The sequence below is a fragment of the Solanum dulcamara genome, chromosome 9, assembly GCF_947179165.1.
Source record: "Solanum dulcamara chromosome 9, daSolDulc1.2, whole genome shotgun sequence".
Classification (NCBI taxonomy): Eukaryota; Viridiplantae; Streptophyta; class Magnoliopsida; order Solanales; family Solanaceae; genus Solanum; species Solanum dulcamara.
In genome coordinates this window covers 73,501,912-73,740,164 of record NC_077245.1, presented here as the reverse complement: position 1 = coordinate 73,740,164, position 238,253 = coordinate 73,501,912, and the positions used below count along the sequence as shown (strand labels likewise).

Sequence of the window (238,253 nt, the reverse complement as noted above, 5' to 3'; positions counted from 1 at the left end):
CACCTTGCAATATTGTCTTCACCTTGAATAGTATTGCCCTGTTCATCACTAATTTAATGGATGAATAGCTTTCTTCTTCTTCCTCTGATAATAGCATGAAAATAGCTAGTATTGGCATCTCCATCTTTGAACCAATGAAGTTGAGTTTTCTGCTTTAAGATAGCCTTCTCCATCTTCAGATATCTGATGTACTGAGCATTGATCTGATGTAGCTTAGACTTGTTCTCTTCAGTATTGTCACTGATTATTTTCTCTTCAGCTTGTCTCACATGTTCTTCATATTCTTTTACTGAAGCAAAGATGTCCCCAAACTCATTTCTTGACCACCTACTAAGAGTATTAGAAACTCTTTTCAGCTTTTGTTGGAAGATTCTCATTGGATTTCCTTCCACAAGATTATCCCAACATGCTTTTACAGTGCTAATGAAATTAACATTGTCTGTCCAGCAGTTTAAAAATTTGAAATACTTGATATCATTACCTTGTTTTGCCATGCTTTCCAGCAGTAGAGGACAGTGGTTAGATCCTGTGGAGGCCAAGTGATTGACAGTTGTTACAGGCATGACTTCTAACCAAGAGTCATTAACCATGGCCCTGTCAAGTGTTTTCCAAATTCTAGCATCTTTGTCCCTATTATTGCACCAGGTGAACTTTTGCCCACAGAACCCCAGATCAGTGAGTCCACATGTTTCTATCACACTAATAAACTCAAGGCTCTTGTTTATATTTTATGGCTGGCCCCCCATCTTTTCTTCAATATCTGTAATAACATTGAAATCTCTAATGGTGCACCAAGGCATCTCCTTACTGGAGAACTGCAACATCTTGTTCCATAAGTCTCTTCTCATGTAATCCTTGCACTTTGCATAGACAAAGGTAATGAGGTAGCTGTTAGGACAGGCCACATGAGTGATCTCACAAGTGATCTGCTGCTCATCCTGGTCCATAATATTGCAAACAATGTCTTTGTTCCAGAATAACCAGATTTTGCTATTGGAGTTGGACATAACATTATCCATACCTAGCTGAATTCTGTGGAACTGAATTTAAGATTTGTTGGAGAAAGGTTCCAGCACTGCAATCATAGAGAGCTTGTGGTAGTATTTCAACCTTTGAAGTCTGTCTAAGGAACCTTGAGTATCAATACTCCTTGCATTCCAACAAAGTGTACTAATCATAATAACTTGTGGGATTTGGACCTTGTGTTGATGTTGCTTTTGAAAGCAACATTATCTGAACTGCTGATGGAACTTTGTTTACTCTTCTTCCTTTCTTGCTTACTTTTGGATGATGGCACATTTTTCTCCTTTTCTTGCTGATTTTCCTTATGCAATGAGGCTGTCATAGTGGATCTGAATGCCTCCAGGTGGTTTTCTTGTTGTTCATCCTCCCACTGGTCAGGGTCTTCCTCATCTTCAGAGTGAGTGACCCTATATTCATCAGATAAGTCTTCTAAACTGCCTTCTTTACTCAGCATCTGCCTCTCATTGGATACATCATGAATTTGCAGAGGTATGGCATGATCAGTAACTGAGTACTCTTCTTCAGAATCATCTGATATGGTTTTCTGATTAAGTTCACAATGCTCTATAGAAGGCACCTGAATCCCTGCTTGGTTTTCAACCAGGACATAATTTACTCTTGGCTGAGTCTCAAGCTGTGGTTGTATAGTCTTTCTCTTTTTCAGTGCCTCCCTTTTCTTTTTACTCAGTGATAGAGTAGATTTGTTATTCAATGAATGAGATGTTGCACACTAATTTTGTTCAGTATCCCCTTTATCTGGGACATTGACTTGCAAACTTTGCTCTGTAGTATGTTGCACATCTATTTGTTGACTGAGCAATGGAGTAGCTTGAAGAGTGGTTGTAGGGGTTTCATAGTCTTGCCTATGGTCAATCAAATTAGATTCCCTCCCCTTGGTACCCCCTTCCTGCAGGTTAGTAGGGAACTCCTGACTTCCCCCTTCCTTACCTCCTTCAACTACTGTAGCAGTATCAGCAGATAAAACATTCAATAAAGTAGTGGGGGAGCCATGGGGGTGTGGGAGCATTAAGTCAATACCTGGGTTTGTAGCATTGATTTCATTGGCTTTCACATTGATAATTGAATTAGTAGCATGCCTGGTGATCTCATTACTATGAGTTCCTTGATTCTTTGGCTGTTGGGAGGTGGTAGCATCATTTCTATGGGGTTATCTCTGAACTTCAGAGATAACATTACCTTTTTGAGTACTTTGTGGTCCTACATTTGAGTTAGTGGGCTGATCTTGTGGAACAAGATCAGTATAAGTATTGGATATGTTTACTTGATTAAAAATAAAAGTGATGCTTTTGAAAATTTTAATTTTTTTCCCTATGAGGTTGAAAATCAGTTTGGAAAGAAAATAAAAAGAATTAGAAGTGATATAGCCTGTGAATATGAGTTTGGGGTTGCCTAGCCTTTGTGAGACTAATGAATTCCAAGGTTACAAAATAGGGTAAAAAAATTACTACTTGTGTTTTTCTTGGTTATGCTTTAAATAATACAACCTATAGATTTTTTAATCTTGAAGATAATAATATAATAGAATCAGGTGATGCTATTTTTCATGAAAATAAATTTTCTTTTAATTCTAAAAATAGTGGGGGTCAAAGGATTGAACAAAATATTTTATCATTACCTAGTTCTTTTTCTTCCATTTTAAAAAATAAAGAAATTGATGATTTTGAATTAAGAAGAAGTAAAAGAGCTAGAGTAGAAAAAGATTTTGGTCCTGATTTTTATGTTTTTAATGTTGGAGATGACCCTTTCACTTTACAAGAAGTTTTATCTTCACATGATTTTTTTTTGGAAAGATGCTATAAATGATGAAATAAAATCACTAATTTCTAATAAAATTTGGAAGTTAGTTGATTTACCATTGGGTTGTAAAATAATTGGTTGCAAATGGGTCTTGCGAAAAAAGTTAAAACCGGCTGGATCTATTAATAAATATAAGGCTAGACTAGTTGCTAAAGGATTTAAGCAACTAGAAGCTTAGAGTTTTTTGATACTTTTTCTCCGGTTACTAGAATTACATCCATTAGACTTTTAATTACTTTGACTGCAATTTTTGATTTGCAAATTCATCAAATGGATATAAAAACCACTTTTTTAAATGACGACTTTAATGAAGAAATTTATATGGAACAACCTGAAGTTTTTGTTGAAGCAGGCTAAGAAAGCAAAGTATGTAAACTTAATAAATCCCTATATGACTTGAAACATGCACCAAAGTAATGGCATGATAAGTTTGATTCTTTCATGATTGAAAATAATTTTAAAACAAATGAGTGTGATAAGTGCATATATCATAACTCTTGAAATAATATACATGTTATTATTTGCCTATATATTGATGATTTATTGATATTTGGCTTTAATATGAATGTTATTGATGATACTAAGAATATTTTTAGAAGCCATTTTGATATGAAAGATCTTGGTGAGGCAAATTTTATTTTTGGAATAAAAATTACTGGAACATATGATAGAATTTTCTTTGACTAGTAACATTATATTGAGAAAAATTTTGAAAAATATAACTTTCTTGATTGCAAGCATGTTTTAACTCCTTTTGATTCAAGTGTACACGTGTTTTCTGTTCAAAGTGAAAATGATATGATAAATCAAAAGGAGTATGCTGGCTTAATTGGAAGTTTGAGATATGTGACTGATGGCACTAGACCTGATATTAGATATGCAGTAGGAGTACTTAGCAGGTTTACAAGCAAGCCAAGTAATGAACATTGGCATCCTATAACAAGAGTTGTGAGATATTTAATTGGAACAAAAACTTGTGGTTTGTTCTATAAAAAATATCCTACTATAGTTGAAGGCTTTTCTGATGTAGATTGAAACACTCTAGTAGGTGATTTTTGTTCTACTACTAGTTACATTTTTACATTGGTTGGTGGTGCTGTTTGTTGGAAATCAAAAAAGGAAACTATAATTGCTAACTCTACCATGGAAGCTGAACTAATTGCTTTAGCTTCAGCTTGTGAGAAAGCGAATTGGTTAAGAGATTTATTATTTCAAATACCTTATTTTGAAAAATCAATTCCTCTAATTTTAATTCATTGTAATAGCACCGAAGCAATTAGTAGAGATCAAAATCGTTATTACAACGGTAAATCTAGACCTATAAGGAGGAAACACAGTAACGTAAGATCGTATTTGACAAGTGGTACCATTAATATTTATTATGTCAAATCTTGTGATAATCTTACAGATCCTCTTACTAAGGCCTTAACAAGATAGAAAGGTCTGGAGCACATCGAAAGGGATGGAATTGAAGCCTATAAATCCATGAGTCATATATAAAGAAACTCAACCTAGGGACTAGAGATCCTATAACCAGGTTCAATGGGAAAAACGAATCATATGATGATTTGTTGTGAAAAAATGCACTATTTTTTATTCCTTCCCTATGATGTGAGTGCATTCTTTCCTGTAGTGAATTGTGGAGGTTGAGTTTACAAAACTCTTAATGAAAATTTGTAGCCCGTATGGGTGGAGTGTTAAACTTACAAGAACACTCTCAATAGATTTCACCTATGTAAGTGTGGAAGTGGGCCGCTTTCTATGAGAATTGGGCTTATTCTCAAAAGCACAAGGCCGTAATGTGCTGGCCTAGAAATCTTGTGACAACAGCTTGATTACTATATGTGATTAGTAATATTGTATTTTCCTTAAGCAGTCATAGTTCAAGTCTGAGACCACTACGACTCTGGAGTAAATGTTATTGTTTCACTAAGTGGAGGTTCAATGCAGAGCACACCTTCATTATGTATAGTAGTCTTCCTTCAAATGATAAACTCTCTTATATAATATTAAAATGAGTGGAGATTGTTAGTGTGGCATTTTAATATTTTATTAAACTGCAGTTTTACATTGCCACATTTCTTTTGTTTATGGCCATTGGCAGTGGAAATAATTGCCTTAGCAATTGTCCATTGATGACATCTAATGTCATCTTTATTCTATTTTGCATTAATGCATATATTACTCAATCCATTATATATTTTTTAACATAATTATCACTAGTAAGTAGTGCACTAAATGATAATTTTTTCTAACAAAATTATCACTATTAAGTGGTGCACTAAATATTAATGATGGTATTCCATTATTTTTTTCATCTTTTGAATGTTTTCCTCTCCTATAAATAGAGAGGTCTTTTTTGTTTTGAAAGCAAGAAAACATTGAGTGCATTAAGTTTGTCAAAAAAAAGAGTTCTTATTAGTTGAAGGGAGGTATTCTTTTTTGTGGAGCTTTAAACTCAACTCTTGTCCAGAATTTGTTGAGTTACACTTTGTGATAAGACTGTTGTATCCTGGAGGGGACAAATCAAGAGGATTACTGCTGCACCGGTGAATTTGTTTTCTGTAGTGGGCTTGAATCTCCTTAAAGAGAGCGAGATATCCGCGCCTCAACCAAGAAGTGAATTTATTTTCTTCATTTTATTTTTCAATTGTAATTTGTAATCTTGTAATTTAACCAACAAGATGGTTGATCTTTCTCATTCTCAACTTGCTTATTTCATCTCGATTTTATCAATTGCTGCCTTTGTCGTCTTTTATGTGACATATTTTCGTTTTTAGTGTTATATCGAAAAAAGACGGTTTAAAATTAATTTCATCTTTATAAGAAAAAATCAATTTTAGAAAAAAGGAGTCGCCACTTAATTTTTTAAAGAAATTAAGAAAACTTAATTTAAAAGACCCTAACAGATTTAAGTCTTAAAAATTTAGAGAAAAAAGGTACGAGGTTCTTATTTCCACTTTGAGAAGGTGTTAAGCATTCAAAGTGGCCGCTAACGCGCGGTTATCCGACGATTTGAAAATTATTTGACTAACTTTTGAAAATATTAATTTAAAATGAAATGAAGACTTTAGAATTATTTTTTTTAAAAAAAATAAATAAATTAAACTTAAACATTGAAAATAATATAGATGTATATATAAAAAAAAGTAAAAGTTTATCAAATAAATAAGTAAAGATAGAAAATCATTTAAAGAGTAAACTTAACATGAATTGGTTTATCTTTAGGGGAATCTAATTAGGTTAAAATAAATTAAAATTAATATCTAGGAAAGTATAACTAACATAAGTAACTAAATTATTACAACCCGAATCAATATAAATACAATAAATAATACATGAACAACAATAATAATAACAACAATAATAATAATAAGAACAACAATAATAAGAACAACAATAATAATAACAAGAAAAACAATAACAATAATAAGAACAATAATAATAATAATAAGAACAATAATAATAATAAGAACAACAACAACAATAATAATAACAATAATAATAATAATAATAAGAACAATAATAATAATAAGAACAATAATAATAATAAGAATAATAACAATAATAATAACAATAATAATAACAATAATAATAATAATAATAATAATAATAATAATAATAATAATAATAATAATAATAATAACAACAACAAGAACAACAACAATAATAATAACAACAACAACAATAATAACAAGAACAACAACAATAATAATAATAATAATAATAAGAACAACAACAATAATAATAATAATAACAATAATAATAATAATAATAATAATAAGAACAACAACAATAATAATAATAGTAATCAACAACAACAATAATAATAAAATAATAATAATAATAATAATAATAGTAATCAACAACAATAATAATAACAACAACAATAAGAAGAACAACAATAATAATAACAACAACAATAATAACAAGAACAAACAATAATAATAATAATAGTTAATAATAATAATATCAAACTATTTGGAAAAATAATGAACAAAACTAATGCTTTCATGAAATAATCCTAACATATTCTAGCTAATTAACTCTAACACATGCTAGCTAATTAATCCTAACACATACTAACTATAACAAATTTATATCATTAATTTTAATTATTCTTATATACATACTAACTAAAAAAATAAGACTATGAATCAACTAAATATAAAACGTGAAACAATTAAGTAAAATAAAACTGAAAAAATATTTTACCTCTTTCCGGGCCAAGATTGAAAACGATGAACGGAAGACAACTTCACCACCATCCAATAGCTTGATGGAACTCCAATCTACAAAAACAAAGAAAAAGATTTTAAAAAAAAAGTTTAGACTCGAACCTTCGTGGGTTCTTAGCCTAAATTTCAACTTCAATCTCCTATTTTCTGTGAAGAAAATATAGATTGAAAGCTAGAAATTTTCACAACTTTTAGACTGGGGACAAAAGTCCAAAATCCTAGCCAAGTTAAGAAAATTTCTAACTTTGGGGTGGTTAAAAAACCTCCTCCTTCTTCCTCTTCTTAATGAAAATATGAGCCTTTATATAGGCTCCAAAAACCCCAAGTTTTCCATGTATTTTCGATGTGGGAGTTTGGGATTTTTTTTTTTATTATTTTTTTTATTTTTTTTTTAGAAAAAAACTAGAAAAAAACTAAAATTTTCAAAAATGCAAACTATAATTAAACTAACCTAACTAACATTGTATTTAGTAAAAAATAAAATCTTTTAAGGTAATTTTTGAATAACCACATAAATATTAATCAAATATATAGTTATATAGAAATATGTATATTATACTAAAATTTATAAAAAGATAAAAATAGTTAAGAATAATATGAAAATATATATATTTTTTATAAAAGCTAATTGTTTCAAAATGTTCAAATTCAAAGAAACTCGATAGCTAATTTGCGTTGTGGATGGCCAAAATTGGGTGTCAACATTTAGTATTTAACACCTTTCTCTAGTTTGAAACAATTTAAAATTAATATCCCAATTTTACCCTTAATGACAAAAAACTCATTCAAACCTACTTGATAAAAAAGTCAATCTTTTTACCATGATATAGAAAATGAAACAATATGTGAAACTTTCACCGCGCCGAATTTAATTATTGGTAGTTAGGCAATTTGGTTCTTTGAATATATTTAGCTTATGTGTTACAAGTTTTATTTATTTATTGAACTCCCAATTTAGTTAAACACATTCGTAGAAAATGAGACGATGGGAATACAAGATTAGGTGGAGACATGTTTTTTTCTGATCAAATATGACACTATGACAATATTAAACTTGATGAGCTACATCCACACACAAACATAAAAGAACTCCAAATCACCGGACACAATTTTTCAAATTGGCTAGCTGATCATCCAAAGTTTCTTTAAGGTAGTAGAATTGTCACTTAACAACCTGCAAGGACTGTGATTCCTTGCCAGCACTAGGAAAGCTTCCTTTTTTGAAAATCCTTTCCATTAGAGAGATGCATCGAATAATAGACGTGACAGAAGAATTCTATGGTAGCTTGTCCTCCAAAAATCCTTTTAACTCTCTTGAGAAGCTTGAAATTGCAGAGATGCCGGAGAGGAAGCAATGGCACGTAGTAGGAAATGGAGAGTTCCCTACACTTAAGACCCTTTCAATTGAAAATTGTTCGAAGTTGATGGAGACGTTGCCTGAAAATCTTTGTTCTCTGACAAACTTGATTATTTCAGGATGTCTTGAACTCAATTTGGAGACACCTATCCGACTTTCAAGTTTAAAAAGGTTTGAAGTTATTGATTCTCCTCTTTTTGATGAGGCTCAACTGCTTACGTCCCAACTTCAGGGAATGAAGTAAATTGAGGGATTATTTATTACTGGTTGCCAAAGAGAAAGAAAAGAGCTGGTAGCAGACTAGCAGTATGTATATTGATTACTGTGTTGGCCCTTGTATAGTGAGTGTATTATACACAAGGCTGAGAATAAATTAACAACTTAGAGAAATTCTAGGTAATAGAAAAACCTACGTAATTACAATCATAAAGATAAGAAGTCTGATAAGTACAAAATTAATATAAAAAACTGAATAAAAAGACTCCTACAAGTAACAAGAGTCCTAAAATATGCTAGTTGTTTTTACGCCCCCGCAAGTTGGCGTCGAGGTCTACTATGCCCAACTTGGAGAAATGGTTACTGAAAAGTGCACGTGGAAGAGGTTGTGCGAGGGCACTAGCTGTGGAGCGGTCTACTGACTGAGCCTGCCTGGGTGGATCTCTACTAGAATATGCTCTATCACTTCCCTGAAATATGCCAGCTGTTCTGGCCATCTTATTTTGTTCTCTTTCTCTCTTAGCCCTATGATTTTGTAGACGTTCTTCTGTCTGTTGAGCGTGTGCCATTAGTCTTGCAATATACATATCCCGATGCATTGCAACAACCGTACAAGAACCAATCAAATGATCTCCAAGGCCATCCATAAATCGATGCATCCTCGCATTCTGGGTGCTGACCATCTCTGGAGAAAATCTAGCCAACTGAGTACACCGCATGCTATACTCCCTAACGTTAAGGTTGTTATGCCGAAAGTTTAGAAATTCATCAGCCCTCGCTAATTCCTTAAGCTCTAGTGGCAAAAAGTGCTCCATAAAGGCCCTAGAAAACTCCTTCCAAACTGCTGGGGAAGCATTTGATCCCGTAGAATCCACCCATGTCTCGTCCCATGTGATGATGACATCTTTCAGCTAATAGGAGGCCAATTCAACTGCCTCAGTCTCCGAGATATGCATGACCCTAAAAATTCTGTTGATCTTATCTATAAATTGTTGTGGATCCTCTGTCACACTAAATTATGTGAACGCTGGGTCCAACTGCCTCTCCCTGAAGATTCTAGGTGCAGCTGCATTTTTTTCCTTGGACCTGAGGAGCTACCAACTAAGTGAGCAACTGTATTTCCCCTCTAAGATCTTTCTTTGAGGCACCTGGTGGTGGTACAGGCGATACAACTACTGGATTAGAATCTGAGGACCTGGAAGTATAAGACATGGCAAGCTCTCCTCAATGCTGGTTTGATCACCTAATAGTTGAGACTGCTCTGAAATAGCTGCCTACTGAGCAGTGCTAGCAGTGGCCCTCAGGCCTATTTTATCCTTGTTTGTAATAGACATGATCTGTACCACAAGTTAACTAAATATTATGAGTCAGAATTAAATTTTTATGACTTAGCTCTATCTCATGATCTAGATTATGAAAGAAGGTCAAATTCCTAAATGCCCATGTAGTCTCTAAATTATAAATATGGCGTGCAACACATTTATAAAGAAGGTCATACTAGACACGGCTTCAGACTCTCCTTGGGACACTTGAACCTTGTGCTCTGATACCAAGTTTTGTCACGCCACCAACTCGAAAGGGGCGGACATTAAGGATTTATACAAGCACTTGCTAATTATATGTACTCAACTCATGCTAAAGTTGTAGACTCATAAGCAATGAAACATATACCAAGACACACACTAAATATAGATAACAAAAGGATCCATTGGGCTACTTTACAACGAAAACAAAACCAATCTTACGAAGCCTCTAAAGAGTATGCATCTGAGAATATGATAACTGGTTGAGATTGGGCCTGACATACCCATTCTAACATATGTACATACATAGCAAAATATAGGCTTTAAATATCTGATATCTCCAAGTAGAGGTAGAATTTACCAACTGCTAAACTTGAAGTCTCTAGTATACTGAAAGTGTTTGCTGTCTTGAGTATCTGAGCCTGCATTGATAGAATTGCAGCACCACAAAAATCAAAATGTCAGTATATATAAGACATGTATTGGTATGTAAAGCAGACTGAATTACAAGTAGACATGTAAGAATGCTCAAATGAATCAAATGTCAAGATAGGAAAATCTGAGCATATTTATGCAGGAGACATAATCCAAAATTGGAACTGTGACCAATCTCAAGGGATATCTTTACTTTGTTATATAGATTTGTTGCTCTTTGTAAAATTAACTGTTAGGGAATCACATGATGGCCTACTGTCTGCAATTTGTGAACCCTGTATGACATCTGTAGCCCATGTCACAATTAGGAGTGAAATCTCACAGTCTGGGTAACGAGGTCTATTAAGGTACTCCCTCGGGCTCCTGTATGGTCTGTCGGCAGGCCTGTATCAGTCAGGTGAATCCCCGACACGAAGTTCCAACTGACTCTATCTGAATTCTATGCACAGAATAACGTCGCTCGTAGTAGTCCTAAAAATACTCACCCCACCCTGCAGAGTAGGCTATAATCTTAACTACGTGTATAAACTTATAATAATTAATTCATGAATCATATAATTCGTGATACAATTTGCAATTACTTTCTTTAGCTTAAGAATCATACATCTATGTGATTTATGTACCTACAAATAGTTTGTAGCCAACTGCTTCCTTTAAATTTATGCAACATATACACCCTCTAACTTCGAAGAGTGTCAATTGAAGACATGTATGTCTATGTGAATTATGAAACATATGACTTCCTAGACCAGAAAATAGTACTGTCATTCTATAGGTTTAGAACTCTAACATGATAGGGTTTATGAAATTCAGCGACTTGATTTCAAGTATCATATAATCTCTGGTGACATTTATAGGAAGAACATGCGACTTCAGGCTGTGCCTTAATGGCGAATGAGGTTTTACCTTTACATACCTTACTTCGTGACTTAATATTACGTCGTGTCGTCAAACTCCTTCGATGACAAATTTATCTATAACATAATATCATATAGGGCAGTATAAGAAGTCAATCAAGAAGTACAACAAGGCCAAAAACACAATAATTGTTCATGAGCGACAAGTTCAATAATTACGATAGATAAATGGCATATCGCCACATCCTTCTCTTTATCTGCTTTCCAAGTGGGTTCATGACTTACCTATGAGGTCAATATTACTCACTAATCCATACTCCACAAAGAACCAACCCCTTAATCATTCAAATTATACATATAAACTCAAACTCATAGCTTCCGAACCCTATTTTGTGAGTTCTTTGTCAAACAACGTCAAATACCCTTATAGACTCATAGTTTAAGTTGGTAGAGAACTACTACCATCAATGACAATAATAGAAGCTCATATAAACAACTACGATATATTCTTTAGCAAATTTAGGCATTTCATCAAAAACTTGGCGAGCGACAAACTTGCAAGAACTATAAAAGTCATGTTTTCTGTACCTTGCATTCCGTTTTATCGCAATGAACTTTCTGCCCTAATACAATACAATTAAAGCCTCCTTTAATCAATTCAACAACCAATATATCCTTATACATACTTCATCCTCACAAAGTACATTTACAATGGGTAAAACATGGACTTATTATTTCCTATCACCTTCCTGTGAGTCCTACCCGTAAACCAAAAAAAAACATGCCCAGTGATATCCCATAAGTGGGTCCAGTCCAAACACCATCCGGAGTGGATGGGAAATTAAATCCCTAAGTTCTAATATAAAAACAAGAAGTTTGGCCCATTTTTCCTATAGTGCCATATGTCCCATAGTGATTGGGCAGTGCAAGTGTCTGTAATGCACATAACTTTTTACTCCGAAGTCGTATTCATGAGCGGTTTGTTTTCCTGGAAACTAGACTCAAATTACTTTAATTTGATAGCTCATAATCTCTCTAACTCTTTATATATTAGGATATATGGTCGTTCAAAGTTAGATGATAAATGAGATCATTTGAAATATTCATTCACAATAAACCTTTAAACTCGAACCTTTTCTTTAATGATGTCTTTGGCCTATAACTTTTGTGTAACACTTCAATGACTTAATATAAGTATTACTTGGTATTTTTAACCATTTGCAATAATATTCTCCCGATATCACACTGATGCATTGGTTTTTACAAGTTTCTAACGTATGTTAAGTTACGAATAATTACATTATAGAGCCCTGATACAATATAAACATTGAGAAAATCTGAGATTAATTGATTTTAAAAATATAATTGAATATAATTCTGTCTTGTTTAGAAATATAACTCAGTTAAATTTATATGGAAAAGAAATCACTGAGCAAGATAAACTTGAAAAAACATACTCCACATTTCCATCCGCGAATATACTCCTACAGCAATATCGCGAAAAGGGATTTAAAAAATATTCTAAATTACATTCTCACCTTCTGAGTGCTGAACGCCACAATGAACTGCTAATAAAAAATCATGATAGTTAGTCCATTGGTTCTTTGCCACTCCCTGAAGTGAATCAGACAAATTATAACCAATGAGAAAGAGGTCATTGCCTCATTCGTGGTCGAGGTCTTAGTCATGGTCGAAGAAGAAATTATATGTCATCGATGTCGAGGTATGGGGCACTAGTCGCGGACTTGCCGGTCATCAAAATATTTGATTCAGCTATATCAGGCATCCTTGAAGAGGGCAGAAAATAATCCAGAGACAAACTTTATCTCTGAAGATAATATTGAGCCTATGCATCTGAATGTAGCTGATTTTTTTTAATTTTCCATAAGATAATATGAATATTGATAAGCCTAATAATATTTAAATAATATTCTTTTTTATTTGTGTGTACTAAATGATATTTCTAGTCCATGTAAATAAATAAAATTTGTGTGATGAGTCATTTATTAATTATAATATTTACTTTATTTCTTTTTAAAGAAAAATATGGATATGCCTCAAATTTTATTTGGATCAATGATCAATCACGAGGATATTTGTGTAATTGATCGTGGAACAATTCATGCTATTTTTAAAGACGAGAAATATTTTTTCAACTTGCTTAGAAGAAAAGCAAATGTTACTTCAATTTCGGGTAATTCAAAAATGATTGAAGGTTCTAGAAGAGCTACTATATTTCTATCTAAGGGGACAAAGATTGTTATAGACGATGCAAGTTATTTATCAGATCCACATAAAACTCGATCTCAAACAGGCTATCTATTTACACACGGAGGAACTATTGTATTATGGCGATCTACAAAACAATCTATTGTTGCTACTTCTTCAAATCATGATGAAATAATAATAATTCATGAAGTAAGTAGAGAATGTATGTGGTTGAGATCAATGATACAGGTCATTAAAGAAAGATGCGGCCTGAAAAATAATGTCAAAGTACCCACAGTTATATTCGAAGACAATGTTGCGTGTATAGCTCAATTGAAAGGTGGCTTCATAAAAGTAGACAAAATGAAACATATTTTACCAAAATTATTCTTCACACATGATCTTCAGAAGAATAGTGATATTGATGTACAACAAGTTCGTTCAAGTGATAATCTTGCAGGTTTATTAACAAAGGCATTACCAACATCAAATTTTGAGAAGCTAAGATATTAGATTGGAATGCGTCGTCTCCAAAATATCAAATGAAGTTTACATTAGGAGAGTAAAATACGCGATGTACTCTTTTTCCTTAACCATGGTTTTGTCCCATTGGATTTTCCTGATAAGGTTTTTAATGAGGCAGCACTCAAGGCGTATTACCAGATATGTGTACTCTTTTTCCTTCATCAGGCTTTTATCAACTGTTTTTTTCTATTAAGATTTTAACGAGGCACAACATCAATGGGTGTTCAGGATATTTATTTTTTCACTAATTTTTTTGTACATGAACAACCTAGGGGGAGTGTTAAAAAAATAATAATGGATGTTATTTTTTATGTGGGGCCCACACAATTTGCCCTAGCAAATTTCAATTTGCTTTCTACCTTCTATATTGGCTATAAATAGCCATGTTAGTACAATAATACATACAGACTGATACGAACTCTCTCTCTGATCTTTCTCTTTCTCTTTCTCTTATTTTATTTTTCTCATTATTTTATGAATTTCATTTTATAACAAAAAGAACTTTTCAAGAATGTAGAGTAAACATATTCATGATAGGGTAGGTCCCTTTTAACAACACTAAATAAGTTGTGTGTTATAAAATAAATTAACTTGGCAAAATAAGAAGGAGAAAGTAAAAACAATAGGAGAACAGAAGAGAGAAAGCAGTGTATGTATCTGTATCCATATTTAAATTGCAAAACAAGGCAATTAATAGCAAAGAAAAGGAGAAAATGTATGAGGACAATGGTGAGTGGAAAGAAAAGGGGAAAAACAAGTGGGAAGAAAAGTTAGTGGAACATCCACTTCTTTCTAATAACTCCCCCTTGGATGTCCACGTGTAATGTGTCAAAAAAAAAACTTTACAAGAAACAATATACATAGTTATTCTGAACAACCATGGATGTTGTGCCTCGTTAAAACCTTACTAGAAAAAATCCAGTAGGAAAAAGCCTAGTGAAGAAAAAAGAGTACACATATCTGATAATACGCCTTGAGTGTTGCCTCATTAAAAAACTTACCAGAAAAACCCAGTGGAATAAAACCTTGATTAAGGAAAAAAAGGTTAGCGCATATTTTACTCCCCCTGATGAAAACATCACTTAATATCTCGAAGACGATACATTCTAATTTTATTTTTCTCAAAGGTAGAAGTCGAATACCTTGGTAAACATATCTGCTAAATTATCACTTGAACAAACTTGTTGGACATCTATTTCATCCTTCTTTTGAAGATCATGAGTAAAAAAGAATTTTAGTGAAATATGTTTTGTTCTGTCTCCTTTATTGTATCCTCTCTTCAGATGAGCTATACATGCATCATTGTCTTCATACAATATTGTTGAAACATCTTTTTTTAAAGAAAGGCCACATGTTTCTTGAATATGTTGGGTTTTTAATCTTAACCAAACGCATTCTCGACTTGCTTCATGGATGACTATTATGTCTGCATGATTTGAGGAAGTGGCAATCATAGTTTGCTTTGTTGAACGCCATGATATAGATGTACCACCACATGTAAATAAATAGCCTGTCTGTGATCGACCTTTATGGGGATCAAACAAATATCCACATCTGCATAACCAATCAATTGTGATGTGAATTCATTTGAGTAAAACAATCCCATATCAACGGTCCCTTGGAGGTATGTAAATATATGCGTATTTCTATTCCAGTATCTTCGTGTTAGAGAAGAACTAAATCTTGATAACAATTTTACAAAGAAAGCTATATTTGGTCTAGAATTGTTGGCAAGATATATTAATGCACCAATTGCACTAAGATATGATATTTCAACACCAATAAGCTCTTTATCATTTTTATGAGGTCAAAACGGATTTGTATTAATATCAAGAGATCTTACAACCATTTGAGTACTCAATGGATGTGCTTTATCCATATAAAACCTCTTTAAAATATTTTCAGTATATGTTGACTGATGTACAAATATTCCATTTGTAAAATGTTCAATTTGTAAACCAAGACAAAATTTTGTCTTTCTGAGGTCTTTCATTTCAAACTCCTTTTTCAGACATTTTACTGCATTTGAAAGTTCTTCCGGAGTTCCAATAATATTCAAATCATCAACATATACTGCTATTATGACAAATTCAGATCCAAACATTTTTCATAAAGACACAATGGCAAATTGAATCATTTTTATATCCTTCTTTTAACAAATATTTACTAAGACGATTGTACCACATGTGCCCTAATTGTTTCTCGAGAGTCCTTGTATGCATCACGACTTTGAATCCTTCCGAAATTTTTATAAAAATGTCGTGGTCCTGTGAGCCATATAAATAGGCAGTGACCACGTTCATTAGGTGCATTTCAAGCTTTTCATGAACTACCAAATTCATTAGATACTTGAAGGTAATTGCATCCACCACAGGGGAATATGTTTCCATATAGTCAATGCCAAGCCTTTGCAAAAAAACTTGGGCGACAAATCGTGCTTTATATCTTACGACTTCACCTTTTTCATTTGGTTTACGCACAAAATCCATTTGTACCCTACTGGCTTGACACCTTCAGCTGTTCGAATTATTGATTCGAAAACTTCACGTTTTTAAAGTGAAGTTAATTCTGCTTGAATTGCATCCTTCTATTTTGGCCAATCATTTATCTGTCTACATTCATCGACATATTTTGGTTCAAGATCCTTATCTTGTTGCATTATTTCAATGCCAACATTATAAGCAAAAATATTATCGGCCACAATATCATTTCAGTTCCATTATTTTCCTGTCGAGACATAACTTATTGAGATTTCTTTATTCTTATTAGATCTCCTCGGTGGTATCACCATTTATTGCGTCTTTGGGCTCTTCTTGAGCAATTGCCTCCAAATTATGATCATCTTAATCATTTAATCCTTTCTTTTTTTGAGGATTTTTATCTTTGGAATCAATTGGTCTTCCACGTTTTAAGCGTGACCTAGACTCACTTGCCTGAACACGTTGTCTTACCAGAACATCAACTCAAACTTGAGCATTAGCAGCTGGGATATGCGATTTAGTAACCCGTGGAAGGTTAGTAAATGCATCTGGTAGTTGATTTGCAATATTCTGTAAATAAATCATCTTTTAAACTTCTTGCTCACATTGATTTGTTTGAGGATCTAAATGATATAGTGATAATGAATTTCAATCTATCTCATTTACTAATTGCTTATATTCTCCCCCTAATATTGGGTATACTAATTCATCAAAATGACAATCAATGAATCTTGCCGTAAATAAATCTCCAGTCATAGGTTCCAAAGATTTTATAATAAAAGGAGATTCATATCCAATATATATTCCCAATCTTCTTTGGGGACCCATCTTTGTGCAGTGCGGTGGAGCAATTGGGACATATACCACACATCCAAATATTTTAAGATGGGATATATTTGGCTCCCTTTCAAAATCCAACTATAATGGAGAAAATTAATGAAAATTTGTTGGCCTTATGCGCACAAGTACTGCTGCATGCAAAATAGCATGCCTCCATACTGAAAGAGGAAGTTTTGTCCTCATTAACAATGTTTTAGTTATCAATTGGAGGCGTTTAATCAATGATTCTGTTAAACTATTTTGAGTATGAACATGAGCGACCGGATGCTCAACTTTTATTCCAGCTGACATACAATAATGATTAAAGGATTGAGATATAAATTCACCAGCATTATTAAGACGAATTTTCTTTATTGCATAATCTGGAAATTATCTCTTAACCTTATAATTTGAGTTAACAATCTCGCAAAAGCCATGTTGCGAGTTGATAATAAGCACACATGTGACCATCTTATAGATGCATCTATCAAGACAATATAATATTTAAATGGTCCACATGAAGGATGAATTGACCCACATATATCACCCCTGTATACATTTTAGAAATGCAGGGGATTCAATTCCAACCTTAGTTGCTGATTGTTTAATAATCTGTTTTCCTTGGGAACAAGCAACATAAGAGAATTCCTTAGATTAAAGAATTTTTTAATTCTTCAAAATGTGTCCACGTGAATTCTTAATAATTTTGCGCATCATATTATAACCGGGATGACCCAACCAGTTATGCCAAATGATAAAATTATTGAAATCAGCAAACCTTTTGTTTACTATGACATGTGATTCAACTGTACCAATATTTGTATGGTACAATCCAGAAGAAAGTGCAGGTAATTTTTTGTGCACAATTTTCTTCTCCGTATTTATTGTAATAATATAAAGGTATTCAACCTTTTCTTCATTCGCAGTCTCAATATGATAGCCATTTTGACAAATAACCTTGAAACTTAATAAGTTTTTTGAGACTTACTATAATACAATGCATTATCAATTACCAATATTGTTCCTCCAGGTAGTAATAAGGCCGATCTTCCTGAGCCTTGAATCAATTTTGTACTACCAGATATTATATTGAAATAGGCCTTTTTCAGAATCAAATGATAGAAATATTTCTTTTCTTTTAAGAACGTACGAGTTGTGGCACTATCCAAAAGGCACATATCTCCATTACTCATCTTGGATCCAATTGAAGATTAAGAAATTTATGTATCTTCATAAAATAAAAATACCTTATAAGAGATAAAATAAGTAACAATATTGCTAGAAAACATAAGTCCCTTTTTCTTTCTTCTTTTCTTTTAAATAGATAAACGTAAAAACATGATAATCATAAATCGTCTTCTGCCATTGCCACGTCCACACACATTATTATGCCTTGATTTTTATTTTGTCTTCTTTCAGACTGACATGTGCTTCTATCACATTTGCTTCCGATAATGGAGCAGTTTCAGTGGGACGGGCTTCAAAATTTTTCATTAAAAGAGCATTATATTGCTCAGCCACCGGAAGGCATGTGATCAATTCAGAGTATTTCTGAAAACCTTTTTTATAGTGTTGCTGCTGTAATATCACATTTTAGGCATGAAAAATAGTTAATGTCTTTTCCAACATGTCCTCATCATTTATAGTTTTCCCACATAATTTTAATTGGAAAGTTATTCTAAATACAACAAAATTATATTCAATTACAGTTTTAAAATCTTAAAACCGTAAGTGCATCCACTCATAACAAGCCCTTGACAATACCGTTACCCTGAGGTGGCCATACCTCCCTTTTAAATCTTTCCACAATTCAAGTGGATCTTTCAATGTAAAGTATTCAACCTTCAGGCTTTCATCTAGATGATGACGAAGGAAAATCATAGCTTTCGCTTTATTCTGATTTGATGCTTTATTTCATTCGATTATAGCATCACCAAGACCCTTAGCGGTAAGGTGGATTTCAACATCAAGTACCAATGACAAATAATTTTTGCCAGAAATATCAAGTGCCACAAACTTCAATTTTGACATGATGAAAAATAATTTAAAAATAATGAAGACAACTAAAATTAAATTTTTTCAGTAAATATACATGATATAAAAGTTAATTTTCTGAAAAAAAAATTAGAGTTTCATGCTGATAACGTGTTATAAAATAAATTAATTTGGCAAAATAAGAAGGAGAAAGTAAAAACAATAGGAGAACAGAATAGAGAAAGAAATGTATATATTTGTATCCTCATTTAAATTATAAAATAAGGCAATTTATAGCAAAGAAAAGAAAAAAACAGGAGACAATGGGGAGTGGAAAGAAAAGGGAAAAAATAAGTGGGAAGAAAAGATAGCGGAAATTTATCATTTTAAGGTCATTTATTTTTTAGCCCCCCATCTTACCTCTCTTGCTTCTATTATTGAATTGAGAAAGTAATGAATAGTCAAGAAATCAGACTCCATTATTTTTTTGTTGGGAAAAAGGACAGTTTTGCTACTCTTTTTTCTATGGCTGTCAGCCGTAGACTGTAGACAAAACATAGTTGCACCAATTACAAGCAATACCACTAGCAAAAGAGAGAGAGAAATCATTCTTGATTACATATCATTCTTAGCATTCAACAGGTATAGTAAAGTTCCGTTTGTAATTGAAGATAGAAACATTTATCTTCTCAAAATTCGTAAAAAATCATTTTGTATTTCCTTGTTTTGCTTTGCAGATTTCAGAAATGGAGATTGGCTTAGCAGTTGGTGGTGCATTTCTCTCTTCAGCTTTGAATGTTCTCTTTGATAGGCTTGCTCCTAAGGGTGATCTGCTCAACATGTTTCAGAAGCATACGAATGATGTTCGGCTCTTAAACAAGCTGAGAATGACTTTGCTTGGTCTTCAAGCCGTGCTAAGTGATGCAGAGAATAAACAGGCATCAAATCAATTTGTGAGGCAGTGGCTTAATGAGCTTCGAGATGCTGTGGACTCTGCTGAAAACTTAATGGAACAAGTCAATTATGAAGCTTTGAGGCTTAAGGTGGAAGGTCAGCATCAAAATCTTGCAGAAACAAGCAACCAGCAAGTAAGAGACCTCAACCTGTGCTTGAGTGATGATTTCTTTCTTAACATAAAGGAGAAGTTGGAAGAAACCATTGAAACATTAGAGGTATTGGAAAAGCAAATTGGTCGCCTTGGCTTAAAGGAGCATATTGGTTCGACTAAACTAGAAACTAGAACACCTTCAACTTCTTTGATTGATGATTCTGATATCTTTGGAAGGCAGAATGATATAGAGGAATTGATTGGCCGTTTATTATCTGAAGATGCAAGTGGGAAAAAGCCGACTGTAGTTCCTATTGTTGGAATGGGCGGCGTGGGTAAGACAACACTTGCTAAAGCCGTTTACAATGATGAGAAGGTGAAGGACCATTTTGATTTGAAAGCTTGGTTTTGTGTTTCTGAGGCATATGATGCTTTCAGAATAACAAAAGGGTTACTTCAAGAAATTGGCTCATTTGACTTAAAGGATGACAACAATCTTAATCAGCTACAGGTCAAATTGAAGGAAAGCCTGAAGGGAAAGAAGTTTCTTGTTGTCCTTGATGATGTGTGGAATGATGACTATAATGAGTGGGATGACTTGAGAAATCTTTTTGTACAAGGAGATATAGGAAGTAAGATCATTGTGACTACACGAAAAGAGAGTGTTGCCTTGATGATGGGTCGTGGGGCAATCTACGTGGGAATTCTGTCTAGTGAAGACTCTTGGGCTTTATTCAAACGACATTCACTAGAAAATAGGGATCCTGAGGAACATCCAGTATTTGAAGAGGTTGGAAAACAAATTGCAGACAAGTGCAGAGGGTTGCCTTTAGCTCTAAAGGCACTTGCTGGTAGTTTACGCTCCAAATCAAAACTGGATGAGTGGAGAGACACTTTAAGAAGTGAAATTTGGGAGCTGCCAAGTCATTTGAATGGTATATTACCAGCGTTGACGTTGAGCTACAATGATCTTCCTACACATTTGAAGCAATGTTTTGCTTATTGTGCAATATATCCCAAAGATTATCAATTTCGCAAAGACCAAGTTATTCACTTGTGGATTGCTAATGGTCTTGTACAGCAGTTTCTTTCAGGTAATCAGTACTTTCTTGAGTTGAGATCAAGATCATTGTTCGAAAGGGTCCCAGAGTCTAAAGGGAAACCGAAGAAATTCTTAATGCATGACCTTGTCAATGATTTGGCCCAAATTGCATCTTCAAAACTTTGTATTAGGTTGGAAGAGAACGAAGGATCTCATACGTTGGAACAAAGTCGGCACATGTCCTATTCCATGGTAGGAGATGGTGAATTTGAGAAGTTGAAACCACTCTCCAAATCAAAGCAGCTGAGGACATTGCTTCCAGTCAATATCTTGCACGGATGTCAGCTAAGCAAGAGGGTGCTGTATAACATATTGCCAAGGCTAACATCCTTAAGGGCATTATCATTGTCAGGTTATAACATTGTGGAGTTGCTGGATGACTTGTTTATCAAATTAAAGCTACTGAGATTTTTGGACCTTTCTAAGACAAGGATTAAAAAGTTGCCAGATTCCATTTGTGCATTGTATAACTTGGAGACACTTCTCTTGTCAGATTGTCGTTATCTTGAGGAGCTACCGCTGCAGATGGAAAATTTGATTAACTTGCGTCATCTTGACATAAGCAACACTCCTCGCTTGAAGATGCCGCTACATCTGAGCAAGTTGAAAAGATTCCAAGTGCTAGTGGGAGCCACGTTACTTCTAGGTGGTCGCGGTGGTTTGAGAATGGAGGATTTGGGTGAATTGCAGAACTTGTATGGATCTCTATCAATTCTAGAGTTGCAAAATGTGGTTGATAGAAGGGAAGTTCTGAAGGGAAAGATGACTCAGAAGAATCATGTTGAGAAATTATCTTTGCAGTGGAGTGAAAGTAGTACTGCCGAAAATTCACAAACTGAAAGAGACATACTTGATGAGCTATGCCCACACACAAACATAATAAAACTCCAAATCACCGGATATAGAGGGACAAAATTTTCAAATTGGCTAGCCGATCCTTTGTTTCTTAAGCTGGTGAAATTGTCTATTCACGACTGCAAGAACTGTGATTCCTTGCCAGCACTAGGACAGCTTCCTTCTTTGAAAATCCTTTCCATTAGAGAGATGGATCGAATAACTGAGGTGACGGAAGAATTCTACGGCAGTTGGTCCTCCAAAAAGCCTTTTAACTCTCTTGAGTATCTTTTCTTTGCAGAGATGCCAGAGTGGAAGCAATGGCACGTACTAGGAAATGGAGAGTTTCCTATACTTGAGAGCCTTTCAATTGACAATTGTCCGAAGTTGATGGGGAAGTTGCCTGAAAATCTTTGTTCTCTGACAAAATTGAGAATTTCAGCGACACCTCTTCTTGATGATGCTGAACTGTCTACATCCCAACTTGAGGGAATGAAGCAGATTGATGAATTATATATCTATAATTGTAACTCTCTTACCTCCTTACCTTTTAGCATTCTGTCGAGTACCTTGAAGAGTATATCGATATCTTGTTGCCAGAAATTCAAATTGAAGGCACTAGTTGGTGAGATGAGTTATTGTAACATGTTTCTTGACTATTTGCTACTGAACGAATGTGATTCTATAGATGATATATCACCTGAGTTTCTCCCAAGAACAGGCTTTTTGAGTGTAGTTTGTTGCCAGAACCTTACTAGGTTTTTGATTCCAACTGAGCCTGAAACTCTCAGTATTTTGGATTGTAAGAATGTCGAAATACTTTCGGTGGCATGTGGGGGGACCCAGATAACGTCTTTGTTAATTGATGGCTGTTCGAAGCTGAAGTGGCTGCCAGAACGTATGCAGGAACTCCTTCCATCTCTTAAAACACTGCTTCTTTCGAATTGTCCAGAAATAGAGTCCTTTCCTGAAGGAGGATTGCCCTTCAATTTACAAGTCCTTACTATCCGGAATTGCAAGAAACTGGTGAACGGCCGAAAGGAGTGGCGTTTACAGAGACTCCCCTGTCTCAGAAGGCTAGAAATCAATTATAATGGCAGTGACGAAGAGATCGAGCATTGGGAGTTGCCTTCCTCTATTCAATGTCTTACCATACGCAATCTGAAGACATTAAGCAGCCAAGTTTTAAAAAGCCTCACCTCTCTTGAATCTCTACTTATTGGTAATTTACCTCAAATTCAGTCACTGCTGGAAGAAGGGTTTCCCTCCTCCCTCTCGAAGCTGACCATCAGTGATTGCCCTAATCTCCAATCACTTTCCGAATCAGCACTGCCCTCCTCCCTCTCTAAGCTGGCCATCGATGATTGCCCTAATCTCCATTCACTTTTCGAATCAGCACTTCCCTCTTCCCTCTCTAAGCTGACCATCGATGATTGCCCTAACCTCCAATCCCTTCCAGTAAAAGGGATACCCTCTTCCCTCTGTAAACTATGTATTCTCAACTGCCCATTGCTCAAACCACTACTAGAATTTGACAAGGGAGAATACTGGCCAAATATTGCTCAAATTCCTATCATAGTGATCGATAGTTAATATCTGTAATGATTTAAACGAATGGTGCTATGACAAATGTATGTTATTCTATTCCCTCAAAAGCTTTTTATTTTTGCTTACTTCTCTTCACTTTTTTGGTAATTCTTTTCCCTTTTTAAATCTCGCTCTTCATCTTAGTTGACTATTAAGACTCTCTGTTTTTGTCTATTAACCTATGTTCTCTCTCAAATCTTGCAGACTGGCCATCATGAAAGTTGCTCCACATTTTTCGTCTCTTCTACAGAGATAAAGGAACCAAGAAATCCAACCTCACTTTCTCAATCAGCAGGTAGCCAAGACCTTGATAAGAGTTCGTCGAGCTTGAAATTTAAAGAAATTGAAAACGACTTTGAATGTCTGCTTCCACATTGATTTAAAGTTTGATGCGACTGCATTATTACATCATTTTTTTTTTCGTTGTGATATTAAATGATCTTGAATATTACATCGGTTTTTTGGTTTTGATATTCCGAGAACTTTCGAGATAAATTATGAAGTTTCCTCAAATTATATATGTCCATTACTCAACCTCAAGTGACACCTCAGAACTAGCGGAAAGTCAAGGAAGTATATCATGCTCGGGGTGAATTCAAGGTTAGATAACAAAATAATAATTTACTCGTGTGTCAATTACCAAGGTGCTTACTTTGTAGTAATAGTAGTATTTTGCATTCTCATAAATCAGCGAAATAGATTTCCTTCATTGGCACTCTCATCAGTCATCAGTCTGTTTAAATAGAGAAGATTTGAGTGTTCCTCTTTGAAAACTGTATGTTAGAATACCACAATATTTGTTTTTTTCGATATTACTGTTCCTTTGTGGTGATTCTTTTGAGGAAGAAAACTTGATTAAGTACTTTGTCAAAACTGTCACAAGTTTCTTTCCTTCTTACATGTAATGTGTTCTTCTGGAATCAAGCATACTCATTTTACTCCTTCTGCAATTTCGTGTTATTTTTTTTTGTTGGTATCTGTTTGATTTTCTCTCTTTTCTTTTCTTGAAGTTCATCATCAATTGGGACAGTGTTGTACATGGACCTAGATAGAGACCATGATGATAAAACTTACTGGAGTTGTCATGACTTTGCAAGTAACAGTAATGTCTCTCAATTATTGTGAAAAAAAGAAGGCATAATACATAAATATGATCCTTAACTTGGCTTCAGCTGGCATGATGATCTTTAACTTTTCTAGTACGCAAGTAGGCACTTTAACTATTCAAAACTTGAATAAATAGATACATTCGTCCTACATGGCAATTTTGTGTCCTACGTGGCGTCCTATGTGTATTGTGCTACGTAGGACATGTGTGTCTACTTATTTAATTTTATATAAGTTTAAGTGTCTGCTTGTTCACATCCAAAGTTGGAAGGCATAAATGTAAAATGAAGCCAAGTTAAAGGGCATATTTATGTATTATGCCAAAAAAAATATGAAACAAGAAAATAAAAAATAACATTTTTCCTAGGGCAAAGGGGAAAATATACCCCTCAACTTTGCGATTTAGAACAGATATATTTCTCATTAAAAAAGTGGTGCATATATACCTTTGACATCTAACAAATGGTGCATATATACTCTCGCCGTCTAACAAATGATGCCTTTTTCGTTTACGCTAATTGGTATAAAACTTTGTAAATGATTTAAATACAATTACAATAGGCATAATACATAAATATGCCCTTTATCTTGGCCTCATTTCACATTTATGCCCTCCAGCTTTGGGTGTGCACAAGTAGACACTTAAACTTGTATAAAATTGAACAAGTGGACACACGTGTCTTATGTGACACAATACTCATAGGATGCCTTGTAGAACACAAAATTGTCATGTAGGATGCCATGTAGGACGAATGTGTATTTGTTCAATTTTTGAATAGTTAAAGTGCCTATTTGTGCACTAGTAAAGTTAAAAGTCATAGTTACTAGCTGAAGCCAAGTTAAGGGTCATATTTATGTATTATGCCATTACTATATGTATTTGATGAATTTCATAAAATTGAAGGGGAAAAAACAAGTGCATAATAATTAGTTGTGATAGAGATATTTCCTCCGTTCCAAACTATATGCTTGTCACGTCTTACTTTTCTAGAGTCAATTTCACTAATTGTTGGAGGTAGATTAGATTAGACTAAGAAATTCTAGCAGTAGCGAAAAGAGAATTCATTTATAGCAAACAATTTTTATTTGAAAAAGTCATCTTTAGATTTAAATGGTTTTTTTTTCTCGAATGAGTCTTTATCTTATTTATGACATTTTTTAAAATAAAAAATAATATGAAATAAATTATTCTACATCCATTTTTTTTGCTTTATCTTCTAAAGATATTTCTTAAAATAGCTATTCATAAAATTAAGTAATCAAAAGAGGAGTGTAACACTAAATTAAGGCTTAACATCAAATGAAAAATCTGACAACCATATCAAATGGTTTAAGATAATAATATCATTTTGATAGGTAAATTGAACATGAGTTATTAGTTGTGAAGATGTCAGTTGGTGCGTCGTGTTTAAAAGCTCAAAAGATGTGAGCCACCTACTTCTAGATTGCTGGATAGCGTCTCGCTTCTGATGGAAAACAATGTTAGTGTTTGGTCTTGAGTTACAGTGCCAGGCATGGTTAAAGAAGCCATGTTCAAATGGAACATTAACAGATGGAAGAGAAAGACGTAGGACGTGGGATGTTGCTCTCATAGCACTTAAGTGGACCATGGGGAGAAATATGATAGCTTTTGATGGAACAAATAAGAATTTTACACATTGAGGAGTAGATTATTATCCCATACTTTTTGTGGTGCACCCACAACAACAACAATAACAATGTACTTACGAGTAATCCCACAACTAGGATCAGGGAGGGTAGAGTGTACGCAGACCGTACTCCTAGATATTTGTTGTGTGCATTGAACTCTTGATGAATTATTCAATTACCATACCAGCTATAGAATGAAGACACCAGTTCCTGCTCCAGCTGCTTTCAAAGGGATGAGTGAGTTGATGAGTTATCCTGAAATTATTTATCTATAGCGAGAAGATAAGGTGTATGAGCATCAATAAACATGAAATCAAACACAAACTTCTCGCAACTGTTTAGGATATAATCAAATTTCATCTTAACATTCTTATTTTGTGCAATTAATAGCAAAAAGTATTGGAGAGAACTAGCATATTAATTTTCTTAATGCAAAGAATATCAAAAAACAAATGAATGGGCTCACAGAATTTTGTGAGCCAGATTTCAGTGCGCGAGTTCTTTGCATAGCAAGCAGAAAAAGAGGTGCCTCGGCGCGTTAGTACCAGCTCCCAACAGTTCAATCTCAATCTTTTTTGGAAGGGCAGAATCTCTATAGGTACCAATGTTGAGCATGCAACTTTTCAATCTACTACAGAGAAGGAGTGAGCCAGTGAGAATGTAGAGCTAGAGCCTGGAAACAGGAAAGAAGGTGAAAAATAGTCACAAACTGAAGCAGATTGCAAATTATCATTAAGAGACACACATGGAGTTTGTCAACCAATTTTAAGAACAAAATATAAAGTAACTGATATGGATTGACGATTGTCCAGACATTCAAAATTTATTTTCCTTCTCAAATTCTGTTAAGTTAATAAACAAAACAACTGAGTTTTTTTTTTTATTATAGAAATTCCAATAAAACCTCTAGATGCAAGAATAGATCCTAAAGCAGTAAAAAGAAATTTGTCTTTTCTTACCTCTCTTTAGCTTTTCTTGTCCTCTTTCATCTACTAAATAGAGAAGCTTCGTGCCGGTAGACATTTGAAGAATCTAATGTTGGAACATCCAAAGACGAAATTGGAAGCTGAGAATTTGATTTGGTATGGTCTTTTGAGTTCGGAATTGAAATTTATATACTAATCAAAAATAGTTTTTGATGAAAAGCTTCAAAATCCACCATTGTTATTGAAGGTTGCGTCTCAGATTTTGATTTCCCATTTTGGAATTTTTCTGGGAGATTCGCAGCTAAATCTGAATTTTGAAAGCTAATCGAACCTGTTTGGAAAACTTAGACAGACCAAAGGATACGAGGGAATGTAAAGAATGATCCAGAAGCTGATATATTTAACATTTACCCTTGCCTAATAAGCATACAACTCTTCTAAATTTCTTACTGGAGTCGGCAGAAAATCACATAACAAACAAAATTGAAAATAGCCAAAACAAAATGGACACTGAATTCATCAAAACTCAGGTTATGAGACTTGAGATCACCAATATTATCAATTGATCATAACAAAAGAGATCACCAACCAAGAAATTTCTTCGTTACACCAGGTTTTGAGATTATTTCTTCGTTATCTTTCTTTTCGTTTAAATTGTGGCCTGACTTTCTCTTGGGAGTCTCGTATGAGTTTTTACTTTTTAGGCTTATACATCGGGATGGATTCTGGATGTGTGCCATCATGACCTCGGTTGTTGGGTCGTGACACCTACTTAGAATAGGAATAGAAATAAGAATAGTTTATAGTATCTCTCTTGGTAAAAGATTGTTTTATAGTGTCTGTAAATAGGGTCTTTGTGTAATAATATTCTTACACAATTCAATCATATTTTTCTCTTTTATTTCTCACACTTAGGAGGAGACAATGGCCACCACCACATCTGTTGTTGGGACATAAAAAGAGCATGTCTAAGGTACGGAGAAACTCTTGCGAGATTCTGTTACACCAGTATGAATGTTGGATGGTTTAAAGGTGATCCTGACATTTCTTTTCTGTTTCTTGCGTCTCTGGGGTCCTCTCAAAACTTCTTCTCCTTGCTTTCTTGCCTGGCCGGTGATGCTAGTGGCTAGAAGGGCATGCCTAACTCATGAGAAGCTACAAAGAAGAGGCTTTCAAATAGCTTCTTGGTGTTCACTGTGTAATGAGAAATATGAGACGAATAGCCATTTATTCCTCCATTGCAAAGTCACTGCTCAACTATGGGCCATTTTTCTTAGCAGAACACACAAAACTGGACGATGCCAGAACACACTGCCGACCTTCTTAGTTGCTGGGTGAGGAGAGGGGGGAGTAAGAGCCAGAAGAAATGGTGGAACATGATACCCTCTTGTATATGGTGGACTATTTGGAGAAAAGAAACAAGAGGTGTTTTCAAAATATTGCAGAATCAGTGCAAAGGATTAAATGGCATTGTATGAAGACTTTCTTTTTTTGGTGTAAAGAGGAGGGTATAGAGGATGCTGGACAGATTCTAAACTTTTTTTCGTCTGTATAAGTTTAGCAGCAGCTTTCTTGAGCTGTTTTTTTTTGGGTCACTGATGTAAATCTTTTTGGTGGTTGCCAGCAATAAGGTATTGCTGAGGAATACAACTTTACCTTTGTCAAGAAAAAAAAAGTAGTCCTGCAGTTTAACACAGTGTTAAATAGGAAAAGGTTTTACTGTTAGTACTTTTCTTTCTTTGTTATTTTCATCATTATTTTTTACTCTTGCTCTTCTTTCAAAACTATTCTCGAATTGAAGGTCTATCGGAAACAACCTCTCTGCCCCTTCAAGAGTAGTAGTGGTAAGGTCTATGTACACCTACCCTCCCTGTACACCACCTGTGGGACTATACGGAGTATGTTGTTGTTGTTAGTAGGTTGTATTTTACTTTTTAGAATTGACAGCATAACAAAGAAAGAGCCATGTCTTATTAATTTTTCTAGTTTTAGCTGGTGCATATAAGCTGTTAAAAATATGATGCTGTCTTACTTACTATGCTTTGTTGCAATTTACTGTCCTATTAACTTGACAGTTAGTTTTGTGGAATTCTTCTTTGCTTGTCTATTATCTTGATTTGGTCGTTGATCAATTGTTATTGTAGGAGTTGTTCGATCTTGTCTTCGTTGTTCTTAAACTTCAGTCAACTAAAATCATGAATGGCTAGAAACAGAGATGAATTAAGGCTAGTAAATGAATAGACGTAGCATGATGTATTAAGATTATGCTAGAGGTTTAACAATTGAGAAGCTTTCCGTTCTTGATTAATCGAGATGAATTGGCAGCTTGGCTCCCTTCGGCCTTCACAGTGCTTTGTTCTTGAAAAATTGCTAGTGAGCAAAGTTGACGTGTTGAATTTGAAGCTTCTCACTTCGCAGTAAGTTTAGGAATCACTTTTTGTAGTCAAATAAAACCATAATATTTCATTTATTGCCTTGAGTAATCATTCATGTGCAGCTATATATATAGATGTGGTTGCGCTGGTCTGTAACTGTAATACGTGGATTGGCTAATAGTTCTAACATGTCTTTTAATTGCTTTCAGTAAGGTTGTGATTTCCAAATCGTACAGCTGTCTACTTTGGCTTGCTTGAGATGAAGCATGACTTGCTGCAAATTGACCATCTAGCTCTAATGAAACACAAAGGTACATGAGAAAAAAGTTGTTTAATGTAACACACAAGAGACATATTGTACATTATGGTCATAGATTATAAGTAAATATATTACTTTTTCATTGTTAGGATTTTGACAAGACTCAACAACTATTTGGGAAGTGAAAAGTTTCAAAGGTCTCTCTGCTCAAGTCAAGAAGTGAAAGTTGTTGAACCTTCAAGTGGTATGTATTCTTATGTTGGATTGAACATCAAGACTAAGGACGCAATAGCTTGTATTGTTGACTTTGGGTCCTAGGCTTGTACAACTTTAAAACGAGTCATTTGAGTTTAAAGTCCTTTATATACCACCAATCAACATCTCCTTGTGTTTTGTTGATGTGGTATTTGACTAGGATGCTACTATGATGTTCTTTTTACTTTGGATACCAAGATGGAAACCAAAAGATGACACAATTATTGGACATTCTGGATTGAGAAGTCGGAATTTCTGGACGCGAATGATTAGAGAAAACTGTAAGTGCAATGTAAAATTTATAAGAAACAGGGGAAACTATGAGGAGTTAAATCTGTTTGCATAATTTTTTAATGTTGTTATTACTGAATAAATGATGTACGCGTATTTCTGTTCATTCTACTTTTCCTTTCTCCTCCTTATATAATATATTTTCTTTGGTGGAAATCATCCCATACATGGGTGGAGCTAGAGAGGAAGCTATGGGTTCGACAGAGACTGGTAACTATACAAAACAAGATAAACATTGTAATGCATGCTCTACGATTACAGAGAACCTCTTCTTAGTCAGGATTTTGGTAACAATGTGTAAGGTGTTACAGCTCTTAGCTCAGTTGGTAAAAGGAGATTTTTGCTGCAATTCTCTGTTGGATAGACAGTTACTTGAATGTGGTCGTGACAAAAAAGTGTAAGTGAATAAAGACTAGTCATTTTTATTGTTTCCAGATTTAAGATAAGTTTGCAAGCTTTGTTATTGCTGACTGTAAACATTATGCTTATGGTTTGAACTGTTTATTAATAAATTTGTGTGATAAGCATAAAAAGATATGTTTTACTCATGATATGCAGATATGTAGTTGCAGAGATGAAGTCTCTGTGAGAGTGGTAAGATATCATTTAAAGCGTATGGCAATCTGGCTCGGCAAGATCAGTTTGACATCCCAAACAGTGAAGAGCTTAATAGAATGAAGGAAGAATCGGTGGAACTCTCAAGCATATGAATCTAATCTTCCAGCATAACTTGAAAAGTGTCCTAACAAGTCTATCTTCATATTTGTTGGCAAGGAGAAGCTCCTTCATCATCCAACATCAGCAATAGTTTCACTCTCCATCAGTAGCAGAGAGAAATAAGAAATGAAGAAGACGGGACTAGGGATTTCAGACGTGTTTCGATTATTCCTAGGTCCTTATTCTATTTCTAGAAATGATCTCTTGATAGATGCATTCTAGACCATTTGATGAAAATAAATATCTGGTAAAGAAGCATGTGAGCAGCACACTATTTCGGCCTAGAAAGGAATAAAGTTAGTTACATAGTTAGAATATTTTGAATAGGATTTGTACAAGTGTACATCTAAGTATTTTTCTTTTTTTATTATTTTGTACAAAATACTTGTATAAAGAGATGACATGGGAATCAATAAAAATATCAGAGATAATTTCCACAAAGTTTCTTGCTAGGATGGAGGAGATCCATCTTGATAGCCCTTTCAGCTAAGAGGAAGCTTGGATTTATCAATGGAGCTTGTAAGGCACCAGTTCCTGCTTCTCCAGATTTCTCTCAGTGGAGCTGTTGCAATGACATGGTGACTTGTTGGTTGCTCAATTCATTGTCCAAAGACATTGGGGACACTGTCAACTACTCCACCACTGCAAAGGAGTTGTGGGGCAGCCTTCAACAGAGGTTTGGTAAGTCTAATGGTACCAAACTCTTTCACCTTCAAAAAGAACTAAATGGATTAGTGCAAGGAAATTCTGATGTATCGGGATATTTCACAAAATTGAAACGGTTGTGGGATGAATTAGACTCCTTGAATGCAGGATTAGAGACTGATTCAATTCTTAATGGGGCTGAATGATGTTTATGCACAAGCTAGGGGTAACATATTGATGATGAATCTCCTGCCAAGAATGGACCTTGCTTATTCACTGTTGTTGCAGGATGAAAATAAGAGAGAAATCTATGTGAATGCACAAGTATTTTCAGATCCATCCTCTTTCATGGTAACAAATCAAGGGAAGCCAAATTACAGGACTGGTAATCAGAATTTCAGGAATGCAAATGGTAATCAAAACTTCAGGAATGTTAATGGCAATCAGAAACCTGAAATTCATCCTCAGAGACTTAGTATTGCACAGCTGAAATTTAAAGGGAAGAAAGCAAGTACCACGCAATGTGACTTGCACATATTGTCTCAAAATAGGGAATGTCATGGCTGATTGGTTTCCTTGAGGATTTTGAGTTCAATAAAGAAAAGAACTCTTTGCTCACAGTGAATGAAAGGAAATGCAGCTATTGGAAGAGAAGACATTCAAGAGCATAATGAAGGAACAAGCCCTTTCCAGCATTTCAGTAAGGAACAAAGAGCATAGATCGCTCAGATGTTCAAGCAGATGCAGATGACCTACCACAGAGATCCATGCAAATGTTGTAGCTGGTACCATTCTTAAATACTCAGGATCATGTTTTTCAGTTTTTAATTCTACAACCTGGATCATTGACTCAGGAGCATCAGAACATATGTTTTTTTGATGCTTTTAATTTTCTTCTATGACCCCTCTTCCTACTCCTATAAACATCCGTTTACATAGTTTTTCCAAGGTAACTGTCACCTATATAGGCAGGTTTCTATTCTACCCAATCTCACTCTAACTAATGTTCTTTGTGTTCCAGTTTTTACATACAATCTTCTCTCTGTGCATAGACTAAGTGATCAAATCAAATGGAATGTTTTGTTTACTTCTAGTGAATGTCTCTTGCAAGACCTTTTAATGAAGAGGGTGATAGCTTTTGGTGAACTTAAAGGACTATATCTATTGCAGCCTACACTCTCAAAGCCTAGTTTCAATTCTGTCAAGCATGTTGTTTCTTTTCCACAAGGAAGAAATTCCAGTTCTGTTCCTTTTTCTTTTCCAGTTTTTACTAATGTTTATTCCAGATGTAAGATTTTGGCATATCAGGCTTGGGCATTTGCCTTTATCAACAATGAAACATTTCACTTTTACTAAGCACTATTCTAATTCTGATTTTGTCAGTCATATTGGTCCTCAAGCTAAACAAACCAGATCCTTTTTTCCTATTAGTACAATAAAAACTAAAGGAATTTTTTATTTGATTCACATTGATACTTGGGGTAACCTCCTTTTATGCTTTTATTGAGCCGGGGGTCTTTCGGAAACAGCCGTCCTACCTTGGTAGGAGTAAGGTTGTGGGATTTCACTGGGTTGTTGTTGTTGTACATTGATACTTGGGGTCTTACAAGAATGCTACTTATAGCGGATACAAATATTTTCTTACTATATAGTGGATGATTATAATAGAGTAACTTGGACATTTTTGTTAAGCACTAAGAGTAATTGGTAAACTTGTCTGCTTTACTCTCGTCTCTACCTTCCATGCTACATTATAGGACCTGGACTGCAAGTGGTCTTAGGTTCAAAAAACTGAAAATTGAAATTTGAAATATGTCATGCTACATGGCTTATTTGAGCCTATTTCCGAAAAAAATAAAATATCGTTGGGCTAATTGAGTCTAAATACATACACCCTTTTTATACTAGTTTTCACACGTGTTTTGCACGTGTTTTCCGTGTGAATTTTTATAAATCTATTCGAATTATTAAAATTCTATGTAAAACATGCATGTAATAAGTAATAAAATGCAATAATAACCAAATGAAGGGAATATTTTAATGTTTAAAATTAATTCCTTTTAAGCGGCCAACGGTAAATTTTGAACTTTGGTTAGTAGTTAGCAAACTTCTAATAAAGTTATAAATGGCTAATTTCAACCCAAATAAAAATACATACTTACATAATTAGATATCCATAGAAAATTAAAATAAAGAAGTCTTATAGAGAGAAAACACAAAAAAATGAACAGAGAAGAAAAAAATACAAAATATACATCCTTCTTAAGACTTTAATCATAACAATATAGATGGAAAAAGAAATACATAATTAGTATATAATTTTTCGAGTTCTTGTCAACTCCTTCTCCCATATCCAATAAAAATTCAAGATCCTTCTTCATCAAGTCAAACTAAAGCATGAATCAAACAATACAATATTGATGTAAGTGTTTCACTACTTAACCTATTAAATGAAAAGGGTAACTTAACCTATAAAAGGGTAACTTTGGGTAGAGATCTCACGAAATAAAAAAAAAGATGATTTATACAACAACAACAACAACGCAGTCAAATTTCACAATATGGGGTCTGGGAGGGTAAAGTGTACGCAGACCTTACTCCTACCAAGGTAGGACGGTTGTTTCCGAAAGACCCTCGGCTCAATGAAAGCATAAAAAGAGGTCAGATAAGGCTAAGAAGTTCAAAGCGGTGTGAGAAAGCAACTAACGAATAACGAAAGCGACACAAATAAAGTAGAGTAATCAAAGTACATAAAATAATAGATAATAATAGAAATCAAAGCACAAGAAATTATAGTGCGCTAATGCGCCTACTAATAAGAAAGGAAGAATAACGAGACTATGTACTAGCCTTCTACCCTAATGTGGATCCTCTACACCCTCATATCTAAGGTCATGTTCTCGGTAAGCTGTAATTACGTCATGTTCTGTCTAATCACCTCTCCCCAATATTTCTTCGGCCTACCCCTACCTCTTCTGAAACAATCCATGGTCAACCTCTCACACCTCCGCACTGGGGCATCTATGTCTCTCCTCTTCACATGCCCAAACCATCTCAGCCACATTTCCCACATCTTATCTTCTACCGAGGCCACTCCTACCTTGTCCCGAATAGTCTCATTTCTAATCCTGTCGCTCCTGGTATGCCCACACATCCATCTCAACATTCTCATCTCGGCAACTTTCATCCTTTGAACGTGAGAGACCTTAACTGGCCAACACTCCGCCCCATATAACATAGCCGGTCTAACCACCACTTTGTAGAACTTGCCCTTAAATTGTGGTGGTACCTTTTTGTCACATAAAACACCGTAAGCGAGCCTCTATTTCATCCACCCTGCCCCAATATGATGTGTGGCATCATCTTCAATCTCCCCGCTGCCTTGCATGATAGACCGAAGGTACTTGAAACTACTTTTATTTTGGATGGCTTGGTCACCAAGCCTAACTTCCGCGCCAACCTCCTGAGGTGTCTCACTGAACTTGCACTCTAAGTACTCTATCTTGGTCCTACTCAACTTAAACCCTTTAGACTCCAATGTATGTTTCCAATCCTCCAGCTTAGCGTTAACTCTGCTACGAGTCTCATCGATCAGGACTATGTCATCCGCGAAAAGCATACACCATGGCTCCTCACCTTGAATTTATCGCATCAATCCATCTATCACCAAGGAAAATAAAAATGGACTAAGAGATGATCCTTGATGCAACCCCATCACAAATGGGAAGTGCTCTGAGTCCCCCCTACTGTCCTTACCTTGGTTTTGGCACCCTCATACATGACTTTGATCACACTAATGTACGCCACAGGTACATCTTTAGCCTCTAAACATCTCTATAGTATCTCTCGTGGAACTTTATCGTAAGCCTTTTCTAAGTCGATGAATATCATATGCAAGTCCCTCTTCCTCTTCCTATACTGCTCTATCAGTCTCCTCATAAGATGGATGACTTCTGTAGTTGAGCGTTCCGGCATAAATCCAAACTGGTTCTCTAAAATAGACACGTCTCTCCTCACCCTCATCTCCACCACTCTTTCCCACATTTTCATAGTATGGCTTAGAAGTTTGATACCTCTATAGTTGTTACAACTCTAGATATCCTCCTTGTTTTTGTATAGAGAGATCATTATGCTCGACCTCCATTCTTCGGGCATCGTTGCCGTCTCAAAGATGATATTAAATAACCTAGTCAGCCACTCCAAACCTACCGAGCTTACGCTCTTCCAAAATTTACCAGGAATCTCATCAGGTCAGGTCGCTCTTCCCAGCGCATCTTACGAACAACACCCTTAACCTCCTCGACCGTAATACTCCTGCAACACCCAAAATCGTGACGCCTCCCTGTATGTTCCAAATCTCCCAACACACTCTCTCTGTCCCCTTCTTCATTCAAGAGTTTATGGAAGTATGACTGCCATCTTTGTTTAATGAGGATCTCATCTACCAATACCTTTCCATGCTCGTCCTTAATGCACATCACTTGGTCCATATGCCCTTCTCTCCCGCGCTCTGGCTAGCCTGAATAATTTCCGATCCCCGCCTTTCTCTTCTAGTTCAGCATAAAGGCATTCAAAAGCTACCATTTTTGCCGTCGAAATTGCCGACTTCGCCTCCTTCCTCGAAATCTTACCTATTTTTATATAGATAAAAATGGAGGAACACCAAAATATTTCTTAAAATTTTAGATTAAATATTTAGAGGTTATGGATATGAAAAGTAGAAGAGGTATAGATATTAAAAATAGGTATTGAATAGGTAATTTACTGCATAAAAACATTAATGTATGCAACATGAATTGGATTAATAAAAAGTAGTGTCTTTTTATCTTTCAACTCATACGAATTCCATTAGTTATTGTGTTGGTTCATATCTTTGCTAAACTGTCTTTTTGTCACCTCAATTCTCATATATAAGTCAATATAAATGCGTAGTTTTATATGATACTAGATGGAATAAATCCCGTGCCAAATTAAAATGGGAAACTTACATAAATTTTATTAGTTTAGGAGTTAATTACTAAGATACACTCTAGTTTGCAATATTATATATCTTTCCAGATTATGGTGCGTCTAGATATGTTCAAATATTTTTGAAAACAACCTCTCTATCTCCATGAGGTAGTGGTAAGGTCTGCGTACATCCTACCCTCCCCAGACCTCACTTGTGGTATTTCACTGGATATGTCCAAATACATGTATCTTGGGATACATGAGATCAAAATCAGGTGTAATTTGTTCTAGATACATTGTATTCAAATGATTAGCATGTTTCTGGATACATAACAAATCTCACTCGTCTTCTCGCCTCTCTCCCATCTCGCTCGTCACTCTTCTATGTATCTGATATCTCAGATACATATGAATCACACCAGGGGTACATAACAAATCTCGCTTGTCTCCTTCCCATCTCACTGTCCTCTCTTCCTATTTTAGTGTATCTGGTAGCAAAAATATATGTATCTAAGTGCATCTTCCTCAATAAATGGTAGAAAAAATTTAATTAGTGGTAATATTTTAAAAATATATGTAATAATAGTATATATGGTAGTGAAGTATGTCTAATTATATAGTTTTTCCTATTAAAATTGCACTTTATATCCTTCAAGGTGTTATAAAACAAACTAAATTAGCAAAATAAGAAGAAAAGGGAGACAGTAAGAGAAAGAGAGAATTATTTTCTATGTATTCATTACACACTGCACAAGACTATTTATAGCCTAAGATATAAGAAGATAAGGGAGAGCTATATCAACTTGTTCCCTTTAAGTGGGTCCCATTTTTAAAATGGAGCATCCACTTTCCTTTATATTAGAATACTCCCCTTGGATGTTAATGAAAAATAAAAATTCTAGTGAAAAAACAAATATATATCGTTATTCTCAATACGCATTGATTGTTGCTTCATTAAAAACTTTGCTAGAAAAACTTAGTGGGACAAAACCTAGTCTAAGAAAAAAAGTGCAACGTGTATTCTACTCCGCCTGATGAAGACCACGATTCAGATGGTTAAGTTTACGCATTCCAATCTTGTGTACCATCTTTTCAAGAGTCGAGTCTGGTAAAGATTTGGTGAATAAATCTGTTGAATTATCACTTGAACGGATTTGTTGTACATCAATATCACCATTCTTCTACAGATCATGTGTGAAGAATAATTTTGGTGAAATTTATTTTGTTCTGTCTCCTTTTATGAAGCCTCCTTTTAATTGAGTTATACATACAACATTGTCTTCGAACATGACCGTGGGTACTTTGACATCATACTAAGGCCATATCTTTCTTTGATGAACTGTGCCATTGATCCCAATCATACTCATTCACTACTTGCTTCATGAATCACTATTATCTCAGCATGATTTGAAGAAGTAGCAACAATGGACGGCTTCGTAGATCGCCATGATACAACAGTTCTCCATTTGTGAACAAACAGCCTATTCCTGCATCTTCATAATCAACAAGGTCTACACAACCTTTGTTAGTATAAAACAGACCCATATCATTAGTTTCCTTTAGATATCTCAGAATATGTTTGACACATTTCCAATGCCTTAACATCAGGGAAGAACTATACCTTGCTAGCAAATTAATAGAAAATGTTATATTAGGTCTGGTTGCGTTAGCAAGATATATAAGTGCACCAATAGCGCTGAGATATGGTACTTCAGAACCAAGAAGTTCTTTATTTCCTTCTAGAGGTTGGAACGGATCTTTATTCACTTCAAGTGATCGAACAACCATGAGAGTACTTAAGGGATATGCTTTGTCCATGTAAAATGGTTTTAAAATTTTCTCAATGGAGCATTTCCCAGTTGGGATGGGGTTGCATCAAAGATCAGCTCTTAGTCCATTTTTATTTGCCTTGGTGATGGATGCATTGACGCGACAAATTCAAGGTGAGGTGTCATGGTGTATGCTTTTCGTGGATGACATAGTCCTGATTGATGAGACTCGTAGTGGAGTTAATGCTAAGCTGGAGGATTGGAGACATACCTTAGAGTCTAAAGGGTTTAAGCTGAGTAGGACCAAGACAGAGTTCTTAGAGTGCAAGTTCAGTGAGACACCTCAGGAGGTTGGCGTGGAAGTTAAGCTTGGTGTCCAAGCCATTCAAAAGAGAAGTAGTTTCAAGTATCTTGGGTCTATCATGCAAGGCAGCGGGGAGATTGACGATGATGTCACACATCGTATTGGGGCAGGGTGGATGAAATGGAGGCTCGCTTCCGGAGTGCTATGCGACAAGAAGGTGCCACCACAACTTAAGGGCAAGTTCTACAAAGTGGTGGTTAGATCGGCTATGTTGTATGGGGCAGAGTGTTGGCCAGTTAAGATCTCTCACATTCAAAAGATGAAAGTTGCCGAAATGAGAATGTTGAGATGGATGTGTGGTCACACCAGGAGCGATAGGATTAGAAATGAGGCTATTCGGGACAAGGTAGGAGTGGCCTCGGTGGAAGACAAGATGCGGGAAATGCGACTGAGATGGTTTGGGGATGTGAAGAGGAGAGACACAGATGACCCAGTAAAGAGGTGTGAGAGGTTGGCCATGGATGGTTACAGAAGAGGTAGGGGTAGGCCGAAGAAGTATTGGGGAGAGGTGATTAGACAGGACATGGCTCAGTTACAGCTTACCGAGGACATGACCTTAGATAGGAGGGTGTGGAGGACCCACATTAGGGTAGAAGGCTAGTACATAGTCTCGTTATTCTTCCCTATTCGTAGGCGCATTAGCACATTACAATTCCTTGTGCTCTCATTTCTGCTATTTCTGTTACTATTTATTACTTTCAGTACTTGTGATAACTCTATTTTATCTGTGATGCCTTCGTTATTTATTTTCCTATAGCGCTTTGAATTTCTTAACTTTATCTGACCCCCTTTTTATGCCTTTTTTGAGCCGATAGTCTCTCGGAAACAGCCGTCCTACCTTGGTAGAAGTAAGGTCTGCGTACACTCTACCCTCCCCAGACCCCACGTTGTGAGATTTCACTGGGTTGTTGTTGTTGTTGTAGGCAGATTGGTGGATGAAGATCCGTTTTCAAAATGTTCAATTTGTAGATCGAAACAAAGTTTTGTCTTTCCAAGATCTTTCATATCAAATTCTTTGTTTAGATATTCCATTGCCTTTTAGACCTCTTTAGGGGTTCCAATGAGATTAATGTCATCAACACAAACGGCGAGTATAACAAACTATGATTCCATTTTCTTAAGAAAAATACAAGGACAAATAACATCATTTATATAACCTTCATTTATCAAGTACTCACTAAGGTAATTATACCACATACGCCCTGATTGTTTCAGACCATACAATGATCTTTGTAACCTGATTGAGAACATCTCCCGAGACTTAGAATTACATGTTTCAGGTAATTTTAATCTTCCTGGGATTTTCATATAAATTTCATTACCAAGTGAACCATAAAGATAAGTTGTAATCACATCCATTAAATGCATTTCAAGAATTTCATGTACAGCTAAACCAATGAGATATCGAAAAGTTATCGCATCCATAACATGTGAATAATGTTCTTCATAGTCGACACTGGATTTTTGAGAGAATCCTTGTGCAACAAGGCATGCCTTATATCTTACAATTTCATTTTTCTCATTTTATTTTCGAATAAAAACCCATTTATAGCCAATTGATTTTATATCATCAGCAAGTGAGTCTAATTCTGATTGAATTGCCTCTTGTCACTTTGACTAATCACATCTTCATCGACATTCTTCGACAGATTTAGGTTCAAGATTCTCACTTTCTTGCATAAGATTAATTGCAACATTATATGCAAAAATATTGTCTATATTAATATTCGATCGATTTAAATTTATCCCATCACCAGTAGAACTCATTGAAAATTCTTCATTTACTTAAGTCTCAAATTCACTGATTTCTTCACGAATATCAGGATTAATCAGATCTTGAACTTCTTTAGAAAATTCTTTTATAGTGTCATCTTTCTCATTTCTCGTGCTTTTTTTTCTTGGATTTTTATCATTTGAACCCAATGGTCTACCACACTTCAGGCGTGTTTGAGATTCAAAAGCTATGACACTATTAAATGGTCCTTTGGGAATGTCAATCCGGATAGGCACATTTACTGGAGGAATATGTGACTTAGTTATCCATTTCAAATCAGTAAATGCATCTGACATTTGATTTGCTATTTTTTGTAAGTGGATGATCTTTTGAACCTCCTCCTCACATATAGGGGCACGTGGATCAAAATGAGATAGTGATGAAACTTTTCACTCAATTTCTCTTTTGGGTCCCTTTTTCTCTCCCCCTAGTTTGTGGGAAATTCATTTTATCAAATCGACAATCTGCAAATCGAGCAGTGAATAAATCTTCGGTCAATAATTTTAGGTAGCAAATTATGGAAGGTAAGTCAAACCCAACATATATTCCTAACCTTCGTTGAGAGCCCATCTTAGTGCGTTGTGGTGGTGCTACAAACACGTAAACCGCACAACCAAAAACTCGTAGATGAGCTATATTTGGCTCATGACCAAATACTAATTGTGACGGAGAGTATTTATTATAATTAGTCGGTCTGAGACAAACGAGTGTTGCTGCATGTAAGATAGCATAACCCCAAACAGTAGTGGGCAATTTCATTTTCATAAGTAGTGATCTTGCTATCAATTGTAGGCGCTTAATAAATGACTTTGCAAGGCCATTTTGAATATGAATATGAGAAACAGGATGTTCAATTCTTATCCCAACTGCTAGTCAGTAATCATCAAAAGCTTGGGATGTAAATTCTCCAGCATTATTGAGGCGAATAGTCTTAATAGGATAATCTGGGAATTGCGCCCTTAATATTATCATTTGTGCCAATAACTTTGCAAACGCCAGATTGTGAGATGATAAGAGACATGCATTAGATTTTTTCTTTTCGTTATGGTAATGCAATGCAAGAGGTCTATCTTGAAGATCCATCTATTAGGACTATAAAATATCTAAACAACCCACTAGGTGGATGAATAGGTCTACATATATCTCTATGTATACGTTATAAAATAACAGGGGATTCGATACCAACCTTCAGTGATGATGGCCTGGCAATTAATTTGTCTTGATAACAAGAAACACATGAAAATTCATCATTTGTAAGAATCTTCAGGTTCTTTGATGGATGTCCAGTTAAATTTTCAAGAATTCGTTTCATCATTATTGATCCAGGATGACCTATTCGGTCATGCCATAGCATAAAAACATTTAAATCAGTAAACTTCTGATTTATGATAGAATATGTTTCAATTGTACTAATTTCTGCATCATATAGGCCAAAATACAAGGTTGGCAATTTCTCCAAAATATATTTCTGACCCGAGACACTCTTGGTTATACCAAGGTATTCAATATTCATTTCATTTAGTGTCTCAACATGATATCGATTTCGGCGGATATCTTTGAAACTTAACAAGTTTGTTGTGGATTTAAAAGAGAACAGTGCATCTTCTATTACAAATTTTGTCCCCTTAGGCAGAAATATAATAGCTCTTCTAGAGCCTTCAATCAATTTTGAATCACCAGAAATTGTTGTAACATTTGCTTTCTTTTTAAGCAAGTAAGAAAAGTATTTTCTTATATTTGAATATGATATGTGTTGTTCCACTATCAATCAAACAAATATCGTCATGATTGATTATTGATCGAGACAAAATTTGAGGCATATCCATTTTTTTCTTCAAAAAAAAGACATAAAAAAGTAAATATTATTATTAAACATGGCTATTATATAAATTTTATTTATTTACAAGGATTAGAAATACATAAAAATACCAACTAGCATAAACAAATGGAAAAGAAAAAATGTCCAGATTGTAGCGGGCTCATCATTAATCATTTTTCCTTCCGAAATTTCAAAGAAATCAGTTACATCGAGATGCATAGGTTCAATATTATCCTGAGAGATAAAATTTGTCTCTAGATTATTCTCACCCCTTTTCAAGGATGCCTGATAGAGCTGAACCAAACGCTTTGAGGATCAATATGTACATGACCAGTGCCCCAATCCTTCATATCTATGGCATACCCTTTCTGAATTTTCTTTTGCATAGTTTCATATTTTTCACTCTTTTTTATATTGCTGGTTATTCTTTGGTGCAAGATGACCATCATGATTAAAATTTCTTTTACGACCATGGATGGGGCCACAATCTTTTTCTCGTTGGTTATAATTTGGCTGGTTCACTTCAGGAAGCGGCATTGAACCAACAGGCCGACTTTTTTGATTTTTTATTAATAGGTCGTTATATTGTTCAGCAATAAAAAGATGTGAAGGTAATGCAGAATATTTTTGCGATACTGCTGCTGTAGGAGCATATTCGTGGGAGGGGATATGGAGTATGTTTTTTTAAGTTTGTCATGTTCAGTGACCTCTTCTCCGCATAATAGACATCATCAAAGATGATAACCAGGCATCTAGCCAGAATCGTGCCAAAGCTATGATATTTTTCTGCCTCCATCTTAACGAGGGGTTAAAAATACAATACTTCACAATTAAAGACCCCTTAAACTGTAGAAAAATTTGAAAGAAAGATATGACCACCTGAAGTTGGTTAGTAGACTTTAAAAGTATAACTGTGATATAATTCTATACATGGAAGAATTACATTCAATTATAATATAAAACTATTGGGAACGTGAGTTTCAAACCTAAACTATCACTTATTAGTATGAGAAACACATTTCTCTCTTTTATTTCACTCTCATCATGGAGTGTGTACTACACCCTTTTTAATGTAAAAATAAATTGTGACAGCACACTCCAAATGGATAAAAAAAAATTAATAAATTATTAGAATTAGTTAAAATTAAAGATTAAAGTATTACTATCCCCCCTCACACCAGAAAAAATTATAAAATAAAATATAAAATATTTCTCTTCTCCCACTCCACCACTTTCTTTCACCATACCCTCCTTCTCCAATTTTTTTTAGCTTTATTTTTATTTTTAAAATTTCTTTTATAAAAGTTTTTCTTTTAAAAAAATCCTACTTCATCTCCCCCCCCTAATAATAATTTACATATTATTTTATTTTTTTTAAAAAAAATTCTACCTCGTCCCACCTAATCCTCCACGTTCAATTTTTTTCTCGTTTTGTGTTATATACATACATATGATTTTAGGAAAATATTTTTTACGTGTCGTAAGACTTCTAATGTTGTTATATTTGGTACACAAGTAAAAAAGATATTTTCCTAAAAATATATATACATATCTAACACAAAATGAGAAAAATTTAAAAATAAAAAGAAAATAATTAAGAGTGGAAAGTTAGATGGGGTGAGTATAATTTATTTATTTTAAAAATAAAATAATAACATATTTTTAGGAAAGTGTGGGTGAGGAGGTGAACTATGAAATTTTTTAAAATATTTTATAAAAGAGATATAAAAAAAGATGGGGATTGTCGGGGGGAGGTGGTGGAGTAGATGAGAAAAATATTTTAAATTTTTTTAAAAAAAAAAATAAAAATTTGGGATTGTAATACTTTATTATTTGACTTTACTAATATTTATAGTTTATTTAACTTTTATCAAGATGAAATATTTTATCCATGTGAAATATTATGTGGCAAGGTTTTTTCAGAAAATAGAGAGAATAGAGAAAGTGTATTACACAGCACTGGAGTATGTTTCTCAAATTAATAATTGATAGTTTATGTATAAACTCACACTTTCAATAATTAAGATATATAATTCAAACAAATGAGATATTTAAGTGTGTTTTTGACACTTTTATCGTTATTCTAAAACGAATTCATTGATATATTGGGCGCAATTAAGAACTACAATGAGCTGTTGAAATATGAACAGACATAAAGCAAAAAGACCCCTTTCTCTATTGCCTCAATAATTCAATTAGTCTTTGCTTTTTCTTGAAAAGAGAAAAGAGGATTGTTTTGCTTGTAGACTAGCTAAAACATTGATCATTCTTGTTTGAAATTACTCTTAAGCATTCAACAGGTAAAGTAAAGAAGTTGTTTATTAGTAATTGAAGATAGAAACATTCATCTTCTCAAAATCATTTTGCGTTTTCTTGTTTTATTAGCAGATTTCAGAAATGGATATTGGCTTAGCAGTCGGTGGTGCATTTCTCTCTTCAGCTTTGAATGTTCTCTTTGATAGGCTTGCTCCTAACGGTGATCTGCTCAACATGTTTCAGAAGCATAAGCATCATGTTCAGCTCTTAAAGAAGCTGGAGGACATTTTGCTTGGTCTTCAGATTGTGCTAAGTGAGGCAGAGAATAAGCAATCATCAAATCGACACGTGAGCCAGTGGTTTAATAAGCTTCAGAGTGCTGTGGACGGTGCTGAAAACTTAATAGAGGAAGTCAATTATGAAGCTTTGAGGTTTAAGGTGGAAGGTCAGCATCAAAATATTGCAGAAACAAGCAACCAGCAAGTAAGTGACCTCAACCTGTGCTCGAGTGATGATTTCTTTCTTAACATAAAGGAGAAGCTGGAAGTAACCATTGAAACATTGGAGGTGTTGGAAAAGCAAATTGGTCGCCTTGGCTTAAAGGAGCATATTGGTTCGACTAAAGAAGAAACTAAAACACCTTCAACTTCTTTGGTTGATGATTCTGATATATTTGGTAGGCAGAGAGAAATAGAGGATTTGATTGACCGTTTATTGTCCGAAGATGCAAATGGAAAAAATCTGAGTGTAGTTCCTATTGTTGGAATGGGCGGCGTGGGTAAGACAACACTTGCTAAAGCCGTTTACAATCATGAGAAGGTGAAGGAGCATTTTGGTTTGAAAGCTTGGTTTTGTGTTTCTGAGGCATATGATGCTTTCAGAATAACAAAAGGGTTACTTCAAGAAATTGGCTCATTTGACTTAAAGGATGACAACAATCTTAATCAGCTACAGGTCAAATTGAAGGAAAGCTTAAAGGGAAAAAAGTTTCTTATTGTTCTGGATGATGTGTGGAATGAAAACTACAACAAGTGGGATGACTTGAGAAATCTTTTTGTACAAGGAGATATAGGAAGTAAGATCATTGTGACTACACGTAAAAAGAGTGTTGCCCTGATGATGGGTCGTGGGGCAATCTATGTGGGAATTCTGTCTAGTGAAGACTCTTGGGCTTTATTCAAACGACATTCACTAGAAAATAGGGATCCTGAGGAACATCCAGAATTTGAAGAGGTTGGAAAACAAATTGCAGACAAGTGCAGAGGGTTGCCTTTAGCTCTAAAGGCACTTGCTGGTAGTTTACGCTCCAAATCAAAAGTGGATGAGTGGAGAGACATTTTAACAAGTGAAATTTGGGATCTGCCAAGTCATTTGAATGGTATATTACCAGCGTTGATGTTGAGCTACAATGATCTTCCTGCACATTTGAAGCAATGTTTTGCTTATTGTGCAATATATCCCAAAGATTATCAATTTTGCAAAGACCAAGTTATTCACTTGTGGATTGCTAATGGTCTTGTACAGCAGTTTCGTTCAGGTAATCAATACTTTCTTGAGTTGGGATCAAGATCATTGTTCGAAAGGGTCCCAGAGTCTAAAGGGAAACCGAAGAGATTCTTAATGCATGACCTTGTCAATGATTTGGCCCAAATTGCATCTTCAAAACTTTGTATTAGGTTGGAAGAGAACGAAAGATATCATATGTTGGAACAAAGTCGGCACATGTCCTATTCCATGGGAAGAGATGGTGAATTTGAGAAATTGAAACCACTCTCCAAATCAAAGCAGCTGAGGACATTGCTTGCAGTCAATATCTTGTACGGATGTCAGCTAAGCAAGAGGGTGCTGCATAACATATTGCCAAGGCTAATATCCTTAAGGGCATTATCGTTGTCAGGTTATGAGATTGTGGAGTTGCTGGACGACTTGTTTATCAAATTAAAGCTCCTGAGATTTTTGGACCTTTCTAAGACAAGGATTAAAAAGTTGCCAGATTCCATTTGTGCATTGTATAACTTGGAGACACTTCTCTTGTCAGATTGTCGTTATCTTGAGGAGCTACCGCTGCAGATGGAAAATTTGATTAACTTGCGTCATCTTGACATAAGCAACACTTTTCACTTGAAGATGCGGCTACATCTGAGCAAGTTGAAAAGACTCCAAGTGCTAGTGGGAGTCAAGTTACTTCTAGGTGGTTGCGGTGGTTTGAGAATGGAAGATTTGGGTGAATTGCAGAACTTGTATGGATCTCTATCAATTCTAGAGATGCAAAATGTGGTTGATAGAAGTTCCGTTCTGAAGGGAAATATGAGGGAGAAGAATCATGTTGAGAAATTATCTTTGCAGTGGAGTGAAAGTAGTACTGCCGAAAATTCACAAACTGAAAGAGACATACTTGATGAGCTATGCCCACACACAAACATAATAGAACTCCAAATCACCGGATATAGAGGGACAAAATTTTCAAATTGGCTAGCTGATCCTTTGTTTCTTAAGCTGGTGAAATTGTCTATTCACGACTGCAAGAACTGTGATTCCTTGCCAGCACTAGGACAGCTTCCTTCTTTGAAAATCCTTTCCATCAGAGGGATGTGTCGAATAACTGAGGTGACGGAAGAATTCTATGGCAGTTCGTCCTCCAAAAAGCCTTTTAACTCTCTTGAGTCTCTTTACTTTGTAGAGATGCCAGAGTGGAAGCAATGGCACGTACTAGGAAATGGAGAGTTTCCTATACTTGAGAGCCTTTCAATTGAAAATTGTCCGAAGTTGATGGGGAAGTTGCCTGAAAATCTTTGTTCTCTGACAGAATTGAGAATTTCAGCGACACCTCTTCTTGATGATGCTGAACTGTCTACATCCCAACTTGAGGGAATGAAGCAGATTGATGAATTATCTATCAATAATTGTAACTCTCTTACCTCCTTACCTTTTAGCATTCTGTCGAGTACCTTGAAGAGTATATCGATATCTTGTTGCCAGAAATTGAAATTGGAGGCGCTAGTTGGTGAGATGAGTTATTGTAACATGTTTCTTGACTATTTGACACTAGAAGAATGTGATTCTGTATCACCTGAGTTGCTCCCAAGAGCACGCTCTTTGAGGGTAGGTTGTTGCCAGAACCTTACTAGGTTTTTGATTCCAACTGAGCCTGAAACTCTCAGTATTTTCGATTGTAAGAATGTTGAAATACTTTCGGTGGCATGTGGGGGGACCCAGATGATGTCTTTGTATATTGATGGCTGTTCGAAGCTGAAGTGGCTGCCAGAACGTATGCAGGAACTCCTTCCATCTCTTAAAACACTGTATCTGTTGGATTGTCCAGAAATAGAATCCTTTCCTGAAGGAGGATTGCCCTTCAATTTACAAGTACTTGAGATCAGCAATTGCAAGAAACTGGTGAACGGCCGAAAGGAGTGGCGTTTACAGAGACTCCCCTGTCTCAGAGAGTTAGAAATCGATCATGATGGCAGTGACGAAGAGATCGAGCATTGGGAGTTGCCTTCCTCTATTCAATGTCTTACCATACGCAATCTGAAGACATTAAGCAGCCAAGTTTTAAAAAGCCTCACCTCTCTTGAATCTCTACTTATTGGTAATTTACCTCAAATTCAGTCACTGCTGGAAGAAGGGCTTCCCTCTTCCCTCTCTCAACTGACCATTGGGTATTGCCCTAATCTCCAATCACTTTTCGAATCAGCACTGCCCTCCTCCCTCTCTAAGCTGACCATCAATGATTGCCCTAATCTCCGATCACTTTCTGAATCAGTACTGCCCTCCTCCCTCTCTCAGCTGACCATCAGTGATTGTCCTAACCTCCAATCCCTTCCAGTAAAAGGGATGCCCTCTTCCCTCTGTAAACTATGTATTCTCAACTGCCCATTGCTCAAACCACTACTAGAATTTGACAAGGGGGAATACTGGCCAAATATTGCTCAAATTCCCATGATACTGATCGATAGGAAATACCTGTAATGATTTAAACGAATGGTGCTATGACAAATGTATGTTATTCCATTCCCTCAAAAGCTTTTTATTTTTGTTTACTTCCCTTTGCTTTTTTGGTAATTCTTTTCCCTTTTTAAATCTCACTCTTCATCTTAGTTGACTATTAAGACTCTCTGTTTTTGTCTATTAACCTATGTTCTCTCTCAAATCTTGCAGACTGGTCATCAGTACATTAGTTTTTTGGTTTTGATATTCAGAGAACTTTGGAGATTAATTATGAAGTTTCCCTCAAATTATGTCCATTATTCAACCTCAAGTGACACCTCAGAACTAGCGGAAAGTCGATATTTAATGTTCCTTCATGTTGATTCTTTTGAGGAAGAAAACTTGATTAAGTACTTTGTCAAAACTGTCACAAGTTTCTATCCTTCTTACATGTTATGTTCTTCTTCTGGAATCAAGCATACCCATTTTACTCTTTCTGCAATTTCTTGTTAGTTTTCTTTTCGTGAAGTTAATCATCAATTGGGACAGTGTTGTACATGGACCATTTGTTAGACGTTAAAGGTATATATGCACCACTTTTTTAATGAGGAATATATTTATTCTAAATTACAAGGTTGAGCGGTATATTTATCCCTTTGCTCTAGGAATATAATTGCATATTTCTTGGATGTCCGGTATTGGATTAGTTTCTCATTGCTTATTGATTTACTAGTTTTTGAACATGTGCTATCTCACACTAATTGGTATAAATATTTGTAAATGATGTATATAGAATTACAATATGTATGTGATGAATTTCATAAATGTTGAAGGGGAAAAAGCAAGTGCATAGTAATTAGTTGCGATAGAGATACTTCCTCCGTCCCAAAATATATGATTGTCATGTCTTACTTTCCTAGAGTCAATTTGACTAATCGTTGGAGGTAAATTAGATTAGACTAAGAAATTCTAACAATAGCAAAAAGATCCCCACAACAAATTATTCTCTGTTACTATTCCCAAACCTAGAAAAGAGAATTCATTTATAGCAAACAATTTTTATTTGAAAAAAGTCATCCTCGGATCTGAATGAATTTATTCTATCTTTTTTCTTGAATGAGGTCTTTATCTTATTTTTGATATTTTTTATAAAAAATAATATGAAATAGATTATTCTACATCCATTTTTTTTGCTTTATTTTCTAAAGAAATTTCTTAAAATAGTTATTCATAAAATTAAGTAATCAAAAGAGGAGTGTAACACCAAATTAAGGCTTAACATCAAATGAACAATTTGACAACCATATCAAATAGTTTAAGATAATAACATCATTTTGATAGGTAGTTTGAACATGAGTTATTAGTAGTGAATATGTCAGGTAATATTTGAAGACTATATATATATATATATATATATATATATATATATATATAAAAAAAAAAATTATCAATATCCATTATGTTGAATAATTAGGCTGGAAAACTTAAATTATTTATTAATATCGTAAGATTTTTATAGCATCACTATGAATTATACGGCTTCACATGTACATAAATAGGTTTACCTCTATTTTGTTGCATATTTGATGAGCAATTACACCCTCAACAATTATAAATCGGAGTAACTAAATGTATGTTTTAACATAAAGTGATTTTGAAAATATTTTTTTGGTATTTATAAGTTAGGAATTATAAAAATCATCTAAAAAATTGATGATATATATATATATATATATATATATATATAATAAACATTTATGAGAATTAATTAGATAGGTAAAAGTTTGAATATGTAAAGGTTCTGACTAAAATCTAAATATGTATGCCATATTAAGATGTTTGATCATTCAAAGGACATTTTTGTGCTTTAATGCTAAAGGATATTTCAGTTTTTAAAGGATATAATTTAGGGAAAGCTACACAAATTAGACCCATTAGGCAAATCATTTATCTGAATTGGATCCGATCCAAATTATTTATCCTGATTGGACCTACGTCCCAAACTATTTACCCGATTGCCCCTTGTTCCATACAGTGAACCACTGCTTCATCATCGTTGATACTATACTCTGATGGTATTGTATATATTGTATACTTTGATGGTATCAAACAGTAATTGAGCAGTTCTTTCACTGAAAAACTACTATCTATCAAAGTAATTGAGTAGTGTTTTTACTGAAGCACTATTTTTTCCTCGTTGATACATACTCTGATGGTATCAAGCAGTAAACACGAATTGGCAGTTAAAAACATGGGGTATGAAAGTAAATGGGTAGCCGCTTGTAATAGGTTCTCTTTTTGGGGTACATGTGTTCTTTTCGTTCTTCATTATTTTTACTCTTGCTCTTCTTTCAAACCTGTTCTCGAGCCAAGGGTATATCGAAAACAACCTCTCTAGTTTCTAAATATGTGTGCCATATTAAATTGTTTGATAATTCAAAGGACATTTTTGTGCTTTAATGTTAAAGGATATTTCAGTTTATAAAGGATATAATTTAGAGAAAACTACACAAATTAGACCCATTAGGCAAAGTATTTATCTAAATTGGATCCAATTCAAATTATTTATCCTGATTGGATCCACGTCCCAAACTATTTACCCGACTCCCCTCTTGTTCTATTTAATAAACCACTCCTTCTTCATCCTTAATACCATCAAAGTATATATATATATATATATATATATATATATATATATATATATATATATATATATACTCTGATGATATCTATATGTTTTTATGGTATCAAACAATAATTGAACAGTCTTTTCACTGAAAAATTACTATCTATCAAGTAATTGAGTAGTGTTTTTACTGATGGTATCAAGCGATAAACGCAAATTAGCAGTAAAAAACAGGGGGTATGAAAGTAAAGGGGTAGCCGCTTGTAAATAATTTCTCTTTTGGGGGTACAAGTGTTCTTTTCTTTCTTCATTATTTTTACTCTTGCTCTTCTTTCAAATCTGTTCTCAAGCCAAGGGTCTATCAGAAAAAACCTCATGTTGTCGTTGTTGTTATTGTTATTGTTGACTATACCTTATTTATCATCCCCAAATTAGGGATCTGCCCAAAATCAGGGATCTCCCATTATGGCTAACGGTCATTAGCCTGAAATCAGAGATAATTAGGACTCCTATTCCTTATATAAATCCCTTGTAAATCCTACAATTTTTCAATAAGAAAGATAGACTATAATTCTTTTATATGAATTGTTCTGGGTTTCTACCGTTATTCAATTTGGTATCAAGAGGCTCATTTTTTTCCAAATCCTTACTGCTAGTTTTTTTCTCTCTTTCCCAGTACATTCATTTGATTCATCTTTGGTTCGGATTCTCAATCCATATCCATCATCCCGCAGTCATCTCCGAATCTGTTCTTGACTCTCTTAGATTTTTATTTTTCCTCTTTGAATCGGGATGGATTCACGAGATACCTTGTCAACAAAATTCGATGGGCATAACTTTCCAATTTGGAAGTTCCATTTCAAAGCCTTTATTAGAGGCAAAGGACTCCTTGGTATTCTAAATGGCTCAAAGGTTGTACCTACAGAAGACAAAGAAAAAGAAGCTTGGGAGGCTGACAATGGAAAAATTATCACATGACTTGTTAATTTCGTCTCTATTGATATAACTATGGAACTGATATCTTTTGAGAAAGCATCAAAAATGTGGAGTCATCTACATACCCTCGGTAACCAGCAGAATTTGGCCAGAGAATTTGAATTGGAAAGACTACTTGCGGAATCTACACAAGGTGAGAAAAGTGTTCGTTGTTTCTATTTTGTACTACTCAATTTATGGGCAGAGCAAGATCAGGTTTTTGCTGCCTCTATCCTTGCGGCTGAACTGAAGGATTTCATAACTACGATGAAGAGAACAAGGATAATCCAATTTCTAATGAAACTCAGGCCTGAGTTGGAGCATTTGCGTTCCAGCATTCTTAACAGGGAAAAGCTACCAGCTTTGGATGTGGTAGTTTCTGAAGTTCTTCGAGAAGAAAGTCAATTGAGTTCTCAAGCTTCTTCGGAGAATTTCCTTACCACGGACACAACCATGGCTACATACAAAAGTTCTTCTTCCTTCGGCAACTCTAACAAGCCTGTTCAATGTTATCATTGTAAGGAAACAGGGAATGTTATTTCTCATTGCAAGAGGCGGAATTATTACAATTACTGTAAGAAGGATGGTCATATTATTCTAGAATGTCGTCAGAAATCTGGGTCAAGCAAGTGCTCAACTCCTTATAAAGCCTTCCAGGCAATGTCAAGGGATGTTGGAACACAAGAAACACCAAGCACAAAGACACATCAAGCACCAACATTGCTTGATCGCAATGATATCTACAAAATGGTACAAGAATCATTAGTGGCTGCTCTTCCTACTGCAATCTCTTCAGCTCTGACTGCTACGTACCCTGGCAAAACTAAAATTTCAAATTCAATGGTGTGGCATATTGATTCCACTATATCTAATCATATGACAGGAAATAAAAAACTTTTTTCTGATTTATTTAAATCACGCTCTAGACATGAATTTGTTACAACAAATGGTCATGTTCTAACTGCATCAGCCATTGGCTCCGTTAAACCATTTTCAGAAGTTTTGTGTACTAAAATTTACTGCGAATCTTTTATCTGCTGGACAACTTGTGGAACATATTTTTTAGATTATTTTTTCTCCTAATGGTTGTATTATTCAGAACATATTGACAGGAGAAATGATGGCCAGGGGATGAAAGGTTGGCAGGCTATTTCTTCTTCAATCTCAGGATACCAAACTTCATCAATGTTTTCTTTCAGCTTCTAATAAAGATATCCAGTTTTCAAATAAAATGTGGAACTTGTGGCATCTCCGTTTAGGTCATCCACACACTTCTCGTTTAAATTTTATGTTGAAATCTTATAATTTGCTGGGTAAACACTCACTGATTTTTCCCTCTAAATTACCTTGTAAAAGTTGTGCAAAATCAAAGAGCCGTAAACTTCCTTTTCAATTAGATGATTGATGGATTCTGAGTTGTGCAAACACAAGTAGCATCTATTTACCAATTGGATTTTCCTTTTGTCGTCGGTTGAAATTTGACAGTGTTTGTCTGAATCTGCCTCTATTCTGATTTGGAAGAAGTTTGCTTGATTAATTAGTTTTCTCTCTTCTCTCTTCTCTCATCTTCCACAACGGTAAGTGACTCCCCCACCCCACCCCCGACCCCCCTGACCCCCACCTCCATCTCACCTACACCCAGGCCACCACCTCCCCAAGCGGCCACCGGCGAAGACTATTTCCGGCCAGATTTCTCTCCCCTCTGTTCTCTCTCTTCATCTCTTCTTTCCTTCTTCTTTGTGTTTTTTTTTCTTTTCTTTTTTCCTCTTTGATTGCGATCGAAAATCCTCCACTAGTAGATTTTCGGGCAGTTTTTGCACAGGTATTTCGGTAGTTTCTGGCGGTGAACAGTATTTCCGGCGAGTGAACAGTGTTTCCGGCGCATGAACAGTGTTTCCGGCGCGTGGACAGTGTTTCGAGGTGAACAGTATTTTTCAGCGCGTGAACAATATTTCCGGCGTGAACCAGGTTCTTTTCAACTGGAGTTGGTACCTCCGGTTTCCAAATATTCTTTGTTCATACACTTGTCGTTATATTTTGCTGACTTTAGACCATTAAATACTTTAGTAGTTCATACGCGTTTTCGTGGCTTTGGATAGTGATGGTAGATTAGGGTCATGTTCTCATTCAGGGTCGGGGACGAGGGTAAGGAGGGGTAAATGGGTTAAAGGAGAGTCTAGACTAAGAGTAGGTTCTTGAAACATTAGGACGTTAACGAGAAAGTCAATAGAGCTCGTTAAGATTCTTAAGAAAAGGAAGATTAATATAGCTTGTGTCCAAGAGACCAAATGGGTAGGTACTAAAGCTAAGGAGGTAGACGGGTATAAGCTTTGGTTCTTTGGTAGATCAAAGTATAGGAATGGGGTAGACATTTTAGTAGACATTGATCTAAGGGATCAGGTGGTGGAGGTTAGGAGAATCACTGATAGGATGATGTCGATTAAGGTGGTCGTTGAAGGGACCACTTTGAACATTATTAGTGCTTATGCGCCGCAAGCGAGCTTAGCAGAGGAGGAGAAGAGGCGCTTTTGGGAGGATTTGGACGAGTTAGTGGGAAACATACCGCCTACTGAGAAGCTTTTCGTGGGAAGGGACTTCAATGGGCACATCGGGTCTATTTCGGAAGGGTATGACGATGTGCATGGAGGCTTTGGCTTCGGGGACAGAAATGGAGGAGGAGTTTCACTTTTGGAGTTCGCAAGAGCTTTTGGGTTGTTGATAGTTTATTCGAATTTCCCAAAAAAGGAGGACCACTTGGTAACCTTCAGTAGTTCGGTGGCTAAGACTCAGATAGACTTTTTACTCCATAGGACGGATGATAAAGGTCTGTGCAAAGACTGCAAGGTCATTCCGATAGACAACCTTACAACCCGACATAAGCTCAAGATGACGAGGAAGAAGAGGGTCGGGAATGATCGACCTAGGATCAGATGGGGGAGTTTGACCACGGCTAGTGTCCTGGAGATGGGAGAGAAATTGAGGGACATGGGGGCCTGGAATAGTAGTGGGGATGCGAACAGTATGTGGGATAGGACGACTAGTTGTATTAGGGTTGTAGCAAGGGAAGTGTTGGGAGTCTCAACAGGTAGTCGTAGTCGACATCAAGGGGACTGGTGGTGGAATGGAGAAGTGCAAGGGAAGATGGAAGCAAAGAAAATGGCGTACGCAAAGTTGATAGAAAGCACGGATGGGGTGGAGAAGTGGACGAATAAGGAACTTTATAAGATAGCAAAGAAGGAGGCGAAGTCGGCTGTTTCGACGGCAAAAACGATAGCTTTTGAACGCCTTTATGCTGAACTAGAAGAAAAAGGTGGGGATAGGAAATTGTTCAAGCTAGCCAGGGCGCGGGAGAGAAGGGAACGCGATGTGGATCAAGTGAAGTGCATTAAGGACGAGCATGAAAAAGTATTGGTAGAAGAGACTCTCATTAAACAGAGGTGGCAGTCATACTTCCATAAACTCTTGAATGACGTAGAGGACAGAGACTTTGTGTTGGGAGATTTGGAACATACAGAGAGGCGTCGCAATTTTGGATATTACAGGAGTATTAAGGTCGAAAAGGTTAAGGGTGTTGTTCGTAGGATGCGCTGGGGAAGAGCAACCGGACCTGACGAGATTCCTGGGGAATTTTGGAAGAGCGCCAGCTTGGTAGGTTTGGAGTGGCTGACTAGGTTATTTAATGTCATCTTTAAAACGTCAACGATGCCCAAAGAATGGAGGTCGAGCGTAATGATCCCTCTATACAAAAACAAAGGGGATATCCAGAGTTGCAACAACTATAGAGGTATCAAGTTACTAAGCCACACTATGAAAGTGTGGGAAAGAGTGGTGGAGATGAGGGTGAGGAGAGACATGTCTATTTCAGAGAACCAGTTCGGATTTATGCCGGGACGCTTAACTACAGAAGCCATCCATCTTATGAGGAGACTGGTGGAGCAATATAGGGAGAGGAAGAGGGACTTGCATATGGTATTCATCGACTTAGAAAAGGCCTACGATAAAGTTCCAAGAGAGATACTATAGAAATGTTTGGAGGCTAAAGATGTACCTGTGGCATATATTAGGGTGATCAAGGACATGTATGAGGGAGCCAAAACCAGGGTAAGGACAGTAAGAGGGGACTCAGAGCATTTCCCAGTTGGGATGGGGTTGCATCAAGGATCAGCTCTAAGTCCATTTTTATTTGCCTTGGTGATAGATGCATTGACGCGACAAATTCAAGGTGAGGTGCCATGGTGTATGCTTTTCGCGGATGACATAGTCCTGATTGATGAGACTCGTAGTGGAGTTAATGCTAAGCTGGAGAATTGGAGACATACCTTGGAGTCTAAAGGGTTTAAGCTGAGTAGGACCAAGACAGGGTACTTAGAGTGCAAGTTCAGTGAGACACCTCAGGAGGTTGGCGTGGAAGTTAAGCTTGGTGCCCAAGCCATTCAAAAGAGAAGTAGTTTCAAGTATCTTGGGTCTATCATGCAAGGCAGCGGGGAGATTGACGATGATGTCACACATCGTATTGGGGCAGGGTGGATGAAATGGAGGCTCGCTTCCGAGTGCTATGCGACAAGAAGGTGCCACCACAACTTAAGGGCAAGTTCTACAAAGTGGTGGTTAGATCGGCTATGTTGTATGGGGCAGAGTGTTGGCCAGTTAAGATCTCTCACATTCAAAAGATGAAAGTTGCCGAGATGAGAATGTTGAGATGGATGTGTGGTCACACCAGGAGCGACAGGATTAGAAATGAGGCTATTCAGGACAAGGTAGGAGTGGCCTCGGTGGAAGACAAGATGCGGGAAATGCGACTGAGATGGTTTGGGCATGTGAAGAGGAGAGACACAGATGACCCAGTGAGGAGGTGTGAGAGGTTGGCCATGGATGGTTACAGAAGAGGTAGGGGTAGGCCGAAGAAGTATTGGGGAGAGGTGATTAGACAGGACATGGCTCAGTTACAGCTTACCGAGGATATGACCTTAGATAGGAGGGTGTGGAGGACCCACATTAGGGTAGAAGGCTAGTACATAGTCTCGTTATTCTTCCCTATTCATAGGCGCACTAGCACATTACAATTCCTTGTGCTCTCATTTCTGCTATTTCTGTTACTATTTATTACTTTCAGTACTTTTGATTACTCTATTTTATCTGTGATGCCTTCGTTATTTATTTTTCTATAGCGCTTTGAATTTCTTAACCTTATCTGACCCCCTTTTGTGTCTTTTTTGAGCCGAGGGTCTCTCGGAAATAGCCGTCCTACCTTGGTAGGAGTAAGGTCTGCGTACACTCTACCCTCCCCAGACCCCACGTTGTGGGATTTCACTGGATTGTTGTTGTTGTTGTTGTTGATTTAATTCATAGCGATATTTTGGGACCTTCTTCAATTATATCTCGTTTGGGATACAAATATTTCATCTTCTTCATTGATTAAGCATCTCGTTATACATGGGTTTTCTTTTTGAAGCAAAAATCTGAGGTACCAAACATTGTCAATTTTTTTTATAACCTTATAGAAATCCAATTTGAGAAAAAGATCAAGTTTTTAGTTCAGATTAAGGAGGGGAATATGTCAATACAAACCTCACTAATTTTTTTCAAGAAAAAGGCACCATTTATCTGTTTTATTGCCCCTATACACCAGAACAAAATAATGTGGTGGAACGTAAGAATAGACATGTTGTTGAAACTGCCTTAGCTCTTCTTAATACTTTAAATGTTACAAAAATATTTTGGGTTGAAGCAATCCAAACATCTATTTATCTTATAAATAGACAATCATCCTAGGTGATGAAACAAAATTGTCCATATTTTGTCATTTTCAAAAAATTGCCCGACTATTCACATCTTAAAGTATTTGGTTGTGTATGCTTTGTTCTTCTTCTGGATCATAAACGTCATAAATTATCTTCAAAAGATGTTAAGTGTATGTTTTTGGGATACAATGATATTCAAAAGGAGTATTTGTGTTATGATTTCACACGTCGTTTATTGATAATTTCTTGACATGTTATCTTCTTTGAGAATTCTTTAATTCATGCTAACAAAGACTCAAAAATTTCTACTATGTCTTTCTTGAAAAAATTCTTCTCGTGATTCTGCTTTCCATAGCCACCTCGCCGCTGGTTCTTCGTCAACCATGTCCTCTGCCACAATAGGTACTACTTATGACTATGGTCCTTTTTTTGATAATGATACTACTTCGGTAAATACTAATCCTTTACCTCACCCACAAAATTCTTCATTAAATCTTAATAACCAACCTTCTCCTACACGTCAAAATATAGTTGACCCCATTAGAAGATCATCTCGTCATGCTCCTCCTCCAAAGCAATATGGATACTCAACAGGTGAAGATGGTCGATCTTATGCCTTACTAACAACCTTGAATTCTATAGTTGTGCCAAATTCTTACATGCATTCTTGTGGTTAGAAATGTTGGGAGGATGTAATGCATGAAGAATTAGTTGCCCATGAGGAGAATGATACATGGGATATGGTGAATAGACCAACATATGCAACAATTATTGGAAGTAGATTGGTGTACTCAATCAAGATGAAAGTTGATGAATCCCTAAATCGACACAAGGCAAGATTGATAGCTCAAGGATATAAGCAGGAATATGGAATTGACTACGATGAAACATTTGCTCTCGTAGCTAAGATGACGACAGTACATATATTGCTTGCTTTAGCATCAATAAAAGATTGGAAGTCACATCAACTGGACGTTAAGAATGCTTTTCCGCATGGAGATTTGGAAGAAGTGATCTATATGAATCCACCACCAGGTTATAAATATTTAAATCTAAATCAGATGTATCGTCTTAAGAAATCTCTCTATGGATTAAAGTAGGCTCCTCGCTCTTGATTTGAAAAGTTTCGCACTACAATCTTAGATATTGGTTTTACTCATAGCACCTCAGATTATTCCTTATTACGTCGGACTACCTCAGGTATTACTATTCTCCTTCTTTACGTGGATGACATGATTATCACAGAAAACGATAAAGTTGGAATCTCTCATTTAAAAGATCTGCTACTCCTCATTGAAGATGAAGGACCAAGGAAAGCTAACATATTTTTTGGGTTTGGAGGTAAGTTATCGAAAAAAAGGCATATGATTGAGTCAACAAAAGTATGCAGAAGATATAGTTTAGTTAGCGAATCTTATTGATCATAAGAAGGTCCATACTCCAATGGAAGCGAATAAGAAATACAAAAAAAAGAGGAAGGAGAGATTTTTAGAGATCAAACCTTGTATAGACGCCTAGTTGGATCACTTATATATCTTACTATGAGTCGTCCTGATATCTCTTATGCAGTACAGGTGTTAAGCCAATTTGTTACCAAGCCTTACAAGTTCCACTACTCATCTTTGCTCAGGGTTATTAGATACATAAGATGTACTGTGAATCGGAGTCTCTTATTCCCATCATCTTCATCGTTAGACATGGTGGGATATGCTGACGCAGATTGGGAAGGATGTCCTGATTCAAGACGATCAACTATAGGTTGGTGCATGATTCTTGGCTCGTGCATGATTTCATGGAAGTGCAAGAAACAATCTCGAACATCGAAGTCATCCTTAAAGGCAGAGTATAGAAAGATGTATGTTGCATGCACTGAAATCATTTGGCTGTGAAGGTTGTTATTAGAACTTGGCATCGAAATAAACGGATCAACCACATTGTATGGAGACAACACTAGTGCGATCAGAATAGCAACAAACCTTGTTCATCATGAAAATACCAAGCACATAGATATAGATTGTCACTACATCAGAGAACTGGTTGAAGATCGAAGTATCAACTTGAAGTATATATCCTCTAAATATCAACTTGTTGATTTATTTACAAAGGCCATGTCAAGAAGTAGACACAATTATCTTTTATCCAAACTCATACTTTGTGATACATAACATTAGTTTGAGGGAGGGTGTTTTATACCTTATTTATTAGCCCCAAATCAGGGATCTCCCATTATAGCTAACGGTCATTCGCTTGAAATCAGCAGATAATTAGGATTCCTATTCCTTGTATAAATCCCTTGTAAATCCTACAATTTTTCAATAAGAAAGATAGACTATAATTCTTTTATATTTAAGACAAGAGCATGGGGTTTCTTTGAGGCCAATTGTTTTGGTCCATTATGGTTGTTTTTCTAAGGTTGGCCATTTTGTTAGTGTCTTTAAGAAAAAAATATTATTATTTTTGAATGGGGTAGATTATTGCGTTCTAAAGTATTGTCTTCTAATATAACAAGCTATTACTATATCAATCCTAAAAAATGAAGAAGACAAAAAGAAATAAAATGTGCATCAATCAAGAAGAGATAACACAGTCAGTTGAAATTCACACTATTAGAAAAATTGTCCCTACCGTTAGTTTTTGACATTGTTATGTTAGGGAGATCAAAAATACTTCACTTTAGCAAAGTTAAGAGATTAAAAATGTTCTGGTTATATTTGAAGGACCAAAATGAACCTACTCCCATAGACGAGGGATAATTTGAGTCTAAAACTCCACGTGATCAATTCATGATTTTTTTTTTTATAAAACTACGTATTTTATAAATATATTACCTAAAATCGATATGATATTACCTTCTGATATTTATGCTACTTGTTGCAAAATAAGAGGAAAAACAAGAATACTAAACAAGAAAGGAAGACAAATGGTAATGGAGAGTATAATGTAGAGAGTCTTATTTAATCTCTTTAAGTGTCCCTTACCGTGGTGAATGACAAACTTATTTATAGGTTGAGAAATCACTCCAAAAGTTTCCATATTAAATGTCATAATTAATAGATACATTCTTATCCAAAATAGTTCATAGAACCTAGGAAATATGTATACATGAATGTAAGTAGTTCATGTATCATAAATTCTAAAAAATATTTTAATTGATTATAATTTAATAGTTATTTTTCTTTTTCAATTAATAGTATAATAGTTCTTGTAATATTTTGTAAGACAAGAATAAATATATAAAAATTATTGTACATTACATAACAATACAAATGTTTAAATCTCTTTTATTGTTTATAGTTTTGAAAACTTTTTCAATATAATCACTTGTTACATAAATTATCAAAATTATTCTAAAAGTGTTTAAGAATAAAATTAAAACTTCACTTCATTGGATATGCCAATTAGAGTATCATCTTTTTACTTATATAATATTTCTTAATACTTTTTATTACAAAAATCAATATTATAGTAATTATTACCTTTAGAAGACAATCAAATTTAAGACAGTATTTTTTAAAATTTAATTATTTGATAATCTAATTAATATGAGCTTGAAATGTTTAACGAAACATCTCAAAGAATTGAAGACAAAACTTACAAAGTCAATATTAAAACATGATTGATTCAAATTTAAATGAATTAGACAAATTAAAAAATAAAAAGTTCCATAAAATTTTTGTCGACATGTTGCTGGTGATTGTAAAAATCTTGAACATGGCAGTTAATGTATTTCAAAAGCTTTTCATCTTTCATTACTCTTTGTTTACGATTGTGTTGTGTTACCAGCTTCAGGTTACCGAGGATATGACAATAGATATGAAGGTGTGGAGAAAGCATATTGGGGTAGAAGGTTAGTAGGTTGTGTAACGGTGTCTTGCTTAGCGTGGCTGGTGTTTGTCATGGTACTAGTTGTATTATTAGTTCTTGTTTTTGATTTTATCATTGTTTATTATTTTTTAAAATAATCTATCATAGTATGTTGTTTACTGTGTTTCAATTATCATATTATTTTATTATTATTTTCGAATCTTTTTGGTAGACTTAGCACTGCTACTTATTACTTGGTATATTCTCTTCCCTCCTTCTTTGTACCTGGATTTGTTGCAGGGTCTTAAGAAAAAGACAATAGTAGAATGCATCTGAATAGGGCTTCAAAAGCCATATCAAAAATTGAACAACTCCTACACCTTTGCTGATTCCTCTATCTTCAATGAGAGCACCAACTCCAGAAATCAAGAGAAAGGCCACAACCAGAGACAGGAATGTACCACCACAACTGTTCTTTGAAGTCACCTCCTTCAACGGCTGCCATATGTATAGGAGTATTACGAGTACCAAGAACACCACCTTTGTTATTTTCCCAACATTTCCAAGAGCTGACAAAGCCCCTATATTATCTTCCTCCATATGAGACCTATCAGAACCAGCAATCCCTGAAAAGAGCTCTTGTCAGCGTCATTGGTATCCATGATAAACTAATTAAAGGAAGATACCTTCATCAACAAGTCCGGAGCAGCTCATTTTGATCAAGTCTGTCAGCCTTAACCAGTGCCTTAACATACTCCGACACTGCCGCTGGATTGGAATCCAATGAAGGTTGGCTTTCAAACGATCTTATGACTGCTTCTCGATCACTTCTATGATATGAAGCATTACTAGTTTAAGGTTCACAAGACATGGAAGTATATGACCCAAAAGGAATGCACTTAACTTTGGATGTTTGCTAGCTCATTTATATAAAGTTTGCTACTGAAACATAAACTTCTTATATGTATGGATTCACTAACTTGTAAGCTGAAATGTTAACTTATCAGCGTCTAACATTCACAAAACTGTTCTTGACTCAAACTATATTAAGTTTAAAATGTTTGAAGTACATACATTAAGTTTCTACCTATTAACTTCTTATGTTTCCTTTTCATTTGAAATCCATATCATCAGTTGCGTATATACGAGTTGCATCGGTTCATCATTTACTGTATATATATAATAAAATTTTGATGTTATATATGATGTATATACAAAAATGTGATTTTCAAACGGTGGACTCCCTTCCACGTTCCGCCACTGCATATCATGCACATCCGAGGACGAAAATACTCTGGTTTTCTGTTCATTGCAACAACCTGCTTCAATTATACCATTTGTAGATAAAGGATGCACGCATGCTTGATAAGATCATAGTCATTATTATTATTATATTTTACTTAACTATGTACCTATCCAAAAGTGATGCATGTTCCAATAGAAGCCATACTAGAGCTATCAGGAAATTAAAACAAATTACAAAAAATATGTCAACGTATTAGTACTTTATTTCAAATAATGGACAAAATACTATTACGACTTATTTAATGATTGGAATATTCCAACGCTATCTCAATACAACTATACAAGACAATTTGAAGGTTTCAATCGTTCAACCATTTAAAACATTGTTTAAGGATTATGACTGAAAGGTATTGCAGTTAACTGGGGGTTTGCTAGCTCACTTCCATGAAGCATACTACTGAAAAAGAATTGTATTTGACTCGAGAGGTTGCTTGTTCATTTACAAAATGGTAAATTGGTTTCCAACTTTCTCTTGTAAAACACAAGAAAACTGTTCGAACCAAATTATTTGCAAAAACAATAAAGTGCAGGGGTCATCAACAGTATGAAACCCCTATAAGCAAACTTTACTCCATCTCCATAACATGCATGTCTGTCATTTAAATACAAAGCAGTTTTTTTGTTAGCGGCATGCTGCATGAGAGTTAGGCAAAAACAGAGAGAATTTACAAGAAGATATTAGATGTATTATTTTCTACAAAAGTGCAGATCTGAGAGGTTGACATAATAATCTTATTTCGACTTCTAGAGAACTTTTCTTCACTTCCTTTGGTACATTTATCATGTCATACTCCTAACTCACTCTTCAACTTACTGAACCTTGTCTTCTAGATGGCGTACCCGTAAAAAATTGATTGTGAATAAGAAAGTAGCTCACTTGTTCACCTCCAATACCATCTTTTTCTGCCTTATGTCCTATTTCAATGTTATAATCAGTGCGCTCTATTTTTGCACCTTCATTTTGAATCCATTACCCACAAGGATTTTCGTTTAAAGATACTGATAAATACAAAAAGGGCCTTTTGTTTAAAGTTCTTGCTTGGAAACAGATTTGCTCCTTTCAGTCTTATGTTTTTAATTTCTTTCATCCATTATCAGTAGCTTTAAACAAAATTAACCAGCACGAGGCTATGAAGATTAGTGCATACAAATTTTGTAACCAATCCCTCTTCGTGGGGGTGGGGTGGGGGGATTGAGGGAGTGACTGCATTATCAACCAGTACAGTCATTACCATATTTCATAAAATTTAAGGTATGGTCATTGTTCAGTTTCGAGAACACAACAGCTCAGCTTTTTAGAGGACCATAAATATCATGCAGAAAGTTAAAAATAAATGAACTGTGCAAGAAGTTCCATATCATCAACCATATGATATGATATCTATGTTGACCACAAAAATAAAGAAACTCTCCTCCATCAGTGCCAAAATCTCAGAGCATACCTTCACTTCCTATGATCCGTCCAGAGGAAAGATATGTTCGATTGAACAAAGAGCTAAGCTGCCACTGTTGAGATTGCTGCCTTTCAACCTGTAGAACACAAAAGGCATTATTACACACATAAGAGAATAGAAAAGAGGAAAAGAACAATCATAGAACATGGAGAAAAGGCTCAAAACCATCCCCTATCTATTAGGACATGGGCCAAACTCTTGGGCGTTGCATCAAGTACATCTATCTTTATTGATTAACCAATTTCTAACGGTTGGAGTAGATCCTAGGAGCTAACTCAAAATTATACCTCTTTTTTTCACATGGAGCACTCCATATCTGGAATATTGGTTCACATTCAGTCTCTTACCTAACCTCTGTCAATTATTTATCGCCAGAACCAATACACATGAGATTCATGTGAGAAGTATCTCCCTAAAGCCAAAATCCAGACCTATCTGGCCAATTCTCTGTTACTCTAAGTCATGGAGAGTTCATTACCTTTTGTTGGAATGCTTATTGAAACTTAGCTCACAGTAATAGCCAACATGATTGTTGGCAAAATGGTCATGTATAAAGGATAATAAAATTTATCTTTGCTATCTATACAAATAAAACAGGGACACACTCTTCTTCCCTTTGCTTATTATTTTTTATCCATTGGTTATTCCCTTCTTCCTTTTTTCTCTTGCTTCTTTGTGATAACTATACTCCAGCCACGGAGCCACTTTTTGACTGAAAAAGTAGATAAATATTCTTACATTATCTGGATGCACGTCATTTTGCTAATATAAGTTGGAAGACTTTTTTCCTTTCATATTTTTGTGTCTGCTTACCTAAACCATACAGATTACCATTATAATATTTTTAGAGAGCAGTAAATTGAGCTAGAAAAGTAGGTATGTTAACATTTTGACCTTCAAAATTCTTTCTTTCGGGATGAGTGTTGTAATCATTGATTCTTGCTTCACAAACAATGAACAGAGAAAAAAGTTGTTGGAAAAATGTGGAATAACACAAAAATATATATGGTCAAAATTGTAGAAATAAAATGGAAAAATAATGACATCAAAAATTTACGTGAAAATCCTTTTAAATAAGGAAAAAACCATTGTTCAAGAGGAGCAACTGATATCATCATAGTAAGAAATTTTACACTGGGTAATACCAAGTACAATACGATTACCACACACTCAAAGGGAATAACACTCTTTTGATCTCCCACCTTACTAAAAAAATATCGTTCGCACTCTATTTTTTCTTCACACACTATTTTCTTATATATATAGTCTATGAAAACCTCACAGCTCAAATATTTTTCTCTTTGTCTTGGTGTATCAAATGAGGAGCTGAAGAGATCCTTTTATAGGAACTCTTCTCAGCTACCTCGCCACTTTCTTTGACAAACAACACGGAGAAGCTGCAAATTGCAGTAACTTTTACAAAAGAAAAAACATGGCCACCAACTTTTGACAAAGAAAATATGGCCAGCAACTTTTTAAAAAAATAAGTGGGAACTGGACCCCACAAATCTCCCCCTCCAGTCTCATTCATTAGAAGGAGCTATCTTCATCTTCTCAGAGAGAGCTCATGCCAACAAGTTCTTTGTACAATTCGAACTTGTCCCTTGTTACCACTTTGGTCAACATATTTGCACGATTCACATTTATAGAAATCTTTTAAACATGCAAAGATTCGTCTTTTATCTTTTTTCGAATCTAGTGATATCTCACATCTATGTGTTTTGTCCTTACATGATATATAGAGTTCTTGCTCAAGTCTTTTGCACTTTGACTGTCACAATAGACGACATACTCCTTCTGATGCAAGCCAAGCTCTTGAAGAAATTGCTTGAGCCATATCATCTCCTTGTCATCTTCAGTAGCCGCAATATACTCAGCTTCAGTTGTAGACAGTGCAACACACTTCTGCAACTTTGACTAACATGATATAGCTCTACCTAACAAAGTTAACAAATATCCATTAGTGGATTTTCTGTTATCAAGGTCACCTGCCATATCAACATTTGTATAGCCCTTCGAGATTGGATTTGATCCTCCAAAACACAAACATTTATCTGAGCTTCCTCTCAGATACTTGAGTATCCACTTTGCAGCTTCCCAATGCTGCTTTCCTGGATTGTCGAGAAACCTACTGACAACACCAACTGCGTAAGCAATATCAGTTTTCCGCTTGGCTTCCCAAATAGCTAAAACATATCTTTGCTTAGACAAGACAAATGCAAACCTGCAAGGAAAAAACACTCAATTAGAATATTCAGTAAAAGCTCAGAAATTTCAAGAACAGACTAAAATTTATTAATCACAAACAAATTTATCTCTTCAATCATAGATACAATCAAGATTTCAATTGGTAAACTTTTTCTAAACTTAAATCTATTTTTCCACATACAACAATTTTGATAGAATAGTATAAACCTAAATAAAGAGAGACAACTAATGTTAATAATATTATCACAAGCAAATTTATCTCTTCAATTATAGATACTATCAAGATTTTCAATTGATAAAAAAATTCTAAACCTAAACCTATTTTTTCACATACAACAATTTTGATAGAATAGTATAAACCTAAATAAAGCGAAACAACTAATGAAAGTAATATTAATTAGTTAAAGAAATTTTAATCCTAAAGTGATTCTTAGAGATACATGAAATTCGTATAAAAATAGATTTCTAGGCTTAAAAGTAGCCCATATTTTTTTGGACGTTTTTTTCTTGACATTTTTGCCAATTTTTTGAACTTTTTTTGACTTGTTTTTTTGCCTATTGTTTTGGACCTTTTTAAAATCCTTTTTTATGCCTATTATTTTGATAGTTTTTTGACTATTTTTTTTATCAAGACTATTATAGTTGAAAAAGGATTCTCTGTATAGGATTTTAACCGAAAATCTTCTCCCTTTAATTTTATTAGTTTATTATAGTCAATATTTAATAGTATTAGAATAATGGTATAATAATTGAAGAAAAATTGTGAAAAGACGATTTTGTCTAAAGCAGAATCTTTTAATGAAGGGTAAAAAATTCAATCAATATTTTAAGGATATTCATATTTTTAATATAGTATAGATAAATAGATATAGATGATGAACTGATATATACACAAAGAAATAACAGTCTGTGAGAGGCCTAGCTCCTCCTACGGTGGAACTTACCAGAAATTAAGGGAAGTAAATATAACAGAACTATTCATGCACCACAACGTTTTTTTTATACATAGGGCAATTACTTCCTCTATCATGTAATTACAAATAGAATCAAGGATGTCTCGAATATCAGAATTTTCAACATCAAACTCTATGTCAAGTCGAGCGATTTGTAGTTTATGCATATATATATATATCCATCTGCATATACAATTCTCCTCTTATTATCAGACTTTTGAACTCCATACATGTAAAAATGATGAACTAGTTTTTCATCACTTCTCTCACCACCATTCCACAATATCTCGTACATATTATTAGTTAAGCAGATCACATTATCCTTATTAGGTTGTGACAATTCCACATCCACAATCACCACAATCTTCATGTCGTCCGGATGAGATGAGGCACAGAAAGTAGTTTTACCATAACAGCTTCTCAAATAAGCTGAGATAGTTTTGGCTAAAGGATGAATTGTGTCCAAACAAAACAAATTTGATAGGCACAAAGCGTTCCCAATGCTTTTCACTAGATCTACAAACTTCGATTCTTCTTCATTTACTAACAGGAAAGGCTGGACAATATTATTAGCACTTTTTACTCGAAAAAACAAAAATCCATATTGCGGGCATGAAGATCCAAACTGCTCATAATCACTATATACATCGCACAGCATACGATGGTGTTTCCACTTGAACACCCTTATGTTCATTCCCTTGATACTTTCACTTGGAAACACCATCCCTTAATTTTTTTCTCACTTATTGTAAACCAAACTAAACAAAGCACCTTTATTTATATAGAATAAACTCAAATATCCTATGAAGTAGGAAACAAATTCATAGCTTGTTTGGATTGATTTATTTTAAATAACTTATAAGTTGAAAACTGTTTATAATTTTTTTAAAAAAAAATAGGTGCAGCCCAACTTATTTTTTTTGACTTATAAGCTGTTTTCAATTTATAAGCTGTTTAAAATAAATTCATTCAAACAAACTCAATTATTTATTGAGGCTTATTCGTTGGACTATGGTCCATTATTGATAATAAATTCGTGAAAGTCCTAGATGGCACATCATTGACCGGTGAAGTAGCTAAACAATTGGAGAAAAATAGACAACTTAATTATAAGACACGTTTTTAACTTGATAGCAAGGTCGAATTGCATGTATATAATAAATTCTTACATGCTAATTCAGTAAAGAAGGCTCGGACAATTTTGGTGAGTTCACATCGAGGTTCCGCAAATGTAAAAAAATAATCAAATTGCAAGAGCTTAAAAAACAGTACGAATTAGCCTAAATGAAACCAACAGAGTCCATCAAAGAATTTTTGACAAGAGTTACTAATATTTTCAATGATATGAGAACTAAAGGAGAAGCACTAAATCAAGTTAAAGCTATTGAATAAGTATTACGATCCTTGAGGACAAAATTTCACACTAAGAAGACCATCATCGAGGTCATTAAGGATCTTAGCATTTTGACACTTGATGATTTAGAGGTGAACTGGTGACATACGAGATGTCCTAGAATCAGTAGACGACATAAATATTTGATGAAGTGTTGCAAGCAAAAATGAATTAACCTAATCCAAAAGAAGATATATTAAACTTGGCTAGAGAAATCAAAGAGGTTAAAATAAATACTACGCCTTTTCTCTTTAATAAACTTATTTAAGACCCTTTTAAATTTTTTATATATTTGTGCTTAGTCAATCATCACTGAAACACATATTAAAATTAACTAAAATTTCAATTATGTGAAAATATGAAAATATTAGTGAAAAAAAACATAAAGTGGGTATCATGGCTTAAAATAGGACACACCATGCAATTTTTTACCAATAAATGTAACTCTAGAGACTAGACGACCTTCCGTCTTCCAAATAAAAAGAAGACTCCGATAATAAAGTCATTTGCATACACATTAAATTGTTTTGAATAATACATAAACAAATTCCTTATGGATTTGGATCATCTTCATTATATTTTTTTATTTATCATTTCATATACACATTTAGATAAATGATACTTATTTAATATAATTTTAAAAAATTAATATTAGAATAATTTAACATGCACCATAATAATTATTAAAATATTAAAAAAAATTGAAAAACATTATTTAATTATAGTATGTAATATTAATCTTCCCACATATTTTGATACTCATTAATTTTAGTTTGTAAATTTTATTGATAAACTTCCCTACCCCCTTTCCGTCCCTAAATCCGCATAAATAAGAAAAAAAAAATTAAAAATGTTTTGTGATCATAAATTTTAGGAAATCGAATTAGCAATTAATCTAAAAATTGAACTAAAGAACATATGAGGGGAGTAACAATTGGAGGTGATAATTCTAATTTTCAATCTATATATAAAAATAAATTAGAATATCGAAATTATAGGATAGTAGATTAATTCTCTTCCATTTAATTTAATTTATCTAAGATGGAGAAATATATATATATATATATATATATATATATAGGGTAGGGGGAGGGGGGACTGTGAAAAGCACTATAATAGTACTATTAATTTGATGCGGTTAGATTTAGTTAAAATTTTTGAACATATAAATGAACTTTGAACTTACTCATTTTTCAATGTAAAATTTTACGAATTGAAATTAATATAAAAATATGTGGGGGAGATTGATACTTACATAATTAAAGAGTGGCTTTCAAATTTAATACTTTAATTATAGTTAGAATGTTTGTTAAGTTAATTTAATTTTGATCTTTAAAAATTATATTAGACAATATATTTAAGAAAATAAAGAGAAAGTGTAATGAAAAGGAGCCGGATCCACAACCTACCGGCCTAGGAGGAAAAAATAGGATGTGGGCCCACATAGTATTTTCCACGTCAATAGTCAAGAGGACGTCATTAATTATTTAATTCTACACCATAAGCCCACGTGATTGCTTATTTTCCTAAACACTGAAAAGTCAATATTAGCCCCATAAACCATTCAGTTTTACCAACCTACTCTTAGGCAATTTTCCAACTTCTTTTTTAAAAAATTTAATCGTGGGATTGGGTTTGGAACGTAGTGACCAGATTAATTTTAAAGTAAATACTTATTTATATCAAATGTTTGTACTCACTATACTTGAGTAATTTAATACGGTGAAAATGAATGTTAATTAACTTTAGTCAAGTGTTAAAAATGTATACGCAAATTATTGACGTACGTATTGTAAATATATACAAAAAAAATTTACTTTATTTGAATGTGCTTGGTATATAAATTCCTATGAGGTTATTTTAGCTCTCAATACTATAAGTAACTTCATTTCAACGACATAAACTCGAAACATCTAAAATTATCAATTTTCTGTTTTTTAAATTCTTATTCTAAGGATACAAATCAAAAGATGGACTCGAAAAAATCATTCATAGCATTGATGATTGTTCTGCAATTTCTTTTCTCAGATGAAAATCTAACTGTGTTATCTCCGGTACATACCTTCCGTGCCCATTGAATAAACCCCTAGCACCTTCAACTTCCCACTAAACTTTCTCAGTTCTATCATTTGGAGCATATACACTAGATAGATGCCAAGAAAGCTCTTGCAATTTGCCAGTGAATTTGCATGTAATGGAGTATACCCCATGCTCACCTCTCCTTCCCATAATCTGCTGTCCATAAGATAATAATGCCTTCTTACCTTTATTTTCTTTTGGCAATGACATAGAAGATAGTGAAGTGGCAGCGAAAGACTTAACTTTGTTAAGATTTCTTAAGGGTTTGATCAAACAAGGCAAACTCAATGCTGTTATTTGCACAATTAGCCCAAATTTTGAAGACTTGGAGCTTTCTTTGGAAACTCTCTCATTTTCTAAGAGAGTCATGCTGATGAAAAATATGATACGGAATAATCCGAAGAAATTTATGTACAAGAAATTAACGATAAGGGGTTTGGTTGAGGCGGAACCAAGAAAGGAGCCATTGATTGTTGAGGCAGAACCAAGAAAGAAGCTGTGATTGAGAAAAAAGAAGTTGTGTAAATAATAGTTGTGATTGTGAAAAAGAAAAGTTGTGCAAATGATAATCGTGATTGTGAAAAAGGATTGTTGTGTAAATGATAAAAGTTTTGTTAAACGTCCATGATTGTAGAATCTGCCAAACGAGATATTCTTTGGATGAGAAATTAGCAATGAGACTAAAAAGACCCCTTATAAGATAGCATATTCACATGGCATCATCTGTCTAAGAATAACAGAATTTATATAAACCAAATCAAAATAAACACTCTGCATTTTTATGATATCTAAATGTGTGTCTGATGGCAGAAAAAGGCTATCAAGGATAAGGAACACTTGATTTCCTTGTGAAAAGAATGTGACGAAGGCACATCGATGATAATCATAAAGATGGTAACTATTGAAAACTTTCTAGTTTAATATAATATATATATTATTTTCATAAATTCTAAAAAAATAATTTAATTGATTATAATTTAATAATTAATTTTTCTTTTTCAATTGATAGTATAACAATTCTTGTAATATTTTGTAAGACAAGAATAAATATATATAAATTATTTTATGTTACATAACAATACAAATGTTTAAATTTATTTTATTGATTATAGTTTAGAAAACTTTTTCAATACAATCAATTGTTACATAAATCATCAAAATTATTCTAAAAGTGTTTTAAAATAAAATTAAAACTTCACTTCATTAGATATGCCAATTAGAGTATCATTTTTTTACTTATATAATATTTCGTAATACTTTTATTACAAAAATCAATATTATAGTAATTGTTACCTTTAGAAGACATTCAAGTTAAGACAATATTTTTTAAAATTTAATTATTTGATAATCTAATTAATTTGAGCTTGAAATGTTAATGAAACATCTCAAAGAATTGAAGATAAAACTTACAAAGTCAATATTAAAACATGATTGATTCAAATTTAAATAAATTAGACAAATTAAAAAATAAAAGGTTCCATAAAAATTTTGTCTGACCTGTTGCTGATGATTGTAAAAATCTTGAACATGGCAAATTAATGTATTTCAAAAGCTTTTCATCTTTCATTACTCTTTGTCTACGACTGTGTTATGTTACCAGTTTCAAGTTACCGAGGACATGACAATAGATAGGAAGGTGTGGAGAATGCGTATTAGGGTAGAAAGTTAGTAGGTCGTATAACGGTGTCTTGATTAGCGTGGCTGGTGTTTATCATAGTACTAGTTGTATTATTAGTTCTTGTTTTTGATTTTATCATTGTTTATTATTTTTTCCAATAATCTATCCTAATATGTTGTATACTGTGTTTTGATTATCACTTTTTTTATTGTTGTTTTCGAATCCTTTTCGGTAGACTTAGCACTGCTACTTGTTACATGCTATATTCTCTTCCTTGTCTCCATCTTCTTTTGTATCTGGATTTGTTGTACTTGAGCTGAGGGTCTTCAGCAACAACCTATATACCTCCACGAGGTAGTGATAAGGTCTACGTATATTCTATCTCACCAGACCTCGCTTGTGGTGTGTTGTTGTTGTGTTGTGTTACCAGCATGATTTTGTCTACAACATCATTTCAAGAAAATGTGTTTTTCCCACATTTGTATCCTTGGCATATTTTCAGATGGAAAGAGAGAGGGTGAAAATACTATCGTAAAAGATGAACTTCAGTCCTGCATTTCTAGTATAATAATGTGTGGAACACCAACGAACAAAATCCATCACTGTGTTAATTTTATGTAAAGAGGCAAAGTGAATATTTTGTTAAGACATTAAGAACTGATATGGGGACAATTTTTTTTGTTTGTGATGACTATTTAAAGAAATTTGGCATTAAACATCAATTGACTGCTAGATATGATCCTCAATAAAATAATGTAATTAAAAGAAAAAATAGAACAGTAATAAACATGGTGAGATTAATGATGCATTCCAAAAATATTCCAAAAGAGTTTTGGGTAGAAGTTGTCTCCTGTGCAATTTATATTCTAAATAAATGTCCAACTTAATCCAATTTTAGAAAACTCTTCAAGAGGCTAAACGAACTAATAAAATCTATCATAATCTTATGATAGAAAGAAATGAGAGGGGGGGGGGGGGGGGAAGCTAAAAGAAAAGAGGTTAAAAAATAATTAAATAGAAATGTCCAACGAAAAAATGATACATGATTGACTTTTTTAATATTGCAATTATTAAGATATTATTACTTTTCTTTACCACTTCATTTTTTTTTTCTAAAAAAGGATAAATATTTACTTTTTAGTATATACGTGTAATAGATCGTCATAATAATTTGAGTGTGTATTCGATTTTTTGGAATAAATTTAAAGTGAATCCTATTCCTTTTCCCTTAAATAAACGCATTTATGACCCTTTCAATTTTTTTAATATATGTCTGCACTTAATTAATTATGACTGAAATACATATTTAAATTGACTAAATTTTTAATTATGTGTATAAATAGAAAAGCTAAAAAGAAGTATATTATTTTATGTGAAAATGATATAACATTATGTAAGTGTTTAGGCATTTTAATATCAATATTAAGTGATATTAATTTGCATAAGTGACATATGTTATTATTCTTTCTTTAGTGCATAAAAATGTCTTTCATTATCATCTTTATTTAGTGCAAGACTAAATCATTCTATTATGTATTTTTAATCTAATTATCACTAATAAGTGGTGCACTAAATCATAATGGTGCACTAAATCATAATGGTATACTAAATGATGATAATGATGGCATTCTATTATTTTTTTCATCTTTGTATGATTTTCTCTCCTATAAATAGAGAGGTCTTCTTTGTTTTGAAATGGAAGATAAGAGAAGAAACAATTGAGAGAGTTAAGTTTATCTAAAAAAGAGAGTTCTTATTAGTTGAAGAGAGGTGTTCTTTGTGTAGAGCTTTAAACTCAACTCTTGTCCAGAGTTTGTTGAGTTACATTTTTGTAATAAGGCTGTTGTATCCTGGAGGGGACAAGTCAAAAGGACTACTGCTGGACCAGTAAAACGATTTACTGCAGTGGACTTGAATCTCATTAAAGAGAGCGATATATCCGCACCTCAGCCAAGAAATGAAGTTAATTTCTTTATTTTATTTTTCAATTGTAATTTGTAATCTTGTAATTTCAACAACACATTAGATATTAGTGCAATAAAATATGAAGTGGGTAATAACTTAAATAGGACGATCATAATATTCATAATAGAACAGACCATGAATTTTGTATCGATAAATGTAACTCTAGAAGTCCTTTCGTCTTCCAAATAAAAAGACACATTAATTTTTTTTGAATAATACATAAACAAATTCCTTACGGATTTGGCTCCCCTCCATTATATTTGCTTTTTATTTTTCATGTACACATTTAGATGAGTGATATTTATTTAATATAATTTTTAAAAATCAACATTAAATTAATTTAACATGCATCTTAATTTTTAACTATGTCCAAAGTATTATAAAAATTGAAAACCACTCTTTAATTATAGTACGTAATATTAATCTCCCCACATATTTTGATACTCATTAATTTTAATTTGTAAATTTTATTGGTAAACTTCCCTACCCCCTTTCCTTCCCTAAATCCGTATAAATAAGAAATATCATAAATTTTAGGAAATTGAATTAACAATTAATGTGAAAATTGAATTAAAGAACATATGAGGTCACGGGTTCAAGCCTTGGAAACAGCTTCTAGTAGAAATGCAAGGTAAGGCTGCGTACAATAGACCCTTGTAGTCGGGCCCTTCTCCGGATCCTGTGCATAGCGGGAACTTTAGTACATCGGATTGCCCTTTATGAGGTGAGTAACAATCGGAGGTGAAATAATAATTCAAATTTTTAATTTACATATAAAAAATAAATTATAGTATTGAAATTACTATGTGATAGTATTTAGATTAATTGCCCTACATTTAATTTTAGCTAAGATGGAGAACTTTGAATTTACTCATTTTCAAACGCACCAGCCATAGGAGGAAAAAATAGGATGTGGGCCCACATCATAATTTCCACGTCAATAGTCAAGATGATGTCATTAATTATTTAATTCTACACCATAAGTCCACGTGATTACTTATTTTCCTACGAAATAAACATAAAAAGTCAATATTAACCCTATATACCATTCAGTTTTACCTACCTACTCTAAGCCTATAAGCTTTAGGTGGCACCCTAATCCCAATTTTCCAACTTCTTTTTTAAAATTTAATCATTGAATTGGGTTCGGAATGTACTAACCCGATTAATTTTAAAATAAATGCTTATTTTTATTAAATATTTACATTAAATCAGTAAATTTATTATATTTGAGTAATTTAATATGGTGAAAATGAATGTTAATCAAGTGTTAAAAAGATGTTTATGCAAATTATTGGCGTGCATAATATAAGTATCACATACGAAAAAGTTTGTATCTAATTTGAATGTGCTTGGTATATAAATTACTATGAGGTTATTTTAGCTCTCAATACTATATAAATTTGAAACATCTAAAAATATCATTATTATTTTTTTGTTTTTTTAAACTCTTTTTCTAGAACTATACCAGGGTGCTTACCATATAAAAAGTAGTACTTACAATTAATTTTTAAATATATAAATTTTATATCAAAAATATTAAATATTTCATATTCGAGTACACACAATAAAAATCAAAAAGTTTGACTTTGAATTATGTCGATCGAGTAATATTTAAGCAATTAAGATTCTTCATTAATAGATTATAGGAATTCAATATTGTTCATGAAACACAATTCATTAACATTTAAAAATTATTATGGTTAATTAATTAATTTTCCACTCATCTGTTCCAATTGACTTGGAAATATTCCTAACAAGTTCTTACATATATTTAAATAATTAAATATTGACAAGTGGTATATGCGTCCAAACACAATACGTAATATGTTTCTTTGTGATGTAACAATGTTGCCTGCTCTCTTGAATTTTATTAATTTTTGTATAGATATTTTTATATTTATATAAGAATTTATTGTGTAACAAATATTTATACAATCAATTACTTATACAATAATTATAATAAAATTCTCTAGTTATAATATTATCAGTTGCAACTGATATGCATAAATAGGTTGAGTTTGACTAATATTCACCAACAATGTAAAAAAGTATTCATACTAGTATTATATTTCGTTCAAAAGATATTAATGGTTAATTTTTTCGTAACCTTAAAAAAAAATAAAAAAAATTGGATAGCATAAAAAATATTTATAAATCTGTAAACATTAGAATTATATTTGATTTAAATTCGTAAATTAATTTAGACTATATTAAATTCAAGAAAATAGTTCAAATGACGTGGCAATTCAAATCAAACTAAATGAGCCACTAAAATCACACAGGTGTCAAATTTATATGGCAATTCAAGTCAAATTAAATGAGCCATTAGAATCATGTCATGTGCCAAAATTATGTAGTAATTCAAGTCAAATTAAATAAGCCACTAAAATCATGCCACGTGTCGAAGTTATGTGGCAATCTAAGTTAAATTAAATAAGTCACTAAAATCATGCCACGTGTCGAAGTTTTGTGGCAATCTAAGTTAAATTAAATAAGCCACTAAAATCATGCCACGTGTTGAAGTTATGTGGCAATCTAAGTCAAATTAAATAAGCCACTAGAATAATGTCACGTGTATATGCGACGTGTTCTGACCAATCAAATTAAAACTCTTCACCAAAGAAATTTGATTGGTCAGTTCAAACCAATCAATCAAATCACACCCTTATACCACTCCCTACAGCTATAAATAGGGATCCTCGTTATTCCGAGAGGTTTTTTTTTCAAGAACAAGAAGCAAGAAGAGAGCTCGTAGATCAAAGACCACAAATTCTCTACAAAGCTACAAAGTTCAAGTAATCAAATTCAAGTTCAACGTGTTCCATATTTTTTGAAGAATCAGAGGATTATCATAGAGATTGTAACACACACTACATTTTGAAATCAAATATTACACTTTGTTGCTCCAATTTTTTGATCTTGATTATTTATTTTTCTCGGCTCAAAAATTTGTTGTTTACAATATAGTTTGTACATATGAATTAAATTCTAATTTATTTTTTTAGGCCAATCATGGAAGATAGTAAACTCACCAAGTTAGCCTTCAGCTTCAATTCAGCAAACAAACAAAAAATTATGAAGTTAAGATAAAATTTAATAATTTTAATTTAAATCATATATAATTATTGTAAGGAATTCATCTCGTATGTATAAATAACTCATTCAATATTTAGAAATAAAAAGAATTACGGTTTAAAAAATTAATATAATATAGCAAGTGTAATTTTATAAAATAGAGTTCAAAAAAGGCAGTATGTAGTAAAGATAGAAAAATCCTTTTTATAGACTCGTATAAAATGAAATTTACGTTATCAATGTATATAACTAAAAATTCATTTATATATAAAACCATTTTTGTCTTAAATTTTTTTTTTCTATATATACTCTCACTTTGTTCAGAGTCTTATATAAACTGTGTGTTCATCATGCAAGACGTCCGCCGTTACTCGCCGTTATCTGACGGCGGCGGAGTAACGCTAGAACTCACCACAACCACCATTTCGCCACTAGCAATCGACGTGACGGAATCAACGGAGATGAGAATCCGGCGACTGATCTCCGAGAATCCCGTCGTGATTTTCACCCGATCTGCCTGCTGCATGTGCCACGTCATGAAACGGCTGTTATTATCCGCCGTTAGCGTTCACCCAACCGTTATTCAATTGGAAGAGGAAGAGATCGCAGCCCTCCCTGGCGTTTCCGTCGACAGCGCCGCCGCGGAGGAAGGCGGTGAGACGCCGGCGTTGTACATCGGAGGGACACGTGTCGGTGGATTAGAGAGCCTCGTGGCACTGCACCTTAGTGGTCGACTTGTTCCTAAGCTTGTGGAAGTTGGTGCTATTACTGAAATGGTATTGTAAAGAATTTTAATTATGTTTCTATATTTGTAATAATGTGTTTTAAACAAAAATTAAAAAAAAAGTAAAAATAATAATGTTAGTATTAGTATTAATTAAGTTTTAAGGTTTTGTTTAGTCTTCATAATTGTGCTTTTACAGGCTGTAATCTCTGTATTTTATTCCAAATGGCCAAAAGTTGAATTGAAAAGAAAAAAAGGTGTGCTCCTCCTTTTTCTTTTTTTTTAACAACTTTGTTGGGAATTTGGAGTTTACTGTTCTTTTTTTTCAATAACATATTGCAATGTGAAAATGATTTTGCTAAACTTAAATATTAAATATAATAATATATTTAGTAGTCTGAAAAAAATGTCTGTGTACATTGTGTTACGAGCCTTGTGAAGATATAGATTATTTTTGATAAATCATCAAACTAAAATATTAAATAAAATAAATAATATTTTACTACTAGTATTAGGACTATTTTTGTAGTTTCTTGTTCGTCAGTTGATGTTACCATGTTACCATTTGTGTTTCATGTGCTTTTGTTTTTTACTAGTTCATTGTTGTTACGTTTTTTTTGTAAGTTACGTATTACTTTTCATAAAGCATTATTTCGTCGTTGTAATTGCTTTCATTTTTATACGTGTTCCTTTTTTTAATTTACTTATACGATGTTTTACTTGAGTCAAAAGTTTATCGAAAATAATCTTTCAATCTTAATAAGGTAGGGTAACTCTATTTTTTTTCAAATCTCATTTATGAATTACACTAAGTTACTGTTGTAATTATAATAAAATAAACAGAAAAGAGTTAAAATTGCTTTTGAACTATGCGAAATAAACTACTTATACCCTTCGTTATATTTTGGGATCGAAAAATTCCTTGCCGTTATTCCAAGAAATCAAAAATACGCTCAAGAGTTAACAACTCAAATTTTTAGTGATGTGACAAGCCACGTAGAACTAAACCTTTTACCTAAACGTTGCCAACTAGAATTCACTATAAGAAACTGGATCTTTAGAGGGGACAAAAGTCACCATAAAATTCCAGAATATTGTCACTACATGTTTTAACTGATTTTTAGCGGCGACTATGATCTTTAGCCGCCGATCCTATTTTTTCAACAAAAAAATATAGTAATTAATTTTCGGTTACGACCTAATTTTCTAAAATCAATATACATGTACATTCAATATTATTACGAAAGCATCAAAATTACTTCTCAACTCGAATCTCCTACTACACAATGCATTATTATATATTTTATGCATTTACATATGATATAAAAATAAAACAGTTAGTGCCTTCTAACTTCTCCTGATTGACATCATCTCGATCGAGAAGACAAAACATCAGATACTTTTTTTTTACATACGCATTTTTAATATGCATTTACATATGATATAAAAATAAAACAGTTAGTGCCTTCTAACTTCTCCTGATTGACATCATTTGTGATTTTTTAAAATTAAGTCTGTTATGGAAAAAATACAAAATCATTCTTATAATCTAATGCCAAAAATTAGTGAAAACCTTTGGTCACGATATTTCGAGATTTTGTGGTGATTATTATTGCCGCTAAAAGGTCTAGTTTCTTATAGTGAATCTTAATTGACAATGCTTAGATGGAGAGATTAGTCTCACGTGGTTTGCCACGTTACTAAAAATTTACATTGCTAACTCTTAAGGATATTTGTGGTCTCTTAAAATAATGATAAGAAAATTTTTAATTTTAAAATATAATAAGGATATAAGTGGTCTATTTCGCATAATTCAAAAGTAATTTTGATCCTTTTTGTAAAATAAATAATTTTTTTCTGAATTGTTAGCCTCCACAATAATCTTTGTTTTTGATTCTAAATGGAAAATAAAATAAAGAAAAAAGGAAAGAAGGGGTGCTCCTTTTTTCATTTTTTTTTTGTATGATATTGGAATTTATTATTTTCTTTATATGGAATGTGAAAATGACTTAATGGGGCAGCTATATATAATACTATTTCTAGTCAATTCTTAATTTGCTTTGAATATCCCCCACTATTTTGGAGGATATTCTCTAATTTGTTTTTTAAGTGATACTCTCCCATCCCTTTTTAGTTGTCATGTATATTAAAAAATATTTTTATTAAAATAATTATTAATTTAAATAATAAAGAAAGATTTAATTATTTTTTTTCAACTTTATCCTTAGTATTAGTTATTTTAGAATTAAGAGGCATATATATAGATAAAAATTAAATAATTAATAAAGGATATATTAGTCAAACAACACTTCTAATTAATTTTTTTAAAGAGTTGTATCAAATCTTATCATGACAACTAAAAAGAACTGAAAAAGTAAAAATTAGTAGTGTAACCCAATTTCAGTAGATCAAATTTGCCCTTTATATTTTCGAATTTCAAATCTATGATAAAATTATCTCTATATGACTTATAGACCATGATATATATTAAGTCATGAAATCAACTAATAGTATTTGTATCAGCATTAGTTATTTATATTATATCCCTTAGGGGTCGTTTGGTTGGGAGTAAGTTATCTCAGAATAAATTATCCCACTATGTATATAGTATATTTTATCCCATCACTAAGTATAAATAGCGGGATAAATAATCTAATGACTATCTAAATCTCCAACCAAATACATGATAAAATAATCTCACATTTTATCTTGAAATTATTATTCATTAATCCTTATACCTCACCCCAAACAACTCCTTTAAGGTAAACTTTTTTAGATGGAGCAATAGTTATTTTATTATGTTCATATTTGTTATCATAAAATAGGGATCCCTCCATTATTGCATAAGGTGGACAAAAAGCATGATAGAATCAATCAACTATTCTTTGCCGTAGTGATTTATTCCATTTTTGTGTGGCGTTTATTATATTTTTTTGATAAATTTAATATTACAATACAGGTTTCGAATCCAACAGAACTCAATAATTTTTACCAACTTTATCCCACAAACTCTACATGTATTAAAATCTTCACTTAATAAATAAACTATCTGTCTCAAACACATGAATAGACTATCGTATTAGAATTCAGAATTTAAAATCTTAAATCCGTTTCTGATATTTTTCGCATGATATTTTCTAATAATTTTATCTACAATAAATATGTTACAATTGTACAAGACAATATTCATGATGGTGTGTCAATTTAGTCTGTCACACACATGCATGTGTTTGTATTCTCATAAACAAACAGAAAAATCAGAAAGAAATATGTAAGTATTTGTACAAATTTATCAAGAAACAAAAGTGTGTATAATGTACTTCACATAATACATGAAACATATTATGACAGAAATTTATATTATTGTCTTTCTTTTCTGAAAACTTGTACTGATAATAAAATGTGGCTAAGAGTACACTGTACAAGGGATATTTAGATTTTATCTAGTATAAAATCAAACACACGTAAAAATTATACCTTGAATCAAACATCTTTTAAAAAAGGTATATTCAGTAAATAATTTCGTTGTTATTTGATTTTCTTATTATATGTAGTCCAGTATTATAATTTTGATATAACTTGTTCACCAGTCAAAACAATCCCTTAAAGTTAAATCGTATGATATAATGTAAATATCGGATGCAAATAATACTCTTCTCTGTAGATGTTTACACAAAATTGAAGAATTTAAAGTCATAAATTATAATAACGAATCGTTTTGACTTAAAACAGGGTTATTATAATCAGAAAAGAAAATTCCATCTTGTATAGTCAAATTTCTCTATAGCGATGTCATTTGTTTGAATATCTTTTGGCTATAACAAAATGTTATATGGAACATATGATATAACATAATATGAAAGTTAGACTCAAAGAAAACTAGACCATTATAAAAAGGTGTAAATGCATATGAGATAGATAATCTTATAATTTTGGTAGAAATTTCATTCTGATTTCAGCAACAGTCACTATCAAATACTGAATAAAGTTAATTTCAAATTTTATTTTGATTTCAGTAACACCTTGTTTGGATGGTTGTTACCTATTGTATTGTATTGTTTGTTTAAATACATTATTTATTTTAATTGTTACTTAAATTATATTGTATCATATCATTTAAATTCATCGTTAGGTAACGACAAAAAAACTTATTTTATGTAACGACCAATTTGTTGTGATCGTATCGTTACCTTAATATTTTCTTCTCATTTTATCTTTATTTTTATTTAATAATTATATTTCATCTTTTACGCTACCTTTTCATAGAAACTCTATCTCGTACCCTAGTTTTCTTGTAAGTTTATCATTCAAATCATGAATGTGTGACATTATAGAACGATATAATCTTTTCAAACATTATATTCATTAAAATAATACAGTACAATACAATAAAACACAATATAATACGATATATTATGAAACAATATGTAACAAGTATTCCAACAAAGTGTAATAATCACTACCAAATACTGAATAGAGTTAATTTCAATTTTTTTACTAGAATAACTCCTAATCCCAATAACCAAATGCCCTTAAATATCAATAACATGAAAAGCCAAAACTAAAACCAATTTTTTTTAAAAGAAAGATGGGACATAAGAGGCCCATATGTGAAGAAGGAATTACCAATACGAGATGAGTGATGATGAAAACAGGAGCAATGTCACTATAAAATACTTTAATCATTTCTACAAGTCTATGAGCCCTCTAAATTTTGCAAATACAAATGAATTATTTTGACTCGCCCTAAAATGGAAATCCTATGTGGCACAATTTTATAGAATTCTCAATTTTTAGAGAATCTTTTATTACTTGTCCTAAAAGAATCTACAATTGAATCCCTCCAAAAATATAAAAATAAATAAATAAAGCTCCCACATTCCTTCACTCAATCATTCAAAGTGAATAGTCTAAGGCATGATTATAATGAATATTAGAAAATTAAAGTATCTTTGCTTTTTCAAGAAAAGACATTGGAGTAGATCTTAACCACATGCTTATTTACCCCACCACATTGTTTCTTAATGGCTAGGTTTGGTTCTCACTACTTAGTCTAAAGTTGTCAAAAGTTACCCCATATAAAATATACTAGTTACATGAGCCCGTGTTGTTATTTCATTTGTGTTAATTTATATAGCATGGGTTAATTTAGGAGAGTACTCAATTAAATGTTTATCTGATTTTTGAATATTTTAAATTATTAGTTATTATGATTTATAATATTTTTATGTAATTTATAATAATATATATCACTCTCTTTGTCTCAATTTATTTGGCACAAGAGAAATTTCGAAAGCCAACAAAATTTATAATATTTTGTAAAAATATTTTAAATTATTAATTTTTGCAATTTATCATACATTTTTTTTGTAATATTTAAATAATTTAAATACTAAAAAGGAAAGTAAGACAACTAAAGTAAAATAGAGAAAACACTAAATATAAATAGAGAAAATGAAGTAGAAGGGGAAATGGGTCAATTCCTCACTGATCCTAAGCTGCTCACATTTTTCTTCTAAATTTTTTAAATATTTTAAGTTATTAATTATTGTGATTTATTATGGTCCTAATTAACTTAATTTTCAAATAATATATGTTACTCCCTTTGTCGCAATTTATGTGGCACGTGTAAAATTTTGAGAGTTAACCAAATTTAGTTTTTAAAAATATTTTTAAGTTATTAATTATTGTGATTTGTAGTACTCTTAATGCAATTTTCAAATAATATATGTTACTCCCTCTGTTTCAATTTATGTGGCACGGGTGAAATCTCAAGAGTTAATCAAATTATCAATATATTTTTGAAATATTTTAATTTGTTAATTATTATAATTTATAATATAATTTTTTTAATAATTTATAAATACATAACATACTACAACAATAACAACAACAAAAAACCCAGTATAATCCCATAATGTGGGGTCTGAGAAGGGTAGAGTGTACGCAGACCTAACCCCCACATTGAAAGGTAGGGCGGCTGTTTCCGAAAGACTCTCGGCTTTAAAAGAGGACAAGATAAAAGGTCAGATAGCGGCAAACATATAGAAAACAAGATGAAAACAGGAATAACACAAGGGAAAGTAGTGGTAGAGTGGTACGAGAAAAAAAAGGAATAACTACAATAAATAAATAAGATAAGATAAGATAGATAAGACAGTCAAAGTACAACGGCGCCACAACTATAAACAGCAATACAATACAGAAATCAAAAGGCAATAAACAATGAGCAGAACTACAACTACTATGGTGCAAAAGATGAATCACTTAGCCTTTAATCCTAATTTGAGTCCTCCACAAAGAAAATTATAGTGCGCTAATGCGCCTACTAATAGGGTAGGATTACGCGACTATGTACTAGCCTTCTATCCGAATGCGGGTCCTCCACACACTCCTACCTAAGGTCATGTCCTCGGTAAGCTGTAACTGCGCCATGTCTTGTCTAATCACCTCTTCCCAATATTTCTTCGATCTACCCCTACCTCTTCTGAAGCCATCCATGACCAACCTCTCACACCTTCTCATTGGGGCATCTGTGTCTCTCCTCTTCACATACCCAAACCACCTAAGTCGCATTTCCCGCATCTTGTCTTCCACTGAGGTCACTCCTACCTTATCCCGAATAGCCTCATTTTTAATCCTGTCGCTCCTGGTTTGCCCACACATCCATCTCAACATTCTCATCTCGGCTACTTTCATCTTTTGGACGTGAGAGACCTTAATTGGCCAACACTCCGCCCCATATAACATAGCCGGTCTAACAACCACTTTGTAGAACTTGCCCTTAAGTTGTGGTGGCACCTTCTTGTCACAGAGCACCCCGGAAGCGAGCCTCCATTTCATCCACCCTGCCCCAATACGATGTGTGACATCGTCGTCAATCTCCCCGTTGCCTTGCATGATAGACCCCAGGTACTTGAAACTACCTTTCTTTTGGATGGCCTGGTCACCAAGCATAACTTCTGCGCCAACCTCATGGGGTGTCTCACTGAACTTGCACTCTAAGTACTTCGTCTTGGTCCTACTCAGCTTAAACCCTTTAGACTCTAGGGTGTGTCTCCAATCCTCCAACTTAACGTTAACTCCGCTACAGATCTCATCGATCAGGACTATATCGTCCACAAAAAGCATACACCATGGCACCTCACCTTGAATTTATCGCGTCAATACATCCATCACCAAGGCAAATAAAAACGGACTAAGGGCTGATCCTTGATGTAACCCCATCACAACTGGGAAGTGCTCTGAGTCTCCTCCTACTGTCCTTACCCTGGTTTTGGCGCCCTCATACATATCCTTGATCACTCTAATGTACGCCGCCGGTATACCTTTAGCCTCCAAATATCTCCATAGTATTCCTTGTGGAACTTTATCGTAAGCCTTTTCTAGATCAATGAATACCATATGCAAGTCTCTCTTTCTCTCCCTATACTGCTCCACCAGTCTCCTCATAAGATGGATAGCTTCAGTAGTTGAGCGTCCCGGCATAAATCCAAACTGGTTCTTTGAAATAGATACGTCTCTCCTAACCCTCATCTCCACCACTCTTTCCCACACTTTCATAGTATGACTTAGAAGCTTGATACCCCTATAGTTGTTGCAACTCTGGATATCTCCCTTGTTTTTGTATAGAGGGATTATTACGCTCGACCTCCATTCTTCGGGCATCGTTGCTGTCCTAAAGATGACATTAAATAACCTAGTCAGCCACTCCAAACCTACCTGGCTCGTGCTCTTCCAAAATTCACCAAGGATCTCGTCAGGTCTGGTCGCTCTTCCCCAGCGCATCCTACGCACAACACCCTTAAGCTCTTCGACCAAAATACTCCTGCAACACTCACCAACGCGACGCCTCCCTGTATATTCCAAATCTCCCAACATAATCTCTCTGTCTCCTTCTTCATTCAAGAGTTTCTGGAAGTACGACTGCCATCTCTGTTTAATGAGGGTCTCTTCTACCAATACTTTTCCATATTCGTCTTTAATGCACTTCACTTGATCCACATCGCGTGCCCTTCGCTCCCGCATCCTGGCTAGCTTGAAAAATTTTCTATCCCCGCCTTTTTCTTCTAGTTCAGCATAAAGGCGTTCAAAAGCTGCCATTTTTGCCGTCGAGACCGCCGACTTCGCCTCCTTCCTCGCTATCTTATAAAGTTCCCTATTCGTCCACTTCTCCACCTCGTCCTTGCTTTCTATCAGCTTCGTATACGCTATCTTCTTCGCTTTCACCTTCTTTTGCACTTCTCCATTCCACCACCAGTCCCCTCGGTGCCGGCCACGGCTACCTGTCGAGACTCCCAACACTTCCTTTGCTACAACCCTAATACAACTAGCCGTCCTATCCCACATAGTGTTCGCATCCCCACTACTATCTCAGGCCCCCATATCCTTCAATTTCTCCCCCATCTCCAGGGCGCTAGTCGTGGTCAAACTCCCCCATCTAATCCTAGGTCGGTCATCCCCGATCCTTTTCTTCCTCGTCATCTTGATCCCTAAATCCATCACCAAGAGCTTATGTCGGGTTGTAAGGTTGTCGATCGAAATAACCTTACAGTCTTTGCACAGACCTTTATCATCCTTCCTAAGGAGTAAAAAGTCTATCTGGGTCTTAGCCACCGCACTCCGGAAGGTTATCAAGTGATCCTCCTTTTTAGGGAAACTCGAATTAGCTATCATCAACCCAAAAGCTCTTGCAAAATCCAACAATGAGACTCCTCCTCCATTTCTGACCCCAAAGCCGAAGCCTCCATGCACATCATCATACCCTTCCGAAGTAGACCCGATGTGCCCATTGAAATCCCCTCCCACGAAAAGCTTCTCAGTAGACGGTATGCCTCCCACTAACTCATCTAAATCCTCCCAAAAATGCCTCTTATCCTCCTCGTTTAAGCCTGCTTACGGCGCATAAGCGCTAATAATGTTCAACGTGTTCCCTTCAACGACCACCTTAATCGACATCATTCTATCATTGTATCTCCTAACCTCCACCACCTGATCCCTTAAGTTACTGTCTACTAAAATGCCTACCCCATTCCTATTCTTCAATCTACCAGAGAACCAAAGCTTATACCCATCTACCTCCTTAGCTTTAGAACCTACCCATTTGGTCTCTTGTACACACGCTATATTAGTCTTCCTTTTCTTTAAGATCTTAACTAGCTCTATGAATTTTCCCGTCAACGTCCCAATGTTCCAAGAGCCTATTCTCATTCTAGACGCTCCTTTAACCCACTTACCCCTCCTAACCCTCATCTCCGTCCCCGTCTCCGTCCCTGAGTGAGAACATGATCCTAGTCTACTATCACTATCCAAAGCCACGAAAACGTGTATGAACTAATAAATTATTCGAAGGTTTAAAGTTAGCAAAATGTAACTACAATTGTATGAGTAAGGAATAAATAGGAGAAGATATGGGAACCGGAGGTACCAACTCCAGTTGAAATAAACCTGATTTCCAAGGTGATGTTCACAACGATTTTTGAGTTGTGTGGGTAGCAGATCTTGGGTTGAACAAATTCTTGGGCCAAGCACCCAAAAATGATTGCATTTAATGAAGCAGTATTTCGTTGAGGAATTTCGTCGAACACCTTCAAGGCACCAATAAGGTAACCCTGCAAAGAAGATAAGAAAACAAGAGAAAAGAGAAATACCTACAAAATGTTTCTCTAATGAAACAATATATATGTAAAAGATAAATTTGCTAAACAATAGATAGGAGATGCAAGCAAAAATGGAGAAACTTCAGGGTGACATTAATAACACAATGCAGCAAAATGGGGTATACAATCTGTGTCCCTCCTCAAAGATCGAAACTGTACAAATCAAAAGAGAAGATGAAATTGTTGTTTTTGAAGAAATATAGTCCAGATCAAAGATATTTAAGAAAATGAAGCTCTTTAGTAAAGAACCCAAAACAATAAATATGACCCAGTTGATATTTTAGCTCATAAAAGCTCGTTCAAATTGAACAACCCAAACTAAATCGACAGTTCAGAAACTAAATCGGTGGCTCAGATTGAACAACAGAAAACACGCAACGCGATCGTCACCGATCTTCACAGATCGAAGTTGAAATGGTAGTATAAAGCTTAACTGCCCCCTGGGTTGAAAATCTAGTGGTTCAGTTCCTTCTACATGTCATACTAAAAAGGAAAATAAGATAAATAAATTAAAATAAAAAATTTATTAAATATAAAAATTACTATAATTTACAATATAATTTATTTAGTAATTTATAAATACATAACATACTAAAAATAAAAATAAGACAAATAAATTAAAATGGAGAAAGTATTAAATATAAATAGAGGAGAATGGCTAATTGGTCAATTGACCGACTGGCTCGAATCTGCTCTATTCACTTAATTGTTTTAGTAATTTATAAATACATAACATACTAAAAAGAAAAATAAGACTAATTAATTAAAACGAAGAAAGTATTAAATATAAATAAAGGAGAAGGGCAAATCGGTCAATTGACCGACTGACCCTAAACTCCTCTACTCACTTCTTATATTATAGAGTTATTTGTTTACCCCTTAAACTTAATTTAAATATATATACACATATTCAAAAAAAATTAAATCATCTATTTATACATAATACAATTCGAGTTGAGGTGAAATTTGATAGAACATTTTAGGCTCGATATTGAGCCTCTACTATAAAAACTTCCATCTTTCACGCATAATTCATAAAATTCAACATATTTATAAAATAAGCGTTGCGAAAATACAATGCTATGATGGATTTATGATAATATAAGATTAAATGTGACCACATTGAGGAGCAAAGTGCAAGTAATACACGTTGAGAGTAAGAATAGTGCATATACACTACTTGGTGGAAACTTAATGGCTCTCCACGGAAGTTGGATTAAGGTGATTACTGATTTATAATGATGATGACATGGCCTTATTATATAGTTAGTATTACATTTGTTAATTGAATTTAACTTATATATACTGATGATGAATTATTTTGTTTATATTATCAATATAACTTTACACGATATGTCATGTGCATGCTTTATTTTTTAGATAACTTATATTCACTTATTATGAGTATCTACTTGTAGTTGCTTTTTAAATGATTCAATGATTTAAACTCTTGTGAATTAAAGTAATCACGTTATCTAGGGCTGCTTAATTATTCAGGGATTGAACAAATAATTATGTTTAATGATTTGATTTATTAAATATTGGCTTTTAAATGTATTAATCTCCTAGCCAATCAATAAAATATCGATTGATTTTGATATTACATTAGCAGTTACAGGATAGTTATCGAGAGGTATGTCGACTAAATCTAAGAGAGCTTCTTGTTGCCTAACGTCTCTCATGGTCGGAGTAAATCTAAACTAAATGTGCCCCCCTAATAAGTCAAATTTACGGTTGGATAATCAGTTAAGGTCTGATTTTGAATAGCCCTACGCTAACCAACATGGATTGTGGTGTAATAGTTGGATCTCTCTACCTTAATAAAAAATGAGTCTTGCAATGGAAATGAAAAGAATCACATTAGGAATGAAAAAAAATTATATCAAATATAGTTTTTTTGCCTTCACAATGTAGGAATAAAGTTGCGTACATTTTACCTTCCCTAAACCTCGCTTGTGAGATTACATTTGATACGTTGTTGTTGAATGAAATAATTCTTGTTTGGGGCGTCACCCTCAGAAATGGGTCTTGTAATGAACAAATTCGAATTTAGTCAAGCCCGAAGGCGGGTATCTAACACCGATTGAAAAATAAAAATAAATTAAAAAATATTTCATGCTAGGTTTTAAACTTATCATTAGAGGTGTACATATATCGGTTGTTTGATTTTTCACTAAAAAATAACTAAATCAAATATATTAGTTTATTAAATCTATAAGACAAATCAAATCAATATAAAATCATTATTTTTTTTATTTCAATTTTAGTCGGTTCTTTAACTTCTTTTTTTGATTTTCTTATAATTATGTAGTGATCAAAAAAAAGGTTCAAATATATTTTCACTTACTTGTATGATAGGCTAAACTTAAAACATTAAATAATTAGAAATCTTCAAAAAGACTTAAAAATTCACATGAATACAAAATACTTCCATTGAAATATCAATGTTCAATAAGTTAAATTTATAAGATTAAAGGTTGCAATCAAACAAAATATTTACGAGCCCAAATTGGAAATAATATCGAAACATTGAAAACTATAAACTATTTTAAGATATGTTAACAAGTAGATTATAATTAATATTTTGTATAAAAAAATTAAAATTATATATATTATGTCGGTTTGGTTTAGGCTCGATTTGATTTTTTTTGTTTTAATACCAAATCAAATCAAGAGTGGTTGATTTTTTTTAAACATCAAACCAATCAAACCAAATCACAAGTCAAATTTATTTTTTTTCAATTTAATTTGATTCATCAATTTGATTTAACTTAGGGAAACTTACATAAATATACAATATTAAGAAAATATTTACCATCTAAAACAATAATAATAAAAATTCACTGAACACTTATAATACATTTATAATACAGTTTTAATACATATTGCAGAAAACTATTTATAAAACATATATAATACAAGTTTTATAGATAGATAATACATTTATCACATACTTTAATAGATTTATAATACATTATGTCAATTTCTTACTACACAAAAATAATATATATTTTAAAATACTTATAATACATTTATATTGTATGCATAATTCACTTTTAATACAAGTATAGATTTATCATAATATTGCTATGTATTGCTATAAATTATAATAAATAAAAAATATCGCTAAAATCAATAATTAATTTTTAAAAAGTACTCAATTAAGTAATTTTTTCTTTAACTTATATACTCTTAACTATCATATGTTATTGGATACTATTAGTGTGGAATTTGGACCTTAAAACAGTTGACTCAAATGAAATGCCATGAAATAAAGCTCATTTAGTTTCTTTTTGGGCCTATGTTGTCCAATACTCATTAGTTTGGGGAAATTGCCTTGCATAAATAGTTGCTTGAAGGATGACTATTTAAAATATAGTCAAAGTTAAACAATACACTATTTTAGCCATTTTTGGACTCAGACTTTCAACCCTAGAACAATTAAGTATGGGACTAAAAAAAACATGCTTAACAATTTATTTAACTTAAAAACACTTAAATAAGTATATCCAAACAAGCACCAAATAAAACATTGAATACTTTTTTTTTTTCAGCTATGATCATAAATTAAAGAAAAAGATGACTTTCAAGATTTGTAAATAAGTTAATTTATGCTGCTATATAATTTTTTTTCCATTTAATTACGCCATTTTCAATTATTAAAGCATGTTTTTTATAAATATGAAATTAATTTATTTTTGAAAAGTTAAAAAAACCAAAGTCTGGCTTTGCGACCTGAGATATTTTCCATTTTATTTTATTTCATAGTAAATAAGGTACTGTTAACAGCCCAAATATATTTATTTCCATTTGATTGAAAAAAAGAAGAAAAAAAGAAAAGAAAATATCCATCTTGCTCCTCTATTTTTCCCCGGGTTGATTTTCGATCATCACAGAAAAACTCTGAAGAAAATCCAAGAAAAAGCTGTGAAACATCAATAATCTTACATACAGAAGAAAAGGGTTGAAGAAAAATTCGATCTTTTGTTGAAAAGGAGATGGCTTTAATGCGCCTTCTCATTCAGGTCACTTCTTTGAATTGCTTTAATATAAGATTTTGGTTCAAATATAGTTGATTTTGTTTTATTTTTCTCTATTTGTTTCAAGGGGTTTTGTGTTTCTGTTTGTTTTTATTTTGTTTATTGTTGTTAACTGGAGGTAGGATAAAATGGAATCCAATAGAGTGGAATGGTTATCAATGATTCATATAATTGAGTCAAACTTGTTTGGGATTAAGACGTAATTCGATTGATGGTTTGAGATTGAGATTTCACTCTATTAGGTTAGAAAAGTCCTAAATTTTTTTAGTTTTATGGGTTTCTGTCCAAGATTGGATTTTTTTTGGAAGTTTGAAGTTCTTTTTTTTCCCAGTTTTATTTGGTTTATTATTTGTAACTGGATGTAGAATAGAAAGGATTCGAATAGAGTGGAATGGTTAACAATTTCATATAATTGACTCTAACTTGCTTGGGATTAAGATGTAATTGGTTAGTTTGAGGTTTCACACTTTTAGGTGAGAGAAACCCTAATTTTTGTAGTTTTATGGGTTTCTATTTCAAAGATTGGATTTTTTGATAGTCGTAGTGTTTGGACCAATTGTTGAGACCTCGACTAATTCCACGGAGTATGTGCTATCTCCCACCAACATAGCTACGGAGCAACTTTGTCACAAGGCTTGGAAATATGGGAATACGTCACCCAGTATTATTGCCTCCGTTAGGATTTAAATATAAGACGTTATGATTCTCAATCCATTTCATTGACCACTAGGCCACCACCCTTGAATGCAAGATTGGATCTCTTTTTCTTTTCGATCAAATTATTGGAAATTTCAGAGTAATTAGCTCGTTCCTAACTTGTGGTTTCTATTTTTCGTTTCTTAGGGTTATTTTAGTGTTATGCTACTGTCTTCCAAGTATGCTGGTTTCCTGGGGCTGCTTTATTTCTTTTTTGCTTTCTATAATATTGCTCATGAAACTGAAAAATTATCTTTTTCTTTTTATAGTTAATTTTTTAATGTCTAGTCTCATTTAGCTTATAGGCGCAATACTAACTAGTTAGGATAAAGGTTTAGTTGTTCCTGCCAAGTCTGAAATTTGATTTAGTGTTTTTCATTTATCTTTTTACTCTGGTTAGAGTCTTATAAGTTGTGCAGGGATAAGTATGAGATATAGAGAACCTCTAATTTTTGAGAATTGCTAATTTGACTTAAAAGTCATATTATTTAGTATTGGAATGAAATGGACTTAAATAGAGCAAAATGGATAAAGATGTTTCATCTACCAACTCCAACTAATTTTGAATCGAGGTATAGTTGTTCGATTGAATCTCATCTAGCTCATATAGACGTGCTTTTACCAATTTGTTTTGTTCTAATGTGAAATACTCGTATTCTGGTGGAAAAAGAAATATCTTATCAGCTTCCCTTTTTAGATCGGTAGTATGTAATTTGACAGTTTTCCGCATCTGAAGATGCATGTCTTAGAGAAAAAGCTCAAAATAGTCCTTTATCTTTGGCTTTAGATTCAGTCATCCCTCTTGTTTTACATGGAGCACTAATAAACCTTCAAGTTTAAAATACTGGTGCTCTTTTAGTGTCCTCTCTAACTCTGTTAATTACTTAATGTTTGGACTCAGATCCTATGTATGTGGGATACCCATGAGAAATATTCCCCGAAATCAGGCCCATCTCTTTTTTCTCTGTTCAGCGTTTCTGAATCAACAATCAATATTTAACAACACTCATCCCACTAGGAAGAATTTTGAAGGTCATATAATGTTATGTACCTACTTTTTGAAATTTTGACTATATTTATCTCTGTTTACTGCTCTCCAAAAAAACTATATATGTAATCTGTAGGGTTTTAGGTAAGCAAACACAAAACTATGAAGTAAAAGAGTCTTCTAATTTATATTAGTAAAATGACCTGCATCCAAATAATGGAAGAATATTTATCGTCGTTTCAGTCAAAAAGTGGCTCCGTGGTTGGAGTAAAGTTATGACAAAGAAGCAAGAGAAAGAAAGGAAGAAGGGAATAACCTATGGATAAAATTATAAGCAGAGGGGTCTCTCAAAAAAAAATTATAAGCAGAGGGAAGAAGAGTGTGTGCCGGTTTTATTTGTATAGACAACAAAAATAAATTTGTCATCCGTTATACATGACCATATTGCCAACAATCAGGTTGGCTATTACTGTGAGCTAAGTTTCAATAATCATTCCAACAAAAGGTAATGAACTCTCCAGGACTTAGGGTAACAAAGAAATGGCCAGATAAGTCTGGGTTTTGGCTTTGGGGAGATACTTCTCACGTGAATCTCATGTGTATTGGTTCTGACGTTGAATAATTAACAGATGTTAGGGAAAAGACTAATTGTGAACCAATATTCCAAATACAGAGGACTAGTAGTGCTACATTTGAAAAAGGAGGGATGATTTTGAGTTTAAAGCCATCCATAAAAGTAAGAAATTCCGCATATTTTGACCAATTCAAGGTGAAAAATGTTGCTCCTTCTGTGGGATAAAGTTGAGCCAAATGATCTAGATTCAAGATAAATTCATGAGGAAGTGGTGACTCTTTAGGATCTACTCCAGCCTTTAGAAATTGGTTAATCGATAAAGATAGACGTACTTGATGCCCCACCCAAGAATTTGACTCATGCCCTAATAGATAGGGGATGGTTTTGAGCTTTTTCCATGTTCTATGATAGTTCTTTTCTTGTTTTTGTCTCCTCTCCTGTGTGTAAGAATGCCTTTTTTGTTCTACAGGTTGAAAGGCAGCAATCTCAACTGAGGCAGCTTAGCTCTTTGTTCAATCGAACATATCTTTCCTCTGGACGTATCATAGGAAGCGAAGGTATGCTCTGAGATGCAGCATGCCGCTAACAAAAAACTGCTTTGTATTTTAATGATAAACATGTTATTGAGATGGAGTAAATTTTTCTTATAGGTGGCTTCATACTGTTGATGCCCCCTCTGCACTTTATTGTTTTACAAGAGAGTTGGAAACCAATTTACCATTTTGTGTAAACGAACTAGCAACCTCTCGAGTCAAATACAATTCTTTTTCAGTAGTATGCTTCATGGAAGTGAGCTACCAAACCTCGAGTTCACTGCAATTCCTTTAAGTCATAAACTTCCAATTCTTATGAATGTTAGCATTTTAGCTTATAAGTTAGTGAATCCAAGTCATATAAGCAATTTATGTTTCTGTAACAAACTTCATGGAAATGAGCTAGCAAACCTCCTAAGTTAAGTGCATTCCTTTTGGTCATATGCTTCCACGTCTTGTGAACCTTAAATGCAAATGGGTTAAATATCAGCTCATAAGTAAGTGAATGCATCCTTACCAAAAAAAATGGTTAGTGAATGCCTCTCAGAAGCATTTCTTTCCAGTAGCATACTTCACGGAAGTGAGCTAGCAAACCTCCAAGTTTAGGGCAATCCTTATTGGTCATATACTTCCGAGTCTTATGAACCTTAGAATCCTAGTGTGCTAACATATCAGCTTATAAGTTAATGAATGCATCTTATTCGGCAGAAATACTGTTGATGCAGTATTTGTATATGAAGCTACAATTTGTAACTTCAAATTCAGAGGCAACTTCTGCCATCCTCTGATAGAGCCCATTTTGCATCATCAATCTGAATCTTGAGGTTGACCTTATGTTCTTTTTCCAACCTGTCCCTCTTTTACATGCAGTGCATGGAGTTGCAAATACCAATCAAAGGTTTCAGTCTAGTTATGTGGGAAGTCTATCCCGCAGAGTACGTGAAAGAGAGGAAACTAGTAATGCTGCATATCATAGAAGTGATCCAGAAGCAGTCATAAGGATGTTTGAAAGCCAACCTTCATTGCATTCCAATCCAGCGGCAGTGTCAGAGTATGTTAAGGCACTGGTAAAGGCTGACAGACTTGATGAAAGTGAGCTGCTCCGGACTTTGCAGAGAGGTAGTAATAATTAGACGTCTTTCATTACCTTGTATTATTTGAGAATAGATTACTCTAAATATTGAACATTTAGTTCTCGCTGATCAAGGTTTCTTCCTTTAATTAGTTTATCATGGATACCAATGACGCTGACAAGATCTCTTTTCAGGGATTGCTGGTTCTGCTAGGTCTCATATGGAGGAAGAGAATATAGGGGCTCTGTCAGCTCTTAGAAATGTTGGGAAATCAACAAAGGATGGTGTTCTTGGTACTCGTAATACTCCTATACATATGGTGGCCGTTGAAGGAGGTAACTTCAAAGAACAGTTGTGGCGTACATTCCGGTCTCTGGCTGTGGCCTTTCTCTTGATTTCTGGAGTTGGTGCTCTCATTGAAGATAGAGGAATCAGCAAAGGTATAGGAGGTCTGCAATTCTTGTCTGGCTTTTGAAGCTCTATTCAGAAGCATTCTACTATTGTATTTATCCATTTTCTGCATCAGGACTTGGTCTAAATGAGGAAGTGCAACCAAGCATGGAAACCAATACAAGATTTTCTGATGTGAAGGGTGTTGATGAGGCAAAATCTGAGCTGGAAGAAATTGTTCACTATCTCCGAGATCCTAAGGTGAGTTAATCTGGGAGGTTTCTTAGTAATCACAAGCAATTCAGTGACTTCATCTGCGAAATAAAGTCCTATATTTGATATTTGAGTCACTAATCCAGGTAAGTAAACAAAAATAACACTGATGAATTTTGTTCTTTGGTGTTCCACACATTATTATACTTGAAATGCAGGACTGAAGTTCATCTTTTACGACAGCGTTTTCACCAGCTCTCTTTAAACACCCATCTGAAAATATGCCAAGGATAGAAATGTGGGGATTACACATTCTATCATTTGTTAGTTACATCTGTAGTATGTTGTTTGGGGCAAAGATGATGAGGATAGAAAGAGATGTTAAGAGGAATATAAGGTTCTTCCCCTTGGGTTCTCATAAGTAGGTCCTGATTATTTCAATTGATTCAGTTGTTGAACTCTGATTTGGTTAAGTGCCATAATTTTGGGTTATGCTAAAATGGCACCTAAACACAGATGTAAAGCCTGAAAGCCATGATAGTCAAATCAGGTGAGGATCACTTATTTACATGTCCATTTTGTGAATAGTGTATTATAAATGTGATTGAAAACACATGGAAAATAAAGCTAGAATTTTATTTTAACATGATCCTGTAGACCAAAATCAAGCTGGTAAGTGGTAACACAACTGACAACATAGCCGTAAATAAAGTGTAATGAAAGATGAAAAGCTTTTGAAATATCTAAACTCCCATGTTCAAGATTTTTATGATCATCAGCAACATGTCGACAGAAATTTTATGGAACTTGAGAAAATCTAGAATCACGTAATAGTATGTAGTCACAGCTAACAATGTGGTCATATGATACACATATTATAGATATAGGCCTGATTCAAAATATATCACAGGGTACATATCATATATGGTAAGATTCTGGCAACTTTATTTCAGCACCAAATCTATTATTTGACCTGCAAAGATTTGTTTTAACTTGCTCTGAAATGAGTGTGATAAGCCTTTCCAGTCTTATCTAACTGATCGGGAGTGGTGATGCTTCTAATTAGTGGTACATAGTGGTGTTAGGTTTTCAGTTTGACCGGTGGTGGGTTGGGTTGGTGGCGGGTGATATCAACTGTGAACAATGTGGTCATATGACACAGCTAACAATGTGGTCATATGATACACATATTATAGATATAGGCCTGATTCAAAATATATCACAGGGTACATATCATATATGGTAAGATTCTGGCAACTTTATTTCAGCACCAAATCTATTATTTGACCTGCAAAGATTTGTTTTAACTTGCTCTGAAATGAGTGTGATAAGCCTTTCCAGTCTTATCTAACTGATCGGGAGTGGTGATGCTTCTAATTAGTGGTACATAGTGGTGTTAGGTTTTCAGTTTGACCGGTGGTGGGTTGGGTTGGTGGCGGGTGATATCAACTGTGAAAGCGTGCTGTTGCTTAGCGTTCCTTATCTATGATCGACTGATCGTGGAGGCAACTTAGAGAACAAGCTGGTTGCTAGTAGTACTTTGAAAAGAGAAGGAAACTAATGAAGGAAGAACAAGAATGAAGCATACAAAAGGTCATACGTGTCTAAATCTGTTTGCATGATTGTAGCTTTGTGTGTTACAACTTCTATTAAGAATGAATTAAAAACTAAGAACAAAGAATATAAAAACATGGTGTCTACTTGTAAGTTTAACCCAGTATGGACTGCCACGTGCTAAGCTACATGGGACTTAAATGAAAGTCATTAACTGTAAATAAAATTGTTTAATTCTATAATTTCATTAACTTTTTATAACAATTCTGTTTAAAACCAAACCCAAACAATCGTGGAAATTGAGTTTGTGACCTCCCTAAGCTTGAAGTGCCACACCATTATTAACACATTCTAGTGGAATCAGCTGTTTTTTAAAGTCTTGATCAACCGATAGATGCCCTTTGGAAGTAAAAGAGGAGAAAAGGTACAAACCAGAAGCACCCTTCATGGTGGCCCAGTGGTTTGGGCTTGGGACTACCATGTTGGAGGTATCAAGTTCAAAACCCCTTGCCAGTGAAAGCAAGGGGTTTTGCCTTCTGTGTCAAGCTCGTCGCACCGAGCTTGTCTAGTGCGGGTTATCGCTCCTGTGTGGTTTGCGAGATATTGCATAGGAGTGGGGTTTTTACCCTGTGCGCACCCAAAGGGTAGCGGCTGCGGGTTACCCCTGTCCTAAGGAAAAAAGGTACAAACCAGAAGGCTTTTGGTAGCTATTTGTGCTTATGCTTACTTTCCTTGTATTATACCAAATCTTTTTAACTGTGGCCTATAGTTTCCACTTCAGTCAAAGATACTTATCTTGGACACTCAAGTATGTAATTTACGACACACTTATTTTTGTTGATTAGTAAAGGTGGTGATATATGGCTCATATGTGTCAATGTCTTATTAGCTGCAATATTTTCATTCGACATTAGCCCAATCTATTTAATTGCTCATTTCAGCGAACTTTTGGGTACAGCGTTTCACTCGTCTTGGTGGCAAGCTCCCAAAAGGAGTATTACTTGTTGGCCCCCCTGGAACTGGTAAGACCATGTTGGCGAGGGCCATAGCTGGAGAAGCTGGGGTTCCCTTTTTCTCATGCAGTGGCAGTGAGTTTGAAGAAATGTTTGTCGGCGTCGGAGCTCGGAGAGTGAGAGACCTTTTTGCTGCTGCTAAGAAGCGATCACCATGCATTATATTCATTGATGAGATTGATGCCATTGGAGGAAGCCGTAACCCAAAGGATCAGCAATATATGAGGATGACTTTAAATCAGTTGCTTGTTGAGCTGGATGGCTTCAAACAAAATGATGGTATCATAGTGATTGCTGCCACTAATTTCGCTGAGTCACTGGATAAGGCATTGGTGAGACCTGGACGATTTGATCGCAACATTGTTGTCCCAAATCCTGATGTCGAAGGGCGGAAGCAGATTTTAGAATCTCACATGTCAAAGGTAATATTTCTAAAACTGGGACATTTCTGGTGATGCTGTAGTTTCTAGATCAATCTATGAGTAGTGTGTCTCAGCTATATTGAGCCAGTACACTTTACTCTTTTCTTTTCGCATTTAGTGTTTTATATGATAAACCAACTGTGCATCATATCCTCTTTCCCTAGTGTAGTGGTAATATATTTTCATTTACCCTGCACAATGGGTGGATCATTCAAAGGTTTTGAAGATGCAATAAATGTTATCATCTCCAAAAGCTTCAGTGAGTGGATATCTTCTCCTGTTTCATTTTGCCTTTGACATATTTTACTTTGTCATTGATTCACCATTTCTTATCTAGACGCTATTTATTTATCGTATGTTGCTACTTTCTCTTTCAATTTTTAGGTCCTAGAATAAAAATGAGTCACTATGTCCCACTATGTTTCTTGTTTTTCTTCAAACCTGTTTTGTAAAACATTTTTTCTTGAGCCGAGGCTTATCAGAAACAATCTGGGTAAGGTTTGCGTACACTCCACCCTCCCCAGACCCGCTTGTGAGTTGTGGGATCACACTGGGTATTTGTTGTTATGTCATTCTGTGTCAAACTTCTTTTTTTCCATGTTTGGTTTATGTAAATTCTCTCATTCTTGGACAGCTGATGCCATGTGAATATGATATCCTATAAGGGGTCTGTTAGGCTCATTGCTCATTTCTCATTTCTCATCCAAAGAATATCCTGTCTGGCAGATTCTGAAGGCGGATGATGTTGACCTTATGATCATTGCTCGGGGGACTCCTGGATTTTCTGGTGCAGACCTTGCAAACTTGGTGAATATCGCTGCCGTGAAGGCTGCAATGGATGGTGCCAAAGCTGTAAGCTTGGCTGATCTAGAGCATGCTAAGGACAAGATCATGATGGGAAGTGAGCGCAAATCAGCTTTCATATCCCAAGAGTCGAGAAAACTCACAGCATACCATGAGGGTGGTCATGCACTTGTAGCTATTCATACAGATGGGGCTCTTCCAGTGCACAAAGCAACTATTGTGCCACGAGGAATGGCTCTTGGTATGGTTGCTCAATTGCCTGAAAAGGACGAGACTAGCATCTCTCGTAAGCAGATGCTTGCTCGACTTGATGTTGCCATGGGTGGGCGAGTTGCTGAAGAGCTCATTTTCGGGGAAAGTGAAGTAACTTCTGGTCCGTCTGATGATCTCAAGCAAGCAACCAAGCTAGCCAGAACCATGGTCACCAAGTTTGGTATGAGCAAAGAAGTGGGGCTCGTTACCCACAACTACGACGATAATGGGAAGAGCATGAGCACTGAGACTAGGCTTCTAATTGAGAAGGAAGTAAGAGAATTACTTGAAAGGGCTTACAACAATGCGAAAACAATTCTCACTACCCATAATAAAGAGCTTCATGCTCTTGCTAATGCATTGCTTGAGAAGGAGACACTAACCGGAGGCCAGATTAAGGCCTTGCTTGCCCAGGTGAAATCTCAACAGACACAGCAGAAGCAACATCAATCAGTATCAGTTGAAAGTACATCGCAGTCCAATCCAAGACCTCCCCAGAGTCCAAGTGCAGCTGCAGCTGCGGCCGCTGCTGCAGCAGCCGCTGCAGCTACTGCTGCTGCCAAAACCAAAGGCATTGCTCCAGTTGGATCTTAGCAAAGAAAATGTTGGTAAACTATTTATCAGTTCAATTGCATATAGTTGATTATCTTCGTGCAAGCCTTCCCACCCTTTAGAGAATCATTGTCGAGCTGCTGTTAACGAAGGTGAAGTTGAGATCAAAATATTTTGTTAACAGATTAACGGCAGTTTCGTCATGTTTTTTTTTCTAAGTGTATCGCTCATATTCAACTCTCGTTGGACCTCTTAATTCCCGTTTCATCGTGTAACATAGCTGGCACGTCTTTCCAAGTCAGATTTTAGGTTCTTCCTTTTTCATCATTTCATTGCCCATCTTCATTGGACATTTAGTCCCACGGGAATAATCTATATTTTCACAGTGCAAGAACTTTGGTTCTTCCATGTCTGCACTCACTAAACTGCCCTTTCTATTTAAATGAAACTAGTAGAATATCAGCTTACTTACTGGTGTTTCCATGATGCAGTTTGACACTGTTACATCATCAGTTGTTGATTTGGTGATTGTCATCCTTTTTTCACCATTTACTTGGGGGTTGTTTCCACATAGTGCAGTTTCAGCTTACTGATGACATGACCATAGATAGGAAGGTGTGGAGAGCACAAAATGGGGTAGAAGGTTAGTAGGTGGTAGTGTGTTGTCTTGTTGAAAAGTCCGTTCATATTAGTAGCCGTAGTATTGCTTCTGTAGTTTCTTATCCTTCGATTTCTGTTACTATCTATTGTTTCGTGTAGTTGGATTATTGTATTGTTTTGTTTTATTGTAGTTCCTGGTTTGTTACTATCTACTATTTTTGTTATTATCTTTTGTTCCTAGCACTTATGTTACTTCTTTTTCTGGATTGCCTTTTTAAAAAACTTGGTCAAATGCCTCAACTCTTTAAAATAAATACTTTATTTAGAAAATAAATACTTTTTGACTCGTAAAAAACATGGCCAAACAAACTATAAGTGAAGATTTTACCTTCGAATATAAGGAAATTGAATTCCAAACACCACTTTTTTTCTTTGAAAATCCTTTTTTTTCCTTGAACTTTAGCAGAAAATTTCATTAACAGTATGTCTTTCCATTTTCAATAAAGGGGGAATGAAAGGTCTTTTTGCAACATTTAACTAATAAAACAATCACCAGGAATTAGAATTTACACTTCTGGAAAGCTTTGCTTTTATTTATATATAAGTTAAACTAAATAATGTAAACTTATGCATTGTTTTAAATAATTACTACTTCTAAAGATAAATTTGATAATAATTACTCCTTCTATTTAAAAAAGAATGACATAGTTTGATTTAACACAGAGTTTTAGAAAAATAAAGAAGAATTTTTAATTTTTTGGTCCTAAATTAAAGTTATGTCAAATGTATCAAAATGACTTTTAATCTTATGGTTTTAAACATGTCAAGTGGAAAACTAAAATTAAAGTGTTGCCAAAATAAAAAGTCATTTAATTTTAAAAGGATTAAAAAAAAGTATGTCGTTCTTTTTTAAACGAAGGGAGCAGTAGATTACACGTGAGGCACATACACTAAAACTGGTAAATTCAAATAGGTAGCATTATGTATCTTCCCCGATAGTAACTTAAAGGTGAAAAGACATCAATATTAGTTGACATAAAAATCATCATTGACTCAATTTTTGGTAAGCAATTAATTATATATTTTTATGGTAGTTATGTCATATAGTAAGTGTTGTATTGTAAAAGGTTATTGTATGAATTGAACACTCTTTTTAAGGTAAGAATAATAGCTATTGTTGCAAGTCTATAAATATTATTTATAGAAGGTAAATATTAATTATGAATAGAAAATTTCAAAGAAATAACTAAATTGATAATATTACCAAAGCTAGAGATACACAAGCAATAATTGTTATATAAATAGTACAAAAGAAGGACAATTTTTCTTAAACAAAAATCTTTTCCCTTTTATTGAATTGAATTGATTGATAGAGCTAGTTTGATACTTTACTCCTTTGCTTTCGGAGCTGGAAAAAGCGAGTGGAATAAACGAAATGCCAACATCAGAAGGAGAGTGGATGAGAGTGATAAAAGAAGGAGAAGCTTTTCGTGTAATCCTATCTTATGAGTTTATTGATAAGTTAAAGAAATTGAATTGGGATAATGTTTTGAAATATGATATGATGATTTCTCTACAACATGATGAGCAGTTTTTGTGTGCATCCAAACAAACAAAACCATCCAATTGATACCTTTTCTTGTCATGTTTTTGTAATCTTACATTATATTATATTGGAAGAAGTTGTTTTCTCTCATATATTTGTTGATCCATTCTCTTAAGAAATCTTATTTCAAGCTGATCTAATTGATTGATGTTGTAGTAATCATATTTATATATATGGACACACACATTCAAACTAACACAACCATGAGCAATGATTTTTGGATTGTTTTTTTTTTTGAGTCAAAGGTCTATTGGAAACCACCTCTCTATCTTGGAGGTAGGGGAAAGATTTGCATACACTCTACCCTTGTCAAATCCCGTCTTGCGAGACTACACTGAATATGTTGTTATACTTAGGGGTCATTTCGTTTAGAATCAAGTCAATCAGAAATCAAGATAAATCGAACATCACAGTAAGATAGTAAGATGTGAAAATGTCTTATCCCATCTTGACCTCGATATGTGGAATCATCTTGCGCAATGAGCTTGTGAAAGAAAAGCAAAATAAGTGTTTGGTAATGGCTGCAATATGGGAATTGTCATGCAGAAATTACAATATAGGGCCAACGGTTCGAGCCGTGGAAATAATTTCTTGCAGAACTGAAGGATATGATTACATACAATAGACTCTTGTAGTTTGTGCCCTTACTTGGACCTTGCACATAACAGGAGTTTAGTGCACCGGACTGCCCTTTTTTATATGAGACTCGGGGGTGTCCAACACTTTTTCCCCTCTTGGCAAAGAATTTTAGTTAGCAAGTTAATGCAAATCATGCAAATACAAAAAAAAAACACTTTTGAAAATGTATTTTATGATTTCAAATTAACTAGATTTGAAGACATAATACACCACATTTTATTCAATCTAAAAGATGATATTTTTCGTTGATGCATTCTTGATTGATTGAGACAAAAACTATTCTCTTAGTACAGCTCAACTTCGTCAAACCTATCCGTATTTTTATTGACTCTTTCGAACCTAAAAAAGTCCAAGAAAAACCCACCATGATAGTCAAGTTTATATTTGAGAGCAATGCTACTTTTCCTATCAAATAGGCCATCGCCAGTAAGTCATTGGGGACCCTTTGGGCACATCATTGACACCTTTTGGCTAAAAACAACATGGCTCCTCATATGAAGCAACAGCAAGACAACAGTTGTGCAAAGAACTGAGAAAAACTTGACATTGTGACCCTTGTCTTTCTTGTGTGGAACTAGAGTCGGATCTAAGATTTTAAATTAGTAGTATTCGGTATCAGTACTTGGTCACATTGCCCGTTTCAAGCCTAAGTGAAGGAGGAGGCACTACACCAAAAATGATCTTTAGCGACAATTAATTAACGACCATTAAAAATGTCTTTTTAGAGGCAATTAACACTCTTTGTAAATGTCGCTAAAGCCTATAGCGACATAGGATCTAATGACAATTAACTAATGCCGATAAAGATTTTAGCACTCTTTGTTAATGTGCATATTTATTGCGGCTAAAAGTTATTTTTGTTGTAGTGAGGGTTGATTACAATTAAGTTACTTGCGCGTATTATGATCTCAAGCCTGAGTGAAGGAGGAGGATTGGTTACAATTAGGTTGACAATTAACGTAAAACTAATCAAATTTCGGATAGCGAGAATTCATATAGTTGAAGGCAGGGGTGTAAATAGGAGGGTTAACTGAATTTGGTTGGATCAAGACGAGCTGAGTCAATAAATAGATAGGTCTTAATCCGCTTAAACATTATTTACACCGAGAAGAATTATGTTATTTCTATGTAAAAATAATTTTAAAAAATGTTATTCTATGTTATAATTTCTTTGTTTCTTTTCTTATAATTTATTTAATTACGTAACAATTTTTTTTAATTTATGACTATACATTACATATCGAATATTTACACACAAAAAGCTTTTTAAAAACTATATCAATTTGGACTACACAACCAAATCAACCTTACTTTGAAATAGATTGAATTAGGCGAATCAAAATGGACAGACTTATGTTTGACTCCCCCAAATTTAAATCGATGGAACGAGTCATATTTTCATGGACTGATTGTGTCACCCTTGGCAATGAATGTGCCAACATGTGCATCAAAGGTGTACATTAGAAGAATTTATGTCAAGACAATTGTTCCTCTATAGAGGCCTCTAAATTTTCCTCAAGTCATTATCATGGGCCTTAAACTGCAACTGGCATAGCAAAATAGGTCCATTGTACATTTCTTTCTTATCTTTAATGATCCAGACTGGCTGAAAATGAAAAGTTGATAGTAAATTCATCATGTGTAGAATACTAGAATATATGTATTAATTAATTTTAGGGAAAATTAATTAAATACACAACTTATTTTATCATATTCTCTAAAAAAAATTATCATTTGAAAAAATTACAAAAATTCTTACTCTCTCCTATTCTCTGATACATCAGTGTACATGATGTATCGATCGGATACATCACTTTACGTGATGTATCGTTCGAAAATTCGAATACATCACTTTACACGATGTATCGATCGGATACATCACTTATGTGATGTATCGGGATGTCGGGTCGAATACATCACTTTACGTGATGTATCAGGACATACGTGATGTATCCAAAAGTGACCAAAAAAAAGGGATTTTGGGTAAATTTTAAAAGAATAGGGATAAAGTGTAATTGGGAAAAATGACTATGGGTTATAGGTAAAATTTACTTAATTTTATTTGTATGGTGCAAATGCTAATTATATATTGATGTTATTTCATAGTTTTCCCTCACTTTTTCCCCTGGCCACTTGAAAATACTAGGCAAAGTCGTGTGGCGTAGTTACGTAGATTGAAGCGTGATTAGTTGAATATCCTTTGTTGAAAAATTGGCCAATAATTTTTGCTCAAATAATATATTTGTATTTAGAAATTCATAAAATATGTGGTACGACTTTAAAAGTGTGGTACCCAAACAATGCATTTATTTTTGGAAAAAAATGAGAAGGAATTCTAGACCCAGAGGAAAACAATCATGTGATCCAATTATTATTTTGTACATTCTCTTTAGCAAATACAATTGTAAGAAATAGACAGTACAAGAAAGAAAACCAGAATTGAAAAGAAAAAAAAAAGTAAAGAATGATATAGTAATTTTACCAAATTATTTCTAGGTTAAAATTGAAAACAAAAAAAAAATCATCATAACTAATTGACTTCCAAGATTCAAATTCAAGTAGTAGTAAAGAACTCTATTCTCCTCTTTCGATAGCCGATAAATTTCTGAGAACCAGTAAACGTAAGATTCGAAATTCGATGGATAATGAATCCGTCCCTCTAACTGTTCTCTTTTTTCGCGATATCTTCAATCATTTTCTCCACTACAATCATCTTTGGTCTATCTTTTGGAGATGAAACCAAACAAGCCATAGCCACTTTTAAAAGTGCAACCATTTCATCTTCCCTTTCTTTATACCTTGCAAGTTCAAAATCAAACACATCCCACGTCCATTCTTTGTTCACAACCCTTTGTACCCATTTTGCCAAACTTGTTTCCCCTTCACTTGTTGCAATTTTCCCTGTCAAAATCTCTAGTAAAACCACTCCAAAGCTATAAACATCACTCTTTTGAGAAAATTTTCTTGGATTTTGGTTTGTGTTTACATTGTTTTGTGTTGATAATTCTGGTGCTTTGTATCCATTGTTTGATGAAATTGGCATTTGTAAGAGCAAGTGGAGGCATATATCAGAGATACAAGCATTGCCATAGTGATCAATTAGTATGTTTGATGATGTGAAATTCCCATGGCATATCTTGGTTTTGTTGTAGCTATGCAAAAAACTAAGCCCTTTAGCTGCTCCTAATGCATATTTTAATCTTGTTGTCCAATCCAATGGTGTTCTTCCCGGTCCACGATTACCTACGAATTTTTTACATTATCAGATCACCTAAAAGAAAACTACAAGCAACTGATTTAATTTAAATAATTGTAATAACTTGTTATTTGAAAAATAAGGCAGACAACTTACTAAAACATGTTAAATTACATTGATAGCATCAAAGTTAAATATTTTTTAATAATGTATATAAGTTGATTTGTAATTCAATTATTCAAGTACATTTCAATCTCTTATGAATGGGATCAACTATATAAACTCTTAATAACCCTTCCATTTTATTCCTAATTAATAGCTTGTTTGATCAAGCTTTTGGGAAGTTAAAAATGTTTTAAAAAATGTTTAATTTAGAGAGTTGAGGTGTTTCGCCAAACTTTTAGGAAAAACATAAGTGTTTTTCAGTAGTAACAGGAGCTAAAAAAAAGCATGTTTGCCCTAGAAGCACTTTTTGGAAGCTTGATCAAACACAAATTGCTGGTCTAATATTGCAAAAGTGTTTTTCAAAGCACAAACTAACAAAAAAACATCTCTTAAAATAACCAGATTTTGAAAGTTTGACTGAACAAACTATAAATTTTGCGTTGATTTTGAGAAATTATAGTAATTTGAACTTTGGAATTGAACAAGTAAAGATAAAGAAATTACCATGTAAGAGATTGAGTAGGCTTCCATTTGGGAGAAAATCATAGACAAGAAGCAATTCCTCTTTTGAAGAATAATAAGCTCTAAGTGACACAACATTTGTATGTCTCAAATTACCAATCAATCTCAAAATTCCATCAACATCTTTAATTTTCTTCAACTTTTCAATAACTCTTTTAACCACAACAACATCTCCATTATCCAAAATAGCCACTTTGTAACTTGTTCCAACACTCCCTTTTCCCAACATTTCAGCTGAGGCCTTCAACAAATCATCAACTTTATTGAAACCTTTGCATCCTTCAAAACAAACCATTGTTGAAAATTGATCACTTGTTCTTTTTATACCATATTCAAATGAATGGTACAGACTTGAACTACTCGTGTCCTGATTATACTTCGTCTTTGTCTTCCTCATTCTATTAATTTCGTTTTCTTGATTCTTTTTTCTGTAATAACAACACCACGTAATTATCAAAACCGTCATCATAACGCCAATTGCATCAAGTGTGACTATCAAAAGGAACATATTTTCACTCAAATTTTTCTTCCTTTGATTAAGAAAGTTGAATTGTGAATTAGGAGTACTCATCACTGTTGGATTACTATCCACTGTTTCACTCGGGCAAATTGTTCGTAATGGATATCCACAAAGGCGAACATTTCCTATAAGAAAAATACATTAGCGTAAAATTCATAAATAACCACTTTTCAGTTCCTGTAATTGATAAAAGAGCAACTCATGTCATGAAGCTTCGAATTCCATTATTGAAATTTGAGTTGTGGAACTCGAAACTTCGTGACAATGTTTATTTTTCAAAGACAAAGATCGAAAAATGGCTAGTAGACAATAGACATTATTTCTTCATAGGATCAATCTTGTAATTGAGAAAATAGCTATTGTCACGACGGTATCAAATTTTATAAGTGAAACTCCATGACAATAACTTAGGGGTCGTTTAGTTGGGAACAAATTATTTCAGGATAAGTAATCCCTAAGGCATAAATGATGGGTGGGATAAATAATTTCGAAACTGTCTAATTCTGCATTTTATCTCTGGAACTATTATACCTTATATCTCACACCAAACGACTCTAAAATGACCGTGGACAAAGGTTAATTCTCAATTACATGAACTTTATCCATTTTGACACGTTCAAATTTGATCCAACTCGCTCATTTGCTACCTTTTACCTGTAAAAGCTGCCACTGGAAATTTCGACAACCAATTTGGGATTTTCCCTGAAAAGTTATTTCCAGAAACATTGAAGTCCTTAACTGAAGCAACAACTTTTGTTTCATCAGCACCAAGTGATCCGCTAAGAGAATTAAACTCGAGACGCAAAGTGATCAAATGCGGCAACTGATTCAACTCCTTCACCGGAATCTCACCGGAAAACTCATTAAACGACAAATCAAGTCGCCTGAGTCGCTTCAAATGGTAAATTCCCGGTGGAAATTCACCGGAAAACTTATTGTGAGAGAGGTAAACATGTTTGAGATTAGGCCAAAAATCGAAATTCGGAATCGAACTGAGAGAATTGTGGTGTAAACTTAAATGACGAATTTGTGTAAGCTGAATCAATGGATGAATTGATCCGGTGAGATTTACGCGATTGAGCACAATTTTAACTACTCTGTGAGTAATTGGATGACATTTTACACCCATCCATGAAGAACAGGGGACATTTTTAGACCATGAAGTGAGAAAATTCGATGTATCGGCTTGGGATTTGAAGTCTAAAAGAGCTGATAAATCGTCGGAATGAGATACGGTGAAGAACACAGAGATGAAGAGAGAGAAATAGAGAATTTTAGAGAGAGAAAAAAACTGACTTGGAAACAGAGCTGCCATTTTTTGAATGCTCTGTTTTCGCTCTGTTTTTTTTTTCTCTTTGGAGAAGAAGAATGTAAAATAGTTGTATTATGATGTTGACATGACCGTTACCTCTTTGATTATTATTTTTTTATCATTTTGTATTACGAGTATTCATCATAAATTGATAAGTTTTATGTTGGCCGTTGGCCTAATGCAATTCTCTTTTAGTATTCGGACATTATGACAGCAATGTGAACAACTTCATACGGGTGAAGTCGACTTGAACTTATATGCGAGTGAGACATTAATAGCCTATTTGTCCGAGCTTCTATGAAGTGAAAACTACTTATTTTTTTAATTTAAAGAATGCTTATTCTAGAGAGTCGTGGACTTGATCAAGATTTTTTTAAAAAATGAGTGTTTTTGAGTAATAGCAGAAGCTGAAAAACATAAATTTTTCTCGAAATACTTTTGGAATCTTGGCCAAAAACCACTCTTATATTACCACACGTTATTTTTAAATTGATTAGCTAAACACAAATTATTAATCGCCAAAAGTATTTTTTCGGAAACACTTCTAACAAAAAGTAATAGTAAGTAGATTTTGAGAATTTGGTCAAACTAAATATAAATTACACTTTTGGTGTAAATTTTCTCCTCCTTTTTTTTGGAACAAATTTAAGTCCTTATTTTAGAAATTTCTAAAGGAGTGTATTTATGATGTTACATCATACTTGAAAAGTATTGAGTAACAAACCAAAACTAGATTATCTTAAAAGTAATCTTATTGGTGAAGTATTAAAAAGAAAAATATGAAAGCTATATATATAGAAAGAAAAAGCAAAAAGGAAGGGAAATAGAGTAAAAATGAGAAAGTGGCATTAGGTGTTTTTTTTTTGGTTCTTAATCTTTGCTGTGAAGTGATGACTTGTGTTATTATTAAGGGTTTGGTGGATTAATTAATGAAAAGCAGTAAATAATTTATTTTTACTATTTTTTATTTACCAAATAATGGAAATTACAATACCATTCAATTATTTGTGGATAATAAACAGAGATAAATCCATGATTTAAAATTTATGATTCTTAAAATGATTTTAAGTTAAATATTTATAAATATATAATGAATTTCTTAATATATATGTACAATATCTTTTAAAAGTTATTGAATTCATACGTACCTGTAAAGAACCCTCTGTGATGATACATATCACTTTGTTTTGGCATTTTAAGGCTATGTTACCATTGCATTTAGCCCATTGGGTTAATTCATCATTGGCATTATATTCATAAGATTTAAAGCAAATGTAGTGTTTTGTGTGGTAATGTATACTCATTACTATAATAACAATTAACTAATGAGAAACAACCGCGTAAATATGTTACAAAGGCATATACAATTTTTAATTAGTGTTTAACTGGTAAAGTTGTTGTCATGTGATCAGGAGGTCATGGGTTCAAGTTTTGGAAACAAGCTCTGGCAGAAATGCAAGGTAAGGCTGCGTACAATAGACCCTTGTAGTCAGACCCTTCCCCGGATCCCGCGCATAACGGGAGCTTTAGTGCATCGGGCTGCCCTTTTATTTTCGCATTATTTAAATCTACTGCTAGATAAATACCTTTGGTGGTCGACCTCTTGATAGTACGATAGTAGTATCTATTTGTGTAGATATAGTAGTAGGAGCAGGGTCGATCGAATCGTCTGCAGGTATATAAATTGCTTGAATAGAGAAATGAAGGAAATGTTTTGAATATAACTCTATCAAACTTGTATTATACAAAACATAATGTGGTGGGAGAAAGTGTGTTAAACTTCTTACCTAATTGCAACCCTCGCGCTTACTAGTTATACTTCTTTTTAATATATGCCTCGAACTCTCAACCTAATGGTATAGTGAGGACTTCATCAACTATTGTTAACACGAACGACTGATATTTGGTATCATTGGAGTCTGAGAAGGAGTTAAAAGTACGATTTGACGTTCGTATATGATTATTCACGAATGAATTGTAAAAGTTAACTGAAAGATTCAATTTCAAATTCGTAGAACCAATATTGTTGTTGTTTATTTAGTAGAACCAATATAGTTGGCATGGTCCTGGAGTTTGGACCTCTAGAAGTGAAATTCCATGATAGTATTCTCGAGTTTCACTTGTAGAAAAAGTTAAAACTCTGAGACAATAGCTATTTTTTCAATTACAATAGTTGAAGCGTCGCTATTGGTAACTTTTTTACTACTAAATTGAAGTGGGCCTTGACAACATGGGCCATTTAGGCTTAGCTCATTGGATTGGGCCTTTTGCTCTAGCTAAGGCCTAATAAATACTTTTGAAACCCACATCCACATGGATCATCAAAGACATGAGCCCACAAATATAATGACTTTAAGGATTGGATTAAGCATTTTACAACTTGAGTTTAACAAAACTAAATTGTTTCATCTTTGCAGGTTAAAATAATATCAAATTATTTTGAATTCAATTATCGTGATAGTATAGTAACACTCATTTCTGTCATTTAAATGAATATTATGTTGGATCTATTCAAACATCAATTGCTATCATATATAACTAATTCTTCTTATATACAACTTTTTACTTATTGATTTTGAATATATGCGTAGCACACGTACTCTAATACTAGTAACACAAATAAGTACAATAAAGAAATAAAATTGACATACTATTATATATTTCCAACCCCTCTGCTTCTCTACGATTCTTGATTTTCTTCAATAAAAAATAACTCAAAATTCTATTATGTTTGTTCTGCTGGAGGTTTACAAACAATCCCAGAAAAAATAAACGAAAATTATATAGAGGTAAAAAAATATATATGATTACATTTGACCAAAGAAAAAGCAAATATAGTAAACTCACAAATCAAATTGAGTTGAAACCAAGTAATAAAAAAAATGATAAGTATCCTTAATTAAGATATCGAGTTAGTCGACTTTAATAGAAACCTCAACGTGAAACTTTCTGACGTGAATATGAATTAGTCGAGTAAATCCGAAAAAAGTGAAGTTGTAACTAGAAAGTCCATCTCAAAATCTTGATTCTCAAATCAGCCTTACATTTAGCAGTTGTAATTGAAGCCAGACTTGGATTTTTCCCTTTAGGGATTGGTCCATTGATACCATCACATGTTACTCTAATCCTCACTTTGTTAGTTTTCAATTTGTTCATTTGCACAACAACTTTTGTATCCAACAAAATCCTCATTGGCATTCCACTGTTTCTCTTCATATCTGATTTCAAACTTGAAATATAATCCACATCAAGAACTTGTGACACAATTGACAAAGTTGAATGTATAATTGTAACATTATTTGGTGCACTAGTGAATCTTGGAAAATCCCCATTTGCTAGCTCAATTTGATTCGTCGATTCTGCTTTTAATGCAATTGGGTCATAAGTGTAAATGAGTTTCTTATTTTTGTTCTTGGTAGACAGAGTTACGTTGAATTTAGTGGCGAGTCTTGTAGTGTCATCGGGGGATGTGGTGAGATTGAACTGCGAGATTTTGAGAGAGGATATCGAAAATGAAGGGAGTTGAGGACGATAAAGTAAGTAAAAAATTGCACCGGCAATAGCTACAAGGACAAGAATGATGAAGATGACGAGAATAGTCCAACAACAACATCGACAAAAAAATCTACGACAATTGCAACTGCGGCCGTGACGTTTGTGTCGGTGGTTCGGTCGGTAAGGGATGCGGTTCGGGTTGTACGTATGGCTCTTAGGGTTGTTCGTTTGGTTTTTCGGTGTGGGGTTCATGGTGGTGGTGGTGGTAGGCTTTGTAGTGGTGGTGCCATTAGGCTTGATTTCCATATTGGTACAAGTGAAAAATATAATATTTTACGTCGATAACGATCAAAATTGAACCTTGCTAATTTCGTAACTTTGATATCATGAAGACAATCGAGAGAACAAATAGATGATGATGAAGAATATTTTTTGAAAGAGGCTTTTAACAATTGCTAAATGGATGTTGGTGGATAAATCATAAAACATGGTGAAGTGAAATGTCAATGTCTTAGTTCTTAGGTTTTTTTCTTGAATTTTTGTTCAAAGATTTTTTGGTGAGAGACGTGAACTCCATAACCACAAAAGGGGACATAAATATAATATAGACACCTCACCAATTAAATGAGAATATATCCTAGCTGGATTATATTTCAATTTTAGTTTTATTTAATGGAAAATACACCTCTAAAAAACATAATTTTTTTGACGGACTTCCTGTTAGAAATCCCTATGTTCATAAAAAAATCACTATTTTCTAGTAGAGTAATGTTCTTAGATCTAACTCTTTGTAAGAAAATTATATTCACTTTTTTTTTCTGTAATACTATTTCTTATTAGTCCATTTCGGAAAAGAAAAACACTTTTCTAGATTTGAAAATAGTTTAATTTTAAACTTCTCTCATTGATTGAACATATTTTTAATGACATGTTTTTATAGGCACAAAAATCTCGAGGTATATTTAAGACTATACGAGTTTTAAAATTTTCCTTTTAAAATTTGTGCTCAATTAAACAATGAAGCATCGATCAAATAATTCTTTCTTATACCAAACATATTAAAATTGAAATGTTTTTTACGAAATTCCTGACTTCACCATTAAATATTTGTAATTGAGCTTTTAACTTCTTTTGAAGTTCAAATTTTGTCATTATCTTCTTTATTATGGAATTAAATAAATTTTATTGCTACAAATTTCGATTTATCTATTAAAAAAACATTATTATTTTACTGAAAATACATGGAGTGTATATTTTGCAGTCTTTGCTACATATTTAAGTCCTTTTTTTTTCTTAGGTGATGTGCAGATTATGAAGAGGTGCAACCCACGTTTCATGAGATCTAAGTTTGAGGTTGACATGTTTGGAGGTATAATAGAAATATATTATGTCTTTTGATAAAGAACGTTTTATCTTTGACGTGAAATTTTCTGATGCAAATTTAATTTAGTCGGACTTTAAAAGGATCAACAATAATAAATATGTCGCAATATCAAATAATATTTAAATCAATTATATGAATTATTACTAAAAAATCACAATTATTATTGATCCTCCAAAAATTTACTACTTTTGAAGGATCCGACACGGACCCGATAACATTTTTAAAGAGTTCGGACGTAAACAAACCTAAATTCTCAACACAAATACTCAAGTATTAAATGATCATTAATAGCCAAATTACAATGCCACACATCAACTGTTGAATTACAATAACACTAATATAACAAGTAACCACGGATGAATATAAGAATGGGGATGAGAAGCTTAGACTCTAGAAAAAAGATAAGAGGAAAATACATTTTCTTCACAATATGCTTAATCCTTTCTTTCAAACCCGTCGTCCCCTTTTAATCAATTGTTAATTGGGCCTGCATTCCAAATAAAACGCTCCAACATGTTACTCGGCCCAATAATTTCTACAAAATCAGTCTTATTCACCACTTCTAACCCATATATCCGTACAAAGTTATCTTAGTTCACAATTTTTGAGAGTTAATTTGACTAATTTTTCAAAGCTGAATTAGATTATATTAACTTGATATTTTCAAGTAAAAAATTGGATATTCAAAAATTATACGAAAAGTACTATAAGTTGTAACTTTTTCATATCAATATGATAAAAAAAATATATCTTAAAATGTTAGTCAAAGTTCATATCATTTTTTACTCTCGAAAAGGAAATTATGACAACTAAAAAGGAATAGAGGAATGTGTGGTGTTTATTGCAATAAGCTTTCAAGTAAAGTGATCATTTGGTTATTGTGAGCTCACAGTCAGAGAATAACTGAAGGAATTTAAGAAGTTTTGATGAAATTCTAATAGAAAAGGAAAGTCATGGTACTGTGCCAACTATTGGAATGCCAAACGGAAATAAGAACATCAATTATCCTTCTTCCTCCGTTCAATTTTACTTGTTATATTTAGACTTGGTACGTCCACTAAAAAAAATTTGACACAACTATTTTACCACACTATCCTTATTAAGTGATGTTTAATATTAGGTCTTCGAAAATAATAATGAAAATAAGTAATTAATCTAAGGGCAACAATAACAACGTACCAGTGAAATCTCACAAGTGAGGTTAGGGAGGGTAGAATGTTACAAGCCTTACCACTACACCTATGAGGATAGAGAGATTATTTCTGAAAGACTCTCGGCTCAAGTACAACAAAGCCCAGTAAAAGAAGAAGAAGACAGTGAAGCAATCATAGCAACTAATAAGGAAAGAATTGCAGAGCCTACAAGAAAGTAACAATAGCAACAACACAATAATGTGATGATCGAAACACAATAAACAACATATGATGATAGATATCAAAAGTTAATGTTAAGGGTAAAACATGAAAAAAATAATTGTATTTTCTTTATATGTTGTTAGTGTGAGCATTTTAACATTTTATTAAATTGTAATTTTAGCAATTGTCCATTGATGACATTTAATGTCATCTTTATTATTCTTTCTTTAGTGCATAAAAATGTCTTTCATTATCATCTTTATTTAGTGCAAGACTAAATCATTCCATTATGTATTTTTAATCTAATTATCACTAATAAGTGGTACACAAAATCATATTATTATGTATTTTTAATCTAATTATCACTAATAAGTGGTGCACTAAATCATAATGGTACACTAAATGATGATGATGATGGCATTCTATTATTTTTTCATCTTTGTATGATTTTCTCTCCTATATATAGAGAGGTCTTCTTTATTTTGAAAGAAAAGATAAGAGAAGAAAAAATTGAGAGAGTTAAGTTTATATAAAAAAAAAGAGTTCTTATTAGTTGAAGAGAGGTATTCTTTGTGAAGAGCTTTAAACTCAACTCTTGTTCAGAGTTTGTTGAGTTACATTTTTGTGATAAGGCTGTTGTATCCTAGAGGGGACAAGTCAAGAGGACTACTGCTGGACCAGTGAAATGATTTACTGCAGTGGGCTTGAATCTCTTTAAAGAAAGCGAGATATCCGCGCCTCAGCCAAGAAGTGAAGTTAATTTCTTCATTTTATTTTTCAATTGTAATTTATAATCTTGTAATTTCACCAACAATTTTAAGGAGATTCAATATGGCTACAATTGAAAAATCCACGGATATCAAGATGGGAGATCTAAACAAACCATTTCGGTTTAATGGTAATCATTTCAAGAGATGGAAGGGTAAAGTACTTTTCTACTTAAGTCTTCTCAATGTTTCATATGTGTTAACTCAAAAAAATCCTAATAAAGTTGACATCCTCTCCATGGATAACGATGAACTAATTTCTCATGAAGAGAAAGTGGAAAGGTACAATAATGATTCCTACAAGTGTCGGTATTATATTCTTAATTGTCTATCTGATAATTTTTATGATTATTATGATAGAACTTACTCTAGTGCAAAGAAAATATGGAAAGCATTGCAGAGTAAATATGATACCGAAGAAGCTGGAGTGAAAAAATATGCTGCTAGTCGATTTTTTCGTTTTGAAATGGTGGATGATAAATCAGTGATAGACCAAGCTCAAGATTTTATAATGATCGTTGGAGAGCTCAGGTCCGAGGAAGTCAAAATCGGAGACAACCTTATTGTTTGTGGCATAATAAACAAACTTCCACCTTCATGGAAGGAGTTTCAAAAAACTATGCGCCACAAACAAAAGGAAACCTCTCTTGAGACTTTGATCATGAAAATCCACATGGAAGAGGAGGCAAGGGGCCAAGATGCACTTTTACAAAATGAAGAGAGTAACATCACAACGAAGGTAAATCTAGTTACTTCAAAATATGTTACTCCTGAATCTAACAAAAATACCTCTTTGAAGCCTAAGAAGAAAAAGTTCAAGAAAAATAATGGTAGACTTTCCAAGAAAAATAATGGTGAAAATAGCCAAACACAAAATCAACAAGTTTATGATAAAGGACCGTGCTTTGTCTGTGGCAAGAGTGGGCATATTGCTCGATTTTGCAGATACCGGAAACGTGGTCCTATACCTCAGGCAAATGTTACCGAAGAACCTTTTGTGACAATGATTACAGACATAAACATGGTTGAGAATGTTGATGGATGGTGGGCTGATTCTGGTGCAAACCGTCATGTCTGTTATGACAAAAATTGGTTTAAAAATATACTCCTTTTGGAGAGCCCAAAACTATCATGCTCGGTGATTCTCATACTACTCAAGTGCTTGGAACGGGAGATGTTGAATTGTGTTTTACCTCTGGAAGGATATTAACTTTGAAAGATGTACTTTATACTCCTTCCATGAGAAAAAACTTGATGTCTAGTTTTCTTCTTAATAAAGCAGGCTTTAAACAAATTATTGAATCTGATCAATATATAATTGTGAAAAAAGGTATTTTTGTGGGAAAAGGGTATGCTTGTGATGGGATGTTTAAACTGAATGTTGAAATGAATAAAATTTCTACTTCTGTTTACATGCTTTCTTCTACTAATTTTTGGCATACTCGTTTGTGTCATATTAATGATCGTTATGTTGGAATCATGAGTAATTTAGGATTAATCCCAGTGATTAAAAAAAATTTTGAAAAGTGTGAAGCTTGTAGTAAAGCAAAAATCACTAAAAGGCCTCATTTTAAAGTTGAAAGAAAAATTGATTTATTAGAATTAGTTCACACTGATATTTGTGAACTTGGAGGAATTTTAACTCGTGGAGGAAATAGATATTTTATCACTTTCATTGATGATTTTTCTAAGTTTACATATGTTTACTTAATGAAAAATAAAAGTGATGCTTTTGAAAATTTTAATTTTTTTCTCCATGAGGTTGAAAATCAGTTTGGAAAGAAAATAAGAAGAATTAGAAGTGATAGATGCCGTGAATATGAGTCAAATGAGTTTAATTCTTTTGTTAGATCATTGAGAATAATTCATGAAACTACTCCTCTTTATTCTCCTTCATCTAATGGTGTAGCGAAAAGGAAAAATAGAACTTTGGTTGAATTGACTAATGTCATGCTTATTGAGTCAAATGCACCTTTGAATTTTTGGGGTGAAGCTATTTTGACTGCGTGTTATGTGTTAAATCGAGTGCCTCATAAAAAGACTAAACTAACACCTTTTGAGTTGTGGAAAGGTCATAAGCTAAATTTGGGATATCTAAGAGTTTGGGGTTGTCTATCCTTTGTGAGGCTAATGGATCCCAAAGTTACAAAATTGGGTAAGAAAGGTACTTCTTGTGCTTTTCTTGGTTATGCTTCAAATAGTACAGCCTATAGATTTTTTAATCTTGAAGATAATATTGTAATAGAATCAGGTGATGCTATTTTTCATGAAAATAAATTTCCTTTTGATTCTAAAAATAGTGGGGGTCAAAGAATTGAACAAAATATTTTATCACTACCTAGTTCTTCTTCTTCCATTTTAAAAAATAAAAAAATTGATGATTTTGATTTAAGAAGAAGTAAAAGAGCTAGAGTAGAAAAAGATTTTGGGCCTGATTTTTATGTTTTTAATGTTGGAGATGACCCTTTCACTTTACAAGAAGCTTTATCTTCGTATGATTTTATTTTTTGGAAAGAGGCTGTAAATGATGAAATGGAATCACTAATTTCTAATAAAACTTGGAAGTTAGTTGATTTACCACCAGGTTGTAAAACAATTGGTTGCAAATGGGTCTTACGAAAAAAGTTAAAACCGGATGGATCAATCGATAAATATAAAGCTAGACTAGTTGCTAAAGGGTTTAAGCAACTAGAAGGCCTAGAGTTTTTTGATACTTTTTCTCCGGTTACAAGAATTACATTCATTAGACTTTTAATTGCTATGGCTGCAATTTTTGATTTGCATATTCATCAAATGGATGTAAAAACTACTTTTTTAAATGGAGAACTTAATGAAGAAATTTATATGGAACAACCTGAAGGTTTTGTTGAAGCAGGCAAAGAAAGCAAAGTATGTAAACTTACTAAATCCCTACATGGCTTGAAACAGGCACCAAAGCAATGACATGAAAAGTTTGATTCCTGCATGATTGAAAATGATTTTAAAACAAATGAGTGTGATAAGTGCATATATCATAAGTCTTGGAATAATACACATGTTATTATTTGCCTATATGTTGATGATTTATTGATCTTTGACTCGAATATGAATGTTATTAATGATACTAAGAACATTCTTAGAAGTCATTTTGATATGAAAGATCTTGGTGAGGCAAATTTTATTCTGAGAATAAAAATTACTAGAACATGTGATGGAATTTTCCTTGACCAGTCACATTATGTTGAAAAAATTTTAAAAAAATATATAACTTTCTTGATTGCAAGCATGTTTTAACTCCTTTTGATTCAAGTGTACACTTGTTTCCTGTTCAAAGTGAAAATGATGTGATAAATCAAAAGGAATATGCTAGCGTAATTGGAAGTTTGAGATATGTAACTGATTGCACTAGGCCTGATATTGCATATGCAGTAGGAGTACTTAGCAGGTTTACTAGCAAGCCAGGTAATGAACATTGGCATGCTATAACAAGAGTTATGAGATATTTAATTGGAACAAAAACTTGTGGTTTGTTCTATAAAAAATATCCTGTTGTACTTGAAGGCTTTTCTGATGCAGATTGGAACACTCTAGCAGGTGATTCCTGTTCTACCACTGGTTACATTTTACATTGGGTGGTGGTGCTGTTTGTTGGAAATCAAAAAAACAAACTATAATTGCTAACTTTACCATGGAGGCTGAACTAATTGCTTTAGATTCAGCTAGTGAGGAAGTGGATTGGTTAAGAGATTTATTATTTCAAATACCTTATTTTGAAAAATCAATTCCTCCAATTTTAATTCATTGTGATAGCACTACAACAATTGGTAGAGTTCAAAATCGTTATTACAACGATAAATCCAGACCTATAAGGAGGAAACACAATAATGTAAGATCGTATTTGACAAGTGGTACCATTAATGTTGATTATGTCAAATCTTGTGAAAATCTTGCAGATCCTCTCACTAAAGCCTTAACAAGAGAAAAGGTCTGGAGCACATCGAGGGGGGTGGGATTGAAGCCTATAAATCTATGAGTCATATATGAGGAAACCCAACCTGGAAACTAGAGATCCTATAATCATATAATGACTTGTTGTGAAAAAATGCACTATTTTTTATTCCCTCCCTATGATGTGAGTGCATTGTTTCCTGTAGTGAATTGTGGAGGCTGAGTTTAAGAAACTCTTAATGAAAATATGTAGCCCGTATGGGTGGAGTGTTAAATTTACAGGAGCACTCTCGACAGATTTCACCTATGTGAGTATAGAAGTAGGCCGCTTCCTATGAGAATTAGGCTTATTCTCAAAAGCACTCATAAAACCGGGATAGCACAAGGCCGTAATGTGCTGGCTTATAAAGCTCGTGACAATACCTTGATTACTATGTGTGAGCAGTAATATTTTATGTCCCTTAATCAGTCATAGTTCAAGTCTGAGACCACTACGACTCTGGAGTAAAAGTTATTGTTTCACTAAGTGGAGGTTCAATGCAGAGCACACCTTCATTATGTATAGTAATATTCCTTCAGCTGATAAACTCTCTTATAGAATATTAAAATGAGTGGGGGATTGTTAGTGTGAGTATTTTAATATTTTATTAAATTGCAATTTTAGCAATTGTCTATTGATGACATTTAATGTCATCTTTATTATTCTTTCTTTAGTGCATAAAAATGTCTTTCATTATCATCTTTATTTAGTGCAAGACTAAATCATTCCATTATGTATTTTTAATCTAATTATCACTAATAAGTGGTACACAAAATCATATTATTATGTATTTTTAATCTAATTATCACTAATAAGTGGTGCACTAAATCATAATGGTACACTAAATGATGATAATGATGGCATTCTATTATTTTTTCATCTTTGTATGATTTTCTCTCCTATAAATAGAGAGGTCTTCTTTGTTTTGAAAGGGAAGATAAGAGAAGAAAAAATTGAGAGAGTTAAGTTTATATAAAAAAGAGAGTTCTTATTAGTTGAAGGGAGGTATTCTTTGTGAAGAGCTTTAAACTCAACTCTTGTCCAGAGTTTGTTGAGTTACATTTTTGTGATAAGGCTGTTGTATCCTAGAGGGGACAAGTCAAGAGGACTACTGCTGGACCAGTGAAATGATTTACTGCAGTGGGCTTGAATCTCTTTAAAGAAAGCGAGATATCCGCGCCTCAGCCAAGAAGTGAAGTTAATTTCTTCATTTTATTTTTCAATTGTAATTTATAATCTTGTAATTTCACCAACAAATGTTAATACTGATATGTAAAAATTAAAATCTATTTTATGAATAGTAGACAAATAAAAATGAACAAAGGGACTACTTGAGTACTTCAGAAGTAGTTCAAGCGTTTTTGTGATGCATTAATTGTCTTGGAAAATCAACAGCCATTCTTGATTGATGATTGTTAATGCTCATAAAATGAATAATGATCAAATAAAATGTATAAATAGCCATATCTTGAATTCATATGGTCATCAAGAATTTGATTAAACAGCTAGTAGACTTTACAAATTACATATTGCTGAGAAGCTACAATACATTTATCATCATGAATGGCTCTTCTTCTTCCTCTTCTAGTGAATGTGCACTACAAGTTGTTGATCAAAAACATCCTGCAGTGATAGAACCACACGGCTCTAATGTTCATGCACCCATTGTTTCATCCTTCAATGATAGAATTCGACCACTCCTCGACTGTGTAGACAAGCTTCGACACCTTAACATAATGCAAGAAGGCATTCAGTTGCCTACCATTGTGGTGGTTGGCGATCAATCTTCTGGAAAGTCTAGTGTGCTTGAATCACTTGCTGGAATCAGTCTTCCTAGAGGACAAGGCATTTGCACTAGAGTGCCTCTCATTATGAGGCTCCAAAATCACAATGAGACAGAGTTACACTTGGAGTATAATGGAAAGTTAGTCCCAACCGATGAAGTTCATGTTGCGAAGGCTATTGTTCTTGCAACTGATGAGATTGCTGGACATGGTAAGGGAATATCCAACATCCCTTTATCACTCATAGTGAAAAAGAATGGTGTTCCTGATTTGACTATGGTGGATTTGCCTGGAATAACTAGAGTTCCTGTTCATGGACAACCAGAAGATATCTTTGAACAAATTTCAGATATTATTATGAAATATATAACACCTGAAGAAAGCATAATTTTGAATGTTTTATCAGCCACCGTTGATTTCCCTACGTGTGAGTCCATTCGGATGTCCCAGAAGGTGGACAAAACCGGAGAGAGGACTATAGCGGTTGTGACAAAGGTTGATAAAGCTCCTGAAGGGCTGCTTGAAAAAGTTTCATCAAATGATGTGAATATAGGACTTGGCTATGTTTGTGTTAAGAATAGAACTGGGAATAAGTCTTATGATGAAGCACGTGGTGAAGAGGCAAGGCTTTTCGAAACTCATGCACTATTATCCAAGATCGATAAGTCAATGGTTAGTGTTCCTGTTCTGGCAAATAAGTTGGTGCATATTCAAGCAAACATCATTTCCAAATGCTTGCCAGATATTGTGAGGAAGATTAACGACAAACTCGCTGTCAATGCTGCTACTCTCAATGAGTTGCCACAGCATATGAGTTCTGTTGCAGATGCTTGGGCTACATTCATGCATATTATGAGTTCGGCTAAGGAGTCTCTAAAGAAAATTTTCCTCAGAGGGGAGCTTGATGAGTACTCGATAGATCATGAAATGCACTGCACTGCTAGATTGGTTGAGATGTGTTGGAGAACTACAGCAGCACGAAGAGAAGAAGAAGACAGCAAAGGAGAAAGAAGAAAGAAGACGAGCACAAAACAAAAAGAAAAAATGAGAAAGAAGAAGCTGAAGAGGTTCCAGACTCTTCCACTTCTCTGATGATATCCACGTGGATATCATCTTGTCCACACAACACAACAAATATTAGATAATATATTAGAATATGATTATGCCCATATAAGTTATGGGCAAATAAAATAAAGCAATGACAAGTTAGACAAAATTAACCCATTTCTCTTTGTCTCTGTTACAATTGCTTGGAAAAATCTGTGTATAAGTAAATGTACATTTTGATGAATAAACACACAGAAAATTCCCTTTTCTTCAGTTTCTTATCTTCTAAATTTCTACATGGTATCAGAGCATCTCTAAGCTCCATCCAAATCTGTGTCAAAACATCAAAGCCATCCTTAAAATCCCAGAATGCCTGAAACAACTGAAATTAAATCAGACAGTGGTGAAAGAGGAGTCATGTATGAAAACAATCATCCCTATTACTTAAGCAATTCTGATTCACCTGGAATGACTCTAGTCAATAGTGTTTTTGATGGAAGAGGATACCCAGGTTAGAAAAGATCTATCCTCCTATCTCTATCAGCCAAGAGAAAACTTGGTTTTATCAATGGAACTTGCAAGATTCCAGATCAGAATTCTGCAGACTTTGAGCAATGGAATTGTGTCAATGACATGATCATATGTTGGATATCAAATGCATTATCTAAGGATATTGCAGACAGTGTAATGAGTTCCAAAACTGCAAAAGCACTTTGGGACAGCCTAGAGCAGAGATTTGGCAAATCAAATGGTGTCAAACTCTACCATCTGCAAAAGGAATTAACAGGTTCAGTACAAGGCAATAACGACATTGCAGGATACTTCACCAAAGTTAAGAGACTATGGGATGAATTAGATGGGATGAATGCGATTGCCTGCTGCTCATGTGAATGTACCTGTGATGGGAAAGCAAAGTTAACCAAGTCACTGGAAGATCAAAGATTGATTCAATTTCTGATGGGACTGAATGATATATATACTCAGGCAAGGGGAAATATACTTATGATGAATCCATTACCTGGAATAGATGTTGCATATTCCTTACTTTTGCAGGATGAGAACCAAAGGGAAGTATATGCAAACATAAATGTCACTTCTGATTCTGGATCATTTATGGCAGTAGGACAAGCAAACCAGCCAAACAACAAGTTGATTACTGAGTTTGCAGCATTCATGGCTAATGGACAAGGAAGGTATGCACAGAGGATCAAATATCAACCAATGAGAGGAACAAACACATATCAGAAGTATGCTAACCAGAACCCAAGATCTGACAAGCCACAAAACAAGTTTAAGGGTAAGAAAAAATATGATCCAAACCTGTCATGCACTTACTGTGGGAAAACAGGACATCTGCATGATGATTGCTACAGACTGCATGGGTTCCCTGCAGATTTTGAGTTCACCAACTCCAGGAACTATCAGCCTCAGATTAAAGCAAATGCAAGTCCTGTTCACTGTCCAGTTTCAAGTCTAAATCAGCAGAAAGATGAAGACATGGGCAGGACAGATTTTGAAATCAAAAATGGAGATCTTGAAGAACAGTATAGCAAACAACAGATTGCAGAGATGATGCAAATGTACAAGCAAAGCAAATTGACAAAAACAGGAATGAATGCAAATGCAGTAGCTGGTACCATTCTTAAATACTCAAATTCCATATTCACTAACCTTAAACAGAATTCCTGGATAATTGATTCAGGAGCTTCAGAACACATGTGTTTTGATCCCAATTCCTTTTTGTTTCTAAAACCTCTCCCTATGCCTTTGAGCATTAACTTACCTAATTCTTTCAAGGTAAGTGTGACCCATGTAGGCAGCATCTCTATTCTGCCAGGTCATGTCATAACTGATGTGTTACTTGTGCCAGATTTTAAGTACAACTTACTGTCAATTCACAAGTTTTGTATCCAGTTTCAATATGATGTCCTATTCACTGCTAATGGATGTTTCTTGCAGGACCTTTCAGTGAAGAGTCCTCAAGTTTTTGGTGAAGTTAGAGAGGGTCTCTATCTATTGGATTCTAATAGTGACAAGTCTAGAAATGTTTTCAATTCAAATGATGTATTTTCAATCCCAAAAGGAAGAAATCCCACCTCAGTTTCAGAATTTGATTCAGTTTATGTTAATGCTGCACCTAATGTAAAGCTCTGGCATATGAGGTTGGGACACCTCTCATTTTCAGCAATGAAACATTTAAGCTTTCTCTCTAATGAATCCAACTCTAATTTTATTTGTGACATTTGTCCTAGAGCTAAGCAAACTAGACAACCTTTTCCTACCAGCAGCATCAAATCCAAACACATTTTTGATCTTATTCATATAGATACTTGGGGACCATACAAATGTCATACTTACAATGGTTTCAGGTTCTTTCTCACCATAGTAGATGATTTCAGTAGAGGGACATGGACATTTTTACTGAGTACTAAGAGTAATGCTTTTCCTGTACTGAAAAGTTTTCTCTCTATGGTGGAAAGACAGTTCAATGTCAAGGTTAAGATGATCAGGTCTGATAATGCTTTGGAATTAGGGAAAGGCACACAAGAATCAGCATTTCTTGCTTCTCAGGGGATTTTGCATCAACTGTCTTGTGTAGCTACACCTCAACAAAATGGAACTGTTGAGAGAAAACATAGACACCTATTAGAGATTGCAAGAGGGCTGATGTTTCAATCCAAATTACCTATGTGCTACTGGGGAGAATCCATCTTGACTGCTACTCATATCATTAATAGACTGCCATCTAGTGTTCTCAAGGGACAAACACCTTATGAAATATTACTTAGACAGAAACCAACCTATGATCATTTGAAGAATTTTGGGTGTCTGTGTTATGCTTCCACCTTGGCACAGGGAAGAAACAAGTTTGATGAAAAGGCTACTGCTTGTATTTTACTAGGATATCCTTTACAACAAAAAGGATATAAACTGTTGTCTCTTGATAAGAAGAAAGTATTTGTATCTAGGGATGTGAGATTCCATGAATCACATTTTCCTTTCAATTCATCTGAGAACTCACACACACCTATTTTTTTCAACTCCCCCTCTTCCTCAGATCATAATTCTGACCTGTCACTCCACAATCACTCAGACCCACCTGTAAATGGTTGTTCCTACCCAGTCACACCCTCAGAATCTCAACATAATGCCTCTGGATACAGTCCACATTCTGAATCTACATTTCCCAATCTGTCACTAAGTCCCTCCCAGCAAACCCCCACTGCACAACCTATATTACCACAACTTGAACATGTCTATCCAAGCTCTACTACATCAGATGCTTCTCCTCCTGCCCCTATAACAGCTCTACCAAGAAGGTCTAGTAGAATATCTCATGAGCCTGAGTATCTCAGAGACTACATTTGCAATACTGTGATACTCACTGATCTATGGAAAACTTGCTTTGATCACTCTCCTAAGCCTAACAGCTATGCTTTCTCTTCCCTATCCCCCCACAATCAACAACTAGTTCACTCCCTTTCTAATCTTACTGAACCTAGTTGCTATAGCCAGGCCTCCCAACATCCAGCATGGAGAGAGGCCATGAACTCAGAAATTCAGGCTTTGGAAACCAATCGAACCTGGGATGTTGTCTTATTGCCTAAAGGAAAGAGAGCTTTACCTTGCAAATGGGTATACAAAATAAAACATCTTTCAAATGGTAGCATTGAACGATTAAAGGCCAGACTAGTCGTAAGGGGGGATATACAAAGAGAAGGTATAGACTATGGAGAAACCTTTTCCCCTGTTGTGAAAATTACCACCATCCGCTGCCTCCTTACCATAGCAGCTAAGAAGCACTGGTCTGTTTCACAATTGGATGTCAACAATGCCTTCTTGCATGGTGACCTCCAAGAAGAAGTTTTTATGAAGTTTCCCGCAGGCCTGACATCTCCTAGCCCTAATCATGTTTGTCTCCTGAAGAAGTCCTTATATGGTTTAAAGCAAGCTTCCCGGCAATGGTATGCTCGGCTTGCAGGAGCCTTAGCTTTCAAAGGATATTCCTCCTCTTTAAACGATTACTCTCTCTTTTTTAAACACAATAGCACACTTATTTCCATCTTAGCAGTCTATGTCGACGACATACTACTCACAGGAAATGATTTGCATGAAATTGAGAATCTCAAATGCTTCCTCAATACAGAGTTCAGAGTTAAGAACCTGGGAGAAATTCACCATTTTCTTGGCATGGAAATTTTGCGAGAAGATCATGGATTTATTGTGAATCAACGCAAATTTACCCTGGACCTACTTCATGACTTCGATGTTTCTCATCTGGCTACAGTTACTTCTCCACTGGATCCTTCCTTCAAGATTAGAGCCGATGACAGTCCCCGCCTGGAAAATCCCACTCTTTATCGTCACTTGATAGGGAAATTGAATTATTTAACCAACACTCGCCTAGATCTATCCTTTGCTGTACTTGCTCTGAGTCAACACATGCAACGACCCTGTTTGTCACATTTCTCGGCTGCTTTACGCGTTTTACGCTACTTGAGCTCCGATCCAGGTCAAGGTATACTGCTATCTTCCAATCCCTCTTTTTCTTTGCTAGCATTTTGCGATGCAGACTGGGCATCTTGTAAAGATTCTCGCAGATCGGTTAATGGTTTTTTCATTACCCTCGGAGGAGCTCCCATCTCTTGGAAATCGAAGAAACAAGTATCGATCTCCTTGTCCTCCGCAGAAGCTGAATATCGATCCATGCGTCGTGTTGTTGCTGAACTTACTTGGTTGGTTCGTCTCCTTGAGGACCTTTCTGCTCCTATTTCGCTCCCAATTCCGCTCCACTCTGATAGTCAAGCTGCCATACATATAGCTCAGAATCCAGTCTTCCACGAACGCACAAAACATGTTGAATTGGACTGTCATTTTGTGCGCCAACAATTTCAGTCCGGCCTGATTACTCTTTCCTTTGTTCCCTCTGAGGATCAACTTGCCGATCTATTCACCAAGCCCCTCTCTGGGATTTCTCACCGTGCGATTTTACACAAGTTGGGGGTCATGAATCTCCCCTCCAACTTGAGGGGGGATGTTGGAGAACTACAGCAGCACGAAGAGAAGAAGAAGACAGCAAAGGAGAAAGAAGAAAGAAGACGAGCACAAAACAAAAAGAAAAAATGAGAAAGAAGAAGCTGAAGAAGTAAGAAGAAGCTGAAGAGGTTCCAGACTCTTCCACTTCTCTGATGATATCCACGTGGATATCATCTTGTCCACACAACACAACAAATATTAGATAATATATTAGAATATGATTATGCCCATATAAGTTATGGGCAAATAAAATAAAGCAATGACAAGTTAGACAAAATTAACCCATTTCTCTTTGTCTCTTTTACAATTGCTTGGAAAAATCTGTGTATAAGTAAATGTACATTTTGATGAATAAACACACAGAAAATTCCCTTTTCTTCAGTTTCTTATCTTCTAAATTTCTACAAGATGCTCAACCAGTACTCTGCTGAGCTACATTCCAAGAACCTTGAAAAAAAAGCAAACTTCTTGATGGATGAGATCACGTCTTTGAAGTAAGCAAATGGGATTGGATTACCAAATTTCCTCCCTCGTGCTGTTTTCCTTACTGTTTTACAGCAAAAGGTCAGTGGGATTTCTGCAATTCCTGAGGAGTTTATGGAGAAATTGTGGATCTATGTAGAGAGAGTTTTCATCAAAGTTTTTATGCATCATTCCTGTAACTATCCACAGCTTCAGTATTTCATTGGGAGGGGAGTTCAAAATTTAATTGCCAAGAGGAAGGATGATTCGATTAATTGGGTCCGAGAAATCGTTGAGATGGAAAGGCTGACGGACTATACTTGTAATCCTGAGTATGTTGCAACTTGTAGTAGGCTCATGGCTCAGCTAACACCATTTATGGTTATTATGAATGATGCTAACAGGCGCTCGATAATATACCTCGAGGGAATTGGAGAAGTTGATGTTGGCAATTTGAGAAAGCATAAGGATGTTGTGCAGCAAGCTTTTGAATTGAAGATGAGGATGACCGCATACTGGAAAATCGTGTTGATGAGATTGGTTGATCATGTGGCTCTGTATATAATGTTTAGTCTTCAAAAGATGGTTAACCGAGAGATTGAGGGGGAGATTGTTAATGATCTTATGGCATCTCATGGTGGTGGCATTGAGATAATGCTGGAGGAATCACCTTCTGTTTCAGAGAAACGCCTTAGGCTGAAAAAGAGTGTGAAGCTGCTTAAGGAGTCGAAAGAGGTTGTGGCGAAAATCATGGACAGGATTCTGTATTGAGTGTTTGGTTCTTTGGGACTTATTTCTCTTCTTTTATCATCTTTAGTTATCTACCTAGTATTCTGTATTGAGTTTTCAGCATGGTTGTTCTCTTCTGGCATCTTATCTACCTGGTACTATGTTATAGTTCTGCAGATGATTAGTATTAATGTTGAAAATGAATGCCTTTCAGTTAATGAATTTGATTCTGCGTTGGTTTCCTACTCTCCGATGTCTATTTCTGCTCCTAGTTCATTTGCATATCATTTTCTTTGGCTATGTTATTTGGTTTGAAACTATTACACCAATAACCGGTGTCTGTTTCTGGTGTATGCTACCCTCTGTGCTTGATGTCTGATGAACACTGGTAGTTACTAAAAAAGGGCAGCCCGGTGCACTTAAGCTCCCGCTATGCGCAGGGTCCGGGGAAGGGCCCGACCACAAGGGTCTGTTGTATGCAGCCTTACCTTGCATTTCTGCCAGAGGCTGTTTCCAAGGCTTGAACTTGTGACCTCCTGGTCACATGGCAGGAACTTTACCAGTTACTATGACATTTAAATTTATACCTTCAATATGTGCTACTCTTCACTTGCCTTTATGTACCTGTGTCAAATGTCTTAAGACATGGATGATAAGAATCTTTAGAAACGCATATTGTGTAGTACATACTAGTATATAATACTCCTATGCTACTCCAATCAAGATAGTCTATGAGTAAATTGTTTCTTGTTTTCCTCTCTGCAAGTAAATTGCTCTCATCTTTGTATGAAACATATATGCTTCTCAGATAACGTCTCTCGTAATACCTGAAAGTTTTCCAGATTAGGACTTATTTTAAATGAATAGGAAATTTTCTGAGTGTAAATGATTAATTGTAAAGTACCTTAAGTACTCTTTCTGTCCTCCCATGTAAGGATGTTCTTATATGATTTTCATACTCCCTCCATTCTTATTTAATTGTCAAATATTTCCTAATTTGGTTCTGCTTCTTACTAGTCAATTTTGAATCAAAAAAGGGCAATTTTTTTCATCGTATAATACCCTCAATTTATTAACATTGAGTTAATGTCTTTGAAAAAAGTAGTGAGTAAATATGTTTAAAACTCTATCAATTAAATTAATAGAGGTAAAATGGTAAACTCACTATACCAATCATAATTTTTTAAATAGGTGTGTCAAGTCAAAATTTGACAAGTAAAAAAGAACAGAACAAATTGAGTAGTTATGTTGGAATTTGAAAAAGAAAAGAAGGCTGATTAAAATTCAATGTATTCAATCTTGGAAGACAACATTTTGGATATGGCTGGAATGCTAAACGACTTGCTTATGAATAACAGTAAAACATGGCTCTTAGTTAAGCAGATCAGTTGTTTTGAGGGAAACAAAAGCATTAATTATACTGGAAGTGTGTGGCTCTAGATATGCTGCTCACACCATCTCTAGAAGAAGTTAAAGTGTTTTTCTGATGCATTAACTGTAGCTCGAAGGATGAGATCAGTATTTTTGGGATACAAAACCATTCAGTCTAGTTAAGTCTCCACTTGCTTATGTTTTTCAAACTAATCTGCAGAAGTTCACATAAATGCACATAAATGATCAAATATCGGCGAAACCCATCAGTGGCCTCCTAAAGTTGTCATCAACTTTCACTTAGACACCTAAACTAGGCTTTGTTCATTTTAGATACCTCAAGTAAGGCTCCGATGTGTTATTTTGACACTTTGTGCTGACTTGGCACATTACGTGTGTTGCACCCATTTTAAGCGCGTGAAAAACGTTTTTTTCTTTAAAATATTTTTTTGTTGTTGTTCTTTCTTCTTCATTTCTGTCATCATTTCTTCTTCATTTCTTCTTCTTCTTTTTCATTGCATGTTCTTCTTTTACAAGTTCATTTTACAAAACACAATCTTTCTACATTTTCTTCAACACCCATTTGCTCAAAACCCACAAATTCCCCTCCCCCAATCTCTCCAGAAGATTCAGGAATCGTTGATAGATTTGTTCACATATTCACTAAGCCTCTTGATTCATCAAAAAATCAAGAACTTGATGAATTGGGTTCAAAGATTACTACTTGTATTGTTGAAGTTGTTTTTACAAACCTGAGAAATTGAAGAATGGCTCATTTGTTTTTTAATTGGACTTCGAATTTTGTTGTGGGTTCTTTAAGGTTTGAATTCTTTAACAATTTCAAAGAAAATAATTTTACATTTGTATTAATCTTGCCGGAAAAACTGGAGGTTCGTCGGATTTTTTGATCCAATTTGATTTATATTTTTTTCCCTAAAACTTGGTTCTGCAATGTCTTCTCCCAAAATTGTCTATAGACCAAATGAAAATTACAGCTTTCCAGCATTTCAAACTGAAAAAATGGACGTTGTGCCAGATGGAGATTCACAAAAGCTAAACACGACAAAATGCAGCCTCAATAACAAATTCCTCACCGATGACACAGTGTCAGATACACTATGTCTTCCTCCTTAGGCTCTTCCTTAACTTCTTCAACTTGTGTTTGTTCATCATCTTCTTCCTCTTCTTCTTCACACTATCAGCCCAAATCTTATGTGACTCATCATCAACAACGTTATATTCCTCAGATGAAATCAATCCATTTTGAGAAACTGAATTTAGGAAATGCCCAAAAGAAAAGCTTGGATAAAACCCAACATTCGGTTTCGAATCCGATGTTCCTCCTTGAAAAAAACATGGGATTTGACCAATCCTACTAGAAGAAGGATGATGGAACATAGGTGATGTAGGTGTAGGTTTAGAGCTGAGGATTGTGGTGATTCTTGCGACTGATAGAAATTGATTTTGCAGAGATTTTCGAAGAATTGAAGCCATTAGAGGCTAACAATTGCTAGATTTGATTTATATTTTTTTTCTCTTTAGATAATAGTTGTTAATTTTTATTTTTTTAAAAAATTATTATTTGGATAAAAAAATTCCACATGTCATTAAATTATTGGTCATTTTTGACACGTCAGGCAAGTGCATTACACACACTTAATATATTTTGGTAATTATCAAAAAAGTGTCAAAATGACACATCGGAGCCTTACTTGAGGTCTCTAAAATGAACAAAGTCTAGTTTAGGTATCTAAGTGAAAGTTGATGCCAACTTTAGGGAGCTACCGATGTGTTTCGCCTCAAATATCATGTATAAATAGGGATACTTTGAGTTCATGTGGTCATCAGGAGTTAGATTAACATATAGTATCCCAGTAGACTTTACAAACTAAACTATCATGACCCAGCCCCGTAGGCCACGACTGGGGTTCGATCTGAACCCCCGTATATATGTCTATCAGTTGTAGTCAAGTCGAACTATAAATAACATAATACTATACAACAGAACCCTATTTTGGTATCGTAATTTTCAGCAAGTTGTTTGGAGCTTGTGTGGTGTAATGTTGCCATGTTTTGTGTATATATGAGCTGCAGGTTATAGTTGTTGGTTGGCTGTAGTGATTAGGGATATAATTGGAAATCAAATAGGGCATGTTATAGGGGAGGTGCTGTCCGATTTTTGTTAACGCCTTAACTAACTAAAGAACTAGTCGAGAAGACGAGCGAGAAAATGAGTTCTATGAATACTTGGGTGCAACCTAAGATGCTGAAAAGTCAAGGATTGTTGATATTCGTATTGCTTCCGTGTTGAATAGGTTCAAAGGACGACGAGGCGAACGTGACAAAGAGTAACTTGTTAGAGGTATGTGAAGCTTTCTCTTGGCATGTTTTTGGCATAAGTATGTAAAGCTATCTTTCTTTTCTTTTGGCATGTCTTAGCCGTAAGTGAATTGTATGTGAAATGTGGGGGTAATTCCATTCCCAGAACTCCAAGTACGCCTCATAATCCCTATCCACTGCTTGGTATTGGAACCCCTGTAAAAATTGAATATTGCCTGTCAAGGCTTATACATGCTAAAAAGTAGTGTGTGGAAAGCTATCTCTCCTTTCTCTTGATATGTACTTGGCATTGAAATGGGTTTATGATGCCGTGGTTGTTCACCGAGCCCCAGGATGGGCTTGGTACAAAATATATACGTGATGACCACCTGAAGAAAAGTACAGACTATATAGAGCTTATTTTCTTTCTTCTTTTGGCATGTCTTAGTTGTAAGTTAAATATGACATGAGCTCCGGGGTAATTCCATTCTTAAGCATCTCCTATTTACTTCTAAGTATTGAAATCCTATAGTAGTTGAACTATTTTCTTGGAAACTTCTATACGTTAAAGAGGTATCAAATGTACAGGCTCCAAGTCATAAAGACTATATGATAAAAAGTGTTTCTGGTTCCATAAGCGATTTGACCTTACGTTAATACATGTCTAGGGTCCCCGAGATTACAATTGATATAGCCCATAATGGCATTTAGAGGACACCCGAGATGACTACACTATTATTCGGGTCCTCAGACGAAAGTTTAATCTTCTTATACGGTCAAGTCTCTGATAATATTTTAAATTGCATATAGTTACTCACTACTCTACTCGTGAATACTGTAACCTTTCTATCACCGAGTCCCGGGACGGGGTATGTTATCGTGCACAGTTCACTACATTATCCACCGAGTCACTCACTAAAGGGTCGGGTACACTATACGAGGACATGATAATGCAATGACATGAAAAACTCACTGAGTTCCTCACTAGAGGGTCGGGTACGTATGTATATATATGATGATGTGTTGTAATAAAGTGGTGATGGCGTCGGGCCTATAATGGTCCCACAGATATGATTCACCGGATCCCTGACAGGGCCGGCTATATTGTATAATTTGAGCATGCATGTTTTTATGATTCACAGGGTACAGGTACAAGTTTCTGATTTGATATTTTATTCCTTGCTTCTCTATCTCAGATATGTTATGTTATATTTTACATACTCAGTACATATGTCGTACTGACCCCCTTTCCTCGGGGGGCTGCATTTCATGCCCGCAGGTACAAATACAGGTTTTGGGAGTCCGTCAGCTTGGGATTCCATTCAGCTCAGCTGGAAGAGGCTCCATTGTATCGGAGCCTAGTTTTTGACACTGGTTACTGATGTATACAATTGTTTTTGTTTATTCAGGGGTACGGCGGGGGCCCTGTTCCGCCATATGTTGTCGTTAATATTTTTAGAGGTCTGTAGATATGTATATGTGGGTTGTGTATGTCAGTTTGGTTCAGCTGGGTCTATATAATATACTATATGTGTTATTATGTTATGGCAGCCTTGTCGACTTGCGTGCCCTTTTATGATGCGATACAAATGAAAGAGGCTACAAGTTTATGAAAATGTTAGCACCCAATAGGGTTCTGTTGCATGGTATTATGATGTTTATAGTTTAGCTTGACCACAACTGATAGATATGTATACGGGGGTTCAGGTCGGACCCCAGTCGTGGCCTACGAGGTTGGGTCGTGACATAAACCTTGCCAGCAATGACATCCCAACAAGTCAGCAATTACTCTTCTTCCAGTGAATGTGTACATCAAGTTGTTGATCCAAAACATCTTGAAGTGGTAGAACCACAAGGCTCTATAGTCCATGCACCTATTGTTTCATGTTCAATGATAGAATTAGACCACTCCTTGATTGTTTTGACAAGCTTAGGCACTTCATCAGCATGCAGGAAAGCATTCGGCTACCTACCATCTTCAAGCTTGGATACCTCAACATCATGCAGGAAGGCATTCAGCTGCCTACCATTGTGGTGATTGGTGATCAGTCTTCGGGGAAATCCAGTGTGCTTGAATCACTTGCTGGAATTAGCCTTCCAAGAGGCGAAGGCATTTGCACTAGAGTGCCTCTCATCACGAGGCTCCAAAATCACTGTAAGACAAAGGTTTACTTGGAGTACAATGGAAAATCAGTTCCAACCAATGAAGTTCACGTAGCAGATGAAAGAAAAGTCAACAAAGGCTGCTAAGTAAAGTCAAATTCAAAAAAGGAAAAAGTAGACAGAAAAAGTAAGCAGAAAAGGAAAAGGAAAGAAAAAGAATTTCCTAGTATAATTGAGTTTTCCTTTTCCTAAAAGAAAATCACAAAGTTTCCATATATTTGGCTAGTCCTTTTCTTATAGGAAAATGTTTATGACTCTAGAAATATAAGCTCATTCCTTCTAACATGACAGCACTCACAATGTAGTCCTAGGGGCATCCACAATGTAGTCCTAGGGGCATCCACAATTCAGAAAGAGAGAGTAAAAACACAAAAAAGAGTTATACACTAAGATAAATATTGTAGTTTTGAGTGTCCTCTTTAGTGAGTTGTTCCTTTTACAAGAGAGAAGTGTTAATTGTTGTTTTCACCTTGTATTTGAGAGCGGTGTACTCCACATATTTTCATTATTTATCATCATATCAAACTTTAGTTGTGGTGCTTCCTTCCCCAACAGCAGAGGCCATTATTCTTGCAACTAATGAGATTGATGGACATGGTAAGGGAATATCCAACATCCCTTTAACACTCATAGTGAAAAAGAACAGTGTTCCGGACTTGACTACGGTGGATTTGCCTGGAATACCTACAGTCCAGATGCATGGAAAATCACAGGATACTTTTGAAAAAATTTCAGAAATTGTCATGAAATACGTAACACTAGAGGGGAGCATAATTTTGAATGTTCTATCAGCCACTGTTGATTTCACTACTTGTGAGTCCATTAGGATGTCCCGAAAGGTGGACATAACTGGGGAAAGGACTCTAACAGTTGTGACAAAGGTTGATAAAGCTCCAGAACGGCTGCTTGAGAAAGTTACTACAAATGACATGAATGTTGGACTTGGCTATGTTTGTGTTAGGAATTGTATTGCGAACGAGTCTTATGAAGAAACTCTTAGTGAGGAAGCAAGGCTTTTCGAAACTCATGCACTGTTATCCAAGATGGACAAGTTCATGGTTGGCATTCCTATTCTGGCACATAAGTTGGTGCAAATTCAAGCAAACATCATTTCCAAGTGCTTTCTGGATATTTTGAAGAAGATCAACGACAAACTCACAGTCAATGTTGATGCTCTCAATGAGTTACCACAGCATTCGGGTTCTGTTGCTGAAGCTTTGGCTACATTCATAGGTTGGCTACTGAGTCTCTGAAGAAAAATTTTCTTGGAGTTGAGTTTGATGAGTACACTGAAGATTTTGAAAAGCAATGTGCTGCTAAATGGTCTGAGTTGCTTGATCTTGAACTCAAACAATACTCTGCTGTACGTTCAAACTATCCTGATAATAAGGTAGAATACCTGATGGATGAGCTTGTGTTTTTACTGGAAGCACAGAGAAATGGATTGCCATTATCAGAAAAGGAGATTCCATTATCAAATCTCCGTCCTCGTGTTGTTTTCCTGGATGTTTTGCCGAAAAAGGTCAGAGACATTTCTGCAACTACGGTGGAGTTTGTTGGAAAATTGTGGAACTATATAGAGGGAGTAATCATCAAAGTTTTGATGCATCATTCTGGTAGTTACCCGGAACTTCAGTATTTCATTAAGAGGGCAGTGCAAAATTTGATTGCCTGGAGGAAGGATGAATCAGTTGAATGGGTAGGAGAAATCATTGGGACGGATAGGCTGACTGACCTCACTAGTAATCCATAGTATGTAGCTACTTATAGCAGGCTTGTGGTTTAAAAAAGGCAATTTATGAAATTTTGTTGATATTGTAAAGGGGGAACAAAAATAAACATCAAAGGATTTGGAGTAATTGATGTTTTGTTTTTGAGGCGGCAGCCTAAAGATGTTGTGGAGCTGGCTTTTGAATTGAAGATGACGATGGCTGCATACTCGAAAACTATGTTCAGTTCTCAAAAATTAGGTAACCATGAGATCGAGGTGAATATTGTTAATGATCAAATGGCATCATTGCAAATGAGGTTCATAGCATACTGGCAAATTGCTTCGAGTCTTGAAAAGATTGTTAATGATATTGAGGATGAGATTCTTGGTGATCTAATAGCATCCCATAGTGGTGGCTTTGAGAGTTCCCTGCTGGAATCATTGGTTGCCGAGAAATGCTTTAGGCTCAAAAAGAGTGTGAAGTTGCTTGAAGAGTCAAAAGAGATGGTGAAGATTATGGACATTCTTGCTCATCATGTTAGTTCAGAAGAGGCTTAGACTAGTGTTTGATGATTTACGCAGCATGTCTTTTTGTCCTTGAGTCGCATTTATCTATCTACCTAGTACTTTTTATCGAATTTCCAGCTACCTGTCCTCTTCTAGCATCTTATCTACCTGGTGCTATGTCATAATTCTGCAGATGATTAATCAGAAGTTTGAAAATGAAGGTCTTTCTGTTAATGATTTTGATTCTGCATATCTCCTGTTTTGTGTTTCATTTGTGTATCACTTATATTTGCTGTGTTTCATGGTTTGAAATTATTACACCAATAAGCAATGGCTGTGTGTTTTTTGGGTACTGATGCATTCATTACCTGCTAGTGGCTACCTTTATTTCTACTACTATCTCCAAGATTTACTATTGCTTCTATTGAGTGGTCACTGGTCAGTATTCAGCTTCAAAAATTGGTGTAGATGCAGTTGTCATTGTGTATTATTTGTTAAAGTATTACCTGACTACCTAGACCATTCTTTTCTGACAAGATCCCTATTTTATGTCAGCAGGAAGTTACTACTTGTTGTACTGTTTGAGATAACGGTGTTATCTAGGCCAACTTTTGTGCACCTCAACTATTCCAACGGATACATGCTACCTCCCATACCGATATGTTTGCTACTCTTCATTTGCTGATGTAACTGTATCAAACGTCGTAATGAGAACAGTCAAATGATGAGCCTGGCAAGTTTGGTGAATACAGAAACTGCACCTTAATACCTATCTCTAAGGTTTACACACACTTCATTGACCACTAGGTCACCGTCTTGGGTGCTCACACTGCTAATATAAAAAAAAAGGACAGTCCGGTGCACTAAGCTCCTGCTATGCACAGGGTCTGGACGAAGTCTTACCCTGCATTTCTGCAAAAGACTGTTTTCACAACTTGAACCCATGACCTCTTGGTCCCACATGACAGCAACTTTATCAATAATGTCAAGATTCCCCTTCTCACACTGCTAGTATATCCAAGTCAATCTATTCAAGCTTCATCTTGAACTGCATGGCAACAAGATGTGTATTTTCATGGGGAAAAAATAGGATTTACCGTATTTCTTCCGGAAGCCAAAAGGAAAATCCAAGATTGAAGAGCATTTCTTCCATAAGGCAAAAGAAGCCAAGATGCAGTATGCATTATGAAGCAATGAGCCTTTCTTTCACCACAATATCTCAGGACAAAAACAATAGAATTAGACTAATTATGTCACCCAAAAGAGTACATTATACACCCAATAAGTTAAAAACGACAACCGAGAGAGATGCCATGAAAATTGGGTTGACTGATTATTAGATCTAGTTATTCCCGGAAGGATATGGAGTTTCTGGCGATCAGAAACGTCTCTGTTGATGATCTAGCCCCTTTATCAAAACAAAGGTCCAAAATGTCAAATCTGAGTTCAGGACATTGAGATCGTCTTTTACCAATGTTTTCTCCGCGCATATACCTCATCATGCTCCGTATTTTGGAGCCTTCCAAAGTTTGAATGCCACTTCATGTAGAAATCTATCTGTTGGAATCACAAGGTTTGCACCATGCTGGTTGAAAGACGAGAACGCAAAACATTAGGATCTTAAATATCCATGTTAGCAGACAATAACACTAGTGACAACAGTGTAGAGATCAAGCGCAAAATCAAGGATACTACAAGTAATTAAAAAATCAGAACAGAATTGACAATGGCGCTCAAATTGTTGGGAAGATGATGCAAGTTCGGAACATTGTAAAAGACACGCAGAAAGGTTCTTGTATTTCTGCTGGCTATTCTCCACCACTTAATAAAATAGAAGAAATTTAAGTGTTAGAGATGCCTAGTGCCTTTAAATGGAACACGAGTATAGAAGAGCATGAAACATTCTCCTTAGTTGTGTCATCACATTTCTGAGCAGTGAAAGGAACCTGTTGACAGGTTCGACATATACTGTGCCACTAAATATCTATTTCTGAGCTAGAAACCTCAAACAGTGCCATTATTTCCAGACACTAATCTTCTTTTGGGATTGGAAAAGGAAAAGACAGAAATTAATATTTAGCTTGTAAATATTTAACCCAAAGTTAGCTCAGACTCACAAGTTGATAACATCACCATGTCCAAGTAATTTTCCCACAAGTAGACTGACCAAGGAAACAAAACTTAGCACCGAATTTGGCACCATTTATCGAACTGGAATTTTTCATTGAAAAAAGTAAACTTATTATGGCTCAATAAGACCAAGTAAAACCCCAAAAAATTATGATGTATAAAGCGTTAAGATCTTCTTAATCATGAATACCTCTTTGAAATCCTTGTATGAATATGCTTCTGCCATATCCTTCCGAGTGACAGCATTCTGCCACTGGGCCACTAACATGGGGCAATGCTGCCTGTTAACGAATACATCAGACGCCATTATGCATGGATGATATAGAATGGAAGTGGAAAAATCACACATACCTAACATTCAGTCGTGGTTTTCCTTCTTTAATTGTATAACTTTGACGAGGGAAAATAAGAGAAAGTTTAGAGTTATTCTCTTGTCTACTGTCAGCAATAGAGAACGTGGAATCATCAGACTCACGAACAGCACCATAGCTAAACAAAACTGACATGTGCAACCTAGAACCTACTTCCGTTCCAGGATGTGCCATTTGCACCAAATTACCAACCAACCGATTGACAAGATCCAAGTCTTTGAGGCAATTTGTCGTTTGACCAGCTCCGACGTGAAGAAAAACCAAATCAAATTGGCTTGACTCTAAGGTCTTCCCTTCTTGAAACCCCAGCAACTTGAACAATTTGGAGGCTAAGGCGGATGAATCAACCAGGTTATTAATGCTGCTAATTAACTCATTGAGCTCTAAGACGGTGAAGCCAAGCTTATGGCAGAAACTCTTAAGTCTTAAATTTTCAGTGATGACAGCAGCTTTCATCCCCATAAACCTGAACGAGAACTTTTTTAAAAAGGGCCTTTTCAACAATGTAAATAATATCATATCGATGGAAGTCGAACATGTAAAACAGAAGTAGTCCTACCTCTCTGATATGGTTGCTGCTACATGCTTCTCCTGAGATTGAGCTTCAGAAAATTCTTCCCCATTCTTAAGAACAGAACAGAAAGATTTTAGCACAACATGTGTTAATTAAGCTAAGAAATACACATACCTCTTTGGGAACAGAGTTATAGCATCTCACCAGGGCAAGATAAGCTTCACTTGCATCCACTAGCTCGGCAAATTCTCTGACTATTCTTGCATCCTCGGTTTCTGCAATCCAATGCCCATATAAATTCCAAAATGACAGATAACAACAACAACATATCCAGTGTAATCCCACAAGTGGGGTCTAGGAGGGTGGTGTGTACGCAGGAGGTTGTTTCTAATAGACCCTCGGCTCAAATAAAGCATATCCAAAACCAAGTATGTAAAACAAATACAGAAGCATAGAAGTCATGATGAAAACAATGAAGAAGGAAACAATAGCAACAACAAATATACGATAACTGAAGCCAAAATGATAGATAAGAAGTACAAAAATGTAACTAGACTCCCAGCATGACCTGTAAAGCAATAACGATCTTTGTACTGTCCATTAAAAATACTTTTTTTTAATTTAGAAACTCATCATGCTTTCTTATGAATAAAAATACTAATCCACCCTAACACTAACCACCCTTAGGCATAGCATAACAAAAAAACCATAGGCACCAGGCTATAGAGTTGAATTATGGGATGTCAAACTCGTCAATTTTAATTGGATTCGATGCATCCCACACGTCATCAATGATATTTAACATATTCTGTTCTGTAAATTCCAATCTTTAGAGAAGTCTTATTGTTATCTAGAGGGTAAAGTGGGTGCAGGAAGGATATATATCAGCTGTCTCACAAAAGTGATCAAGAAAACATAACAACCTCCTATCCAGTTACACAATATATATTTGTTCTCAAGTGCTCAGTCAACTAGAATGGTGATGTCTTCCACGAATAACAATTTCATTCTCAGCTAGTGGTTGAGAAAAGATGGGGCACCAGCTCCTTGGAGTCAACTGCCTTGATGACTTTTCGATTTCTACAAGTGCCTGGTTGGCTTCCAGAACAGTGCAATGAAGAACATTACAAGGCCTTCCGTTAGCAAGTCTCAGAAATGCTCTACCAGTTTGATATGATACACATAAAAGTTTTGTTACATAGAGATGGAAGGTGCAAACTTTTGGTTCTCCATTTTCTCAGAGTTGGGTCGGGGGATGTTTCATAATTAGAAAACAAATGCCAGATATGATTGTCTTCCAGTGTTACTGATTCTGACATTACCAACCAAGCAGATAAATTTAACGATAACTAAACGAGATCAAACAAAATAACTAATCTTACTAACTCAATGCACAGTCTATCCATGCAATCAAGATAGTACACATTCAATCAAACTTGCTCAGCTAGATGAATGCCCTGCAGCTATTCCATTCCATTCAGTCCATTTCATTCCGATACTAATCAATTCGTCTTTCAACAAAAAAATTAGGGGTTTTAATCTACAGGTTCTCTAACTAGACTAAAAGAGCTCCTCACAGACACCATTACAATGTACCTGTAACAACAAAAACTAATCTCAACTAGTTGGCATCGCCTATATGGATCCTTTGCTACATTACCAACCAAACAAAGTTATTTAACTACCACCAAAACAAGATTAATTGACTTCTTTTTCTTTATTGGTATGAGATTAATTGACTTACTCAATATTACATGCTATTTAGATATGCATCTAGTATTCATTATCCAAAAAAATAAAAAATCTTGCTTATGCAAATGGATTAAAGACTATTCAAAAGCATGCAATTTCAACAAACTCCAAGATTAAAGATGAAAAAGAGCATAAACCCAGATAGAAATTGCCATAAAGAAACAATCTTGAGATTACCCCCCCCCCCCCCCCTCCCCGCCAAAAAAAAAGAGAAAACGGTCAAGAAAACAACTAAACTATCACTTTTTCGCGAGTTTCACACCCGAACTATCATATGTTCCCTTTTCCTAACTGAACTATCACCATTTATGCATTAAAACACACCTCAACTATCAATCATTATCTATTCCTACCTTACCAATGGTGATAGATCATGCAAGAAAAAAGAACAATTGATAGTTGAGGCGTGTTATAATACATAGATGGTTCAGCAAAAAAGCGATAATTCAGTGTGTTTTTGACCATTAACTCAAAAAAGGTAAATTCCTAAACTAAAAACTAAAAAAAGACTCTTCAACAAAAGTTGGACATAATGTAGTGTAACCTGGACATTTTCAGTATTTTCAAAAAAAATATTCTTGCATATGCAAACTGATTTCTATTTTTAAAAAAATGCAATTTCTACAAACTCAAGGATTAAAAAACATCATAAACCCAAAATTTATCAAAGAGAAACGATTATGAAATTATAAAAAAGGAAAAAAGAATCAAAAAAGAAAAAAAAAACTGAAGGAGGAGAGTGAGGAAGATACAAGAAGCGACATTAAATTATCCAAATTCTTGCATATGCAAACTGATTTCTACTAAAAGCATGCAATTTCTATAAACTAAATATTTAAAGATGAAAAATAGCATAACCCCACCTAAGAATTATCAAAAAAGAAACAATTTGGGGAATAAAAAGACCTGAAGGAGGAAAGTGAAGAAGAGACAAGAGGGCACATCAAACTATCCAAATTCTTGCAAACACAAACTGATTTCTACTAAAAAAAAACATGCAATTTCTATAAACGCAATGATTAAAGATGAAAAATAGCATAACCCCACATACAAATTATCAAAAAAGAAACAATTTTGGGACTAAAAAAGGTATTTAAAAAAGAAAAGAAGAAGAAAAAGACCTGAAGGAGGAGAGTTAGGAAGAGACAAGAAGCCACAGCAAGCTCGAGAAGCAAAAGAATGGAGATGGGTATGAGACGGGTCAATGGATCGGGCTAACCCGTCACCGTATAATACCAGTGCTCTGCTAGGCTTATCAGCCATAATCAAATGTATTGAATTTGAGAATGAAGAAGAGATGGGTTGTTGTTGATTATAGTGAATAAAAGTTTGCAACTTTGGGAGAAAGAATCTTTTCCCTTTTCTTTTGTAGAGTATTTGTTTAAGTTCATTTAAGTACTGGAATAATATATAATGCACCGGACTGCCTGGAATGTAAGGTAGTTAGGTTTTGTTTACCTTATTTATTTGGTTTTCAAGCTTCCTAGCCTGAATTTGTGTGAGTATGAGAACATGAGCAAGTTCAGTCTTTTGTTATTTATGTGACTTAATCTTATGATTTTAAAAGAGTTTAAAGTGTATAATGATTCAATTTTTGAAATACATAAATATAAAGAAAAAGGTCTCTCACATATATATTTGAGTTGGTAAAAATTTATGTGTTTTATCATAAAAGTATTATCTGAAGCTAAAGTATTTTCATAATTACAAAATTCTAATATGTATATGATATAATTTATTGAGTGTGTGTTTATAATTTATTGTAATTGTATTTAGAGCGATTATATGCATTGAGTTGTTGATTCAATGAAATTTCAGGTGATAAAAATTCAAAAATTGTTAAAGTTTTTGAAAAAAGCTTCGGCTTTGTGCATTAATGAAGATTTCCTGCGCTCATATGAGAAACATACTTATGATATATATATATATATATATATATATATATATACCCCCTTAATCAATGATTATGCTTATACAAACAAATACGTCCAAATATAAAGTGCAAAATTGACAACTTATAAGTAAAACACAAATACATGTATCAAAAGTCTATTTCTGAAACATACATGGTGCCTGGTGCATACAATATTCACGTATTAAAAATAGACTTTTGATACATACCATTGTATCAACAATCAATAATAACTCATTTAACGAAATACAATCAAAGTAAAAGAATGTATACAATTATATAAGTAGGTTGAGAGAACAGATATAATGTACCTAGCAAAATTATATGCGTTGATACAATTAGATTGAACAAACATATATAATATGTCCAACGAAATTGTATATGCTGACACAACTAGATTAAACAAATAGATACAACTTTATAACAATATCTAATAAATAAATACAACTCCAAAACGATAGCTATAAATAGTAAATAAATAAAATATAGCTACTAATAATAATTTTGCTCCAAACTATAATTAATGAAAATTTTCACTTTGATAGAAAAACAGAGAAATTATTTACAAAATATTACTCAAACCAAATCCTTTCTAGCCCAATGATATTCAACTAAAGGCCCCAATATGAAACCCAAATGAAAACAGGCTTAAGCTCAAATGACGAATAGACATCCCAACTCCGACCTCGATCTGAGATCGATTCAAAACTCTGACTCCGATATTTGACTTAGACAAAATAAAATGAAAAATACTACCTTATTTCTACTTTGCAAGATAAACATTTTGTATTTAATAGAGCCTTTGCTCAAAAAAAAAATGTAATCAAAGCACGAAAGTAAAAAAAGAAAAAGAGACAATAAAACATCAATATACAAATTAAGTTCAACAACAAATATTAATATACATTTAAAGAAAACGAAACTACAACAACAAATACATACAGTATAATTTCACTAGTGACTTGAAAAATATAGTATATATATATCTAATTTTTTTCTTACCTCGAATCAAAACAGATGAAAAAGAAAATAGCAATAACGAATAAAAACAACAACAAAAAAAAAACTACGCGATACATAAGTCCTACTACGAGTATTACAACAACACTAAACTACCAGTTAATCTTTTATTCTAATTCTCAACCTCCTTACCGTCTTGTCTAAACTTATGCTCTCAATTTGCTGAAGCTATGCCATATTCTATCTAATAACATCTTTGGTGGACTGGGGTATCCATCTGGAACCGGGCATCCATCTTCGCTGGTAACCGTTGGATCAGTTCCACGTGTCGCCATCTATTTGGTTCAATAAAACAATACTGTGTGTGTATTTTCACATTAATCGCCGCCTCTTTCATTGTTCTTCTCTTTGGAATTCTCTAGAAGCCGGAGTTTCACCGGAGAATCGGAAATGGCGTTAATAGCTCGAAACGTGAAACGTCTCACCGGAACCGCGCCGTTCCTTCAAAGAGCGGCGACGATCCACACGACACTCCCATCTTTGTCACAGCAACCTGCCTCTTCTCCGGCCACTTACGGTGGCGCACAGCCTCCGTCCATGACGTCGCCAGCAGGTATATCTAAACCGGCGGAGTATGTTATATCTAAGGTCGACGATCTGATGAATTGGGCTCGTCGTGGGTCCATTTGGCCCATGACATTTGGATTGGCTTGTTGCGCTGTGGAAATGATGCACGCCGGAGCTGCACGTTACGATTTTGATCGATTTGGTATTATCTTCAGACCTAGCCCTAGACAATCCGATGTTATGATTGTTGCTGGTACACTTACCAACAAAATGGCCCCTGCTCTTCGCAAGTATGTATAAATTCTCACAATTACCCCTCTTTTTCCGTTTGTACTATGTATCTGTTTATGATATCTATTTGTCTATGTTTGGATTCCATTTTTCCCGTAGAGGCTTTGATATAAGCACATTTAGGGAAATCTGATTGCCGGCAGTGTTTTTTGTTTTTTTGTATTATCGTGAGATCAATGATTATGTCTTGGCTTTATGAAACTCTATTTCATTCTGCTCTGGTGGGATGCTTTCCCTCGGGTGCAACAAATGGTGGATAACATGATTTTATTTAATCCGATTATTTGGTTGTTGCTTTCTTCTCTGGTATAGTTTGAGAAAGGTATTCGGCAGTCTTAATTAGAACTGTTCTTTTGGCGGTGTTGATGGATTTTGGTGTAGTAATAAAAAAACAGAGGTCGTGGAGCACTGTAGCTATATAATGTGTAGGAGAATAATATGAGATTTGGAGGAAACTTCACCTGTTCACCACGCTTTGAATGTTATTGGTAGAATGTTTTAGTAGGACTCAGAATGAACATAGGTCACAGGAGCAACATAGATCTTCACGAAGTGGGATGACAATCAGAATAATCTTGTATGTGAATTGTGACATAATGCAACATGTGGTTCGCCAGGTTTCTTTAAAGTTTTCCTTTTAACCTTCTCTAAGGAACCCTAATTAAAGTACCTGTGGAGTTTTTGTGAAAACTGCTTAAGAATTTGTCTCCAATATTCTAACACTCAAAAGTGCTGAATTATCGCACTGCATCTTTTAATGACTGTTCATGTTAGTTATCGAAAAATGAGCCTTCCCCTATTTAAAAATTCTTGTTGGTTAAATAAGGTGTCAAAGTTGAGCATTTAAATTTGGTGTTCCAAGTAAGTAGTGTATCTGGTATCGGGATGAGAAATTTGCAGATTGTTAGGAAGATAGCCGTCCAATATAACCCAGACCCCCACATATTGGATTTCCCTAGGTATGTTGTTGTTTATGTAACCATTCAATATAATGAAGACAAGAATTTGCTTATAAATGTTACCAACAAGTTTTGTGCTGGTGTAATGGCTATAGTTTTCCCTCTGACTACTGGTGTCGTTTTTGTTTTGTCCCAATGGTCAGGTTAGTATATCACCATTTTGCTTGTGTTCTAATTCCTTTTCTGTTCTAGCACCCCAGCAAGTCGCATCTAGTTCCAGGCATGACCCTGCTGAAGTCCCACAATATCTAAAAATAGTTGTTGAGCTGTCCATAGAGCAGTTTAGAAACAAGTGACTAATATTTTATATTCACTTCTTTCTATAGGTTAATGTGTTTGTTGTGCTACTGTCTTCGATCATCTTTTGATCTTTACTTCAGCGATAGCTTTTAATTCTTCTTCGGTTGTGACTGACTGTTCATCTGTATGTTGACATTTGTTTTGAGGTGGTAACAATTTTTGTAAATTCAAAGGCACAAATGATGTGCTGGCAATAATTACAAAGATTGGATCCATAAAGAAGCATCAGAATATAATTTTCTTCTTACAATGTTCTTACAGAACGTCTAATATAGCTACCAAGTCTTTTATGTATTCTAATTTACACCAAAAATGGATAAAACAAGAAGCAATTCATTTTTATCTTCTAGATCAGTTACCTTGCCTTTAAGACATTTTGAGTTCCTTTCTTTACATATAGTCCACCATATGTATCAGGGATTATGCCTAGTTTATTTTCCTGACCCACTGATCTACTCTGTTTGGTCTAAGCGATCCAACATGACAACAGCCTCCTGGTACTTTTTGGCATTGTCCAGGCTAGCCCCGATAATGCTAAAAATATATTCCAGAGTTTGTACAATCACCCTGCAATGTAAAAACAGACAATTGATAATTTCTGCCTCTTTTCCAAAGAAATGGTATCTAGAGCAAAGTTGTATTCTCCTCTTCATCAGCTCTTCTTGCTTTTAGTAGGCCTCTCAGTCTCAGACTACTAACCGAACAGAATATGCCACTTTGTAGGGGCTTTTAACTCTCCATATATCCTTCTGGGGCTACAGTTCGGTTGAAATATTGGTCTGATTAAGGAGCTGTTCAGCCAGGAGAATTATTCAGTTTTTTTCTGGAATAATTTTTCACTTTATTTCAAAGATTAGTGTTTCGTTATAAGATTTCCAAATCCAACTTGGAGTTGGATTCCAAATTTGAGAAGTGTTGTATACATGTTTTCCAACTCTATCTTTATAAATTTCAATTGAAGTGCTCTCTTCTCTCCTTCGCCAAAAGTATAATGAAACACAACTCCATCTTCAATTCCAACTTCATAAATTCCAAATAAAGTGAAAAATACATGAAATCTATGGCCATACGCCTACTAAGAATCTGATAGGAATTTTTGATAGAGAATCTTCCAGAGTTGTGTCCTAGCCACCATACCTTGTCATCATTCTGATTAACTTCAGTGAATTTGTTGGTGTGTTATAGAAATCAACAATTCTAGTGATCTCTCAATCATTCAATAGTCTCCTATGATTCCACACTTGACTAGACCAAATTTCAGTTAATGTTGCCTTCTATTGCTGAAATATAGTGAAAAATGTCCAGGTATATTGTTATATTGTATTCAAAGCACCCTGTTCCAATCAGTTGTCCTTCCAGGTAGATGTATTCAGCCCATTTTTCACTCTAGCTGATTTTGTTGCTGAAAATTTGCCAAAGAATTCTAATAGCCTTCCAAACTATGCAGTGATCTCCTCTTTTTGACCACTTCTTTTGTTTTTTCAGGGGCCTTCCTCACCATATTTATCTTTAATTACTATCCTCCATAGTGAATGTTCTTCATCTGTGTATCTCCAAAGTCATTTCATTAGAAAGCTTTGATTTTGTTTTCTCATATTTTTTATCTCCAAGCTTCCATGTTACTTGCTTCGAGTAACAACTTTCCATTGGGCTAAAGGGAACCCTTTTCTTTCTCTGTTCCATTGCCATAGAAAGTTCCCCCTTTAGGTATCTATCCGTTCTCTTCCCTATTTTTGGAGTGATGGGAAACAAAGACATCATGTAGGTTGGGAGAGCATCCAATACACTATTAATGCATCACTAAACTGCATCCTAGAGAAAAGTATTGGTTTTTGCCACCTTGGCAGCCTCTTTCACATCTCTCGAACACCCCATTCCATATATCAATGGACCTGCATTTATCCCCCCAGGGGAATTCCCATATAAATACAGAGTAAAAATTTTCTCCTCCAAGAATTCCAACAAGTTACTGAATCTGTTAGACTTCATTAATTAGGATAAGTTGAACTTTTCCTCCAGCGAATGTGAAGCCTAGATATCCCTTCAAAGATCTACTTCTGCATCACACAAAATAATAACATCATCTGCGTAAAGGAGGTGGTTGATCTCCATGCTCCCTCTTCTCCTTGTCTATTGTTTACCTTGAAACCCTTGAACCAGATGTGCTGGTGGGCTGTTTGAAGCATGTTGTTCAGTGACTTCAGTCCTTCCATAGCTAAAATGAAGAGAAAAAGGGATAGAGGATCTCCCTGCCTCAAAAACTCCATGTGATGTGGACAAACCTTCCGGTGACCCATTGATCAATTTTGAGAATCTGGTTGTGCTTATGCAGAATCTAATCCATTTTGTACCTAACCTCATTTTTTAAAACATATTTATCATGAAATTCTAATTCACATGGTCAAAAGCTTTTTTAATGTCTAGTTTGCACAAGATTCCTGGCTTCTTTTCCTTTGTTCTGGAATCAACACATTCATTAGAATAAGGGAAACATCCTTCATCCAGTATTTGTCTGCCTTTTAGGAATGTCATTTGATGTTTTTAATCACTTTGGAGATCACTGATTTTAGCCGTTCAGTCAGAGGTTTGGGGATATCTTGTAAACACTACCTATTAGACTGATAGGCCTAATATCCCTCAGCTCTTTTGCATCATTTTTCTTTGGAATCAAAGCTATGTAAGTAACATTTAAACTCTCTTTCAAGTAGTCGTGGCGATGGAAATTCTTGACAGTTTGCATCAAAATCACCCTTAATAGTATTGTAGCATTAGGAATAAAATCCCAAGCTAAAATCTATGTTGCTCAGGCTCTTAAAAATGTAAAGTCTGAGCAAAAGTAGTGCACTTTTGGAGGATCCAACATGGCTGTGGCCACATTTTGGAGAGTCTGAGCAACATAGGCTAAAACCATCAGGCCAGGCTTTTATCAATGCCAGAGTTTTTTATTATCTAGAACTTCCTACTCCTCAAAAGGTCTTTGAAGCCGGTTATTTTCTTGTTCAATGGTATCTTAGGACCAACAATCATGTTGAACTCTGGTCTCCAGGTCTCTTGTTAAGTAAAAAACTGCTGATAGAACCTCACTATCTCCCTGTTTATTGTGGTTGGATCTTTTGGTGTTGCTGCTGATCTGCTGTCAAGCTGACGTGATTTTTTCTTTTACCTAAAAAGTCGCGGTGTTATAATTATTAAAAATCACCCTCGAGTGATGTTAATGGCTTTCCCTGTTCGAAACTATCTGGACCCTTCAAAATTGTACCTGTGTGCTCAAACAATTATCAAATATTTTGTTGGAATTTTTCACCCATTATGTTGAGGAAGCCTTCCTATTTTTGCTTTTCTGATCTTTTACTTGCTCACCCTCTTCATTGCCAGTTCTCTTTTAGACCTTTCAATTTATCATTCTAAAGTTGTGCGCCTTTCCTCATCTGATCAAGTGTCTCACCTAAATTCTCCAAAGTTCTTTTACTTTATTCCGCTGCAGGTTCGTCTCTAGTGTATTTAGCCTGAATCTTACAGTCATTTACTTTCTAGATTTTCTTCTATGTTTGCAAGGAAATCTTGTATACCTGTCAGTCTGTCGCCAGTCTTAATCTGGTAATTAATGACTTGAACAGCTCACAATCGGCTAGACCTCCCTTCACCGAAAAATCAGAAAAGTTAAAAGGAGAATGTCAATTAATTGCTCTAATATATGGGGTACCCTTTTGTTTTAATGAGTCAAAATATTAACCCATATTGCTTTTTTTTAAAAAAAAAATATTATTTTTATTGCAGGGTCTATGATCAAATGCCCGAGCCAAGGTGGGTCATTTCCATGGGGAGCTGTGCAAACGGTGGAGGGTACTACCATTACTCATACGCTGTCGTTCGAGGCTGTGACAGGATCGTCCCTGTTGACATTTATGTTCCAGGTTGCCCACCTACTGCTGAGGCTCTTCTGTACGGAATTCTTCAACTGCAGAAGAAGATAAATAGGCGCAAGGATTTGCTTATGTGGTGGACTCAATAAGAGCCTTATATTTATGTTTCCATCGATCTGTATGGAAATAAACCTATGGCCAAGTACCCTCCATGGAAGAGAGATCTTCTTGTTTTTTCTTTTGGCTGAATCTTATGGCTCTCTCTGGACCTTGTATGTTTCTTTTGTATGTTAATCTGGTATTTAGTGGTATTGTCTTAAGCTTTTTTTATAGTTGATATATCTCAATAAAGCTGCTGTGCATCCTCTATAAACTGAGGAATGGATTCAGATAATTTGATTGTGAAGTGTAACTGATAGATTGAGAAGTCTTGTGCATCTAATATATTGTTGAACTTGAACCTATACACGATATAGTCACAGTTTGGATGTTTTATACCTTTCTACCGCATAAAAAAGAAGAGATATAGTCACAGTTTGGATGTTTTATACCTCTGCCACATAAAAAAGGAGTTAAGTTTTGTATACATCTTACCCTTGAGCGGAGAGTATATTGGAAATAGCCAGCTATGAGGACTTCAAACTCGCAGTATGAAGCTTTTAGAGTGCCCACAAATTAAATGCTCATCAATTAATCATCCTTCTCAGAATCTTCAACTACTGTTATAGTACTTGCTTTTTAAAAAATTGTTTGTTTTAATTTGACTCGAGATGAAATTAAGAAAATAAAAAAGATGGTGTTATTTTGTGGTCTTAAAATTAAAATTATGTGCTGTACTAAAATATCTTTTGAAATAATTTGTTTGTTTTAAATTATGTTGTGTAAGATATCATTTCTCCCATTTTTTTTATTTGATATGTTTTATATAAATATGATAAAGATTATTTTTATTAGGTGTGTAAAATTATATAAAACAAAGAAAGAAACTGAACTTACTAATAATTGGATGTAACTAATGGACTTATGAAAAACTGAGATAATTTTGAATTTTTGATTTGTGACATATAAGTTCCATAAAAAGCATCTTTCGCCTTTTGAAAACAATGATTATCATTTAATAGCTCGTCACCAATGGACTCACAAAATTTGAGTTCAAACAAAGTCGGTTCAGACATATTATAGAAAATTCATTAACTAATACACACGAAAAACAGAAATAATCCTAAATTCCTGTTTTGGACACAGATTCCAAAAAAAGCAACTTTCGCTTTTCAAAAGCAATGAGTGTCATTTAATAGGTTATCTATCACCAATGGACTCGTAAAATTTGAGCTCAAAGGGAGTCGTTCACTCATATTATAGAAAATTTATGGATTAATACACACAAAATTTAAGCTCAAACAGAATCAGTCACATATATTTTGACATTTCCAGCTCATGAAACCCCAATTAATGAATACAATAATTTTTTGTGTGTATTAATACATGCCAATTTTTCTAAATATATTTGACGGACTCTAATTGACATGAAATTTGGTAGGTACATTGAAAACGAGCCAGTATCAAATGAATATGATCATTAGGGTTGGGCGTGGTGGGCTTACCCAAGGTTGGAGTTGGGTCAGGTGGCCCAAGTGAAAACATGGGTTTTTTGATCCCTAAAGTGGGGCGGACCGCAAGAAAGAAAGAAAAAAAAAATATCCTAAACTTTGTTCATCTTACCAGGTATCTCATCTCATAGTTGCAGTTTTTTTTATTCCCTGCTGCTGTAAGCTAATGATTTGATTGGATTCTATTAAATCTGATTTACTTGAAGTTGATTTGAGATTGATTTAGGGAAATGGGATATAGCTATTTTGTTGTTTCAATGAGTTATCTCGAATTTACATGTTGAAAATGATTAGCTAGACAATCCATGTTATTGAGTTTTTGGTGAGGGTTTTGGGTAGGGAATCCTACCATTTGTTACACGGGGTATGTGCCACCTTCCCCTTCCATTAACAACAGGTACCAGTAACTCTATCCAACAAAGATACGACACATGGGAAGAAATCCCAGCATTCCATGATGTCGAAACTGTCTGATGTTATTACTTTTCACTTGATGTGATGTTCAAGCATGGACTACCATTTGACTTGCTTATTATGTATAAATTTAGGGAAATACATAAATTTATTGATTTTATAGTAAGTGATGGTATCTCAGTCACCTCCACATGTATGTCTTAGTCTATGCAAGTATTCATCCAACTGTTGTGCCAAATGAGAAAAAAAAGAAGGTGGTTTTTTCAGATTTTGGTTTTTTCCAGTTCAAGCACCTAAGTCCATATTTGAGTGGTAAAAAATTGAAATTCTATTTGTCTTCTCTTGATATGTGTGAAGATCATTCACTTGATTGCATTGCTTCTATTGGAAAATGAACAAAAGAACAATGTTCTACTTTGACATACCAATAACCCAAAAGATCGAATCGATAACTCCTCTTTTTGTTAGCTTTTCAGATACTTCACAAGTTTTTTCATCTTTCTACCAGGAGGATCATGCTGCGACGACTTCATCACAACTTGTGTGGTAGAACAATGATATTTACCCGAAAGTATAGTTCTAACAAAACAATGGAAGTTAAACTCGATCCACTGACAAGACTTTGTAAAATTATGATGTCTTGCCCAAAATTGGGCCTTGACACAGAGCTTGACCAAAGTGGGATTAGGGTTTCACCGGAGATGGTTGAGGATGTCCTTAAGAGATTTGACAATGCTGGAATGCTTGCACATCGTTTCTTTGAATGGGCTGGTAAGCAACATAATTATGAGCATAGTACTAGAGCCTACCACTCCATGATTGGTTCTCTCGCGAAGATAAGGCAATATCAGATGATGTGGGATCTTGTAAACGTGATGAAAACCAAGGGAATGCTTAATATTGAGACATTTTGCATAATCATGAGAAAATATTCTAGGGCTCAAAAGGTAGAGGAGACTGTATACACTTTCCATATCATGAACAAGTTCGATGTGCCCCCCAACCTAGCCGCTTTTAACGGCTTATTGAGTGCTCTATGCAAATCGAAAAATGTGGGAAAAGCTCAGGAGATTTTCGATAGTAAGAAGAATGAATTTATTCCTGATTCAAAAACATATAGCATATTGATTGAGGGGTGGGGAAGGGCTCCCAATCTGCCTAAGGCAAGGGAAGTTTATAGGGAAATGATTGAGGTGGGCTGTAATCCGGACATTGTGACTTATGGGATCATGGTTGACATACTTTGCAAGGCCGGCAGGGTTGATGAGGCTGTTGAAATTGTCAAGGAGATGGAGTTCAGTGGTTGTAGGCCAACATCCTTTATTTATAGTGTTTTAGTCCATACATATGGGCTAGAAAACCGGATTGAAGATGCGATAGATACATTCCTTGAAATGGAAAAAAATGGAGTTGAGGCTGATGTAGCTGTATATAACTCACTAATTAGTGCTTTCTGTAAGGTAAATAAGTTTCAAAATGTCTATAGGGTTCTAAATGACATGCAATTCAAGGGGGTGACTCCCAATGCAAGGACCTGCAACATTATTCTCAGTGGCTTGATTGCTCGAGGTGAGACTGATGATGCTTTTAAGGTTTTCCGCAGGATGCTCAAAATTTGTGATCCTGATGCAGACACGTATACTATGATGATAAAGATGTTTAGTGAGAGGAATGAGATGAATATGGCTCGTAAAGTGTGGAAATATATGAAACGCAAGCAATTTGTTCCGAGCATGCATACTTTTTCTTCACTTATCAATGGATTGTGCGATGATGCTGATGCCCCTGGTGCAAGTGTGTTGATGGAAGAGATGATAGAGAAAGGAATGCGACCTGGTAGGATGACATTTGAAAAATTAAGGAAACTACTTCTCAAGGAAGAGAGAGAAGATGTACTTGAATTCCTTCAGGAAAAACTAAATCTTATGGTCAGGGAGCCCTTGTCTGATTAAGAAACCATTTAGATGAGGTATTTCTGATGATTCGTGATTATAATCTGCTGTTGTTGAATCTGATCTCTAGAGTCAGAATATCTAAGTGTCTTGTACTGTTTGAGCAACGGATAAAGATGTACAGGTCACATAACAACTGAGCTTGCTAAGGACTTAACTTCATCAGTGAGACTCATTTGGAGCACTTTTTTACGTTGGGAAATGAGGCCAGTCCTTGTTAGATACTAGAGTTTGGAAAAGGTGTAGAGCATAGTGTATCTCTTAGCTTCTCATTGTTATCTTGCTTAAACTTGGCTTTCTCTAACTTCAATACTTCTTCTGGATGCAGTTAGTTGCTTTCTGTTTTCTGTTAATTAGTAAAGGAAACTTAAGCAAGTGAAAGATGGTTGATACAAGTGGGAAAAAAGCCAAGCAGCTTTACAATCAAGGTCAGAACTCATGCAGCCATGTAAATAGTTTTGTTGTCTTCAATCTGTAAGTGCATCAAAATATTAAAATGAAGAATTAATTTGTTAATGCATTTGTCTAGCACTGTGTATTTGGCGGGTTATTATTAGTACTCAGGCGTTGATGTCACTTATCTGCTTCTATTCGCTATTTCTGCCTTGTGCTTATGAAAAAAAGAAAAAGACCATCTGATGTCTAGTTAAGACTTGGGCATAAGAAATGAAGCTTCATCTACTATTTAAGGTATTTGTTTTGAATGGTCTATAATTGATGTATTTGTGATTCTCTTTGGGGAGCTCTCTTAAATTAGTTTCTTTTCTCCTGAAGACATGTACCTATTTACCGCTTTTCTTAATTGTGCAAGGCACTTGTTTTACTATCCCCTCACCACTTCTTGTTCTTCGGCGTCCCCAAACTCAGTTTCTGCTGCTGCAAACTCTGTTTTTTCATGTGTCCTTTTCGGGTATTTTCATTATTTTTCTGTCCAGGGTCCTCGATCTGCATACATGAGCTGGTTTGGTGCCTCCTGGAAAGAACTAATTGAAGAGGTGAAAGAATGCTAATGCTTCATCTAAGGTATACTCCTGCTGTAACTTTTTTCTTCTACAGTGTTGGCACAATTGATGTAGTATTTGTTTAAGTTTTTTAAGTGTGTAACCAACTCATCTAAATGCTTAAATTGTTAGAGAAGTTACACATTTATTTTCTTAATTATATTCTCAACACGCCCCTCGCGTGCAAGCCTGATTCATTTTTCATGGGTCATGCATGTGATGGGAAATCTCTAAGTTTTATCCCAGTCTCAGCTTTGACGGCTTGGTATATTTGCCAGATCTTTTCCTTTATTTGCTTGATTAAAAATGTTTCTATTGTACTGTTAGATCATGCATTAAAAGAAGGTTCTTGTCACTTGATCGTGGTTGTAATCTTTCATGTTTTTGTCAATTGGATAGGGGTTATGTCAACTCTTTCCTCACATCAATCAGGATTCATGATTCCCATGCAAGCACCTTGAAATGTAAGTCGACAAGAAGCAGCATGAGCACAAGCATCACTAGATGCCCAGGTTTGAAAATGAGCTAGCGCACGGACATTCCAGAACGTTAGTTTGAGGGATTCTTAGATGGAGGATCCATTTTCTTTGTGCAGCATTAACTTCTGTATACTCAAAAGTTTTAGTTTTCATTTTGAAGAACCAGAAAAATTTCGAGTACCAATGAAACCCAACAAATCGTTCGATACTCAATGAATAATTGTGTAAGGTTTGTTATGTCTCGTCTCAGTTGTTAAGTTTGGTATACATGTATGATTATCCTTTATGAAACCAAGATGTGGGAGTTGTGTTTTCGCTATAAATTTTTTTATGGTAGGACACGGCATAACTTGTTTTGCCACACCCCTATACGATTTATTTACGTTGGTAAAAAGTTGACCTAACCAAATTATGGCATAATTCATTTGCAAAACTTCATGACAAGTCAGATTCACTTCATTCAACATGTACCAAGATAGTGGAAAAAGATGTCTACGAAGTGAATAAACAGTTCGTTCAACCACAGTTATCAAACAGATTTGTCTCAATCTTCCTATACAAAGGTGTTATTTTTCATTATGAAAAAGTTAAGATATACTCATTGTAACTAGGTTGGGATTGTATAGAGGATATAGCCAAGTGAACTCAAAATGCTTCCCACGTTCCATGCACTTGCATATTTCCATTCAAAAAATGGCAAGGACGCATGGTATTGGGTGGGTATTTCACACAACGGGTAAAGGAGCTCAATCAAGCAACTCTACACGTCATTTGTCCAGGAGAGAAGTAAAACCAATTAGACAGCAGAGAGAGACAGAAGAGCATAAGAAGCAATCTGAAGAAGAGCTTGGGGAAATAGCACGGTAACCAACACACGTTGATATACCAACACTAATCACAGTGAAAACACTATAGATCCAGTCAAACAGTTTACCAGCTTTCACATAAATTTCTAAAAAGAGCTATTCTGAAGAAGCCTGAAAGACAATTGGGCATCCATAACAATGGTTTTCTTCATGGAAATAACCATCTAAAGCTCGTGCAAGTAATTCGTGTTCAATGTACATCGAAAGCTAACACTCCCATCCTCAGCAGTTAGCAACTTACACATTGACAGTGCAAAACAGTTATACTTCCCTTTCTATGTACCAGGCAACACACACTAGTGGAATGGAGGATCTACTTCACTATCTTAAAAGTGGCACGAGGTTTGGAAATCATCACTGGACACTCCCCCTTCTCATCATACTCAGCAAACTCATCTCCGGACAAATCAATGCCTGTAAATATCGTTCCCTCAAGCTGCATTAAGTGAATCAAATTAGAACTGGCTCGACATTTCCCATAACACAAAAACCTAAGAATTGGACATAGAACCTAAGAACTGCAAATCTCTTCAGCAACCAAAAATTATTACGAAGACATCTGACCAATAAGTTGCTTACACATGCCACAGAGAAATCAATTCGAAAAAAATGAATGTTATCCTAATCGTTTTGTATGTTACCTGACAAAATCAGACAAGTTTATACCCATATAATTCAAGGAGAGCAAATACAAAGACATACCATAATATTTATGTTCATGAGATAGTCTATATAAGCAAGTATTGATAGCACTACAACAGGTTTAGTTTTCCTGTCAACTGCAGAACAGGAAGAAGTGTAACTAGTGTAAACCTTACTGTGGGTTAACCCACTGCGCCTATTGCTGGCAGAAGCATATAGTACCATAAAAAAATTGATAAATATTTATTCTGTTAAATCTAATAAAAGATATGCGTAGTAGAGTGGATTCTGGGTGAGGGTATCAAGAAGAAACAAGCTTCTAGAATTAGGTCCAAAGCATCCTTGGAAAGGAAACTTCACAAGTTAATAACCTAAAGAACAAGACATTATACAGTGGCTCACTGGTGATTTTCAGATGCTTCACAAAGATGACGCATGGAGGCGAACCTCCTGTTTATCTACATGTCTATAACTCAACATGAGAAGATGGCCCAATTCAGCAACATCATAAGCACCACAATTCAGTTACTTAAGCTGAAAGCGCTGAAATGGGCTAAAAAGTGGTCAAAACCAACTCGGCCAATTCTTACTAAGCTTTAATTGCTTAATTTGTTCTTTTATAGTTTTCTAGTACCTAATAAAATTATAGTTTTCCTTTAATATAGCTATATATAACATATCAAATAAAATAAGAAGTCTTTTAGAAAATATTTGACAAGATATCTCATGGGCCAATTTGGGCTAAATATTAGCCCAAATTTTGATGGGCTGAGCTAAAAATGTGCGGGCCAATAATCAGCCCAAACTTGGGCAGGTTGGGCGGATTATGATTTCATGGGCTAATCTTGCCACCTCTAGAGCATATAAGCAGAATGTATTCTCCTAGAAGTTAATTAGGAGATACATTACCTCGTTAAAGAAACTAGAAATATATTCAAAGAACCTCAACATCAGCTCAGAAACACATGGGGAATTAATGGGGCAAAGAAATCTTATGCCTAAATTTAATATTTCGACAATTTTTTTATAACAAATATTTTCTTTAATTTTAAGAAACACCAAAGCAGAAAGCAAGGAAAGAGCTTACAGATTCAGCTTTCCATTCTCCTCGGAACACATAATCCAGAGGCTCAAAACCCCTGCACTCAAATAACATCAAAGGTGCAGATTTTCCAGCTTCACTATCAGCGTGAGTCAGAGCACGGCCGCGGCCAGTGATCATGGTTACTGTACCATCCCTGCTACAGAACTTACACTGGAAGCAAAAGTCACAAAATTCTTAGTAATCAATCAAGTCTAATAGCAGCATCAAGAGCTGTAAAATAGCAATAAGACATCAAAGGGGAAAAAAAACCAAAAACGAAGGTAACAATTAAGGTTCAAAACAGACTTTAAGGATATCGAAGTTATTCAACATATACCCCTTCTCACCTCAATCCTTATTAACTCCTTAATCCTTATCTCACCTCAAATTTCAAGCGGTCACAGTGATATAAATTCAGAGTGTACTCTGTGTTTTCATATCTAAACTAACACACATGAACTCAGATGTGCATATAGAAATATCTCTGACAAAGTATGTTATAGACTTATATCTTCACAGATGAGGAAACAGGAGGATAGGTCACCTTCTGGATAAGGTGGGTGTGGCCCTTGCCTATGGGAAGAGGAACAGTTTCAACCAAGCTCACATAAGTCTCCTTTTGGGTGATCTCGCCACAATTGCCACACTTCAGCTGCACAATTTAAAGAACAATAAGAAGTTTAATGGACTATGAAAAAGGTATTAACGTAGGACAGCATGATTTCATCACAGAGAAATAATTGGCAAAATTAACTTATGGAAGCAGTACAATCTCATATGTTCACACCTGAAAGGAAATTTCAGTAGTACTATATTGATAGAGAGTGCTACTACACATTAAAAATAAAATGACAGAAGGTTCACGTGAGATGGGGTAACACTTCGGAACGTCTTAAAATGGAAAAAGTGTCTAATAAATTAAAAAAAAGTTCGTATGAGATGGTGTGACATTTTGGAATGTCTCACAATGGAAAACGTGTCATATAAATTATAACAAGGTAAATAAGACTTCATACAGTGGAAATGACCCTATAAGATAAAAGAGAAGGCTGCCTTGGGATAAGAAACCTTCAACTACATAACAATAGCTTCTTATAAGTTACTTGGAGAAGGGTATCCAATCAAAATATGGACAAAGGCCATGGCACAACGGCACAGTTAATATTTCCAATTGCTAAAGTGTTTGGAAACACATCTTAAGCTGTGGGATTTGTTTGATAGGATTTTTGCAGTTAAAGAGGGAGATGGAAGAACACTATAGTTTTGGAAAGATGGATAGCTGGCATGTTTACACCACTGAAATTAAAGATTCTTGATCTATTCAGACTCAGTAACAACTCAAGCAATTATTGCTCAATTGAGTGAAGGAAATGCATGGAACTTAGGTTTAAGAAGTCCACTTTTCGATTGGGAAGTCAGCAGACTGGCTCTTTGCTTCAGAAATTGGACCAAGCCTTGTTGAGACCGGGGCAACCAACTCTATTAGTGAATAATTATATTTACTTGGAACAAAAAAACTCTTCATACAGAACACAAGAAAAATAGACAAAAATTCAGAAGCTAAGATGAGAGAGAGAGAGAGAGAGAGAGAGAGAGAGTTTGACAGAGAGAAATCAAGAAAATGAAGAATGAGAAGATAAAATTCGAATAAACTACCAGAAGAGCCGCAAACAAAAACCTATAGTGGCACACATCAATTAGCTCAATCACACCAACTTACATAGAAGCACATTAATGAATTGAAACAGAGGTCAAAAGCCTAAGTATGCATTTTATACACCTGAAAACAAGGAAATAGACAGAAAAACTGAAAAACTAAGTCACAACTATGAATGAATAAGATAGATAGTTTGAGATGAAATTGGAATGAGACTAGAAAGATCCCTAAACACACCTATCAAGCATGTTTGATTCAAGACAATCTCAATAGGAAAGGTTTCCAGTTTGTAAACAAGTGCTATCTATGTTTGGAAAAGATGGAAACTGTAAACCATTTGATATTGTACTGCACATAGCCACAGATCCTTGGAGCATGTTCCACTGTATTTTTTTGTTTAAAATGGGTCATGCCACAGACCATAGATGCACACTTGAGCTGGAGCTTGTCGAGAGTTGATAAAGCCATCAAAAGGATTTGGAGGAAGATACCTTCTGCTATCTTCTGGTCCATATGGAATGAAAGGAATAGGAGGTGTTTTGATGGAATCTCAATTCCAAATCACTCCCTCAAAACCAAGTGCTTTACTTTATCTTTTTGCTGGACTAATATGACTATTGTAATTAGCACTGATCAGTTGATGGATTTTGTAAGATCCCTTGTCTTAGATTGACACTGAAAAGGGATTCATTAGTTCTTCTGTTAAAGCTTTTTCCTTCCCTTGTAATTATGCATCTATTTGATGCTAGTTTGTGAATTAAACATCTTACTTTATCAACAATAACAAAAAGACACCTATAGAGGCACACGTCAATTAGCTCGATAACACCAAGAGTACAAAAAAAAGTAGTATGATAATCACAAAATTTGAGGTGGAAACAAGAATCCTGAACATAATATACATGCATCTATAACAGAACACGAGGATATCGAAATAAGAATTGAAAAGAATGGGAATAAATACATAGTTTAACAAACAAACCCATAAAACTGTATAGCAAGAAGAAGAAATTGGAATGAGCTACCAGAAGAGCCATACACAACACCTACAGAGGCATGCATCAATAAACTTGAAAGATGCATAGAGACGCAATAGAACAATTGCAAAGTTGGAAGTCAAGAGCGTAAATTCTTAAGACAACTACATGCACTTATACACATTAAACAAGGGAATAGACACAAAAATTGAAAACTAAGACGCAACTAGGAATAGATTGACAGATTACATGGAAAATGAAGAACAAGGTGAAATTGGACAGTGCACACGTAGAACCCTAAAAATAGCACATACGGAGACATGCATCAACAAGCTCAATAACACAGAACACATAGAGAGGCAATAGAGAAATTGCAAATTAGAGGTCGAAAACGTCAGACTTAAAATAACAGACAGACATTCCTACACTGAACGTAGAGAAATATACACAAAATTTGAAAAGCTAAGTTCAGAAGTAGGAATAGATTAGATAGCTTGACAAAGAAACTTTAAAGTATCAAGCTCAAGTAAAATGAAAGAATGAGCTACCAGAAAAGATCTAAAAGAATAACTAGAAGGCATCATCAATTAGATCAGCGATAAATCAAATAGAGAGACAGTAGAGTAATCATAAACCTCAAAGTAACGTACATTCTTTATACACAGAACACAAGGAAATATGCATGACAAATGAAGAAACTAAGTCCAACTATTAGAGATGTTACACCCCACTACTTTATCTACTAGATTAGATCTTATGATCATTTACTAGATTAGCTTGATAGTATTTATCAGTTATCTCATTTGGATAAATATCTTTAATGTAAGTAGCACTCTTAGAAAGTTAGCTACTTATTTCATGGATTTAAAGACAGCTTCATATTCAATACAAAATCATCTTTCATTTTCTGTACAAGTTTATACAGAATCTAGGAATAGTATAGATAGTTTGACAAAGAAAATCATGGAAATTAAGAACAAAATGATGAAACTGAAATGAGCTTCCTGGAGATCCAAAATGAATAGCTAGAAGGCATCCTCAGTTAGAACATGAATACGAAAGTAACACACATAAATATGTACAAACAAGGAATTAGACCCGAAAGTCATCATCATCATCATCAGAAGAAGAAACATAAAACTGAGACGCAACTAGGAAAATCATGAAAATGAAGAACATGAATACGAAATTGCAATGAGTTGCCTCAATAGCCCTAAATAACACCTAATGAGCAGAGACAATCCACTGTGTGAGTGTGTATTTTACTATAGAGTCAACATCAAATAGATCAATCTTAATAGAGAAATCACATAGACATGAAAATGAAATAAAATACCTACAAATTATAGAGGTGGATACCTTAAACAATTGGCTAAAAAGCATCATCAGTTATATCGATCTTCAAAGGAAAAATCATATAATACTGCAGTAGAATAATCGTAAGCCCTAAAATAAGTAAGGAATGTGAACACAGAAAAAATACTTAGACACAAAATTCGAGAAAAGAAACAAAGTTGCTAGTAGGAATAAAATAGATAGTTCGGCATAGAAAATCACGAAAATGAAGATAAAATCGCAGTGAGCTACCTGAATATCCCCAAATAAACACCTAACGAGCAGAGATGACCACTACGTGTGTGCATTTGCTATAGAGTCAACATCAATTCGATCAATCTTCATCCAGAAATCACATAAACGTTGAAAATGCAATAGAGTAACTACAAATTACAAAGGCGGATACCTTAAACAAATAGCTAGAAGGCATCATCAGTTATATTGATCTTCAAAGGAAAAATCACACTTAAAATAATCATAAACCCTAAAGTATGTAAAGGAAAATGAACACAGAACAAATAAATAGACACGAAATTCGAGAATAAAAAACAAGTTTCCACTAGGAATAAAATATATAGTTCGTCATAGAAAATCACCAAAATGATGAACATGAACATGAAATTGCAGTGAACTACCTGAATATCCCTAAATAAACCCCTATCGAGCAGATAAAATCCACTGCGTGTGTGTATTTACTATAGAATCAACATCAATCCGATCAATCTTCATCAAGAAATCGCATAGACATTCAAATGCAATGGAATAACTGAAAATTATAGAGGCCTTTAGGCAGATACCTTGAAGTGGTAACGGAAGTTATCATCATCGCAGCCGCCGTGCGGCTGAAGATCGGTGAGGTTCTCAAGCTCCGCCGTGATCATCAACAGGAAGTTCACCATTTTACTCTCTGCTCGCTGCTTCGAATCTACGCTTTATCTCTCAATGCGCTCTCTCTCTCTCTCTCAATATATATATATAGAATAGCAGAATGGAAAAAGCGTGTTGAGGAGGTAGATATTTATACCCTGTTGTTGGAGGGTAAAGGAGTAAATTACCCATTTTGCTTTCGGATAATGTATATAGGTTTCAATCATTTAGAAAACGAAAAAACGTCTAAAATATCCTCAAACTAGTGAAAATGGTACAAAAAATGTCCATCAATTTTTATCTATCTATTGGGCCTAAAATGACATTTTCTTTAACAAAAAAGGGCATGATGGCCATTTTTGTACCATTTTTAATAGTTCAACGGTATTTTAGGCCTTTTTCGTAATTAAAATTCTGTTAAATAAATTTTGACTTATAGTTAATTTTAAATAATAAAATTATAACCAATAGATGGTCACCACGTATTTAAAAAAAGTTATTCAAATTATTTTTGATTAAAATTTTGTTAAATAAATTTTAATTTATAATTAATTTTAAATAGTTAAATTATAACAAATAGATAGCCGCCACACGTTTAAAAAAATTATTCAAATTATTTAATTAAAATTTTTTAAATAAATTTTGATTTATATTTAATTTGTAACCAATAGATAGCCCACCACATGTTTTAAAAAATTATTCAAATTATTTAATTAAAATTATGTTAAAAAAATATTCAAAATTATTTAATTAAAATTATATTAAAGAAAATGTCATTTTTTGGAACTAAAGATGGATGATTATCATATAAAATTCTGAAAATTAATGTTTTTGACATTCACCTTTAGGTCCAAAAATGACCTTTTCTTTAACATAATTTTAATTAAATAATTTAAATATTTTTTTAAATACGTGGCGGTCATCTATGGGTTATAATTTAATTATTTAAAATTAATTATAAATTAAAATTTATTTAACAAAATTATAATTAAATAATTTTTTAAACACGTGGCGGTCATCTATTGGTTATAATTTATTATTTAAAATTAATTATGAATTAAAATTTATTTAACAAAATTTTATTACGGAAAAGGGCCTAAAATGCTCTTGAACTATTGAAAATGGTACAAAAATGTTCCTCATGTCCTTTTTCGTTAAAGAAAATGTCATTTTTGGACCTAAAGTTAGATGTCAAGTGCATTTTAAGCCCAATAAACGGATTAGTGGTATTTTTGTATTATTTCCAATAGTTCAAGAATATTTTAGGCCATTTTCCGTTTAGAAAATAAATTAGGGGAATTTTGAGATGATTGATTAGAGATAATTATATTTTGAAATTATTTTTGATAAAGTTGTTATCATGCGTTCGACGTATCGATATAATCGTTTGCTTAAATGCGGGATACAGGTATAAATAATAGATTTTTGTGGTCCAATTCTTAATGCATCAGATTGAAATTTATCCTCATTCGAGATTTGATGTTTATTCTTGTTGGTGGCTGGGATGGGAATGGGGTGGGTATTCAAGCTTAGTATTTACTAGGGTGTGTAAAAATTAAATCGATCAATAAATCGAATCTAAAAAATGTTATTGAGTTATTGGGTTAATGGTTTTTTAATGGTTTTATAAAAAAAAAATTGGGGTATTGATTTGATATTGGTTTTTAATATTGGGTTATTGTGTAAATCAATAACTCATTAAAACAATAGTAATTTACTACTTTACACCTAAATAAATATTAAATATTAATATCAATACCTTATTGGTTACTACCTTTGCACTTTAGCCTTCAATTCACATTATTGTTCTAGTTCTTTTATTTGTGTTGCACTTGCAGAGTTATTTTCATGTTAGTCACTATTATTTCTATTTTATGAGCATTTCATAAAGTTATATTATTATCTTGTCACGCAAAATTGTTGGAGAAGTCATATCATTATTTTATGAGCATTTTCTTATTGTTAAATCGAAATCGAACTGTTAAGAACCAAAACGATAAACCAAAAATCGATAAAAAAATATCTTATTAGTTTGTTATTGATTTAGCATATTTCAAAATCAAAAATAAATAAATCGAATGAATAATACATAAAACTGAACCGAACGATGCATACCTGTACTGTAATACTTTTATTAGCATCAATATTAAGGTATCTGTTCACTAAATCTTGAATATATGATAAGAAATCACTTACTCCTATCACTAGATCATGTCCTTCAAATTTGAACAAAAATCTATTCAATTTTATGTTGGTTAAATTAATCCTTGAAGTCCAAACACTTTTCCATTCTTAATATTTCATTGTAGATCATGCACTTCAATTCCCATTCTTAAAAATAATTTTAGACAATAACTATTGTTTGATCATATTTTAAAAAAGATTTTCTAAGTAAGCACTTCTTGAAAAAATCAAGTACTTCAAGATACAAACCAAATGCTCAGATAAAAGTATAATAAATAAAATAATGATGTTTCTGTCTTTATCTCTATGGAAATCCCATAGGCATTGCCTTATTTGTTTCTTTTTCTATGAACAAAAAAATTTGTAGTTCCAAATTCAAAAGCCTAACTGTTGAAACTAATTATGAGAACTCTATAACACAGCAACTGTTCGATGATACGAGACGGATTCTATCTCCCCCCGTAGTTTCTGATCCTTGCTGAGATGCGTCCATTGGACGTAAAGGAGATAATAAACTGTAACCTGAAAAATCAGTTGTCGGCGTTGTCAGGTAAGAGGTGGGGTGGGACTAGATCATCGATCCAATCTCCATATATCCGACAGATCTTCTTGGATAGTTTCCATTTTAAGATCTTCTTTTCTTCTTTTTCTTCTTGCATAGAGGTATTAACCAGTGTGTTTGCAGAGGATGAGTCCACAAGCGGAATGGAGAAGGGTCTTGGAGTAATAGGGCCAGAATACGTCAACATATCCGTTTCAACTCGGCCAGTAGGCACTTGCAACTCTGCCAAAAGAAATAGCCAAAGAGCTTATAAGATAAGATCCCATTTTTTGCCATAGAAAGCCAAAGGGAAGAAATTTAAGATTTGTGAGATACGTAGTGCATAGAGCTCATCATTGACATATTCTGTGTCTCCATGTTTAGTAAAAAGTGGTAACGACCAAGTTACTTTAAAGTTAGACCTATAAAAACCAAGACGTAGGCTAGATGTTGAAAGCTAAATACATTGTTACTTGTTTTAAATGTGAGATATGAACAAAGAGAGAAAATGCATATCTAATGTATTGTCAAAGGAAATAGGATTAATCATAATCTGAGAACAACGAATGGTTGTGAATGTGCAAAACAGCAGTCAAAGAGCGTTGCAACCCGACAAGTTCCTGAATTATATATGGACACTATTCAAACGTGAGCTAATGTCAAGATTTTCATGTTTAAGGAAATAAGACACGCCTTGAATAACTATTTTGCTTACAAACAAAACAGTATCTAATTTTATACAAGATTCTCGTCTCAATTGAATCACTGCAGCTCTAGCAAAGAACTTGCTTTGCAACAGCAAGCATTGCTACTAGGCTATCAATAGCTCGTGATTATTCGTCTTAAGCTTTTACTGTTTCATTATGCAGCCTTTACTTTTCACAATAAAGACATAAAGGAATTCAGCAAGACTTAAAGCAAGAATATGAGACGATTTTAAAATAATTAAACATAGAGTCAAACGAACAACGAGATGAACTGTGTAAAATTAGTTTACCTGATTGGCCATGAGCAAAGTGGCAACGATCACGGAAAGCGCATTGACCTGTTGTCTCCCACTTGCTGCATATCTTTGTCTTCCAATATACAGGCTTAATACGGACGGCATCTGAATCAGCATTTCCATGTTTGCTAATCTCAATCAGCTCAGGATCACTTCTGTTCCCAGTAGTTCCGATACTTATTGCAGAACTCTCCCTGTGCCTTGGAATATCGGTCTTAAATTTTGGAGGACGTTCATGAAGAAAATTACACTTATCTCCATAAGGACACTCCTCTCCGTTATAAAACTTCTTGCAAATTTTCATCCTATGTATTATTTTCTGATCATCATTCCAGTTCTCCGCCCCTCTATCCTTTTCACGTACCAAGTCCTGCCAATTCGGAGGAGGCTCCCGCAGATCTTCAACACCATGAGCAAATGTACAATGTTCCCCATTCCTGCAAGTTCCTTCCAAGAACTTGGCACACATACGTGTTTTGAAAAATATATGGCTCGTCCCTTTGCTTCCCGGAAGATTTGGTGGATTCACTCTAGAATTCATAGCAGAGAAAGTTGCAGAATTTGGCGAGTTGCTATCGAACTCCCTCATTCTCTTGAAAGGAGGAGCATGCTCAAACTGAGAATACGACTCAAACAGCTCATGATTCATCGGAGAATGAGGCCACACGTCTCCAGCATCACCACCAACGAATGGCATTGACATAAAGTGCGAGGGAACAGGCGGTTGATGTTGATCAGAAAAACTCATATTCCCTTTTCTAATATCAATTCTTTAAACTAAATTCAACTCTACTCTTCTCCTCTCTAAAAAAACAAATAAAGATTTAAATTTTAGCACAAAAACAGAGAAATTAATAAAACACCAGTAACTAACATATGACTACAACAGAGATACATATATGAAACAACAGAACACCATAAAACTAAACAACAACAACTAAAATCAAGATTATTAAACAGCAAGAACAACAACAACATAGCCCCATGGGGTCTAGGAAGGGTAGGATGTATGCAGTCGTTTTCAATAGACCGGTCCAGGAAGGGTAAGGCATACGCAGATCTTTTCAAAAAAAAAACATTTTCAAAGCAGAGTTGCAAGAAAGATGGTTAAACAGCACTTAATAGAAAATAAATAACAACTACACCTCAATATCAATTTCAAACAAGTTGGGGTCAACTATATGAATCATCATTATTCCATTTAAGCTCAATTCAGGGCATGGCAGCAAAAAAAAAATACTAGGCTGAAAAAACAAGAATGTATAGCAAACCTGAATCTGATCTTGTTCTTTAATCACTTATAAAAACACCCAGATGATTAATTCAAATAAAAATTCAATCTTTACAACAAAATTTAAACATGCAATTGATATTCAAGATTATTTTTTTAGGTAGAATTCAAATATATAAATATGTAAAAAAAAAACTAAAAAAAAACTCACAAATGTTTGAAGCCCTAGCCGCCAATGCTAAAACCTTAACTGAGAAGCAAAATCATATAGAAAACAAGTCAAGTTCAAAGTGGAGACTGAAACCCTAAAACCCCACCAAAACGGCTAAACCCCTTAAATAGTTACTTGATTAAGGATAATTATGATTATTATTCTCTAATATAATTATTATCCTCTAATATACTATATTTTTTATTTTCTGGCCTGTGGGCTTTTAAGGGGCCTAAGTTCGGGGGTACATAGGTCGATTTGGTTCAGTTTGACTTTTGATTAAAAAAACTAAACCAATTATGCTGGTTTATAAACCTATAAATCACATCAAATCAATCAAACATTGATTTTTTCGATTCAATTTTAGTTAGTTTTTTTGATTTTTTTTTACAATTACATCGTGATTGACAAAGAGATCAAATTAAAGAGGTTGTTTCTTTGATCGTGTGATTTAATGTTGCACTTGAAGTTTTCAATAAAATAAAATAAAAAGATATATAATGGTGTTGTAAAATTAAGCTTAGAACAATATAAGTATAAATAAAAAGAAGGCAAGAAATGTAAATGATGGAGAGAACTCTTCTTCTATTCAAGTGTCTTCAAGTGTCCCTTACAATGATGAATGACAACCTTATTTATATGTTGAGAAATTACTCCAAAAGTCACCATGTTAAATGTCATAATTAAGATACATTCTTTTCCAAAATGATTTATAGAACCTGAAAAATATGTATACCTGAATGTAAGTAGTTCATGTATCAAGTAAATGGACAATCCACCAATTCAATGAATTTATAACATTCCCCTTGGATGTCCATAGATAATTTTTCTCGTTAAAACCTTATTAGGAAAAACTCAGTGGAGAAAAAGTCTAGTGAAGGAAAAAGATTACACACATATCATAATACGCTTTAAGTGTTGCCTCATTAAAAATCTTACCAGAAAATTCAACTGGGACAAAACCATGGTTAAGGAAAAGAGTACAATGCATATTTCACTCCCCCCCCCCCCCCCGATGAAAGTTTGACTTGATATCTCAAAAATAGTGCATTCCAATCTTTATCTCAACTTCTCAAATATTGATGTCACCAATGCCTTAGTGAATAAATATGCAGGATTATCATTTGAACAGATTTGTTAAACTTTTGTCTCACCAATTTGTTGAAGATCGTGTATAAAGAAGGACTTTAGTGAAATGTACTTTCGATCTCCGTTGATGTATCTTTCTTCAATTGAGTTATATATGTTGTATTATCTACGTGCACGATGATTGAAATATTCCTTTTGAAAACCACTCATTTCATGAATATGATAGGTCATTAATCTAAACCAAATACACTCTTGACTTGCTTTATGAATGATTATTTTTTATGCATGATTTGAAGAAGTGGTTAGCATTGAACACCAAGATATTGTTGTGCCTCTACATGTAAACAAATAGTTCATTTAAGACTGAGTTTCATGCAGATCAGATGAATATCGTACATCTGCTTAACCAATCATTTTGGTCTTGGATTCATTGGAATAAAATAAACTCATGTTCATGATTCTCCCAAGATCTGTCCTTGACGTCATTCCAACATCTGCATAATCAATAATTTCTAACTCGAAGATTGAACATTCCAATTTTGTTGAAGCACGTCTCTTTTTCTCAAAGAAAATCACACATCTTCTATGTGTTGAGTCACTTTCTTTATTAGTATCTTGTCATAACTTGAATGATAATATGACAAATTTCTCACATAACTTTCGTTATGTAATAATCTTTTAGCATTTGCATAACCAACAATATGTATGTGCACCAAATGCACTAATACATGATATTTTTCAATCATTTTCATCAGATCGGAATTGATCTTTCTTTAAGTTAAGCAATCTCACAACCATTAGGGTACTCAATGCAATCACTTTAAGACCTTTTAAATCCTTCAAAGATTTTCATATAACCGTCATCGTCTAGCTAGACATGACAATCATTCATTGTACATATTCAAGTATTTCATATATTGTCAGACTGAAACAAGTCTCATTGCATCCATCACTGGAGAATATATCTCCATTTAATAATGTCAGGACTTTTGCATAAACCATTTTATGCCTGGAGGTAAATTGTACTTTTTTTATATCTTACTACTATACTTTTGCATAATGATTTATTTGTACCCTCACTGACATTATATCTTGATTCATGGACAATAAGTCCAAACACATCATTTTTCTAAGTAAAATATAATATATTTGAAGAGTGCATTTATTTGGCCAATCATTTATCTGTCCACACTATATGACATATTTGAATTCATGATCCTCCTCACCATATGTAGTATTGAGCGCTACTTCATATCAAAGACACCGTCGACGGTCATTTGACTCGATTTCAATACGACATAACTTATCGAGGTCTCTTCGTATTCAAAGTTTAAATGGAAATTATTTGGTTCCTGCCCTGAACCAATTATGATGGGGAAACTTTGTTGGCTTGATGCGTATATGTGTTGCTATATGTTAAATAAACTCATCTCATACCAAATCTTATTTGAGAGTTTTGTTCTCATACCCGTGGTTTAGCTATAATGGGAGGCATATAATTTCTGATAAAACAACCAGTATTATCAGCATAATTTCATAATTGTGCTCTTAATTTAACAATTCGGACAAATAACCTTACAAAAACCAATTTGTAAGTTGGCAATAAAACACATGTGACCATTTCATAAATGCTTGCTAACGGTCCACATGTGTCACAACCTAACCCACCTGACCGTGTGGGCACCCACTGTATGACCTAAGTAGGAGAACCTTTAACCCCTTATATGAAATAAGCATTGCGAAAGTTGTGGAAATATTAAACAATAAGACAGAAAGTTCTATTAAAACAACAATAAGTCACTTCTAATAGTTTTTATACAAGACTCTGATTAAAAAACTCCAAGGATGCTAGTCTAAAACAGGTACAAGAGTTTGACATAAATAGGGCATAAGACAAACAAAAAGACACGGCTCCAACTAAAAGGAATGAAAAGTAAAAGCTACCGGAAGACCATATTCGTCTTCATCCAGGAAAATCTACTGACCCAGAAATTAGACTATATCAAGTGGCATAACAAAAATAGTATTAGTACAAACAACACGTACTGGTAGGCATCATCGACCAATCTGATACCCACCGCATAATATATGTAGACAAAAATAAGAGAGATCATAAATAATTAAGCTTTCAACCCTGTCCACCTCAACCTACTAGTAAACTCCTTACTCTTCACTTATATGTATTTGCCCCTCTACAAACCATGATTCACTACCAACTCCGTTTTACGAACCTGAGACCTGTGGGTTATGGCCTACCACGCTTCCGCTGCGCTTCCCCTGATATTCAGCCAACCACAACCTTATCCACTAACGCCAACTCAACTACCCCTAGTCTTGATCCATTTACCTTATAACATAATGACCTAGCCATTTCCTATCCACACCTCACAACTAATTCTAATTTATTATGCCATAACTGCTCCTACGCCATTCCCTAACCGATGTTCTAATGAGAACAACTATCTGCCAACAAGCCACCTCCACCTTTAAAACTGAAGGTATAGGATGTCACACATATCTTAACGTGGCCTAACAAGGTCCGCCATTTACCCCCCAATGAGTTTATGTTGTCTCACAGTCCTCTACAATTAACACACCATAAAATCAACAAGACTCTTTTATAAGTCTTATTCCCTAACTCATTTACACCAACACTCACTATTACACAATTACATGTATCGTCGGATCCTCTCATGGGACCAACCACACACACACTTGGCCCTCTTATGGGATCCAAACTCAACTATATATATGTCAGAACGTGGCACCCGATCTAAGATTTGGGTTGAAACATGGCATCCGATTCATTAATATTTCAAAACATGACACCCGATCCAAAAACGTATCGGAATTTGACACCCGATCCTCACAATCACAAAATCAGTATGTATAACATAAATAGACAAACAAATAATGCATATAAAATCACTCAGGTCTTGCCCTAAATTGAGAAAGGTTTGCTAACCACTAAGATTTATCATAATTCTTCTTGTATTTCCTACCAATGCACGTATAACTACAACATCTACAAATATACAGGTCTAAATGCGACAATAGCACCATAATTATTTCCAAAATCATGATACAATTTTCTTATCCAGGTCATTTCAAGTTAAACTATAACAACACTCGAATTTCTACTCGTGACCTGTGAGCATGAGTCAAATCATACAACCTCTCATTAAATTCATTTTTATACTATGTAGTGGGTATAAATTTAACTACTCAGATAGAGAAGCTTAGTCTACTTGGGCGCCAAGCAACTATGGAGAGATAGTATGGCTCTAACCTTTGTTTCTAGAGGTCTAACGGGCGAGATAAGCTTGTATTCTGCCAGTTGAAAACCTTTCAGTGCTGAGATTGCCTTCTCTTTCTCTTCCAAAGTCAGGAGCAGTCTTTTGAGGGTTTTTGCAGTAACCCTCACCTTTAACTTATACTTTTGGAGAGGTGGAAAAATAATAAAATCATGGCTTAAATTTTATCCCACGACCTCCCGCTCTGGCGACAGAAATTCCACTGAAGCAGCGCCAATGTGGTGGAACTATCCCGCTCTGGTAGGATTATGGGGCCTAGTTAACTTATTTTTCCTTCACGATTTCTCCCGCTCTTTATTAACGATGGTTCGGATCGTTACAACATGGCATGTGAACGGGTTCATATTTACCTTTTTATAAGTTCCAAAATCTCAGGGAATACAATCTCAATCTTAGCTAGTACAATGATATAATGATTATTTTATCATGAGAACAAGCAACACAAGAGAATTCTTGAAGAATATTTTATTTCTTCATCATATAGCTACGAGAATTTTCAATTACTTTTGCATTACATTTGAATCGGAAAGGCCAACCGATCATGCCAACTAATCTTTATTCTCGTAAACTTCTAGTTTACTTTTGCATGTGATTCCATCATCATGCCTCTGTTTAAATACAACAAACAAGAGGAAAAGGTGGGTATTCTTTTACATAAATATTTATAATCCGTTTCGGTTGTAGTAATTTAAAGATATTAAATCTTCACATAATTTATAGTCTCAATTATAATAATTTTTTATTTTCAATTCCTCCAAAACTTAAAAAGTTTCTTTTTAGACTTACTACAACGCCAATATTATTCCTCCAATAGTATAATAGCTCTTTTGAGGCTCAAAATTAATTTTGTGTACTATCTCATGCACCATTCTTATGGTGAATATCTCCTTTAAGGAGAAAATTATATTATTATTATTATGGTCAAAATTATTACAGACAAGACATGCTTCTTGCTTTAATTTTGTCGTACCATAAGTACACAGAGAATGACCATTTATACCAAAATAAAATTTATTTATTTCTCTCAAACCTCCCATAGAGGTGAGTTGTGGCATATATCCAACTCATAATATTTTTATCACATCTTGACTCATTCACTTTCAGAATGGTCAAGCATTCATGATACTTATCACAAGTCACATTCTCTCTGAAAATGGACTAATCATGTGTATATGCTTCATAAATTTGCATTATAGCTCATTGTCATGCCTTTAAAATTTATCATTTTTGCATCGCCCACCTCAACATCATTATGAAAGGTCAAGTGTACCACCACTTTATCTTTCTTTCTTTTGATGGAGGATTTATAAATTTATCACATTATTAGGTCGTACAACGACCATGGGTCCCATGACCTTTCATACTATTATGATGATAAAAAATACCTTCACATTTTGAAGGACTATTTGGAGAACCCATAATGTTCTTCCTTTTATAATTATCACAATGACGACTATTATAATTTTGTTCCTCCACGCTCTTATTCATACATTCAATCACTTGTCTTCTTTTAGACTTATTATTCACTGCTATCACATTCATATAATGGGACGAATTTCATGACTTTTCATCAAAAATATATTGCCTTAGTCATCATTTTATCAGCACTATGATGCATTAAGACTCAAACTCAATTCGGCTGAACCATCATCATTTGCTTGCTTGGTCACTTTCGTGATAAGGCGCTTAAAAGGATTCTGGATTATATATATTTTGGGAACTAAAAGAGTGATTGGTTGAAGGGATCTTATCCATGTAAGACGCATTGGGCTATAATTATATGGGACTCGAACCCAATACCTTATCATCATGGTGCATCAAAACTCAAATTGATGTCTTATCCTATTGGTACGATAGAACTTGAATCTACCGTCTTACCATCAAACATTTTTCATTAGGGGGCATCCAGACTTTAACATGATGTCTTACCCTTTTTGTACGATGGGACTTGAATTTATCGTCTTACCCTTCAATCAATGGCATAGGAACACAATATGACTCAACCTTAAGCCTTTAAATAATGTTACCATTTTATCGTTATATAAATAAGTGAAAAGTTTCAATAGGACATGAAATAAAATTATTCTTGAATTTCACAAGTTTGACTCCCTCATCATTTGCTACATGAGTATAGGTGTATCTAATCTTGAATAGTGATCTTTTGCTCATTGGTGATTCATCTGCAAGCTTGAATCAACTTATTAAATAGAGTAGAACTTAATATGTAAATAAAACATACCTATGTGCTCTATATAGCACATGTCCAGATTTACTATAGGGTTTAGCATCATATAATTTTTTGGTTTTCCTTGTTCTTTGTTTTGTTGGATAAACTTGATCAAGAACTATATACTCCGCATCATCACCATCAAATCATTGGAATAATACTCAATTTGAATGATGTGGTGAACAAAATTGAAATTAGAGACAATTCGTGTTGGTAATGTGTTGTAAAATTAAACTCAGAACAATATAAGTATAAATAGAAAAAGGCAAGAAATTTAGATCAAGGAGAGAACTTTTCTTCTATTCAAGTGTCTTCAATTGTCCCTTACAATGGTGAATGACAATCCTATTTATAGATTGAGAAATTACTCCAAAAGTCACCATGTTAAATGTCATAATTAATATATGCATTCTTATCTAAAATGATTCATAGAACCTAGAAAATATGTATCCATGAATATAAGTAGTTCATGTATCAAGTAAATGGGCAATCCACCAATTCAATGAATTTATAACAAATGGCATCTTCACGACATTTTCTTACAAAAACATGTAAAAAAAAACACAAAAAGATACAACACATGTGAATTTTTTTAGTCATATTACAAGTCCAAAATATGAAATGTAAACATTGAAAGCTATAAACTAATTTGAAAAAATACTTACAAATCATATTATAATAAATATTTTCTTGTGTATAAAAGAATTAAAATTACGTATGTATTATGTCGGTTTGGTTTGGGTTCGATTTGACTTTTTTTTTTCCTGTTAATACCAAATCAAATCAACAATGATCGATTTAATTTTTTAATGCTAAAATAATCAAATCAAACCACAAATTAATTTTTTTTTATCAATTTAACTTGGTTCATCTATTCAATTTAACTTGTACACCCCTAGACCTAAGGAATTTTGAATTTACAGAAAACAGCTAGTTTTTAATTAAGGATTTGAAGGGGGGAAAAAGTTTGTAAAAAAAAAATTAAAATGTTTTGTTGTTGCAAAAAATGTGTAGGTGCTAAAAAAAATATTGATGATTCTCCAGAATTGTGCAATAATTATTCTGAAGTTATAACACATATAACTTTCTGCGATTTGTCATGACTTTGTAACAAGTTTATCCATTATTGGAGGTTATTTTTTAGTAATTTATATAAATGGCGTTAAAAGTTTAAAAATAGCGCTAAATAATTCTATTTGTACAAATCTCTTGAAATTGTTGATCATGGAATAATTCATAACAATATTATTATTTAAGGAGATTGCTCACTAAAAGAGTGAATAATTTTATAGATCTTTACGAAAAATATAATTTGATTTGTTACAGTGGTGGATATTTTAGTATTTATATCTTGAGTTTGCCAACGATAGAACTATATTTGTTCAAATGGTATAATGGAGGTTGATATACATTATTTTCGAAAGTAAAGGGATAAATGTGATTATGGTTTCTTTAATTAAATTCACACAATTTTTACTTTAATAAAAAAATTAAAATCATTTTTTTATCCTCGTCAGTCGAAGGATATATTTGATTCATTTGTGTAACTACAAGAATATAAAAAGACCACTATTTTAACTGAAGATATATATGCTCTAAATTGTATAGTATATACATAGGTATATTTGAACTTTTTCTATTTTATTTAGTAGTATCAAACTATATAAAATTTATTTCCAAAAACTTGAATATTATTTATGTTAGAATTAATATTGAAAATTAAGTAATTTGATCCTCTTAGTCGGAACTTTATCATATAAAGTTAAATGGAAGGAGTATACTGAACAAAATCTCAAACAACCATCAAGAATTGTGATGGAATGAACAGAATGATCCTTTTACATTCTCAAACCTTTTACATTCTTAAACAAAGATCTTGAGTTTGAATTAATTTTGAATATGAAAAAGTTCTCGATAGGAAAAGTTTTCCCTTTAAATGGACCTTATATTACATAAATTCAAATTAATTGAGACTCTAATATAAATATCGAACATAACTGCAAAATTAAAATCTTCACAAGAAAATAGATAGAAAACAAAATGCATTATAAATGATGATAGAAATTAGAATGGTAGGTAAGTCATGCAAATCTATATAGAGATAAGTTGTAAACATGGTGTTCTTCAAGAAACATCAACACTTATATGTAGAGAGAGAAACAAAATTTATATTTTGTATCATATATATATATATAATATAATTTTTCAATAAATTGATTAGATCTCTAATTAAGGTTTCTTTCTGAAATAATGGCATTCAAATTTATAGCCATATCGTTATTGGAAATAATAACTTTTGCAACATTTGTCTGGGGAGAAAATGGTCTTGCAATTAAAAGCATCCAGGTATGTTTGTATCTTTATGAACATTATATTATAAACCTCATGGAGTCACTCCCTATCAAAAGTTCTTTCCTATCGAAGATTCAAACTCGAAACTTCTGATTAAGAATGAAATGATATTATCCATCTCATTCTCATTATGATTCTTGATGTTATTTTTCACTATATGACTTGCTCATTAGTATATAGTATAGCATTATAAGTTTTTCTCTTCAATAGCATTTATATCACTATACCATATTTTAATTTTTACATAATTGTAATTTCTTATTGAATGTAGTAATGTTCTTCTCATACATTTAAGTGCGTTATTTGATTGTTTTTTTTCTTTTTGTTTCCCTTTTTTTTGTTAGAGTGAAGATGGAGATGTCATTGACTGTGTTGACATTTTCAAGCAGCCAGCTTTGTATCATCCTGCCTTGAAGAATCACAAAATTCAGGTTCATTCAATTAATATCAATTTGCATTTAACAATGATAGAAAAAAAATTAATTAATTAATTTTTATTGATTTATTTTATAAAAAAAACACCATCAGATCAAGTATATGATACCTACCTGTAATTGTCTATAAAAAGGTGAAAGTAGCTAATAATATAAAAATCAAGTCTGTCTACTATAACATGTTAAAATATATCGACATACAATAACAACAAAAAATAAATCAAAATTGTATGTTGAATTTAATTTATTAGTATATTTACTTTTTTATATTTTTTACTATAGAGAACACCAAGCTATAATACAATGATGGAGGATACAAAAACAAATGACCAAGAAAAATCATACAATTGTGTGACAACACAAACATGGCATAAAAGTGGAAGTTGTCCAAACGGGACAATTCCAATTAGAAGAACACAAAACATTAGAAAGGATCAAGTAAAGAAGCCTAATTTCTTTCATCTTGATAAAGGATTGAAGATCAAGAAGGATATCAACCTTACACAGAAGAATCACTCAGTAAGTTGCCCAAAACATGTGTGTGGTAAATTATTCATACATATTATACTAAGATAATTTCTTAAAATAAATACATGATTCTATTAGATTCTACCAAATTCGTAATTAAAGCTTGACCCTGCTAACGACAATCATATGAACGATGCAAAAGTATAACATGAGTTAGAGCCTGTTTGGATGGACTTATTTTAAGTAACTTATAAGTTGAAAACTGCTTATAAGTTTTTTTAAAAAATAAGTAGGTGTAGCCCAACTTATTTTTTCAACTTATAAGCTGTTTTCAACTTATAAGCTGCTTAAAATAAGTCCATTCAAACAAACCCAATTATGTATTGAGGCTTATTTTAAACACAAAATGACTTTAAGTTGGCCAGCCAAACACTCAAAAAAGTTGAATACAACTTATAAGTAACTTATAAGCCAAACCAAACGAGCTCGTAATCGTAATTGATTTCTTTCTTAACAACAATAAAGGAAGAGGTAATTTGGAGAAGTCGAACTCTCTATCTTGGGCGGATAGGAATTGAGACTTTCAATGCTCCGCTCTTCTCTCCTCGTGATCGAAGCTGACCCTAGAAGTTGGGTATTTATTTTCAAGAGGACACTAACCTTCCCGATCTTGCTAGTCTGGGGCTTGCTTAATTAGTTACCTGAATTAAAGAGGACTCTTGAATAAGTTCACTTCGTATGGGTGTCGTCATCTTTCCTTTCATTCACTAGTTGAGTACTTCCTCTAGTCATATAGAAGCTTTTCAAATGGTGTTTCGATTCCAGCTATATTAAGATATTTCATATAGTAGAAGGGTAACTTTAGCGTTTATCCTACATTTTAGGTGACCAAATCATATATTGATATTCATAACGACAATTTTAATGTTAGTAACGATCTTGATGCTAGTGAAAATATCGATCGTAACTTTGATATGGACTTGGAAATTATTTTTTAGTGTCAATGCATAAAATTAAATTTCTTCTTTTTATGAAATTTTCTAACCCTATTTTTTTTTTATGAAGTTGGCTATATTGCTTACCACAGGATATAGATACGTGGGAGGAAAAACAGATATGAAAACTTGGAATCCTCATGTTGAAGAAGATGATGAATATAGCACTTCTAGAGTTGCTCTTAAGAGTGGACCTTACTATGATTATCAAGCCATTGAATCTGGATGGGCTGTTAGTATATACTTTTATTAGCTTCTAATTAATAAATTTATATTTAATTTTTGATTAATTTCATAATAACGGGTCGCTCATCTCGATATTTTTTTAATTATTGTAACAAAATTTTATTATAGAGAATATATAATATCACATAATCAACTTGCATGAAAGACCGATTCCAAGCAAAACATATGAAAAATGTTGTTTTATTCTTTTATTACCATACTAACATTTTACTAAATAGTTGATTTCTAACATTTTAGGTAAATCCAAGGGTTTATGGTGATAGGCAAACAAGATTTTTCACTTATTGGACTGTAAGTATTTTTAGATATATCTTCATTTCTTAGTCATAGTAATTTAGTATTATATTATCTCAGCCTTTTGCTTGAGGTATTGTTAAGATTATTTATCATATTACATAAGGAATAAGGATACATGACAATTTACCATATATATATATATATATATATATATATATATTGAGAATTGATGTATTTTAAGCTATCATAGAAGGTGGTTTTCCATTTGATAAAGTTTTCAATGAACATATGTACATGTAGTTGTCTTTTAAGTGATCAGATGATGGTGTAAATAACACTTGTTATATCATCAACATATCGAAAACTAACTTATACTCATTCTTTATATATACGCAACAACAACGTATCAAAATACACATTATCATCTATATATAATAGGTGAAGTTAATAACTTGAAAAAACAAGAAAATCATGTAACATGCATGTTATAACATATTAAATTTAAGAATGTTACTTTATTAAATTTAAGAATGTAACTTTACTAATTTGAACTTTTGTTTGATATTTTCTAATGATTCATAGAATGATGGGTCAAGAGAAACAGGATGCTTTGACCTAACTTGCCCTGGTTTTGTACAAACCAGCCATGAGATAGCACTTGGTGCTGCTATATATCCAATATCAACTCCAAATGGTCTTCCATATTCAATTACTGTTTATATCTACAAGGTTAGTAATTAATTAATTATCATCATACATATTCTATTATTTTTATCAATGTAATTTAATCGAATGTACTACGTTATTATCTTATTTTTGTAGTTTTCCTGTAACTTAGATTTGTTATGAAGAGCTACCGACTCTTATAGGCTGACTTAGTAAGAATCTATATACTATCATATCACGTAAACTTAAATTCTTTTATATACATGGACAATGGAAGGAATTTCTTATATTATTTGGTCAGTGAAAGGATATTTACTGATAAACCTCTTTCAAATGTGAAATTATAATTTTAAAAATAAAAATGTTTATCCGCTACAACAGATTAAAATAACATATGGTGTAAAATTAAATTTCTTATTGTGACAAATTACAATGTCTATTTAAATTGCATTAGTAGCTAGTACAAAAATAAAAAACTATAAATTAACCACAAAATTTGTTACTAATAATATATTGTCAAATAACCCATAGCTAACATTATTTTTTGATCCAATTTGTCATTGAATAGAATTAGCAATAATTTTTTTGTTGTGTATAGTGATAAAATTTGTCCCTCGCTAATTCATATTCTTTTATTGTTTAACGATAGCTCGCAAGATATTTTTAACTCTTTCTTGCTCTAGGAATATATATTTATTTTTCTAATCTTTGATCTTATTATAGTAATTTGTCGATCGAGGTCCATCGCAAACAACCTCTCTATCTTCATAAGATAAGGGCAAGGTTGTGTACACACGCTTCTCCTCAGATCGATCATTACACTGAATATATTGTTGTCGTTTATCTTATTATATTAAATTCTCATTTCCTTGTGCTAATTAATTAATTATTAGGATTTGAATACTAGCAATTGGTGGCTACAATATGGAGGATCAATCAACATAGGATATTGGCCATCAAAGATTTTTGAAGGTGGACTAGAAGTCCATGCAGAAACAGTGCAATGGGGTGGTGAAGTTTATAGCAAAAATGTAGGGAAACATCCTCACACAAAAACACAAATGGGAAGTGGAGCTTTTCCAATTTTCATAATTGGAAATACTGGATTTATGAAGAATATGAGAATTCTTGATAATACAATGGAGTTGAGATTTCCACAAAATGTTTATGCTTATTCAGAGGAATATAATTGTTATAGAACTCAATTTATGGGTGATTATGTTGAAGAACCTGAATTTCACTTTGGAGGGCCAGGAAGAAGTCCATTCTGTCCTTGATATTAGTATTTGATTTTGTTGAGTTTAGAGGGTCTTACGGAAACAGTCTTTCTACCTTTACGAGATAGTGATAAGGTCTGCGTACATTCTACCTTTTCCATACCCCACTTGTGAGATTTCGCTAGATATATTGTTGTTGACTTGTTGTATTGCCAATCTTGATTTAGCTTTAATTTAATGAGGAAGTGTTTTCTTTTCTTGGTTTCTTACCTAGTGTTCGATTTTTGATTCGAGACTCGACTAATTTAGATTCAAGACAAAAAAAAATTCATTTTAGAGATAATTGTTGTTCGTATAAATAAGTCCCACTTTAGAGATAATTGGTGGCTAGTATATTTGGGATGTCCAGAAACTAGTAATCTTAAAATAAAATATTTTCAAGTAATTTGAGGGAAAAAATACATAAATAAAAGTAATAACAACATTGAAACTTTAAATTGTAGTTTTCGTGATATTTGACAAAGCACATTTAACATTCAATTTATTAAAAATATAAAATATATATTTTTAGTCACTTTATATTCTATTTTAAGAACTATATTATTCTAAAAATGGAGTGATAGTGCAAAGTACTTAACATAAAATATAGGTAATCAAATAATGTAATCATATATAATTCGTTAAATTTGTGAAGATCCATTTATAAATGAAGGAATAAAAATTGTGCATTTTAATATTAAAGATTAAATATTGTTGTGCACATGAATAATCTCAAGAAAACGACTTCAAATTCATTTTTAATGTAAATACCTTTTACTAAATATTTAATATCTATTTTGAAGTCCGAATAATCTGACCCAAAATTGTTGTTAGTAGTCTAGTCATTTGAGCTAAGCTTTATATGTTAGGATGAAAAAAAATGCTAAGTAGGCAAAAGTTTTTTTTTTTTTTAGTTTTTCATTTGATGTTTGATGACCACATTAATGGCGCCAATTTCGGATAGTGCACTATAAGACTAACAAAATTTTCTCCATAATCAAAATTAAAATTTAAATTTCTAATTAAAAATAAAATAACGGAAAAGGGCCAAAATTATCCCTGAACTTCGAAAAATAGTTTATCCATGCCCTTCGTTATACTTTAGGGCCAATTATACCCTTACCGTTATAATTTGGGCCAAATATGCCCTTGAGTATAATAGAGTGCCACGTGTCGGTTTCTTAGTGGCCAACTTATTTCCCCTCTTATTTTTTCATCCGAATCAAATAATATTAGATTCGACCCAATCAATTTAGTATCCGACCCATCAATAATATATCATACCCAAATAAACCTAAACCTAACCCATCAACAACACTACTCTCTCTCTGTTCTCTCTCTAAAAAATGCATACCACCTCTCTCTATCGTCTTCAACCTCCATCTCTCTAAAAAAAATGCATACCACCTTAATTGATGAAGATGAAAATTCCCGAGTTGAAGAAGAGATCAACTTAACAGCCCCTCAACCAACCCAAGATAGTCAGCCCATGCCTAGTAGCAGCACCCCATTTCCTAACTTTGAATATCCCTCAGTTGAGGAAGATGATGAAGACCCTTTTCTAAGGCCCATAGTGATTTCTGAATTTTCCACAAGACTTCAAATGAGGCAGAAAGCGCAAGAACCAACAGGTAGAAGGGCAATAAGCTTTAGAGGTGACGACAATGGTGTTAGTGAGGCAACCAATCTTCCAGTCTCATTAACAAGATTAACTTGGCAAGGGAATGATGCAATTACTACCAGCAAGTTGGAGGCTAAAGCTCAAGAGAGAATTGGAAAATTGAATCCAAGAAGGGGACCTAACAATTGATTTAGCTTTATGAAATGTTATTGTTTTTTGTGAATTATGGTGATGTATTTACTGCTTAAGACTTGTGGTGTATTAGTTTTTGAAATGTCCAGTTATTTTGTCGAATTCAATTATGTTTAGTTTTACTGAAATATTGATGAATGTATAGTTGTGTTGTTCAGTTGAAATATGCAGTTGTAATGTGCAAAAACTGCAGTTGTGCAGTTGAAATGTGTATGGAGTGTAGTAAATTGAGATATATCAGAAGAAGTAAAGTTTGATACATGAGAATATGATACATAAACTTTCATCTTATATTCGAGTTTGATACATGAGAATAACTGATACATAAGTTGTAGCTGATACATAAGTTGACTTAATACATAAGTTGTCGCTGATACATAGCTAATACATAAGTTATAGATGTATCAGAAGCAATAAGTTGATATATAAGTTGTAGCTGATATATAAGTTGACTTGATACATAAGTTATAGTTGATACATAAGTTGACTTGATACATAAGTTGTAGTTGTTACATAAGTTGGCTTGATACATAAGTTGTAGTTGATACATAAATTGACTTGATACATAAGTTGTAGCTTATACATAAGTTGCAGCTGATACATAAGTTGACTTGATACATAAGTTGCAGATGATATATAAGTTGTAGCTTATACATAAGTTGTAGTTGATACATAAGTTGTAGATGTATCAGAAGTAGTAAGTTGATACATAAGTTGTAGTTGATACATAAGCTGTAGTTGATACATAAGCTGTAGTTGATACATAAGTTGCAGCTGATACATAAGTTGACTTGATTCATAAGTTGTAGCTGATACATAAGTTGACTTGATTCATAAGTTGTAGCTGATACATAAGTTGACTTAATACATAAGTTGTAGCTGATACATAAGTTGTAGCTGATACATAAGGTGTAGCTGATATATAAGTTGCAGTTGATACATAAGTTGTAGATATATTAGAAGTAGTAAGTTGATACATAAGTTATAGCTGATACATAAGTTGGCTTGATACATAAGTTGTAGTTGATACATAAATTGACTTGATACATAAGTTGTAGCTTATACATAAGTTGCAGCTGATACATAAGTTGACTTGATACATAAGTTGCAGATGATATATAAGTTGTAGCTTATACATAAGTTGTAGTTGATACATAAGTTGTAGATGTATCAGAAGTAGTAAGTTGATACATAAGTTGCAGTTGATACATAAGTTGTAGATATATTAGAAGTAGTAAGTTGATACATAAGTTGTAGCTGATACATAAGTTGGCTTGATACATAAGTTGTAGCTGATACATAAGTTGACTTGATACATAAGTTGCAGATGATACATAAGTTGTAGCTTATACATAAGTTGCAGCTGATACATAAGTTGACTTGATACATAAGTTGACTTGATACATAAGTTGACTTGATACATAAGTTGTAGCTTATATATAAGTTGCAGCTGATACATAAGTTGTAGATGTATCAGAAGTAGTAAGTTAATACATAAGTTGTAGATATATCAGAAGCAGTAAGTTGATACATAAGTTGTAGCTGATACATAAGTTGTAGCTGATACATAAGTTAAGTTGATACATAAGTTGCAGCTGATACATAAGTTGCACCTGATACATAAGTTGTAGCTGATAAATAAGTTGCAGCTGATACATAAGTTGTAGCTGATACATAAGTTGCAGCTGATATATAAGTTGACTTGATACATAAGTTGCAGCTGATACATAAGTTGACTTGATACATAAGTTGTAGCTGATACATAAGGTGTAGCTGATATATAAGTTGCAGTTGATACATAAGTTGTAGATGTATCAGAAGCAGTAAGTTGATACATAAGTTGTAGCTGAAACATAAGTTGACTTGATACATAAGTTGCAGTTGATACATAAGTTGTAGCTGATACATAAGTTGCAGTTGATACATAAGTTGCAGCTGATACACAAGTTGACTTGATACATATGTATCAGCTACAACTTATGTATCAAGTCAACTTATGTATCAACTTACTGCTTCTAATACATCTACAACTTAGTATCAGCTATTCTCATGTATCAAACTCGAATATAAGATGAAAGTTTATGTAGCATATTCTCATGTATCAAACTTTACTGCTTAAAGTTTATGTATCATATTATCATGTATCAAACTTGTAGCTCAAAAATTCTAAGAATTCATCCATAAATGGTTTCTTCAACACATAAAACTCAACTCTGTGTCCATCAAACACCGGCTAACACAGTGTCTACAGTTTCTGCACATCTCAATTTACTATACTTCATAACCTGTTGTTCTGCTCTTTTCCTCAAATTGGGTGTTCAAAAATGTCCGACTTCAAGAAAACTACAAACCCACTTCGTTCTTCAAATTCATATAATTTCCTTTATGGTAATTCCTTAAATAAGCTCGGACAAAATTGTAGCAGCAACAATGGTGGAGAAGCATTGAGTGTCCATTTGCTTCAGAACCAACTAGTTATTTCTGACAATAAAGAGAATGTTGCACCTGAAAAATCCAATCTTTGTGATAAAGAAAATGTTTTATCAATTGATTGGACTAGTAAGGCTAAGAACAACGAGTTTTCATCAGCCGCGAGAATAGGGGTTGATATGAAAGACTCTGTGTTGAGGCCATCTTCGCTTCAGAGGTTTACAAAAACATGAACCAGATTCCAAAATTGATGATGAAATGGAGGTTGAAGACGATAGAGAGAGGTGATATGCATTTTTTTAGAGAGAGAACAGAGAGAGAGTAGTGTTGTTGATGGGTTAGGTTTAGGTTTATTTGGGTATGATATATTATTGATGGGTCGGATACTAAATTGATTGGGTCGAATCTAATATTATTTGATTCGGATGAAAAAATAAGAGGGGAAATAAGTTGGCCACTAAGAAACCGACACGTGGCACTCTATTATACTCAAGGGCATATTTGGCCCAAATTATAACGGTAAGGGTATAATTGGCCCTAAAGTATAACGAAGGGCATGGATGAACTATTTTTCGAAGTTCAGGGGTAATTTTGGCCCTTTTCCGATAAAATAATTCTATTATTCTACTACAACTCATGTTATTATGCAAAAGATATTGAATATCCTCAAAAAGTGTAAATGTTGAGATCTTGGGGATAACACTAGTCAATTAATTAGTAGTCCTCTACCTAAAGTCAAAATTTTGTCAGCCTATCAAATTTTACTTATTAAAAGAGACATTCTTGGTTTATTATTGGCCAAGTTGGAAATGTAGTATAAAATTATTGAAGGAATCTCAATCACTGTTCCAATTCACTCTATATGTTGTCACTTGTCTATCTGTGTATAATGGGTCCATGGTCGAACTTTTTTGGCTCTTTCCCTTTCAGGCTTCAACCCAACCCTCTGGATCTTTACCCTTCCAAGAATCCATAACCCCTTTTCCCATTTCAAGAATCATTACTTGTTTCTTCACTTTAATTTATTGTTTTCTTTCTCCTTCACTGTTTATTCCCAACATTGTACTGTGAGGAAGAGGCTTACTTCTTGTTCAAAACAAAGTTTGTATCTTTTTGCTTTTGGGTACCTCTGAAAGTGCTTGATTTGAGGTAAAGAGCTGATTTCGATTTATGGGTCAGTGAATTTTAATGTTTACTCAAGTGAGTCAGATTAGTTTTGAGCAGTTATGGGGAATTTGTGGTAAAAGAACAGATTTTTACATTTAAACTTTCAATTTCTTGTGTTTTTGATTGTGGAATCTGAATTTGCTACTCACTAGAGGAAATGGTTTGATTATGATATCTGGGGTTTTGAATTTGAATGGCTGAAGGTTGTTCATGGGGGATTCTTGAATGGCTGAAGGTTGTTCATGGGGGATTCTTGAATTAGTCAGTGTTAACTAGTACTTTGTTGTATTTGTGCTGGTGGGAGTTAGCAGGTATCCCGCGAAATAGTTGAGGTGTGTGCAAGCTGGTTTAAACACCAATGTCATTTAAAAAGGTACTTTGATGTAAGTGGAGAAGGGTAGAGGGGAGGACTGTTATTTCCGAGTTTCGAATAGGAGAGGAGTAAGTGGAGAAGGGTAGAGGGCGGAATCATTATCCGTGAGTCTTGGAGGCTAACTACTGAGGTAGGGGAAGATGAAAAGAGGCATAGGTGAAGAGAAAGTTATGGAGCCTATGTTTCCAAGGCTTCATGTTAATGATACAGAAAAAGGAGGTCCAAGAGCACCTCCAAGGAACAAGATGGCTCTTTATGAACAGCTTAGTATCCCTTCCCAACATTACAACCCTGGTGATTTGCCTCTTAACAGTAGTAACAGTGCAAATTTGGTCCCTCTTCACTCAAGCCAGGTAAACCAAATTCAAATAACTGTATTTTACTTCATAGTAAATATATTCCAAATTTTGCCAATAGATACATTCACTCAAGTCAGGACCTTTTGCTTGAATTTCCATTTTTCTGTATTGGTCACTGTGATGTCGGGGCTAGCTTGTGGCTAATTTTGCCTCCGTTTGGATTTGTCCATTTGAGTAGGGCTTCTTACATTGGATTTTTTCTTCTTTACCAAGAATTACAACTACTGCCCAAAATCTTCACTTAAATGCTCCAGGAGGAGGATATTCAACTATGTCATGTGTTCCCTTTTCTTATAGGTCTTTTTATCCAAGTTTGATGCTTAATCCATATGAAATAAGTCGTTTCCACATTCTCCCTTTCTTTTTCCTTTTGGTACTCCATGTGGTTGGTTTCTTGATGTTGATCCCACTTGTGTGAATATACTGGGTATGTTATTGTTGTTGTTGTCAATAGCAAGTTTTGTATTTGTTTAAATTTGTTATATCTGAGTTCAGAAAATTGTGTAGGAGAATGAACACGAAAGGGGTGCTTTTTCCTCAAGACAACTTCCTGCATTAAGACATCCAGTTAAGAAGCCACATGGCCGTAGTTCTGGTTCAAATACTCCATTGCGGGAAGTTAAGTCTAAAAAGCAAACAGAAAAGGAAGATTTTAGAGTTCCCACTTTTGGGAACTCCAAGGAGCGTGCAGTAAGCACAGAGGACTATTCTAAAGGTACCTCAGATTCTTTATCTATGGATAAGCGAGAAGGTACTTTGAAGCAGACTGATCAACTCTTGCATTTCAATCCAAGAGAGAATCTTGTTAACACCTTTGGTGAATCACATAAGACCAATACAGTACAGTTGGAATTCAGATCTGATTCTCAAGTTGATTGCACCGTCTTTTCTGGATTTGTCATAGATGTTGATAATGGTAATCTTCTTTCCATTTGAATGACTTATCATCAGAAGAGCGAATAAATTTATAACCTTATTAATGATACAGACTCCCAGGAAAATAAGACATGCAAATCATCACAAACAGGAGAAATGGACCACAGTGATGAACTATCAGAGACTTCCATGGTCGAGTATGTATCTGAAATGGACATTTCTCCTGATGATGTTGTTAGAATAATTGGACAAAAACATTTCTGGAAAGCAAGACGAGCTATTGCCAAGTAAGTCTGGTTTCTTGGCCGTAGCTTTGATTGATTGTTTGAGCTTGACATCTGCATTTTCTTATCACATTGTGCAAACATGAGCCATATCATTATCTTTGGCTGATGGTTTCTGGGGATGTCATAAATTGGTTTTGTTTTGAACCTGACTTTTTCTTGCCGATGATGCACTTTAAAGTGCATCAGATCATGGCTTGTACAGTGAAAGTAAAAAATTGTCGCTTTTGTGTCTCCTCATGGCTTTGTTTTTATTAAAATGAAGGATGTGTTCCTCAAATATTTCTGCAGCCAATTAGCACCGATATGTACTTGTTAGTGTATGTTACCTTATTTTCTGAATACATGTGTATAGTATAACCATTCATAACCTACAATTGTATTTACAAATTATTTCAATGATGCCTATGATGTATTTGTGATCTAGTCAGTTCTACATGAAAGTACATCCAACTGCACTTTCTTGTATGTCAGGAACTTTGTTAATCAATGTGCCTTGAAGATCTTTTCATGACGTGGCTTAGTCTTTAACATTTGAAGCACGTTGAATGACACGTGACTTACTTGGATGATTGTCAAAATCATTTGTGAACTTTGCCATTTGATATGGAAAGAGAGAACTTGTAATAACATGCTAACTAGCATTTACTAGCATTCTGTAGTGTACTTTATCTTCTCTTTAGCGCTGATATGCTTTGTAGGAAGGTTATATATAACAACATTGTATTGCTAACTCTGCTTTCTGTTTGCTTGAGTTTATTTTTGTGAGTTTTAGCAATCTAGAGTTGACTTGTTATTGCAATTCAATGTGATTGTGAGAGCTTTCAATTTTTTTAAGCACCAAGGACAATGACTCTTTAGAGTGGTACAGTACTTATATATAATTTATATTCTTCTTCTAAAAATGGTAACAGTCATGATATTCTTGGAGTATATGTTCCTGTACTGAGTTAAGGTGGTGTGATGACTTTTATGTGTTGGGATTCTTTGTTCCTGTTCCTGCAATTAACTAACGAATTCTTCTAGACAAATTATGTGTGAATAGTAGGATTTGAGGTATGGCATAAAGGAGGTTGGACCTCTTAGTGCAGTCTGATGGTTCTCACAGTGTAGGTCATGTGTGTAAGCGTCCATTAAGGATTATTTTCAGCACTTATTCACATTCATTAATGCATGTTGGGGCCCATGTAAGAGATGTGTTGTAGTTTCATGTGATTAGTTTGACTCACGCTGACTTATCTCTTGGGCCTTCTTTTGCTGGTTTTCCTGGGTTGTAGACAATTGTTGGGTGAGTTTAGAGTGTAGCATGCGGATCTTCTTTTCCCTGACCTCAAAACTCAGATTTGTTGTGTACCTGGGAATCACGCAACAAATTGTTATGTAGAAGAAAAATGTCGTACCATTGGCGTTGACTGCCTTCTATGTTTTCTATCTTCATTGATGGAAGAGAAAAACAGTAAAAAATTGTTGTGTCGTAGAGCAAGAAACTAACTGTGTCTTTAAGAATATTAACAACTACAACTCAATCCAAGCTGTTTGTCTCGGCTTTATGAATGCTCACTATCCATTTCGTTGCATCTTAATCCGTTTCATTTCCAATATTCAATATTACAGGTCCTTAGGGAAAAAAAATGAAGAACGAGACTGGCCCCTACTCCCCCCCTCCCCACATTTGAGTCATAGGCGTTGACTGCCTTCTATGTTTTCTATCTTCATTGATGGAAGAGAAAAACAGTAAAAAATTGTTATTTGTGTCGTAGAGCAATAAACTAACTCTGTCTTTAAGCATATTAACAACTATAACTCAATCCAAGTTGTTTGTCTCGGCTTTGTGAATTCTCACTGTCCATTTCATTGCATCTTAATCCGTTTCATTTCCAATATTCAATATTACAGGTCCTTAGAAAGAAAAATGAAGAAGGAGACTAGCCTCTACTCCCCCCCCCCCCCCCCCCCACATTTGACTCATAGTGGAGACTCTGTTACCCACCAGTCATTTAACTATAGGTTGCCTATTTGCTCTTAGAGATGCTTTTCTTCAAGCATCATGATGGAACTCTGACCGGTCTTTGCATGAGCTTACATAATCATTTGCACATCTCGCGTGATCATTTCTTGAGTTCTTGTTGTTATCTGTAGGTTAACTTGGTGGTTCTCTTTCTTCCAGCTGATTTTCAACCGTACATTAGTCTTTTATTACTTCTATTCTGTATTGATATTTCGGATGGATGAAGTTAAACAGCTAATCTTTTTCTATATGTTATCTGTTATCTTGATTCTGTCCTTATTGTCCTGGTACAGCCAGCAGAGAACGCTTGCAGTTCAAGTATTTGAGCTGCATCGACTACTCAAGGTAAGGCAGCTGTAAAGGCTGAATTGCATCTTGTATCAGCACTGAAATTTGGCATTTTGCTCAAATTTTTCTGGTTGTTGCTCAATAGGTCCAGAAACTGATAGCTGGTTCGTCAAATGTGAATCTCGAAAATAATGCTTATTTAGGCAAACCTATAAAGAGGTTGTCTGCTAAAAGAATTTCTTTGGAGCATAGTGTCAAAGCACCTGAAAATGATTTGCGGACCAAGAATGATTCGGAGAAGCCTAAATCTCGGATGGAATGCAATACTGAAAATGACGTAGGAAAGACATCTCTTTCTTCTGTACAAAATGGTAGCCAACCTTCTAGCTGCAGACCACTTTCAGAAAAACAACTACCAACACCCGTAAAATATGATTCCTTTACTAGTCCTTGGTGCTTCAATCAACCTCTGGGGAATCAATGGTTGATACCCGTGATGTCTCCTTCTGAAGGACTCGTATACAAGCCACACCCTGGACTTGCAGTCATAAGTCCAGTATATGGAGGTTGTGGACCCCCGTGGTCGACTCCAGTGACGGGAAACTTTTTAGCTCCAGCATATGGACTTCCCTTTGGGCCTCCGACTGGTCATGGCTACTTTCGTCCCTTTGGCATGCCAGTTATGAATCCAGCAACCCCATCTCCAGCTCAATATCAACCAAACCAGGTTGCTGCAACGCATTCTCAAGGCCAATTATCGCGAGGGAGAGCTAGTTTTAACATTCAACACCAGAACTCAATTAATGTTGGGAGTGAGAATGATGGAACCGTGCCAGAGGATGTGAGATTGTATCCCTCTAGAGATTCTGAGTTGCAGGCCAGTACTGCAAGTAGTCCTAGTGAAAGAGCTCTTGCAGTAGACGTGGGCAACTCCACGAAAGGAAGAAATGCATTTCATCTCTTCCCAACTTCTCCAGCTGTTGACAATCCCGTTCTTAGGCCTCAGCCTCATTTTCCTGAACGCCCTGCCCGAGCAATCAAAGTTATACCTCACAATGCCAGGTCAGCTACAGAATCTGCTGCTCGGATTTTTCAGTCCATACAAGAAGAGAGAAAACAGTATTGATTCAGATTTCTTTCATCTATAGGTAGTTCTTACTGGATTGTGAACGTGACCATGTACTTCATCTAAGATGATTTTTTTGGTCTATTTGTTGTTACCTCTTTGACTGTACTGTTGTAATTGGATTTCTAACTCAGTTGGTGGAGCTACTTTGTAGATAACATACCTGAAGATTACCTCATACCACTTTTTGTTTCACCCATCTTTAAAGGGAGAGGGTGGCTAATTTTTGATGTTATAATTCTGAACTCATTACATGTTTGGGTGATTTGTTCTTCATTAGTTCCTTGGTCTTGATATATTTGGGAAGAATGACAAACTACCCTTACCTTGTTACACTTTTTTTTTTGGTTTAACTATCTGATATCCGAAATTCACTGGTTCATTGATCTGAGTCCACACCGCGCAGGCTACTAAGGGCCATAAAGTGTTAGTTCTCTAAGACAATTTGGTGATCTTCCGATTAGATCACCAGGAGTCAGAATAGTATCAGCTAGTGTAGACAATCATATGCCAAAATAGTACTTACTACTGGATAACTGAAGAATTGAGTGACATCTATTTTATATAATTGGGAAATGCCTATGACATGATTCATAAGATCAAAGTACAGGAATATTTCTGCATTGTAGGTGTATGGTATATGAATTAGTGGCCTGGTATTGATACAACATTGATCACTTTCCTAACTTGCACCGATACACTGCTCTTCTCTACTTCAATTTAGCTGTGAAATTCACAAATGAATACTGAGTGGAAGCTGGGGAGAACGAATATCAGTTGTGTTGATGAAAAATCACTTTTGGAAGCTGCCAAATTGATAGTTTTGGTGACTTGAAAAAAAGTCATCTGCAGCCGTTGATGTGGACGTGAACCCGGATTGGCCAAGTTTGGTTCCTTGACCCATGGCTCTACCCATGTAAAAAGTGGTTGGCCCTTTTTCTTTCACATCTGACCCATCGGTCAATCCACCCATGATGCCTACATCTGCAAGGTTGACCTTTGTGGCTGCAGGGGAAACAATAAGTAACTATTGCCGGAGTTCTACTCTAAACCTAAGCATACTATGTATAGTCGTAGAGAAACTTACGTGCAGCAATATTCAGATCAATGAGTCCACGGCTCAATGAATCAGCCCATATTCCGGAGCTGACTTGAAAATTATCCTTCTTCGGTGTGGGCTTTGCTTCGAGAGGAGATTTGTCTGATTTGGTAGGAGTCTGCTGATTCCCACCACTGGTGGCACTTTCATTGGGTACTGATATAGGATCAGCAGGAGAAACAAATGCAGCAAAAGGATCAGAACTATCAAAGTTATTTAGTGGAACTGCAGCAAATGGATCGACCGTAGTAGTATTTATCTGGACTGGTTTAGAAGAGCTGACGTCGGGTTGAACAACAGGATCTGGTGCAGCAAAAAAATCTATTGTTGAAGAAGCTAAAGGTGAAGAGGAAGGCTGGGAAGCAAACAGATCTACACTCATCTGCAGAAAAGAACAGATGGTCAATTTATAACTTACTAACTAAAAAGTAAAATTGCAAAGAAGCATGAACGGGAGACCGAGTGGTTACCCCCACCTTAGAATCTGGTTTCACCGATACAAAATTGGTGTCAGCAAATATATCAACCTCCGATGGATGACTAGTGACAGATGAATTATCAGCTGGAACAGGTGTTGGTGCATCCAAGAGGTCACCAATCAAATTTTGCCCAAATAGATCTACTTGGCCAGAGTTTCCTGTAGAAGGCTCTGCTTGACAGTGAAAGAATAGTTAATTGCAAAGAAACAACTGCACCACAATCCTGAACTAGCTATAGAATGAATTGCATGGAATAGGTTCCAGATGAATTAATTATCAGCAAGAATCTTTTTAAAAATATTTTGCATAACAGAAGCCCCACCCGCACCCGCACCCCCACCCCCACCCCCAAAAAGAAAAAAGGGAATGAAGTCCTTAAGCTTAGGAATTGCCCCATCCGAATTCATGGAAGGTTGTTGAAAACAAATTTTCAAGATCCTTAGGCTTTCTTTCCATTTTTCAGTAAGTCAAGTCCTTAAGCTTATACTGGCAGTCAAAAGAACAAAAACAATCAATCAGAGACTGGTCGACTAAAGAAAGACATAATTGCGGAACCCCTAATCACACAAGCAACAGGCTGACTACATGAACAAATACAAAAAGATGAGGGTGGGGGCAGAAGAGGGTATAAACATAAAAAATATAAAAAAAACTATGTTTCCGTCTCAAACTAAAAATTAAAGACTTGGACAAGGAAATTTGATGCTGTGACTTGAGCATTAAAATATTATCTTAAAGCTACTTCATAAAGCATAAAAGAAGAGACATGAAATCATGAGAACTGACCACAATAAGGATTTCACTCTATTTATTTTTCAATTCTTTGATTTGTTTTCAGATGTCCTTTTTTTTGTTTGCTCCCACGAAGTTGGAGAACTGACTTATTTTCCTTTATGTCACAAGTCATTTCCTTGGAAAAAAGAAAATAAGTTCCAGCAACACCCAAAGTTTTAAAACCTCCATGTCTTACTTTCTGAATTGCAAAGTTGAGAAAATATGGCTAATTTCAAAAAAAGACACATATTTTCTCAACTGTGCAATTCAGAAATTCCTGTCAACAGCACCCCACCCCCGCGTGTTTGGAACATCCAAAGTATTTGACTCACCTCCTCAACCAGATAAAAAATTTATTTAAAGATGAACGTCTTCTCTATGAAACAAAAAGGAAAGCAGGACAATCAAACCTTGTATTTCGCTTTCATAACCAATTAACAGCTTTAGCATCTTGCGGTCCAGCCAACATCTTTTTTTTCCTTTTTTTTTAAGGCATCACAAAACCAATATCTTTTTACAATCCTCGTAAAGAACCTAAGCTTTTGTGAGGCCAAAGAAAATTCTTTCACTTCCGCTCATGAGACCTCTATCTTTCAGCACAAACCACCCAGTCTGAAAAACTGACACTTCGCCTTTGTGTGCAAAACTTAAGTGACACCTTTTAATGCAAAACGCTATGCGGACTTGGAATTGAGGGCCTTCTGGAAAACATAAAGTAGACTAGCATTGCAAATGTTTAAGATTGATATAAAGATACTTACTAGTACTTGAAGACCCTCGAGGATCAAAATCATCAAAATCTTCCTCATATTTACTTGAAGATGCAGCTACGCTCTGTGAAGGACTAGAACTAGCTTTATCAGGTATACCTACTCTCTTTGCTGTCTTTGATCCACTAGCTGAAACAGTGGCTTGCACCTTGCTGCAAAATATTCTCAAATTCAAGAAAAGGGAGATATATTGAGGTTAAAATGCAACAATAGGAACCGTCGCGTGTGATGACAGCCATTTAAACTTTAGTCGATTTGAATGCTAAATCTAACAGCGATATATAGAAAAGAAAAATAAAGTTCGAACAGGTACATATAAGCTGTCTAAACATGTGGGAGGGAGAACTAAACAACAATTGAGGCCCGAAAAAATGCATGGAGCAGACTATGCAGACACCTATTCAGAAAATTGAAGACCCAATTGAGAAGAGAATTAATGTAGAAAAAGAGACAAGTTTCTATCTTTCAAAATAACTAATACAACTCTTTATTCCACTTACCTTTTCTCCTCTCTTTTGTCTCTTCTCACATCACTCTCTCTCTCTCTCTCTATGCTTTCTTATACTTCTTAGTCAATAGAAACTAGACAACAGCACACTCTATTTTCTCTAGTCTACACTCTACATCACTCTCTTCAGACACAGCAGCCTACAAACCCATTAACCTGCATATAGCAATCCTAAAGGTGGTCAAGAAAGCTACAGGACTTGGAACATGAACAATCCAAATGTAGTTGGCTATTTATGGAAGACTTTAGCAGTTCTTGTCAATTATAATCACCTTCCTGATTATAGAGCAAAAGATAACCAAAACAACAAAAAGTAATTTATAAACCATGCTATGTGGACTCAGGTATGAGTAACTGAGGGATATGTTAAGTTTCTAAGAAGGTTTTAGCGCATTTGTATGGTCCATAGATAGTGCTCATAACCATGTCGTACTCATCTAACATGGGCCCAGTTGAAGCAATTGAAGAACCTAAATTTAAACTTGCTTCTTCCAGTAATCTAGAATAGCGAAAAACAATTTGGAGTGGAAAGTTCTGCGGTGGGGATGAAATGAGAAAGAAGGAAAAACGGTAACAAAAGATCCCCAGTCTCAAGCATGTTGGCCCTTTTATTTACTGATCAGATATATGAAAGAAAAAAAACTTATTGACCCTTTTTCTAGGCATAAATATCTCTTCGTCTTCTGCATAAGATTCAAAACAACTGGCAATTGGATGGTTATGCATGAGTACATTACAAGCCGTTAGCAACTATAAGGAAAGCAATAGTTAAAAAACCATACCACAAACCCCAAATATGAATCACACGAGTTTCTCAACCAACAGTACATGGATAAGAATCAAAGAGTACAATAAAATAGAAAGGATAAAGTGAAGCATAGTGCATAAGAAAAAATCATACAGACCTGCCATGATGAGATGACCCCTTTTTTGATTTAAAAGTACTTCGGTCAACCTTATCTTCACCATACCGATCCTTTACCTTATAACTATCCTTAAACGAATCGCCATCATTTTTATGTTCAAAACCTCCGTAGCGATCACCACTCTGAAAGTTGCCGCTGCTACTAAAAGAGGCAGAGCTTGACTTAAATGTTACCCCGGAAGATGACAGTCCAAAGTACCTAAAAGGAGGCAGTTCCATCATGATCATGCAACCATGCAACTAGTTACGAGGTAATCTTAAGTAATCTAAAGTAAAGTCAAACACTAAAGCATTTCCTTACTTGTCGCGATTTGCAGAAGCTTTATCTCTAACCTCTTGTATCTTTTCCTTGTTATTCAGTAGTGCCACAATGTTTTCTGCTTTTTTCCTCACATTGATTCCCATATCTTTCCCATTGGGTTCAACATACTCGAAACTTGTGAGAGACTTGAGTAGCAAAAGGAAACAGGAAAACATGTAAATACACGACGAGGAGGCTAAAGAACAAACCGTTTTTAGTATATGACTATGAAACAACTGTCACTTCTGGCACTGGCAAAGAAATTTAACATAATGACACAAAAATACGTACTGAGATCTGATAGGTATGTTCTACGATCTCATCAACTGCGCGTTCAGATCCATGTGCCACCAAATACTCTATAACAGCCAGCGCCTGGTAACAAAATTATTTCACAACTATTAGACCTTAGATAGATTCAAGAAAGATAATGTATAGAAAGGAAACTAAATGTAAACTAAATTGACCACCAGAAGCTTGACATTTTAATTTTTTCAACTATTTTCTACTGCTTCTTAATTTTGCATACACTACAAAAAATTGATACCATAAAAAGGTATAGCACACACCTTATAGACATAACGCCAGTTCTTTCCTGTTTCAGGCAATCTTGTCCACAAGGCATTCATAACCATCTGACACTCAGAGCTGCAGAATGCACCAGTAATCGACAGGTCAACAAACTTTACCTTTATGATGAGAACAAATACCAAAATCCATAAGAATTAGCAATTTTATCGATGAGTTCGTACAATTTTTTTGTGGCCTGAGCTATATCAGCCAATGCAGTACCATGGGGGCCCCAAGGTTCGTCATCCGTAGCATCCAATACCTATTCATGTAATTAATTTACATTTTAATCAGATCATGAAGGGGAAAGGAGACAAAGAGCATAGGATGAAAATCCATTATTTTTAAATGTGAAAAAATAGAAAGCAATATGCCTCAATTGCCTTAGGATTGTACTATGGTAACTTTAACTTCAAGATTTATTACCTAACAACCCATAGAAGAAAGAAGAAGAAGAAGAAGAAGAAGAAAAAGGAAATCCAGAAGTAGAACTGGCATAGGAAGAGGAATTCATATAGAAAATGAAGTAGGAGTCATTTTAAAGAGAAACAAATTTTGTTTGCTAAACTTTATCTTCAGTGACCCAACACATTGTTGCTTATTCCGTTGTTCTTTTATGCTTTCTTTGCTATTATTTTTCCTCCCTCTATCAGGTTACAGAGAAATGAAAGCGAGGATATCCTTAAAGCTTTAAAATGCAAGGCTAGGTTCTCAGCAGTATAGTGACTCTAGAAGGCAACACAAAAAGCAAAAGAATTACCTGGCTAGAGAAATCTTTTTTGCACTCCCATAATTCAATTCTTAAACCCTGAGGGGCATGTCATATAAATCACGCTAAATTATAACTCGAACAAAGGAATCATGTAGCTATTGTTTTTCCTTTTTTCTTTTAAAGTTTGGACAAATAAGGTGATTATGATGACAAAAATCATCAAGAAGTCCAAAAGATTACATGTGCAGCAAAAGCCAGGTGTAACAAAAACTAAAAGCAAGTCCAATTACAAAGAAAAGAGAAGGTCTTCGGGCTAGGCACCTAAGAGCAAACTCAAAAGGGAAGAGCGTGGTCTTGGGTTTAGTCTAAAAATCCACAAGCAAATCAATGTTCGGCAGCGGAAAATCATTCTTAAAAATCAAAAGCCCTATGATGAGCTAGGTCAGGCAAGGTATTCAGTAGGTCCTCAACTACAGAATGGAATCCCAGCTCGTCTAGATCAACATTAAAATACAGAGGGTTGAGCACCATGAGGTCTCAGGTTCAATTCTCAGCAAACACAAAAAACACTAGGTGATTTCTTCTCAACAAGTTCCCATCCATCTAATAATTATTGCTGGTGGGAGATGGCAGCTATACGGTGGAATTAGTCGAGAAGCGCACAAGTTGGCCCGGACACCATGATTATCAAAAAAAATAAGTACAGAGCACAGAAACTAAAATGTCCTTGGATCATGGGGTCGATTCCCATTAAACCCAACAAAGTTGTCCACTCAATTGATGCAAGTTGTGTCATATCCACAGAAATGACCATCAATTCCTAACTCATGCAGTTTCCTGATCAAGATGACAGACAAACATGCTTGAAGATGTTGATGATCCATGCTAACGTGAGTGAAAGATACTATACTTCACAGTGCATGTGAGAAAGAGGTTGTTGATAAATACCACAACATATTAAGTATAAAGCTGTTGATCAAGCAGGAAACTGAAAGCACCCCAAAACTTGAGTCAAAAGCAGTTCAGACAAACAATCTTCTTAACTTGAGCCGATTAGAGGGAAAAAAAAATTTGAATTTTTCCTTCCTTTTCCCCTTTTCCGGTCTTTTTTCTTTTGAAACCAGAAGGGGAGCCTTAGAACAACGTAAGGTTGTCCCCTTTTGACCTATATATCATGAGTTCGAGCCATAGAATCAGCTAATGATGCTTATGTGAACAAATGTACGTCATGCACCTGGCTTCCCTTTTTCTTTCGTCTCTAACGAGACATGCCACCTTTTTTAGTAGTACCGGTGCATGGATACTTACCCGACTCCCACTTGTGGAATTACACCTGGTAAAATCTTGGAATGATTTCTGAATATCTTGATTATGCACCTGATGTGTAATCTACAACTATGTTGCTCGCACTCTCCAAAATTGTTACCGCACCCGTATTGGATTCTCCAAAATGCCCTACTTTCGAAGTATCCAATACGCACCGGTGGACATTTTTGAAGAGTCCAAACAACATAGTAATCTACAATACTAGACTACAACAATACAAGCTATAAAAAAAACCTGAAAGCTAACAATAAAATTCTAAGCTTTTTACCTTCTGCTCGATCTCAGGAACCTTCAACACTTTCAAATTTACCTCCCTCTTTCTGCAAAACAAAATACAAGATTTACAAAAAAAAACGAAAAAAAAAACTGATAGAAAAGGAAAAATCTGCAAAATTATTCACCAAAATGAAATTAAAAACACGATAAATTAAGAGGGTAAAAGCAAAAAAGGGCTTACATTTCGCGAACCGTTTGATCGAAGACCTTCATGAAATCCATTGTTCGATCTGCAAATTATCAAAATTCAATTAAAAATTTGAGCTTGAATTCGTAAATATATGTAATCGCATCTGAATTTTTTTAAAAAAAATTGATTTTTTTGAATTATTTTTGGTAATTATAATGAAAGAAATACCTGCTACCGATGAGATCTCTAGAAATCTTATAGGGCTAAAACGGAGATGATGAAGAAGAAGAAGTTCCTTATGATTATCGCGTCCTTTTTTTTTCTTTTTTTTTGTTCTTTTATATTCCTTTTGTGGGTAAATTCTTTTAATATTTATTCATACCAAGAGCTCGTTGGGTGATGTGTGAGTTAACGCATGCTAATGGCAAGGGGTTGGGTAACGTCAATAATAATAATAATAATAACATATCTAGTTGATCTGTGTTTAAAAGTTGGTTTGGTTTAATTTTAAAATTTATCAATTTGACTTATTAATTATCGATTTGTAAACATGTTAAACCATTATAGAATTATTAAGATACTAGTTTATCAGTTATTGATTTATCGATTATTGATCGTTATATATTCGGTTATCGGTTATAAAAAAAATAATTCAAAATTATTTAGAAATAAGGTGGCAAACCAAATGAAACATGCACATTAGTTTGACATATTGCATATTGTTCAAAAGTTAACACTGTCACATTTTAAAATAATTGAGTATTTGAAACAGTCAGAAATAAAAGTATGAAATTATATATTTAATGGTATAAATATAATTATTTAATTTATCATCGGGTTATGGTTAATCTGTTAAGAAAAAAAACTAAAATTGTTAAAAAACGATAACAATAATTAAAAAAAATTAAACCTTTTTCAAAATTATTAAATCAATAAACCATTATTAATAAATTAATAACTTTTTTACGGTTCAAATTATCAATTTTAATTTATTTTTGAACAATCCTAATATTTAGTGTATTTTACAAGTAATATTTGAGAAGGGGTACAGTTGACCGATGATAGCAATAATAATAATGTTTCTAATATATTTCATATGTGGTGTTTAAGAAAGATGTGATGTTTGAGAAAGATGTTATATGTTTTTATTTTGTAAAAGCATTTATTTTTAATAGATTTTCGGCTCAAATAACACAAATTAAAATCAGCAATAAATAGAAAATATATCAGTGGAGAAAAAAATTGCTGACAAGATGTAGATGAAAGTAGCACTAACAATAAAATAATTAAATAATCAAGATAAGAGTGGTGATTTCTCCATTAAAAATGGTCTTTAAATAGTGAAGAAAAATATAAATTAAGAAGTATAAATTTTGCGATAATCTATATAATCCTTTGATACCCTTCGAATGTTCACGAGTTGATTTAAATCGATTATTGATCAAAATCAAAATCAAATTAATTTAATCAGTTTTAAAATTATTAAAATCAAATCAAATTAAATAAAATATACATTTATTGATTTGGTTGTTATCGGTTTCAGTTTGGTTTGATTCCGTTATTTAGTTATTAACCATATACATAAATAAAAGAAAAGATACATTCAAAAGAGGAAAAAATAATAATTCATTCAAAAAATAAATAAATTATCTTCGTTTCATTTTGGATCTTATAATTCTTATACCAAAATTTTAATTATGTTTATCATACCTTACTATTTTAAATTAGTATGCTGCATTTTTGCATAAAAAATGTTAATAAAAAATAATATATTATATATATGATTATAAAAAAATATGTATATAATTTGTTGGTTTGATTTAGTTTTTTTTTTTGGAACAAAATCAAAACTAAATCAACTATTATTGATTTTTTAAAATGTAAAACCAAACCAAATAAAAACTCGATTTATTTGATCGATTTGATTTGGTTTTTAGATTTGGATCAAAACACTCCTAAATACCTCTTGCTGCAAAGAATAAACTAAAACATAAGACTCTAAAAAACTTCTATTTATAATGTAGCAATGAATATATATTAACGTGAAACTATAAATCATCTATGAATGTGCTATAACGGATGGGATTATTCCTCCGCCCTCTTTTAATAAGAGATTTTGATTTAAAACTCGCTTATACGATATGAATTTGGATTTAATCAAGCGTACGATCCGACACCATCAAACGAGAAAATAAAATAACTTAAAACTATTAAACTTATTCTTGTGTAAATTTAACCATAAATTATATTTAAATATAAATTAAATTAAATAAAAATACCATAAATATCAAATCCTACTCCAATTTATAATAGAAATTAAGAATAAATCCTATTTGTCTGTGATAGAAATTTAGAGCCCGTTTGGATGAGCTTAAAAAAAATAACTTTTATGTACGAAGTGTTTTTAGAACTTTGAAGTGCTGAAAGTTATTTTTATAAATAAGCAGTTGAGTGTTTGAATAAAAGTGCTTAAATGAGAAAAATGATGTGAATTTTAGGGTTAAAAAAATAAAAAAGGTAGTTTAGAAATTTAGTTAAAATATAAGGGATATAAAAATAATTTCAATAGTCAAAGAAAATGCACTTAAAAAAAAGTTAGAAATCTTAATTTTTCATTTTTTAATTAAAAACATTATGATTTAAAGTTACATCAAACAAACAAATCAACAAACTAAAAAGTTAGTTTTAAGTGGTTCCAACCTAAAGCCCAACTTGCTCTTAATCAACAGCCTTATGATAGGTTACACTCCTTTCGCCTTCTCCACACAAGAAATCTCCAAAATCCCACCTTTTTAATCTCCATTAAAAAAAATAATCAAATTTCTCTAATCATCAATACAAATTTCAAAGTGAAAATCATCGATCGATCGATCAATTCACTCTTCTATACTTCAAAATTTTCCCAGGTTAGTCAATGTATGCTACTTACAATGCAGCGGAAAAGAAGATAAAGATGTTGGATTATGAAAAAAAATTTCATATGAATTCAAGATTCGTATACCCATTTTTTAGATTGATTGTTTTAGTTAGTGGATGTGAAAAAAATCGATTTTTTGTTCTATGGATTGTGTGATTTTGATTATTTTGAAGTTTTTGTTGGACCCAATTGATTTGGGATTGCGGGGGTAGTTGATTGATTGAATTTGTTGAAGATTTTGCTTACCCGGATTTGTAGATTGATTATTTTAGTTAACGAGTGTGAATTTTTCGATTTTTTGTTGCAGGAATTGTATTATTTTGAAGTTTTTTTGGGGACCCAATTGATTCGGGATTGAGGGGTAGTTGATTGATTTAATTTTGAAGATTTTGCTGACTCATGTTTGTAGGTTGATTATTTTAGCTAATGGGTGTGAAATTATCGATTTTTTTGTTGTAGGAGTTGTATAGTTTTGATTATTTTGAAGTTCTTGTTGGACCCAATTGATTCGGGGTTGAGGTGTAGTTGATTGATGGAACTTTGAAGAATTTGCTTACCCATTTTTGTAGATTGATTATTTTAGCTAATGGGAGTGAATTTTTTGACTTTTTGTTGCATGAATTGTCTAATTTTGAAGTTTTTGTTGGAGCCAATTGATTCGGGATTGAGGGGTAATTGATTGATGGAACTTTGAAGATTTTGCTGACCCATATTGCAGATTGATTATTTTAGTTAATGGGCGTGAAACTTTCGATTTTTGTTGCAGGAGTTGTATAATTTTGAAGTTTTTTTTTGGGACCCAATTGATTTGGGATTGAGGGGTAGTTGATTGATTGTTTGGTGGATTGAACTTTGAAGATCTTTGCTGCAACCAATTCCTGTGCAAAATCAAAAATGTTTAAGCGATTACTTGGACAACCCAAACAAGAAACAAATGCTCTAGCAACATTAGACAAGTTAAATGAGGTATGATCCTGTTTAACTGCTTTCTTTGAAATTTCTTCTATAGAATGGAATGAATGTAATGGAATCTATAAAGAGGATTCATATAGCCAATCACGACTAGCTTGGAATTAAGGTCAGTTTGGTAGTCAACTTCTTTTTCTTTTTCGAGACAACTAAATTCATAGTAGGGAGGCATCATAGAGGATTAATATAAGCATCCGAGTTTGTGATCAAAGCCTGGTTGATGAAATATCTTTTTGGGTCAACTGATTCATGGTTGGGATGTAAAGATCCAAACTTTCTGATGGTGAAAAAGAGAGAGAGAAAAAAATCATGGTTGGGAAGCATCATATGGACTAAAAAAAAAGGGCAGCCCGGTGCACTAAAGCTCCCACTATGCGCAGGGTCCGGGGAAGGGCCCGACCACAAGGGTCTATTGTACGCAGCCTTACCTTGCATTTCTGCCAGAGGCTGTTTCCAAGGCATCATATGGACTCTAGGGAATTAAAATTACGGTCTTTCCTTAAAGAGTTTATGCACAGTGTTTTTTGTATCTCCGGTTTCAAGGCAAATATGGCAGAAACTGCCAATACTAATTTGCCACATGAATAACTAATAGCATGTATAATTTGTACCAAGGGGCTTCTCTTTCCTGAACATCTGGGAAGAAAGTTAAAGATTCATCTATTTCTTTTAATCTAACTGGGGAAAAGCTTGTCCATTCTTTTATTGAGAGTGCTCTGATAAATAAGTGCTAGATCTTTTATAATTTTCACATTTTAAATCATATTCAGTTTGTAGACAGGCTAATGCAGTCCCATCATCGTTTCACTTCCCAAAGCTGTAGTACATGAATTTTCTGGTGTTCTATCCCCTGTAAAACTGAACATGAATCTCATCATAATTAAGGATACACAATAGATTTTTAGTCGGAAGCTTTGGGACATTGTCTTAATGCAAATTAAATTTATCATTTGTGTGGTCCATTTGCAATAAATATTGTTTGGTGATATTTTTCATGTTAATCATTTTGCATATGAGGTGAAGCCCATTTTATTGAGTCTCAATAAGACATAGATGTCTTATGGATACTTTTTCAGATGCATTATGTCATACGTGTGCATAAGTCTTTTCCGAAGATCTTCACTTATTCCAAACTTTCTGATGGTGAAAAAGAGAGAGAGAAAAAAATCATGGTTGGGAAGCATCATATGGACTAAAAAAAAAGGGCAGCCCGGTGCACTAAAGCTCCCACTATGCGCAGGGTCCGGGGAAGGGCCCGACCACAAGGGTCTATTGTACGCAGCCTTACCTTGCATTTCTGCCAGAGGCTGTTTCCAAGGCATCATATGGACTCTAGGGAATTAAAATGGCAGAAACTGCCAATACTAATTTGCCACATGAATAACTAATAGCATGTATAATTTGTACCAAGGGGCTTCTCTTTCCTGAACATCTGGGAAGAAAGTTAAAGATTCATCTATTTCTTTTAATCTAACTGGGGAAAAGCTTGTCCATTCTTTTATTGAGAGTGCTCTGATAAATAAGTGCTAGATCTTTTATAATTTTCACATTTTAAATCATATTCAGTTTGTAGACAGGCTAATGCAGTCCCATCATCGTTTCACTTCCCAAAGCTGTAGTACATGAATTTTCTGGTGTTCTATCCCCTGTAAAACTGAACATGAATCTCATCATAATTAAGGATACAAAATAGATTTTTAGTCGGAAGCTTTGGGACATTGTCTTAATGCAAATTAAATTTATCATTTGTGTGGTCCATTTGCAATAAATATTGTTTGGTGATATTTTTCATGTTAATCATTTTGCATATGAGGTGAAGCCCATTTTATTGAGTCTCAATAAGACATAGATGTCTTATGGATACTTTTTCAGATGCATTATGTCATACGTGTGCATAAGTCTTTTCCGAAGATCTTCACTTATTCGTGTTTAGTGTCTGTTCAAGTAATTAATTGTGCTAAAAATTATCAAGTAAGTTCAAAGAACTTCAGTTTGACTTTTGGTTATGCTGTACAGACGCTTGAGATGCTTGAGAAAAAGGAGAAAGTTTTATTGAAGAAGGCTACTGCTGAGGTTGAAAGAGCGAAGGAATTTACTAGAGCAAAAAATAAAAGGGGTATGATGTCCTGAAAATCATTTGTCTGAAGGGGCTAATTTTTCATATGTAGTTCCCTTGGTCAGTATATGTTTACATTAATATTTCTGCAGTTGTATGAGGAGTCCTTATTTTTCTTCATTTACTTTAGTATCACGCACTTAAGAATGGGACTCTCTTGTAGAAGAATCTTTTCTTACTTGTGTGGGTGAACTGTTGGATTGAGATATATTTGTATCATCTCAGGAATCATGTTATATTGTTTAACTTCATATTTTATGTTAGATTATGTAGGTTCTCTATTGTGTACCTGCAAGTTTAACGTTGAAACATCAATCTATCAATACTAAAAAAATCATAGAATAGTTTTATTTGGTAAGTCAATTATATATCTACCGCAGAAAAGGTAAAAAAGAAAAATATTAAAAGGAGTAAATGTTGCTATATTGGTAAACTCAAAAGTCACGGTTGTGAATTTTCTTTAAAAAATAAATCACGGTTGTGAATTGTCATCTCATAGTTACCTTTCTCATTGAGATTTTCGTGTGATTTCTTTTTTGGCAGAGTTGGGTTTTGTGTGTGTGTGTGTTGGCGGGTAGGCGAGGTGGGGGTTGGGTGGTGTGTTCACAAGTCCATAGGTTTATTCTACGAGGTTCTTATTTCAAATATCTGTGGGGAAGAGTGAAAATTCAAAAGAAAATTTTATAATTAATGCTTTTGAGAGCATTTTTCTTCGGTTGTTAATGGGCAATGTAAGATGGAAACAACTTAGGCCTTTGTTTCCTTGTAAATTAGGATGATTGTCTTTGCTTGATTATTGACATGCATAGGCTAGTATACTATTAAATCTTTGAAATACGTGTCTGACTTTTTTTGTGTGTTAAATGCAACGACTAGTTTTTAGATATGTTTCTGCTATTTTCTTGAGATGTCTGGAAAAGCTGATTAGATATTTTAAAACTAGCTTAACATTGAATGTTTTTTCCAACTGGAAACTTTATTATCTACTAACCCTCTCAGTCTTTACCTTATAATAGTATTATTATAACAAATTTCATATAAGAAATCTATATAAGTTAAAAATTTCCTTCTTAACAAATTCACCACGAATGAACATCCTATGGAAAATTGAGTTTCAGCTGAAAACACAAGTGAAATTACTATCAGTTTTTGGGCTTTATTGCTGGTCTATTATTTGGCACTTTGTCCTAGATGCCATAGAAGCTCAGAGATTCTTGCTTTGCAAATTGCAATAGTCTTTAAGTCTTGGCTGATCTGGTTAACATCCGGAAAACTGTTGTATTTTTGCTTTACCATATGATTTTTCCCACATAAAGACCGTAAAAAAAAGATGTTTTGGCTTCTCCTGATAGTGATACAGGAAATTAATTTGGATACAGTAAGCTTGTATCTTTGTGAGTCACACATATATTCCTCGATACTTATACTCCTTCCATTCCATAATACTTGTTCACTTTCTCCTTTACACACCCCTTAATAAATCATAAATAAGAAGTCTATTTTTACCAATTTACCCTCAAATCTTTTTAGTACTGTGTGTCTTATCCATCAATACCAAGATTAATAATGGAGGAACTTTTTTGGAGCTTTACAATATTTATACTTTCAAAAGGAATTAATTTTAAAGGCAAAATGGAAAAAATTTAATTAATTTTATATTGGTTTTGTAAATTGACAAGTAATTTGGGACCAATATTTTTAGTAATATGGACAAGTAATATGGGACGGAGGGAGTAGTAATTTCAGAACATACTAAATGATATTATTAGTTGATGTCTTGTATTAACATTTATATATTTTGACTCATTATGGTTTTGCCATTTTTTCCTTCTTTTCGGCAATGTTTTTGATGAATTGTTTGTTCTATTTTCAGCTGCAATTCAATGTTTGAAAAGGAAAAGGCTCTATGAACAGCAAGTCGAACAGCTTGGAAATTTCCAATTGCGTATCCATGATCAGGTGCTCTTGATTTGCTGCTAGATCTCATAATCTTTGCACATTTTTTGTGTCATATCATCACAATAACCATAGGAATTTTGTTGGATTTGGGTTACAGATGATACTGCTAGAAGGTGCAAAAGCCACAACAGAAACCGTTGATGCTCTGAGAACTGGAGCAGCTGCAATGAAAGCCATGCAGAAGGCAACGTAAGTTGTATATGCACTATGTTGCTGCAGTATCTTTGGCTTTCTATTGTTTAGCATAGCTGCACAGCTTTTATGCTGATTTCCTAGTCCTAGAACACAAAATGTTCAAATGATATATAAGAGGTCTCCAATCCATCTTTGCCCAATACTGGATATCATATCAAAGTATCATATTTCCTTGTAGTCTTCTTTGTGCATTACATTTGAAAGATGCATTCTGTCACAATCGAGTAAGTAGAGAGGCTTGAACCATAATCATAACAGATGGGATGCCTTGTTAATAGCGTGGCTTAATTCTGTAATACGTCTATCTTCCAGTTATTAGTAGTAGAGGTACAATCAAGCTTTCTACACAAAAGCATGATTGCAGTTTCGTGATATCACTCGCATCTACACAGTGTTGTTCTTGCAATTTCGTGATATCACTCGCATCTACACAATGTTGTTCTTTGTCATTATCCAGTTTTTTTCATTGCATCAAGGTCAAACTCAAACATATGCTAGAAATTAAATTCTTCTTGTTATGGTTGGGTGTCTTTTGTTAAATGGAGTTCTCTTGCCTGATATTATCTAGTTTTTCTGTTCAGGAATATTGACGATGTTGACAAAACAATGGATGAAATCAATGAGCAGACTGAGAACATGAAAATGATTCAGGAAGCATTATCTACACCAATTGGTGCAGCTGCTGATTTTGATGAAGTATTTACTTGGACAATTCTTTGTTTTTATAATACCTCCTCTCTGTGTCTGGACAATAATTCGTATCACTTTTTTGCAGGATGAGTTAGAGGCAGAACTTGAAGAACTGGAAGGAGCTGAGTTGGAGGAACAACTCCTTCAGCCTGCTACTACTGCCCCATCTGCACCTATTCATCTGCCTGCTGGTAGGCAACAAATGCGTCCTGCTGCCCAACACAGCAGAACGGAAGAAGATGAACTTGCTGCTTTGCAGGCTGAAATGGCTCTTTGACGAGGTCATTTTCTTGTTCTTTATTTCTTGTGATTACAGCTAAGTATCTGAGACTAGGAACTCATCGTCTGGCTGTTTGACATATATGCTGATTTAGAAAAAGATATTTAGATGCTTTTTTTCATTTGTGATGAACGTGATATACTTCTCTGTAAAAACACTACTAGTGCTATTTTCGTTTGGTCAATTATAAAGAAACATTCTATACTTTTCTAGTTTTCCAATTGTTTGAAGGAAAGAATGTTCCATGTAAAACCCAGCATAATATGAAGTTGTGCATTACAAACATGTTTACAAGTTGTAGGTTAAACAAGATTAAATGGAAAAGTCTAATTCATGTTCCCCACCCCCTCCCCCACCACTTTCACATCCCCTGATTTTCTCTCAGAAGTTAATCAAGTGGTGCCTAGATATGGAATGAGTACCGGCAAAGCCATCAGATACCTTCTCGTTTGCTTGTTATTTAGCTAGTTTGCTTCCTTCCCTCGATTCTTCCTCAAGCCTTAGAAACACTACTAAATGGAAGGGGGAAAAGGAACCTTGACGACCACCTTAAGGGAATGCAGACTAGAAAGAACTGAGTGTGAAGTCTTCCCTTAAATGCTCATCCCTTATTCCTCCGACTTCTTTCTCACTGAATAGAGATTTCATGTTCTTAACATGGACATGTACATCAACAAAGTAATGTAAATGACACCAAACTCAATAATTATTTGATTCGGTTTTTTCCCCAATGGATTTGGTATTCATGATGCAGTTGATATCGTGTTTCAACTGATACGTACTTGTCTGGCCGTCTTGCAAGTTCCTGACTGTTTCATTTGGTGTTTTGCAGTGACAATCACCGAATAAAGAATGCTGTAAAGATCGAATGTACTCTGTGGTGAATGGTTGTTTGAATTCTTGAGATGCTGCAATGCAGCCTTAGTTTACAAGTAACTGTATAGATTAGAGGAGTTGATTTAATATTTTATGTCAAAAGTTGAAATGGGAAGAGTTTTGCTACTTTTACATGAAATTTCATTCTTGAAATTGTACAAAATCTCTCTTCTAGCAACATTAAAGTGCATTTTTTTTGTGATCCAATTTGAAGCTGAAAGTACCTTCCTATAATTCTTTCGGTGGTGCCTGAATTAGTTCACTCACACCTCGATATTTTGCACCTGTTATCTTCCACTAGCACAGGTACCAAGTAACTCGCTTAGCAAGATTTAGGCCGATGAAAAGATATTACATGTGTCATTGTATAAATTGCGATCAACTTCTAATAACTTTTTCGGTAATATTCGAATCAATTTGCTCAAACCTTTCCTTATTCTTGATAGCACAGGAAAGAGAGATTCCGGAATCTCTTGACTTTCTTCTGTCTTCATCACCGCCTCTCCTGACCGAACTCGCCAAAAAAATCACAATAGAAAAAGTTCTTCTTGCCGGGAGAGGGAAGTCCGCCGTCTTGTACTGATCCCCTTCGGCAACTCGGCCGGTGGAAAAGGTTAATCCCTCCTTCTTTCCCCTGCCTCCGGACACCTTAGAATAGATTTGATTGGAAGGAGGGTGAGGAACGAACACAGTGGTTGATCATTTCATTGGGTACCTATTACCCTCCATTAATACAAAGTTTGAGTAACTTGCCTATTATAGTTTAAGCAGATGTAAAGAAATTATCTAGTGCATTTTGAATGGGTCTCTCCTGAAATTATAAAATTATAGTAAATTCAACTTAAACATTTCCACTTATGTTTCTTTTTAGGAAAATAAAAACATAAGTTGCACTTTATTATATTTTACACAATAAATTTATCCAAAATTGCTCTATGCTCAGAGATATGATGTTTCTATTTTAATGAGAGGTTTTTGTGTTGGATTCGAGTATGGATGTGATTTTTTGTTGTTGTTGTTGATACAACGCTTTGATTAATTGGAGTAGCAGCGAAGATTCTATCTATAAAAAAAGATCAACGAGGATACTTAAATTGTTGTCATTAATATTATTCTTTTCGAAAATCATACAATTCACCTTAAAATTTTAAAGAAAACAAGAAGAAGCTAAAAGTCACTTATTGTTTAAAAAAAAGAAGGGCAATTATTTATATAATTATGGTCTTCGTTTTGACCAAGTACTCTTTTCTCTGTCTAATTTTATCTGATTAAACAAGACAAACTTCTCACCAATCCATAAATACTACACATGTCATATACAAAAATCAATGTAGTTCAACATAACTGATGGTGAAAACCTTATCTTCATTCACTATTTGCACCAGATAAATGTATTATTAAATTAAATTGATATGAACATACATTTTTGTAGTAAGAAAAGTTTCTTTGTTCGCGATAATGTGTAATTATTATTATTATTTTCTTTTTTTTTACGATTAATTTTTTTTCCTGATTTCTTACCCAATATTCAATGACCACTTGAGGATCAAATTAAATTCGAGGATAGGCAGTTTCAAACTTGAAATTTCTTATTAAACACGGAAAAATACTTATTACTCAATGCACTCTATTGATTAAACATTTTCTATCAAAAATGACATTCATATCAAAAAATAACTTCATATCTAAAATTCAAACTAAAAACTTTATTTAAAATATAGAAATACTTGCTATCCTAAAAAAAACACTGAAGACAGGAAAATTTTTAGGAAAGGACCATTCCCCATTTCACGTTAAAAGAAAACAGAGTTATCACAGTAGGCAGCAGCTTAAAATCAACGCAACTTCTAGAAAAAACTCATCAATTTATCAATTCCCATCTCCATTCCACAGATCTTGAACCAAAACTAGCAGCAGCAGCAGCAGCGGAAGAAGAAGAAGAAGATGTCTTGGCAAACGTATGTTGATGATCATTTGATGTATGAGATTGAAGGTAATCATCTCACTTCTGCTGCTGTCATCGGCCATGATGGTACCGTTTGGGCTCAATCTGCTAATTTTCCTCAGGTTTTGTTACATACCCACTTCTTATTTTGGTTTAATTTTACTTGGGTTTACTTCTTTTTCCTTGCTTCAGTTTGGTCAAAATCCCAGAATTTTTATTTTATGGGTCTTGAATCACTATCTGTTTTGCTTGCTTACTGGGTTCTGGAACATACCTAGTGTAATTACACAATTGGGTTCTGGGGAGGGTAGAGTCTTCCCAGACCTGCAGACCTGATAGAGAGACTGTTGTTTTTGATAAACCCTTAGGCTCAAGTAACGGATCTCAAAGCAGTCCGGTGACGCTGTTGTAACCTTACATTTTAGCTCACTGTTATGTTGGTTCAACTTGTCTTGATCAACTTTGTGCTGTTTGTAATTTTTATGTGTGACAGTTCTAATTTTAGAGACTTCCGTGTCCACATATAAGAGTGTGATTGTTAGAGAACTTAGAAGACAATTTCATAGAATTCTTAAATTGCTTCAAAAGATAAAATGTTTAGTATTGGGATGCTTGATCATGTGGAATGGGTAGAGAGATTCATACAGTTGACCCGACTAGTTTAGGATTGCAGGTAGTGATTGTTCCTATGTTCTAATATTAATTTGTGGGTATTTTGTCTGGATTATGATATTATGCTATGCAATCTTGTTGCTTTCCCATATAGTTGGCCGCATGAAAAGAAAAAAGTTTGGGATTATATTGGAAGAAGAATTTTGTTGTGTTTTCAGCAGTCTTACAAATCTATCTAATGGGAAAAAAAAAAGAGAGAAGTATTTGAAAGTGGTCATCTTTAACCTTATCCTAGCTTGCTCTTGGAGTTGTGTCTTTTTTTATTGTATCTGAAGATGAACATTTTTATCATGGGCTCATTCCTCAATAGTAGCATCGACACGCAGATAGCCAGTGTAGACCTTCCAGTGCCATTAGACTAGAAGACAACCTTCTTTTATTCTAGGATTCTTGGCACGCCTTATGCCTATGGGCTATGGTGAAGGCACCTCATCTTAGTCTTTCCCTAGTAGCTCAGAGGATTAGCTTTAGTTATGCCGCTCGTTTCATGTCAAGTTCAACCTTGACTAATTAGTATATTCTTATAGTGCATCTCATATGCTGGCCTCGTCTACATGTGTACCCGGGGAAGCTAAGGACATGCTCATTGCTGCCTGGCACTGAGCGTTGCTTGTGCCTTATGCGCACATTGTTCAATCCTCAAGCTTGACATTAGCCTTGTACCTGTCATGGCGTACATGAGTAATGCCTTGCCGGAGTAGGGAACTGCTCAATTCTTTGGCTGGTGTGCATCAGTCATATAATGCCTACAAGAATCTCATAGCATTGCCAAACATTGTCCTCGCAACATTCTATTGCCCCGCATAGTGCAACATCATGTCACGGCTGCATTTTTGGGCCTACAGGCGCTTGCTTGTAAGGCCGAATGTAAGCCATGGTCACAAGTTGAACACAAGACTCTAGAAGTGGTGCCTCTGGTGCTCAAGCACTACGGAGGTTTTAACATTGTCAAAAATTGCTTGCAGGGCATAGCTGTCAGACATGTCAAGCGTCCGGCATTTTTATTGAGGCAATGACCTGCTCATAGAATTCTCTAGCTTGTATGGGGACCTTAGACACTAATCCAAGTAGTCAAGGTCAGCCCTTGAGAGTGTCCCCAGGACCACAACAGGCTTCTCGCTTGATGCAGTTTGCTGTCAGCATGCACAGGAAGGCTGGTAGAAGGTCCGCATTATCCCTGCAATGACTTGGTAGAAGTTGATATCTTCCTCTAATGACAGTAATAGAAGTTGGTATCTCCCTGTATGACTTGTCTTTATGCAAAACCAGTGTTTTGCAACAGTCAATATATAGAAAAACTAGCTTTGCAACAGTCAATAAATAGGAAAATTATTGATTCAGCATGAGTTGGCAATTAAATTGTTGTATCCACTTGAAGAAAAAGTCCTGAATATTGTTATTTCTCAAGCTTTTGATTTTGTACTTGTGTTTAAACTGCATGTTAAAAAATGTGTGATTTTAATGATGAATTTGATGGTTTGGATATATAGGGTGGTCTTTTGGGTAAGTTTTTATTTTTTCATGGTTCATATTAACTTTATAAATTTCTTCATTTACTAAACTGCCCAACGCCATTCCTGTGGGTGAGGGCTTGCTGGAAGCAAGGTAGAGTTGCACTAACGAGGAACTAACTTGGTGAGCTTCGCATTAATGGTGTTCTTTTTATGGCAGTTTAAACCAGAAGAAATAGCAGCCATAATGAATGACTTTGCTGAACCTGGAACACTTGCTCCAACTGGTTTATATCTTGGGGGAACAAAGTATATGGTGATTCAAGGGGAGGCAGGAGCTGTTATACGTGGCAAGAAGGTACGCGACCATGGTTTCCTGCCATTGCATTGCAAGTAGTCTCCATGTGGAGTAGTGTGTGTTTTTAATCTAAACAAGGCATAGTTCTCAAAAAAAAAGAAAAAAAACAGGCAGGAAGTTTCATAAGTTCTCACTTGCACCTTTTGAGATGCTCAAACAAGCTTAACTTTTGAGGCAGTTTATGCTAATGATCAGTTATTATATGCAAGTGTTTTTGGTACGAAAACTTGTTTCTTTGTTGTCTGCCTCTCTCCATAAGATGATCCATTCCTTTCAGCTTAGATCTGTGAAGACCAATTTGAATAAAGTTCGTTGAATTGTGTGGCCATCTAATCTAAAAGCTTAAGCGGCTAGAGAGAGTAAACTTTTATTTACTTAATTATATCTCAGCTCATGTGTGGGTCTGACTCCTTTTTCATAGCTCAAACACATGTAAAGTCTTCTTGTTAATGAGTGATGGTGGTATAAAGTTTGAATTGTTAGAAAACACACTTTTGTTTTCTTAATTATTTCTGAATAAACACCATTGAAGTGGTGTGGATCTACTGTGCTGGCATTTTCCGTACTGTGTAATCCATGTAAGTAGATTACACAATGCTTCACACGAGATACTGAAAGCTCAGATTATGTGGTGAAGTCCCCTCATGGAAACGCTTGGCCTTCTATAATTTGTCATCCTGACTAGATCCTCCATATTTTCAGGGATCTGGTGGTATCACTGTTAAGAAGACTAACCAGGCTTTAATCGTTGGAATATATGACGAGCCGATGACTCCTGGCCAGTGTAATGTGATTGTTGAAAGGCTGGGCGACTATCTCATTGAACAGGGTCTCTAGCCATGTTGGTAAGTTGATCTCTTAACCTCCTTTTTCACCCTTGGTATCCTTTGTGAATAATTAACCTAAGTAGCGGTCTACCCAATCGCTTAAACTAAAAATAGCCGGCAGAGGTATAATATGTATATAACCGTGTATAATCTATGTATACCAGCTCAGAAAAGTAAATAGAGAATCCGACGGCTATTCTCTATTTATACCTTGCTTCATTTTTCTGGTGTTTTTTATCAAGCTTATACTGACCTAAATTCTTTTGCAGTGTATTAATATCCTACATAATGGAGGCCATGAAGAAGTGTTGTGCTGTAAGGGGGAGAATTGCAATCTCTTCTGTTTATCAACTATGCTGTCATAGTAACATTTTTCTTTGTGTTTCCTTGTGAGCTTTTGTCATTGACCTATTGGTTGGTTATATATAATGGAATGGCTTATATTTGGATATTTGACCTTTGGTTAAGATGGACATCTTTTAGTTTTGGCTTAAAATAGATCAGCATTTTTGGTATGTGTAATCTACAGTACATGGATACAAAGTATAATCTACGGGCTCAATCTAATTCAGTAGTTTCAGTTTGTATATGTGTTAAGAATCTACTAGATGTTTACAAATATGAATAAACAAATGTCAATGGATTCAGCGGCATTTCGAATGATAAAGTCTGAATCTTGAATCTGCCTTTTCTTGAATGGCTAAAAAATGGAAGCTTTTGGCAGAATAAAGACTTACCTGTAAGTTGAATGGTAGCATACAAGAACTTTAAATGTTGGACGAAATCACATGATATATTATGGGCAAATATTAATCTATTGTTGGGGTCACGTCAAATCAATTCGAGTTATTATGGTTAAGTAATTTAATAAAATAAAAATATATATCACTTATATTTAAACACACGAAATATCATATAATTATTGATATGATATGTTTTCTATGCAGATAAATTTTTAACGATCAGCTTTTGCTGGTGATAAAATCCACAAGAATAAGTACAATGACATTTTCTTGGGAAATTATATTAATCATACCTAGAGATACAAAAAACAAACGAACAGGGCAGCAGAATAATAACTTGCTGGGCATAAATAAATACATATATATGTGAAGTAAAGCCAATTGTAAAATACTACTCATTATTTACTTGTGAGATTACATTGTATATATTATAGTTATTGTAGTTTGATATTTATTTTGGAGTCCAACTAATTCAGCCACTCATGGATAAAGGTTTCATAGTAGGTTTATTAGACCGTATATCTTTTTTGGTGTATCCATATAATATAGGAGTATAATCTGAAACGTTATGGGGCTATTAAGACAGTTATTAAATCATCAACACCGCATAAAATATTTTTTGTAGAATAGTTGTTAATACTAATAAGAGAAACTATGTTATAGCTATTTCTGACATTCAATGTACTCCACGGAGTTGAACATAGTAAAATAAGAAATTGAAAGATTTCATTGAAATTGTTCGTTTGAAAATTTTCCGAAAAGCTAATCATAGACATCAGAACAATACCCGAGTTCCATATGAAACAACAACAACAACAACATACAATGAAATCTTATAAGTGGGGTTTGGGAGGGTAGAGTGTACATATTCGTTATCACTATCTTGTAGAGATAAAGATGCTGTTTTCGAAAGATCCTCACCTCAAGTACATCAAACTCATGTAAAAGAAGAGGAAAACAATGAAGAAAGCAATGTAGAGAGCATAACAATTAATAAGAAAAACAATGTACAATCGACAATAAAATAATAACAACGACAAAATAATGTGGAAGTGAAACACAATAAACAACATAATATTATAGATAACAAAAACAAAAGCTACAAAATAGACACTAACAAGTGTAAACTCAAATCGAAAACATCTTATTAATGATGGAACTCCACCATATTTCTTTTGAAATTAAGTAGATATAGTTAATCAAGCTAGTAAATTTTGAAACTGAAATGATTAAATATATAAACAAAACCATCATATAGGGAAACTATTGTATTTAAAAAAAAAATATAAATCGATTATATAAAACTTAAAAAGTAGAAAGAAAAAATTCAAATTAGTTCAACTAAATGATCTTTTAGTCCCCTATATATATATATATATATATATATATGAAAGACCGAGGAAGAGTAAAGCTGTGACTCCAGTCCAAAACGGTTCTACGGCGGCATTTACTCTCTCTCTCCTACCACAGTCTCGGCAGCTTCTCATCTCCGATCCTCCGCGTAACGACGGTGAATTCTTCATCTCCGCCGCGCTAAGGTGAATGTGAAACAGTTTACTGATCGACTCGCTTTCTCCACTGACATTTCCCGCTTTTCTCCTGAATTCTATCCCCTTTATGACACACACTTGTAGGCTGTAGCTGTGCATTTCTTCTCTCTGTTTGTGTAATTGTTTCTGTTTTTGCTGTAGATTACCAGAATTAGATGTGTTATTTATGTTTTTTTTTTAAAAAAATTTCGCTCTAGTTTACTAGATTTGGATGTTGTTTTGGTGATAAAGTAATGTAACTCAATTTGTTCTGAAGTTCATAATACATACACGTATAGCTATTGATATTTATTTATTTTTCGAATTTTCGGTGTATAGTACTACTATATATGTAGCTGTACATTATGTTTTTGTTTTTATTTTCGCTGTAGGTTACTAGATTTGAGGCAGTGATTGATCTTCTCTGTTACTCGTTATAATGATGGAATAATGTAGCACCTGAATTTCTTCTAAAGTTCATAAAACACACATAGTTATTGATATTTTTTTCTGTGAATTTTCGGTGTATATTACTATTATATATGTAGCTGTACATTATGTTTATGTTTTTATTTTTGCTGTAGATTACTAGATTTGTATGTGGAGTAATATAGCATCCAATTTCTTCTGATGTTCATAATACACACGCATACAGCTATTGATGTTTTTTTTTCTTCGAATTTTCGGTGTATATTACTACTATATATGTGGCACCTGAATTTCTTCTGAAGTTCATGACACGCACACATATGGTCATTGATATGTTTTGTTCATCTTTTCCATGTATAATACTAGATATGTAGCTGTACATAGCGTTTGTGTGTTTGTAATTGTTTCTATTTTTGCTATAGATTACTAGAATTAGATGTGTTAATTATGCTTTTATTTCTATTTTTCACTCTAATTTACTAGATTTGGATGTTGTTTTTGTGATAGAGTAATGTAGCACTCAATTTGTTCTGAAGTTCATAATACATACACATATAGCTATTGATATTTTTTTCTTCGAATTTTCGGTGTATATTACTACTATATATGTATCTGTACATTATATTTTTTGTTTTTATTTTTGCTGTCGATTACTAGATTGAGGCTGTGATTGATCTTCTCTGTTACTCATTTTAGTGATGGAATAATGTAGTGCTGAATTTCTTCTGAAGTTCATGACACACGCATATAGTTATTGATATTTTTGTTCATCTTTTCGGTGTATATTAGTACTGCATATGTAGCTGTACATTTCTTCTGTGAGTGTGTAATTGTTTTTGTTTTTATTTCAGTGTAGATTACTAGATTTGCAGCTGTGATTGACCTTATCTGTTACTCGTTTTGGTGATGGAATAATGTAGCACTGAATTTCTTCTGAAGTTCATGACACATGCACAGATATAGTTATGGCTATTTTTTGTTCATCTTTTCCCTGTATAATACTAGATATGTAGCTGTAAATATCTTTTGTGTGTGCGCGTGTGTGTAATTATTTATGTTTTGTTTTCATTTTGGTGTATATTACTAGATTTGGATGTGGTTGGTCTTCTCTATTCCTTGTTTTGGTGATGGAATAGTGTAGCATTCCATTTCTTCTGAACTTCATGATACAGACGCACATAGTTATTGATACTTTTAGTTCACCTTTTCGGTGTATATTTCTAGAGATGTAGCTTTGATTTGGTTTCTTAAGCTCAGTGTTGTGGTGATGGAATAATGCAGCACTCCATTTCTTCTGAAGTACGTCTATGGTTGTATTCGTTTGTTGATGTTTAGGTCAGGATGTGTTGCCTTTTAATGTTAATTTTTGAACGCTTCGAGTATTTTCTCGATTTGTTGTTTATGTTGATTCCTCTGTTATTTGAATTTCGGTGTTGTTAGAGCTGATAGTATATTGGTTAATTGGAGATCTCTGCTTTGATTTCTTATGTATATTACTGTGGTTTTGGTTTTGTAAACTTGGCTATGTGAGCTTTGAAAAGAATAACCTAGGTCCAAAGTCCATTTCACATGGACCTTGGCCATTTTCCTTGCCCACGCTTACATTGATGTGAAAATATGGTTATGTTACTAGTCAGTAGAGTGTACACTATCTTTGGATAATTTTCTCCTGTTAAGCTTGATAATAGTATTTTACTTATTACCTCTTTTCTGACTGAATGTTTACTTATCTATTTATCTTGCTTCTCTTTTCAGGGAGTTCATCCATATTGACCTAGATGGACCAGGTAACAGTGTAGTCCTCTTTATCTTTGTCACTTCTTATTTACTTTATTCTTTTTTGGATGGTAATATTTGGGGTACTTGCAGTATGAAAAAATTGAGAAGATTGGGGAAGGAACATATGGTGTAGTGTACAAGGCCCGTGCTCTTGCAACTAATGAAACCGTTGCTCTAAAAAAAATACGGCTAGAGCAAGAGGATGAAGGAGTGCCAAGCACAGCTATTAGAGAAATTTCTCTTTTGAAAGAGATGCAGCACGGAAACATTGTGAGGTATTATATGGTCTTTATTGTTTATTTAAAACAGATATGAACTATATGATTGTGATTGCAAGCAAAATGTAACTTAAGCTGTATTTTGCTTTCCTGTGGTTATAATATCAATGTGATGCAAGTTATAATGGAAACTTAATGCACATGTCTACTTGTCCTCCATATCAGTAAATTCACGTTTGCTATTTTGGAGCAGTAATGTTGTTTGAACTGCACTGGGTATTTGTCCTGTTTTACCCCCTTGCTTCACTTTCTTAGTATTTTTCTGTTTTGAACTTTGATCTTCTAGAAATGCTTCTATCAGTCTTTTCTGAGGGTAATCTTTGCCTTTACAGAGAAGGTGAAGCAGCATGATCTAGTCTTAGATTATCACTTGAATCATGTGTTGGAGATCCTAATGGAATGTACAGAGTTCTTACTTAGAAAACTTTGATCGTCTGTTTTTGTGATTGTTAGTGTATGTGGGTTACGCAACTGCTATTTCCTTACGCTATTAATTTTATTGTTTGCTTACAGCAGATAGTGAGGAAGGGAAAAGCATATAGTTTCACTTAGATTGTTGACAAGCGAAAGCTTATTTAATATTATCATTTTCAAGTATTTAGAAGTTAAGTATCAATGCAACACGAGCTTGTTCCGTTGAACGAACTTGGGGTTGTCTAGTGACAACTAATTTCAGCCAAGGCAGTTATTGAGGAGCCTACTAGTCATTCTGGAGTGGAGAATAGAGAAAACTTCAGCATTCTAAGCTTGTAATTTCTTGTAGGTGTTCCTAGTTTCCCCAAAAGTTGTATATACTATGGTTTTCAGTTTGATTCTTTTAAGTTCTGACAACACAATGTGCTTCGATCCTCTATCTAATTGTCTTTGAAAGGCGACGAGACTTGGAAGTTTCAGATGATGTGCTGGGATTCTCAAGTTTATCTATCCAAGCCTTGGTGGACATAGTTACTCAGTATCTGTCTTGATGGGAGGTGGCAGGTAACTCGTGGAACTAGTCGAGGTCTCGCAAGTTGGTCCAGACACCACGATTATAAAAAGAAGGTTTCAGCAACAGAGGGTTCTCAAGTGGTAAACACCCTCCACCTCCAACTCTAAGATTGTCGGTTTGAGTCACCAATGGAGCTGTGACAAGCGAGACTTGCTCAATTGATTGATTACCTCCACTATTGACCGGTAGGTTGGGGCTTCGAGTCACGTTAGAGGGTAAGTGGGAATACTATTGATCTTCCTAAGGGGTGGAATGGGAAAAAAAGGTTTCAGTTGGTGTGCTTCTGTGATGATGGATAGAAAAAAAGAAATTAGAATATCTTGGGAACCGTCCCTAAGCATGATCCAAAGACTTTCAAGTCCAGTTCCAATCTGGATATAAAAGTCAAGTTCAATCATCGAAAGTGAGATCTATTTTAGGTTTGAAACATCGCATATCATTTCCCCGAGACTGCTCTCATTTGGGATTGGGAACGCTCACGTCCTCAGACGGAACTGCCTTTTGTATGAAGCTTAAATCGTTTGTTTACTGTTAAGTCTTATTACCGCCGCGACAAAATGCTATTTGAAAACACTTTCAATACAAAAAGATCTCCTTCTGGCTATACTCTAGTTGGTAGCACTTTAGTGACTAGTTTCTGGATTCGTGCGTTGCACGTGTATCCCATGTAAATTTTTATAGACCGGTTTAGAATAATTAAAATTCTATGAAAACATGTGTACAATGAGTAAGAAAATACAATTATAACAAATAAATCTCTAAAAGTGTGATAAGAAACATCAAATGAGGGTCGTATTTTGATGTTAAAATTAATTTTTTTAAGCAACCAATTGTATATTTTGAACTTTTGTTAGTATTTAGCAAACTCAATAAAGTCACAAATGGCTAATTTGAGCCCAAATAAAAATACACATTTACGACAATCAAATTTTCATAGAAAATTAAATTGAAGTCTAATATAGAGAAAATACAAAAAAAAAACAGAGAAGGAAAAATACAACATACACATCTTTCTTAAAATTTTAATCATAACAATATAGATGGAAAAAAATTAAGAATTAGTACTTACTTTTTCGAGTTCTTATTGCTTCTCCCATAACCAATCATAATTCAAGAGCCTTCTTCATCGATTCAAACTAAAGCATGAATCAAATAGTACAATAATGATATAAGTATTTCACTACTTTAGCGGTAGAATGAAAAGGATAATCTTGGCTAGGGATCTCATGAAACCAAAAAGATGAATTAGTGTAGACAAAAATGGAGGAATACCAAAAGATATCTCAAAGTTTTAAATTAAATATTTGGAGGTTATGAATATGAAAAGCATGAGAGTTGTGGATATTAGGAGTAGCAATTGAATAAGTAATTAGATATGAGTTATGAAGGTGAATAATTAAAGCAAATAAAGAAGAAAAATAATAATTAAATGAAGGAGAGAAAAAGATTAAAGCAAAAAAAGTGATGTAGGTATGTGGGGTTTAAGAAAGTGCATCTGACTTTTTTCTCCTTTATTACTTCATTGTGTCATGTAAATTGAAGGAGAGAAATGCTAATAAATACAAAAAAAAGTAACTAATTTAGTTATTAAAGGGATAAATATGTCTAACAACTTTCTGTGGATATTTTCGACTTTCAACTTTTGAACACTTTCCTACTTTTAGTATTTGCTATAATATGATATGATTATTATTTAATATTTAATTAATTAGAATTTTTATAACATTTTGATTTAGCATGGGGTAAAATAATAATTAATCCAATTTATACTTTGGAGTTTCCACTTAGTTTCTAGGCACGCGCTAACTTTGCTCGTGCTTCCCATATCAATGAATTAAATATATAATCTTCTAAAATCACATATATTATTCTCTTCATTTCATGTGGACACTATTTCATTATATTACAACATTCTAAAACAATAAAACTCAGGAAAAATGCTTCTTTTGTAGGAATGAGACACTTTCTTGAGATATTCAAACATTAATGAATATATAAGGTAAAGAGTAAATCATTTGGTACCTACCTTTCATAGTAATGTAATGAAAATAGTACAATACTATAGAATTCATTTTCTATATGCTGATCATGTATATATATAAGTCCCGCTTAAAAAGTTCTTGATTTTACTGGTAATTGCGACAAGAAGAATACAGAGAAGAGGATGGCGATGAAGCTCGTATAGTACTATGCGTTTCTTTTTGTATTTCTTTATAAGAAATCCCCGATGAGAATGATAAATATAGAAGGGTTATAAACTCATTAATTATAGCCTCAAAACCACTTGCCCCTTGGAATTGCTTGTTTTGGAACCATCTAATGTCTATATCAAAATTGTTTTGGGAAAGAAGTATTTATAAGACAAAAAGATCATAAAAAGTTATCCAGAAATATGCATGAAAAGTCACACGTTTGAAAAAAAAAACAGATGTGAAAGTTAGGATGCATGTATAAAAATATTGCAAAGAAATTAATTTTCTTTGACAGTTTTTACAATTTAAATAAATGCATCTTTACAGTTTTTAAGAAATTAAAGAACCTGATGTATAATGATCACGTTGGTTTTGAAATGAATTCTGGCAGATGTTAATACTTACAATGATACATATAGGAAGCTCAAAAGGTGATATATAAGTTCTAGAAAAGTTTTCATAGACTTTGTAACTCATTAATAAATTATTTACGTTGATATAGGCTATCTTTAATCCAATAAATATTATATTGTGTTTATATCTACTCTAATATATTTTAACTATATTTACTTTATATTTAATTAATTAAATATTTTATAACATTTTGATTTAGTGTAGGGGTAATATGGTAATCCAATTTTGCACTTTGGAGCTTTTCACTTTTAGTATAATATGATATCTGTGTGAGTGAGCCAGGATGTAATGTTGTAGGTGTGAGCTGCTGTCCATCTTTGGAATTTCAGTTTTGTGTAATTACGGGACCAAAAGGGGAAAGGGGGTTGGGTTTGGGGGGGGGGGGGATACTATGAATGCTGTGGATGATTGGGCTATGTTCATTTCTGGAGCAGCATTCTTGCTTTTGCTGATTGAATTAGGAGTTAGAGACTAAAGAACAGATGCAAACATTTATATAACAGTAATTTGGGTTGCAATACTGAGTTTTTCTTTTTAATGTTGGAAAAGCTGTTTTTGAAGTTTATCCTCTAATATCAAAAAAAAAGTTCCTATTATTTGGAAACAGGTTACTGGATGTGGTTCACAGTGAGAAGCGATTATATCTAGTCTTTGAATATCTTGACTTGGATTTGAAGAAGCACATGGATTCATGTCCCGAATTCTCTAAGGATCGCCGTGTTATAAAAGTAAGTAAGATTAAGATCTATATTCCTTTGGAGGTTGCAATTATTGTTATATTTAACTGCTTCATCGGTTGCATTACTTCTTTATGAAGCTTGTCATGCTTCTGTTTAGCAGTCTTAGTTGAAGAGGAAGGAGATGCACTCTTACACAATAGTTAAAACATATGATTATCTGAGTATGTCATGTGAGAAAGTATCACCACCTAATGGTAAAAAAGTTGTCAGGTTGAGAGGCTTCTTACTCTTGGTCAATGAAGTAATATCTCCAATTTTGCAGACATTTGTGTATCAAATTCTCCGTGGTATTGCTTATTGTCATTCTCATAGAGTTCTTCACCGAGATCTGAAGCCTCAGAACTTGCTGATAGATCCACGCACCAATGTGTTAAAGCTTGCAGATTTTGGATTGGGTAGAGCATTTGGCATTCCTGTTAGAACTTTCACTCATGAGGTATGTACATGGTTTCAGCTCTTTGAAACAGAATCGCCAAACAAGCCTGTATTACCGTTGTCTCATGTTATTCCATTTCAAACTTGACCAGAAAGTAGTTATTAGGCTATGAGCAGAAACTGTTGTCGCTTCTGATGCCTCTCTTTAATATCTGGCATCCTGTCTAAATGAACAACCTTTTTCCTGCTTAAGTTGTTTGTTTGGCTGAAAAAATGAAATGATTGAATTATTATGTCTGTGTCTCATTGATTTTAAAAACAGATACTCTGTTCATATTTATATTTTCTAGCATATCGTTGACCCTTTTGAGCTTGTTTCTTTTGACTTTCAACAGTAGACTTCATTGTTTCAGGTGGTGACATTATGGTACAGGGCACCAGAAATACTTCTTGGATCAAGGCACTACTCTACTCCGGTTGATGTATGGTCAGCTGGTTGCATATTTGCTGAGATGGTTAACCAGCGGCCCCTTTTTCCTGGTGACTCAGAGATTGATGAACTTTTCAAGATTTTCAGGTGTTAACATGCATAGCCAGTCCTTTAATGAATGCTTTGTTACTTCTCAAAGTGAACATACTCACTATTTATTTTGACTTTTTGTAGGAAGTAATTTTATTATCTCCTTATGCCCTGTCTTCCTTGTAGATCATTCCTATTCCATTAGAAAAAAAGTCATTTTATTGAATGGTTGTTCATGGATGGGTCAAGTGGCTGCTGTTATGATACAGACCAAAATTAGAACGCCAGTAGAAGAAAGACTTAGGAGGGGTTGGATAACTGAAATAGAAGAGCATAAATGTTAAAGGCTTGTCAGTTCTGAATTCTTCATGCTGAAAGACATACTAGTCAATCAATTACTAATATTTATAATCAACTCTCTCTCTCTCTCCCTCTCTCTATGGGGTTGTTAGGTTGTGAGAAGGTTTAAAGATTGAGTTTGTAGTACAGTTAATGACTCTTCTCCTCTCTGTTATTAAAATCTTTTCCTAATTGTCACGATTCCCTACTATTTCTGTATGAAGAGTGGTGGGTACTCCAAATGAGGATACATGGCCTGGAGTGACTTCTTTGCCTGACTATAAATCTGCATTTCCAAAATGGCCTCCTAAGGTAATCTAGAATTTAATTATTTCTCTTTTTTTTTCCACCTTTAGGACTAGTCTGATTCTCCTGCCAATATTATCACATTTCCTAAGAATGCTGAATTCAAGTCCTTTACATTGCAGGATCTGGCAACTGTAGTCCTAAATCTTGATACAGCAGGACTTGATCTCCTTGGTGTAAGTTTGCTTTTCTAAATGATATATAGATCTTGTGAGTAGGAAGTTTTCTTGTGCTCTGAATGAAACTCCAGCCTTTTTGCTTGGTTTTCTCTGAGAAAATCCAGTGAAATAATTATAGGTACTCAGCTAGAATAATTATAACTATTCTTGTTTCTGTCAATTTAGCCTAGATATTTTTGTTTCCTTTTGTTTCGTTGCTCTTTGTATTTATTCTTTTTTTAACTTATATTTGGATATCGCCTATTGGGGACTAGGACTGTTTGGTTGCAGTTGCTTATATGCAAATCATTGTTTTTTTTTTTTTCGTTTAGCAGATCATATAAAAGGCTTAGTGCCTTTCTCCGTAGTATGTGGACAACAAATAGGTGTTTAATACAATATATGCATAGGGGCTTCAATCTTGTCTTATAATCATGGCCTCATTACTTTCAGAAAATGCTCTGCTTGGACCCCAGCAAGAGAATCACCGCCAGGAGTGCCCTTGAACATGAGTACTTCAAGGATATTGGCTGTGTTCCATGACTCTTTTCATCTTCATCAACAATGCGAACACAAATTTGGTATGTTAACTACTGGGTGATCTTAACACAGCGTTCTTCGCCATCACAATTTGTGTTAATAGTTTTGGTTCTTAGGTTCAGTAGCATTCATACTTCCGCAAGAATTCACTGAATTACTATTCGTGATTGGATTGCTGTGCGTTTAATATTTTTGCGTAGTTTGATACTGGAATTGAAGAACAAAATGATGATCGACGTAGTCATTTATACTTGATTACTATTCCTGGAGGGTGTAGGCTATAGTTCAGGTTTACCAAGTTATGTTTAATACTGTATGAATTTTTTTCTTGATCCTACAATAGAGAGACTGGCTTCTCAATATTCAGGACTCCTCAAGAACTACTGCTATTTTGGTAGGAAAATTGTGGAAAGGAAAACTAGTTGAATCATAGTAGTAGCAGTTAGCTCGTACTATTTTGTTCCCCATGAATTGTAATTAGATGATTGTGTCTCTTCATCTCTATTTTTCCTTTTGTTTTTAATCTTGGAACTAAAACTAAACATAGGAATTAGTGTATTTTTTTGTATCGGAACCACCTCTCAACCCCGCAAGGGTATGGGATAAGGCTTGCCTATATTTTATCCTTCCCAGATCCCATTCGTGGGACTACACTTGTATGTTGTTATTGTTATAATATAAAAATTAAAATTGATTTAAATTGTCATTTTCATAGGTTTAACTAAGAGATTCAATGTTTACACTGACTCAATTGATGCAAACATGTGTTTTTCATACAAACAATTGTCGCTTTACCTATTGGTTGATTGACATCTATTCTTTAGTTTTTAACTTTGATTTGATATAAACACCTAATGCAAATAAGTATTTACGACACTGTCATAGAGGCTTGAGGGGGTCATTTTTATTTTTTATTTTTCATTTCGAATCTGATGCTTGGTTTCAGCATCAACGAACAACGAAGCTCATCTTTCCAAAGAAGAAAAAGATTTGATTAATTGTCCAAATCTTAATAACTCGGCACCATTTCAAGAACCTTTTTCTTTCTTTCTTTTCTTAAACCCAAAATTCCTGTTACTTCACCAATATTTAACAACAACAACACATTCATTGTCAAGTGTGATTTGGAGACGACAGAATGTATGTATGCAAATCTTATTTGTACCTTATAGAGATAAATAGATTGTTTTCGATAAGCGTTCGACTTAAATTATGTATTACTGAAATCAAACAAGGAAAATAAAAGTATGGAATTTTATTAGCTACAATTATTTATCTAGGAGATTAAAAAAAAGCTCATAAGAACTAATTAAAAGTTAACATACATGTGGAAATTTTTTTGGGCAAAAAGCAAGGTATCTGCGTTCATTATTAATTCTACTCCCGTCCATTCTTTTGAAGTTTGATACTTCCCTTAAGACTCATCACCTTATTTGAATGAACTCGTTGGTTCAACACTCTATTTGACTGTAACCTAGTTGGGTGTCACGACCCGCATTCGGATGTGATGGCACTCGGCTAACCCATCAAGACGAGTCAACCTAAAAGTCTGAACAATTTAAAATAATTGAAAATGAAAGCGGAAATATAAAGTTTGATATGATATGGATAAGGATAAGTTGAAAATATATTCTAAACTACCCAAGACTTGATATCACATGTACAAGCCACTATTTCAATAGAAATAAAAAAGATACAAGTCTATCTCAGTTCTCAAGTAGAACAACGCATAAAGTAAACGGACGACGAGAGTCTGTCGAAGAAGAAAAGTTGCTACCTCTCATGCGTTCAGAAACTCAGCCAATCAAAGGAGTACTAAGAGCAGGAGATGCCAGGCTCAGATCCTACACAAATGTAGAAGCAAGGGGTGAGCACCAACAACACGGTACTCAACAAAATGGAAACTAAACCCTAAGTAAAGCAATGTGGAACACATGTACTCTTAAAATCCCAACCACAATCCTCCACATCTACACACCTGCACTCAGACAGCCCCATTTATACAGATTATATCACAATTATACCAGAATATTAGACAGTCCACAAATAGAAAGTACAAATACGTTCTCACCGCAATACTCAGACAAACACAAAAGATCTCAAATCACAATCAATCACAGTGTGAAATAGATACAAATGCAATGTCAAATATTGTGATGCAGGTTTGTCCTACGATACATATCCGCTGATAACCTCAGATCGGAACCCATGGGGGCCTTACATAGACCATGTATTCGTTGGAGAAGACCTTGGCCGCTATCTGCCGAAAAAGAACTCGGCCATAATATCCGCCGAAAGAAACCTCGACAAATCACCTCGATCGGTAGAAACCTCGGTCCCAGTATCCAGTACCTCACTCATATCATTTCTCAGCCATCACAGATATAACATATGCACAAGTAATAAGTGAAACAGGATAAATATTCATATAAGATGTCATATATTCCACAATCACACAATAGATCAATGCCTCGTAATTCACAACACTTAGACAATTACCCTATTCGAATTCCACTATCACCCTTCAACTCATATAATTCAATTCTATCTAATGACTCAACACACCCTAATTCCCTTACATAGGAAAATACAAGATTCAACACACTTAACAAATGTTAGAATTTCACCTGTCTTAGCCAAAAGTCACGAATAATCCGAAATAACCGCCTTTCCTCTCTGACCATACTCCATATCACCACAATCTAATCAAATATAGACTCACAATCACATTTCAAAGCTATTGACACTAAAATCAAGCAATTCGGGTGAAAAGGGGTAAAATGGTCAAAAATCTCATATCGGAAATCGAACTTGAAATCTGATTATTTTTAGATGAAAATGTTTCTCAAGTAATCAGGAATCTACTGGTGAAAACCGTTTCAAAAATGGAGTTAAAATGAGTTGAAAATCATTAGAAAACTAAATTTGCATTGTTCTTAAAAAATCCCAATTCCTCCAACTCAAAATCACCAATTTCATGTTTAAAAATCCAAATAAGTAACGAGTAATCAAGAAAATAGGTTAGAATAGCTTACCCAATGTTTAACCTGCAAGAAATCCCTTTCAAATCGCCTAAATCGAGCTTTGAAATGATAAAAATGGCAAAATTCCGTATAAACACTGTTCAAGCAACTTTTGTTCTCCGCAAACGCGGATAACTTACTCCGCAAACGCGGAGACAACAGAGACACTACTTCGCGAACTTAGAGAAAGAACTCGGTACACTCCGCGAACTCGGCCTTTCCTCTGCGAATGCGGAGAAGGAAAACGTTACCCTCCGCGAACGCGGAGAAGGCGCCGCGAACGCGGAGAAGGATTTGCCAGGCACCAGATAATAGATTTTTGGCAAGTCTCAAAGTCACAGAATAGACCCTCGAAATTGATTCGAATCCCCGTATACGCAAACCATATATGCAACCCTACTAAATTTGATGTTCCGGACTCAATGGAATCATCAGAATTTGAACTTAAGGTCTTCTTGACCCGGAATCTGATAAGTTGCAACTAAACTAGTTTCGACACTTGAAATACCCAAAATACTCTCGGGACCTCTAAAAATTATAACGAATCCACTTCTAGCATTAGAATCACCTTCCGAAATCATTGAAACAATCAGAAATCCAATTCGACCACCCAAACTTTAACTCAATTTCCAAATTTAGACTTAAATTCCACGTTTTAACTTCAAATGTGATTCCGACAACTCTCCTAGACCAATTTTCACATTCTGAAACTGATGGAATCGACATAATTCTATTCCGAGACTCGAAATTCCAAATGACTCCAAAACTCAAAATTTGGCAACCTTAAGCCTTTAAAACCCATTTCTCAAGCAAAACCTCAACTTTTCACAAGATTTCCAAAACTAACTTTCAAACCCAACCAAAAGTGACTCGGGAAAACTAACAGAAGGGGTAAAATGATAATTTTTTCAAAAATGTAAAAAATGACCTTCAGGGTCATTACATCATCTACTACTAAAAATCATGTTCGTCCTCGAACATAAAGTAAGGAGCATACCTGGTGTCTCAAAAAGATGGGGGTAATGGGCTCGCATGTATGACTCTAACTCTCAAGTAGCCTTCCCCACGGACCGATGCCGCCACTAGACCTTCATCGAAGCTATCTCCTTATTCCTTAACTTCCTGACCTACCTATCCAAAATGGCCATAGGCTCCTCCTCATATGTCAAATCTGGGCTCAACTCAACTGAATCATGGGAAATCACATGAGACTCATCTGTAATGTAGCACCGTAGCATCGAGATATGAAATACTAGATGTACAGAGGATAGACTAGGTGGCAAGGCAAGTCTGTAGGCCACCTCTCCCACTCGATCTAAAATCTTAAAAGGGCTTATAAACCTTGGGCTGAGCTTGCCCTTCTTCCCGAACCTCATGACACCCTTCAAGGGCGTGACCCTCAACCATACCTGATCCCCAACCGTGAATACCAAAGGTCGAACCCGCTTGTCAGCATAGCTCTTCTGCGAATTTGAGCTATCAACAACCTATCCTGAATCAGTCGAACCTGCTCCATGGAATCTCAAAGCAAATCGGTGTCTAGGCTATCCACCGCCATAGAATCAAACTATCTAATGGGTGATCTACATCTCCGGCCATACAAGGCCTCAAAATGAGTCATTTGGATCCTGGAATGGTAATTGTTGTTGTAAGTGTACTCCGCCAGGGGCAAGTGCAGGTCCCACCGAGTATCAAAATCAATCACACATGTCTGTAGCATATCCTTAAGCACCTGAATAGTCCTCTCAGACTGTCCGATCCGTCTGAGGGTGGAATACGGTACTCACATCCAATTGGGTACCTAATCCACGCTGCATAGCCTCCTAGAAGTGAGATGTGAACAATGAGCCCCAATCCGATATGATGGAAACAAGGACCCCGTGAAGCCTAACAATCTGACTAATAGAGAGCTGAGCTAACCTATCCGTCGTGAAATTAACCTTAACTGGAATGAAATGAGCCAATTTGGTTAATCGGTCGACCACAACTCAAATGGAATCAAATTCTCCTACGGTAATGAGAAAACCCACCACGAAATCCATCGTGATCCTCTCCCACTTCCAAGTGAGAATTGGCATCCTCTGAAACTCACCCCCGGGCCTCTGGTGCTCACACTTAACCTGCTGGCATGTCGAACACTTAGACACAAACTCAGCGGTGTCTTTCTTTATACCACATCACTAATAGTGTTGACTAAAATCATGGTATATCTTTGCTGTTTCCAGATGAATAGAATATCGAGTGCAATGGGTCTCCTAAAGTATCAATTTGACCAACCAACCCACCTTGGGCACACAAATGCGACTCCCAATCCTCAAAACACCCTCAAAATCAAGCACTGCTTCCCTAGCTTTACCTCTCGTGACCTTATCTTGAATGAGGCACAACTTCTTATCCTCAAACTGCCTCTCTCGGATGTGATCCATCAAAGAAGAGAGGGCCTCTATAAAAACAAGCACTCGGCCCTCATCAGAAAGCTGCAATCTCACAAACCCATTGGCCAATCTCTGAACAATTCTAGTCAAGGGTCACTCCTCAGCTCGAATATCTGCAAGACTTCCCATACTAGAAGTCTTCCTACTCAATGCATTGGCCACCACATTGGCCTTCCTGGGGTGATATAAAATAGTCAAATCATAATCTTTTAAAAGCTCAACCCACCTCTTTTGCCTCAAATTCAAGTCCCACCGGCTGAAGATGTATTGCAGACTCCGATCATCGGTAAATATCACATAATGAACTTGTCACGACCCAAATACGGGTGTGATGGCACTCATCTCAACCCACCGAGACAAGTCAGCCTAATACCCAATGAAAAATAGATGCGGAAGAAAAAGAAATAAATCCAAATTTAACCTAACCGAAAATAAGTAAAACAAACTCAAACTCCCCCAAGATTGGTTGTCATGTGTACAAGCCACTAATACATTTCTGAAATATGAAAGAAAATACAGTCATAATGTCTTTGTCTCTAGAATAGGACTAAAACATAATAAAAGAGTAAGAGGCGTCCGCTAGATGGATGTAACAGCTACCTCAACACTCGAAATAATAGCCTCAGAAGTGGTAGAAAATTCTAGAAAATCAAGCAGGTCCGGCTCACAACCTACACAAGTGTGGAAGCAAGGGATGAGTATCAAATAACACGGTACTCAGCAAGTGGATAACTAAAACTAAGCCAAACTTGATAGACACAAGTACTCCTGTCCTCCCAACCGAACCTCCTTAACTACAACCTGCATAAAACCAGTCCAACTCTACACTTGTACAATAACAACAGCATCATAGTCTACGAATACTCATCAATAACCTCATCAATGAATCATCTCAAGTCAAGTTCAGCATATACATAGCAATAAAGGGGTAAACACGAATTCACAAATATCAACAAAATGCGATGCAATGCAATAAGATGATGCATGTCTGTCCTATCGGTACACATCCGCTGAATTACAGTTCGGAACCCATGGGGGACATTTCTGTCCATGTAACCTGCCACGGAGCGTGTGGCCCGTCCCTTAAATATATATATATATATATATATATATCCTGCCACGGAGTGTGTGGCCCGACCCCTTTATTTCGTAATACCTGCCACGGAGCGTGTGGCCCGACTCCTTTATTTCGTATTATTTTCAATCTTAACACAATATGTCAAAATCAATGCAATCAATTCATGTTCATATAATTCACGATAATAATATGACAACAACAATAATTTTTCCTATCTCATATCAACATAGCCATTTCACATGTCCAAAATAAATCCACAATCACAACATATCAATTTCACCAATACATGTCATTAGATCACCATTTTATACCCCTCATCTTCATTTTTAAAGGCCAATCATATAGTCAATAACTCAGTCCAATTCTCATTACTCCCTAGTATACATGACACGGAAAATACAAGCATCTATAAGCTTAAACTGAGGTTTAGAAATTCACTTGCCTTAATTAATCAAACAATTACATCGGTACTTGAGCCTTCCCTTTTCGTTGGGTCTCCAAATCAATATAATCTAGTCAAATAAATAATCACAATAAGATTTTGAAACTAACAACACCCATATTATTATATGTCTAGCCTAGACCCAAAACCTACCCAAATCTATAATCAAGTTCTTAATGTTGACGTCAAATAACATGTCAACTCTCATATTTCCAAATTTTAAGCCTGGGGTTAGGTTCTAATTTCCCCAATATTATAAATTTAATGTAATTCATAAAATATAATATACCTAATATTTAATTATCTATTTTAATATATCAAAATTCAGGAACTAACTCATTCTATGTCATTGAAGTCAAATCTAAAATTTTCTTTCCGATTATGTTCACTCATGATAAAATAAACTCACATGTCAAATTTCAGCTAAAACGGATCGTTATTCGACCCCCAAATCAAGATTTTATATGAAAAACCCTAGGGTCATATTTTCTTATTTCAACATTGTTTCTCCATCAATATACCCTAAAAATATGTTCATAATCACATGAAAATTTAATGGAAAGGATGAGAATAATTACCTTGACGCTTTAGAATGAAAATCACTATTTTTTCTTCTCCTTTATTTTTCTTTTCTCCCTTTCTTTTCTTTCTTTCTCCGTATTTTTTTCCCCAATTTTTCTTCTTCTTCTTTTTTTCGCTGCGCCGCTGTTCTGTCTTTTTGTTTTCGTTATATCTGATGGCATTAGGCCATCAGATTATATATAAAAAAATGTTTTCTTTTATTATTTTTTTTCCTTTTCCAAACTAATTATGTATTAAAATTTACAAACCCTACTAACCTATTTTATTAAATATAAGAAAATTGGTATAAGTATTAAATAAATTAACACTTTAGCCTATCAGTTAAATTAATTCTCTAAAATTATTCCTTAACTAATTAACCAAAGTTACCAAAAGGTCCAAAATTTTCAACTTAAATTTACGAAAAGTGTCTTCTATGAAAGGAGGATGACTCATTCTCAAAATGACCTAATGGGTCATTACAGAACTCCATACAAATAATGTCACTATAACTTCAAAACAAAGATAACTGCCGCCAACTCTAAATCATGTGTGGGATAGTTCTTTTCATAAGTCTTTAATTTCCTCGAAGCATAGGTAATAACCTTCCCCTTTTGCATCAACACTCCACCTAAGCCTTCTCCCAATGCATCATAATACACAGTGAAGTCAACACCCTCCTTAGGCAAGGTCAACATAGGCGCGGTAGTCAATAATACCTTAAGTTTTTGGAATCTCTCCTCACACTTATTCGACCAATGAAATACCCACATTTTTCTAAGTGAACCTAGTCAATGGAGTTGCTATCGTAGAGAAGCCCTAAATAAAATGGCGATAATACCCTACCAACACACAAAATTGTGAATCTCTGTAGCGGAGGTGGGTGTAGTCCATCCTCGGACCACCTCGATCTTAGCCGGATCGACTCTAATGCCCTCCTTGGACACCACATGCCCTAAGAACGCCATCGAACTCAACCAAAACTCACACTTGGAGAACTTGGCATAAAGTTTCTCCTTTCTAAGCCTCTGGAGCACAATCCTCAAGTGTTGCACATGATCTGCCTCAGTCTTGGATTAAACCAAGATATCATCAATGAAGACAATCACAAATGAATCCAGATACAGACGAAACACCCCATTCATCAACTCCATAAATGTTGCTGGGGCATCAGTCAACTTGAAAGACATATCAAGAAACTCATAGTGGCCATATCTGGTCCGGAAGGCTGTCTTAGGAATATCTGAAGGCCGAATCCTCAACTGATGATACCTGGATCTCAAATCGATCTTAGAGAATAAGGTCGCTCCTTATAGATGATCAAACAAATCATCGATGCGGGGAAGAGGGTACTTGTTCTTGACAGTCACCTTGTTCAACTATCTATAGTTGATACATATCCTCATAGACTGGTCCTTCTTCTTCACAAATAAAACCAGGGCACCCCAAGGCGAAATACTACGGCGAATAAACCCTTTACTCAACAGATCGTGAAGCTGCTCCTTTAGCTCTTTCAGGATAAGAAAAAATATAAATGGGCTTGGTGCCCGGCTCGAGGTCAATAGCAAAGTCAATAGCCCTGTCAGGTGGAACCCCTAGAAGATCGGTAGGAAATACATCCATAAACTCTCGAACCACATGAATAGACTTCATAGAAGGTTGCTCAACATAAGTATCACGAATAAATGCCAAATACATCAAACAACCCCTATCAATCAATCGTTGGGCCCGAATACAAGAAATAACCCTACTAGGATATGAACCACTCGAACCCTTCCACTCTATCTGTGGCCTATCGATCATAGCTAATGTCACCGTCTTGGCATAACAATCAAGAATGGCACATACAGAGATAACCAATCCATGCCCAAAATGACGTCAAAGTATATCATATCAAGGATAATCATGTCAATCCACATCTCATAACCCACCAAAGACACAAGATAGGATCGGTACACCTGATCCACTACTAAGGGCTCTTCTACTAGGGTAGAAACATACACGGGCATGGGCATACGATCACATACCAAGTCAAACCCAAAAGAGAAATATGTTGACACATACGAATAAGTGGAACCAGGATTAAATAACACAAATGCAGGG

The 238,253-nt window shown here is 34.4% G+C and overlaps 18 protein-coding genes and 2 pseudogenes across 43 annotated transcripts; 14 read left to right on the top strand and 6 right to left on the bottom strand.

Moving 5' to 3' along the window:
- The first annotated feature begins 19,904 nt into the window (after positions 1-19,904).
- Positions 19,905-33,320, top strand: LOC129902234 (putative disease resistance RPP13-like protein 1). Of its 19 annotated transcripts, none has more exons than XM_055977360.1 (9): positions 19,905-20,115; positions 20,211-22,983; positions 24,249-24,339; positions 24,597-24,644; positions 30,053-30,144; positions 30,312-30,413; positions 30,511-30,605; positions 30,777-31,304; positions 31,466-33,320. In XM_055977360.1, the coding sequence occupies exons 2-3, from the start codon at positions 20,220-20,222 to the stop codon at positions 24,260-24,262; spliced, it is 2,778 nt and encodes a 925-aa protein (XP_055833335.1). In that variant the 5' UTR covers positions 19,905-20,115; positions 20,211-20,219; the 3' UTR covers positions 24,263-24,339; positions 24,597-24,644; positions 30,053-30,144; positions 30,312-30,413; positions 30,511-30,605; positions 30,777-31,304; positions 31,466-33,320. The 19 variants fall into 19 exon arrangements, with proteins under 19 accessions (XP_055833335.1, XP_055833339.1, XP_055833340.1 ...); XM_055977364.1 differs by lacking the exon at positions 30,053-30,144 and having other exon boundaries at positions 24,249-24,644; positions 30,777-30,897; positions 31,089-31,117; positions 31,219-31,304; XM_055977365.1 differs by lacking the exon at positions 30,053-30,144 and having other exon boundaries at positions 24,249-24,644; positions 30,777-30,897; positions 31,089-31,117; positions 31,210-31,304.
- An 11,792-nt stretch (positions 33,321-45,112) lies between these two features.
- Positions 45,113-49,736, top strand: LOC129903345 (putative disease resistance RPP13-like protein 1). Its single transcript, XM_055978881.1, has 3 exons — positions 45,113-45,245; positions 45,334-49,202; positions 49,363-49,736. Exon 2 carries the CDS (start codon positions 45,343-45,345, stop codon positions 49,171-49,173), a length of 3,831 nt encoding a protein of 1,276 aa, XP_055834856.1. The 5' UTR covers positions 45,113-45,245; positions 45,334-45,342; the 3' UTR covers positions 49,174-49,202; positions 49,363-49,736.
- Positions 49,737-78,620: 28,884 nt separating this feature from the next.
- On the top strand, positions 78,621-79,371 carry LOC129902074 (glutaredoxin-C6-like). The gene has a single exon (XM_055977106.1). The coding sequence runs from the start codon at positions 78,681-78,683 to the stop codon at positions 79,113-79,115; it is 435 nt and encodes a 144-aa protein (XP_055833081.1). The 5' UTR covers positions 78,621-78,680; the 3' UTR covers positions 79,116-79,371.
- A 13,147-nt stretch (positions 79,372-92,518) lies between these two features.
- Positions 92,519-102,629, top strand: LOC129902072 (ATP-dependent zinc metalloprotease FTSH 4, mitochondrial-like). 3 transcript variants are annotated; one of them, XM_055977103.1, is made up of 8 exons: positions 92,519-92,738; positions 95,481-95,568; positions 96,415-96,663; positions 96,812-97,066; positions 97,144-97,268; positions 99,733-100,209; positions 100,936-101,869; positions 102,309-102,629. In XM_055977103.1, exons 1-7 carry the CDS (start codon positions 92,712-92,714, stop codon positions 101,857-101,859), a joined length of 2,145 nt encoding a protein of 714 aa, XP_055833078.1. In that variant the 5' UTR covers positions 92,519-92,711; the 3' UTR covers positions 101,860-101,869; positions 102,309-102,629. The 3 variants fall into 3 exon arrangements, with proteins under 3 accessions (XP_055833078.1, XP_055833079.1, XP_055833077.1); XM_055977104.1 differs by having other exon boundaries at positions 96,812-97,057; positions 100,936-102,629; XM_055977102.1 differs by having other exon boundaries at positions 100,936-102,629.
- A 4,342-nt stretch (positions 102,630-106,971) lies between these two features.
- LOC129902766 (probable leucine-rich repeat receptor-like protein kinase At1g68400) lies at positions 106,972-110,471 on the bottom strand. Its single transcript, XM_055978153.1, has 3 exons — positions 109,720-110,471; positions 108,528-109,190; positions 106,972-107,905 (listed from the first exon to the last, which is right to left on the bottom strand). Exons 1-3 carry the CDS (start codon positions 110,378-110,380, stop codon positions 107,322-107,324), a joined length of 1,908 nt encoding a protein of 635 aa, XP_055834128.1. The 5' UTR covers positions 110,381-110,471; the 3' UTR covers positions 106,972-107,321.
- A 2,854-nt stretch (positions 110,472-113,325) lies between these two features.
- LOC129903976 (NDR1/HIN1-like protein 6) lies at positions 113,326-114,299 on the bottom strand. Its single transcript, XM_055979509.1, has one exon. The coding sequence runs from the start codon at positions 114,176-114,178 to the stop codon at positions 113,378-113,380; it is 801 nt and encodes a 266-aa protein (XP_055835484.1). The 5' UTR covers positions 114,179-114,299; the 3' UTR covers positions 113,326-113,377.
- A 3,143-nt stretch (positions 114,300-117,442) lies between these two features.
- On the top strand, positions 117,443-130,446 carry LOC129903794 (dynamin-related protein 4C-like; annotated as a pseudogene).
- A 5,410-nt stretch (positions 130,447-135,856) lies between these two features.
- LOC129903793 (dynamin-related protein 4C-like) lies at positions 135,857-138,043 on the top strand (annotated as a pseudogene).
- Positions 138,007-138,607, top strand: LOC129904656 (uncharacterized). Its single transcript, XM_055980232.1, has one exon. The coding sequence runs from the start codon at positions 138,179-138,181 to the stop codon at positions 138,524-138,526; it is 348 nt and encodes a 115-aa protein (XP_055836207.1). The 5' UTR covers positions 138,007-138,178; the 3' UTR covers positions 138,527-138,607.
- Positions 138,608-139,213: 606 nt separating this feature from the next.
- Positions 139,214-144,604, bottom strand: LOC129904654 (uncharacterized). Its single transcript, XM_055980231.1, has 6 exons — positions 144,364-144,604; positions 141,695-141,765; positions 141,536-141,600; positions 140,957-141,442; positions 140,796-140,886; positions 139,214-140,060 (listed from the first exon to the last, which is right to left on the bottom strand). Exons 1-6 carry the CDS (start codon positions 144,503-144,505, stop codon positions 139,974-139,976), a joined length of 942 nt encoding a protein of 313 aa, XP_055836206.1. The 5' UTR covers positions 144,506-144,604; the 3' UTR covers positions 139,214-139,973.
- Positions 144,605-146,474: 1,870 nt separating this feature from the next.
- Positions 146,475-152,560, top strand: LOC129904653 (NADH dehydrogenase [ubiquinone] iron-sulfur protein 7, mitochondrial). The gene is made up of 2 exons (XM_055980230.1): positions 146,475-146,971; positions 152,009-152,560. Exons 1-2 carry the CDS (start codon positions 146,565-146,567, stop codon positions 152,241-152,243), a joined length of 642 nt encoding a protein of 213 aa, XP_055836205.1. The 5' UTR covers positions 146,475-146,564; the 3' UTR covers positions 152,244-152,560.
- A 1,137-nt stretch (positions 152,561-153,697) lies between these two features.
- LOC129903106 (pentatricopeptide repeat-containing protein At1g77360, mitochondrial) lies at positions 153,698-157,787 on the top strand. 4 transcript variants are annotated; one of them, XM_055978597.1, is made up of 6 exons: positions 153,698-153,819; positions 154,627-156,087; positions 156,187-156,310; positions 156,399-156,498; positions 157,006-157,093; positions 157,471-157,787. In XM_055978597.1, the coding sequence occupies exons 1-2, from the start codon at positions 153,737-153,739 to the stop codon at positions 156,068-156,070; spliced, it is 1,527 nt and encodes a 508-aa protein (XP_055834572.1). In that variant the 5' UTR covers positions 153,698-153,736; the 3' UTR covers positions 156,071-156,087; positions 156,187-156,310; positions 156,399-156,498; positions 157,006-157,093; positions 157,471-157,787. The 4 variants fall into 4 exon arrangements, with proteins under 4 accessions (XP_055834572.1, XP_055834570.1, XP_055834571.1 ...); XM_055978596.1 differs by having other exon boundaries at positions 153,699-153,819; positions 156,195-156,310; XM_055978595.1 differs by having other exon boundaries at positions 154,627-156,310.
- A 584-nt stretch (positions 157,788-158,371) lies between these two features.
- On the bottom strand, positions 158,372-165,119 carry LOC129903896 (uncharacterized). Its single transcript, XM_055979418.1, has 4 exons — positions 164,909-165,119; positions 160,687-160,794; positions 160,146-160,313; positions 158,372-158,852 (listed from the first exon to the last, which is right to left on the bottom strand). Exons 1-4 carry the CDS (start codon positions 165,008-165,010, stop codon positions 158,730-158,732), a joined length of 501 nt encoding a protein of 166 aa, XP_055835393.1. The 5' UTR covers positions 165,011-165,119; the 3' UTR covers positions 158,372-158,729.
- A 2,242-nt stretch (positions 165,120-167,361) lies between these two features.
- Positions 167,362-170,283, bottom strand: LOC129903065 (zinc finger CCCH domain-containing protein 39-like). The gene is made up of 3 exons (XM_055978545.1): positions 170,149-170,283; positions 168,701-169,510; positions 167,362-167,946 (listed from the first exon to the last, which is right to left on the bottom strand). The coding sequence occupies exons 2-3, from the start codon at positions 169,452-169,454 to the stop codon at positions 167,693-167,695; spliced, it is 1,008 nt and encodes a 335-aa protein (XP_055834520.1). The 5' UTR covers positions 169,455-169,510; positions 170,149-170,283; the 3' UTR covers positions 167,362-167,692.
- Positions 170,284-178,985: 8,702 nt separating this feature from the next.
- LOC129903418 (uncharacterized) lies at positions 178,986-183,662 on the top strand. 2 transcript variants are annotated; one of them, XM_055978970.1, is made up of 7 exons: positions 178,986-179,124; positions 179,475-179,561; positions 179,847-180,083; positions 181,098-181,259; positions 181,511-181,564; positions 182,093-182,239; positions 183,070-183,662. In XM_055978970.1, the coding sequence occupies exons 1-7, from the start codon at positions 179,029-179,031 to the stop codon at positions 183,451-183,453; spliced, it is 1,167 nt and encodes a 388-aa protein (XP_055834945.1). In that variant the 5' UTR covers positions 178,986-179,028; the 3' UTR covers positions 183,454-183,662. The 2 variants fall into 2 exon arrangements, with proteins under 2 accessions (XP_055834945.1, XP_055834946.1); XM_055978971.1 differs by lacking the exon at positions 181,098-181,259.
- A 4,867-nt stretch (positions 183,663-188,529) lies between these two features.
- On the top strand, positions 188,530-194,429 carry LOC129902965 (protein HEADING DATE 3B-like). The gene is made up of 5 exons (XM_055978427.1): positions 188,530-189,568; positions 190,082-190,490; positions 190,563-190,737; positions 193,036-193,087; positions 193,176-194,429. The coding sequence occupies exons 1-5, from the start codon at positions 189,356-189,358 to the stop codon at positions 194,154-194,156; spliced, it is 1,830 nt and encodes a 609-aa protein (XP_055834402.1). The 5' UTR covers positions 188,530-189,355; the 3' UTR covers positions 194,157-194,429.
- Positions 194,430-194,689: 260 nt separating this feature from the next.
- On the bottom strand, positions 194,690-202,381 carry LOC129902966 (clathrin interactor EPSIN 1-like). 2 transcript variants are annotated; one of them, XM_055978429.1, is made up of 13 exons: positions 202,255-202,381; positions 202,078-202,126; positions 201,889-201,940; positions 200,343-200,390; positions 199,765-199,844; positions 199,582-199,660; positions 199,304-199,387; positions 199,013-199,158; positions 198,692-198,910; positions 197,270-197,430; positions 195,732-195,904; positions 195,244-195,637; positions 194,690-195,161 (listed from the first exon to the last, which is right to left on the bottom strand). In XM_055978429.1, the coding sequence occupies exons 2-13, from the start codon at positions 202,116-202,118 to the stop codon at positions 194,950-194,952; spliced, it is 1,689 nt and encodes a 562-aa protein (XP_055834404.1). In that variant the 5' UTR covers positions 202,119-202,126; positions 202,255-202,381; the 3' UTR covers positions 194,690-194,949. The 2 variants fall into 2 exon arrangements, with proteins under 2 accessions (XP_055834404.1, XP_055834405.1); XM_055978430.1 differs by lacking the exon at positions 200,343-200,390.
- A 2,358-nt stretch (positions 202,382-204,739) lies between these two features.
- On the top strand, positions 204,740-212,454 carry LOC129902689 (vacuolar protein sorting-associated protein 32 homolog 2-like). Its single transcript, XM_055978057.1, has 8 exons — positions 204,740-204,932; positions 205,710-205,909; positions 207,929-208,028; positions 209,902-209,987; positions 210,085-210,176; positions 210,764-210,878; positions 210,958-211,153; positions 211,985-212,454. The coding sequence occupies exons 2-7, from the start codon at positions 205,838-205,840 to the stop codon at positions 211,147-211,149; spliced, it is 657 nt and encodes a 218-aa protein (XP_055834032.1). The 5' UTR covers positions 204,740-204,932; positions 205,710-205,837; the 3' UTR covers positions 211,150-211,153; positions 211,985-212,454.
- A 1,333-nt stretch (positions 212,455-213,787) lies between these two features.
- LOC129902690 (profilin-like) lies at positions 213,788-217,732 on the top strand. Its single transcript, XM_055978058.1, has 4 exons — positions 213,788-214,095; positions 216,317-216,454; positions 217,157-217,299; positions 217,551-217,732. The coding sequence occupies exons 1-3, from the start codon at positions 213,973-213,975 to the stop codon at positions 217,289-217,291; spliced, it is 396 nt and encodes a 131-aa protein (XP_055834033.1). The 5' UTR covers positions 213,788-213,972; the 3' UTR covers positions 217,292-217,299; positions 217,551-217,732.
- A 1,679-nt stretch (positions 217,733-219,411) lies between these two features.
- LOC129902687 (cell division control protein 2 homolog A-like) lies at positions 219,412-229,262 on the top strand. Its single transcript, XM_055978056.1, has 9 exons — positions 219,412-219,562; positions 221,738-221,769; positions 221,852-222,036; positions 226,241-226,361; positions 226,636-226,809; positions 227,162-227,325; positions 227,832-227,919; positions 228,036-228,089; positions 228,525-229,262. Exons 2-9 carry the CDS (start codon positions 221,761-221,763, stop codon positions 228,612-228,614), a joined length of 885 nt encoding a protein of 294 aa, XP_055834031.1. The 5' UTR covers positions 219,412-219,562; positions 221,738-221,760; the 3' UTR covers positions 228,615-229,262.
- Positions 229,263-238,253: the final 8,991 nt, after the last annotated feature.

Coding starts and splice junctions, on each gene's coding strand:
- LOC129903896 (XM_055979418.1), bottom strand. CDS start 165,010: ATGGTGAACTTCCTGTTGATGATCACGGCGGAGCTTGAGAACCTCACC. Junction 160,314..160,686: donor ACACCCACCTTATCCAGAAG/GTGACCTATCCT, acceptor TTTTGCTTCCAG/TGTAAGTTCTGTAGCAGGGA. Junction 158,853..160,145: donor GAGAATGGAAAGCTGAATCT/GTAAGCTCTTTC, acceptor CACTTAATGCAG/CTTGAGGGAACGATATTTAC.
- LOC129903106 (XM_055978597.1), top strand. CDS start 153,737: ATGGGTTTTTTGATCCCTAAAGTGGGGCGGACCGCAAGAAAGAAAGAA. Junction 153,820..154,626: donor AACTTTGTTCATCTTACCAG/GTATCTCATCTC, acceptor TCTTTCTACCAG/GAGGATCATGCTGCGACGAC.
- LOC129902690 (XM_055978058.1), top strand. CDS start 213,973: ATGTCTTGGCAAACGTATGTTGATGATCATTTGATGTATGAGATTGAA. Junction 214,096..216,316: donor AATCTGCTAATTTTCCTCAG/GTTTTGTTACAT, acceptor TTTTTATGGCAG/TTTAAACCAGAAGAAATAGC. Junction 216,455..217,156: donor CTGTTATACGTGGCAAGAAG/GTACGCGACCAT, acceptor CCATATTTTCAG/GGATCTGGTGGTATCACTGT.
- LOC129902072 (XM_055977103.1), top strand. CDS start 92,712: ATGGCTTTAATGCGCCTTCTCATTCAG. Junction 92,739..95,480: donor TAATGCGCCTTCTCATTCAG/GTCACTTCTTTG, acceptor TTTGTTCTACAG/GTTGAAAGGCAGCAATCTCA. Junction 100,210..100,935: donor TAGAATCTCACATGTCAAAG/GTAATATTTCTA, acceptor CCTGTCTGGCAG/ATTCTGAAGGCGGATGATGT.
- LOC129902766 (XM_055978153.1), bottom strand. CDS start 110,380: ATGGCAGCTCTGTTTCCAAGTCAGTTTTTTTCTCTCTCTAAAATTCTC. Junction 109,191..109,719: donor TCCAGTGGCAGCTTTTACAG/GTAAAAGGTAGC, acceptor TTTTTCTTATAG/GAAATGTTCGCCTTTGTGGA. Junction 107,906..108,527: donor CCTACTCAATCTCTTACATG/GTAATTTCTTTA, acceptor AAAAATTCGTAG/GTAATCGTGGACCGGGAAGA.
- LOC129904653 (XM_055980230.1), top strand. CDS start 146,565: ATGGCGTTAATAGCTCGAAACGTGAAACGTCTCACCGGAACCGCGCCG. Junction 146,972..152,008: donor ATGGCCCCTGCTCTTCGCAA/GTATGTATAAAT, acceptor TTTTTATTGCAG/GGTCTATGATCAAATGCCCG.
- LOC129902965 (XM_055978427.1), top strand. CDS start 189,356: ATGAAAAGAGGCATAGGTGAAGAGAAAGTTATGGAGCCTATGTTTCCA. Junction 189,569..190,081: donor TCCCTCTTCACTCAAGCCAG/GTAAACCAAATT, acceptor AAAATTGTGTAG/GAGAATGAACACGAAAGGGG. Junction 190,491..190,562: donor TGTCATAGATGTTGATAATG/GTAATCTTCTTT, acceptor TTAATGATACAG/ACTCCCAGGAAAATAAGACA.
- LOC129904656 (XM_055980232.1), top strand. CDS start 138,179: ATGACGATGGCTGCATACTCGAAAACTATGTTCAGTTCTCAAAAATTA.
- LOC129903065 (XM_055978545.1), bottom strand. CDS start 169,454: ATGAGTTTTTCTGATCAACATCAACCGCCTGTTCCCTCGCACTTTATG. Junction 167,947..168,700: donor CTTTGCTCATGGCCAATCAG/GTAAACTAATTT, acceptor TTCTTTTGGCAG/AGTTGCAAGTGCCTACTGGC.
- LOC129903976 (XM_055979509.1), bottom strand. CDS start 114,178: ATGGAAATCAAGCCTAATGGCACCACCACTACAAAGCCTACCACCACC.
- LOC129902234 (XM_055977372.1), top strand. CDS start 20,220: ATGGAGATTGGCTTAGCAGTTGGTGGTGCATTTCTCTCTTCAGCTTTG. Junction 23,134..23,193: donor CTATTTGCTACTGAACGAAT/GTGATTCTATAG, acceptor TTTTGAGTGTAG/TTTGTTGCCAGAACCTTACT.
- LOC129902966 (XM_055978429.1), bottom strand. CDS start 202,118: ATGGATTTCATGAAGGTCTTCGATCAAACGGTTCGCGAAAT. Junction 201,941..202,077: donor GATCAAACGGTTCGCGAAAT/GTAAGCCCTTTT, acceptor TTTGTTTTGCAG/AAAGAGGGAGGTAAATTTGA. Junction 197,431..198,691: donor GGGTCATCTCATCATGGCAG/GTCTGTATGATT, acceptor AATATTTTGCAG/CAAGGTGCAAGCCACTGTTT.
- LOC129904654 (XM_055980231.1), bottom strand. CDS start 144,505: ATGGCTGATAAGCCTAGCAGAGCACTGGTATTATACGGTGACGGGTTA. Junction 141,443..141,535: donor GCAGCAACCATATCAGAGAG/GTAGGACTACTT, acceptor GTTCTCGTTCAG/GTTTATGGGGATGAAAGCTG. Junction 140,887..140,956: donor AAACCACGACTGAATGTTAG/GTATGTGTGATT, acceptor ATTCGTTAACAG/GCAGCATTGCCCCATGTTAG.
- LOC129903345 (XM_055978881.1), top strand. CDS start 45,343: ATGGATATTGGCTTAGCAGTCGGTGGTGCATTTCTCTCTTCAGCTTTG.
- LOC129902687 (XM_055978056.1), top strand. Junction 227,326..227,831: donor GAACTTTTCAAGATTTTCAG/GTGTTAACATGC, acceptor TTCTGTATGAAG/AGTGGTGGGTACTCCAAATG. Junction 228,090..228,524: donor CAGGACTTGATCTCCTTGGT/GTAAGTTTGCTT, acceptor CATTACTTTCAG/AAAATGCTCTGCTTGGACCC.
- LOC129903418 (XM_055978970.1), top strand. CDS start 179,029: ATGGCATTCAAATTTATAGCCATATCGTTATTGGAAATAATAACTTTT. Junction 181,260..181,510: donor CCATTGAATCTGGATGGGCT/GTTAGTATATAC, acceptor CTAACATTTTAG/GTAAATCCAAGGGTTTATGG. Junction 182,240..183,069: donor TTACTGTTTATATCTACAAG/GTTAGTAATTAA, acceptor ATTAATTATTAG/GATTTGAATACTAGCAATTG.
- LOC129902074 (XM_055977106.1), top strand. CDS start 78,681: ATGCAAGACGTCCGCCGTTACTCGCCGTTATCTGACGGCGGCGGAGTA.
- LOC129902689 (XM_055978057.1), top strand. CDS start 205,838: ATGTTTAAGCGATTACTTGGACAACCCAAACAAGAAACAAATGCTCTA. Junction 205,910..207,928: donor CATTAGACAAGTTAAATGAG/GTATGATCCTGT, acceptor TATGCTGTACAG/ACGCTTGAGATGCTTGAGAA. Junction 210,879..210,957: donor CAGCTGCTGATTTTGATGAA/GTATTTACTTGG, acceptor ACTTTTTTGCAG/GATGAGTTAGAGGCAGAACT.